The following is a 288358-nucleotide window of genomic DNA, read 5'->3' as shown; positions in this document are numbered from 1 at the left end:
TTTCAAAAAAAAAAAAGTTAAACATAAACCTGCCACGGAACCCAGCAATTCTACTCTCAGGTACACAACTAAGAGAACTGATAATATATCCACAAAAAGTTTTCATGCAAATTTTCACAACAGAACTATTCATAGTAGTTAAAAAAATCTGAAGTGTTTGTAAATTAATAAATGGATAGTCAATACCTAGTGGAGCCAGGTTCATTTCCCAAACGTGTATTATATATATATATATATATATATATATATATATATATATATATTCATGCTTGCTTCTACATTCAATCTGCTGTGATACCATGTCATGTAGACTGCAGACTCCTCTCCATTCATGAGAGAATAAGAATCAGAGTGAAAAAGCCCACCCAATATCTTGGTGTTCTAAAACTTGGTTTGACTTTATGAATATACTAAATGGATCCATAAGCTTTCACGCATATTCAAACCAAACTTTCAGAATTACTTGACTAAAGTAGACATGATGGTATATTTAAGGGATTAAACTGACAGAATTTGGTAATTAATGAAGTCTACGGCAAGTATGGAGGAAGAAAGAAATGTCCTGGCTGACTCATTGGTTTCTAGCTCGTACAATTGGGGTTGGCTTACTGTATTGAAAAAGCAGCACGGGGCTGGGGATTTAGCTCAGCGGCATAAGCGCCTGCCTTATAAGCAGGCAGTCGTGAGTTTGATCCCTGGTACTGATAAAAATGAAAAAGACCAAAAAAAAAAAAAAAAAAAAAAAAAGCAGCAGGTCTGGCGGGGTGGGCAAAAAGCTCAGAACTTTATTTTTGGACATGTTATACCCTGAAAGTTGCAAATGTAGATTAATCATACAGCTGAGTATATTGCTCTGGAATAGTGATATAAATCTAGGAGTTGGCGATTTATGGATGATAGAAAAAATAGCATAATGAGAGAGTACAGAAAGAGAGGAGAAAAAGATACAGGACAAAAACTTGAAAATAAAATCCACAATTTATGTTCTAACAAATGATGAGCTGAGTTGCTACAGAAGAAGCATACAGAGATCAGAAAACCAGAAGAATGTGATATCCAATATAAAAGCAGAATTTCAGAGTGAAGGAAAAGAGAGTGTTTCGAAGAGAAAGTGGACAAAAGTGTTAAGGGCCAAGTAAAATAACAGATGTGGTGGTATTAATGTCATGCATGACATGAAAGCAAGCTATGAGGGGCCAAAGGATTATTAGGATGAAAGCTAGATTTCAGTGAGTTCAGAATTAATTGGCAGGTCACGCAATGGAAGTCATGGATAGAGGCAACTCTTCCCATGTGATAGGTTTTAATTGGAGATGTAGCCTCCTTTTTAAAAATTAAAACACCCTGAAGTGATCAGATAAAAGATCAGATAAAAGAATTTAAACATTACAGAGACCACCAAAAGCCCCCTAGACTGTTGCTGTCAATCCAATCTCCCCCACCTTCTGGAGGTAAATCTTGTTACTTGTTCTGTTGTGTCCTCCATGGTTCTTTGCTATGGGTTATCATGTTATTGTTATACATAGTATAATTTTACGTGTACACAGATAAATATAGTTATGCGCGTTATACATAGTGTGAAATGATGTATAGAACAAATTACTTATTATTTTAACCAATGTGTGGTATTATACATTGTAAGTTATGTGGCCATCCCTCTACTTGTTCATTTTATTTTTTTCCAGTCACTAATAACTCTGCAAAAAAACCTATATTATGCATGATACTCTGGGCCTGTGTGACAGTTCTCCTTGGGGTTGGCAAAAACATACGTAAGAGCATTGGAATTTTTAATACAGACTACTTGAACTTTTTACATTTTAATATGTATTACTAACCTGCCTTTTAGGGGCTGGGGATTTAGCTCAGCGGCATAAGCACCTGCCTTGCAAGCAGGCGGTTATGAGTTCAATCCCCAGTACCGATAAAAATGAAAAAGATGAAAAAAGAAAAAAAAAACCCACTAATCTGCCTTTTGAAAACTATACCACTTTCCCCTCCCACCAGCAGTGTGTGATATCATTGACTACTCATTTCCCCATCCTAAGTGGCTCTTTTTTCCCTTTATTTTATTTAATTCTAATTTTGGTACAAATCCTTCGCATGAGTTCTACCCTATTAACAGATGGGGTGCACTTCCATTGACCTACATATCTAGCCCTTTTAATTTTATTTTAAAACAGATCTCACTAACTTCCCCACTGTGGGCTGAAACTTTTGTGTTGTGGGCATCTGTGGTTTTTTGAGACAGGGTCTCACTATGCAGTGCAGGCTGGCTTTGAAATCACTATATATCCCAAAGGGACTTTGAATTTTTGGTGAGCCTCCTGCCTCGGCCTCCACAGTGCTGGGATTACAGGTGTGTGCCACCACACCCTACTTACCCTCTTAACATTTAGGCAATATGGTATTGATATCTATAAACATGATATTGTATAGCAAATATCTAGAAAGTATTCATCTTGCATAGTTTAAATTTTATGGTTATACAGTGGTAGTTCTCTGTTTCTTCCAACTGACTTTCACAACCACAAATCTGCTGCTATAGACTTTGTAGTTTGGTATGATAGAACTGTGGGAACCAGCGGCGGCTGAAAAGAGATAAGAAGTATGAAATATAAATGACGTTTATTTTGAGAATGTGGGGAGAGACACCCCCGATCCTCTGGGGCGCGGCATCACCCCCCAGGGTCGGTGATCTCTCTGTGGGACAAGTGGAGTGGGGGCATGCATGTAGCTTAGGTTGGGGGGGGTGCCTGAGGGGCATTAGGGATGCACAGGTAGCCCATTGGTATCTTTTTGGCACCAGAGGTAAATTCCTAGGGGTGAGTGAGATGGAGCTCCTTGGCTCCCCTGAGGCTTCACTGGCTACAATGTCCTGTCTGGGCCAAAACTCTTTCATGGGAAAGACCTCAAAGCCCCAAAACCTATGTATTAAAGGTTTGAAACTAGGCATGCTGATTCATGCCTATAATCCTAGCATTTGGGATGCAGAGGCAGGAGGATCATCACAAATTTGAGGCTAGCCTGAGCTACAAAATGAACTCAAAACCAGCCTGAACTGCATAGTAAGACCCTGCCTCAAAAAAATAAAAAGTTTGGTCTCCATCCTTCAGCACTATTTGGGACAGAGTTGGAGCCTTAAAAGGTAAATCCTAGCGACACATCTTCCACTCACTGGGGACGTGTGTTTGAAAGGAACATTGAGATCGCAATCCTTCTCTTCCCGTATCCATGAGGTGAAAGGTTTTTCCTCCTCCCCCCATGCTTCCTACATCAGGTGACTGCCTTGCCACAGCCTCAAATATCAGAAACCAGGGACCAAAATAAACCTTTTCTCTTTATAAGTAAATTTCAAAGGTACTTGTTACAGTAATAGAAAGTTAGTTAACACAATGAGTTTGACTATTTTAAATATTTTACGTGTGGCATCATGCAGTATTTGTCCATTTGTGACTGGTTTATTCCATTAAAATTCATCCATGTTGTTGCATTTTTCAGGATTTCCTTGTTTGTTTGTTTGCCTCCCAGAGTACTGGGATTATCAGCCTGTGCCACTGCATGCAGCTTCTTTCTTTTGTTAAGGCTAATTAATATATTCTACTGTGTTTGTGTTACATTTTATGTACCCATTCATCTGTCTTTGGACATCTAGGTTGCTTACACCTCTAGATCATTTTGAATAGTGCTAGAACAGGGAAGTGGCAAGATCTCTTTGAGATCTCAAATTCAATACCTTGAGATAAATGCTGTATTTAGCAGTTGGATTGCTGCCCTATGAAAGTCCTATCTTTTTATTTCCTGAAAGCCTTTTTTTGAGACAAGGTCTCTCTATGTAGTTTAGGCTGAACTTGAGCTCACTTTGTAGCCCAGGCTGGTCTTGAACTGGCAACGATCCTCCTGCTTCAGCTTCCCGAGTGCTGTGATTATAGGTTTGAGCCACCATGCCCAGCTCTGAAAGCCTTTTTAAGATGTTTGTCTATGGTGGAGAGGAAAGAGATCATGTGATAGCTAGATGAATGAATGAAAGAAAAGCTTTTGTATATGAAAATATATATTTTAAAGTGCACTAGAGCTGGGTGTGGTGGTGCACACCTACAAATCCAACACCTGGGAGGCTGAGGCAGGAGGATCACTGCAAATTCGAGACCAGCCTGAGCTTTAAACTCATTAAACAATGAGTTTAAAGCCACCATGAACCACCTAGAGAGAACCTGTGTAAAACTCTTCCCCCACCCAAAATACACTAGAAAAGAAGAAGCCATCTAAGCTGACATAAACGAATAAATAAATAAGTCTTTTAGAGTCAAATGAATCAACCTTCTCTCAAGCTACCTGGATTTCATTTCAGGAAATCCTTTGGGCTCTACCTTTAAAACATATTCAGAATTCAACAACTTCTCACCACTCTCACTGCTACCACCTTGAAACCAAGGCATTATTGCAGCAATCTCCTGCCTGGCCTCTCAGCCTTCTGCTCTAGCTCCCTGAAGTATACTTCCAATACATTAATCACCACGCTCTTGTTACAGTGTAAGTCAAGCAAGCCATTCCTGCTCCAGGGTCTCCGGTAACACCCATGTCTTTATCATACCAGCAACACCCACTGTAATTTGCTTCTCTTTTACTGAATAGCCTTAGCTCCTATTCCTCTTGTATTCTTTCACCGTTTCAACCACAGTGGCCTCCTTTGCTGTACTTAGACCATGGAAAATACGATTTTCAGTCTTCTGGGGAACTCTTCCTCAGTCATCCACAGCTCGCTGCTTGCTTGTCTTTGCTTTGATGCTACTGTAATCATTCACATGAATTCGAACAAGAACTGCCTAGCTGATGAGTAAAGCTCTATAGGCATGGCTGTGGCTGATTGACACAGGGGCCAAAAAGTGAGGAAAGAAGACCACCTCTGAAGCAGGCGACACCCAACAACAGGCTTGTAGCTGGGATAAAGTAAAAGTGAAAGAAGGGTGCCCTCTCCTTTTCCTCTGGGGGAGTACCGTGTTCGCTACGCCTTTGGAAACTGCCCTCTAGTTCCTTCAGGATTCCAGCACAGACTTCTGCTTTCTGACAGACTCATCTCAGTGACTGTGCAGAAGCTTCCAGGCCTTCACACTTTGACTGCTACTAGCTCTTGCAGCTCTCCAGTGCACAAGCGGCCATTTTGGTTTCTTCTGTCTGTCTTCCCACAGATAGCCACTGGAACTCATTCCTTTCTGATCCTATAAGCCTACCTAATAAATCGCCTTTTTATTTTATTTTATTTTGAGATAGGATAGTTCAGTATGTAGCCCAGTCCTGCTTTGAACTTAAGGTGATACTCTTGCATCAGCCTTCCAAGTACAGGCATGTACAACCATGTCTGGCTACATATATTTTATACTGGTTCTGATCCTCTAGTAAACTGTAGTACAATTACCCCCTCAGTGAGGCCAGCCCTGGTCAACCCTTTCAATTTGTGTTCTTCCACTCTAGACTTGTGATCACTCCCATTCTTTACTATGTTCTATTTCACAGCACTTTTTACCTTCCAATGTGCTTCTGTTTAAAAAAATAAGTATTTATTTATTTATTGTTAATTGCACACCCCCTCATTTTGGTCCCTTCAGACTATTATAATGAGTTAGCACAGACTGGCTCAATGGAAAGTTTTTCTCACAATTCCATGAGGGTTGGAATTCTGAGGACAGAGTGTGAGCACTGTCAGGTTCCAGTGAGGACTCTCCTCCATATTTATCAACTGCTGACTTCTCAGTGAGTCCTCACACTGAGATCTCTGTCTCTCTGTCTCTCTCTCTTCCTCCCTCCCTTTCTCTCTTTTGTCTTGTATTTTGAAACAGGATCTTGCTATGTAACTCAAATTGGCCTCAATCTCATGGCAATCCTCCTGCCTCTGCCTCCTGAGTGCTGGGATCTAGCCTTACATCTCCATTCCCGGGTTACAGACTCTCAGAAATTCACTAATACCATTGCAGGAAGAAAGGCCCTGCCCATTTTTAGGACTGAATCACTTTTCAAAGACTCCACTTCCTAATGCTATCATCTTGGAGGCTAGGATTTTATCATATGGATTTGAGAAGCACATAACATTCAGAACATAGTATCACCTGCATAAAATATCAGCTCCAGGCAGGCAGGGACTTTTGACTCTTTGTTTACATGCAATTTCACAGCATTTAAAATAGTGCTGGATGGCATATACTACACAGTGAACAAATACTTGCTAAATAAAAGAATGAATTGTCTTTATAACAAGATTATAAACGAATCTACTTTTTGCCAGGTATGGTGGCACACAACTGTGATACCAGCACTCAGGAGGCTGAGGCAGGAAGATCACGTTAAGTTCAAGGCCAGCCTGGACTACATAGAGAAAGCCTGTCAAACAAAAAAAGAATCTTCTCTTTGTTTCCAGTATTAAATTTCATAGGTTAGGGCTGGGGGTCTAGCTCAGCGGCATAAGCGCCTGCCTTGAAAGCAAGCAGTCATGAGTTCGATCCCTGGTACCGCTAAAAAGGAAAAAGACAAAAAAAAAAGAAAAGAAAAAAAAATTTCATAGGTTAGTTTTTTTACTTATTTATATATTCTAGATATTCGTCCTTTGAGGAACAGCTGGCAAACATTTTTTCCCACATTGTGGGTTGTCTCTTTACTATGTTGGTGATTTGTCTTGCTGTGCAAAAGCTTTTCAATAAGATAAGATACCAGTTGTTGATTCTTTGTGGTAGTTCCTGTGCAATCAGGGCTTTGTTCATAAAGTCTTTGCCTGCACCTATGTCTTCAAGAGTTCTATTTTTTTGTCATCTACAAATAATGATAATGTAACTTCTTCCTTTCCTATCCTTATTCCTTTTATTTTTTTTTCCTCATGTCTAATTTCTCTGACTAGGGCTGGGGATTTAGCTCAGTGGCATAAGCACTTGCCTTGCAAAGCGCACAGTTGTGAGTTTGAGCCCTGCTACCAATAAAAATTTTAAAAAACCAACTAATTTCTCTGGCTAATATTTACAAAACTATGTTGAATAAGAGTAATGACAATGGACATCCTTGTCTTGTACTTTATTTTAGAGCGAGGCTTTCAGTTTTTGTCCATTTAGTATGATTTGGCTCTTGAAATGTCATAGATGACTTTTATCAAATTGAGATACAGATCATCTATTCCAATTTTTGGTAGAGTTTTTACCTTGAATAAATATTGGACTTTGTTAAAAGCTTTTTTTGCATCTATTAAGATGATGGGATGGTTTTCATCCTTGGCTCTGTTGATATGGTATATCACTTATGGTATATCATTTATTGATTTGTGTATGTTGAACCATCCTTGCATCCCTGGGATGTATCCTACTTGGTTATGGTATATAATCTACTTGATGATTTATTGTATTTTGTTTGTTAGTATCTTATCAAGGATTTTTGCATCTATGTTCATTGGGGAGGTTAGCTTATAGTTCTCATTTCTGGTTGGATCATTCTCTGGTTTTGGTGTCAGAGTAATGCTTGCTTCCAGGAATAACTTTGAAAGTATTGCTTCTCTTTCAATTTCATTTGAATTTGAAAAGTAACGACATTAGTTATTCTTTAAATTTCATACAGATTTCAGCAGTGAATTCATCAGGGCCTGGACTTTTTTGATGCTAGGTTTTTAATTGCATCTTTAATTTCTTTGATTGATACTGGTTTATTTAGAATTTTTATATTTTCTTGATTCAACTTTGGTAATTTGTATGTGTCTAGGAAACTGTCCATTTTCCTGTGTTTTCTATCTTGTTAGAATACAGGTTTTCAAAGTAGGTTTTGATGATCTTCTGGATCTCTGCAACATCTGCTGTGATTTCATCCTTCTGATCCCTAATTGCATGGATTCGAGTCTCTTCTTTGATTTTCCTTTGATAAAGTTGGCTAAGGGTTTGTCAATTTTATTTAAAAAGAACCAACTCTTTGACTCATGGATTCTGTGTACTGTTTTCTTATTTTCCATTGCATAAATTTCTGCTCTAATCTATAATTTCCTCCTTGAATGAGCTTTGGTCTTGACTTGCTTCTTTTTTTGTAGAGGCTTGGGCTTCAACATTGGGTTACTCATTTGAACTTATTGCTTTTCTGGTATGGTTAGTCACGACTATAAATTTCCCTCATAGGAGTGATTTCATTGTATCTCAAAAGTTCTGGTATGTTGTATTGGCATTACCTTTTAATTGTAGAAACTGTAATTTCTTCTTTAATTTCATTTGTGACCCATTGTTTGTTCAGGAGGGTGTTATTTAACTTTCATATGCTTAAGAAGTTGTTGTGGTTTGTTTTGCCACTGATTTCCAATTTCATTGCGCTATGGCCTGATAATATGCATGGGATAATTTCAACTACCTTGCATTTACTTAAGCCTTTCTATGAGCTGTTATGTGGTCTGTTTTGGAGAACGTCTTATGTGCATCTGAGAAGAATGTACATTCTGATGTCTTGAAGTGGAATACTTCATCTACTAAGTTCAAAAGTTTGGTTTAGTTATGGTATTTCTTTGTCAGTTTTTGTCTAATTGATTCTTTTATTTGTGAGAGTGGAGTATTGAGCCCTCCCCACTATAACGTATTAGTGTTTATTTGATTTTTGTGTTTGTTAATATTTGATTTATACAGTTGAGTGTGCTGTTATTTGTTTAATATATATTTATGATTGTTATTTCTTCCTTTTCAATTTTTCCCTTCACAAGGATATAGAGTGTCCTTCTTTGTCTCTTAATCATTCTTGGTTTGAAGTCCACTTTGTCTGCAAATAGTATAGTTACTCCTGATTTCTTCCAGGTTCCTGTTGTATGAAGTATTGTTTTCCATCCTTTGACTTTCAGTCTATAAATTTCTTTTCAAATTAAATGTGTTTCTCATATGTAGCATACTGTTAGGTCTTGTTTCTTGATCCATTCTGCCAGTTTGTTGGTTTTGATTGGTGATGGTTAAAACTGCATGCCTTGCTTGGTGGGTTCATGTTTTGGGGGTTTCTGGAGTTGCAGCCTTTGTCTAGCATGTTCTTCAGAACATTTTGGAGTGTTGGTTTGGTGGTCATGCATTTCCTCAAGTCTTCTTTTTTATGGAAATGTCCTATTTCTCTATCAGTTTTTTTTTTTTTTTTTTTTTGTCTTTTTTGAGACAGGGTCTTTCTATGCAGTTCAGGCTGGCCTTGAGCTCACTTTATAGCCCAGGCTGGTCTCGAACTCGCAATGATCCTCCTGCCTCAGCCTCCCGAGTGCTGGGATTACAGGCGTGAGCCACCACGCCCGGCTTCTCTATCAGTTTTGAAAGATGGTTTTGCCTCTTGCTGGCTTGAACTTGGCTCCCTGCCAGCTTGAACTCAACTTCCTGACCTCCTGCTGACTCCAACTCTGCAGCCTCATCCTGACAGTGAGAGCTGCTAGATGGAGTCTGCCCATAGTTTGTTCTGAGTCCTGAGCTCAGTTGGCCCCTCTCCAAGATGGCTACTATTCAATTGCCATTTCTTGGTGGATGTCTGAACCTGCATAACTCATCAACCAGTGCAGTTCACTGCATCCACTGCTCTGTTCCACTGGTGCATTTCTCCGTGGAAGCCTCTAGCGTTGGCAGTAGTTACCAACATCTACAGGTTTGAGCTGCCCTACCCACATAGTAAGTCCAGGCTCAGGGAGAAAGCACTGCCTGCCACCTCCTTCTTCATTGAAGTGTCTCTCTTCTGTCTCCCGTGGGCTTCAGTTCTTGCTTCAGATCCTTCCTGGGTTCTGGAAATCCACTTCTCTCCTTCTCTCCATCACTTTTCTATATTCCAGCATCTGGACATCAAATCTTGGAGAGGCTCTGTTTTAGTTATTTTTCTCTCATTGCTGACACAAAATACTCAAAGATAAAGTGGAAAAGGTTCATTTGGTGCACAGTTTGGAGAGTTTTCAGTCCATAATTAGCTGGCTCCAAGGTAGAGTGCCACAAGGTAGAGGAGCAACACTTCATGGCAGCAAAAGATTGCAAAAGCAATTAGAGAAGGAAAAGGGACAAGTTTCTTTCTGTCCTTATATTGTATGCAGGCTACCTACCCTGGGATGGGTGTAGCACTCACATCCTTAATCCTAGCATTGGACCATGAATCAATCACAAACTCTAGATTCAGCTGGCTCCAGATAGCTAGTCCACTATGACTGTATGAGGCTTTGGGGGGATATCCAGATACAAACTCTAATAGGCTCTTTTTCTGCTACACATCACTCTACCATCATCCTGGAAATCTCCTGTTTCACTATTTATTTGTACTGGGGAATTGAACCTTGGTCTTTCACACTGAGTTACATCCCCAGATCTTTGTTATATTTTGATATAGGTCTTGCTGAGTCACTGATTTGTCCAGTCTGGGTTTGAATTTATGAACCTCTTGCTTTAGCCTCCCTGACCCAGAGTGCTATGATTACAGGCATGAGCCATAATGCTTGCCTGGTAATTTTACTATTTACATCTAAATGTTTGAGTTGAAATTCATTTTGGAATAAAAAATGTAGTATGGATCCAGGTTTCTTTTCCATTGAATAGCTCTCTAGTTACCTCAACACAATTTACTAAAAAATTCATCATCTCTCACTTCTCAAAATGTTTCTTGAGGGAGCTGGAGGTTTAGCTCAGCAGCATAAGCGCCTGCCTTGCAAGCAGGCAGTCGTGACAAAGATCCCCGGTACCGACAAAAAGGAAAAAGACAAAAAAAAATGTTTCTTGAGGCATACTTTATTTTTTAAATCCAGTATTGTTTCATTAAAACTCCTTCATTGTGGAGGCAGCCAGTTCTAATACAGATACTGTAGCAGAGCCACAGATTTTATTCCTTGCTTGTTGCAAGCAGGCTATCTTTTGGACAATGGCTAAAGTGGTTTGGAAAGTTTCCCAATTTCTAATCACATAGATTTCTTTCCTCCCTTCCATCTTTTTGCTTCATACAAGATAATAGTTTTTTTTACATGGTACATGACAGGGTTATCTTTCTATACTTTGGAAAAGAGACATAACTGCAGAATAAAGTTACATTTGCCCTTCACGTAAAAATACAAGTCTGACAGGAGAGTTTAAATTTACTCACCTCATTGTGATGCCTAATTTGATGACTGGCTTTTTTTGGTCTTTTCTGAGGCAAATTCTCACTATGTAGTTCAGGCTGGCCATTAGCTCATTTTGTAGCCCAGGCTGATCTTGCATTTATAATGATCCTCCTGCCTCAGCTTCCTGAATGCTGGAATTTTTTTTTGTCTTTTTCATTTTTATCGGTACCAGAGATCGAACTCACGACTGCCTGCTTGCAAGGCAGGCGAGGCGCTTATGCCGCTGAGCTAAATCTCCAGCCCCTCTGAATGCTGGAATTAAGGTGTGCACCACCACACCTGGCTTTGGTTTTTTAAATTAATTAATTAATTAATTTTCCTGTTGGTAGTACTGGAGATTGAGCACAGTGCCTTATGTTGTGTCCCATCCTCAGCCCTTTTAAACATTCTTGTATTTTGAGAGAGTCTTTCTAAATTGCCCAAACTGATCTTGAAGTTGAAATTCTCTTGCATCAGCCTCCCAGAGTGCTGGGATTACAGACATGTGCCACTATGCCTGGTTTAAACAACATCTATTTAGCACTTATTATAGTCTGAGATTACCTAGTGATGAAGTTACATTGCTTAATGTTTATGACTAATATGGTAGTTAGACACAATGGGCCAAAAAATACCAACCTACATTTAATGACAAAGCAAAGAAATGGGTAGGAAAGAAACAGGCAAAGGGCAAATATCCATGAGAAGGAAGGGTGGAGATCAGAATAGTGACTGTGTTTATCTAACTGCCTATGGCCAGAGTCCCACCCACTCAGCATACGTCCCTTTTCTCCTAGATCATATCAGTGTCACACTCTGATTCAGTTTCTTTGCTTCTTATCCCTCTCTCCTCGATACAGTCTCCAGACTTCAGCCCTAACAACTGAAAGATGATATCCAGTTATCTTGCTCCACATCTTAAACTGGCACCTCTCCCTATTGCTCTTTGGATTTAGTCAGTAGAGTCTTCTTCCTCTGCAACTTCGTCTATTTTTTCCTCTGTCCCTGTTGTGGTTTAAACCTGGATGTCCTCCGAAAGCCTCAAGTGCTCAAAAGTGGGACTTTTGGAAGGTCACTGGATTATGGGAGCATAAGCCCCTTCTCCTTTAAGTGGCAGATATCAGGTATTTTGTCTTAGAAACAAGGAAAGTGACTTAACTGTCTCACAATTCTCCAACCAGCCACCCTTCCTGAAATTTGGAGGAGCTAATTTGTTGTTCCCCTACTTATCCACATCACTAGTCTTTCCCTCCCTATCCTGATCAGTTATCAAAGGCACATTGCCTTCTATACTGGGGCTGGAGTTCATGGCCATAGCATATTAGACAAACTCTACCACTGAGCTACATCTCCAGTCTGAATTTTCCTTTTTGTTTTTGTTTTTGAGACAAGGTCTAGCTATGTAGTCCAAGCTGTCCTTGACCTCACTACATAACATAGGCTGGTTTCAAACCCACTGGGATCCTCCTGCCTCAGTTTCCCGGATGCTGGGATTACAGGTGGGCACCACCACAACTGGGCTTGAATTTTTCTCTTGAGACTTAAAGGGATAGAAACATCTATTTTGGAGCCTGCTCTGTCCTACCCTAGACTGGAAAAGATACATTTTAGTCTTATAGCCTAGAGAGGGCCCAGCAGTCTTTGAGTCTGGATTTAAGACAGAGAAGAAAAGTATCTACTTCCCCTGCGGGGTGAAAGAATTCTCCTGGCTTCCACTGTGGGTGCAGCTTCTGCTTGTTGAGCCTTTAAGTAATTTTTGCCATCCAGGCGAGTTTCCATCCACTGCCAGTGTAAATGATTTATGCAACTCATTCTGCAACAGATAGATGTGACTTTTGCTTTATATGTTGTTATTTGGCTGGAGAAAAAATAAGTACAAATACTTTTGTCTTGCTGAGCCTTTATTCCCCCCATTAATGTTAATAATTTGGAGCTAGTGCCAAAGTAACTTAGGAGCCTTTATGAAGGACCTAAGTATTATTCACTGCTACTTGCTGGCACATACCATAATTTGTCAGAGCCAGGTAATTTTAACTAGGAAGAATTTGAAACATGGTCCTTGTTCATAAATTCTACTATTCACTCCAAGATAGACTAATACATTTTATCCTATTTCCTACCAGTTATTTTTCTCCATGTAAGTATTTTAATGGTTTATCTTATGTGACCTATGGCCTTCTTTTTGCTTCATACTCTACTATTCTTTGGTGGTTTCAATCATTGTGATGACTTCCAATTCCTAGGATGACAATTAAGCATAGATCCTTACTCCAAGCATCATATTTCTCTGCCCCATCTGCATACCAAACTTGTTCTCCTGTAACTATTTGGGTAAATGGTCATCACTTGTCCTACTAATTCCAGATACTCAAAAGACATGAGGAAGCATGATTTCCCCTGCTTCCTACCATTGTAGCCCCATCTGCTTAGTCCCTTCAGCCAGCTGTAATGAAATACCTAAAACCTGAGTAGTTTACTAAGAAGCAAAAAATTATATCACACGGTTCTGGAGACTGGGAAGTCCAAGATCAAAGTACTGGCAGATTCAGTGTCTGGTAAGAGTCCACTACCCAGTTTCCTGGTTCATAGATGATTTCTTTCTTTTTTTTTTTTTTTTTGTCTTTTCCCTACATTAGGGAATGGGATACTTTTATAAGTTCCCCCACGACTCCACTTCCTAATACCATCACCTTGGGGAAGAGGATTTCAACAAAGGAGTGAAAGAACACAAATATTTACATCACTATAACACTATCTGATTCCTTAGCAAATCCTGTCCTCACTACCTGCTTATTCATTTAGCAGTTGTTTCCTCCTCTCCAAGGTCAATGCCACCACCTTAACTCAAACCACAGTCTTCTCCATTTTTCTCCTGTGCTTGGTGTCTCTGCTTCTGGCACTTATCTTCTGTAATATTTCAATGGGCTCACAGCCCAGGCCTACCTTGGCTCCTTCATTTAATTTTCTTTAAATTTCTATATTTTGGTGTTTTTTCCATTCCTCTATACATGTCAAGCTCTTCCCTTCTTTTTGAGGTTAGTTTTTTTAAATTTTAATTTCCTGAAAGGCTTTTCCCTCAGCTCTTCATCGTTTTTTCTCTGTATCAGCTCTGACTTCTAAATTCACCTCTTCAGATAGACTTGCCCTGATGTCTTAACCAAATTTGGTCACTTGAAGTCCTTCCTGTTACTAATCACAATCTGCAATTGTTTGTTAACTATATTATGTTAATTTTTACTTTTTTTGAGATAGGGTCTCGCTGTGTAGTTCTGACCGGCCTTGAACTCACTAGATAGCCCAGGCTGGCCTCAGACTGTGGAGATCCTCCTACTTCAGCCTCCAGAGTGCTGGGATTACAAGGCATGCAAACCACGCCTGGCTTCGTTAATTTTTAAAGAAATTTAAAATATTTGTTATTTTTCTCCTTTAGTAACATGGGCAGATAAAATACAGAAAGCCCCATTAAATTTGAATTTCATATAAACAATAACTAATTCTTTGTATATACTACTTGGGGCATATAGTTTAAAAAAAAAAAAAAAACAACAAAGCACTCCTTATCTAACAGTCAATCTTAACTTCCTGGAATTCTATTTACTTAAATCTAGCAGCTTTACTCTCCAGACGGCTGGTCCTTGTCATACTAGTTCTGGGTCTACCCTCAGGCCTTACCCAGAGCGTGGTATTTTGTAGGTGCTTGTAATTTTTTTTTTGAATGAATGATCTGCCTGCTGCTTAAGGTTTTTTTCTCACCTGCCGTTTATCATGATACTTCTCATTGAAAATTTTTGTTCAAGATCATTTTGGCAAATACACTGTATTACCTAAACTTCTTTGTTTTCCCTTTCTGCAAAATTGCCATTTAAGTATCTACTCTTACCATGTTGGTTTTTGAATTAAAAGTTAATGGAAAACAAAGTTTTGCACCCTTCCCGGCTCACGAGGACGGGCAATAAATTTCACTTCTTTATTAAATGAAGCCTATGCACTATTTTAGCACAAAGCAAAAACGCGCCTTAGAAGAGAATGGGTGGGGGTAGGGAAAACGGTTAGAATAGGGGGCCGGCCAGAACGCTCAGGGCCTGGGGAAAAAGGAGGGGCGAAGGAAGAATGACGTAGGAGATGGCCAATGAGAAGGCTGAGAGCCGCTCCCCCCTCCCTTCACGTTTCAAATTCTAAGCTTCGTTTTCATCCGGGTCCTTCAGCCTCGTTCCCGGGTAGTATAAAGTTTGCTGTCTCCTTTGTTCGCCCTCGTTGCGCAGTACTGCTAGCGGCTTCTCAGTTGTGTTCCTGAACCCGGTTAGCTGTCACTTGTGCCGGGCTGCGTGGTCAGCCCCTGTCAGCGAGCTCGGAGGAGCTTGAGACCGTCATCACCCTTCCGGTACGTGTTTCCTTATTTTACTCAGACACTCGCCGCCTTCGAATTTGGTATTATTTGTGGAGAATGAGGGTGGCGGGCGCCATTTTAAGACACCGTAAGGTGCGGACCTAGGTAGTAAGTCCAGAGGGGTTGAAGGGGAACGCACGGGGTGGGTGCCGTTCCGTCGCATCCCGCGCCAGGAAGTTTGGCTGTCCCCTGCGGGGGCGGAGAGTAGGCTTTTGTGGGCAGGAGCGGGGCGAGGAGCGACCGCGCCACCGCGATACCTGCATCTCTTGGTGTGACGCTGGCCGTGGCCGCGGTTGCGGCCGCGAGGAGTGGTACGCGACCTCCTTCCTTGTTCGCAAGCGGCCCTGCAGAGGAAGCCCGTTGAATTTCCCAGCCCGCGTTGCTGGTAAAGTTAATTGCTTCACTGGTGTCTGTGGTTCTGGGCTGAATCCAAGTGTCGCCATTTTGTCTTACACGCGGTCCTTAGTGACGAGTCTTAATTGGGTTCCGCCGCAGTCTCGGAGAGATGCGTGTTACTTTGTGCGTGCCGACGTTGCGTTATTTAATTTCAAACGATGTTGGCGCTTGTGTTTATTTTTTTAGCGAGGAAAGTTATCTTTTTGGGCGTGCAGGAGATGAGGGGCTAGTGAAGATGAAGCATAACTTGGCTCGAATTTTACGATTTCTACTGCTTAGACTTGCCGGGAAATCCTGATGAGAGGAAGGGCAAGTTCCCTAAATTTGGAAGAAAGCTTTCGATGTGTGTTAAGGTCGTGCGTCTGCCCAGCGACCTTGAATGAGTGTAGTCAAAACCATCAACTAACCGTCGCCACACGCGCGCCGAGGGGTGTATGCGCTAAGTAATTGAATCCCTAAAAGGCAACAGATGGACGATTAAAACTAAAATTGGCCTTTTCAAACGTTGAGTAGCTGTGAATTGATGAAAAACAGTCAAGGGGTTAAGGTTAATGTGCAAAATTAGATTGAATGTTTTGACCAATTTAATGTAAAGTACGTTGTAAATATGCTACTTGGTTTAAATTGGTCTCCTGCATTTGAGGCTTATCGGTGGTTTTACTTATTTAAAGATGAAGTTTTAAGTCAAACAGGACGAAGGAAACATCACAGTAAGATGCCCATTAAATTTAGGGAACTTTCTCCAAGGGGATAATACTACTAGCTTATTTTTTTTTCAGCGGATTCATCAGAGGGAAAAATGGTTGAAGCAGATCGCCCAGGAAAGCTCTTTATTGGTGGGCTTAATACCGAAACAAATGAGAAAGCCCTAGAAGCAGTATTTGGAAAATATGGACGGATAGTGGAAGGTGAGTTACCTGAAAGTATGTGCCTGATTATTGTAATTAAAAGAAAGCTGTGATGAATTTGATTGAATTGATAATCTGACATGATAATGTATTTTTGTCCTCTAAGAAGTTCTGAGCTTTCACGTTACAAGATTTAATTTCATTGTCTCATTTGAAATGTGGTAACACTTTCTTTAACTATTTCTCAGTACTCTTGATGAAAGATCGAGAAACCAATAAATCAAGAGGATTTGCTTTTGTTACCTTCGAAAGTCCAGCGGATGCGAAGGATGCAGCTAGAGACATGAATGGAAAGGTGAGGCTCCCGCTCAGTGATTGACAGCATGTTTCCTACTGCATGAAGCAGCATGAATCCAAGTGTGGCTCAGGCAAACTCTTGTGGAATTTTTGCTTTTTGAGCGTATACTTGTTGCTGAACATAGGAGTGTGATACGAATCTGAAGTGTGTTGTTTGAATTCCAAACCCAAATTTTGTAGCTACAGTTATGGGTTATATAATTCTATATGATATACCATAGTGTATTTTATGATGGGGTCCGTATATAAGCTATCTTTTAACTTTTATTTTGATAATAAGCTGACACCTTGGATTGTTTTAAATATTACTGAACAGTAGTGCAGTGGGTTCACTTTGTTTTTAGTTTATCTTTAATAAAAACAGAAATTTAATGTGGGAAAGTTTTTTGTTTGTTTTGTTTTTTTGAAACACGTCTCACTATGTAGTTCAGGCTGGCCTTGAGCTCATTGTGTAGCCCAGGCTAGTCTTGAAATTGCAGTGACCCTCCTGCCTCAGCGTCCTGAGTGCTGGGAATACAGGCATGCACCACCACGCCCGTTTTTTTTGTTTGTTTTGTTTTTGTTTTGCTTTTTTGGTCTTTGAGGAAAGGTCTCAGCTATGCACATAGCAGGCTTCCTGCCTCAGCCACTCAAGTGCTGGGATTAGAGGCCTACACCACCACTCTGTTTATGGAAAAGTCTCATTTATAGAGATACTATTTCTAGCATTTTTCCTTGAGTAGTGAGTAAAATTTAATGAACTATTTTAAAGGACCTATTTATTGATGCTATTTATGATGAATGCTGGATCTGCAAATTCTTAAATCTCAATGTAGTTTATGTACCTTATTTGGTACTGAGAATTGACCCTAAGACCTTCACATAAGCTTCATCTCCAGCCTTTTTTGTTCTCAATTCTTGAGAGTTATACTAAGTTGCCCAGGCTGGGCTCACTCAAACTTGTAAAATACTCTTTCCTCAGCCTCCCAGAGTGCTAGGATTAATGGCAGGCATGTGTTGCCATGCCCAGCTTAATGTAACCATTTTTATCTTTTTTTTCTGTTTAAAGTCCTTAGATGGAAAAGCCATCAAGGTGGAACAAGCCACCAAACCATCATTTGAAAGTGGTAGACGAGGACCACCTCCACCTCCGAGAAGCAGAGGCCCTCCCAGAGGTCTTAGAGGAGGAAGAGGAGGAAGTGGAGGAACTAGGGGACCTCCCTCACATGGAGGGCACATGGGTAATGATTCGGGTGGATCTTCTGCTGCAAACCTACACCTTTTTGATTAAGTCCTTGTTAAAAGGCAAAGCTTATAGCCTTCAGTCGTGAACACTTGCTTACATATTGAAGTGATTAGCTCTTCAAAGGAAAACATGGAGGGCATCCTAAATTAAACTATAGTCAAGTGATGGTGCATGCAGTAGTTTTATTCTGTAGGGAAAATACTCCGAAAATGCTTTTTGATAGGTATTGTGCATAATAAAGTAGTATTTACTTTGAGGTAACTTAAAAAACACCTTTCATTTATATTTTCCTGGTCTACATGACTTCGTGCTTATGCAGTTGAAAACTTTGTGCTGGGGATTGAATCTAGGGCCTCAGGAAACCTGGGCAAGCATTCTTCAGCTGAGCTAAATCCTCAGCCTCTATGATAGAAAACTAAAGCTACGTGCCCCAGCTAATTAAAAAAGATGTTTTTTCCCGATGCTTGTGATTATTAACATTGAATTTTGTTCTATTCCAATGTAGATGATGGTGGCTATTCCATGAATTTTAACATGAGTTCTTCCAGAGGACCCCTTCCAGTGAAAAGAGGACCACCACCACGAAGTGGGGGTCCTCCTCCTAAAAGATCGGCACCATCAGGACCAGTTCGCAGCAGCAGTGGAATGGGAGGAAGAGGTAAATCTTAGATCTGTTACTAACAGAAGGAACTGAGAAGTGACTCCAAATAACTGGATTTCAGGTGATCTAATACAACTTATTAATGAGCACTGAAAAGATTCAAATGGGCAATTCTAGAGAAGTGAATACTTGATCTGATCAACTACATTTGACTATTTTTTTTAAAATTTAAAAACTTTTGCTAGTATATGCAGTTTATGGTCACCTTGGAGAGTGAGTTATATGTACATAACACAATTTGTTTCTGTTTAAGTCCCCTCCTCCCTCCACCCTCCCTCACATTAACCATTTTTTTTTAAAGTTACTGTTCTTCATAGCCTGAATGTATGTTTTAGATTGCTACTTTAGCAAAGCTTATAAAAATGATTTTTCTTTAAGCCCCTGTATCTCGTGGAAGAGATAGTTACGGAGGTCCACCTCGAAGGGAACCCCTGCCCTCTCGTAGAGATGTTTATTTGTCTCCAAGAGATGATGGATATTCGACTAAAGATAGGTAACAAAACTAGCTTTTTTTCATTAATGGTTAAGCCTTAAGGAGAGCTCAGCACAAAAAGCATACATCAAATTACTTTTGTTTCTCTAGCTATTCAAGCAGAGATTACCCAAGTTCTCGTGATACAAGAGATTATGCCCCACCACCAAGAGATTATACATACCGTGATTATGGTCATTCCAGTTCACGTGATGACTATCCATCAAGAGGATATAGGTAGGTGACTTTGCTTCCATGGCTTGATGAAGATTTGCTGTGAAAGATTGATGTTCTGGAACTTAAAGAATTTCTCTTTGATTGATTTAGTGATAGAGATGGATATGGTCGGGATCGTGACTATTCAGATCATCCGAGTGGAGGTTCCTACAGAGATTCATATGAGAGTTATGGTAAGATACTGGTTAAGGCTCTTAAATATCACCAGCTTGAGTTTTTAGGTTCATAAGCCAGTTTAATAGGCTGCGTGGTGCTTGCTTTTAAGGGGATGTTTGCTTGCTTTTAAAGGGATAACTATCAGCTGGGCTTTTCCTAGTTTTGTGAGGGGCTTTTGTTTCTCTTAAGTTTTGTTTTTTGGGTTTTTTTTCCTTTTGAGGCTGTTTGCTTGCTTTGGAGGGGATTTTGCTTGCTTTAAATTGGCAGCCTTATGTGTTTTCCCCCAACAGTGAAAATACAATTTAAAAATTTTATTAACAAGATCAAATGTTTACCATTGTAATATGAAGGAAACTCTACAGTTCAAAATTGCAACTTATCACTGGAAAGTGGCTGAGTGTCTACTATAAAATAACAAGCTGTCTGGAATATCCTCTTGAAATACACACCGTCTTCAGTCTTTTCAAAACAAACATTAAAATCAATCCATTTCCGTATCTCAGCAGATGAGCAAATCCCTGTTATGGCCAGCAATGGTAGTTTAAAACCTCCCAGTTGAGAAAGTAAACTTTTAATACAAAAATTCTGTAAATTCAGATTTAAATGTTGTATATATCCAATTTATAGTGTTGCCATATTACCTGACCATTGACCCTGCAGGTAACTCACGTAGTGCTCCACCTACACGAGGGCCCCCGCCATCTTATGGTGGAAGCAGTCGCTATGATGATTACAGCAGCTCACGGGACGGATATGGTGGAAGTCGAGACAGTTACTCAAGCAGCCGAAGTGATCTCTACTCAAGTGGTCGTGATCGGGTTGGCAGACAAGAACGAGGGCTTCCCCCTTCTATGGAAAGGGGGTACCCTCCTCCACGTGATTCCTACAGCAGTTCAAGCCGCGGAGCACCAAGAGGTGGTGGCCGTGGAGGAAGCCGATCTGATAGAGGGGGAGGCAGAAGCAGATACTAGAAACAAACAAAACTTTGGACCAAAATCCCCGTTCAAAGAAACAAACAAAAAGTGGAAACTGTTCTGTCATAACTACCCAAGGACTACTAAAAGGAAAATTGTGTTACCTTTTTTAAATTTCCTGTTAAGTTCCCCTTCATAATTTTTATGTTCTTGTGAGGAGAAAAAAGTAAAACATGTTTAATTTTATTTGATTTTAAGAATTGCTCTCAACAAGCAAATGTTTAAGTGTGTAAGGCTTGACTTGTTGTACTAGTGTTGTAATTTTTCAAGTAAAAGTGTCCCTAAAGGCCACTTCCTAATTTTTCCCAATGAATAAGGCAAGCAATTCTGAGATCTTCCACAAACATCTAGCCATCTAGATGTACATTGATCTCCATTTGGAGATGAACTATTCTGCCTGTACAGACAAGCTAGCTATTAGAGGGTGGTCGGGGTATGCTACTCTTAGGATTTCAGGGTGTCTTCCAACTGCAATCTCCATGTTCTCAGTATGAAAAAACCTGAGATCAGATACCTATGTAAGGAAAGTGCTATTCACCCATTAAACCCAAAAAGACAAATGGATAATGCTGGCCATAATTTGCCTTTTTGACATTTCCTTGGGAATCTGCAAGAACCTCCCCTTTCCCCTCCCCCAGTAAGACCATTTAAGTGTGTGTTAAACAACTACAGAATACTAAATAAAAAGTTTGGCCAAAACCAACCATGAAGCTGCAAACGATGCTTGCTCTTACTGTTTCAAATTTTTGCAACTCTGTAGTGTCTCACTTTTAAAGGAACAGCTTGATTGCAAAGGAGAAATAGATAAGCAATGAAGTTATCTCCAACTTCCTAAAGGCTTATGACTTCTAAAAAGTGAATCTATCAGCATTCCACATCAGATTTAAAGCATCCAATGCCTGTGAAACAGCAAAGATGGTAAGCAAAGCAAACTAGTTTTTCCGTCTAAGTCGAAATTGAACACTTAACCTTCCTCATAGTACAGTGAAACACTGTACCTCATGGCAATGGAAATGCCTCTAGATTTAAAAAAAAAACGTTTTGGAAAAGCAAATGTTAACTAGCATATTAGAAGTCCTCCAAATTCAACACTTGGATTTTTTTTAAAGCATGTATGACACTTAAAGGCCTTAATACAGCTGTGTACCAGTATCAGTCTGGGGCTTGGGAGGGGGTATTTTTAAAGATATTTTTGATGAAGACCTTTAAACATGCTTCATGTTTTGACATTTTTTTCAAATTAGTCTTTTAGCCAAATGTAAGAAATGGCTTACGTTTGGGGTCTCCTCTCTTACCCCATAAGCCATTGCAACCCTGACCTTTAGTTGGATGCCTGACTTGTTTTTTAGTTCTATGAAACTACACTGTATGGAGAAAATCTATTGCAAGTGGTCTTTAAAAAGCAAAACCTGAGGCAGCATGACCCAGGTCCAGCCATGAAGTTGAAAAAAAAGATCCTCTTGAATAGAATAAACTTGAAGACCTCCAACTAAAAATCCTTATACTGCACTTATTCCTTCAAATAAGGTTTTGTCCGTTCAACTTATGGATTTAACGTGGCAGTGCACCATTGGAACAGAATGAGAATCCATAAGCCATGCAACTTAACCATTTAAGCCATTCCAGTCCATCCCAAGCCAGTGAATCTTCCACCACTTAAGAGAAATAGTAGAACATGAAACACATTAAACTGCAAGGCTGAACTTGCCTTTTCTTTCTGGAAAAGAGGGCAGTTATAGGCACATTTTAGAGCATTTGCCTAAGACAGGTAACTGGTTTTTATCTATTTAATTTTTGCAGGTTGAGAACTATGGTCATTGTGGTCATGGAGTGCTGATTTATTCACAGTAGATAAAGCTGGCATCAGGAGAAATCAAAATGCTAAGGTAAGTTTTGAAAATAGCCTTCAAAGATTTAAAAAACTATAATAGCTTTGTCAATCTAGTTGTGTTGGCAAGTTTTTTTGCTCTTATATATGCCAAAGAGGTCTTAATATTTAGCTGTTGGAAATGGCAATACAGTTGTTTGTATAATAAAGCTGGCACATCTGAGTATAATGAAGTTACAATTCCAGTAATGCACCAGTCATTATTAACTGTTTCTTACAAAGTTGCTAATGTCTCTTCACATGCAAGTGTTCTCTGATGAGCTGGAGATGATGCTTTAGTTTGTGAGGAAACTTGTATGAGGTTCAAGCTTGCTTCTGGGCATTTTTCTCAGTGCTTGCCCATCAACACAGCCAAGATACAAACTGAATTGAGTTACTGATACAGCTATTGCAATTCAGTTTGAGAAACCCAATTTTATTGGCATAATGGTGACAAGTAGCATCATTTCAGTACTACAGAACTATGTTTACAGTAATGATGTGTATGGCTAGTTTTTAAAGCTTACACTTAAAGCAAATACTTTCTGGTGCAACTGAAACTAGCAAGTATGTAAGAATGGGGGGAGTGGAGTGCTTTGCTGTATAAAACAAATATCCTGTAACTTGATCCCATGCTTTTTTACAGAGTTGTTGAAGCAGAAGAACGCTGACTGTCAATAAGGCACAACAGTTGCATAAGCAGTGTCCATCAGAATTGGTTTGGCACAGGCAGTAGGTTTGGCCTTCAGGGGCTTTTGTGACTATGAGGAAGGCATCAGTGTTGATTAACACTCTTAACTCTAGGGAGTGGTAGTTGCTAAAAATTGCCCAAGTGGAGAAAGGGAAACAAATTGGTAAGTGGAGGTACTCAGGAAATTCTTGTGGCTATTTGTATAGATTTGATAGCTTTGGCTTTCATTTTGTTTAGCTAAACTAATGGAAGCAACTGTACAATTTGGATGACATTGTCATTGAATATCAGAATTAAGGGCTGGTGATGAGCACTCACTAACATGTGTGAGGCCCTGGATTCAGTCACCCAACACCACACGGAAAAAAAGTTGCTTCAGAAAAATGACAGCCATAAGTGGTAACTCTTTACTTAATCCAGTAGTGTCTGATTTTCAGACAAGTGAGACATTTTTTATTACCTTATCATGGAAAATGGTTTAGTCTACAACAAAATCCAGGGGGAGGAGTAACTCAAAATTTAACAATTTGAAACATTGCTAAAAGATGGAAAGTACGCTTGAAACTGGAAACATTGGCTACTTTATCAGTAAGCCTACTTGATCCTCAACTCTCAGTCTTAGAAATACATCTTAATTGTTTGGGAGACCAGAGCCAATAATAAAAATGAGAATGTTCTCAAGAGGAACATTGGAGTTGTTCAATTAGAGGAACTAACTCAATTTTTGAGGTTTTCTTCCCCTGTAATATAGTTATTAATGATTTAATTAACATTGGTGATAGACAAAAATAATCTAAAACTCAAGCCTCATAGGTTTACATTCCTAATCACTGACCATGAGGATATTAACCAAAATTAAAGAGGTTGCACTTGAATAGAGATCAGTTTTGAGTTACTGTTAGTGCTGTGAGTTTTTTTGGCTGCTGAGATTTTATTTAGTTTTCTAAGTTATTGTAGTATAGAGACTAATTGTAGTATGATTGTTAAATTCAAAGGAGTATACTTTTAAATGACTGGGCCCCTTTTGACTGTTTACAGACCTAGCACACTTAATTTTGCTCCCATTGAGGAAACAATAGGTCTTACTTCATCTGGCTTTATACTGGCTGTAAAATGGAATGATAAAATGTCTTCCTTGTTTGACATACAACTCTTAGGTATCATAGATTACTTTTTATTTTTTGGAATGTTTTTGTATTGAGATTTAATAAAACTTTTAACACCTTTGTGGCAGTGTTTTTTTTTAAACCTTTTTTGAAATTAAAATTTTATTTTAGGTTTTAAGTGGTATACTCAAGTCTCCCCCAAGCATTAGTTTAATGCTGTGCTGGCACTCGATTAAGTTGTAAGGTGATATCCAGTCACAGTGGCAGCCTGCATCCTTTATTGGGAAGTGAACTTTTGGTAACATTTGGTATCATTTAATATAAGTTAGATGGGAACAAAGTAAAGGCTAATACCAAGAAATCTTCTGTAGTGCTTTTACCTCATTTTCTGCTTGTATTTTAGAGGAACATGATAGAGAATCCTACTTTGGACCAAAGCCTTTTGTTGGCAGTTTGCAGGGTAGGTTGGTTTTTTCGCACCAAGAACCATATGTGTTAATGGTTATAAAACCAGTTAAATGAAAGTCAGTGGAAAAGAAATAGTTAATCACTGAGATGACAGTTTCAAGGAGTGTTGTTAATAGCCTCAGCTGCATATTCCAGAAAAATAACCCATCTATTCCATCGATTCTCTTTTGGTTTGTGTTTGAGATGATCACCATGTATCTCAGGCTGCCCTCAAACTTTTAATCCTTATACTTCTGCCGCCAAGGTGCTAGGTTTGCAGGTGTGCCGCTTTTTAGATCTACTCTATCAATTCTTGTTATTAATAGGGAGTTTTTCTGTTTTTTTTGTTGTTGTTGTTGAGATTGGGTCTCATGAACTATGTAGCTGGCTGGCCTCAAACTTGGTGATCCTCGTCTCAGCCTCACAGGCTGGGATAACAGGTTTGCACTACTAAAGTTTTAAGGTAAACTTAAATAAATACATGTAATCTATATAAAATGGCAATGTTACTCTTCCCAAAAGTTGCCTTGTGGCCAGCCCTTCCCTGACAATTTCTGCCTTCACCCTAATTTCCATAGGTGTACTTTACCTGTTCAGGATAAGCTTCTAAAAGTGATCCTCCTGCCTCAGCCTCCTGAATGCTGGGATTGCAGACATGTATCACCTTGCCCAGCCTAAAGCCTTTTTTTAAAGAGTTTTATTTTTTTTAACTAACTTTGGTACTGAGCATAAAACAAAGGGTATTTGCATTGAACTAAGCACCCCAACCCATTCTAAAGAAATTTTGAGAGTAGATATCCATTAAGTTTTGCCTTTGCCTCGTAGAGTGCTAGGATTATAAGGGGTGTGCACTGCTTCAAGTTCAAGAGAAACTTGAAATACACATACGGATATATTTGGTTCCTTATTGATGAGTATTTAATGATACTCTTCAATACTCTTAATGATGGGAACCTGGGCTTTTTCTAGTTTGGGCTATTAAAAAGGTGCAATGTGAGTTCTTAACAGTTTGCATGTGTACATAAAAATGAGTGGAACTGTTTGATCAAGGGAGAGATTTACAGGAAATTGTGATCGTTTTACCCAAAGTAATTTACCAAGTAGTTCAGGTTATCTCATAACTGGCAGGTTAGCCATTTTGGTGGATGCTGTGTGGTTTAATCTGTATTTCTTTGAGGAGTAATGAGCAGCACATTTGGGGGAAAAATGGCATTGTATATGTGCAATTACTGTAGTGGTTGGATCTTAATTTTATAGTATGATCAATCTTTGTAAAGGCTTGTGTCTGGATACAAGTACTCTTACAGAAGAGTCCTGGGTGCACTTTCTTGGTCATTCCCCATCCATTCCCAACCCCAGGGAAGCAATACTGACTTGGTTTGTATTGTTGGACAGTTTTACACTTCAAAAAAAATTTGTTGGTACATACCTGTAGTACATGATTGGTATCAGGCAGTTGATAAATGTACATGTGTTTTTTAAATTTTAACCCTTTCCCCTCTGCATATGTTAGACCCATGTTTTTTTTTTTTTTTTTTTGTTTCTGTTTTTTGTATGTATTAGGTTTGTGGTACATGATCACATTCCTGAAAGGAACTTGTGTACATGTTCCAACACTTCGGAGTCCCCACACATTCTCTGTGCCTTCTTCCTCCCCCTTGTCATCTTTTTGGTTCCCTTGTGCCAGAGATCCATTTTTTTTTTGTATCAGGGATCAAACTCTTAATCTTGCAGGCACTTATACTGCTGAGCTAAATCCCTGGCCCTGGTCTTGCTATTTTCTTCATATTTTGTACTTCTTAAATATTGGGTTTCTCATATAAAAAAAGAAACCATGTATTCAATGTACTTGGTCTAGCTGCTTTCAGCTGATTTTTGAGATTCATCCATGTAGTTTGCATACATTGGTAGTTCATATATATTGCTGAATAAAATTGCTTGAAATGCACCACTTTTCTAATAGCTGGGGTGCTTAATTTGGACTATTAAAACTGCAATGAGTATTGTATAAGTTGGGCATATATTTTGGAGAAATTAATGAGCTGTTTAGTTTTTAAGAAGTTTTGAGTTACTCAATGTCCTTGAGTCATTTTCCCTCTCGTTAGCAGTTTGAGCATTCCAGTTGCCTTACAGCAGCCTTTCCAACATTTATTGTGATACTTTTAAAAAAGTAAGCTATTTTCAGATGATTTTGAATTTCAGAAGTAAAGATAGTGTTTCCTTATGTGCTTCTCCCAAGTTCTCCTAAGTTTTAGTAGGACCTTACATGACTGACACCTTCTTCAAAACTGAAAGAATTAATATTGTTACCTTAAAACTCCAGATTTCATGTTCTACTTCTTGAATTGTCCTCTTTATTCTAGCCTCTTGTCTCACATTGCATTTTACTTAGAAAATTTCTCGTACTTGCTGAGCTATTTGTATATCTTTTGTAAAGTCATTCTTTGTATTTTAAAAATTGGGTTTGCCTGGTTTTTATTTATTTTTGTCTTTTTCCTTTTTATCGGTACTGGGGATCGAACTCACAACTGCCTGTTTGCAAGGCAGGCGCTTACGCCGCTGAGCTAAATCCCCAGCGCCCTCCCTGCTCTTTAAATGTAGAAATTCTTCACATATTCTGGATGGATACAAGTTGTCAGTTGTAAGTGTTATAAATCTAGAATGTCCTACTTGTTTTTTCTTTTTAAAATCTAAGAAAATTTCAGTAGTTCTTGTCCTCTGTGATCTGTCAAGGTGGCTTACTTCATGACATGGAGATTTTTCTGGAAATTTTACTGTTTTAACTTCGTATTAGGGCTCTACCTAGGGCCTTCTTACTGAGCTGCTTTTCTCTAGCCCCTTTTTATTGTTTTGTTAGTGGCTCGCAAAGCCACTAAATTGCCCAGGTTGAATACACATTTGGGATTCTAGAGTACTAGATTTGTAGGTGTGTGCCACCATACCTGACTTGTCTAAATCATTTTAAATGAATTTTTTCTAGGATTTGTTTGCTTTTTGAGAAAGGGTCTTGCTGTGTAGGTAAGGCTGGACTTGAACTCGCCATGTAGCTCAGGCTAGCCTCAGACTCATGGCAGCCCATCCCAGGTGCTGGAATTACAGGCATGCACTATCATGCCTGGCATTTTGAACTGATTCTTTATGATGTAAGGAATTAAAAGTTCATCTTTTCAATTACAGGTATACATCTGTACCAGCAATTTTTGTTGAGTAAATACTACTTCATTAAGTTGATCTCCATGTCTTAGTAGGAACCTTATACCTGGGTCTGTTACTGTACTTTAAAAAATAATTGCTCAATAATGTCTATCCTTAACTACTGTTGCTTTATAATAAAGTCTAAAAACATAAATTTTTCTTTCTGTGAAGTGTTTTTCTCCCTTTCATTATGTTGTCTGGGTTTTTTTTTTTTTTTCATCCCTACTTCAAACCTTGTCAGGAGCTTTTCCCAAATGGCTTGATATTTTTGGCTCTGTGCTTATGATTATAGGAATAGAGTATGAACACATTTGTAAACTGAGGACTTTTGACATTGAGCTTGCTGGGTGCAATTTATTGGAGCACACTTGTACATTTTTTTTAGGTTTTTTCCTCTTGGGCTGATGATACATTCTTTAACAAATCTTTGAGGATATAGATAGTGATGGTACACCTTTTCAAGGTTTCAGTGACAGAAATAGCTTGCTGCTGCATGTGTGCCCTAAGTTCACCATCACTAGTATAGATGTCTATCAGGTTAAGGTGTGAGGTTGGGGTATAACTGGCCTGTGTGCCTGCATATAAATATGTTCCCATATTCCACTGGGTTCTAGTCATGCCTTGATGTAACCCTCTAGCTATCAGATACTACCAGTCTCCCTTGTAGTGATGAAGGCAGTGAATGATTATCCTAGTACATTGCTGAGAAAAAGGGCACCCTTAAGAATTCCTCAGCTATCTCTGTCCATAGTGGTGTCCCATAATATTTTAGGTGATCTTGATCTCCACGTGTTTCTCAGTGTATCTTAGATTGACTTCATGTTCCAGTTTAAGCATTACCACCTGTGTGACCTTGGGGAACTTAACCTTATGGTTTTCTCATCTGTAAGTGGGTATAATAACATTTATCTTAACACAGGCTAGGAAGATTAAATGAGTTAATAGTGCCTAGCTTGTGGTAAATGCATGTGTTCCTTTCTTGTGTACAGGGCTGGGGTGAGGAGGGAGCCAGTACAGTTGTTAGATTGGCATCTGCTGAAGGACATCATTCTTTGTCGTAAACTGAGGTTTTTTGTTTTTCCTCCTGAGTTAAGTCATACTCCTATCTGTCCCCTACTTCACCCATGCTGGAGATCAAATATAGGACCTCATGCATGTACGCTAGGCAAATGTTCACGACTGGAAAGCATCCTCACGCCTTCACTTTCTCTAGTGTATTGTAATTAGTCCAGATAGAGGTCTTCGCATTTTCACTTTAACCTCATTTTTTCATCCATGCCCCCCACTAGTGAACACTTTATTTTTGCATTTAATGTGTATGTTTTCATTGAATGTTTTATATGTACATATTTTACATTTACATAAATAGCATACTGTTATTTCCTGTTTCGTATGAACTGTCATCACTTTTCAAAAATTTATGCATAAAACAAATACGCATCCATTCTGTTGCTTCTAACTACAGCGCAGTATTCCATGGTGTGTGTCCTCAGTATTTTACTTGTCCACTCTTTCTCAGTTATTTTGCAGGCTGCCTCTTAATGGGTTACCGGTAGTATGTCCCTGACTGCCATGAGTCTAGTGGCAGTTGAAGGTGGTTGTAGTGAATTTGTAGACTAGCTGCTGTTTTTAAGGAACTGCTCCAGGGATAGCCCAGGGTTTTTAAGTAGAGGAAAACTTACATGTACAGACTTTGTAGTTAACCGCTTCTACTTTAAATGGTAGAGGGACATGCAGAAAAGTGGAAGTTCAAGGATGTCATTTCATTTTTTTTTTAATCGGTACTGGGGATTGAACTCACAACCGCCTGCTTACAAGGCAGGTGCTTATGCCTCTGAGCTAAATCCCCAGCCCCCCCAAGGATGTCATTTCATTTGGGTTTGTACATGTCTTTTCCAGATTTTTGGGTGCTATTTCTTACCAATACCTTAACTTTCACATGAAAGGCTTGACTGAATTTAACTGTCCTGTTCAGCATCCTTCACAGGTCACTTCTAACAATATAATTGATGTGATTACAGGAGATAGGAGCTTTTGTAGGACTTTCCTGGAAGTTCTGAAAGTCACAGACTGACTTGTGCCGAAAACTACCAGATCAGAGTTTGTAGTTTTTCCTTTGTAAGCACTCAAGAGAACTGAAAAGAATTCTCCCAACACCTCAGTCTTTGTAATCATCATTGCTGCTAACAACAGTTAAGTGCAGCAGTCCCGTGGGTTCTCAAAGCATGCACTTCAGTTGGTGTTTTAGAAACCACAGGAAATAACTTGGTTCTGATGTTCCTGCGTGTCAGGAATTACCAGCTGCCGAGTTCTCATTTGTGAAGGGCACTAGCTGTACTCAGATCCAAAGGTGTAAATAAATCAATTTCTAAATCCCATTTTTGCAGGTTTTATCTCTGGACTCTGCCTCTCCATTGAGTGTCAGTCTGGGTTCAGTCAAGTGAGAAACTGCATAGCATTTTGAATAAGGAAAGTTTGCTGTAAATTATCTAGTGGGCAGGAATAATGAAGGATTACCTAGTAAGTAAAGAGAACTTTATGAAGAATACTGGAATACGCCAGCATGGTAGTGCACATCTGTAATCTCTGCACTCTGGAGGCTGAGGCAGGATTGCCTTGAGTTCGGGGCCAGGTTGGACTCCATAGGGAGACTCTGTCTTAAAAAGACAAAAGAAAACCCAAAACAAAACAAAACAAACAACAACAACAACAAAAAAAAAAAACCCCTGGAATACCAGGTAGAATAATATGTGATAACTACTATTTTTTTTTTTTTTTTGTCTTTTTCCTTTTCATTGGTACTGGGGATTGAACTCACAAGTGCTTGCTTGCTTGCAAGGCAGGTGCTTATGCCGCTGAGCTAAATCTCTAGCCCCTGATAACTACTACTCTTAAGGTTTAGGTCTGAGTATCTAAAGATGACCCCAACTTTAGAGTTAAAGATTGACTAAAATGTGCCCATGTGGGTCTGTAATAGCAGGTCCACCTTGCTCTGGGGCTGTTACGAATCTTGAAGAGGGTTGTAGAAAATACTGGTACCTCACTGGCAGAACCTGTGGGAAATCTGACCTCTTGGGTGTTAACAGAAACTATATAGGGATTTCTCACCAGAAATATTTCGCCATAAAAATAAAATGTGCAGTGTTTCTGGGGAAACAGCATTATAGAGGCTTGAGGTGCCATCCCCAGTACAGGGGACCAACCCAGAAAAGCTACCCATGGCAGACAAACGTGAAGCAAAACCTTTCTCCTGCAATGTCTTGCTAATACCCTTTACTGGCAAACCTGACACTGCCAGATAGCAAAGGAAAAACATTCAGTTTAGGTTGGTTTTCAAAGAGCAAGAAACTAATGAATTTGGGCAGTGAATCAATACCTGGTATGTAATGGGTAATGGTAGCCTCATAAAAATGAATTAGGAAGTGTTTCTTCTAATTACTGAGTTTGTAAATTTTAGATTGGCATTGTCTCTGTGTATGTATCTTTCAGACAAGTTTTCATTGTAGCCCAGGCTGGTCTTGAACTCGGGGATCACTCCCCACAGCTCCTGAGTGCTGGGATTACAGCTGTGTGCCACCACGCTTGGCTTGGTATTGTCTTTTTCTTAAATGTCAGAATTCACTAAGGAAGTGATCTAGCCCTGAGAATCTCATCATAGGAAAATAATTTTATGTTGCAAACTTCTATTTTTTTTTTAGCAGGTACAGAGTCTATTCAGATTTTTTATCTGTTGTTTCCCTTGTAAGCAAGGTTCTAAAATGGACCCCAGTTTCCCTTCTTTTATCTTCAGAACTGTTTATTTGATTTGTTTCATGCCATTATTGTGTCCTTAAGCGGTAAAGCACTTTGCAGATAAATTTAAGATTATCAATTGAATTACTAAAAAGGGTGACTATTCCAGTACTATGATTTGAATGTTTGTGTCCCCTCCAAAATTAATGTTGAAACTTAATCTCTAGTGCAACATACCTAAGCGGTAGGGTCTCAAGAGCAGAAGTACCTTATCCACTGTGATGAGAGCAAAAAATGTAGGTATGTTATTGGGGTCTGTGCCTAGATCCCCAATCCCCAAAGGAGTGCACGGTGAAGCCCAAATTAATGAGACAGGTGGTATGATCTTTCGGGCTCCAGGAGGACCAAAATCCTCTGTAGAATTTTAGCTCTTGATAGTTGAGAGTGACTGTCTCTGGGTAACCAGTATTTATTCAAAACAAGGAAGGGCTTAAAGTGGAAAATGCAGGAAACCTGAGTAGGATCTCAGGAGGGGTTCAAGGACCCCTCCGATGCTAATTAAGGAGAACTGTCCTAGGAGAAAGTCTTCAGGTGGCCTCAGCTGTGGCCTATCTTGCCCCTTGAAGGAAGCATCTCCCCATTCTCAGTTCAGCCGTGCCTGGACCATGCGATGGCCATGCACCTGTATTCAGCTTCAAGGATTCCAACAGTATATAAACAGAAAGATTGGCAGATAGACTGAGGGACAATAAGGGTCATTTTTGTGTGGTTTCCTTATTCTAGTTGTTTAGTTATCTGCGGACAGTGAGGCAGATTGAAAGGACAGGTAGTAAATAGTCATTTTGAAAAGTTACAAGTTGAACAAATAAGTACTATTGTGTAGTATTGAGTCCCCTTTGAGATTTGCATGCTTGCATCCTTTTCTCCAGCAACACTAGTCCTTAGGTGCAGGTGTAGGTTCCACAAAAGTAATGTGCAGTGAAAGAGAATTAAATAAGATTAGTGTACCAAAGAGAATTTAGAATGGATATGTGACAGTAAAATGAGCAACAATAGCCACTGTGCTACACTTATCATCCCATCCCCTTACCCTATTACAGCACAACTATCTGCCTGCTATCTCCGGTCCCTCTTACATTCTCTTTAATACACTGCACTCAAGCTTTTGCTCTGTGACTGTTGTGCAACTGCTCTTGTGGAAGTCACCAGTGACCTAAACGTTGCTAAATTCACCTGTGAACATCCTCACTTGACCTGTCAGCAGCATTTTACCCCACCTTTCACTCCCTCCTCCTTCTTAATGGAATTTCATTTGAATTTTAGAATCCCACTATTTCTCAGTTTTTGTTTTACCCCTTTGATTACCATGTCCAGTCACTTGTTTATCCTCTTCCCTAACCTTAACCACAGTAGCACCTTGTGTGCATAGTTTTCAGTCTTCTTTCCTACTCACATATTTCTGCGGTGTTCTCATCTAGTTTCACAGTTTTATGTGGCATCTGTGTGCCTATATATTTCTCTTTAAAGCCTTTCCCCCGATCTCCAAACTCCTATGTATCTAACTCTGCCTGAATTCACTTAAATATCCAATAGGTATCTCAAGTGTGGTGGGTCCAAAACTTAATTTTTGTGTCCCGTAAACTCTTCAAATGATGGAAATTTCATCCCACTTATTTGGCAAAGGCCCTAGGAGTCATCCTTGACTCCTTTTTTACATCTTAATCTACTATAACAGGGAATTTTGTGTGATATCCATGACCAATAGGAAAAGCAATTTTAGAAAAAGTAATTTGGCCAGGTGTGGTACTGCACACCTATAATCCCAGCACTTCAGAGGCTGAGGCAGGAAGATCTGTGTGAGTTCAAGGCGAGCCTGCACACACATTGAGATTCTGTCTTAATAACCTTTAGGATCACTAATCTGGTTTCCTTTTACATCTCTAACATCATGTTTGTTACTCGTCTTCCCCTTCCAGATTTTGGTAGAGTCATTGTGGTTTTCTCCATGTTTGACTGTTCAGGCGCTCTTGCCCTAAGGTTTTGCTGCGGCTGTCCCTTCTGCTTGGAACACTCTACCAGATGCCCATTTGATCAACTCCCTTACCTACACTGACTGTTCTATTTAATACTGTAGTCTGCTCATCCAGTTTCACATCATACCAAACATGACTAAGTGCACTGCCCTGCACAGGTTCATTTTCTCTGGAACTCCTAACATTTGTTAAACACATATGTGCTGTGGTTTAGATATGACTTGAGTCCATCAAGGGGTTTATGTGTGAGCTGCTTGGTTCTCAGTGTGGAGGCATGGGAAGGTGGTGCGGCACCTTTAAGAAGTGGGGCCTAGTGGAAGTAGTGAGGTCACAGAGGTACTCCCCTTGAAAGCCACTGCTATATTGTAGTTCCTGTGGGACCCTGGTTCATGCTCCAGAGAGTTGTTACAAAAGAGCAAGACCCGCCCTTGCTCATTTGACTTGTGGCTTGTCTCTGTGTTCTCAACCTTATCTCTGCTGCTACCGTGGTGCTGTCTGGTATCAAGCCCTCACCAGAGCAGCACCATGTGGCTTGGACTTTCAGTCTCCAAAGCTGTGAGCTAAGTAAACCTTTTTAAAATACATTACCCCTTCCAAAAAAGTACATTACCAAGCTGCAGGTATTTTGTTGCAGCAATGGCTATCCATTGTTTATTTCCTGTCTTCTTTATTAGAATATAATCTCCACAAAATCAGGGCACTTTGTTTTATTTATTGCCATATCTCAAAAAGCCAACCGGGTACCTGGCACAGTAAATTGATTCAGGCCTTTTACTCCCCATACCTATTCCAAAAATATCTCCATCTAACACGCTTTCACTGTTTTTGTATATATTCCCCAAAGTATTTCTTCACGGCCATTCCAAAGAAAGAGAACCAAAAATTTGGTCAGCAGTCGCATTCAAGTTCAGAATCTCTGGGATCAGTCTTACCACCAAATTCTCTGACACATGGACTAAACATGGTAAATCTATCCCCAGACATTCTACATCAAATTTCAGAAGAAGAGAAAGCCAGAGAGTATGAGACAGCAAAGGAAAAATTCACTAGAGTTTACAGTCCTTACAGTATTTAGTCACAAGGACACATTTGATATTTGTAATGGTCTTAATAAAAAAATCTTTTCGATATTCCCTTTTATCTCAATTAATGATAGTATTTTACTTGGTAGTGAGTGTGAACTAAAACTTCATTCCTGGGGATTTAAGCCAACCTGTGTGTTGTTGCAATCTGTGTGTGCGTGGTGCTGGGGATTGATCTCAGGACTTTGCACATGCTAAGCTTGCACCCTGCCACTGAGCTACTTCCCAAACCATTAATTATTTTTCATTACTGGACACTGAACTCAGAATCTCTCACATACTAGGCAAGCACTCTATCACTGAGCACATATCCCAGCCTTTAATATTTTTATTATTTTATTTTGAGACGGGGTCTTGATAAATTACTCAAAAGCTTTCAGTCTCCCCTCCTTCAACATCCCTAGTAAGTGGGATTACAGGTATGTACTGTCACACTTGGCTCCAATTCCATTAATGTTATAAATGTTTTCAGGCCAGTCATGGTGATGCACACCTGTAATCCCAGCACTCAAGCGGTTGACGTAGGAAGATTACTATGGATTTGAGGCCAGCCTAGGTTACATAATGAGTTCAAGGCCAGCCTGAAATATATATGAGACCTTGTTTCAAAAGAATTTTTTAAAAACGTTAAAAAGTGAAAGAGCAACACAGAAAAGTAAAGTAAAAGCATCTTCCATTACTATTGATGATGGAATGATGGGCATTATATGTGCTTTCCCAGCATAAGTGACAATACAAATGAACAAAGTACAATAAAACAACTTGTCACAAAAGTGGTAAATGTACAATTCCTGAGAAGGGGAACATATGAGAGAAGGAGCTCTTTTGTCACCTCAGCTCATTGTCTGGCGGAAATTTTCAGTCTGTTGCACAGTGGTCTCAGTGGTCAGAGGGAGAGAGATCAGAATTTGGGTTCCTGAGAAGATACATGAGGGCCCCCCAGGTCTCAATGTGGGGTTTCCTGTGGGTCATTTGTTGATGGGCTACACATACACAGTGTGACATTCTGTGAGTCCTAGAAAAATACCAGCTGCTCTGGATTTGAGAGAAGAATGGAGATACTAGAGGTTTCACAGTGTAGGAAGATACTGGAGTTTTAAATGAGCCAGAATGGAGAGAACTTTTCAATACCCCAGCCATTCGATTGAAAACCATCCTTTAGGGGAATGTATAAGATCTACTGTATGCATTCCCTAGCAAAGGGTAGATTACACTTTGTTTAGATCAAGGATATGTAAATTAACTACTTCTAAGGAAAACTCAATACTCTTCAAAAGATGAAACATAAACCACCTTCCTTATCATGTGTCAACTGTAGTATGGCACATTGAATTAAAAATATTTTTTCTTAAGAGGGTTTGGGAAAAAATAAATTATATACAGGTACCAATCCATATGATGCTTGTGTATATCTAAAATGTACCAATAACCTAAAAAAAGTTATCTTCTGTACACTGACCATCTCTCCACAAGGAATGTGATCATTATATATTGCAAACACAAACTAAAACTTTTTAAAATACATACTTTTTCTTAACAGGCAGTGTGTGGTGGTACAGGCCTGTAATTCTAGCGCTCAAGAGGCTGAGGCAGAAATACTGCAAATGTTAGGCCAGTCTGCTACATAGCAAGTTCTAGGTCTGCCTGATTAGTAAGAACTTGTCCCCCCCAAAATACTAAAAAGTCACTAAACAGCTTATAGAGCAGGAAAACATCTGTGCTAAAGAAAAGAAGTACTAAGTTCCTATTTTTTTCCTTATCTTCCCATTATTCTCCATCTTCCTGTTTGCCTCCCAGTCTTCCTGTCCCTTCTTTTTAAAAAAATCCATATTATTTCAAAGAGAAAGAGAAAAACCAAAACAGAATTTCAAAACACATCAATCGGGGCAGCATGGTACGTACATTACCCTCAAATTTGTCATCCCCAAATCATTCACCTAGAGCACCAGACATCTGCATTCAATTGTCCAAAGAATACCCGCATAAACCTTTCTCCTCAATGAATTCAGAGAAATCAGTAGCATTAGTATCTTCGTTTAAAAATCAGTCCTTTTTACCCATAGTCCCTTCAACATTTGTTATTGGTTCACTTCTTGTTAATAGCCATTCGTTTTGGGGTGAAGTGAAATATCAGTGTTGTTTTAATTTGCATCTCTCGAATGACCAATGATGTTGAACATTTTTTTCCACATATTTATTTGCTGTTTATATTTCTTCACCTGAGAAGTGTGTATTCATCTCAGATGCCTATTTTTGGATTGTCTCTTTAAATCTTGGAGGACTGATTTTTTTTGAGTTTTTTATATGTTCTCAATAGTAATCCAGCTAGTGAACATTTTGTCCCACACTGTGGGTTTTCTTTTCACTCTGTTGGTGGTTTCTTTTGCTGTGCAAAAGCTTTTCAATAAGATGAGATCCCAGTTGTTGATTCTTTGTGATAGTTCCTGTGCAATCAAGGGTTTTGTTCATAAAGTCTTTGCCTACAACAATATCTTCAAGAGTTTTTTTTTTTTAAGTTTTAGCTACTCTTATTATCTTCCACCAGATTTAATGTTTCAGTTTTAATAGTTAGATCTTTGATCCATTCTGAATGTATCTTAGTGAATGGTGAAAGATCTGGGTCCAGTTTTAATCTTTGGCATGTGCAGAGCCAGCTTTTCCAGCACCATTTATTAGGTGAAGGTTTTTGGCACCTTTGTTGAAGATAAGGTGGCTTAGTTTGTCTGCAGTTGTTTCTGCATCTTCTAAAACATGATCAATGCTCAGGAAAAGAAGTACTAAGTTCCTATATTTTTTTACTGGCTTTACTTTTCCTCTGCATCTTTCTGTCTGCCTCCCAATCTTCCCTGCCCCTTTATGCGTATCTTCTCTTTACTTCCCTTTTTGTACCTATTTCCTTTCATTTGCCTTCCCTTGTGTTCTCTCCTCATTTTCCTTTCCCTTCCCATCTTTCTTTTTCTTCCATTACCATCTTTCTTTTTCACTTCTCACATCCTTCTCCTTTGGCTATCCTTTCCCTATTTCCTTCCTTTCCCTCATTTCTCAAAGACTTTTTTGCTTTATACTTTCTCTTTGCTGTGTGGAAAGTGGCCCAGTTTGGAGCACTGAAGAACAGGAGAGCTACACCAAGACCGTGTTCATCAGAGTTCGAGGGGACTGGGGAGGAGTTCATGAAGTGACAAGAAAATGAGATGGCAAGTATGGTTAGGGAATCAGTGACATGCAAAAAATTGGGTGAGTCCATTAGCAGAATGAATATGACAAGAAAGAATCAGTAATTGGAATTTTAAAAAAAGCAGTGGAAATGGTCGCGTCTGAATGATAGGGAAAATAGATGAAAAATATGAATGGAACCTTAGAGACCTCTAGGATGATAACAATAGATGTAAAATTTATATCACGAAAGTTACCAAAGGAGAGGAAGGGGAGGGAGAGTAAAAAGAATTAAAATCTGTTATGAACCTTTGCCAGCTTCTCATGATGTGATACTACTAAAAATTTTAAAGTGTTTTTTTTTTTTTTTTTTTTTTGGCTTTTTTGAGAAGGGGTCTCGCTATGCAGTTCAGGCTGGCCTTGAACTCACTTTGTAGCCCAGGCTGGTCTCGAACTCGCAACGACCCTCCCACCTCAACCTCCCAAGTGCTGGGATTACAGGCATGAGCCACCATGCCCGGCGCAAAAATTTAAAAGTGTTTTTACCAAAAAGAGAGAGTGAATGTGGTGTTGAAAATATATTTGAAAATTAAAAGCTGAAATTTCCTCAATTTTTCGAAAGATATACCTATCAATTTAAGAAGCTGAATGGATCCCAAACAGCATAAACTCAAAGAAATGAGTGCTAAAACACATCGTGATAGTTACGTGTTGTGTCAGTTTGAGTAAGAAACACCCAGTTGATTGGATCAGCGTGGTTCTAGGTGTGGCTAAATAGATTACTGCAAGCAGAAGATCCACCCTGGGTGTTAGTGACACCACCCAGTAACCCTGAAGATTGAATAGAACAAAAAGAGGAAACAAGGAAGTCTTGCTTCTGTTTCTTTGGAGGAGGTTGTCTCTGCTTTTTTGTTGTTGTAGTTGGTCTTTATGAGACAGAATCTCACTATGTAGTTCAGGCTGGGCTTGAACTCACTTTGCAGCCCAGGCTGACATCAAATTTGTAGCACTCCTCCTGCTTCAGCCTCATGAGTGCTGGGATTATTGGCATGTGCCAATTTGTTTGGCTTGTCTCTGCCTTAGAGGTCATCTCCTGGCTTTCAGTGCAGACTGGCAGACCTGTTGGCCTCCAGATAGGGATTTGTATGGGACTCCAGTGAGCTCAAGGCCTTGTACTTTTGACTAGATCCTTTGTATCACCAGGACACAGACAATCCTTTTGCCCTCTTTCACGCCTGACTGGGGTTGGCCACTATCAATCTTATATATTTATGTAAAAAATCGTTATATATTTATGTAAAATTTGTTTCTCTAGTGAGCACTGACTGATAGATTTTAATGAAAGTTCTAAAACTAAAAACAGTCTTCAAGACACCAGAGAGAAATGATGTATTGCATTTCAAGATACACCAATTTGAATGGCAAGAAAGTTTTCATGAGAAACAATGGAGATCAGAAGGAAATGGCACAATAATTTGCAAGTGCTGAAAGAATATAGCTATCAAACGCAAATTCCTTAACTAGTAAAAATATCCTTGAGGAATGAAAGGAAAATAAAAGCATTCTCTTCTCTTTTTTTTTTTTTTTTTTGGTCTTTTTCATTATTTTCTATCAGTACCGGGGATCGAACTCATGACTGCCTGCTTGCAAGGCAGGTGCTTATGCCACTGAGCTAAATCCCTAGCTCCAATAAAGGCATTCTCAAAAGAAAACTAACAATTTAAAAATAGTAGAACACTATCAAAGCATGGATAACTGAAGTTCTCCAAACAGCAAGGAAATTGTAACTGAAGACTTAGAACTTCAAAGCAAGTAACAAGGGAATAAATAAAGCATAGAGGAAGGAATAATCGACTATCCTTATCAAGTTATATTTGATGACTAAAATAAATACCATCTGATGTGATGCTCAATGTAGCCAATGTATATTTTCACTAGATAGACAAATATGTTAATAGATAAATATTACTCATCTTTAAGAGTGGCAGGGGTAGCGGGGCGTGGTGGCTCATGCCTGTAATCCCAGCTCTCGGGAAGCTGAGGCAGGAGAATCGTTGTGAGTTCGAGACCAGCCTGGGCTACAAAGTAAGCTCAAGCCCAGTCTGAACTGCATAGTGAGACCCTGTCTCAAAAAGACAAAAAAAAAAAAAAAAAAAAAAAAAGAGTGGGAGGGGTTAAGTGGGTTAAGGGACCTAAAGAAAAATGGTTTTTGTACTTAACGTGGTCAATCACTGACGTGATGTCACGTATGTATACTGTGATAACTGGATCAACCATCAAGATAGCCATACAAAATGATGTGTTAAAAGTGCTGCAATCAAAATAGAATTCCACAACTTCTTCAATAACAAGTGAAGTCAAGTAAACTCAGAATGAGACACATAAGCAAAATAAAAAGCAAAGTTAGCCCTAACACATCAATAATCATTTCCTTTCTAACTTTTTCCATCCACTTTTATTTTTATTTATTTTACACTCTTTAAATAATTACTTAAATTGTAATAGTCTAAACTAATTAAAACACATATTGGTAGAGTGGGTGTAATACATAACCCAACTATATGCCACCTCCAGTAAGCTCCCCACAAAACATGCTTGATATAGGTAAGTTGAAGTTAAAAAGGATGGAAAAAGACATGTCATACAAATAGTAATAAAAAACCAAGAGTGGGTGTATCAATGTCAAAGCAGACTTAAAAGCAAATAAAACTGCTAAAGCTATAGAGAACATTATTTAATGAAGGAAGAATCAGTCTATCAAAAAGACAGCAATCTTAAATGTTATGTGCATCAAACAACAAAGTTTCAAAGTATATGACAATTGTTATAAATAAAAAAAGAGAAATAAGATGCTTCTAAAAGCAGTAGAAATAACCAAAAAATATATGGAAAAAATAGTCAACATGTATAGCCAAGAAATGCAAATTAAACTTATATTGAAACTCTCTGTCACCCCAGTGAAAATAGCTATCATTAAGAACATAATTTCCCAAAATGTTACATAACTATTATGAATTATAAACATACAGTATAAAAAGAAAATGCAGAAAACAGTGCTAGCAAGAGTGAAGAGGAGAAAGGAAATCTTCATTGTTCATGGGAATGTAAACTGATGCAACCACCAGGAAGATCAATATGAGGATTTCCCAAAAAACTGAAAATAAAAATATCATTTGACCCAGCTATATGTGTCTCTTTGGCATTTTCTTGAAAGAATTAAAGACAGCATGCTTCAGTGATACAGCATACCACTGTTTATATTAGTACATTTTACAATAGGTAAGCTGTGGAAACAGCCTAGATATCTGTCAACAACTGAGTGGGTAAAGCAAATGTGTGTACACAAAATGAAATACTACTCATCCATAAAAAATAATGTCATTTAATGAAAAGTAAATGGAATTTGGAAACATCATTTTGGATGAATTTAGCTGGATTCAGAAAGTTAAATATTACATTTATCTTATATGGGAAATCTAAAGAATACATAAGTAAAGGAGAAAGGATAGAAAATCAAGAGATAGGCTTCTGGGGACAGGGAAGGGGATACATGGGAGGGAGAAGAAAAGAGGAGGATAATGGGATTGAAGTTAAGATGTGTTGAATGCATATACCAGCTTCCTTTCTTACAAATCTTCCTCATGTGATATTATCATGTAGTAATAAAAAAGAGAAATAGGAAAAAGAGCCACAGTTATAGTTGGAGATTTCAAGATCCATACTCAATAACCAACAAAACTCCTGGAAATAAAGTCAGCAAAGATACAGTACTGAGCAGCATCATGAACAGGATCCAATTGACATAGAACACTCCATCAACAGCAGAATACACACTATTCTCAAGTGCGCATTGGACATTTACTAAGATAGACCATATCCCTGCTCAGAAAACAAAACTCAACAAGTTTAAATCCTACATATTTTACTTATTTTATATTGGTGCCATAAAAATTGCCACAAATTTAGTAGCCTAAATAATTACAAACATCTTTCATTTGGATAAATTATATGTCTAACATGAGTTTCATCAGATTGAAATGAAAGTGTCAGAGGGCCATATTTCTTTCTGTAGGCTAGAGGGGAGGATTGTTTCCTTGCTCACTTAGATTGCTGGAAGATTTCCATTCCTTGTGGTTGTAGGACTGAGATTTTTGTTCAACGAATAAACTAAGGGATATTCTCAGTTTTCAGAGGCTGCCAGATTCCTTGGGTCATATCACCATTCCTCCATATTTTGTCAACTGTGGCAGACTGAATCTTTGTCATGCTGCATCTCTCTGACCTTGTACCCTTCCTCTTCCTCCTTTGAGAATTTGTATGAGTACATTGGTTTATGTAGATAATAGAAAATAATCTCTCTGTTTTAAGTGAACCAACAAATTACTTTAATTCCATCTGCAAATTTAATCCCTCCTACCATGTTGTCTTTAGTTAATTTTCTCATCGCTGAGAGAAAATGCCCAGTGCCCAAAGTTAAGGGAAGAAAGTTTGATTTAGCTCACAGTTGGTAGAAGTTTCAGGCCATAATCGTCTGGCTCTAAGGCAGAGTGGCACATGACAGGGGGCAGCAGGTCATGACAGTGAAAGACAGCAAAAGCAACAAGGAACCCTTAACTACATCTTTCTGCCCCTTTTATCTTATCCAGACTACTGAGATTAGGGGAGTGCCAAACCAATCAGTGGACTGATACACTCACTAATGATACACCCTTAATCCCAACATTATACATGCTAGTTTCAGCCACCTCTGTAAAAGCCCTATGACCACATAAGGCTTTAGGGGGGCATCTAGACACAAACCATAACACAATGTAACAAACATAACATACCCACAGGTCCCAAGGAGTGAGGCATAGACATCTTGGGTGGACATAACTCTACCTGCTGTACACAGTATATGTTCTGACTGCAATGGAAGCAAACTAGAAACCAGTATTATAAATACATAAAGAAAATCAAATAAATAAAATAACACACCACTAAATTACCTATAGTGCGAAGAGAAAAATCTTAAAAGAGAGCTATAAAATCATTGAGTTTAGTGAAATGAAAACACAGCATCTCAAAATAAGTGGCACCAGTGTAAAACAGTGGTGAGTGATAAATGTTTTCTTCATGGCAGCTTTACCAAGATGTGATTCCACCCTCCTTTTTTGTGATACTGAATATTAAACCTAGACCTTTACACTGAGTTACAGCCCTGGCATTTAAAAAAATTCATTTCTATTTTAAAACAGGGTCTTGATAAGTGGCTAAGTTGCCAAGGTTGGGCTTGAACTTGTAAACCTCCTGCCCCAGTCTCCCAGAATACTGGAATTAAAGGTATGTATCATTATGCCTGGCTTTTGCTTGTTTGTTAGACAGCTAAATTGTCCAGATTGACCCAAACTTGTGATCCTCCTGCTGGGAGTACAAGCATGTACCACCATGCCTGGTTTGCATGTAATTACTTTTACATGTAGAAGATATTTTATCTTATATTAGGTCTGTGGTTTAATTGGCCAGATGCTACTATGAAGATGTTGAAAAAATAAATTTATAATTGTTATCAATCTCAATGATTTGTATTCATAATTTAGGTAGGCTACATTTTTACCTGCAACGCTGAGAACAAAGTATTGGTGCAACTATTGAAGTGCAGTATAGAGGAAGCATGCATTCAAAGGATGGCATTCCTTGAAATGATCCATCAGAGTGGATAATATGAAATCACAAGATGCATACTAAAATGAGAGAAATGATTACTTGATAGTAATCTTTAATATGTAACTCTGGTATTTAAGAAAATGTAGTGAAGTGATAGCCACATAGATCAGTTGAAAAGAATACAACCCAGAAATAGACTCACAGAAATATGTTTAAATGAGTTTTGATTCTAACATAAAAGTAACTCAATGGAGGAACAGTCATGTCAACAGGCAGTGCTGGAGCAACTGGACATCTATAGATACACACACGCGTGCACGTGCACAAACACGTACACACACACACATGCACACACACACACTAACGACCTAATTCTAATACCTTATGAAAGTTTAATTAAATAGACCTTCTATAAAGTACAAACTTTAGGAGAAACATATGACAAGACATTTGAAACCTTAGGTGAATAGTTTTTGGATTAGACACCAGTGCATAAATCTCAAAGGAAAAAAATGGATAAATTGGATAGCATTGAAACAAAGATTTTCCTCTGCAAAAACTTGGTTAAGAAGATAATACTGTGAAGTAGGAAGAAGTTGTTCAAATGAGAAGGAGAACTAGAGATAAGGGTGGGGAGGGGAGGAAAGAAAAGGAACTTAAAAACAAAATTGAAGGGAATAATAGAAATAGAGCTTTTGTAAATGTGGAGGGGAATAAGGGCTGGAGGGAGGGGACAAAAAGATTCAAGATGTATTATATACATGTACACATCCTTGTGGTGAATGTAAACATTATGCATGCAAACTTTTGCTAATGAGAATATGAAGGGAAACTAAAGTTAAACTTAGAAAAACAAAATTAGTGTTAATCAACTCCAAAAAAACCTGTCAGGAAGATTAAAAAGACAACTTTAAGCTTGACAGGGAATGCTTTTGGTTAGATAGCTGACCAAAGCTTTGTATGTAGAAGAAACAACTCAAAGAAATCTAATTAGAAGTTGAACAAAATATACAAACAGATATTTCACTGAAAAGATAATGTAAGCAATATTAAGATGGCCAACAACATTAATCATTAGAGAAATGAAAATTAAAACTGCAATGAGATTTCACTACACATGTCTTAAATTAACTAAAATATTAGTGATAATGCTATATCCTGGCATGCACTGCTGGTGATAACATAAAGTAATACAGCCACTCTAAGAGAATAGTTTGGTAGATTCTTGAAAAAATACACTTACACTTACCATATGATACAGCAAATGCAATCTTTCACACTTATCCAGAGAAATGAAAACTTAGTTTCCAGAAAAGCTAACATAATTTTTAAGCAGCCTTACTTACAATAGAGCAAACTATAAATGAGTCAAATGTTCTTCAGTGGGTGAATGATGAAATAAAATATATTATATCCATAAACACAAAACACCAACAAAGAATGAACTGATACCCACAATCACCTAGAAAATTCCCCAGATAACTATGCTGAATGAAAGAAATAAGCCTCAAGTTTACTTAATATTGACTTCTTTTTAATAAATTCTTTACAATATCAAAATAATAAAGATGAGGATTAGGTTATCAATTGCCAAAGGTCATGAATTGGTGCATGGAGGGTCTGGATGTGTGTACAGAGACTATATAAAGGAGCCTTATAATAATGGAACAGTTCTACATTTTAATTGTAATGATGGTTACACAAATTGACACATACAATAAACATGTGGATTGGGGCTGGGGATTTAGCTCAACGGCTTAAGCACCTGCCTTGCAAGTGTGTGGTCGTGAGTTCAATTCCTGGTACTGATAAAAAAGAAAAAGACAAAATAAAATTAAACATGTGGATTAACATCTGTTTTCACAGCAGAAAGAACTGATGCCTGAAGGTAGTAGGATGATACAGTCCCAGTATTGAAAAAAAAATCTGTCAACCAAGACTCCTATTATCCAGCAAAGGTATTCTTCAAACTGAAGGTAAAATAATCCCCAAACAAATGAGTGAGGGAATGTATAGTTGCCTTAACTTAAAACAAAAGAAAAAAAGAACAAAAGTTCTTTAGGGTGAAAAGAATTTATACTAGAGACTAAATCAAGTCCACACAAATAAATGAAGAGCAACAGTAAAGGAAATTATGTAGGCCATTATAAAAGGACAGTATAAGCCAAGTGTGTTGGTGCAGGCCTGTACTCCCAGCACTCTGGGAGGCTGAGGCAGAAGTACTTCAAGTTTGAGCCCACTCTAGATATCTTTTTGATTTAGGGAAACTATATCTCAAATAAAAATTTTTTAAAAAGAAGGGGCTGGGGATTTAGCTCAGCGGCATAAGCACCTGCCGTGCAAGCAGGCAGTCGTGAGTTCAATCCTTGGTATTGATAAAAACGAACAAGAAAAAAAAAAAGAAAAAAAGAAGCTAGGATGTAGCTCAGTATAAGAATACCTTTGGGTTCAATCCCCAGTACTGAGAGGATAGAAAGAATATATGCACACACATATATATTCTTGTATGTATGTATATATATATATATATATATATATATATAATGTTATTTTGTACATATACAAGAATATATATTTATATATAATCTTATATATTTTATATATATATACAAGAATATACATAATTTCTTTTTCTTCTTGCATTTTTTTCTATTTATATGTATATATATTTATAATTTCTTTTCCTTATTACACATAATTTCTTACCATATATAATTTCTTTGTATATATAATTCGTTTTGCTTTATATATCTTAAATATTACCACAAGCTCTAAAAGTTGTAGTCTTAGGCTTTTAACATAAAAAGAAAATGTGATACATATGACAATAATAGTACAATGGAGGAGAGAGAAAATAAAAGTATAAAAGAACAAGCAAATTACACACAATGGTCATTTAAAACCAAACCATGTGGGTTAGTACAAGACTCTTGACAACTCAGAAAACTGACTCAAAAATAGAGGAATTATTCAACAAAGGAATTTATAAATTGCAGTAGAAAATACATTTAATATAAAAGGAAACAATAAAAATAACACAAATGATTAAAGGTAAATTCACTATGTATATATAATTATAAAGGTCAATTACAGAATACCCTATCATGGAGCTCTAAAATACAAGAAAAAGTGGTAGAATTGAAGATAGAAATAAAACTATACTAGTAAATGCTTAATTATCACTCTGAATAATGAATAGAACAAAAACACCAGAGGCATGAGCAGTACTAAACTAACTTGACCTAACACCTACAGAACACTGCAGCCAACGACAGCAGAATATACATTCTTTTCAAATGCACATGGGGAATTTTCAGGTCATAAAACAATTTCCACTGGACTTAAAGGGATTAGGAACATAGAAAATATGTTTTCTGATAACATTAGAAATAAATAACAGAAGAAAGCTTCAGAAATTCAACATTATTTGGAAATCAAGCATTATACTTCTCACGAACCTGTTGGTGGAAGAAGCAATCACAAGAGAAATTAGAAAATATTTTTAGATGAGTGAAAACAAAAACAAGATGACTAAACTTAGGGATAAACCTAGAACAGTTCTTAAAGGGAAATTAGTATTTTAAATTGTCTAAATTAGAAAAGAAAAAAGAATCTCTATCAGTAACCCAAAATTTAACTTTAAAAAAGAGAAGTGCAAACTAAGTCCAAAACAAGCAGAAGAAAGAAATAATAAAGATTAGAGTAAAAAACAAACATATAGTAAGCAAAAAATAGTGAAAAATCAGTAAAATCAAAACTTGGCTCTTTCGAAGTTCAATAAAATTGAATTAATTAGGCTAAGAAAAATGAAAAAGAAGATCACATTACTAAAGTTAAGAATGAATAAAGGGAACATTGATACTGACTATGGAAATTAAAGTGCTTTTAGTGAATACTATGAATGACTTTGTGTGGACAAATTAGATAACTTTGATTAAATGGAAAATTCCTAGAAAACCATACATTGAAGATGATTCAAGAAGAAATAAAAAATCTAAACAGACCTTAATAAAAAAATAAATTGAGCTATGAATTAAAAATTTTCTCATAAAAAATCTCATAAAGAAGAGCTAAGTCCATAGAGCTTTACTGATATTTTTTCCAAACATTTAGGGAGTGAGAAATATATTACTGATTCATTACAAACTCTTCCAGGCTGATGGAGAAAGAACATTTCTTAGCTCATTCTATGAAGCCAGTCTTATCTTGTTGCCAGAGCCAGAGAAAAACATCACACACACATACACACACACCCCCTACAGATCAATATTAGCCAGGAATATCGGTGTAAAAACTCTAGACAAAATAATAGCAAATTAATTTTACAATATATAAAGTGATTCTATACTGCAATCAACTGAGATTTATCTCAGAATACAAGGTTCACCAAAAGATAAACAATATATGTCATATTAGTAGATTAAAGAACAAAGCCCACATAATAGCTTCACAGACACAGAAAAAATTTATAATGAAATTCAACACTTACACTATGATTTTAATGCCCTCAACAACCTAGTAATAGAAGGGAATTTATTTTTTAAAATTAAGTTTACTAGTGTAATTTAGATATACATAATTATCACATTCATCAAAGGTTATTTATACCTGTACAAGATTTTTTGGATTCCTTTCCCCTCATTTTTCTTCCCTCCTTTCAACTCATCTTCCCCTCCTTATTTACAAAAGCTTTACTCCCATTTTTTCTTTCTTTACTCATTTTTGCTTTTCCTTTCCTTTCTTTCCTCCTCCTCCTGAATTTCTTTAATTTAAAAGAAGGCATCCTCAATTTTAATGGTAACCAAGACTAAATGATTTCCTAGTTAGATCAAGAAAAAGGCAAGAATGTTTGCTCTCAACTGAAGACTCCAGGGGAACTTTTAGCCAGTGCACCCAACCAAGAAAAAGACATAAAAGGCACCCAGATTTGAAAGGAAAAGGTAAAAAGACCAAAAAAAAAAAAAAAAAAAAAAAAAAAAAAGCTAGGGATTTAGCTCAGCAGCATAAGCGCCTGCCTTGCAAGCAGGCAGTCGTGAGTTCGATCCCTGGTACCGATAAAAAGGAAAAAGACAAAAAAAAAAAAAAAAAAAAACCGGAAAAGGTAAAGATAATCTTGATTTGTAGATGAAGTGATCCTGGATGTAGAAAATCCTAAAATCACAAAAATGACTAGAACAAAACAGCATGGTGGTGCACACCTGTAATCCCAGAATTTAGGAGGGTAAGGCAGGAGGGTTGCTGTGAGTTCAAGGCCAGTCTGGGCTACAAAGTGACTTCAAGGTTTAGCCTGAACTGCATAACAACCCTGTCTCAAAAAAGACAAAACAAAGCAAAGCAAAACAAAACAAAACAGCTAGAACTAACTCTTAAATTCAATGAAGTTGCGGGATGTCAATCAAAAAATAAAATATTGTTAAAAATCAACAAGGCCCCAAGTTCAAGTTTCAGTATCACAAAAAAAGGAAAGAAAAGAAAAGAAGGAAAGAAAGAAAAGAAAAAAATGGGGGCTGGGGATTTAGCTCAGTGGCTTAAGCACCTGCCTGGTAAGTGTGAGGCTGTGATTTCGACCCCCAGTACCAAAAAAAAAAAAAAAAAATCAGTTGTATTCCTATACACTAGCAGTATTTTTTTTTTGGTACCAGGGATCAAACTCACAACCCTGTACTTACCACTCAGGCACTTATGTCACTGAGCTACATCCTCAGCTCAGAAGTAAATATTTCTAAAATGAAATTAGGGAAAGAATAACATCAAAAGGCATAAAGTACTTAAAAGTAAATTTAACAAAATAAATATAACTTATATACATTGAAAACTATGAAACACTGCTCAAAGAAGTCCTGAACAATTTCACAAATTCAAGTTCTTTTGTTGGAAGTCTTAATATTATTAAAATGGCAGTTCTCCCAGATTGGTGATTCAATGCGATTCCTATTAAGATTTTGGCACATTTTTGCAGAAATCGAGTCTATTTTTAAGATTTATATGCAAATGAAAAAACTGCTTGAAAAAAAAACAGAAATTGACAGTATTTAGACCACCTATTTTCAAAACTCACTATTAAGCTACAGTAATCTAGTTGTTTGGTAAGTATTAGCATTAGGATTACTAAATAGATCAATAAAAGAGCTTTGAGACTTTAGAAATAAGCTATTTCATTTATTTATTTATTTATTTTGTTTTTTTGAGACAGAATCTCGCTATGCAGTTCAGGGGCTGGATTTGAACTTACTATATAGCCGAGGCTGGCCTTGAAATCACAGCAGTCCTGCTGCCTCAGCTTCCCAAGTGCTGAAATAACAGGTGTGCTCCTCCACACCCGGCTCACAAAATATTTCATTTAGTGTAATTTGATTTTTTTCAAACTACTGGGGAGTAATGTGAGGGTCTCACACGTGCTAGGCAAGTGCTGTACCTCTGAATTACTTCCCTAGCATTCTATATATCATATTTTATTGTGAAAATTTTATTTATTCATTTAGTTAGTTTTTTCAGACAGGGTCTCCCTATCTAGTCCAGGGTAGCCTTGAACTCACTATGTAATGCAGGTTGGCCTCAAACTCACAGAGATCGTCCTGCCTCAGCCTCTGGAGTGCTGACTACCACCACATCCAGCTCATAGTTTACTTTTTGAGACAAAGCCTTGCTGAATTGCTCAGGCTGGTCTTTACTGAGTGATATTCCTGCTTCAGCCTCCCAAGTACTTGGGATGATAAGTATGTGCCCGCCATTCCCTGCTTCTGGGATTAGAGGTGAGTACCACCATCCTGAGCACTCAGCGGTGAATTTTATAGTATGTAAACTATACCTCAATAAAGCTTTTAAGTAGTGTGAAGTCGGGCATGATGGCGCATGCCTGTAATCCCTGCACTCTGGAGGCTGAGGCAAAAGGATTGTTGTGAGTTCAAGACTGGCCTGGGCTACAAAGTGAACACAAGGCCAGCCTGAGCTGCATAATGAGACCTTGTCTCAAAAAGACAAAAAAGAAAAAAAAAGAATATAAGATTAACATCATTAATCATGGAAATACAAGTTAAACTACAACTATATGGAAATATATCCAGAAGTTGGATTGCTATATTATATACTAGTTTTATTATTTTTTAATTTTTTTCAAGAAACTTCTATACTGTTTCCCATACTTGTTGCAGTCATTTACATTCTCACCCACAGAGACTAACATAATCCCTTTCTCTACATCCTCATAAACATTTGTTATTTTTTGTCTTTTTGAAAATAAACATTTTAGTTGGACTGAGCTTTTATCTCACAGTGGATTTGATTTACATTTCCCTGATGGTTCAGCATTTTTCATATATCTGTGTATCTGCAGGCCATCTGTATGTCTTTTTTTTTTGAAGTGTTTATTCAGATTTTTTTTTGGAGACAGGATCTCACTATGTAGTTCAGGCTGGCCTTTTAACTCACTGTGTACCGCCAGGCTGGTCTTTAGCTCACAGCAATCCTCCTGCTTCAGCCTCCTCAGAGGTGGAATTTCAGACATGAGCCACGATGCCCAGCTTACTTAATTCATTTTTAAGTCAGATTTCTTTTCTGCTACAGACTAGAGGTCCTTATGAATTCTAAATATTACCCCCTTGTCAGATGTATAGTTTGCAAATTCTTTCTTCCATTCTGTAGATTGTCTTCATTCTGTTGTTCCTTGTGCCATGTAGAAACTTTTTCGTTTGATGTTAATACCATTTATCTAATTTTGTTTTGTATATTTTGGGTATTACACAGTGTATAAAACATCTTTTCCCACTCTAACATCCTAAAACAATTCCCATAAGTTTTCTTTAGTGCTTGCACAATTTCAGATCTTATCTTTAAGTCTGGAATCCGTTTTGAGTTGATTTTTTCACTAATGAGAGGTGACTCTGGTTTCATTTTTCTGCCTGTAGATATCCAAGTTTCCTGGCATCATTTATTGAAGGGTTATTCTTTGCCCATTGTGTGCTATTGCTACCTTTGCAGAAATCAATTGATTATAAAGATGTGGATTTGTTTCTGGGCTACAGTTATGTTTCACTAGTCTGTGTATCTGTTATTATGACAGGACCATGCTGTTTTGGTTACTATAGCTTTACAGGATAGTATGTTTTAATGCTAAGTTGTGTGCAATGCCTCCAGCTTTATTCATTTTCCTCAAGATTGCTTTGGCTATCTGGGGACCTTTGTATTCCCTAAAATTTTAGGATTTTTTTTTGTAATTTTGTGAAGAATGATTTTTGATAACAATTGTGCTGAATTGGTTGTACTATATGGACATTTTAGCAATATTAATTCTTCCAATTCATGAGCATGTGATAGCTTTCCAGTCAATCTATCCTCTTCAATTACTTTCATAAATGATTTATAGTTTTTGTGGGTGATATTTTTCATCTCTACCATGGTTTACATGTGGTGTGCCTCCAGAGGTTCATGTGTTGGTTCCCAGGATATCAGTGTTGGGGGAATGGCACAGAACTTTTAAGAGGTGGAGCTGAGTGGATGATCCTTAGATCACTGAGGGTGTTGTCCCACAAAGGGTTAAAGGTAGTTGTCCTGAGACCTAAGAGTTAGCTCTTTTAAAAGTGTACCTTTGACTCTTTAGAACCTTCAGAATTGTGAAATTATTCATCCTTGGTATTTCATTATAGTAATAGAAAAATGGACTAATGGATTCTCATTTGTTAAATTAAAGTCTAAGTATTTTTAATCTATTGTAAAGGAATTGTTTTCTTGATTTCTTTTTTAAACTTTGTTATTTGCATATAGAAATACTACTGACATTTCTGTATTGATTTTGTATACTGCAAATTTACTGAAATTGTGTATTAGTTTTATTAGTATTTTGGTGGAGTCTTTAAATCAGTATTTTGAATAGATATTTGTGCTGCCATGTTTAATGAAGTCTTCTTCATAATCAGTAAGATGTGGAATCAACCTAAATGTCTCTTGACAGATGAATGGGTAAAAAGAATCTGATGTTCAATGTAATGGCATGTGTCTATAATCCTGGTGACTCTGGAGAGTGAGACAGAAGGTCAGTGTGGGCAAGTTAGCAAGACCCTGTCTCAAAATTTAAAAAAACAGGCTTGGGATGTAGTTTAGTGTTAGAGTGCCTACCCAGCAAACGTGAACACTTGGGTTCAGCTTCCAGTACCACAAAATGAAACAAAAGAGAAAATGTGGTATATATACGCAATTGAAAACAAGGGAGCCATGGGAAGAGATGAAATCCTCACATTTGTAATAATGTGGGTGACCATATTAAATGAAATAAGCCAGGAACATGAAGAAAAATGTCACATCCTCTTACTTGCATATGGTACATAAAATTACGACGTTAGAGCTTCTGAGAGAATACTTTAGCGGTCACAAGAGACAGGGGAGGGAGGAGGGGAGGAGAAGTAGGGAGGTGTTGGTCAATAGATAGGATGTTATGCTTAGGAAGGTAAGTTCTGGTGTGCTTCTGCATAGCAGGGTGACTATAGTTAGCAATACGTAATATGTTGTATATTCAGAATAGCCAGAAGAGATTTGTAGTGTTCTTACTACAGAGAAATGATAAATGTTTAAGGTGATGGAAATGCTAATTACAGTGACTTAATCACTATAGAATGTGTATATATACCAATCAAAACATCAAAAATAAAAAATCACGATATAGTATTATATGCTCACTAGAATAGTTGAAGTGCAAAAAGGTAGACAATGACAATTATTGGCAACAATGTGGATTAATGGGAACCTTCATAAATTGCTAATGCAAAAGTCATAGTGTACCACTTTGGAGAACAGTTGGTAGTTTCTTAAAAAGCGAAATATAAATTTACACAAAGTGTTGTTCAAAGATTTTCATAGCAGAATTACTCATGATAGTCAAAATGAAAACAACCCAAATGACAATCAGCTGATGGGTAGGTCAATAAAATTCAGAACGTGGAATACTGTTCATTCACATAAAGGGATGAAATACTGACGCACGCTATAACCTGGAGAACTTTGAAAATATGATGATAAATGAAAGAAATCAATCACAAAAATCCACATATTACCTGGTTCCATTTATAAGAAAATTTCACTGCAGGCAAATACATAGAGATAGAAGGTAGTTGTGCAGGCCTTATGTTAGGAAAAGAGGTGAGCAATAAATGAGATACAGAGATTATAAAAATATTCTAAAACTATTTATGGTGATCATTACACATCTTCATAAATTTACTAAAATTAGTGAATTAGACACTTGGAATAGATGAGTTATATAATAGTAAAATGTATATCATTAGAGTTGTTTAAAAAACTACTAGTAAAAATTATGTGTGTAGTGGTTACTGTTGTTCTACCTAGCTTCCCAATTGGGGACCACAAATTCACAATGCTTAATTAATTTTGCATCCTTCCCTAAGGGACAAATAGAGGCTTGGGATTACAGATGGTATCACCCTTTTGAGACTTTCCATGAACTCTTAGGATGGGCCATCCTCTCCTACCCACTAAGGCTAAACTAAAATTACTAAAATGAATATTTCCAAGCAAGATCCTTGTTAGTATAAAATCATCTCCACCCTCTTGAGTCATGCCAGGATTATCTGTTACCTGCTGTGTCATTGACCTCTGAATCTTCTGAAATAGGGACTTTTTCTGAATCTTCCATAGACTTGGCATCTTTTGCTAACTCTCCTACATTGTATACACTCAATACATAGTGGCTGGTTTGGAGTATCCTGGTCTTTGCCCTTCCTGAGGCATTGACCTCCCAGCCCACCACGATGTCTCTCTTATGTTATCTTTTTATTGTACCCCTCATACAGGCAGTTGGGGATCTTGGCCAGGTCCCCGATAATACCCTTCAATCCTTTAAAAATGTTAAATGATTTCTTGCTTGGATTTTGTGTGTATCTATAACCTATAATCTATAAATATATTTTTTTTAAAGTCTTGCACCTTTGTCTCTTTTTTTGGGAATATCTTTTAGGTGGAGCTGCTTCACATGCACATGCAGTGTACTAGATTCTTAATGCTGTGACCAAACCACCTGACTTGTAAACAGTTTAATGGGGGGAAGGTTTTTTTTTGCTCATGGTTTCAGAGGTTTTTGCCAGTTGTCTTCTGGCACCATTGCTTTAGGGATGAGGTGGAACGTCTTGGCAGAAGGACGCGGGGGGGGGGACTAATTGCCTCTTAGCAGCAATGATGAGAGAGAGGGTAAAGGAGTCAAAGAGGAAGGCACCAGGGACAGATGTAACCCCAAGATCATGCTTCCATGATACACACACTCCAACCAGCCTGCATCTCCCATTTCCATCACCTCTCAATAATGCCATCACATTATGATCTCAACAGTGGTTTAACCCACTAATCCAGTCATGTCTGGAAACATGCACACACATGTGATTTACTAATTTCTTAGACATCTCTCCATCCAATCAAGTTGACAAACAATAAGCAACACATAGAGAGCTTACAATGTCTTGAGTTTCCATTCACCTATACCCAACCACATTCCTCCCTGCTTGCAAGCTCTGGACAATCTTTACCCGATGACCAAGAGGGTAGGAATATGGACATTTAGTTTCTCTGTCTTGAGTAGGGTGAAACGGAAGTATAATTCACACTCAGCATTTCCCTGTGGTATTGTGTGGGAACAATCTGCCACAAGATATTGTTGGAAACTGCACATTGCCTTAGCTTTTTCCACTTTCTTATCCTGTATCCTCTATTCCCATTGTCAGGTTCTCCAAGGAGCACATCATTAAGTCAACTGTATGTGTGAGCACTAATCAGAGGCTCTCTTCTGAGGAGACCAACACAAGACAATGGGGATTATTTATTCCCATTTCCCTCAGCTTTCACATGAAGAGACTTCTGTTTAAGCGGCACTCCAAGCTCCCTGCACCCCTCATGTTTATCCATCAGAGGAGTGACATGCTGAATTGTGAATTTGAAGTAGGAATTTGACTTAGGGAACATTTTTAAGCCATGCAGTAAACTTTCGTTTGCAGGAAAGGCTTTGAAGCAAAGCCTGAAATAGGGATTTTTTGGAGACAGGGTCTCACTATGTAGTCCAGGTTGGCCTCGAACTCACTATGTAACCTAGGCTGGCCTCAAACTTGAGGTGATCCTCCTGCCTCAGCCTCCTAATTTAGGGTATTACAGGTGTCATGGTTTATAGCTAGATTTGTCCCAAAGACTCATGAAATTATGAGTGGGGCTTTTAGGAAGTAATTGGATCATTAGGGTATGATACTCTAGTGCAGTAGCCTACTGATATGTTTATAGCTCAATGTGGGAGCTGATGCCTGGTTGCAGGAGGTGGATTAGCAGGAGCCTAGTTTGGAAGAGTCTAGCTCCCTTCCTTTTCCTTTGAACTGTTTCTCTGCTTCTTGTAGCCATGTAATGAGCAATTGTCCTCTGCAATGTCCCTCTGCCATGCCACCCTTCCTTGGATCCTGCTAACTATGGACTGAAACCTCTACAAAATGTGAGTCAACATAAACCTTTCCTCCTTTAAATTGTGGATGTTGAGTATTGTGTCCCAGCTATAAGGAAAGTATCTAAGACAGCAGGCATGCACCACCATGCCAGGCTTTTTAAAAGACAGGTTTTGGGGGCTGGGGATTTAGCTCAGCGGCATAAGCAAGCAGGTGGTCCTGAGTTCGATCCCTGGTACCGATAAAAAGTTTTAAAAAAAGAAAAAAAAAGACAGGTTTTGTCAGTGCATATTTACAATACCTAATGTTTACATTCATCTTGAGCAGTAGGTACATGCACTTGAATTACATGTATTCTTTTTATTCTCCTTCTCCCTCCCTCTATCTCTGGATCCTCTTCCCACTTACAAAAGACCTATCTCCCTATTTCCTATCGCTTGTCATTTATTTTGTTTTTAAAAATTACTAATACATCGGGACTTGCAGGAAGATGGCAGAGTGGTGAGCAGTGGTAAATCAGCCTCTCGGAGACTCAGAGTCCAGACTCTGGAATAGAGCAAGGTGGACAAGCGAAGAGGGAGGAAACGGGTCCCTGGGCCCAGAATGGATCTGAAGCTGGAATTGGAGCCCAGAGGGAGAGTGAAGAGAGAGACCTCAGCACAGAAGTGGGAGGTGGCAAACGGCACTTTCTCCCTGAATCCAGGCTCTCAGTGTAAGAGGGGCAGCTCGAATCTATAGAGGTGTGGTGACTTCAGGTGATTCTAGAGGCCTCTACAGAGAAAGGCACCCAGGGAGCAAAGCAGTGGGTGTATCAGGTGGTGTGTCCCAGGGAGAGCATGACTGGCCAGTTACTATTTTGGCCTCCTCCAGGATTTAGCTATTGTGAATTATGCTCCTATAATCACTAGTATGCACTAGTATGTATAATCACTATACAATGATGTCTTTTTAAGTTAATTTAAGTTAATTTTATTGGTTTGGTTCATTTTATTTTTTGGTACCAGGAATCGAACTGGCCTTGTGCAGGCCAGGTAGGCACTGTGCTGCTCAGCCACATCCCTGACCTTTGGTACATTATAGATACACATAATGATTACATTCATCATAGAGAATTTGTACTTATACATGGTACATCTTGATTCTTCTTTTTTCCCAAATCCTTTACCCTCCCTTCTATCCCCCTTCTCCTTATTTACAAAAGCTTTGTTTCCATTTTTCCTTCTATTCTCTTTTTAAAATTGTTTTCCTTCCTTTCCCCTTTCCTCCCCTTGTTCCCCTGCACGTAAGATTTTCTTCCCACTTTCCAATATCTATTTGAAATATGATGCCTTTAGCTCTTTTGGGAACATATTAAAAGAATAGCTGGATTGAATGGCATTCTTAGTTTTAGCTTTTGGAGAGATTGCCATACTGATTTCCACAGTGGTTGTACCAGTTTGTACTCCTGCCAGTGAAGAAGGGTTCCTCTCCTGCTTCAGATTTGTTATCTGATTTCTTGATGATAGCCATTCTTTTTGGAGCTGATGGAATCTCAGTGATATGTTAATTTGCATTTCTCTTTTAGTCATAGATGTCAAACAGTTTTTCATGTATTTATTGGCCATTTGTATTTCTTCTAAGAGGTTTCTGTTCATTTCAATTGCCCAGTGTTTTTTGTTTGTTTGTTTGTTTGCTTGTTGGTACCGGGGATCGAACTCATGAGCTCATGCTTGCCAGGAGGCGCTTACACAACTGAGCTAAATCCCGAGCCCAATTGCCCAGTTTTTGATTGGGTCTTTTGTCTTGGCAGGTCTAATTTCTTTTTGCGTTCTTTTTTTTTTTTTTTTTTTTTTTGGTACTGGAGATTGAACTCATGACCCTGCGCTCGCAAGGCAGGTGCTTATGCCGCTGAGCTAAATCCCCAGCCCCCTTTTTTGAGTTCTTAGTATATTTTAGATGTTAGTCTTCTGTCTGAGGAATAGCTGGTGAAAATTTTTCCCATCCTGTAGGTTGTCTCTTCACTTTAAGTCTTTCCTTTCTGTGCAAAACCTTTTAAATTTAATGATTTACTTGTTGATTTTCTTGTTGATTCCTGACATTATTGACTGTACAGTTGGCGTTTGTTTCAGAATGCCCTTGCCTATGCCTACTTCTTCAAGAGTTTTACCTATTTCATCTTCCAGCAGATTATTTCTTTTTTAATGTTTAGATCTTTGATCGATTTTAATTTTAGCTTATTACATAGTGAAAGAAGGATTCTAGATTTGGTCTTCTGCATGCGCCTAGCCAGTTTCCCCAGTACCATTTGTTAAAGAGGCTGTCTTTCATCCAGTGTAAATTTTTGGCTGCTTTGTCAAAGATCAAGTAGTTGAATGTGCTTGGAATTGTTTCTGCGTCCTCTATTCTGTTCTATTCCATTCACGTGTTTGGTTTTTTTGTTATGTTGGTTCATGTTGTGCTATGATATATATATATATATATATATATATATATATATATATATATATATATAACTCAGGACCTTGTACTTGCCAGGCAGGCACTTATGCCATTGAACTATATCCCCAGCCCCTGTTATGTTATATTATCTGTTTTTATATTTAAGTAAGAAAATGCCAAAGGTTTAATTTTTTCTTGTAAAGATAGCCCTGCTTATTGGCTAAGAGGGGAAGACACACACAACTTTTGTGTGTAAATGGGATATACCTCTTCTGGCTGTAAACCATAATACTGAGGGACTGAGATGAAGGGAGCAAAGTTATAATGCTTTATCTTCACAGCAATACCATGTCCGCATGAATACTCTGCACAGAAATGGCAAAAGGCTCAAAAGAGTGAAAGGTGATGGTGACAAGGCATCACACCGTGCGGTTGATGGGGCGGCCTGGTATGCCAGCTTGGATCTCTAACTTGAGTAGCCCAGAGTCCTGAGGGTAGAACCTGATAGGGTGGGCTCCACAGGTCTTGGGTTGCTACCTGAATGACACCCATTTGTCATCATAGCTGAAGAGGGACAAGTCCAGGTAGGGGCTGCCACTGGAAGACTGGGCACTGATGGGGAGCTGACCCAGCAGCTGGCCTCCTGCCTCTGTGTCCCCTCCATATGTGGCATTTATAATCATATCTTTGAACCTAATACTGTATCAGAAGAAAGCACTCAGATGTACGAATCTCTGTGCACACCCAGTACTCTCTTGTCTAAGACAATGAAAACTTTAAAAACCTAATGGAAAGGACACTGGATCTGCCTTGCAAAATTGTTGCTAGAGGCTGAGCAGGGAAACGAGACTTTATTGTGCAGAGTAGTGTTGTGGAACAAATCACAGAAGTTCTCAAAGAGCTCCAAAAGTCCATCTGTTGTATTCTCAAACGCAGCAGTCACCTCAGTTGTCACCATATTGTACACAACAAAGAAAGACGCCTGAGATGGATCTGTGACCTTTAGGGTCACCATGTCCTCACTGGTGTACTTGATAAACAGATGGTTGTTGTCCAGAAGCTGAATTTTCCGCATGCGTAGCTGCCACAAGTGGTCAAAGTCTTGAAAGAAACGTCTCTTGGCCATTGCACTGCCATCCTGCTCTGCCGAGCCCCACAGATAAACCAGCAGGTGATGTTTCAAGGAGTTAAACGAATCCCTGAAGGGGTTGGCCACGCCTGTCTTACTGTTCCGCTGTCCTCAGGGAAGACAGCTGACACAGTGAGCAGGTCATTCGCATAGCAGAGGCGGCCTATGGTCCACAATCCATGAAAGTGCCTTCGGGGGTCAACTGAAAGACATGGGTGGTCTGCTGCTGCACAGACAAGGTGGCCAGTATGTTTTCATACAAGAGCAGCCCTTGATTGTGTGACAGGACCACTTTATCACACTTAAATGTGTGTGTATCACAAAAGCAGCCAGTGTGAAGGTCAATGATGTGCAGGGAATAGTCCTTTAGTGGGGACCGTGGGTTTGGGATCACTGACTCACTGTTCCAATAAACTTCATCAAAAGGAGGGTGGGGTTCCTCCGGGAGGTAGGCTGCAGAGCTCACAGTGACACTCCGGCAGTCATCAGTGAAGAGGCTACACTCCCGGTTCCCGTGCTTGCCATTGGCTACATCGTTGGTAATGTGCAGCAAGACAAAAAAGCACTCAGAGAGCCGACCCCGGATGTTGACTGCCGGCTGGTCACTGCCATTGGACAGGATCTCCTCCCTCATATCCCTGCAGTAAGTCTTCTGCTGCCTGGCAACCCTGGTACTCGGAGATTTCAAAGGAAGTCTCATCAGAAGAGAAAGCAATAAAGTAGTGTCCATCAGGTGGCTTTTCAACGTTGACAATTGTGAAGTTGGGGGAGACATTCTGGTGAAACACTGGGACCTGGTGCCAGTGGGTACCTGCCTTGCCTGAACTGATTCACCAGCGTTCCAAGCAGTGAATGACATTCTGGTGTTGGGTTCTTTGAGGTTGGATGGTGAAAGATGATCCATTATCACATTTCTGTCAGGCTTGGCTCAAGGGGTCTGGGGCGAGGGACACCCCAGACTACTCTATGCACACTCCCCCCGGCCCTGTCCCTGACATGCTTTGAATGTTATATTATGTTATGTTTCATTTTGCTTTTGTTTTTGAAGGGTCTTATCATGCAGTTCAGGCTGGCCTTGAACTGAGAGGGATCCACCTGCCTCAGTTTCCCAAGTGCTAGGATTACAGGCAAGCACCACCATGCCAAACTCACATGTCTGTTTTATTTTGGCTGCTCTTATCACTGTTGTTTTGTAGCTACAGTGATTAAAACCTGAAGTCTTGAATTGTGATTCCTCCTGACATGCTCTTCCTGTCCCGGATTGATATCCTATTCTGGGTCTCCTCTCAGATTGTTTTCTGTAGTTCTGTAAGAAATGCTCTTAGTATTTTCATTTGGGTTGCATTAAATCTGTAAGTCAGTTTTAGAAGTATAGCCATTTTGACTATATTGGTTAAGCCTATCCAGAAACAGGGGCTATGGTATCTTTTCATTTCCTGATGTTCTCTTCAACCTCCTTTTTCAGAGTACTGTAGTTTTCATTGTACAGGTATTTCACTTTTTTGGTTAGGTTAATTATGGGTATTTAACTTTTCTTGAAAGTGTTAGGAAAACTACCGTTTTCCTAATTTCTTTCTTGGTGAGTTTATTTTTGTTGTTCAGAAACATTGTATATTTTTTTGTGTTGACTTTGTATCTGTCTGTGCTACTGAATTTGGTTATTAATTCTAAGAGTCTTTAAGTGGATTTTTTTGGTAATCTATGTACAGATCAAGTCATCTGCAAATAATAATATGACTTATTCTTTTACTATATATATATATATATATATATATATATATATATATATATGTCTCTTTATTTGTTTCTGTTGCCTGATTTCTCTGGCTAATGTTTCAAGAAGTATATTAAACTGTAGTGATATTAATAGTGAATATATCTGGGGATTTAGCTCAGCAGCATAAGTGCCTGCCTGGCAAGCATGAGGTTGTGAGTTTGATCCCTGGTACAAAAAAAAAAAAAAAAAAAGTGAATATCTTCTCCTTTTTTGTGAATATCTTATTGTTTCTGGTTATAGAGGGAAAGACTTCAGCTTCTTTCCATTTAATATAATTTTGGCCATTGGTTTGTCATAAATGGTTTTTATTGGTTTGAGATACGGTCCTTCTATATCTGTATTCCTTGGGGTTATCATGAGTGGATTTGGGATCTTCTCAAAGCCTTTTTCTATGTCAACTGAGATTGTCATGTGACTTTTATATTTGCATCTCTTTATCTGATGTATAACATTGATTGAATTGGATATGTTGAGCCAGCCTTTCCTCACTGCGATGAACCCTACTTAGTAATACTGCATGTTTTTTTGATGATTTTTTTGTAATATGTTTGCCAGTACCTTGTTGAAGGTATTTGTGACTATCTTAAAAAAAAATATTGGCCTATAGGATGTGAGGGCGATTTGGCTGCAACATCTGTCACCCCATTGATCTCCAGGGTTGATTCGGCTGATCTGGCTGACTAGGCAGGTGTCCCCTTCCTCCCTCAACGTTCCATGTGTGTCCCTCCCAAAGCTGCATGCTAGGTCGAAGACGACGACCACCCCTGATACAGGAGGACTGTTCCTTGGTCAAGGGTATACCAGTAGCTGCACTCGCCTGCTAGAACCTCCAAACAAGCTCTCAAGGTCCATTTGTAGGAGAACATAGGGTAATCAAGCTTCCAAGGCTCCAGATACATCCAAATGTGGTGCTACACATGGCAGTCTGACTTTTAAAAAAAATTGGCCTATAGTTCTCTTTTCTTTTTTGGGTCCTTTTCTGGTTTTGGACTCAGGGTAGTACTATCTTGGAAGAATGACTTTGGGAATGACTTCCCTTTCAATTGCATTAAGGAGATTGAAGAGCATTGGCATAAGGTCTTCCCTGATGTTCTTTTCAGATTTAGAAGTGAGCCCACAAAGTCCCACGGTTTTCTTAGTTGGCAGGGTTTTTTTTAACTACTTGAATTTGTGAAGCAAATTGCCTATTACTGAATTATTGCCTGTTACTGAATTATTCAAGATTTTTATATCTTCATGGTTCGCCTTTAGTAATTCATATGTACCTAGGAATCTATCCAATTTTTCTGAATTCTCCTATTTATTAGAGTACAAGTTCTCAAAGTGGTTACTAATAATTTTCCGGATATCAGTGCTGTACATTGTGATTTTGCCTTTTTCATTTCTAAGTATATTAATTTAGGTCTTTTCTTTCTTTTTTGTGGTAAGATTGGTTAAGGATTGTTCCCTTTGTTTATCCTTCCAAAGAAGCAGCTATTTGATTCACTGGTTCTTTGTAATTTTTTTAGTTTCAATTTCAAGAATTTCTGCCCTGATCTTTATAATTTTCTCCTTGCTTTATAATTTCCTCAAGCTTTATGTTTGAATCATTCTTGTTTTTCTAGGGTCTTGTCATGCATGATTAGGTTATTTATTTGGGCTGTGTTTTTCTCATGGGGGCATTCAGAGCTATGAACTTCTCTTTTATGATTGTATTCATTGTGTTCCAAAAATTCCCATGTATTGAACTGGCATTATTGTTTGATTCTAGGAATTACTGTATTTCTTCTGTGACCTATTGATTATTCAAGAGGATATTGTTTAATTTCCATGTGTTTGCATAATTTCTGACGTTTCTTTTGCCATTGATTTCTAGTTTCAGTGCCTATGATAATACGAAGAGGATAATTTCAGTTTTTTTATTTACTTAGCTGCTGAGAAGAGTGTATTCTGTCTTTGCTGGGTGGAACACTTTAAAGATATTTATTAAGTCCATTTGTTTGAAGGTTTGGTTCAACTCTGATATTTCTTTATTGATTTTTTGTGTAGTTGATCTATTTGTGACAGAGGGTTATTGAGGTCCCCATTATAATTGTGTTGGTGTTTATCTGATATTTTATGTCCAATACTGTTTGTTATGTGAAGCACTGGTATCTAGTGCTGCAAATTTAAAATTGTTACGACGTCTTCCTGTTGAATTGTCTCCCTCACCAATATATAGTGACTTTCATTGCCTCTTCTGATCGGTTTTGCCTTGAAGTCTACTTTGTCTGAAAATAGGATAGCTAGTCCTGCTTGCTTTCAGGCTGCCATTGCAAGTCTGAATTTCTTTTTGGATTAAATTTATTTTTTGTATACAGTGTATTTCGGGTTTATGTTTATTGATTCACTCTGCCAATCTCTGTTTTTTGATTGGGCAATTGAGACCATTCACATTAAAAGGTATTACTGAAATGTACTGACATTCTTGTCATTGCGTATTTTCCCATAATTGATTTCCTTTTTTTTTTCCTTTCTGCTTAAAGGCTTAACCTGCCTGGCACATTCTTTCCATTGGAATTTTTGTCATTGTCTTTTCCATTGGAATTTTTGGCTTCATTGTTTCTTTCTAGGTTATCTTTGAGAACTTTTGTAATGCTAGTTTAGTGGTCATGAACTTCTTCTCCATCAATTTTTTAAAAAATTTTATTTAAAAGGAAAAAGAGAAAAAACAAAACAAAACAAAGCAGTGTAAGGGTACAAGTGATACAGAACTACAAAAAAAAAAAAAAAAAAACAGTAAGAAATCACCAGTTAATAGGTTACACATTATCATTTTAGAGATAGTTGCTCAAGTCACAGTACCAAAGCATACAAAGTGGACATTCAAACAGTGAGACTGCAAACAGTTGTGTTCAATCTCCATCAATTTTGAAAGAAGTTGTTTTCTTTTAGGGATTGAAGCACTTTACTGTGAGCTCTCCTGGTCTTTAGAATTTGTGTTGAAAAGTCTGCTGTAATTCTAATAGGTTTACCTAGATTCATTACTTTTCTTTGATAGCAACTTTTAAGATTTTGTCCCTGTGTTGGATTTCTGGGATTTTAACTATGATGTGTCGTGCCCAGGTTCTTTCTTGATCATGGCGATTTGGTGGTACTGAGTGGCTCATTTACGTGTATGTTTAATTTTAACTCATATTAGAACATTTTGTGGTATTCTTTCTTTTTGTTGTTTTAAGGATGAAAAGTTCACTTAGTTCACAGTTTGAAAAGATTTCAGTCCATAACTGGCTGGCTCCAAGGCAGGGTATTATTTCTATAAGCAATTTTTTATGCCATTTATGAAGTCTTCTGATTTTTCAAATTCCATTGATCATATTAGTCTTCTTTGAGTAATTGAGCAGCTGTTTGATTCATTTTTTGTTGTCGTAAATAAGAGCTACCTATTCTTCAAAAAATTTTAAAATTTTATTAGTATATATGTTTGTAGTTCATTTAGTCTATAATCATTTTGGGGAGTGATTACATATAAATATAGCGCCTCATTTCTTTTTAAATTTTCTATATATTTTTATTTGTTATTTTTTGGTACCAGGGATTGAACTCACAACTTTGATCTTGCTAGGTTTATGCTCCTGAGTTAAATCTCAGCCCCTTATATAAAAATAATGTATTTTTCTTTGTCTTTTTGAGACAGAGTCTTCCTGTGCAGTTAGGGCTGGCCTTGAACATACTTTGTAGACCAGACTGGTCTTAAACTTGCAACAATTTTTCTGTCTCAACCTCTCCCCCACAAAATAATGTATTTTATTGGTACATTTTAGATAGACATAGTGATCACATTTATCATAGGGAATTTGTTCCTGTACATGATATATCCTGATTCTTCTTCTTTTTCCCCATTCCCCTCCCTTCTGTTATATATTTTGGTCCTTATTTACACTTTCAATTTTTCACTCCAGAGAAACCATACAATATTTGAAAGTGTTTATCTGATTTACTTCACTTAAAGGTGTGATATTGTTACAGGCAGCTGAGCTAGTTAGAAATATTATAGGCAGTCAGACAGGGCTAGGACCTGGAAGAAAGGATTGGAATGGTGACTCTTGGCTTCTCCAGGTGATCCAGACTTAATCCCTAAGGATTATACTTAAGGGTATGGTTGCATTTGTTTTGCCTTCTGTCCCAAAATATGGCCCACAGCAAGAGGTGTGTGCCCTCTCCAAGGTCACCACACACCAATCCCTAGGGAAGTCACTCTTTCTAAGAATGCCCACTTTCTACATGACTCACTTCCCCATTTATTCTAATTTAATCATGTTACCTGAGCTGTTAATCTTATTGGCTAAACATACCTCTGTCCCACCTCATGCTAATCTGCCTTTCTAGTTCCCAGTTTTCCCCAACTTTAGAGCTGCATCATCTCATGATTTTACTCTAAAAATCTCAAGAAAATACAGTATCTTTGGTAATCTACTTGGGACCCTTTTGTCTCTCTTTCAGAAACTTTCTTTCTCTCAGTAAATATTTCTGCTCTTAACTTCTGTTGTTCCTAAAATTCATTCTTAGATTTTAGAGAACACAAGCCTGGACTGGGCATATAGTAGGTTGGGAGTTTCATTCCCCTAAATCAGTATCAAGATATGTCCACTTACCTAGAAAAGTCTCAAGTTTATTCTTATTTATGACATAGTATTACTCCACAGTACAAGAAAACCAATCTTCTTTGTCCATTTATTTGTTGATGGACATTTGGGCTGTTTCCAAGATTTAGCTATTACAAACTGTGCTGCTGTAAACATGCGTGTGCATGTATCACAATGGTATGATGCTTTTAATTCTATCGGGAAGACACCAAGAAGGGAAACCGCTGGGCCAAAGAGTAAAATTAGACTCATATCTCTCATCATGCACTAAGCTAAAACTGAAATAGATCAAAAATCTAAATATTAAAATAAAAACATTAAATCTGCTGAAAGATAGAATAGGTAGAGCTCTTGAAGACATTGGTGTAGGAAAAGACTTTATGAACAAAACCCCAATCACGTAGGAATATTACAAAGAATCAGCAACTGGGATCTTATTAAAACGCTTTTGCACTGAGAAAGAAATCACTAACAGAGTAAAAAGACAACGTAGAGTTGGGAAAAAGTAAAGTTAGCTGTCCCTCAGACAAAGGACTACTATCTAGAATATATAAAGAACTCCAAAAAAAGTGGAGTTCTAACCAAGCAGGCGGGCACCCACTTTCCCCGGAGCCCAGCTTGTTTGGGACCATCGCACCTTCCAGGTGTACTGGAACAGCTAGATGGGTCTGGGGCACCTGTATCTGCCTCCCTGTGTGCTTGGAGGACTGTGGAGATCTAAGCAAGCAGGCGAGCGCCAACAGTTCCAGAGGCTCCATGTCCTGGGGTAAGTGCCCCATGCATTTTCCCCCGAGCCTGGCTTGTTTGGGACCCTTGCACCTTCCAGGTGCACTGGAACAGTTAGGTGGGTCTAGGGTGCCTGCATCCACCTCCCTGTTCTGGCTGTGCTTGGAGAGCTGTGGAGTTCTAAGCAAGCAGGTGGGCTCCAACTTTCCCTGGAGTCTAGCTTGTTTGGGACCCTCGCACCTTCTGGGTGCACTGGAACAGCTAGGTGGGTCTGGGGCGCCTGCATCCGCCTCCTGGTTCCTGGCTGTGCTTGGAGGACTGTGGAGTTCTAAGCAAGCAGGCAAGCACCACCCGTTCCAAAGGTGCGCGGCCTGGGGGAACTGGGTACCAGAGTCCCAGGAGCTGAGGGCATAGAAGAGGATTTCCAACAGACCCTGAGGAAGCTTTAGAATAACACTTGAAACACCTGAAACACATAAATATAGGAAAGACCAAACCTCCAGCCCTTCCCAAGAAACCTTAAGAGCGATGTATATAAAAGAAAATATATGCCATACACCTCAAATATCAGACATAATAGCAACTGAAATAAACAAGCAACTCCGGGAAGCTTTAAAGGAATTCAAACTAGAAATAATCTCCCAGGTAAAAGAAGAAATGATAAAAGAAATGAAGGAGATGCTGAATATATCTAAAGAAGACCCAGTTAAAAAATTGGAGGAACTAAACAAAAAGATAGAATCCCTAGATGAGCAATATAAGAAACAAACAGAATACATAAAGCAGATGCACAGTGATATACAGGAAATCAAAAATTCCACTAAAAGCTGTAAACACTGCCTCAATGAAAGTGAAGATAGAATTTTAGACCTTGAAGACAAGATTGCAGCTAGTGAACAGGAAAGATCTTTTAAAAATAACAAAGAATCAGGAAATACCAATTCAACAACTGCAAGATGACGCAAAGAAAAACAACATAAGATTGATAGGGATTAATGAAAAAGAAGGGGATGACATATAGGACGTCAAGAGGATATTTAGAGAAGTAATAGCTGAAAATTTCCCAAACATGAGATCGGAAACCAACATCAAGATCAGTGAAGCATATAGAACTCCAAATAGTCATAGTCAAAATAAAACTACACCCAGACATATAATAATCACCATCCCAGAAATCCAACACAAGAATAGATTATTAAAAGCTGTCAGAGAGAAAAGACAGATCACTTATAAAGGAAAACCTATCAGAATCACAGCAGACTTCTCAGCACAAACAATAAAGTCAAGAAGAGCATGGAGTGAAGTATTCCAGATTCAAAAGGAAAATTATTTCCAACCTAGACTGATGTACCCTGAAAAAGTACCCTTCAAAATTGATGGTGAAATAAGATACTCCCATGACAAAGAACAGCTGAAGAACTTCATGATCACCAAACCAACACTGCAAAAGATATTGAAAGACAGTTTAGATACACTTAGGAAAAAACCACTAAGCAAAGCAGATAATTAAACAGAACAGAAAGATAAAGATACAACAGCAGAAAGATAACATGTCAACAATAAACCAACATATAACAGTTATAACCATTAATGTAAATGGTCTCAGTGCACCAATTAAAAGAAACAGACTGGCAGAGGGGATCAAGAAACAAAATCCAACCATATGCTGTCTGCAAGAAACCTGTCTAACCCAGAAGGATACTCACAGACTGAAAGTCAAAGGATGGAAAACAACACTTCATGCAAAGGAACAAAAAAAAGCAGGAGTAGCCATTCTGTTTGCAGACCATATGAACTTTAAACCAATAATGATCAGAAGAGACAAAGAAGGTCACTACACACTCGTTAGGGGAAAACTTCAAGAGGAAGAGATAACTATCTTAAATATATATGCATCAAATTCCAGAGCACCCAGTTATATAAAGAGGTATTAACAGAAATGAAAAATCAAATTATCACTAACACAACTGTAACAGGAGACCTTAGCACACCATTGATACCAAGGGACAGATCAACCACACAGAAAATAAGCAAAGAAATAACAGAACTGAATCACACATGTGAACAAATGGACTTGATAGATATATACAGAGTGTTCCATCCAACAACATCAGAATACACATTCTTCTCAGCAGCACATGGGTCATTCTCTAAAACATAGACAGCTCACAGAACATATTTAAATAAATGCAAAAGAGTTGAAATTATCCCTTGCATGTTATCGGATCATAACGCTTTGAAATTAGAAATTAATGATAAAAGATACTGCAAAAATCCCACAAACACATGGAAAATGAATAACACACTCATGAGTAATCAGAGGGTCACAGAGGAAATTAAAGAAGAAATTAAACAATACCTACAAGAAAATGAAAATACAAATATAACTTACTGGAACCTGTGGGATGCAATGAAAGCTGTCCTCAGAGGAAAATTTATTGCACTGAGTTCCCACATCAGGAAAACAGAATGAAAAGAAATATATAACCTAATGTTACAACTCAAACAGCTAGAAAAAGAAGAGCAAGTCAAGCCCAAAGCCAAAAGAAGAGAGGAAATTATAAAAATCAGAGTAGAAATCAATGCAATAGAGACTAAGAAAACAATCCAAAGAATCAACGAATCAAAGAGTTGGTTCTTTGAAAGAATAAATAAAATTGATAAGCTCCTAGCCAACCTTATTTAAAAAAGGAAAGAAAAAGCTCAAATTCATGCAATAAGAAATGAAAAAGGTGAAATCACTACAGACTCAATAGAAATACAGAAGATCATCAACACCTATTTCGAAAAGCTCTACTCTCAAAGGTTTGATAACACAGAAGAAATAGACAGATTCCTAAAAACATATGAAGTACCAAAGCTAGGTCAAGAGGATGTAAAACTGCTGAATAACCAAATTTCTATTAATGAAATTGAAAATGTAATTAAGTCCTTACCTACAAAGGAGAGCCCAGGCCCAGACGGATTCATTGCAGAATTCTAAAAGAAATACAAAGAAAACCTAATGCCAACACTCCTCAAACTCTTCAATGAAATTGGAAGGGAAGCAATCCTTCCTAAGTCATTCCTGGAAGCAAATATTACTCTAGTACCAAAACCTGAGAAAGACCCCACTAAAAAAGAGGACTATAGGGGGCTGGGGATTTAGCTCAGCGGCATAAGCGCCTGCCTTGCAAGCAGGCAGTCGTGAGTTCGATCCCCGGTACCGATAAAAACGAAAAAGAAAAAAAAAAAAAAAAGAAAGAGGACTATAGACCAATCTCCCTAATGAACACAGATGCAAAATCCTCAATAAAATATTGGCAAATAGGATGCAGCAAATCATCATGAAGATTATACACCATGACCAAGTGGGATTCATCCTAGGCATGCAGGGATGGTTCAACATACGTAAATCAATAAATGTAAGCCACCATATCATTAAAGCCAAAAAAGTAAGAATCACATGATCATTTCTATAGATGCAGAAAAAGCTTTTGATAAGGTCCAACATTCTTGTTTTGACTGATTAGACTCTCTTCCATTCTATATGATAGTATCAAGTTTGAAGACATAGGCAACTACTTTGAAGACAATAAGATTCACTAAGATACCCATTCTGGTTTGACTATTGTCTTCTTTGGAAGTCCTGTAATGTTTACAATGCCTAAGTTTTATTGGTCTTGTTCTCTACTGTTTTGTCCAACTTTATAATATCTAATAAGATAGACAATTCTTTTTAAGGAAACAAGGGACAACGTTGATAACCATTGTTGATAAACTTGTACTCTGTTCTACACCATGTGCTATGTCTATCCTTGGTATTGACTGACAGCTTTGTTTTGCCATATTTGACTGTATTCTTCCCCCCCCCCCCAAAGAAAGTAATAAGCACTAAGGAGTAATAAAATCCAAGATGTGTAAATTTTGTTGTAAAAAAGAGAGGGGAAAAAAAAAAAAGAAAAAGAGCTCTAACGGATATAACAGCAAGTGTGTTTGGGGGTGTTAAATAGCTGACTTTATCAATGTTTTTGGAACATTGAACACAGCTGTTTGCAGTCTCCCTGTTTGAATGTCCACCTTGTGTTCTTTGATACTGTGATTTGAGGAATTATTTTCAAGAAAATAGTGTGTAATCTACTAGCAGGTAATTTCTTACTGTTATGTTTTTTTGTTTTGTTTTGTTTTGTTTTGTTTTGTTTTGTAGTTCTGTATTGCGTGTACCCTTACGCCGCTTTGGTTTGTTTTGTGTTTTTCTCTTTTTCCTCTTAAATTAAAAAAAAAAAAGGTCCAACATTCATTCATTATTAGAACCATACAAAATATTGGAATAGATGGTCTTTACCTCAAAATAATAAAGGCCATCTATGACAAACCAATAGACAGTGTCATACTAAATGGCCAAAAATTGAAGGCCTTTACTTTAAAATCAGGCTCAAGATAAGGATGTCCTTTATCACCACTCTTATTTAATATAGGACTGGAAATACTAGCCAGTGCAATTAGATAAGAGAGAGAAATAAAAATGGTAACGACAGGAAAAGAAAAAGTTAAATTATCATTGTTTGCAGATGACATGATTCTCTACATAGAAGACCCCCTAAACTCCATTGAAAGACTCTTAGATATAATAAATAAATTCAATAATGTAGCTGGATACAAAATCAATACTCAAAAATCAATAATATTCCTATATACTAACAACAAAATCACAGAGAGAGAAATAAAAGAAGCCACACCCTTCACACTAGCAACCAAAAAATGAAATATTTAGGAATTATTCTCACAAAAGAAGTGCAAGATTTATATAAAGAAAATTATAATACCCTGAAAAAAGAAATTGAAGATGATCTCAGAAAATGGAAAGACATCCCTTGCTCACGGATAGGAAGAATAATTACTGTGAAAATGGCCTTTCTCCCAAAACTGCTACACAGATTCAGTACAATCCCAATAAAAATACCATCAACATACCTCATAGATTTAGAGAAATCATTGCTAAAACTTATCTGTAACCAGAAGAGACCTAGAATAGCAAAGACAGTTGTAAGCAACAAAGGCAAGGCAGGAGGCATCACAATCCCTGACTTGAAGTTACACTACAAAGCAACCATTGTAAATTCAACATTGTACTGGAATCAAAACAGAGCCAAAGATCAATAGAATAGATTAGAAGATAACAACCACAACTACAAACACACTCAACCACCTTATCTTTGATAAAGGGGCCAAACATGTTCACTGGAAGAACGACAGTCTCTTTAATAAATGGTGTTGGAAAAACTGGCTCTCCATATGCCAAAAACTAAAACTAGACCCATGTCTATCACCATGAACTAAATTATAATCTAAATAGATCAAAGATCTGAATATTAAAATAGAAACACTAAATCTATTGGGAGACAAATTGGGTAGAAACCTTGAAGACATAGGGGTAGGTAGAGAATTCATGAACAGGACTCAAACCGCATGGGAAATACTTCCCAGAATCAATAACTGGGACCACCTATTATTAAAAAGTTTCTGCATGTCAAAAGAAATCTCCAGCATAGTGAAAAGAAAAACCCACAAACTGGGAAAAAAATCTTAGTGAACTCTCCCTTAGACAAAGAAAACATAATTTACAAAAATCAGACCCCCAAAATATAAAGATCCAATCCAAAAATGGGCATCTGAGATGAATACACACTTCTCAGATGAAGAAATACAAATGGCAAATAAATACATGAAAAAAATGTTCATCATCATTAGACATTAGAGAAATGCAAATTAAAACCACACTGAGATTCCATCTCACTCCTGAAAGAATGGCCAGGATCAAGAAAACCATCAACAACAAATGCTCGAGAGGCTATGGGGAAAAAGGAATTCTCTGGCACTGTTGGTGGGAGTGTAGACTGGTGCAACCATTGTGGAGGTCAGTCTGGAGATTTCTCAAAAAGCTGGGACTGGAGGTCCCATTTGTTCCAGCTATTCCACTTCTAGGCATATTCCCAGAAGAACTGAAAGCATCATACCACAGTGATATATGTGCACCTATGTTTTTAGCAGCACAATTCGTGATCACCAGATCTTGGAAACAACCCAAGTGTCCATCAACTGAGGAATAGATAAAGTTGTGGTATTTTTATACAATGGAGTACTACTCAGCTATAAAGAAGGATCACATTGAGATATTTATAAATAAATGGACACAGCTTGAGACTATACTCATAAGTGAAATAAATCAAACTCACATGCATGAATACCGAATACTTTCCCTATTGTAAGAAATGATTCAAATATATAAAAGTATGTGGTAATCATGATTCCCCATTATGTGGCTTTGAATCCTTGTAAAGTTTTCACTCATTAATTGGAATGGCTTTATTCTGGGATGTTTGGTATTATTGCCTGTGATGATATGAACAACTATTTTGAAGAAAACAAAACATCATAATAGCTAGTGCTGATTTAGTATCTTGTATTTAAGTCCCACCAAACTGTTACTCTTCTGTCTCCACTGGTTTCATCATGTTGTATCTTACTGGATTTTATTATATGTGATAGTATAAACAAAAATTTTTATAGGCAAAGAGATAATATAGAAACCATTGTTCGTTTTCCGTTAGCTAGTTCTAAATACCCTGTAACACTTTCATCCTCTTGAATGGTTTCACACTGTCTTGATATGTTTGATGCTATAGTATACGAAGTTATATTCGAATATTTCAAGGAAAGAGACACTATGGTAACTACTATTAAGTCGGGTTATCTTGTGTTGAAGCACTAGGTTGCTGAAATTGTCATGCTTTGACCTGTGTTGTTATGTTGTTATGTTTTCTTTTATCTCAATCTCCCCCTTTTTTATAAAAAAAATTATTTATTATTATTATTTTTTTTTAATTAAGGGAGAAAATTTTAAAAAGCGGGATATATTATAGTAACTTTTTTGATTTCCTATTAACTTGATTTGAAGCCCTGTATTACTCCCACTATCTTGTTTTGACTGATTATACTCTGTTCCATTCTGTTTGATAGTATCAAGTTTGAGGGTATAGGGAACTACTTTGAAGGCAATAAGATTCACTATGATGCCCATTCTGGTTTGACTATTATCTTCTTTTGAAGTCCTGTAATGTTTCCAACATTTAGGTTTTATTGGTCTTGTTCTGTACTGTTTTGCTCAATTTTATTATACCTAATGATATAGGCAATTCTTTTTAAGGATGCAAGAGGCATTATGGTAACCATAGTTGATAACCTTGTATTCTGTTTTTACATCATGTGCTATGTCTATCCTTTATTTTGACTGACTGCTTTGTTTTGTCATATTTGATTTTATTCTCTTCCCAAAAAAGTAATAAGAAGTATGGGAGTAATAAAACCCAAAATGTGTAAATTTTGTTGTAAAAAAGAGAGGAAAAAAAGTGCTCTAAAGGATACAACTGCAAGTGTCTTTAGGTGTGTTAAGATATGGAGACCATATTACTGAGTTTTTGTTGGATCATTGAACACAACTGTTTGCAGTCTCACTGTTTGAATGTCCACCTTGTATGGTTTAATCCTGTAACTTGAACAACTATTTCTAAGATGACGATATGTAATCTATTAACTAGTGATTTCTTACCATTTTTTTCTTTGTAATTCTGTATTACTTGTACCCTTATACTGTTTTGGTTTTTTTTCCCTTTAAATAAAAAAAAAAGAGAACTCCAAAAAAAATTAGACCCTTCAAATTTAAAGACCTAACCCAAAAATGGGCTTCTGAGATGAATAGACACATCTCAGATAGAGAAGAACAAATGGCAAATAAATACATTTTTAAAAATTCAACATTACTGATCATTCGAGACATACAAATTAAAACAATACTGAGATTCCATCTTATCCGTGAAAGAATGACTTAATAAAAAAATCAACCAATAATAAATACCGATGGGGTTTTGGGGAAAAAGGAACCTTCCCTGCTGTTGATGGGAGTGTAGACTGATACAACCACTGTGGAAATCACACTGATAGATAAACTAAAACTTTTATAGGTAAATGGATGGGACTTCAGACCATACTCATAAGTGAAATAAATAAGACACGTTAACATCATATTGTCTCACTAGTGTGAGAAGCTAAAACAACATATGTATATGTGTATGTATGTATATGTATAGAAACATAGTTAAGATAGTTTAACTGATGATTTCTCTGAGTTCACTGAAGAGAAAGATTTATGCTGGTATTGTTCAGACAATTGAATAAACATGTCTTGTGCTTGCAGTGAATGATTTGGAGATAACAATGCACAATGGAGATAACAATGCCTCCTAGTTGACATGCTTTGAAATTTCTTTTCCTTTTTTCTTTTTTCTCTTTGAAATAAAATGGATTTGAAAAAAAGCATGCATTTCAAATTGCCCTTGAGTTTGGCAACAATCCTCTTGTCTCTGCCTCCAGAAAACTGGGATTGTAGGTGTGCACCACCATGCCTGCTTAGTTTTCTTTTTTTTTTTTGGTACTGGGAATCAAACTCATGACCTTGCGCTTCCCAGGCAGGTGCTTATGCCACTGAGCTAAATCCCCAGCTGTTTTCTTATTTTTAAGGTATCATTTAATAAGTAGTCTCTGGCAGAAACCTTATATTCTTACACTGTCCTCATACTGGTCACTTTTGTTGCCCATATTTTCAACAGAATTTTAATCTCCTGTTTTGATTTGTATCCTTTTAATGGACTCTTAACTCTCATTATTCATGTTTTGTACATTTGGTTAGCTCAGCAAGCTTTTTATTAGTGTCTTCTGTGAGTCCTATGATTTTTTAATTACCTTATCATCTGTTTACTTATATCTTGTTTGAGCTCTCCAGTTATTAATCTGTATTTTTTAAATCCTATGTTAACTTTTCACATAATTCAGCCTTTGATTTCTTTCCCTCAGTGACTAATGGTTCAGCTTTATGGGAGTTCGAGGTTTTTGAATGCGTTTGTTTTTGACTTGTGAAAGTTAACTGTGTCAATTTGACTAAGAAATGCCAGCTAAATTGGATCAGCATAGTTCTGGGTGTGGCTGCTGAAGGGATTTACTGAAGGCAAAAGATCTATCTTGGGTGTGAGTGGCACCAAGTCCTAGGCTTGTAGCCTGAGTGGAATAAAAAGGAAATGCAGAAGGAAGGCTGGCTTCTGTTTCTGTGGAGGAGCTGCGGTCTTCACCTTCACCTTGAATGTCATCTCCTGGCTTCCAGCGCAAACCCTTCAGCCTCTAGCACAGTCTTTGGCCTGTTGATACAGACTTGCACAAGATGTTACAGTGCACTGCAGGCCTTTAACCTTTGACCGAATTCTTCAGATGTTTAGTGCACAGATAGTCCTTTTGTGCTCTCCTACACCTGACTCTGCAGGCAACCATTATTAGCCTACTCTGTGAATACTTATATATTTATATATATTTTTCTTGCATGAAATCTGTTTCTCTAGTGAGCATTCCCTGATACACCTGTCTTCTCATGTTTCGTGTGTGTGTGTGTGTGTGTGTGTGTGTGTGTGTGTGTAGCTTTGTAGCCACCTATAGAGGAATATCTTTGTTACTAGTATGGAGAGCTACTTAGTGCCTGCTTCTCCTTGATGCACTCTGGCCATGGCTGGCTATCGGCCTTTGCCTCTATCCCAAGTTCAAACCACCTCCATTAATTGGAGAAGAAGATGCAGTGTAATTTGCCCAGTACTCAGTTTTCAGAAATAGATTGCAGCATTATTAATGACAAAAAAGGCAATCCAGATAGTGGCACACAGAAAAAACCTATTTATAACAACAACTATAACACCCTCTCAGTAACAAGTTAATCAGCCCCAATAATAACATCAAAGATAAACTGGATATCGACATAGAATAAAAACCAATAATATACCACTTTTAGCCATAGAAGAATAGAGATATCTATAATTATAATATAAACACTAAGATCATCAAAATATTTACATATTGTAAATATCTACTAAAGGTTTCACCTATACCTCCGTAACAAGAGAGAAAGGTTCAATAGTAATATCATAGGAGTTAACTTCCTGTCAAAGAAGAGTAAAGCTTGATCATTATATTGGGAAAGACAGAAGAATTAGGGGGCAGGAAAATGAAAGCAGAAAATTTGAAAAATGAAACAATGGGAGATGAGAAAGAGGAGAGAAAAGTGACATGAAGTATCCTATTAAAAATAAAGAGAAATCAAGGGCCAGGAATTTAGCTCAGTGGCCTAAGTGCCTGCCTGATAAGCACAAGGTTGTGAGTCTCAATCCTGGGTTCCGAAAAAAAAAAAAAAATCATTAGATAAAGGTAGCATAAAAAAACAAGAAGGAGAAGAAGAAAATATTTTAAAAAAGGAAAATAAGGAAATTAAAAGGAAAATAGAAAGAAAAAGAAAAGCAGAGGAAAAAAAGGAAAAAGAAAAATCCCTCAATCCTCCTCTCCAACAGTCAAAAAAAGGAGGCAAAAGAAGAAATAATATGAGTGAAAAAATTTTTTCTCTGTGTGTTTGAATGATTGATTTTTTTCTATGTTTTGCAGTTTTGGAATCAAGGAAGTCATAGTTTTTCTGCTTAGCTTTCTGGCCTATGGGTTATTGAGGTGCCTCCCTACTCATTCCAGAGGCTCCCGCTGTCCCCTCCAGGCTATGGCAACTATCCACACTGAGGTGTGTCCTTCCTTATGTTGTTAGATGGCAAAGCAATCACACTTTTGATTTCTGCGGGATATAGGCAGCAGGGCGAGGGCTCAAGGAAACCACACTGGACTTCTTACCACCACTTTCAGACCCAGCTGGTCCTGAGAGCCACAGAAACGGCCTGGCTTCTCATCACAGAGAAAGGCTCTATGTGCTTTCTGGCCTGAGCTTAAAATTCTCAAGTGTTCCGCGTCTAGCCCATGTCCCGTCCAGGACTGTTTCCTTTGGTTGTCTCTCACCCAGTCATTGTGAGAGGGCGACACTGGGAATCTCGAAGTGAAGTAATTTGTAGTTTTTCCATGGATCAAACTTAAATATTCAATCCCTTTCTAAAATGGTGCCTGTTTAAGCACACTCCAGTGATATGGTGGACACTGAACTGGATTTGTTATCAGAATGCTGCATACCATATGTAAGGCGTTACCTGTGGAGTAAAGCCTCATACTCTTTTTGTAGTTTTCAATAGCCACATCCTCTTCTTGGGGATGGCACTGCTGACCCAGTCTGTTGTTTCTTTCTGGAGCTCCCAATCCTGGGGGCTTACCTTGAGTCTGTGGAGATGGGTTCCCCTCCCCAGCAGCTGGGGTGACCTTCCAGACTGCTTTGTTGTTTTCTCTTATTTTGATCCCTTTCTTTGTAGCTTCTAGTTTTCCTGTCAGTTTCCTCCTGATTTCCCAAAATCTATTTATTTGTTTATTTTCTCCAAGTTGTTACTGTCCAGGTGTCTGGATTCCAGTTCCCAGCAAGGCTGAATTTTGCCACTGCTTGCTACTCAGTCATTTTGGTTCTCAAGATGAACAGTATTCTAAGGGAAATATTAATGATTTGGGTAGCCAGGAGAGGCAAATGAAAGAATTGAAGACACTTTCTCTTTCATGCAACCTCTTTCTCCTTTATCTGTTCCCTTTGCTTCCTCCCCTGTCTCTCCTCATTTCTCTTTGCCCTGCCTGGCTTTTTTCCTACCTTGCTTTCTCCATCTCTTCCTCCCTACACTTCTTTCCTTCTTATTTGTCTTCTAGTGGACATGTCTAAATCTCATTTGATTTGCTTTTGAAGGAGTACAGTATATATGACAAAGAATCCTCTGAGACTGTTGAGACTCTCTTTTATATGAACACTTTGAGAAATTTTTTTGACCTGAAGAATGTATAGTTTTTCAAAATATAGGGGGCTTGATAGTAGCCCCAGAAACTCAAAATAGTGAAGTCTGACACTTTGACTTTACTACTTTTTTTTGCGTTTATAAGAGCATAATGCCTCACTAGACAAATTACAATATTGCTATTCTGTCATAAAATATTTAGAATATCTGTTGCCAGCTGTAGGTCACAAAATGTCTAAAACCCATCATATTTTGCAGATCAAAGGGCCTAATAAAGAAATGTAGTGATTTAGTGTACTTGTTTCTCTCTCACCTCCAATTCATATGTTGGATCTTAACCCCCAATATTATGATATTAGAAGGTGGAGCCAGAAGGTAATTAGGTTACGATGGTAGAGCCATATAAGGGAGTCGCCAGAAGGTGATTGGCCTCTTTCCCAGGTAAAGACACAATTGCAAGGCGCTGTCCACAAATTTTCATCAGGCACTATACTAGAGCATTAACGTTAGAGTCCTTAGAATCCAGAATTATGGGCAGTAAACGTTGTTTGTAAGCTGATCATGGTATTTGTGCTATAGCATCCCAAACAGATGTCCCAGGCTAGTGCACTATCATGTATATTAGATTTCAGTTTTTGCAGAGCAGGCAGAATGTCCGATAGAGGAATTGATTGACAATCCTCTAGAGATCTAGAATCCGAAGAAGTTTTTGAATACTAACATTGGCTACAACTACTCTCCTAGCTTTCAGGAGTCTAAATCTTACAAAATTTGACCTGATTTATATAGCATCCCTTTTCAAAATGGAGATTTACTAATGTTTACCATTTGGTAATATACTGTGGCTAAAAATGGCTCCCATAAGACTTCCTCGCTGCGGTGGCTTGTCAGTAACCCTTGAACATTTATCTTTTAACTGGAATTAAGTCTGCATAAGCAGATGAGTTGATATTAGTTACTGGAGCTGCAGACCTTAGTTATGGGCTCAAAAAATATATGTCACATGTATTATTTATGTGTGTGTGTTTAGTGCCTGTCATATAAAAGTTTTTTTTTAAGGATGAAGTTTTACTTCAATAAGAACTAAAAAGTTGGTATCTCATTTTTTTTTTTTTTCTTTTTGGTACCGGGGATTGAACTCATGACCTTGCTCTTGCCAGGCAGGCGCTTATGCCACTGAACTAAATCCCCAGCCCCTGATATATAATTTGGCAGGAACATTGCAACTACCTGCTCAGATACCATTTTGCTAACAACTGTGAGAACTGCTGTGAAACTAAGACAGGTTCCACATTTAGTTTTTCTTTCTTTTCTTTTTCTTTCTTTCTTTCTTTCTTTCTTTCTTTCTTTCTTTCTTTCTTCATTTTTTCTTGTTTTTGGAGAAGGATTTTTCTATGTGTTTCAGGCTGGCCTTAAAATCACTGGCCTCAAATTTGCTGTAGTTCTTCTGCCTCAGCCTCCCAAGTGTTGGAATTACAGGTGTGAGTCAACATGCTCAGCAGAGAGTCCATTCTTAACACAATGAGAGGCTTTTGTTTGTTTTAGAAATATGCTTCATAAAAAGAAATGGGAAAATTACTTTAAAAATGGAGGAAAAAAGATTTGTTTAGACTATGGAAGTTATTAAATAATAATTCCTGTATCTCAGTCCTAATTTTCTTGGCTAGTCTTGTATGATTAACAAAAAATATTTTTTTTTTGTCTTTTTGAGATAGGGTCTCGCTGTGTAGTTCAGGCTGGCCTTGAGCTCATTTTGTAGCCCAGGCTGCTCTTGAATTTAAAATGACCCTCCTGCCTCAGACTCCTGAGTGCTGGGATTATAGTGGTGTGCCACCACACCAAGCTGATCAACAAAATTTTTGAACAAAAGAAGAATTCTAAAGAACTATGCTCATACTAGAACTACCAACGAGGTTAAATTATTCAAAATATATTAAAATATGTGTTTTCAGTGGAATTGTTTTCTTTTCTTCTCTCTCTCTCTCTCTCTCTCTCTCTCTCTCTCTTTCCTTCCTTCCTTCCTTCCTTCCTTCCTTCCTTCCTTCCTTCCTTCCTTCCTTCTTTCTTTTTCTGTGCTGGAGATAGAATACAAGGCTTTGCACATGTAAGCAAGTGCTCTATCACTGAGCTACATCAGCAGACCAGCATCAAAATTCTTTATTGTTCAAAGTAAGCACAGGAAGTTCTTCCTAACTAGCTTCATCAAAAGCCTTAGTTATTTCACAGAAACAGTGAATGCAACTGGAAATGAAAAAGGTGAAATCACAACAGATACTATCAAAATCCAGAAGAGTGAGTACTATGAAAAATTGTATTTCAACAAATTGGACAATCTTTAATAAATAAAAAGATTCACAGACTTATACAGATTACCAAAACTAAACCAAAAAGACAAAAAAGTGGAACAATCCAATAAGAAGCAATGAAATTGAGGCAGGAATAAAAACTCAACCAATTGTAAATGGTCCATAACCCGATGGATTTACTACTAAATTCTACAAAACCTTTAAGGACATTATATCAAACAGTCCTCAGACTCTTTGGTGAAATTGAAAGGAATAGAGTGCTTCCAAACTCATTGCTTGAAGCCAGCATCAATTTGATTCCAAAAATGAGACTAAGTACAAAAGAAAATTACAAAGCCAGGTGTGGTAGCTCACGCCTGCAATCCCAGCATTGGGGAGGCTGAGGCAGGAGGGTTGCTGCAAGTTAGAGGCCTGCCTGGGCTAGAAAGTGAGTTCAAGGCCAGCCTCAAGTGCATACTGAAACTCCATCTCACAAAGAAAACAAAAACAAACTGCAGACCAATTTTCTTCATGGACACTGATGCAAAAATCCTCAACAAGGTATTGGCAAATAGAATGTAACACATCATCAAAAGGATTATACATCATAGCCAAGGAGGTTTCATCCCAGAGTTGCAAGAATGGCTAAACATCCACAAATTGGTAAGTGTAATATACCACATAAACAGAAGCAAGGAAAAAACCTACATGATATATCAACAAATACAGAAAAGGGTTTTCAAAAATCCAACTCTCTCTCATGAAAAAAAAAAAAACCTCTAAAGAAAGTAGGCAGAGAAAGATCTTACCTGTATCTGATAAAAACGATGTATAACAAACTAATGGCCCATACCATATTAAATGGGAAAATAAGTAATTTAATTATAAAATCAGAAACAAGACAAGGGTGCCCACTGTCACCAGTTCCATTCAATATAGAACTCAAAACACTAGCCAAAGCAATCAGACAAGAGTAAGAAGAAGGATATATACAGGAAAGGAAAAAGTCAAATTATCATTATTTGCAAATGACATGACACTCTGCATAGAAGACTCAAAGATTTCCACCAAAAAACTTCTTAAAAACTAATTTTAGCAGTGAAATAAGATACAAAAGCAACACATAAAAATCAGTAGGATTTGTATATACCAATAATGAAATCAATGAGAAAAGTCAATTAGCAAAACAATACCGTTTGCAATAGCATAAAAAATTAAATATCTGGTAATTAACCAAACTAAGGCAATGGAAGACTTATACAAAGAAGAGAAAACTAGAGTAGTCTTAAAACAGAGATTAAAGAGGACATCAGAAAATGAAAAGCTTCCTCATGCTCCTGAACAGACAGATATTGTCAAAATGATCACACTTCTAAAGCTGATGTACAGATTCCAAGCAATGCCAGTCAAAATACCAAAAACATTCCTCCAAGAACTAGAGAAAACAATCTTAAAATTCATGTGGAACCAGAAGAGAGATCCTGGGCAATAAGAGCAAAACCAGGGGCATCACAATGCTTGATTTCAAGCTGTGCTATAAAGCAGCAGTAATAGAAACAGCATGTTATTGGCACAAAAACAGACATGTGGCTCAGTGGAACACAACAGAAGATACAAAAATATCCCCCAGATACATTCAGCTATTTGATATTTGACAAAGATGCCAAAAACATACACTGGAGAAAAGATAATGTCTTTTACAAATGGTGCTGGGGAAACTGGCTAGCCATTTGCAGATGGAAGCTAGACCCATAGTTTTCGCCATGTACAGTATTAAACTAAAATCAAAGTGGGTCAAAGATCTAAACATTAAAAGAGAAACACTTAACTTGTTAGAAGATAAAATAAATAAAACTCTTGAAGATGCAGTCATAGGGAAGGACTTTTTGAACAGAATCTAAGTTTCAGAAGAGATGGCACCAAAAATCAAATAAATGAATCAGAACAAGTTAGAAAGCTTCTGCACATCAAAGGAATTGATCAACAGTGAAGAGACAACATACAGAGTAGGAAAAAAATTCCGTAGGATCTGTATGTTGTCTCTTCACTGTTGCTATGAATGTTGATATATAGATTTTTATGTAGATTTATATTTTCACTTCTGGGCAAGTGATCACTCCATGTTTAATCTTTTTTTAAAAATTTTATTTTGAAAGTGGTAAAATACAACAGAACAAGACAGAATAAAACCAACTAAGATCGTACAGTGAAATTGGTACAGAACTTCACAGCAGGTTACCAGGATAACAGTAATAGGTATCACAGTATATTTTGTTATCTTTACAATAGTTGTTCTTTCAATCATGTATATCAAAATGGGATGAAATACAGAACATTATAGAACTTATCAAAACAGAATATTGAATAGAGCAGTACCATTAATCGGAATAAAGCAGAACAGTAATAAAAATATTTGCCTACAAAGAGATGGTAGAAGGAAGTCCCCCTTATTTGCTATGGTCAGCCTCCCAGGAGATGCAGATTTCTGGTTCCCATTTGCTTATGGGGGGGACAGAAGAAGGTGGGTAGGGGAAGTGGGATGTTTGACTCTAGGCCGTGCATCAGTAGGTTCTCTATTGCTAGCAGGGAGGCAGGCTGGTTGTTTGGTTTCACAGCGTCCTAAGTTCCAACATGGGGCAGATCTCAGGAACTGCTGCTGGTTCTCCCCCTGGAAGGGCTGCAGTCTGCCACACCACCAGCGCTTACCAGGGAGGGGAGGTGCTTGCTTGTCTTCCCGGTGTCCTACGTTCCAACATGGCACGGATCTCAGGAGCTGCTGCTGGTTCTCCTCCTGGAAGGGCCGCAGTCTATGTTTAATCTTTTTTACATGAAAAAGATAAGAGAATTTCAAAAAATAATAGGAGAATAACAGTAGTTACTACATTGCATTTTGTTATTGCTAAAGTAGTTATTCAGAGTACAAGATTTGGGCATTAAAATTTTCTCCAATTGATATTAGCACAAACTTTCCTTTTCAATGAACTAAGAGACACTAATAGTTTAACTGACCTGTATTTCCCCCTTTTCCTTCAGTCCTTCCCCTTTCCCATAATCCTAGGTCCTTTTTTCTTTTAAACAACTTCTTCCCATTTCACATATCAGTTGTATATTTTAGAATTTACTCTTTCAGTGTCTCACACCAAAGAGATAACATGATGTTTACACATGTGAGTCTCAAGCTGCATCCACTTACCTATAAAAGTTTCAAGTTTATCGTTTATGGCTGAGTAGTACTCCATTGTATAAAAGTACCACATCTTTTTTATCCACTCCTTGGTTGATGAGCATTTAGGTTGTTTCCAAGATTTATGTTTTACAAATCATGCTGCTATAAGCATGGGTGCCCATATATCACTGTGATATGTTTTTAATTCTTTTGGGAAGATATCTAGAAGGAGAATAGCTGGGTTTAATGGAACTTCTCCTCTTACTTGTTTGAGAAATCTCCACAGTGATTTCCACTGTGGTTGCACCAGTCTGCAATCTCACCTAAAGTGGAGAAAAGTGTCCTAACTATTCTTAAGATGTGAATCCATCAGAGTTCTCTGGCACAGTCGCTAGACTCAGCAGAGGGTCTCTTTCCCCTTTCTGAGATGATGGGCGGTGGTTAGGATTTCTGGCTAACTCAGAGCTTTCTGGTGTTTGGGCAAACAACAGCAAAGTGCCCACTCTGGACCAACTCTGTTAGTTTCCTCTCCCTCTCCTGTTTCTCCAGGGATGCAATCTGTGGGTCCCTTCCAGCTCAGTGCCACTCACAGCTTGTACTGTCCATCCTTACTCTGCCTCACTGTAGGACAGCGGTCTTCCCTTGTCGATGCAGGGCAGGTTGGCAGTGGGTAGGATACAGCTGGGACACAGTGTTCCCCAGGTTTGAGAGGATGATGGCGGAAAGGACAGCCTGTTTCTGTGTTGCTCTCTCTACTTATCTCTGGTTGTCATTCACAGCTTACCTGAGTCCCAACTGCAGTAAATTCCCACATTTCCCACATTTCTCTTCCAAGTGGCAGAAGGGGGTATGTGGGATGCTTGTCTGGGGCATCTGGCCTCTGCAGCACTGGCTCCTTTCTTCAGGCTGTTAGAAACACTTCCAGAATGGCACTGTCCCCAGGTAAAGGGTGCAGGGGGAGGAGAGTACCAGAGGCAGTCCTGCTTCCCTTTTTCAACAACCCAGATATTTGCTCAAACCTGGAAGATTTGTCTTTCAGACAGATTTTTCCACTGCTGGGTGTGATTGCTTCCCCATTTGACAATACCTTTAGTTTTCTGTGATTTTTCTCTGAGTGTCTCCAACCCACCTCCTTCTCTAATTAGCCATCTTGTCTAAAAAACTGTCCTTTCAGATATGTGAGTTTCAGCATATGTAAATTTTATCATCTTTTTCAAATACAAAAATAGAAAACCTGCTGTTTGGATAGAACTTAACTTCACAATAGTGAATACCTGAGTAAGGGAACAGAGGTAGAACGGGCTACAGAGAATGTTTTACCCATATTCATTATGCGAGAAGAAGAAAATGAATGACCCACAGTGTGTTGCACTTTTCCTCTTACTTTGTCTTTCCATCTCATTTCCTCCGGCTCTCTTCTATACTTGAGCTTCTCACTGAATGTTGGTGTTCATCATCATTTCAGTTCTTCCCTGAGTTGTCATCTGATGATACCTATATTGCTTAAAGTGTGGAGGACAGATGACAGATCAGAATCTCCTGGGCTATTTGCTAAAAATGCAGGTACAGTGCTCTCAACAAAGTAAATACTGCCATACAGTTTTGTGTTCTTATTAATAGCTGTTGTATTATTAAAACAGTATGTAATAAGTTCCCTTCTGGGAGAGCTTTTGTAAGTTGGATTTGTTCATAAGTCTGACAAAGTGAGTCTTATACACTTTTGACATAAATATACAATGTAAAGCTTTTCCTCTTGCTTCTAGGTATACTGGGCTCAACTACTGTATATGACAGCACTGTATATTAAGCACATAGCAGCACAATTGTGACAATGTATGGCTACTTCAGTGATTTGTTTACATCTCCAAATGATCAGACAACAAAGTCCATTCGTATCTGTAAAAGTTCATAACTTGAATGTTGGTAAGGTGGGGACTTACTACATTGGAAGTTTGTAAGTTGGGGACTTACAATATTGGAAGTCAATGGTAGGAAATTTTCATTTTTATTAAAATTCTTGGGTGATTCTGATGCACGGTGGGTTTTGGAAGAGAGCGGGAGATGAGCTTCTTTGCTGCTGTGAGTTAAGGAGCTTTCCTCTGCCATACATTTTCATCATGCTATCTCTGCCTTCTAATCACCAACCATGGACTCATACCTCTGAAACTGTGAGCCAAAATAAAGCCTTTCTCCTTTAAATCATATACATCAAGTATTTCCTTCCAGCAATGGAAAACTAATTGTACTGTTTAAGCAATCTCATCCATAAACATGATTCAACTACTACTTGTATAGAAATGATACCCAAAATAAATGTCCAGGTAGTTTTCCTGAATACAAGATTCTAACATATAAACTATCTTCTGTATATCTCCACCTACATAGGTCACAGGTTAGAGGGCACACCCACAGTCTTCTCTAGACCTCTTTCTTCAGCTTTCTCAGGCCTAGTGAATGACACATATGCACTCTGTTCTCCCTGGCCAAGGTAAAGAGTCACCCATAGTCTGTTTCATGTCTCTTCCCTTTAATACTCACTTGCTGCCAACATCCATTTTTCTCCAGTGCTTACTTCTTGTCAAGTCTACCCCACTTAATCCCTCTGGGTTTTTGTTCTTTCATTTTCATCTCACAGCAGCAGCCTAGGTCCTGATCTCCTGGTCTAGATTGCTGATTAGCAGTCAAGGTGGTTTCCCTTTTCCCAGAATGTCATCAATTTTATTCCACTCCAGTTTTAGGTAGTATCAAGTAAATTTATACCTAAGAGTCTTCAAGGACTTAATTCTTTCACAAACATCATAGCATATCTTTTCCATGCTTATAAAAGTAATGCTTTCTTATGACAAACAATCTAGGCAATATAAAGAAGATAGCAGTAGACAAAATCATGACTATGATAGCACTTACTCTACAGTACGAGCTACTAACAGATAAACAAGTATGTATTGTAACATTGGGTTAAGTGATAAGTGCCCTAATAATTAGTAAAGAGTGATAAAGAGAGAAGAGTGAAGGGAGGATTTCTGACAGTCTGGCAAAAAATGTCTTTTAGAAGAGATGATATTTTATTAGCAGAGGCCCTGAAGTTGGGACCTGCTTGGTGTTTAGGGAGACCTAGATGGATGGGAGCAGGTCAAGCAAGAAATACAGTAGGAAATGAATTTTGACAGTAGGCAGGGATCAGATCACGGAGAATGTAGTCATCCATTGTAAGTCCTTTAGATTTTAAAAGAATTATTCTAGGTCTTGCATCACTATAGGATATAATGGGAAAGGCCATAAGAATAAAAGGAACCGCGGGGCAAGGAGCTATTTGTCAGCAGTGTTCCAAGTGAGAGGCAATGTGTCTTACTTAGACTATGATGTTAGCAATGGAACAGGCTATAGAAAGGTGGGTTATGAGCATACGTAGAGCTGACAGGGCTGTTGCTTGCCTGGGTATGAAGTGTGAGAGAAGGAAAGGAAGTCAACATGAATGAAGGATTTTTAGACTTGGTAATTTTGATATGCACATAGATGATGCATCCCAATCATTTTCGTCTCACTTTCTCTAGAAAGAACTAGTTTGATGTGTGTGTAAGGTCAGGTATTCAATCCGAGTCATGTGGAGTTTAACATTAAATCATCCAAGTGGGGATGATAAGGAGGCAGTGGAAATATGAGTCTGGAGTTCAAAGCAGAGGCCAGAGCTGGCAATTTACAGCCATAAAATTGGAAGAAGTCACCTAGGGAATGAATGTAGACAGAAAAGAGAAGATGCTCAAGGCTTGAGTCCTGGAGCATCTTAATATTTGCAAGCAGAGGAAGAAGCAGCAATGGGGACAAACAGAAACTGATGAGGTCAGAGGAAAACTGTGTAGAGTCATGGAAATCAAGTGAACAACTGTTTCAAGCAGAGCTCCTGCAAGGCCATATAATTTCTCCACAATAGCAAAGCAAACCAAGCTAAATGCTTTATCTCTTCCTTGAATAAAAAAATAATATTTTAGTTAGTTTCCAATAAGAACAATTGCAAAACAAAAAAATCATTCTGTATAAATTATACAAATCATATATTGAACACATAAGTGTAGACAATTTACAAATTTGATCACAACATTTAGGAACTCAAAGACATTAGGGTAAAATAATTTATTATAAAATAGTTTTGCCTTTTGCTCTCACAAAAATGAAAATCTTTATGACAGTTTCAGTGTTTACTTGCAAATTCCTAAAGAATAATGACTGTATATGAGACATTTGACATTATAGATATTAAGCAGCTTTAAGAAATTTTAATTTTGGGTCACTACATTCTCTGTTAGTGTCCATCAGTGACAAATTATCTATATGAAGTCACAGTTGCAAATACAATATATTATAGTATTTCAACAAAATCCTCATTAGGTTTTACTGTCAACATTTTTGTTCTTTATAAATCAAAGACCATCAATATCTCATTCCTTAAATATTTTCACTATTCAATTTAACTTCAAAATTTTCATAGGTGCATTAGTTTGCTTTTATTATTTTATATGTCTATTATCATTTTATATTATTTAAATTACATATGACTTTGACAGCATTGAAAAGGCAATTTTACTAGACTGAATAATGATTACGCAAAGACATCAGGTTCTAATCTTTGAAACCTGTAAATGTGGCTTTATTAGGAAACAAAATCTTTACAGGTGTGATTACATAGAGGTTCTTGAGCTAAAGAATTTATCTTAGGTTATCCAAGTGAGACATAGTGTCATCAAAAATGTCATTATGAGAAAGAGACAGACTTCTGGGAGATCATGGTGGATAAATAACAGCAGCTATGGAGGCTCTCTGAGATAGCCGGCTTAGATTGCAGGAATGGTCCTGTGTGGGGAGTCCTAAGCAGTGGAGATATACCCTGCCGACTCAGGAATGAACTAAGCTGAGAGCAACCAACTGGAAATGTAATCCCGGTGCTATGACTGGAGCAGATAAAGTCTCAGTGCCAAAGTTGGAACTCGAGCCTCTGGAAACCACGGCTTGAATTTCCTGCTGCCATCACTGCATCTGAATCTGCACGGCAAGGATAGAGATGCAAAAGCTCTGAGAGAGGGAATCAGTGAACCAAATTGAGAGCAGAGCTGGCAGGGAGCCTTGCATTGACCTGTGGTGAGTGAGAGGAATGGAGACCCTTCCATAGACCAGGAGGCTCCAACAAAGGACATTCTAGGACTGGGCAGACTAGCCAGAACAGGACCTGCAGTGACTTCAGTCACATATTCCCCTCTCAAGTGGGATTGGTGGGGAGCACTTGGCCTGGGTGACACTGCAGACTAAGACCCAGTAGGATAGCCCCAACTGGGTCCCTGGACTTGGCAGTGCACCCTAATGCAGTGAAACCTTCAGCAGGTTGACTGACCTGGAGGGGTGGGCCCAGCATAGGCTGCCCAGGTCTGTATCTCCCTAGTACACTGCAGTTAGTGGGAACAACTACCTGGCATGATTCAAACAAACTGTAACTGACAAAGAAAGAAACTAGGCCTCCTATATATGCTTGTATGGAAGGAACAAAAAATATGGGAAGAAGGAGCAACAAGAAAGCATCCTTGGCCCCAAATGCTGAGTACAGTGATCCACGAAAGGTAAATGCAAAGGAGAATGAGGACAGAAAACATGCAATATCAGGCACGGCACCAATTGACATAAAGCAGTATCTCTGGGACCTCATAGATGAGTTGAAAGTGAAGTATTTAACCAAGTAAAGCAAGATATAAGTAGAATACTTAAAGAAATGCTAAGCACCTCCCAAGAAAAAACAGATGGTGGAATGGAAGAACAGAAAAAAAGGGGAGAATTGTTTGATGGAGAAAATAGAGAAAATGTAGAATACATGAAGCAGGTTCAAAGAGATTACCAGGAAACTAAAAACTCTATTGAAAGCTGGCATAACACCTTGAAAGAAACTAAGGATAGATTATCTGACCTGGAGGACAGATTTGTAATGTGGGAGCATGAAAGGAAAAACTTCTTAAAAATAACAAGGAAACAAGCAGTAACAGTACAAAGGCTAGAAGATGATAAGAGGATCTATAACTTAAGAATTAAGAATATAAAGGAAGAAGCAGGGATACAAATAATTGACCTGCAAAGGCTATTCACAGAAATAATCAAGGAGAACTTCCCTAATATGGGAAAAGGTAAAGATACTCAGATGTATGAGGCATACAGAACCCCAGCCACCTACAACCCAAACAGAACTACACCCAGGCATATAATAATCAAAATTCCAGAAATCCAATATAAGAACAGAATATTAAAAACTGTCAGAGACAAGAAACAGAACACTTACAAGGGAACACCCATCAGAATTACAGCAGACTTCTCAGCACAAACCATCAAATCACGAAGAGCGTGGGGGGAAATAATTCAAGCTTTGAAAGATAATAACCTCCAGCCAAGATTGATATATCCTGTACAACTGTCCCTAGAAATTAATGGAGAAACAAGGTGCTTCCAGGATAAAGAGGAACTAGGGGAATTTGCAACTGCCAATTCAACTCTACAGAGAATACTGCAGGACATTCTAAAAAAGAAAAATACAAAGATTCCAGAAACAGTGGCAGAGAGGCTACAATGAATGGAGCAGAAAGTGAAATGAAGAAGACAAACTGACAACTAATGACAGAAAAAGAGCTCAACAGAAATGAGGCAGAGAAGGTTGGATTGTATGAACAGCTATTTTGGAGAAAACAAGACATCATAATAGCTAGTGCTGATTTAATATCATCTTGTTTTGAAGTCCCATCAAGCTTTTGTTCTTCTATCTCCATTGGTCTTAACATGTTGTATCTTATTGGATTTTATTATATGTGATAATATAAACAAAAACTTTCATAGACAAGGAGATTATACAGAAACCGTTGTTCATTTTCTGTTAGTTGATTCTAAATAACCTGTAATGCTGTCATTTTCTTGAATGGCTTTACATTGTCTTGATATATTTGATGCTTCTATATACAAAGTTATTCTCAAGGATTTCAAGGAAAGAGATACTATGGTAGCTACTTTTATGTCGGGATATCTTGTGGTGAAACACTATTTTGCTTAAATGGTTATGTTCTGACCTGTGCTGTTTTGTTGTTATGTCCTCTTTTATCTCAATCTCCTTTTTTATTATTTATTTTTTAATTTTTTAACTTTTTAATTAAGGGAAAAATAAATAAAAAATAGCAGGATACATAATAGCAACCTACTTTGATTTTCTATTAACTTGATTTGAAACCCTATGTTGCTCTCATCATCTTGTTTTGACTGATTTTCCTCTATTCTGTTTTGCTTGATAGTACCAAGTTCAAAAGTATAGGCAACAACTGTGAAGACAATACGGTTCACTATGATGTCCATTCTGGTTTGACTATTATCTTGTTTCGAAGTCCTGTAATGTCTCCAAAGTTTTGGTTTATTGGTTTTGTTCTTTACTGTTTTGTTCAATTTTATTATAACTGATGATATAGGCAATTCTTTTTAAGGAAGCAAGAGGCATAATGGTAACCATTGTTGATCACCTTGTATTCTGTTTTTACGTTATGTACTATATCCATCCTCTTGATTTGACTCACTCTGTATTGTTATGTCACATTTGGTTTTATTCTCTTCAAAAAAAGTAATAAGAACTGTGGGAGTAATAAAACCCCAAATGTGTAATTGTCATTGTAAAAAAGAGAGGGAAAAAAGTGCTCTATAGGATATAACGGCATGTATATTTAAGCGTATAAGATAGATAACCATATTACTGACTTTTTGTTGGATCATTGAACAGAACTGCTTGCAGTCTCACTGTTTGAATGTCCACTCTATATGCTTTAATTTTGTAACTTGAATAACTATTTCTAAGATGACAATATGTAATCTATTAACTTGTGATTTCCTAGTGTTTATTTTTTTGAAATTCAGTATAACTTGTAACTTTTTCTGTTTTTTTCTTTTTCTCCTTAAATAAAATTAAAAAAAGAGAAAGAGAGAGAGATAAAACATGTACACACACAAGAAAAGTTAATGTAAAAACAGAGGCTCAGATTGTGGTTATAAACTAAGGAATGGAATGAATTGCTAGAAGCTTAAAGAGGAAAGGAATGGATTCTCCTCTGGAATCTCTCAAAGTAGCATGACCCTACTGATATGTTGATTTGAGATTTCTGGTTTCTAGGACTAGGAGATAATATATATCAGTTGTGTAAAGCCGTTAAGTCTATGGAATTTTATGGCATAGAAAAATAACACAGCTATGATATCCTTTAATTATTATAAATATTTCCTTTAAATACAATGATTTCTATAATATAGAAAAAGTTTAAAGTGATGATAGATGAGTTCACCTTGGATATAGATTTGAAGTGATTTATATTTTTTGTTTTTGTAGAGTTTCTACATCAGCGAAGCTGGTGTCAATTTTGAGACCATTTAATTTGTTTGCATTATTAATACATTTTTCTTTTTTAAAAGGATTTTATTTTATTTTTAAAAATTTTATTTAAAGAAAGACTAAACAAAACAGAAAATAGGTAGAAATAATACATATGTTAAGAGAAAAAAATAAACAGTAAGAAATCACTAATGTTTACATATTGTTGTTTTACAAATAGTTGTTCAAGATACAAAAGGGGAACATGTAAAGTGGAAATTCAAACAGCAAGACAACAAACAGCTTTGTTCAGCTGTCCAACAAAAATTTAGCAACATGGCTGTCAATCCCACATGCTTAAACATACATGCAGTCATCCGTATCTTCATTTATGTTTAGATTAAAGAAACTAAAGCAGGTTAAAATCATTCTGAACAAAGAATAATAGTATTGCTGGATTTCACATCATGACACTTCAGGATCAGCACTGGTTACTGTAGTGTCTTTTTTTATATTTAATTTAAAGAAAGACTAAACAAAACAGAAAACAGGTAGAAATAATACATAATTTCAAAGAAAAACTAAACAGTAAGAAATCACTAGTTGATGATTACAGATTGTATTCTTACAAATAGTTATTCAAGATAATAAAGTGGAGCATATGAAGTGGGGATTCAAACAGTAAGATTGTAACCAGTTCTGTTCAACTATCCAACAAAAACTTACAAATATGGTTATCAATACTATACACTTAAACATACATGCAGTTATCCATATCTTCAATTATGTTGACACTGAATAAACCCAAGCAGGCTAATATCCCTCTGAACAAAGAATAGTACTATTGCCGGGTTTCACATTATGACACTCCAGGATCAGCACTGAGTGTTTTAGTGTTCTCTTTTTGTTCAAAATATCTGTTCATTTCATCATGTGTCATAAGATCAGTTCTCATAAACTGTTTATAGATTCTACCCATGTATGAGCCTTAACATGTATTTCTATCCTTTCTACATTAGAGGAAGAAACAAAACAAAGCAAGGCAAAAAAAAAAAAAAAACGTATTCCTATACATACATGAAATGAAATAAACATATAAGACCATTGTACAAAGAGTTCTACCATGGTTCCTATGTTGTCTCTTGTTATCTTCAATAGAATTAGCTATATCATTAGACATAGTATAATTGAATATATCAGTACATAACAGTATTAATAAAACACAATGTTGTATATAGTATAGAACTTCAAAAACCAGCAGTTATCAAACCAGAATGTATATTGTAGAGTCTTGTTATCTTCAGTGTAGTTGTTTATACTCTCAGACTTGATACTATCAATCATATCAGTGTTGAATAAAATCCTCTCTGCCTCATTTCTGTTATGCTCTTTTTTTGCCATCAGTTGTCTGCTTATCTTCTTCATTCTGTTTTCTGCTCCATTCATTGAGGCCTCTCTGCCACTGATCCTGGAATCCTAGTACTTTTCTTTCTCTCTAGAATGCCCTGCAGTATTCTCTGTAAAGTTGGATTTGTGATTGCGAATTTCCCAAGTTCCTCTTTGTCTTGGAAGCATCTTGTTTCTCCATTAATTTCTAAAGGCAGTTTATCAGAGTATATCAATCTTTCAGGTCTTGGAATATTTCACTCCAGGCTCTTCTTGACTTGATGGTTTGTGTTGAGAAGTCTGCCATTATTCTGATGGGCCTTCCTTTGTATGTGATCTGTTTCTTGTCTCTAACAGCTTTTAATATTCTGTTCTTATATTGAATTTCTAGGATCTTGATTATTATATGCCTGGGTGTAGCTCTGTTTTGTTTGTAGGTGGCTGGAGTTCAGTATGCCTCATATGTCAGAATGTCATTTCCTTTTTGTATGTTTGGGAAGTTTTCCTTAATTTTTTTCTGTGAATAGTCTTTGTAGTTCCTTTGTTTGTATCCCCGCTTCTTCATTCACATTCTTTATTCTCAAGTTATAGATCCTTTTGTCGTCTTCTAGCCTTTGTATTGTTATTGCTTGTTTCCTTGTTATTTTTAAAAAGTTTTCCCTTTCATACTCCCACATTGCAAAATTAACCTCCAGTTTGGATAATCTATCCTTAGTTCCTTTCAAGCTGATTTGACATCTTTCCATAGAGTTTTTAATTTCCTGGTGATCTCTTTGAATCTGCTTCATGTAATCTATATTTTTTCTGTTCTTCATCAAATGGTTCTCTCCTTTGAGTTCCTCCCTTCTTCCGTCTGTGCCTGCTTTTATTAATCTTCTTATATCTTGCTTTACTTGGCTAAATATTTCACTTTTGAACTCATCTATGAGGTCCCAAATATAGCTCTTTATGTCCACTGGCACTGTGTCTGATATTGCATGTTTGCTGTTCTCATTCTCCTTTGTATTTACCTGTTCTGGGTCAATGTTCTCAGGGTTGGGACTGGGGACTTTTTGTTGTTGCTTCCTCTTCCCATCTTTTTTGCTTCTTCCCGGAGGCCCCAGTTTCTTTCTTTGTTTCTTTCTTCTGACCCGTGCTGGCTAGACAACCCTTTCTACTGCCGTGTCCTAATGAGTTGCAGACAGGGACAGCATATGCTGCCCCCTCCCCTCCAGGTCAGTCAAGTAGCTGTGGCCTGCAGTGTCAAACTTCTGAGGCTTCACTAGGTTAGTGTGGTTAGTGTGCACCACCACTATAGGCACTTGATTTTGGATAACCTATTGGGTCCCAGCCAGGTCACATGACCCAGGCCTAGCACACTCCACCAATCCTGCTCGGGAAGGGAACAACTGACTGAGGTCACTGCTGCCAGTCCTGTACTTGCCAGTCCTGCCCAGTCCCAAAATGTCATCCGCGGGAGCCCCCCTATTTATGGAATGGCTCCACTCTCATCACTCACCACAGGTCAAAGTAGGCACCCTGCCGACTCAGCCCTTCATTTGCCTGGCTGACCCCAAACTCAATGTAACTGTGCCTCCTGTGAGCCGAAGTGGCGGGACCTCTGATGGCTCAGCAAGTTTTGGTGGGACCTCAGCAAATCGTGGAGGGACCTTGGCAAGTCTTGGTAGGACCTTGGATGGTCAGCAAGTCACCTGCTTAATGTCTTTTTGGGATGAGAGAATTCATCTCCCTCTGTTTTGGGCTCCCCACTCTGTAGTATGTTGAATTCTAATTTGACTATCTCAAGGAGCCTCTCTAGCCAGTTGTTATCTATCCACCATCTTTGCTCCTCCCCCAATACATTTTTCTTGAAGATTAATTTTTATCAAATAATGTCTAATTCTCTTCAATGCCTTCAAGAACAACTGTACTTGAATGACAAGTAGGATTTTTAGTTGTGATGATATGTCAAAAACCAAGCTTCTGATAGTCTCCAAACTTTCTTCTCAAAGAGCTAAGAAAAGTGGTGTTGAATTGATTAAATAAAAGGTTTTTAAAATCATCAATCTAAAATGCTTGGTGTTTTAAACTGAGAGTCTATGAATTATAAAAATTCTGTATATTTAAGTTGCTTATGATTACAAATGGCACTCGTTTAGGTGTATGGATGTTGAGCAATGGACAACCTGAACAACTTTACAGAGTAACCTGGATTTCAAGAAGGAATGAGTAATGAGGGAGTAATGTTGCAAATGCTACTGAGGAGGTTTAGTGAGGTGCCTTTTAATTGACCACTGGATAGGGTAACATGGAGTTTGTTGAAATTCATATGTTGGAGTCTAATTCCCAGAGCCTCAGGATACACTCCTATTTAAAAGCTCTTGAAAGAGGTGGTTAATTTTTTTAAAATGAGGTCTTTAGGCTGGCCTCTAATGCAATAGGATTTATGTATTTATACAAAGAGGAAATTTAGACACAGAGAGCCTCCAGTTACTTGCATGCAGAAACGGATGATTGGATGAATACAGAATAAGAGACAGCTATCCATCACTCAAGAAGAGAGGTGTCAGATGAAGTAAACCTTATTGACACTTGGGCTCAGGTTTTCAGGCTCTAGAACTGTAAGCAACCAAATTGTTTAAGCATCCAGTCTGTAGTACCTTGTTATGGAATCCCAAACTCACTAATATAGAGGCACAGCAATATCTTGATTACTTTCTCATTGTTGAGACAAAATATCCAACACCCAAAATTAGAAGAAGAAAAGTTTATTGTAGTTCATAGTTCATAGTCCATAGTTGGCTGGCTCCAAGGTAGGATGGCACAGCAGAAGGGAAATGAGGAGAAACAGTTCATGGGTGAGCAGGCAGAAAAGCAGCAAGCATTCTTTTCCTCTATGTTTCCTTCAGGCTATAAACCTACTGGATGGCACCACCCACACACAGGTGGGTCTTCCCATTATCCACACCCAGAACTATGCTAAACCAATCAGTGGCCTAATTTAGTTACTACACACCTTTAATCCCAGCATCACACAGCCTAATCTAGCATCACATACCTACGATCTAAGTCTCACCTATGAGTGCACAAGCTTTGAGAGAACATCTAGATATAAGCCATAACAAACAAGAGGTGTGGGACATAACTGTAGGACCAAAGTACTGGAACAGGAAAGATTGGTAGGAACATGGATAGCTTACCCTTTATAACAGGAGATAGGGTGCAAGAGATGGGTTCAAATGCAGGGAGATTGGTTGATTTGGAGACAGAGAGATGACCATGTACTCAGTTAAATAAGAAGAAAGATCTTCAGCTGAGAGAGGGATAAATAGGGATTTTCAGATTTGATCAGAATGGGCAGTTTTAGATAAAATGATTGCTATAGTCTTTTTTTATTTGTTTGTTTGTTTCTTTTCACCACTATACGAACGAGGAGATTGCTTTAGTCTGAAGTTTGTGTCCCTCTAAAATCTATAGCTAGGGGGATTTAGCTCAGCAGCTCAAGCACTTGCTTGTTAAGTGTGAGGTCATGAATTCAATACCTGGCCCTCCCAAAAATAAAAATAAAAAAATAAAATCTATCAGCTAAAAATCTTCTCCCTTAAAGTATGATAGTAGGAGGTGGGGATTTTAAGAATTGACTAGATCATGAGGGCAATGGCTTCATGAATGGGAATAGTATTCCTTATATGAAAAGTCCAAGAGAAATAAATCTCTTGCTCTTTCCATTGGGTGAGGATCTAGTAAAAAGGCACCATCAATGATGGAGTAAGCCCCCATGAGACACCAAATCTACTGGCACCTTGATTCTGGACCTTCTAGCATCCAAAAACTGTGAGAAATATATTTCGATTGTTAAGCCATTAAATTTGTGGCATTTTGTTATAACATCCAAAATAGACTAAGAAAAGGGAAGGTAAATGAACTAAAGAAATGTGCTAAGATTGCTACTCAGTGCTAAAGGCCTCGTTTCAGTGTGAAAAAATAGAGTGAAGTTAGTCACCAGCACTTTAAGCTCTTCTCTAGTCACGTTCAGCTAGTGAAAAGTTGAATTCAGTGTTGTGTTCTTGACAGATGACATGGTAGAGCAAACATGTGAAGGCATTTGCAAGGAAATAATTATAACAATGGACCATGGAATGTAAGCTGGTACGAAGAAAAGTGATGCTATGTGACGAAATAAGAACAGAAACGAACCATGAAGATGTACTGAATCAAATTACATCAAAGAATTGTTGAAATAGGACTCCTAGAAGAAATGAGCTAGAAAGACGCAAGACTGCATTTGGAGTGTGGAATGTTTGAAATCGAGGCTTTAGAGGTGCTTTGTTTTATTGGTAATGCTTTGGATTTGGGTATACAAATAAGCAGGTGGATAGAGTGAAAACTGAGATTAGAAGTGAGAATGGAAAGCAATTGAAAGGCCAGGGTGCTTGACTGATCATTTATGTGGATACAGAAAATAGCAAGAATTATCGCAGAAGTAGTGCTAAAAGAAAAACCGGAAAGTACACTATTACATTAAATAAAAAGAATCAGAAACAATCAGATTTAGAGACTCATACCATTTATGTTAATGTAAGACACACACTCAAGCATACTATATGAGAAAGCATGTCTACTTGGTCACTGTTAGTATTTTAGAACGCCATCTGTGGAGTAGTGTTTATTAATGAAGAATGAAAGGATACCTCTTATGTGGAACTACGTGTATTGTGAACCAGAGTGTAATTAATTCAACTTTCTGCATCTGAAGTTGAAATATTTAATGATTTTTTCAGTAATAATGCATGTATAGTCCTTGATTCTTCATAAGTATATTTAGGCATATTTTTTTCAAAAGATACTGGGGCTGAGGTTGTAACTCAGTGGCACAGAATCTGCCTGGAAATCTCAAGGTCCTGAGTTTAATTCCCAGTACCAAAAAAAAAATGTATATCATTTCATATATCCTATATTGAAATTTGCTTTTTAACTTTTTCTATATTTTGGGTATCTTTCCATGGTTAAGTCCATGATTTATTTTATTCTTTTTAGAAGCTACTTAAGTATTTAATTTGATGATTATAATTTAAATCATCCCTCCATCATGGATACTTTTAAAAAATATTCTATGAATTTATAATTTTATAGCAGAACTGTTAATATAGAGAAATATTGAAAATGTTCAGCTATGCAAAATAGTATGTGGTGCTCAAGTACAAATGGAACTATTTTTTAAAAATATTTAAAACACAATTTGAGATCTTACCAAAAAAATTTAAACTACAGAGTGTCTAGTTTTGCCTGCGTTAAGCTTTGTTCTCTGTGGACCTGTAAAGATGGCCATTCTTAGTCCCTAAGGTGCTCAGTATACAGAATCATTTGTCCTAATGATTAAATGTGATTGCTATGGGTGTCTTTCTCAGTATTTTGCTATAGACAGTTATGAGCTGATCCGGGTAAATGGGACAATGGGAATTTCTCAATGGTGCATGGTTGATAGTGAGTGTGGTGCGTATCTCATGATTCCTCTGGCTTCTATTTCTAGTTACATTACACATACATGATTTTCTTCAGTTTTCCATGTGGAATGAGCATTCCATCAGTGCCCCTGAGGGTGTTGGACTATATGAGCTCTTATTGAAGACTTTTCCATATTCTTCTTTGAAAGTGTTCAACCCACTGTACAAAGAGGTTCCATTATACATGAAGTCAGTTCTGTGTGACTTGCCTGTCACTTCACAGTGTGGAGTAAGGAGGCCACACTGGTCATCCAGTTTGGTGATTTCCACATGAAAATCTTCTCAGGCTCTTAGATTTTATTTCCTTGACACATTTACCAATATTAATGGCCAAATAGTTTTTGACAAAATCTAAAGAGTAAAATAAGCTGAAAGACGTGACTCCTGATATATCAACAGAGGTCAGGTTGGTAGCAAAATACTCCCAAAACTGTGATTGTCTGCTCATCCCAAGAATATCTGCTTATCTTAATTTTTTTTGTGCTAGGGATTGAACTCATGACCTCGCACTTGCCAAGCAGCGCTTATGCCACTGAGCTAAATTCTTGGCACTTCTTTATTTTTTATTTATTTTTTTGCTTACCTTAATTTTTAAGGCAAGACTAATGCTTCGATAAGGACATTACCCATTTCTCTTTGGGAAAGAAGATTATGTAATCCTCCATGCTTTTGTGTATTTGTCAGCAGCAATATTTATAAATATATTGTATTTCTGGCATTGTGAGACCCCTGGGCATTTCAAGGAGATCACATAAATAAAATTACACAGTATGTAACTTTTAAAGATTACCCTTTTCTCCGTGCAGCACAATTGTTTTTGCAATGCATTCTAAATTGTGGCATAGATCAGTTGATTGATCCTCCTGCCTTAGCGTCCCAAGTGCTGGGATTATAGGAATGCACCACCATTCCCAGCTCATGTATGTTGTTTAGTTAGTATAATGTTTGCACTCACGATTTAGGATGCTGAGAAGTTTGCATGATGACAAAGTTTGAGATGGAGCCTTGCAAGTGGCTTGTTAAACTGGAAAAGATGTGTTATTTGAAGCTAACAAGATGCATCAAGACGGAGAAATCACGTTTTAATTTGAACAGGAGAGTTTAATGTAAAGAATTCTACATTTTTACAAGCTTAATGTAAATTTGCAAGTTTAACATAAAGAATTAATATAAAAAAGGACTAGAGTGTCAGAGGATTGGCTAATGATAAGTAAAATGAATTCTAAAAGAATATAATGGGAAAGTATGTGTAGTATGGAGTAGTAGAAAACATCAAAACAATCTGTAACAGCCAATAGCCGCAGAGCTGTGACAACCCTCTTTTCCACCCAGGGCTGATCCAGGCCTCACTAGAGAAGTAGCTGTGGTGCTGAGTCGGGCAACTTGCTGGACATCTGCCCTCTGGAGCTCACTGAAAATGTGCTTCTGTACAATCCGAGTTCCATGGGAAATGTCTTCTCAGAAACTGTGCTATGGAATCATCCAGGGGCGGTAGGCAGCTGCTGCCCACTGTGCAGAAAGTGGTCACTAGAAAAGACAGAGAGCAGCAACAGCCTGTGGAGGGAGCACATAGGAGACAGGAAGTAAAACCCTTCTTCCTGCAAGGTCTTTCCACTACTGCTCACGAATAAAACGTAATACTGGGGCAGCCGGCAAAATAAGAGCATACTTCAGTCTCAGGTCCATTTCCATAAAAGCTATATAAAGGCATGCTGAGAGGTAAAATATCCACTACAGGTAGAAGAGCCTAGAAAACTAAGTGGCTGTGATAATGGCCTGTTCTTCCTGTGGATTAGGTGTGGGCAGAATCTGGGGTAGAGGAGAGTTAGAAACCCATTTGTTTCCTCAAGTGTGACCGTGGTCTGTGTGGGAACAAGTGTGAGGGGATTTAATAACTCAGACTTCCCTGCTCCACTGGCGACCTTCTGAACTAGAGCATCTGGAAATAAGCTTCTTTGTAACAAGTTCCCCAGTAGCTTTGAAATTCAAAAACAAATCAGTAGTGAATTTTTCGAGCACATTAAAATAACGAAAGTAGTATAAGAGGTCTCAGTGTGCCCAGCATCCAGTTTTAATAAATATTCACACTTGCCTTATTTCCTATAGATCTTATTTGAAACAAAATGCTACCTTTTCTAGCTTATGCTCCATTCTCTCATTCCTTTTTCCTCCTGTGCTCCCAAGACAAGAGTATTATCTACATTGCTGTTTGTCAATACTGTTTCAGGCAGTAGAGGAGCCTTTGAGGTGTTTTTAAGCAGAGATGATTTTGGAAAACCAACCAAACAGTGCTCACTCAGGGAGCACTGAGGGGAGGAGGTGTGCAAGCCCTTGGGGAACCATGTGCAGTGGCCCAGAAGGTGCAGGCCTAGACTTCTGCTCATTGTACTCATGGTCTTGTGACAAGCCTTCTCTTTGTGTTCCTGTGACCTTGGTCTCCACCCCCCCCCCCGCCCCTTATTCCCCTAGTCACCGGCTCCTTTCTGCCTTCACTTTCTTCTCAGGCCAGTCTGGGTTCTGTGATTAGTCATTTCACCTAGCTGTTTGCTGCTTGCTTTGGCGTTCCTGGCTGTCTTGATGTGATACCATGCCTATCATAGCTTCCATTCTTTGTTTTAATAGGACTGTTTTTTTTTCCTTTTTGTTTTGGCCTTGGGGCTTTGCCTTTCTGTTTTTTCTTTTTTTTGCTTAGAGCAATTCCCCATAGCCAGTGTCTGAAATGAGGTGCAGTGACATGCAAGCGACTTCAGTGGGCTCAAGCCTATTTCAGACTAAGCTGGGCTCCCACAATGACTCCAGCTTTGTTCTTTGTCAGAAAGTATAAGTGATATTTACCTCAATAATACTGCCAGATCTTGTTTATCTGTAGAGCAAAATTTTGATGACCAATTGGGAAAAATGTCCAAAGGACATATAAAAATATTCTTAAGTAGGTCAGATCTGGGAATTTATCAGCAAATGGATTGTGTTTTTGTTTCCATTACATAGATTTGGCATGGGTCAAAGTCTTTCGATTAATTATATTTATTTTTCTTGCAAGTATACCATCCCAAACATACGAAGGTCAAACCCCTATTAGAGAACTATGGAGAGACATAACAGCATGGGTAAATCTCAAAATGATAATGTTAAGAAAACACATGAACAAAGTACCATACTGTGTACTTTTATTTATACAAGATCTTAAAAATACAAACTAACTTAAAAACACTTATACAAGGCTGGTGGTTGCTTGAGATGGGGGAGCAGAAAGAAAGGGAGGAGGGATTGAAAGGGCACAAGGATACTTTTGAGAGTGGTGGAAAAGTTTATCTAGATTGTGTGCATGATTGTATCAAATGGGTATACATACGTCATTAAATTATATACCCCAAGTATGTGCAATTCATTATGCTGTCAGTTGTACCTTGATAACGTTGTAAAAAGGCATTAGCAAAGCATTTATCTTATACTATTAAAATAAACAAAAAGTTCTTTATTATAATGAGATAATGTCTATACTAAGGATACTATCTGAATGCATTCATTCATTGATTCATTCATTCACTCTGACTGTTGGGACGGCTATGGTATGTATCAAGTGCTCTGCTGGGTGCAGAGTGTTAAACATGATAGACAAGTGGCTAACGCTGGAAGCTTACACTGTGGTGCAAGGGGCAGGTCAACACAAAATATTAGTAAAATGTGCTAAGTGTTATGATGGAGCAAGGAGTAGTTTTGCAAATATTTTTCAGGATTATCTAAGCTGGTTATTTGCTAGTAGATGCCTGAAGCTATGTTGAAAAGGATTTTGAGGCTTAGGGGGAAAAGGCTGATTGACCAGATGTCTCTCATGCGTGGGGGACAGGACAGTAAATGCCTCACACTTGCCAACATAAGGCTATACTGTTAAAGTTGGTTTCGTTCTAAATTCTCAATAGTATAGCTATTTTAAGTGGTTCTGAAAATATTTGAGAGTAATTGAGATCTCTTGTTACAGACTAACTTATTTTTTTCAGAGCAGGATTTTAAATGCAGAATATTTCTTGTTGGGGAAACACAAACCTTCAAGTCTGTAGTGTAGACAGAGGACAAGCACTCTTTTGTTCTCAAACATTCTGTTTTTAAGTGTATTTTACCCATTTATGTGACTGTGTCTGAGCCTTTGCTAAGGATACTGCAGCTGGACTGCGTAGTGGAACCAGGTCCAGAAAAAGAATTGCTAAAGAATGCAAGTAAACAGGATGTCAGATGTTATCCTTAGCTTATTTCCCTAAACATAGCTTTTTGGCTGCAAAGTAAAATGCCATTCTTCTAGCTTCTGCTTATACACAGAGATGGCTGACAGCAGGCACAGCCTTCATTTGCTTGGCACGTAGTCACCATGAGACTCAATGTGTTTTGCAAAGAGTGATCGTGACACCCACAGCATTTCTGTGAGATAGTATGAGGACACGGGGCTGTTTCTTAGAGGAATTTCTCAGCCTCCCTAACTCTTCGAGCTCTGTTGAGCCAGCACGGCTCCCCACAAGGCTTAGATCTGTCTGACCTAAGAGCCAGTTGGCACCTTCCTCCTAACAGAAGCTAGATTTCACTGGAGCTAGACTATTTATTGATAGTGTTTTTCCCAGACTGGCCCGGGAGTGTCTCATTCCCAAGGTCCCCTGAAGTGTTGGCTCACCTCTGTTCTCCCCAAGCACTTGCTTCCTTTTTTTTCTCCTCCCTCCCTAGGGTCCTCCTCACTTCCTTTCCTTACAGCTTCTCGCACTGTTGGGTTTTTGGGGGGAGTTTCTGTGTGTGTGTGTGTGTGTGTGTGTGCGTGCGTGCACGCCTGTGTGTGTTTCTTCTTCCCTTTTTTACCCTAATGAATTTGTTTTGCAGGCTTTGAAAAAGCAAACCAGCGTTATCCAGGGTTTTTACATTAATTTTTATCTGCTTCCACATTTTTGAGTGTGATCTCTGTGGTTTTACAATCCCACATTGCCAGCGCATTCCCCTGGTGTCTAAGAAAAGTTGTTTTAAACCTTTGCTCTGCAAGCAGCAGAGGAGAACTCATAAAAAGGAAGACAACAGCAGATGCAATCACGGATGTGGCTTAGTCCTTGCAGCGGCCCCAGAGAGCTGTTCAGAGTGCACCATCCGCAGTAATGAATCCAGAAGAGCGAATCGTGACATGGCTTATATCTCTTGGCGTTTTGGATTCTCCAAAAAAGACCATCTGCGATCCAGAGGAGTTCTTGAAGTCCTCGCTGAAAAATGGGGTAGTGCTATGCAAACTTATCAACAGACTTATGCCTGGCTTGGTAGACAAGGTAAGGCAATTTGCAAATATCTTCAGAAGTGCTTTTCCACCAGAGAGCAGCAATAATGTAACTCCAGCTTTTCTGGTGCCCACTGTCTGGGACTCTCCTACGTTCATATCTTCCTAAGAGTTAAGACAGTCTTTCTGTTCTCGCAAGTTGAAAACATTGGAAAATGAAATGCTATGCTTTGTAACTGCCTCTCCCCAGTGTTAACATGGTAAAAGCCATCTGCACTGGTGACAATAGGGGACAGGAAACACTCATATCACAAGTTTGCTCTGTTGTGGAGACATTTGTTATATTTCCTGGTGCACTGGGAACATGTTTTAAACTTAGGGTACTTATGAATTTTTGGGAGAATGGAATGATCTACAACAGATCTTGATGGTATTTGTCGACAATTTGCCTAAAAATTGATAGAGTTTCTTTTCTAAAGATATCCATTGAAGAAGGGACTATTTAGCAGCTAGGAAAAACAATTTGAAATGTCACATAAGGTTTGTAAAAATAAGAGAAACTGAATGTATGTTTCGAATGTAACATCTCTTCAAAGTGAAACTAACTTGTCCTCTCAAAAAAAAAAAAAAAAAAACAAACCCTAAAGGTATATTTTGTGTTGGAAGCTCATGACCATGATAATGAATAATTTCTAAAGCATCCACTTTAAATAAGCATAGAGGTAGGGTCCTAGAATTATTTTCTTGAACTCATCATGGAACACGACTGTTGAGTACAGCTTTGTTGCCTTCTCCAACCAGTTTGTATTTCTATGGAGCAAGTACAATTACTAATGCTTTCTTAAACTTATGAGACTGATAAAATATATATATAAATGTGACCAAATGTGGAGGACACCTAAAGGAAAATACACTTTCAATAAGTTATCATGCGGAGGACAGAGAGAGGCTCGAAGTATCTGCTTCTTGCTTGAAAGCAGTAACTGAACCCCACACCAAAAGGATCTCGGTCTCATCATTTGGCCTCACCACCCTTAGCTCGAAGACATGAGAAAACATTTGTGAGTAGAAATGCCTTGGTAACATTTGAAACAAAAACCAACCGTTTAGTCATTTGCATCACTTCCTTCAGCGGTTATTTCTCTTCCTGGATCGACAGCACTGCTGTCCTGGTTTATCTTACTATCAGCAAGCGATGCATATGGTTTGCTGAGCATGAGATGACCATTCCCAGCTGACACTGAACTGTGTTTCTCTAGTACTGTCTGGAGCCCCAAACTGAAGCCAATTGCCTCAGCAACATCAATGAGTTCCTGAAAGGATGTGCAGCCCTGCAAGTGGAGGTAAGGCCCCCCATGTTACGTGCCTCACTGTCATGAGCCCTTCCTTTGCCATGGAAGGTTGGTAGTAAAAGAATTGGTGGATTTTCACTGCAGTAGCCACAGAGCTGAACAGGGGTGATGGAAACCACATTTGAGATTGGTAGATTGTTGCTGCCTCTCTTTCCCAGAAACCAGCTCTAAACCAAATAAACCCAAATCATAACTCAAAAATGATGCTTTTTGCATACAGCATCTAAGTCCTGTAAACAGGCTCGAGTGACAGAGCTTGTGGAGATGTGAGAGCGGGCTTCTGTGGACAGAACTTTTGTGAGTGTGCTTCCGTACTAAGAGGAACCAAAAGTGGGCCACTGACTGCTCCACAGGGTCACTTCAATCCCCTTGAATTAGGAGGAGAGGAAAGGCCACTCTTTTCATTAACCTCTGGGAATAGAGGGCACGAAGAGCTGTGAGAACCTACCCCTAAAGTAGAAAGAGCATATTAAACTCTGTTGCCTGATTTTTATTGTAAGACCCTGACAGGTATAGGTAGTGTTGCTGAAAAGGAGGTGAAACTTCTGTACGTGTGGAAATTCTGTACATCTTACAACTTGTCTATGCCTCAGTGGTTCTGACTGTAAAATGGACACAGTGACAGCTATGTTATGAAGTTGTTTAAAATATCAAAGGAGAAACTGCATAATAACTTAGGGCAAAGAGTGCTAGCCTGAATCAATCTGTGAGATTATTTATGTAGCACCTTAAGCACAGGGCCAGGGATAGAAACGTTCTATACTAGTAGACAAGCCGGAGGACTGGACAGGTGTAGTGGTTTGAGCATAGATTCTAGGGTTAGACTTCTTGGGATTAAATAGCGATTCCCACCGGTGGCTTGTGACTTCAGGCATGTAACTTAACTGTGTCTCTATACCCAGGTCTTCCCATCTGTAAAATGGGAGTAATGGTGCCACCTATCTCATAGGATTGGTATGACATTTCAATTAATTCATGCACATATGGCCCCTAAGAAAGTGGCTGAAACTGAGTAACTTTCAGCAAGTTTTTATTATAATCGTCATTGACCATACTAACTTTGTCCCCAGATAAACTTTGCTTCCTTCGTATTTTCCTAAATCTAGCCCTAGCATCAAGCTACATCATCTGTCTCAGAATATCTTATTCCAGTATTCCCTATTGCTCAATCTCTCTCTCTCTCTCTTTCTCCTCCCCCCACCACCTCTCTGTGTCTTTTGAGGTAGATATGGCTTCAGCACATGATATCCCTTATGGAATGATGTCTACTATGGAACAGATCACAGCATTTTCTTTTTTTAATTTTTCAAACAAAACCTGGTGAAGTTGCCAATGATTTTTGTGCTCTGAAGCTGCCAGAAGGTATACAGAGTGTCTTTGCAGTTCTAAGAATACTAGATGATACAGAAACACCTCCTGCGTTTGGCATTGTTAGGGATTTTTCTGATAACTAGTGCTTACTCTTTTAAGCACAAGTGCTTAAAATACTTTTATTCACTTGGGGTAGAAGTCTTTTTAAAAAATATATCGCAATTTTTTGTCTTCTCAAAAGGTTTTGGGCATATTTTTGTCTCCTTTTGATAATTCAGGATGACTGAACAGGCTACGAACATTGTAATTAGGCAGAATCTGGTGTTGTGGGTAAGCATGTATCTTCTCTAGGGTGATAGATGTGAGTTAAAGTCTTTACTCGTCAATTACTGTGTGTGAAGGGAAAGTTATCTGCCATCCCTATGCTTCTGTTTCCTCATCTGTATAATGGGATCATTAGTACTGTCTATTGCAGAGGATTGTCTCAGTGATAAATGAGTCAAAGCAACAAAGATACTTAATGTTTCACAGCACTTAAGCATGCGCACTAGTGTCCTCCTGTAACGTGGCCGGGTGGTCATTGTATTGTTGCGGGAAGAATTCTGTCTGGAAGGGATCATTCGAAAGGAGGTATTCCTAGAACTTTGAGAAGACTCATAAAATCTACACATAGGGAATGAAACGCAAAGCTGAGGTGGGCAACCCAAGGAGCCAACTATATTAACCATCCTGTCTCAAGCTTCTAGGTAGCTCGCAAACAGACATAAACACAAAGACTTGTAAATGTCTCTCGATAAAGTATTGCTCAGGCCCACAGTGCCTAGCACAGTGCCTGGCATGCTCAGTGGATTTTTGTTGATGCTGCAAAAATTGTAAACATATAAAAAGTAAGAAGCGCTCTTCCCCTGGTCCAGGTGGTATGTAGTAAAGAAAGAATGCCAGCTTGAAGTGGTCAATTTGCAAAGGCAGAGAAAGGGAGGCAGAGATGAAGCAGGTTGCAGACAGACTGAAACCTGGGCTCCAGGGTAGCCATTTGGCCTCTCCAAGCGACCTCCATCTTTGTGTTCTCCTGCAGGTCACAGCATCTTAGGCTCCCTAGAGAGCTGCACAGCTGGTAACTGATGAAGGAGGTCTGCTGAGACACTGGGAACAAAATGCCCCCCAAGTCCTCCTCAATTTTCATATTGTTCTTTGAAAAACAAGAAGTATCTGTAGACTTTTGATGAAGTCAAATTCATCTATGTTTTGTTTTCTGTCTGAGTTTTAAGTGTCACATCAGAAAAGTGGTTTATCAAAAGTCATGACGATTTACTCCTATTTCTATTTCTAGGAATGGTGTAGTTTTACTTCTTATATTAAGGCCTTTGATCCTTTCCTGTCTGTCTGTCTGTCTGTCTGTCTGTCTTTTCTCTCTCTCTCTCTCTCTCTCTCTCTCTCTCTCTCTCTCTCTCTCTCTCTCTCTCTGTCTTTTTGAGACAGTCTCCCAATGTAGTGTGGGCTGGCTTTGGACCTTATCGCAGTTCATTTGCCTCAGCTTCCCAAGTGTTGGGATTAAAGGCGTGTGCCACCATGCCTGCCTGGTTCTTTGATCCATTTTGAGTTAATTTCCATATGTGGTAGGAGATAAGGGTCCAAATGATTTTTTTTGCATGAGCATATACAGGGTTTTATAAAACACCATTTATTGAAATTCTTTCTTCCATCGAATTGACTTACACAGCTTTGTAGTAAATTATTCAATCAGAAGGTGTGAATCCTCCAAATCACACCTTCATTTTCAAACTTATTTTGGCTGTTGTTCTCATCTCTTCCGTTAAACACTGTGCCAGACAAATTAGGAATGAAAATAAAAGGCACCCAGATTACAAAGGAAACAGTAAAACTATTTTTATTCACAGATGGCATTACCTGGGTTCCGTGCATGTCTGGGTGAATTTTACTAACAGCTTGTCCATTTCTGCTCTTGCAGGGATTGAGTTCCCTCTGCAGAAGGCGTTGGGAGATACTGTCACCTTGATAACATTTGTTTGATCCATAATCACAGGATATGTTTCTATTTATTTAGATCTTAATTATTTTCACCCTACAATGTTTTATAGTTTTCAGTGTACATTCTTATACCTCCTTGGTTCAATTTACTTAAAAGTACAGTATTTTATTCTCCTTGATACTCTTACAAATGGAATTGTGTTCTTAATTTTGCAATTGAATTTTTCGCTGCACATATGTAGAAATACAACTGATTTTTTTAGCGTTTTCAACTCTGCAGAAATTGCACACGAGTTCTAATAGGGTTTTTTTGGTGATCCCTTATAGTTTTCTTTCTTTCTTTGTCTTCGAGAGACAGGGTCTCACTATGCAGTTCATGCTGGCCTTGAGGTCACTTTGCAGTCCAGGCTGGTCTTGAACTTCCAAGGATTCTCCTGCCTCAGCCTTCCGAATGAATGAGCCATTACGCCCGGCTCCCTTATAATTTTTTATACGATTATGCCATCTGTGAATACGGAAGTTTTACTCCTTCATTTGTAATCTAGATGCCTTTTATTTTCATTCCTAATTTGTCTGGCTGGAACCTCAAGCACAGTATTTAATAGAAGGAATCAGAACAACAGCCTTGTCTTTGATCTTAAGGAGGAAAGCTTCCAGTTTTTGGCAGTAAGTATATCAGCTGTGACATATTTTTCAGATGCCCTTAAGTAAGTTGACAAAGTTCCTTTATAGTCCTACTTTGTTGTGAGTGTGTTTTTAATTCATGAAAAAGCTCTGAGTTTTGTCAAACGCTTGTTCAGCTTTGTGTAAGATGATCGTTGCTTTTGGTCATTTATTGTATTTGTATATTGTACTGCATTGGGATGTTCATATATCAAATCAATTTTCCATTTCTGAGATAAATCTTGGTGAAATATATTGTATGTACACAGGAAAATTTGTGCACATTTATGATTATTCTTGAAACATTTTTCTTTATGGAAATGGAATTATTATGACAAATTTTGATAGATAATATCAAATTCTATTACAAAAATACTCTTCCAAGTTTTACTCCCACCAGTAATGTAGAAAGTGTCTTTTTCCTCATGTCTTTGACCATATTAGGCACTATTTATGTTTCATGTTTGCTAAACTGGTGGATGAAAGTGACATTTCATTTTTTTTTTTTTGCAAATTGATGTTTCCTAGTGAGTTAGACATCCTCTCATTCCTTTATAGCCCATTCATAGTTTTTGAACCAAATATATCTTATTTGCTTACAGAATGGAGAAAGCAGGTAGAATATTCAGGCCTTAACTAAAAACTTCCTGAATATATGAAAACATTCTCCTTTCTAGGCAGGGTCACTAACAATCAGAAAGTCCTTCAGCAACAGAAATTCTAGCAGTGGTAATGCTTCTGGTTTGTTGGTTTGATTTTTGCTTTTCAGTACTTTATCTTTGGAGGTGGCAAAAGTCGGAACCATGTGCAAGCGTTCTAGTCAATTGGGAATGGCCTGGATGGTGGTTCTTGCGCTGCATTTGTTCTAGCAAGAGCAATACACTCACTGGTGGCTTCGCTCTCATCCAAGCCGTTCCCCTGTCTCACCCTCAGCAAGTACTGCTGCTTCATCCTCTATCTCCGCTACTACCTACACTTTCAGAGGGACATCTTAGTACTCCCTGTTCTACTACAGGGTGCAGCTTCTCACTTTGCAAAAAGATATTTTGTTATTGAAGGATTTCATTGAATGAATATGAGGTTTGGTTTTTCTCTCTCTCTTCCTCTCCCTCTTCCTCACTTCTCCCTCTCCCTCTCTTTCTCTTTCTCCCTCTTCCTCTCCTTCTCTCTCTCCTTTCTTCCAATAGCAGCTGGGAGCAGTATGGTTTTTTCCCTGCCCCCACTCTCTCATTCCCTCCTGCCTCCCTGAGTCACTCCATATGCCTTGTCAGGGAACAGCATGGGGGCCCTCCCCAAACTGAGGGGTGGCCGATTTGCCATTTCCCAGGGCCATTCTTCAGGGAGGCAGTCTTGCAGGCATGGCAGCTGTATTGGTGACCACCAGTGAAGATGACGCCTGCCATTGAACAGTTCCAGCTGTAGGACAGCAGAACACACACACACACACACACACACACACACACACCCGCCTCGCTCAGGTTAGGCACTAGAGCAGGCAACTAACCGGTGGCTATGATGGTACAACAGACCTTCCTTCAAGTCCTGACTCTGCCACCTGTGTGAAGTCATTGACTTCCTCTCTAGGCCTCAGTTGACTCATCTGTAAAGTGATGACTGCAGTAGGGGTTGGATAATGTCTAATGGTTTGGCTCTGCTTCGAACTGGCTGCTTTCCATCTGCTTCCGCTGGGCAAAGCTCTGCATTTTTAGATGCTCAATTTGACTAGTGCAAGAACTAAAGAGGATTTTGGTAAGCCCTGCTCCCCCCTGCTGAGCAAATCTGACACTCTTAATGGAATTTCCAAGAGTTAATTAAATATCATCCATGACTGTGGCTATATTAGTCTTTTACCAACTAAGTTGTATTGCTGCAAAAATTGGACTTCAAGTGAGATTATAAATATTTTTCATCTATCAGGAAGCCTTTAATTCTCCTTCCGAGTGAGAGACTGTTGGATGTAGGGCCTGTTTTCACAGCCCAGGAAGGGCATGCAGGATAGTTACGGGAAGGAGGAGGAAGGTCTGGGGGAGGCTAGTAGTGCGTCTATGCTTGGGGGTCTCAGCGGCTCAGGAGACTGCTTGCAGGTTCTGAGTTGCAGTCTGGGGGTGGAGGAGAAAACGATCTGTCCCTGGAAATGGCTAGTCCATGAGTTCCGGAGTCCCACCAGAGCCTCTGGCAGTGGTCCGCGGCCGGCCAGCCGCCAGAAGCCCTGAGCTCAGGACTGACTGGGCGGCAGCAGCATGCGCAGTTTGGCAGTCACCGCTACACCGCTGCTTTTGTTGCTGCCACCGCTACCCGGGTGGTTGCTGCTGCTGCTGCTGCTGCTGCCGCCGCCGCTGCTGTTACTGCTGCTGCTGCTGCTGCCCTGCGCCGCTGTCACTTCCAGTTCCTACTTCTGCGATCCAGGTCCGGGTCATTGCTTCCCCGCCTCTGGCCCAGTCCCTTCAGGCCGCTGTCCCTCCCCGGCTCGGCTCCAGGCTGGAGCGGGTCACCAAGCAGGGTCGGGAGGAGCCTGGCGGGCAGCTCCGGGGTAGCCGCTCCCCTCCCGCCGCCCTCACCCCGCGCGCCCTCGCCTCGTCGCCACCAGCGCACCCCGCGGGGCGCGCCACTCGCACCCCTCGTTCGGCCCCGCGGTCTCCCGCCAGCTGAGCCGCACAGCTTCAGCAGCAAGAACTTGAGGGCAAGAATCTGACTTCCTTTTATATTAAAAAAAAAAAAAAAAAAGCATTAAAAAATCCCTGGACTGGAGAGGTTGCCGGCGCGGCAAGGAGTTTGGAGACGGGCGCCCCCTCCTCCCCCGCGTCCAGGAGCAAAGTTGCAGCCGCCCCTCCCCGCTCAGGCGAGCCGAGCCCTGCTCTCCAGTTTCGCCCTGGTGACGACGGTGCTCAGGGCAGGGTCCCAGCTCCGGCCGGGTAGAACGGTTCCCGCAGCCTTGGCACAGGCTCGCCCGCCTGCTCGCCGGCCCCGTGACTCGGGAGGGTGAGCCGCGTCCAGGAGGCGGCGGCGGCAGCGCGGCTAGAGGGAGCAAGCATCCGGAGGACAGGCGGGCAGCGGCTGAGCCAGGTGACTTGCCCGGGAACAGGGGGTCAGGGGAAGGGGAGCACCGAGGGCCAGGGGCTGGGCGCCAAGGGGCCGGAGTTGGAGAGGAGCCGCCCTTCCTTCCCACAGCCGGGGTTCCCAGCCCCTGTCGCGGGTCGCTCCTCTACCAGGGCCTCGCCGTGCACTGAGGTCTGGGCGCGGGGGTGGGGGCGAGGGCGCAGAGCTAGGACGCGCCAAACTTAGGGACGAGTTGTCCAGCTCTGGCCGCAGGGTTTGCATCAACCGGATTCTTTCTTCCCCCCGGAACCAGAGCAAGAGTCCACAGTACTATTTTTGATACTAATTTGATGCCCTCCCAAACCCAGGCATCCGCATGTTTGACACAGGTCTGGCGCAGGACTGGTTTGTGGATGCAAACGACTGGTACTCTACAAGGTGTTCCAAAGTGCCCATAGTTAATTTCGAGTTTCTGTTTTCCAGTCATTTAGGAACCCAACAGGTATTCGAGTTATTTCGTTTCTTAGCTCTAGAGTAAAGAGCTCTCAACTTTATTTCTGTCTCTTCGAATATTTTATATTTTTATTTTTGGTTTGTTATTGCTTCTGGGCAAAGGGGTGACTCACATGATTTTTCTCCCCTGTCCTAATGCATAGTGGGAGTAAAAATACAGTCAAGGAATTTTTTTCTATTCAACTAATGTATATTTTTGTCAACAAAAGCTTCACTTAAAGCAAACAACTTTACAGAGTGGGCTAAATTTCAGTTGATGTTTGGTAGAGCATTAGAAATTTTTCAGACAAGAGTCTAAAGTGCAAACTGATCTTAAAACTTGCATTTGCCTACAAAACCCACAGTTTGTCCTTGAACTTCCTATCTTAATTTTGACATTGACCATAGTAAGAGGATCTTTGATGACATCATTTGCTCCAGCCACAGCTCCCTGTTCTGTGACTGAGAGCCCCTCTGTGAAAAATGTGAGGCCCAGGCCTGCCCTTGGACTTCAGCAGAGGCATTTCCAAGGATTTCTCTTAAGCAAAGTATTATGCTACATGCCAGGCAATGCTGCAGTCCCTTCTTACATAAGCGAGCTTCAGGCCGGTGGAGGCTCCTGGTGTGCTCAGAGCAGTTAAAACAAGAGAGTGTCTGTCTCAGTCTGGGATGCCAGGGGAAGATGATTAGAGTTTTGAGCAAAGTAAATTTCCAGCTTGTATTCTCATCTTGCATTTCTTTGGTGCTTGATTGTTTTTGGAATGCTTTCTATTTATCTGATCTCAAACTCATGGTGCCTTTATAAAGGATGTAGGAGAGATGGCATTACTTTCATGTGACAAAGAACCAGAAAAGTTTGATTATCCACAGTCACACAGCTCACCACTGGTAGACTCAAAACTTTAACCCCGGTCTTCTGCTTTTAGCCCAGGTTTTGTTTTGTTCATTCGTTTTCCCTAAAATGTGGCATTTTGGGCAAAGTGATTTCATTGTGCACATTTTATGGATGATTTGTCTTACAAGCTTTTTTTCCTATTCTTTTTGCCAGCTCACAGTTGGGCCTTGTCTTTGGTGGCACAGGGCTGGTTCTGTTGTGAGGGATGAGAACAGGAGCCAAGTTTTGCACAGGAGGGTCTGTGGTTTGTGTCCACCTGGGATCCACCTCCTCTCCTGTCACCCTCAGGGTGAGCAGATGCTGAATAGCGTGAGAAGGCTGGCCAAGAAATTTCCAATGTTCATTTGACATCATTAGTCTGAAGTATAATATTACTTCAGTCTTTAGAAACTCATTCAGGAGGAGAAATTGGAGAGCCTGAGTGCTGTTCATTTATTGCAACATGTTTATCACTGTGCTTAGGAACTTAGGGAGGAAGGAGGAAAAGGAGTATCTACCATTTCTCCAGAAACGGTGTTACAGCCGTTAGGGGCTATAAGTCTATTATCTTACAACAATCCCAGGAGGCAGATGGCACTGTGACCATTATACAGAGGTGGAAGCTGAAGTTTGGGGACGATCCAGACAAATGTCTTCTGCAAAGCCGAGCCAGGATGTCATCGCTGATGTAGTTCACTCCGGAACTCATCCCCTCTGCTGTGTGCCAGAGTGTAGGCTCCAAGGAGCTATGGGTAAGCAGAGCAATACCCTCACTCTGCAGGCATGCCATACATTAGAGTCATCTAGTGATGCTTTTAAAAATACAAGAGTTGGAGTTTCATCACCCTGGGATTCTGACTTAATTTGTCTACAGTGAGGCCTAGACATTATTTTTTTAATGTTTTAGTCAGTGTTATAGTGAGATATAACATATTCAGGGAACTTCACAAATCCTAAGTGTTTATTTATTTGTATTTTTAAGAGAAAAAGCAATAAAAACAGTTACAAATTTTCAAAACAAGATAGAAGGAGAGTAATAATGGTTAATACATTGTGTATTATTATTTTCAGGGCAATTTCTCTAATTACAAGATGTGGGCATGAAAAGTTGATCAAACAATATAAGCAACAAACCTTTCTTTTCAGTGAACTAATAGAAATTAGTGGTATAAATATCTTAACTCTCTTGCATCCAAGGACTTAGTTTGGTGAATCCTTCTGAACACACCTGTATTACCTGCATTCAGATTAAGAAATTGAACATTATTGGCATCTAGAGCCACTCTCATGCCCTTTGCCAGTCCCATTACCACTCTGGCTTCTAAGGCAATAGATTTCTTTTTTTTCTGTTTTACATTATGTGAGTAGAATCATATGGTTTACAGTCATTTGTATAGGGTCTCCTCTACTTCACACAATATTTATACTAGCCATCCGTGTTATTGCAGGTACCAGCAATTCACTCCTTTTGTTACTGAATCGTGTTTCACTGTTTTTTTTTTTTTTTTTTTTTTTTTTTTTTTTTTTGTACCAGGAGTCAAAGTCAGGACATTGCACTTGCCAGGCAGGTTCTATGCACCAAGCTATAGCCTTGGCCTTGAATATTTTGTTATATGGCTACACTGTAATCTTTTTCTATTCACTTGTTGATGGGCATCTAGGCTGTTTCCAGTTTTTGGTTGCTATGAACAGTGCTGTTATACAGGATACCCTTATGGATGCCTCCTAAACAATACATACCCACATTTTGTTGAATTTATACACAGCAGTGGAATTGTTAAGTCATAGGGTATATAATCAGCTTCAGTGGGTACTCCTCACAGTTTTCTAAAGTGATCAAGCCTTTTGATTAATTTTTTGGAAGCTATGGAAGTGATTCTGATATATATACCCAGAGTTAAGAACCACTTCCTGCATTTATCCAGAGTTCAGCAATCTAGCCACTTCAAGCATCTACCACCTGGTTGAGAACCATAAGGAAAGAGATGTTAAGCCGCCTTCCCAGCCTCAGATCTGCTCTCTGCTGGATTAGACAGTTTGTGTCTGCTTCTGTATAATCCCTTGTGCCAAGCTACCTTTACGCTGCTCATCCATTCTCAATATGGTTATGTTTATCTGTCAGCAATCTGTCGGTTAGTCTTGGAACTTTTCAAGGGTGGGTACCAAAATTTCACAATCCTTATAACCCTGTCCCCCACGATAGAATATGGCACATGGCAGGCTCCGTAAATGCTTACAGTGGTCCCGTGGTTCACAGACTCAATTCTCTCCGTGATTCTAGGTGTAAAGTGAACTGGACAAGAACTGAGTCAAATTTCCCCATAAAGTCAACATTGAACTTAACCATTGAATTTGATTTGGTTTGTATCCAACTCAGTTTGTGACCAGAATTGTGGAAAGAATCAAGTTTGGGAACTGAGGTACCACCGTATATTTAATAAATGGCTGATAGAACAAGTAATCAGCGATCAGGCCTCAAAGTGATGTATCCTATCTTTGCACTAACACTTGCAATTTATTCTTGGAAGACTTTTCTCATTGACAGACTGAGAGCTTTTTCTTATCCAAGTATATGTTAGCATTGTGGGTAACCTGGCGGTTGCCCTAAAGCTGGTGAGAAATAGAAAGTTTCATGTGATGAGGTATGTGGGAACACTTTGTAAACTGAAACTCGGCATCTGAATAGAAGATTATGCTAAAGGGAAAAGAGGGGGTACTATAGATATAATTTCAAAGGCAGAAAGTATAAATCTATTATCTATGTATCATGGAAGACAATGTCAGAAATATGTCAGCAAAGGAGACAGAAAAATATAAAAAGCAGACTCCTTCCTTCTCTATCTGAGGCTGTTGTTTTAGGCACACGCTGTGTGCATCTAGTACCTAGAATTTGTTCCTTTCCCCATGTTGGTGTGACTTTGATTCCTGGCAGGGCAGTCTTTTTTTGCTGAAAGGTAGTGTGGTAATCAGGGGGGTAGCAGCTTGATTTTTAGGCTTGGACTGATTTGGTTTGGCCCCGTATTAGGTATCTGTGAATCTCCTATGGGGCAGTGGTATATAACTCATGAGGTGCATGCCCAACCCTAGAGTTAAATGAGGGGAAGCAAGTTAAGCAACAGTGTCTGGCACCAACTCTCAATGAAAACTAAGTTTCTAATTGGAATTTTAATGCATTCTAGTAGCCTGGTAGTCACAAATCTATCCCATTACCAAAATCACATAGTTCAGTTATATTAAGGTAATTCCGCTTAATAAGTAAGTCATTGCTTTTTAGAATAATTTCCTTTTGTGATCTTAACATGTAAACAAATTGGATGCAGGGAGAGATAAACTGTGAGACCTCCCTCTGAAGGGCCTGAAGTTTCACATTGCTTACACTGAATTGTTGAAACTTGAAATAGGAAGACACAAAGCTGGCCATCTTGTGCCTCAGTTCCTTTCTCTATGTGGAATAGACTGCTCATGTTTGGAAAAATGCTTTCAAAAGTCAAAGATAAAACTCCCACATATTTTAAAATACCGAACCCATCTTTTCAGAAAACAAAACCAAGTTGACAGTTTCTGGGCCGTTTAGCTGAGTGGTGACAGCAGGCATGGCCCCTTGCCCTCAGTGCACCAGCAGGAATGAATCCCTTCAACATTTTTCCCTCACTAATTCAAGTGCCTTTTCCTCCCCTGAATTTGAAATGCTCAGTGCCTCTCGTTATAGAAAATAATTTGAATTTAAGTGTGTTGAGACATGTTTCAAATGATTTTATATGTCATATTTAATTCATGTATTTTATTTGGGAGGTTATGTAAAGGCAACTTAAATATCAGGGATACTACAGCTCAGTGATATCTATGGAGCACAGGCTGGAATTTGTAACTATATTTTTAGACGCTCTATGTGTATTCTTAAGAGTTTTAAGAACTGGTTGTAACAGTGCTTGTTCTTTTCTCAGCTAATTGTCTTGCTCTTGTTTTCAGAGCTTAGCAGGACCAGGTTTTTTGTTTTTTAACTGATTCAGTTTGTATATGGTTTCCTTTATAACAACACAGGACTAGAAATATATTTGGGGATCCAGTTGTAAAGAGGACCTGGAGAAGCAAAAGCAACCAAATTCTTCAGACTATGAATTATTCAGTTGTTAATCACAGTAACTTCTTTAGCTACCATTTTGTGTTCTAATAATAGAAACAGTTTGGATGGATTCCTGTTGGAGTTGAAAAATCAGGAAAGCTTTTCATTCCTTTCTAGTCCACATATAAACTGGAAGAATGTGAGAAAGGAATTTTTTCAGTTTCTCATGTTTAAGTGAATGGAGTAGTTGAATGTTTGTGTCTTTCCCAACAGGATTTATTTTATAATTAAAATATATCAAAAATTTAAAATATACCCCAGAGAAAGATACTTATTGTTTTAATTAAATTAAACATTTCAGTGAATGGTCTTTTATTTTTCGTGATGACTGATAAAAACATTCCCCTTTGCACTCAGGAAATAAGTAATAAACTCTCTGAATTGGGCATAGTTGAGAGGGGAAATCACAATCAATGTCTCTATTTTTTTAAAGCACAGTATGTAGTATCTAAAAAGGAAACACATTGTTTCTGAGTTGGGTTGAGTGTACCAAATACATATGAAAAGGAATGCATTTTTTTAGGAAATTTTGATCTGTGGAATCTTCAGACTGGTGATGTAAATTATCTTATTTTAAATCAAACTCACTCTAATTTTGTTTTAATGTTGACTCTAATCCAGGCCGTTTCTGGGGGCAACAGAGTACAATATGCCTCTTTATTAAAGCCACACAATCTTGGCCAGCTGTCCCTTACTACAGCTACATTCTAATTTGGTCATATTTGTTTCTGAGGCGACTCCCAAGTGTCAGTCTAAGAGATGATGCCCTTTGCCAGCACAGCGATTGCTGATGACATATGGGCTTAGCACAAAAAACAAATGCAGGGTCTACTTTTTGAATTGCAAATGAAAGAACTGTGAAGGCACTTGCCAGTTTCTTAGGGTTTACCAACTTTTTAGAGAGTGTGTGTCTCCATTCAGTCAGGACCTGCTCAGTGTCCTCATTTCAACATTGACATGGCCCCTTCCTCTGCTGTCATCTGAAAGGCTCACGGCACCAGCCCTCTGTCGGATTAGCTCCCGGCTTTGTCAGACCATGGCCAACTGGACCCTAACACGGGGAAACCAACGGGATCAGAGATGAGACATCCACACATCTTTTTCATTTGACTTCTGGCAGAAGATTTACCTTACTAATTAATTAGGTTCTGCTTAGACAAATAGAAGAAAATCCCCATTTTACACTTTTTTGGGGACGTGGCTGTTATTACAGATAGCAGATATGTCAATTGAGGGATTGGATAGTACAATAGGGAAAAGAAGGAAATTAAATTAAGGTGAGACCAAATGTGGCACTTTGCAAAGCAGCAAGTTAAGCTACTATTAAAGACTTGTCTCACTCTAGACAAGAACAAAGATATTTTCTGCTCCTTGGAAATGTGAACATTAAGAGGCAGCTGTAAGGTGTCAAGTTCCTCGTGTCTTTTATGAAGACCTTCTTAGCAGGCCTCAAAACTCAGAAACATTTGTCTTATGGTTGTTCTTTCTGGCTAGGTCAACAACAAAACGGACATTTACCAATAATTTCTGAGAAATATATGCAAACCAAGAGAATGTAATATTTTACTAACAAAAGAAATTTAATGGCTTTCTTGAGAAAATGAGTAATTGTGGTAGTGTAAATAAGTATTTATACTGTAACTTATTCAGTTTGTATTCTCTGAGACAGGTTAGTATTTGGGAATGTGTTCTATGTTGGAAAAGATCTTGATTTCGGATTTTTTAAAAAAATCACCTTTTAAGAAAGACAACGGAATGGAAGCCAGTATTTTAAGGATTGGTGTCTCTATGTATGACTTCTTCATTTGCCAGACTTTATATAGTGTTTTTTTTTTAGACAGGGTCTCATGTAGTTCAGGCTGGCCCTGAACTTGCTTATGTAGCCCAGGTTGGCCTTGAACTCGAGGCAATCTTCCTGCCTCAGCCTCCTAAGTGCTAGGATTATAGATGTGTTCTATACATCCAGCTGTAGCGTCCTTTTTATTTCTCATTTTAGAACAAATTCATATATCAGTGCCTGACATATACCAGGTGTTCATAAATATTTATTGAATAGATAATATATTTTTAATAGAAATATTTAAAAAAATTTTCCTTTTACGCTGGCTGCAGTGGTGCATGTATTTAGTCTCAGCACTTGGAAGACTGAGGCAGAAGAGTCAAAACTTTGAGTCTCACCTGAGCAATTTAATAAGGGACAGTCTAAAAAATAAGAAACTCTGGGTGTAGCTCCATGTAAAATCGTGGGTTCAATTCCTGGTACTATGTATTTTTTTTTCTTTTTGATCACTTGTATGTATAGCAGTTTACATGCCCATTATTGGGGGTTGAGTTTTATTTATAGAGTTTTATTTATAGTAGCTCCATGTAAAATCGTGGGTTCAATTCCTGGTACTATGTATTTTTTTTTTCTTTTTGATCACTTGTATGTATAGCAGTTTACATGCCCATTATTGGGGGTTGAGTTTTATTTATAGAAATGACTCTTCAGTGAATGAAAACACAAAAAGTATTTTAAGAAAAAGCTAGGTCTCCACTAACACAGCACTCATGACTGAGGTTCTTTAGGCCAAGCTAAAGTACCTGTTTTAAATTTCAAGGCCAACCTGAACTGCATAGTGAGACCCTGTTTCAAAACACAAAGCAAAAAAAAAAAAAAAAAAAAAAAAAAGAGGAAGACAACCACAAAAAGGTGTGAGAGATTAGGTCTCACGCTGCCATTTGAATGTTCCTCTTGGCTTTTCCAGTCCTCAGGCCACTTCTTGTTTCTAATCTAGCCCGAAGTTTCTTGATTTCATTGAGCTGTGCGGTGTGAGCTTTTCCCACAATGATTCCCTGGGGCTGTTTTCACAGTGATCAGGCAGTAGCTTCACTTCTTTTGGTGAGGTTAATGTTTGTCAGTATACCTAACTTCTCTCAATCATATTCTTTCAAAAGGAGTATTTATTTTACCAAGAGATGGAAAATCTATGAGTCCTGATTTACTGAATTCTACGAGAAGAGCTCCTTCCCCTGTTTCTCTGGGAAAGACATGCCAAAAGGTCAGATATTTCTGGTGGAAGAAGAATCTGTTTGCAGTTTGGATTGAGAGGAAAGGGTGACATTCAGCAAGTTCTTGTTTGTTGTCTATACAGCTAGTACAGTGTGGGTTCCTGTCTGTGACTGCGTGAAGGGGTGGAATTTAACAGTATACAGTCGCATATGGCTAGGTCACCAGTTAGTGGTTCCATACTTTAGAGGCTAGGTGGGCGAGGAGCTCAAAAGTAAGGAAGCCTGTTGCGTAGCTGTGCACGGAGTAGTGTTGGAAGAAAGGCCCACAGATGGGAGTGATTTGGGCTGGGCCCTGATGGAGAGCTAGGATTCAGGTGGTTGAGGGAATCTTTATAAGGATAAGTAGAAACATCAGAGAGAAACAGTGAAAAAAGCAAAGTGCCATGAGTATACTTACGAAGAGGATGGTAAGAAGTAATGGGCTTCCCAGAGGGGAGCCATCTTGGGAGGAAATATGGACGCTGGCCTAAGGAAGATAGACATGATCTTCTGGGCCTTTCTAGCCTGGATTACATTCTTTATTTTGCCAGATGGCATTGCTGTTCTTTGACACATATGGATGCTGACCAAAAGCAGCACTCCTGATGTCTCTGATAGCTGAACTCCTGAATGCCCATCACACAGTGTTTGGCTTGTTTTCAAGGTGTAAATCCTACTTGTAAAAAGTCGGAGTAAAGTTGACAACTAATTAATTAAACGTTGTATGTTAGGCACTGGTGGGTATCTCTGAAAATGACATACCTTTGACAGGTGGCTCACACAGAGTTATAAATGAGGAATGCCCAAAGTCATTGCCAAATCAATTACTGAAGATAATCTGTAAAGAACGAAAACTATAGGAACTGTGACGCATCTATCTCACTCAGATTAGCTGGGGTTAGAAGGACTTTGGACATGTGATTTGTAGTCTTTCAAATTGCAAGTTACCCCTTCTTGCTTGTGGTGAGTGATTTTGCTGTGCCCTACTGTGCCCTGGCTGAAACTTGAAGCCAGTTTTAGAGGATGGGTGTGAAAAGTGGATGCAGGCTGTGGTGTTGGTTATTTATGCCATTTTATCACAAAACAGTAAAAGATATAGCCAATTTCGGCAAAGCAGCAAAATCCCACAGTCTTTCCGTGCTTCCCTGCTCTGTAACACTTAGGTCACAGTGTCTGTGATGGGATTTAAAGGAACCTCTCTTGTCCGGGACAGGCCAGCAATTGTAGATGTTGCCCATGCTTGGCACATAGCTCAGAAAATCAGCCATGGAGCTTGAAGCACCTCTGGTCACCTCACTGTCACAGGGCTTAGTTTTGTTTTGCAGATGAGTACACGTGTATCTCATTTTTGACGATGGAGGTTTCCTGGAAAGTTGCATGAAAATTGATTTTTTTCTTTCCTGAGTGTTATTTCTTGGAATTTATTATACGTCCAGCAATGGTTTTTCCTATGATTAATTACCTATGGCAAGACTGTCTAAACTTTAATTAATCAAATATCTAGTGAGCTCTTATTATGTGACAGACACTCTCTTAGGTGCTAAGGACACAGAAATGGAAACAAATTTACACTCATACCATGCAGTTTATATTCTAGGCATAATCCATATGTAAATCTTATCAGTCACCTAGACAATGATTATTTATCTTGTGTTTCATACATTTTGGATACTTGGCCAGGGTGGTAGATGAATTTGGACTTCACTGAGTTCACTTTCTAATTGGACATCCGTTTTCCCTTCCTTCTTTTATCCTTTCATCCATCTCAGTTCTTCTTTACTTTTGGGCTCTTTCTTTCCCTTTCACAATATCTATTATAGATATTGAGTCTTATTTTTCAGTTTCTTACACTAGGGAGACAATATGATGCTTACACATGTGAGTCTGGTATACAAAAGATAGCTAAGCTAATTATCTACTGATTTCTCTTCATTCATTGAAAAAATGACTTATGCTTATACTGTTTGATTGATTTGCATGCCTGTATCTTGTAAGCTGAGCACCTGCTTTGAAGACAGAAATACGCAATATATTAACCATTGTCAGTTTCCTATTATTTTGTTTTTGAAATTCTGTATCTTTGTTTTTATTCTTTTTTTCTCTTTAAAATAAAAAATTGAGTAATTAGAGATCAAGGACTAATCTTGATACCCGCAGAAGAAATAAAGACTGGCATGCTGGTAGATCTTTGAAGGGTTTGGTGTGGAGCACCTCATAAAGCAGGACCTGGTCAGAAGAAAGCAACATGAAGGTGAATCAGTGGGAGACTGATGGAGACTACCGAAGGAGCTGCTACCTAAGGCAACCTGCAACAATTCCTCTCTCTGATGGTAGTGCAGTGCTGGTCCGCCAGCTGTCTCTCCTGGACCTGGAGTTCGTAGGTGCAATGATTGCTTCTGTTAGGGTCTACGGCTCCAACCCTAAGTCATCATAGCTCCCAGAAAATTCGAGACACCCTTCTTCGTAGGGTGATCCTCTTCCCTAACTGCCTAACAGGCTTGAAGGAGCTGTCAGGTACTGACATTTCTGAGAATGCTCTCATAAAATTCCTGTGTTTACTTTGGTTCTGTCATCACAGAGTTCTAAAATAAATAGTTCTCCAAGTGTGCCAGGAGTACTATTACTCCTGACAGATTTGCCAGAGATTTGTTTGTGTTGTTGTTAGGAACACAGGAAACATTTCCCCACAGAAACAAGGTTTTACATGCTGATTCTGTTTTCTGACTGGCCCATAACAGCCTGTTTAATACTCAATGTGGCCAAACTATAGAATGCCCAGAGACTAAGTGGCAGGTGTGATGCTATGTCTCTGGGAAAAATATGTTCTGCATTCCAATTTGGAACACTGGGAAGCCAGTCCCTTTTGTGAAGGGATGGGGAGGCACCCCCAAGTCTGGCGTACAGATACTCCAGCAGCTGAGGCTTCACCCATCCACTCTTTAAAACTCACAGCCAATGGGGCTCCAGCAAAAGCTCTGGTGACAGGAGCACAGGCAGAGGGGCGGGGGTGAGTTACAGAGGCTGGCTGGCTGTGAGGCAGCTGGTTCCAGGGTCCCTGCTTCGTGTCCTTGACTTAATAAACGGTATTGATAGGCAAGATATCGCCTTTCCTTTTCTTTTGTTCATGCCTACCCTGTTTTAGTGAGATGATATGAAAACAGTTTTGTTTTTTGTGCTCTCTTTTTAATCCTGTGACTGTCTCCACCAAGATGCCTATAGCATTCTCCATTCACCTCCCTGTTTCTTAAATATTTAATACTCAACTGAAAATAAGTGTCTGTGTTGAAGAAAGCAGATCTTCTTGTAGAGGAGTGGTAACAGGAAGAATAGGAGTGCTAAGGTGTGATTTGGGCAGGCTGCGGTAGCCATCAGAAAGCAGATTTGGTGAATCCGAAATGAGGAGTGAACAATGAGGGATTAAGTTTGGAACTTGGCTTCTGTCACAGGAGATGTGCGGGGCCAAACTTTCTGGGCTCTGGGCCGTAGGAGGTTCCATTCATTTAGGAGCCCATATTTGTTATATAAGTGACTCTGTCAAGATCCACAGAAACAAAAGAACATAGAGGGTTAAAAAATGTCCACATTCACAATCCAAATGCAACTATGCAGTGGCAATAAGACACCAAGAAATAATTGTTAGTCTGTAATATCCCAGACTCCTTTGCTCTTATTCTGTACAACCCAATCCATTTCTAATTATGATTTGGTTACCATATAGATTTGTGTCTGGAGAGAAAGTACTCTGGGTGTAAAATGTGGGTATCCAATCCTATTACTAGTTCATTTTAGCAAAAGTCAAAAAACTGGCATTTTGGCTTATGCTTTGGGTTTTTGGTGAGCTTGACTAGCATGTGTCCATTCATTCTCAAGAGCCTTGACACTGGAAGGCCAGATTCCGGGCGTGGGGAGCCAGCTAAAATGCTTCCTTTGAGAGCCTCTATCAACATGATGGACCAGTAGACCTCTCTCTGATCTCCTTTGGTCAGATACACTCTTTACTTTCCAGATGCAAAAGCCATAGGAAACGAGTGTTGCCTCCCTAAGGTCTTTACAACTGCTCAGCAGTGACAAAGCTACGATTGGAATCAAGGTTTTCTGACCTCCACACTAGTGCTCTTTTCATTATACCTCATGTTGTTTCAGCTAAAAGCACAAGTCCGAACTTGTTCCCTAAATTGCTGAAACGCAGAGAAATGGAGGAAATAGAGTACAGGGTTTGTACTCTTTAAGTTCACTCTTACATCAATAGGAGCAGTTATTATTTAAAGCCAGGCAGGGTACAAATGCCATCCACTGTATTCTAGTAAGTGGAATACCAGTGGGTAATGAGTCCAATTTTTGAGCTAAGAGCATTATTTGTTGCTGACTTTGTGACTGCTTTTAGTAGAAGCTGTGTGGAAGCATCCCAGGTCGTGTTCACAGAGCCAGGAGCTGTGCCACCCAGTGAAATATGACTAAGCAGCTCGGATTTGCTTGCTCTGTCGCACTATGAAGTGACATTTCCTCCAAAGTTCAGGGGTTAACAGAGGCAGTGTGCTCAGCTGTGAGAATTAGAGAATGTGATTCAAGATGAGCTAAGTTAATTAAGACTTTGTTCAATAAGAGCAAGAACTTTCTGGGAGAATTGAAATGTTCTTAAATATTTGGAATCTGTTTTTTTTTTTTTTTAACAGGCTCTTGAAATATGTTATATGTGCTTATGGTCTCTCTGAATCACTTGCTTCTTAGTTGATTAGATTTGTTAAAGTTGAGTGATGGAGCCTATTGTGATCACCCCAACCCTAAATTAACTTCAAACAGAAGCTGATTGATGTTATAGAAGACACAGTGACATTCTAGGCATTACTAATTCTGAAGCACAGTAGGTTATGAATTCTTTTCTTAACCAAGATGTATCTAGAATGCTGTGACTGGTTAACTCAGGATTCTAGAGCATGATGCCAAGCAAATCAAGAGGTTTAACATCATGGTATGTGGCCCACATGGTTTAACTGGATTCTATAACCACAAGGTTGATGCTCCTTCCCCCAATTAATACCTCACGATATACAGACTGTGCAGCCCTTCCTCACTTCTTCCAAATGGGGTTGAGTGCCTACTGAATCAGAACTGTCTCCTGATGCAGGAAACATGGCACAGGAATTAGGGAAGGCCCATTTTAATATGTGAGATTTTCTCTCGGCGTAGTTAGCTGAATTAGTCATTTTAGAGGTTGTAACCAACTTGCTCCAGATGGTGTAGCTGCTACTCATATTGACAGAAACAAGGGATTTCTACTCATGTACAAATCTATGGATTGGTTTTTAGTGTTTTGCTGTGTTTCATGAAAATCTACAGTGTGCACGCAGGGTTACAATACCCCTCAGAACACTTATTTGTGTATTTTTTTATTGGTTCCATCACTTAATTGCTCTGTGATTGAACTTCTCTGAGTGTTAATTTTATTCACCTAAGAAATGAAGGAAATAATTATAACCCATATAGCAGGCTCCCTGGAGGAAGCAAATACATTTTAAAAACCCCACATATTTATGTCTTAGTCCATGTGGGCTGCTATAACAAAATACCGTAAACTAGGTACCCTATAAACAACAGAAATGTATTTCACAATTCTGGAGGTTGGGAAGTCCCAGATCAAAGCACTAACAGAATCAGTGTCAGGTGAGGGCACAGTTACTGTGTCTGCAGGTAGTAGAAGAGAAAAAGCAACTCTTAATGTCCCTTTCATAAGGTTACTAAGTCCATTAATAAGGGCTCTATCCTGGTGACCTAATCACATTCCAAAGTCCTCATATCCAAATTCCATCAGTGGAGATTAGGTTTCTTTTTTTTTCCTTTTTTAAAAATTTTATTTAAGGAGAAAAAAGAAAAAAAAACAGAAAAAGGGTACAAGTTATACAGAATTTCAGAAAAAATAAACAGTAGGGAATCACTAGTTAATTGCAAATTGTCATCTTAGAAATAGTTGTTGAAGTTACAAAATTAAAGCATATAGAGGGGAATTTCAAACAGTGAGACTGCAAACATTTTTGTTCAATAATCCAACAAAACTCAGTAATATGGTTATCTATCTTATACACTTAAATATATATGCAGTTATATCTTTTAGAGAACTTTCTTTTCCTTTCTTTTGTACAATGACAATTACACATTTTGGGTTTTATTATTCCCACAGTTCTTATTACTTTTTTTTGAAGAAAGTAAAACCAAATGTGACATATCAGGACAGAGTCAGTCAAATCAAAAGGATGGACATAATACATAATGTAAAAACAAACTACAAGGTGATCAACAATGGCTACCATAATGCCTCGTTGTCTTAAAACGAATTGCCTATATCATCAGTTGTAATAAAATTGAACAAAACAGTAAAGAATGAGACCAATAAAACAAAAACATTGGAGACATTAGAGGACTTCAAAAGAAGATAATAGTCAACCAGAATGGGCATCACACTGATTCTTATTGTCTTCATAGTTGTTGCCTAGACTTTCAAACTTGGTACTATCTATCATAACAGAATAGAGGAAAATCAGTCAAAACAAGATGGTGAGAGCAATACAGAATTTCAAATCAAGTTAATAGAAAATCAAAGTGGGTTACTATAATACATCCTGCTATTTTTTATTTATTTTTCCCTTAATTAAAAGGATAAAAATGAAAAAGTAGATAATAAAAAGGAGATTGAGATAAAAAAAGAGGGCATAACAACAAAGCAGTGCAGGTCAAAACATAGCCATTTAAACAAAATAGTGTTTCACCACAAGATAATCTCGACATAATAGTAGTTACCGTAGTGTCTCTTCCCTTAAAATCTTTGGTTATAACTTCGTATACTGTAGCATCAAACATATCAAGACAATGTAAAACCATTCAAGAGAATGACAGTATTACAGGGTATTTAGAATCAACTAACAGAAAATGAACAATGGTTTCTGTATAATCTCCTTGTCTATAAAAGTTTTTGTTTATATTATCACATATAATAAAATCCAATAAGATACAGCACGTTAAAACCGATGGAGACAGAAGAACAAAAGCTTGATGGGACTTCAAAACAAGAGGATATTAAATCAGCACTACCTATTATGATGTCTTGTTTTCTCTAAAATGGCTGTTCCTACCATCAAACCTTCTCTGCCTCATTTCTGTTGAGATTTTTTTCTGTCACTAGTTGTCAGTTTGTCCTCTTCATTTCGCTTTCTGCTCCATTCATTGTGGCCACTCTGCCACTGTTTCTGGAATCTTGGTATTTTTCATTTTTAGAATATCCTGCAGTATTCTCTGTAGAGTTGAATTGGTGTTTGCAAATTCCCTTAGTTCCTCTTTATCCCGGAAGCACCTTGTTTTTCCATCAATTTCTAGGTACAGTTGTGCAGGATATATCAATCTTGGCTGGAGGTTATTATCTTTCAAAGCTTGAATTATTTCCCCCCACGCTCTTCGTGATTTGATGGTTTGTGCTTAGAAGTCTGCTGTAATTCTGATGGGTGTTCCCTTTTAAGTGATCTGTTTCTTGTCTCTGACAGTTTTTAATATTCTGTTCTTATATTGGATTTCTGGAATTTTGATTATTATATGCCTTGGTGTAGATCTGTTTGGGTTGTAGGTGGCTGGGGTCCTGTATGCCTCATACATCTGAGTATCTTTACCTTTTGCCAAATTAGGGAAATTCTCCTGGATTATTTCTGTGAATAGCTTTTGTAGTTCATTTGTTTGAGTCCCTACTTCTTCTTTTATGTTCTTAATTCTTAAGTTATAGATCCTTTTGTCATCTTCTAGTCTTTGTATTATTGCTGTTTGTCTTCTTGTTATTTTTAAGAAGTTTTTCATTTCATGCTCCCACCTTACAAATTTGTCCTCCAGGTCTGATAATCTATCCTTAGTTTCTTTCAAGTTGTTATGCCAGCTTTCAATAGAGTTTTTAGTTTCCTGGTAATCTCTGTGAACCTGCTTCATGTATTCTATGTTTTCTCTATTTTCTCCATCAAACAATTCTCCCCTTTTTTTCTGTTCTTCCATTCCACCATCTGTTTTTTCTTGGGTGGCGCTTAGCATTTCTCTAACTATTCTACTTATTTCTTGCTTTATTTCATTAAATACTTCATTTTTGAACTCATCTACGAGGCTCCAGAGACACTGTTTTATATCTATAGGTGCCGTGTCTGATATTGCATGTTTTCTGTCTTCATTCTCTTTTGCTTTTACCTTTCCTGGATCAGTGTTCTCAGGATTGGGGACTGAGGAGCCTTTCTTGTTGGTCCCTTTTCCCATACTTTTTGTTCCTTCCATACAAGCGTATGTAGGAGGCTCCGGTTTTTTTTTTTTTTTTTTTCTCTTTGTCTGTGGCAGTTTGTTTGAATCCGCCGCTAGGTGTTCCCGCCCACTGCAGTGTACTAGGGAGACACAGACCTGGGCAGCCTCTGCTGGGCCCGCCCCTCCTGGTCAACCTACTGAATGCTTCACTACTAGGGTGCACCGCCAGGCACAGGGACCTGATTTGGGCTAGCCTACAGGATCCTAGTCCACGCAGTCACCAGGTCAAGCGCTCCCCACCAATCCCGCTTGAGAGGGGAATATGCGACTAAAGTCACTGCAGGGCCCTGTTTCGGCTAGTCTGCTGTTCCCAGAATATCCTCTGTTGGAGCCTCCTAGTCTATGAAAGGGTCCCCATTTCACTCACTGCAGGTTGAGCCAGTCCTGCTCTCAACGCCTTTGGGCCGATTCCTGCTTTCAGAGCTTTGGCGCGTCTCTCTCCTTGCCGTGCGGATTGGGACGCAGTATTGGCAGCAGGACATTCAAATCGCGGCTTCCAATGGCGCGGGATCCAGCTTCCGCACTGAGATTTTAATCTGTTCCTGTTACAGCATCAGGATTGCATTTCCAGTTGGTTTCTCTCAGCTTACTTTGTTCCTGGGTCGGCAAGGTCCATCTCCCCTCACGTGGGACTCCTCACACGGCACCGCTCATGGATTCTAAGCTGGTAATCTCAGAGAGCCTCCGTGGCTGCTGTTATTTGTCCGCCATGTTCTCGAGATTAGGTTTCAATATGTGATTTGGGAGGGGCACATTTAAACCATAGCACCGTGGCACTGGGCACATGGCAGGGACCCAGTAAACCCATAGTGGTAGCTATCAGATAACTGTCAGTTTAAGCAAAGTACCATGAAATGGCACACATTTTGCCACTGAAAGCTACTCCATAATAATATTAATTTCTGCATAATTTATACTGGCAGATTCCCTAGCAATTCAGAGTTAACACCTGGTGTTTAGTGGACAAAAAATAGATTTTGCTGTCACTGTGGATATCAAGAATGGAAAAAATGTGGGGAAACATTTAAAAATTAAGTGCCTTGTCTGATTTCATCTGCTGACATGTAAGTGGACCTTAGGTTAGGTCTGTGAAAAATATCTTCATCAAAATCTTTAATGAAGTGTAATTCTTGCTTTTCTGGTGCTTTAGAGCAAATGTGTTTACTGTTAAACTTGAACCTTGCCTCATCTGATTGCAGGACTGGTATCTTGAAATTGTCTAGCAGTAGTCTAAGAAGTGGTCTTTTTTTCTTGTCTTCATCCAGTAGCATTAAAACGAAGGGGACATGGGGATCCTGCTGTTCATCTGACCTTCACAGATCCAACTAGAACAGACCTATTTATTTTTGAACCAAAATAGGCTAAAGTTCAGCTAGTCTGGAACTCAGTCACATACCAGAGACACTAAACATTCTAGTGAGGCTTGCAGAGGGTCCTAGAAGATAAACATCATATGACTTCGTCATGGTTTGACTTTGAGTTGAAAAAATTTCTTTGCAAAGGACTTTGGAAAATTACATACAGCATAAATGTGCAAATTTACTTAACTTTGAAATAGGTTTCAGAGCTTTGCTGACCAAAAGAGGAGTTGCTTCTCCATTTTGTATGTATAAATCAGTGGCATTGGTCCTGTGAAAGTAGCCTGTGCTGTAATCTACTTTTACTGGTTTTTTTCTCACAGCTCTCCCTAGTGGGCATTTTTCTTTTGCTTTCCAGTTAGATGCCAGAGCTCCTCATCTTTCTGTACCTCATCATCTCTAAACTTGGTCTCACATTTCTGGTTTCCACTAAAGTAAAAATGAGTGATAATGGCTAAAATTGTTGTCTTTCCTCCAAAGAATATTTTCATTTTGTAGGAAACCAGCCTCAGGTTTATGGAAGGAAGGGCTGGGGTAGAATATTAGGTATCATTTAGTTTGTGACTTAGAAGGTTCTAGTATAGGGGAAGTTATAGCTGGTCTTCCAGCATTCTGAGATAATAGTCCTCAGCATTGCCTTCTCTACTAGTCCTTAAAGGTCCCTTGCAGCCCTTTCCTGAATAGTTCCGAGTGCTACAGAGTAGCCTTGCAGTGTCAAGAACAGTGTCTGTGAATATACTCGAGTATATTGGAGGGTTTTTTTTTTTTTTTTCAAAAAGGGAACTGTATACAGTCCAGGAAGCTTCCCTTAAGCGTGTGCTATGACTCTTGATGGATATTTCATGTTCTGACCACTGTTTATTTGTTCTCAAATTCAATTAAGTACTGGTTCAAGTGATTAATTCCAGTGTTACAATGTGTAGCTAGACAGTTAACCTGGAAAAGAAATAATTAAAGCAGGAGATTTCTTACCGTAGCTTTTGCTCTCATGCCTTATTCTGCTAATATCTGCTGGCAAGCATTATTTTAGACTCTAATCTGCTCCGCTGCATCCACTCAATGCACACATCCACCTACACACATACTTACATTCCCATTGGGAATTATGGACTAAAAACAAGTGAACTTTTTTGCTGTGTAACTATTTGGTCTTAGATGTCATTAATGCTTTCCCACTTGGCCAGTTCTGAGGGAGATTTAAGAAGTCTGGGATCCTCTGGGATTCTGGGATTCTCTCAAGTTTACTGCATCTTGTTAACCTAGGGTAGGGCAAATTAAAATAGAACTTATCTATCTGGGAAAACTTTTATGTTTTATTGAAGCATTCAGAAATATATTGGGATCATAGTGTCATTTAACTATGTAGTAATTTTAATATTACCCTTTTACTAAAAGTATACTTGTGTCTCATTTTTCTGTTTATTTATTTAGCAGTGCTGGGGATGAAATCCAGGACCTTGTATATACTCTGCCACTGAGCTATACTCCCAGACCCTTGGCACATTTTCAGATACAGTTGGGCCCTTCAGTCATTTTAGCTTGGAATATAAAGCATTCATGAATTAGATGTCTAGGAGACTTGTGAATCCTAGAATAGGTATACTTGTATGGGTCCACGTTTGCATGCATCTGTATTGAGCTACAAGCTTGAAAAAAATGGATATTATATGTTTTCATTCCAAAGACAAATTTGGAGTCTTTGAGAATAAGTACAGAAGGGGTCTGGGGATGTAGCTCATTGGTAATGCTTGTTTAGCATGTGCGAGGCCCTGGGTTCAATGCTCAGCTCTGCAAAAACAAGAATTAACAAAAAAATCTCTAATACCGTAAGTACAAAGGGAAGATAAAATTTTGTCTTGATGTAGTTCCCAGAAAATATGCAGATTAAAAATGGAACAAATGGCTCTACCTACTGGGAAGATTAAAAATGGAACAAATGGCTCTACCTACTGGGAAGACAGATTCTTTCTTCACAATCAGTATTAATCATGTCCTAATTGAAAAGGTACATTTTACTCCTACTACCACACTTGGAGAAAAATGATGCAATCTGTTTTCTTCAAGAGGGTTCTAAAAAGCTTGGGATGAAATGTTAAAAGCACTAAAATGCTCCTTCTAAAATAATGAGCATTTCCATCCAGAAAGTGGGTATCTGGTTCTCTGTAGACAGGTTACTGGTCCTGTTGACCAGCAAATTAATGAATTTGGGAAACAGGAACACTGCACTTGAGAATACTTCTGGATTCAAACTTATTGCAAGAAGTCTCATTACATTTCAATACAATGCTTACATTTTAAAATTAAAGATCATACTTTACACAATTACGTTATATTAACAATTACGTTAACAATTTTATATTAAAATGCCAACAGGTGATCAGTGTCTTCAGTAGGGACAGTAGCATGTAAGAATGATGGTTGAGGCTGGCAAATTGAAATTTTGTATTTAAAATGTTGTTGCTGAGAGATGAGTAGTAGCAGGAAGGCCAGAGAGCAGATCTGGAAAAGCCACATAAGGCAAGGAAGAACCTGGAGGCTCAGACCAGCGAGGGTTCACATGCTCTGAGTTCAAAGATGAGCTGAGAAAGACAGGATCAAACAAAACCGGGAACTGAGGCTGAGGTCAAAAGGCAGGATCTATGCACAAACCTCTGTAACCAACGCTGCGTAGGTGATGGGCCTCACCTGTCACCATGCCTGTGCACCCCCTGGGACTGGCCTGCGGAGTATCAATGCGTTCTGGTTAAAGAGTGGGTCTGAGCTCCCACCGTGCATTTCCTGGTGGGCGCTGCGTTCTCGGCTTGACTCTCATTTCCCATTACTGCTTTGCTCTGACTCACTGATGGCCCGCCACATGTCATTAGGCAGCTCTGAGGCTGCTTTCATTTCTCCCAAAGGCATACAGAGATTTGTGTCTTGGCTTTCACAGTTTTTTCTCCTGAGAGCTGAAAGAAGTGGCCTTTTCACAGTTTTGTTTGTCGAGTAGAATACCTAGTCTTACAGTTTCAATTTTCCTTTTTCATAGGTCTTTGATCCTGATGACCTTTATTCAGGGGTCAATTTCTCCAAGGTTCTCACTACACTTTTAGCTGTCAACAAAGCAACAGAAGGTGAGCAGGCTTTGGGATTTATGAGTTCTGGGTGACATTTTTGGATTCATGTGTTTCTGATTACTCTAACTATGCTAGGATTATTCAGTTGGTGCAAATTTCACTCCTCCTTCCAAATAAACCCTAACGCATGGCAAATACTTTTCATCTTTCATGACTTAAGCATACCCATCACATGATTTAAACGTACTCATCACAGAGTTGTTCTAATGCCTTGAATATAAAAATAAGAACCAGAAAACTATTTTGTCTAAAACCTTTGAGTAGCAAGCTAAATATAACAAGACAAAATAAAAAGGAAAAGACTAGTTCCTTCTTTTTTATCAAGTTTACAAAATAAAACCATCACTTCCCTTTCCCTAACAGAAACCTATTTTTCTCTTCATTTTTTCATATAACTTTGTCTCTATAAAGGAATCCCTAAGGAAACTTGCACTCACTATGAAACCTCAAGTTCACAGGGAGTGAAAAGAGTATTTTACTTAAATGTGTAACACCCCCACAGTGGATGTCATTAGATATAGATCCTAGTAAATTAGAAGCAAACAATGACAAACTTTACACCTTCTGTTTCTTCCCTACAGTGGTAGTAATAATCAGTGTTCAAATAATTTGAGCTTTTTCCCTGAGTCAAGGCTGGCCTAAGAGGCCTACGTGGTCTCATTCAGTAATTGAAATACTTCTGGGTGTAGGTATTGTTATTAGTAGTATTAGTTCCACAGTATAGATAAGGAAAGTTTACAGTTGCCAAACTAGAAAGTAAGTGACCAAGCTGGAATTCAAACCCATGCCTGAATCCAAAGGCCTTATGGTCACACATGATTCTTGTTGCTGCAAATGTTGGAGAGCCGCGAGACTGTGTGCTCTTATACTGCCAAGTGCTACGAAGAAGTGGAAGATATGGTTCCTGCCCTTGAGAAAATTGCTGTCTATTTAGGGAGACTCAACTTACCCACGTGAAACAATTAGAGAACAAGAACAGACAATACAATCAAGTGCCAGATAGGATAGAGTATCTAGGAAGCTATCAAGTAATTATAGTTTTTGTCAAAAGAGCTGTATATAATAGCAAGACATGTAAAAATACTTCTTCAAAGTTGTTCTTTTGCTGTTTGGAAAAAAATGCTTTTGAGCTATTGTAAGGCTATAGCAGAAAGTATAGCTAATTCAAGTAACTATATTTAACACACACGACAACTATCGGGTTCTGGGTAGGGAGGATCGCATAATTCTAACATTATGCCACACAAATTATACGTTCTTTTGCCAAACTCTTAGCAAGTTTTACAGTCTCTTCCCTTGCCACAGATATTTATAAAAATACAAGGAGGTGAAAGTTAAAACCCACCGCATCAAGGAAATTACTTGGATACTGAGCTTGTCGCATAGGGAATGTTTGGGCTTTAGACTTTTGCAGTTTATATCTTTTTAAAAATAAATGGAGAGGAAAAGAACCCTCATTTGAATTTGTCAAGAAGCCAACTCCTCTCTTTAGTACACTCTCAGCATACTGAAAACATCTAGCTCAGCTCTACCCTGATCGAATTTCACAAGGTTTCAAGGAAGCAAAGATTCCTGAGTTTGATTTTCAAAAACAAATTATTTTAGTATCATGATTGCATCTTCCCAGACACACGTGTTCTCTCTCTCATGCTCGTTCTCCACCCCCCCACACACACCAGGAAGATTTTGACATTATATATGCTACACATATTGTTCTATGCAAGAAAAGGGCCATTGAGTTGTGGGCCAAAAACAAAGAGAGAAATTTGAAATATTTCAAAGTAATAAGAGCCATGCACAGCTGTTCGATACCCAATATAGTTCAGCCTTGGATAACAGGGCATACTGTTGCAACTGGTTCAGGAGGGAAGAGTTGGAGGGCAATGGATTGAAAGAAAATGTGGTTTTGTCACTGTTTTTCATTCTACTGGAGATCAGTGACCAGTAAGGTTAAGAACACGTTGCCTAACCAAAAGGGAGGAAGGAGGAAGTGAAATACACTTGGCATGTCCATAATGATAACAGTGAGAATTACAGCTAGGATGCCTTTGATAATATCCCATGAAAGATAGTGGTATGTTGTAGATGGCATTTTGACACGAGTGGTTCTTTTATCATGCCTTTTCCTCTTTTTACAGATCAGCTATCAGAAAGACCATGTGGACGTTCCTCTTCTCTTAGTGCTGCTAATAGTTCTCAGACAAGCCCACAGGGTGCGGTTTCTAGCACAGCTCCAGGGCCGCAAAAGCAGGCAAAGGCAGTGGTAAGTATGGTATCTAATTCCCCCGGCCTGTTTTAAAATCCATAGAACTGGATCAGTGTCCCAGTTGCACTTCCTTATGTGGTGAGAGAGAAACTCTATTTGTTTTGGGTATCAGCAAATGAAATGGGCACTAGTTCAGGCTGGCCCAGTGGAACAAATGAGGCATGTGGGACCCTGAGTCAGACGATCAGGGTTGAAGCTCCAGCTCTGTGGCTTGCTCATTTGCATACTGAGAATGCTATGCAATGTGAGTCATTGTGACTTCTCCTAATGGCACTTTGCTGTTATTTTTTTTCTCTGGACTTATTAGAACTAAATAGTACTTGGTGCTTAATGGGCAACCAATAAATAGTCATTGCTCTTCTGTAATAATTCATAATCATCATCTTTATTTTTCTTGTTGAATTCCTGTTGAGCAAGACCTGATTTTCACTGTTAGCCCATGATGAACTTCTATATTGGGATCTTCCATTTGTCTTTGCTTTTGGTTTTATTGGGAGCTTTTATTTTGGAGTAAATGCCCCATCTTTTGCTTTTTGGGTGAATCTTTTTTCCTTGACCAAGAACACGTGCTTACTATAGGACACCATAATCTATTACTTCAAAAGCATTTTTTAATCTTTCTGAGATTCTAGATTCCTTTGAGGAGTTTATGAACTCCATGGCACCACACACCTTGATCCTCTTAAATTGTGCATAACAAGCCCATGGGTTTGAACTCATTTGGGCAAAGATCCTCTGTACCCACCAGATTCTTGAAAGGTCTGTGACCTTCAAAAAAGTTAAATCTAGTCTACCTGAGACAAGGTAAGAAATCCTAATTTAGATAACCGAGATATTTGATCTTATAACTAAGTCTTAGCCAAATTAAGATATTTTTAGTGACTGGGAGGTGGGGGCAGATTTTTATGAAAGAAAGTACCTAATATGAGGACTATGTTCACGTGTTCAGCAGACACAGGGTGGAATCATTTATTACTCCACTTTGTCAACTGGCAATGTGAAATAGGTACTTTTAGATCACTAATGAAGAGAAAAGGAAATGAAAGCTATGATCTATGAAACAAAACTCTCTGACAAATGCAAAAATTTCCATGTTCTTTCAAGGGGTTTATCGATTCCTCCTGAAGTCCATTCACAAATTCCTAAATTAACAACTCAGGTGGACCTGGAGTTTTATCCTTGGTTTCTCCATTTTATTTGCATACATCCATATAATTTCTATCCCTGCCTAATTTAGATAGGTATTTACTGTGCTGTGGTTTTTGTTTCTCTAGGAGATGACGGAAAATGGAAGTCATCAGTTGATAGTGAAGGCAAGATTCAACTTCAAGCAGACTAATGAAGATGAGTTATCAGTCTGCAAAGGGGACATCATTTATGTCACTCGTATTGAAGAAGGAGGCTGGTGGGAAGGCACACTAAATGGAAGAACAGGCTGGTTCCCCAGTAATTATGTCCGAGAAATCAAATCCAGTGGTAAGTGAAGCTCATAAAAGCCTTTTTTGAATGTGACTTTCTTGGTATTCATACTGAAAATCTTGAATTTTAATTCAAGAAGCTGTTTATATTTGTACATACATGTCAAATATAAGATTAGAACAGAACTGGGAAAAATGTCATTAGATGTTTTGAAATGAAGTTGTGTTTACATGATATCAAAGCAATAGCAATCCAAAAAAGTGAAGGAATTCAAAGCTCAAACAACTGCCCCACCTTAACTATGTATTCCAGCCATGTAATATCATACATAATACTGAAAGGATTACATGGCAGAATACAATAATAAGAGAGGCCAAATGCTAACTTCCTTTTTTTAGTTCTACTCCCTTTAAGCAGACCTAAACTTAAATGCCTGAAATGTGTGAGAGATAATCAGAGAGTTTCAGGAAGCTTTATGGACAAGGTTGCCCTCAACGCATTACATACCTCTAGATGCTTACAATTTTTCCTCATCATATCCTGAGAGTGATTTCTGGTTTTTTTTGAGGAAGAGTCTCCCTATGTAGTTCAGACTGACCTCACTATGTAATCCTCAGCTGGCCTCGAACTCTCTACAATCCTCCTTCCTCAACTTTTTGAGTGCTAGGATTACAGGCGTGCACCACCATGCCTAGTCAGAACGATTTCTAATCAGTCTTCCTTAGAGTGTTTTGGAAACTTACTTTTCCTTTTCAAATAAGAAACTTCTGTTTGTACTACAAAAACAAAACAGTAGCAGGTCCCTTGCCCCAAACTCTAAAACCCTGATGTCATACATTCATGTTCTAGACAGATCAAACAATATTCAGTGATTATTCTATCTGTTCACTTCTAAATAATACCTACCCACGGACACCTTTAAGTTAATAGCTTCTCTGTGTCTTGCTTCTTTTGTAGATGCCATTGCATTTGTTAATGTCACAAAAGTGATACTATTAAGGAATAAAAGTATAGGCTCACTGTAAATAAAATATTACAGAAATATAGTATGCATAAGTTTCTAATTTATGCTTTCACACTGATACCCATCCAATGTTAGAAGTTTTCCCCTAAAACATTTAAGATAGTTTGCATACTTTCTGTGATCTGGGTTAGGTTATCAGGGGTGCTGCCTTTAATGGAATGTGTTTATTAGCAGACTTATAATATTTATGTATGTTTAGACTGCTCAGCATTTTTATTTATTGCAGTGCTAGGAATTAAACCTAGGGCTTTGTGCATGCTAAGCAAGCACTATGCCACTCAGCTACAGCCCTAGTCCTCAGTATTTTTAATTACTGAGAATTAAGATAGTTTGGTTAAAGCCTAAAGTATTTTTTCAGGCCTTGCCTGGAATTTCCTTGGTTTTGATGAGTTTCACAGCTGATTTTTATCCCTTGCTGCAAGTTTTCACTGATATAATCCAGTTGCCACATCCTATAAACCATTTCTAGACTTACTCTGATGTTGTTCCATGACTCAGTGTCTTTCTCGGTCAAGCCAGAAGGCAGAGGCATTGCCTTGTCGGGACACCAAGCACTGTGGAGGGAGTGTGGAAAGGGGACAGCTATTCTCACTTTGATGGCCCTCATCCTGATGTACACCGCTGTGATGCCTTGCAGCAATCTGCCTACCCCTTTGTGGATGGCCCACGCTGTTCTGATCCACAAGACCTTCCCTTCAAGTTTTTCCTCTTCTTTCTTTGGTGTAAGACTCGGCTTAATGCTCAAATGGCAAACTCTTGCCTCTGAGCAGAGCACTTCAGTAATCTCTGGAAATGTGCAACCCAACCATCAAGGATTTGGGCAAAGGGGGCCAGAAAGCTTAGTAGTCAGGGGGTTGGACTTCAGATATATAGAACAATATCTCTCATCTAGCTCCTATTCTTGTCTTCTAATTTAGATTCAGTAGCTGGGGTGATTCTTTCAGTGTCATTTGGAAGTGGTGTGGCAGGATGCACCTGAAATCCCAGTACTCTGGGAAGCTGAGACAGAAGAATCACAAATTCACGTCAAGCCTGGTCAAATTAGCATCTTAGTGAGATCCTGTCTCAAAATAAAACATATGAAAGCCAGTTAGAGGTGTAACTCAGTGCAGAGGTCCTGAATTCAATCCCCAGTACCACTCACACACATATAACTTGGATCATGACTCTTTATGTGAAAAAAGACGGAGGCCGAAGTTATAACAGTAGTCTCCAAGGCCAAGCAGGATCTGGCTCCCATGGCCTCTGGCCTCTTCTCTGACCTCTGTCCTCCTTTGTCCTTCCACTCAGCCATACTGGCATCTATTCTGCCCATGCCAGACAGGCTCCTGCCTCTTTGCTGCCTGTGCTTTCATCTGGAACATTCCCCAGTATCAGCATGGTGGCCTCTCTCCCTCCTTCCTGGTCCGCTCACTTCTCTGCTTTACATGAGACCTTCCCTGGTCACTCGGAGAAAATTAAACCTTATCCATCTCCCTTGGCACGCTTACTTTACTTTCTTTTTTCTTTGTAATTTCTCTCCATCTAACATATTTCATTTACTGTTTATATCTTACCATTAATATATAAGCACGACAAAAGCATCATTTTTTGTCTGTATTGTTTAGGCACAATAAAAATCTGTAAAATGAGAGTAGATAATTGAATTCTATTCATTGAGTACCTCCTATTCTTCATGGACCCTGCCCCTTGGGATCTGCCAGGTTAGTAGTCAATACAGGTCTGCACACGACTAACTCTAATAGGATAGAACAGAGTACCATAGACAAAGGTCTTTTTAAAACTTAATATGTATTTACAGTACGTGAAGTTTACATTCATCTTAGGGAGTAGGTACATGGGCTTAACACATCTTGATTCTTTTTTATTCCCCCTCTCCTCCCCTCTTACATTTCTCCCTCTATCTCTAGATCTCCTTTTCCCCCTTTTCATTATTGTTGTTGCTATTTCAGTTCGCATTTGTGACATACAATGTTTATATTCATTGTGGGTATTTGGTACATGCACATGGCATATGTCAAATCTTTCTCTGTCCACCCCCTGGGTCTCTTGGAACCCTTGCCATTTGCAAAAGACCTTATATCCTTGATTCTTCTTATCAATCTTTTGGTTTGCTTTTTATTTGTACTTCACATTAATGAAAGAAACCATACTGTATTTAAGTTAATGCATCTGATCTATTTCATTTAACATTGTGTTTTCCAAGTGTATCCATTTTCCTATGAATGTCTTGAATTTATCCTTCTTGATAGCCGAGTAGTATTGCATCATGTGTAGGTATCATATTTTCACATCCAGTTTTCTGTTGCTGGAAATACAGGCCGCTTTCAGGAGTTAGCTGTTAAGTAAGATGCTGTTGGAACAGTAAAGAAATGATTTAAGTAACAATAATGTAAGAGCCACGAAGCACTTGAACTGGGTCTTGTGTGGATATTTTGTTGTTGTTTGTTTGTTGTCTTTTTGAGACAAGGTTTTGCTATGCAGTTTAGGCTGGCCTTGAACTCACTATGTAGCTCAGGCTGCCTTGGAACTCATGGCGATCCTCTTGCCTCAGCTTCACAATTGCTGGGATTACAGGTGTGTGCCATTGTGCCTGGTTTTTGAATTGAGTCTTGAAAGATGGAAGAAGATTCTGACTGAAAGAAGTAGGTTAGAGAGAGCTGGTAAGTTAAATCATGAAGGTGGGGAAGTATGACCTTGGTTGCAGGGTGATTTGCATTGAGAACTAAGTGTGAGAGGAAACCAACTAAATCTTCAGCTAGGGATGCATGAAAAGGAGTTGGCATAGTTTTTAGCAGAAGATAACAAGTGGTTTAGGAAGCTCCTTTCCGTGGTGGTGTGGGGCTGGATTTCAGGAAAGCAGCATGAATAACCAATGAAGAGATACAGAAACCAGTAGGAACTACTGCTATAGTAATGGTAATGTTGACTGTGGTGCGGACTCCTCTGGGTAATGGTGGGGAGGGATAGAAGTGGATAGGTGCAACAGATACCACTGAAACAGCATTTTTAGAACTTGCCAGTGATGAATTATGAGGATAAGGGAAGAGATGAGGCTAACTCTTTCCATCTTGTTATTGACCTTCTTAGCAAAGGCACTGTCCACTCTCACCCACCTATCTATCCAACAAAGATACTGGTTTGTTCCTAAGCATTTGTAAGACATACAAGTATAAAACACAACTCTTGCCTGTTAGGTATTCATAGACTAATGCAAGAAAACATTGTCAGATTACGGTACATCACAAGTTTATCAATAGAATTCATACAGCACACATGGAGAATGATGGGAAGAAAGAGGAACACCTAAGTCATCCTCTCTGGCAGATCAAGGAAAACTTAATGGAGGAACTTATTCATCTTTGTTCACTTTTATGTCTCCATGCTGCCTCACACAGTGCTTTAGAGGCAGGGAATGTTTGCTGTGTGCTTGCTATGGTTTGGGTGTGGTATGAGTATCTCCCCCAAAGGGTCATGTGTTGGAAGCTTGGTCATTAGTGTTGTAGGCCTAGTGAGAGATGATTAGGTCATGGTCCATCACGTTCAGAAGAGATGAATGTACATCTTGAAGCATCCTGGCTGGTTCCAGTGAGACGAGGTTTTTATAAAAGGAGTAAATCTGGACCCTGAATCTCACTGGTTTCATATCTCTACATGGTTGGCCCTTCTATGCATGACTGATTCCCTTTTTATTTTTCTGAAATATTATGACCTAGACAAGGGAGTCCTTATCAGAGGTAAACAGAAGAAGCCATTTAATCTTGGACTTTCAGCCTCTAACACTGTAAGCTAAATAAAAACCCCTTTCTTTATAAACAGACTCAGGCTAGATATATTCCACTGCAATATGTTCTTTTCATTAACTTTTTTTTTGTACTGTGGATTGAACCCATGACCTCACATTTGTACCACTGAGCTGTATCCCTGGCTCCAAGATGTTCACATATATTTTCTTTTCACCATGATAGCTATGATTCATTTCTTTCTTCCTTCATTTTTTTTTTTTGGTGCTGAGAATTGAACTCAGGTCTTTGTGCTTGCTAAGCAGGTGCTTATACCCCTGAGCTATATTCCTGTCCTCCCCTTTCTTTATAAATAGCCACCTTCAAGTATTTTGTTATAGTAGCAGAATAAGGCTCATGTGGTTCTGAACTCCATTTTTAGAGAAGACTGGAGGTTGCTGTTGTTATTGTTTTTGTTTTGTTGTTGTTGTGGTGTGTGTGTGTGTGTGTGTGTGTTTTGGAGGTTGGTGGTAGCTGGTACTGAAGATGGTGTATTGTTTTAGAGTTGTTGAATGGAAATATAGCAAGTCATACTTCAGAAGTAGTCCCACAATCACTATGGATACGGAGTATGGAAGGGGGATAAGACACAGATGAAACAGATGAGTGGCAGCATGAGGTTGGCAGACAATGCAGAGTAAAATGCACAGGAAATTAGCAGTGTTTTAAGGCACAGCGTGAAGAAGAGAGAGGAGGGACTTGAGGAAAAGGGCGTGAACCGAATGCTTGAAGATAGGTGGGCTATCGGTAAGCCCAGGAAAGTGGGAAAGACAATCCAAGTCATAGTGATAGGTTGAAAAAAGCAAGTAACATGGATGTTCTGTGGTAGGACTCAGAAGAGTAACCTTGAGGGATAGTGAACGAGATTAGCATAGTATAAGAAAAACATCTTTTGGGGAAGGTTAGGGGCCCCGTAAATCTTTGTTAACCTGAATTCTTTTCCACTCCAACTCTTGTCATCTCCACAAAATAGTGGGTAGGTCCAGACCTATTTAAGGTGCTGCTATGGTTCATTTTAGGGTGCTGCTTTGCTGTGTCTTTTTGGTGTAGAATATACTGTCAATTTTTATTTTTTTCTATGAACTCAGTACCGATGGGTAAACTTAGAAAAGATTTCAAGGGAATTGAAAAATTGACTCATAGATAAAATGCTTACTTCATAGAAACAAAACTTTCAGAGTTTTAAATCCCATTGCCCCTCTTGGGCCATTGCTGAAGTCGAATTAGCAGTGGAGCTGAAGAACTTCAGTAACCTCTGTCTCCTTCCTACCTGGTCAAATATCAGTAGTCAGATAGTAATTTTGACAAATTCATACCCCCTGTAGCCTGGTCTTCCCATCGTTTTACAATTTCTTAAAAGTAAAACAAAGCAAACCCAGGGTGATATAACCTTCCCCCTGCAGAGTGCCATGCCTGGGAGGGCCATGAATTGTTTTCTTCCCTTGAACTTGTCATTGTCAAGAGCATTTTGTACTCTGGTAAATTTGCCCTTGGGGAGCGGCGTTTTAAATTTTGGATTCCACTGCAGCTCTTGTCTAGAAATAACTTTGGCCATAGCCCTGGGGACAGCTACTGCTCGTTCTTTGAGAGCAGGCTGATTTCAGAGGGTGTATAGGATAAAGAGCCATCCACTTCATACTTTAGGTAGTTAAGAAATAGGATACTTGAGTATAAAATACGCATGCACAGGCAGACACATAAAACACACATGCTTTCAGCATGCTATTCAGGCTGGAGCTAGAATTGGTCTTTGTGATCATAATGATAACAACTTCTCACCAAGAGTAATAATATATGGATCAGGATGATATCCAGAGCCATTATTACCAGTTTTGCTTGACTGTTTGGATTATTGCTTATATGTGGAAAAATAAGCCCTATTTTGAACAAAAATATATTTTTTCAGAGGTCTCACTTCATAAAAAAAAACACATGTATTTACAAGTATAAGCCACAGAAGATATATTAAGGGGCCTTGGCGCCTTTATTTTCTTTGAGTCAGACACATTACACATAAGAAAATCATTATACAGTTTTCAGTTCTTTTAAAAGTGAGTGGTAAGGGGCTGGAGATTTAGCTCAGCGGCATAAGCGCCTGCCTTACAAGCAGGCAGTCGTGAGTTCTATCCCTGGTACCGATAAAAAGGAAAAAGACAAAAAAAAAAAAAAAAAAAAAGAGTGGTATCCTGTACATTAATATGTTGCTTGTACATCAAAGTAATTTCTGCCAGTGTGTCAGTAACATAGTAAATTATATATCTTTCTTACTTTTGTCTTTGTTATCTAAGGATATCTAAGGATATTGTTAAGATTTTTCACTGACTTTTTTGGCAAAATTTCCATGCCCAGAAACTGTTGAGACAAGTGTGATAGGAAAAAATATTTTGAACAAATTCTATTTTCTCCAGATGATTCTGTAAAGGGATCATTAAATCCTTCTAAGTTTGCCTTATTAGCAAGCAAATAAAGATATCATTTGAAAGGATTATTTGGTGCCTGATTAATTAAATTCATATTAAGCTACATTAAGAAATCACTCTTCTGCTCATTATAAACCAAAGCTGGAATTGGGCATTATATTTAGACTTCCTGTTTTAATCCCCTAGGGGTATTACATAGATGGCTTTATGTTCATTAAAACTGTTTGTCACTGGATTTCTTTTTGTCCCATCCTCATTAACAGGCAATAGGAATCTGGACATGAGCTGAAAAGGGGAAAGCATCAGAAGGGACTTGGGAAGGGGTGTGCACATCACGATTAGGAGAGTTTCTTCCCCTCTGTCTGGGTAACACTATCATTGTTTGCTATTTTATGACAAACAAGCTATTGGAATTTTTCTTTACACTGACTGATTCTTTTCACTGATTGAATTGCGTTGACCAATCTTTTCATTTCTTTAGATACACTTCTGAAAAGATTCACGTTTTCATGTGAGTTCTGATTAGACCACTCTGAACTACCTCGAGGGACTGAACTCATCTTCTCTGAACCCCCAGATAGTTACTCCTCTGCATGTTACTCATTGTGGGTTTCAGAGAGATCTTGGAGCAGTGACAGTGGGGGTGGGGTGGGGAGCAAAGGAAAAACAGAAGGCTGGAAACTGTCATTGAGGTGCTTTCCTATTTTGCATCCCCATCTTGATTTTTTTTTTCATGAAGCCAGTTGTCTGCAGGGGCTACATTATTGTTTCTCTCCAGGTTTGTCCCTGGAGACAAGGGTGGCCAGTGTGTGCATTCTTGTTCTGGTTTGCAGAGGGAAAGTGTTCAGCAGTCAGCCTCTCACCCCGTGGAAAATGTTAGCTGCAGGGCTTTGCAGCTGTGCCTTACTGAGCTGAAGAGCTTCTGGCCTCGTGTGTATAAAGTGCTGGATTCAGTCCCCAGCACATAAACACATGCACGTGTACGTGCACACTCATGCACATCCACACATTAACTTTTTTCTTTTTTGTTACCGGGGATGAAATGCAGGACTTTGTGCTTGCTAGGCCAGCACTGTGCCACAGAGCTGTATCCCTGACCAGCCCATTTACTTTTTATTTATTACTTTTCTTTTGAATTTTCTTGAATGGCTGTTGAATTTTGTCAAATGTCTTTTCTGCACTGATTTATATTAACATGTGATTTTTTTTAAACTTTTACATTGCTTGATTTTTTGAATGATCAGCCTTGCATTCTTAGGATATGGCTCATGCCTTATATTTCTTTCTTTGTTTCTTTCTCTCTCTCTCTCTCTCTCTTTTGGTACTGGAGACCAAACTCATGACCTCGCACTTGCCAGGCAAGTGCTTGTGCCAGGCAAGTGCTTGAGTTAAATCCCTAGCCAATAAATTTCTTTTAAAATACTGCTGAATTCTGTTTGCCATTTTATTTTGTTTTAGTTCATTTTGTTTTATTTCAGTTCATTTTGTTTATTTCAGGCTGTCTTTGAACTCACTATGTATCCCAGACTGGCTTTAAACTCTCAACAATTCTCCTGCCTCAGCTTCCTAAGTACTGGGACTATAGGCATATGTTACCATGCCTGACTGTTTTACCAATAGTTTGCTAATGTTTCTCTGCATCTGTATTCATGGGGAGTATTAGTTTGTGGTTTTCTTTTTGTGTTGTCTTTCTAAGATTTTGGTGTCAGTGTACTAATGATCTCATAAAATGAATTGGGAAGTGGTCTCTTATTTTACATGAGACTTACAGAATTGAGTTTGATTTTTCTTTAAATATTTTTTTTCTTTTTTTATCGGTACCAGGGATCGAACTCACGACCGCCTGCTTGCAAGGCAGGTACTTATGCCGCTGAGCTAAATTCCCAGGCACCGATTTTTCTTTAAATATTTGATAAGTTTTCGTAGTGAAAGTATATGGATAGAGATTTCCTTTTCTAGGGGCTGGGGATTTAGCTCAGCGACATAAGCACCTGCCTTACAAGCAGGCAGTCGTGAGTTCGATCCTCAGTTACTGATAAAAAAAAAAACAGGAAAAAGAGATTTCCTTTTCTAGAGTTTTGAATTTATGAATTGAATCTACTTAATAGTTGCAATTCTATTCAAATGATCTATTTCATTTGGGGTGAGTTGTTCTTGTTTTCTTGGTTTGTTTCATGTCAAATCGACAAATTTATGTGTGTAGTGCTGTTCATAGTATTCTTTTGATATCTGCAGGGCCTGGTGTAATACCCAGTTTTATCCCTGAAATTGGTAATGTGTGCCTTCTGTCTTTTTGTCTCTTTCAGTCTTGCTAGAGGTTTGTTAGTTTTGCGGCTCTTTTCAAAACAGCAGCTCTTTCTGCATCATGACCAGTCATCCTGGAATCTCCAAGGCAGCCACTTATTTGTTTTTGATTTGTTTCTCCTGCCTTCTACTTTACATAGTGAACATTTTATTTCAATTGCAGCTAGCCATTCCTGTGGCCTTTCCGCTCCTCTTTGGCATCTTGGCAGGCATTCCGTTACTGTTTACCCTTCCTCTTGATCTTGATTCCGAAAGGTAATCACCTCCTGCTGGTATCTCTAGAAAGTTTCATTTTTATTAGGGCTGGTTCAAATAACAACTGTACTGTACAAAACAACTGAGTTGAATAAATTCTGAGAGATGCCTAGGATCAAGCCTTTGTCCACATGTCCTCACGAGGATTGGATTTAGGACCTCGTGGCTGTCCCTAACTTGGAACATGTCTTGGTGGTTTTACTCTTGCTGTGGTTGCACTGGTGGTGGCAGAATGGAATTAACCTGCTGGGATTCCACTAACATCTCAATGGGAATACAACAAATATAACTTTTTGGATTGTAAGGAAAACTAGGAAGAGGATTACAATATTTGGATGACTGAACTCCATTTTTGGGATTACAATAGGAAGCATGATTTAAACAAATCTTGTAATCTGAGCAACTACTTCGAAGATAGCAATGTGCGACAGGTCTGCAGAGGAGGAGCTGGGCAGATCTGGGGTGCCCTCACTGGCCTCTCTGCGTGTCTGGAGGACTCTGGATTTCTGCGCCCAGACTGCTGGAGTTCCCTCAGGCTTCCAGGTGCAGTGAAGGAGAGAGGTGGGTTTAAGGCTTCCACATCAGCCTCCCCATTCCCGGCTTCATTTGGAGACCTGCTGAGCTCCCAATAGGTGGGCTGGCCCACACTACCAGCCTAGCCCAGCCTGTTTAGCTGCCGCGCCTGGCCACAGGTCTGCAGAGGAGGAGCTGGGCAGATCTGGGGTGCCCTCACTGGCCTCTCTGCGTGTCTGGAGGACTCTGGATTTCTGCGCCCAGACTGCTGGAGTTCCCTCAGGCTTCCAGGTGCAGTGAAGGAGAGAGGTGGGTTTAAGGCTTCCACATCAGCCTCCCCATTCCCGGCTTCATTTGGAGACCTGCTGAGCTCCCAATAGGTGGGCTGGCCCACACTACCAGCCTAGCCCAGCCTGTTTAGCTGCCGCGCCTGGCCACAGGTCTGCAGAGGAGGAGCTGGGCAGATCTGGGGTGCCCTCACTGGCCTCTCTGCGTGTCTGGAGGACTGTGGATATCTCTGCAACCAGGGAGGGTCCACAGGTTCCTGAAGCACTGCGGCCTGTGGTGAGTACCCTAACCCGGCTGCGATTGAAGAACTGTGGAGCTTCCAAGGGGCAGGTGGGCGCACAGTGTCCCTGAGGCCCAGCTTGTCTGGAACTGCGGAGTTCTGAGCAGGCAGAGGAGGGCCACTGGTTCTGTAGGCCTAATGGCTTGGAGTAGCGCGGCGCCAGAGTCCCAGTAGCTCCAAACATAGAAGGGGATTTTCAACAGATCCTGAGGAAGCTTTCAAGTAACACTTGAAACACAGAAATATAGGAAAATGACAAAACGAAAGACCAAATTACAACCTCAAACCTCCAGCCCATCTCAAGAAACCCTAGGAGCGATGTATATAGAAGAAAATATATCCCATCCACCTCATATATCGGACACAATAGCCACTGAAATTGACAAGCAACTCCAGGAAGCTTTAAAGAAATTCAAACTCGAAATAATCTCCCAGATAAAAGAAGAAATGATAAAAGAAATGAAAGAGATTCTAAATATATCTAAAGAAAACACAGATAAAAAATTGGAGGAACTAAACAAAAAGATAGAATCCCTAGACGAGCAATATAAGAAACAAACAGAATACATAATGCAGATGCACAGAGATATACAGGAAATAAAAAACTCCACTGAAAGTTGTAAAAACCGCCTTAATGAAAGTGAAGATAGAATTTCAGACCTTGAAGACAGGATTGCAGCTAGTGAACAGGAAAGGAAAGATCTTTTGAAAATAACAAGGAACCAGGAAACAACAATTCAACAACTGCAAGACGATGCAAAGAAGAATAACATAAGAATGATAGGGATTAATGAAAGAGAGGGAGACAACATGAAGGATGTCAGGAGGATATTTAGAGAAGTAATAGCTGAAAATTTCCCAAGCATGAGATCAGAAACTGACATCAGGATCAGTGAAGCATATAGAACTCCAAACAGTCATAACCAAAATAAAACTACACCCAGACATATAATAGTCACCATCCCAGAAATCCAACACAAGAATAGATTATTAAAAGCTGTCAGAGAGAAAAGACAAATCACTTATAAAGGAAAACCTATCAGAATCACAGCAGACTTCTCAGCACAAACGATAAAGTCAAGAAGAGCATGGAGTGAAGTATTCCAGATCCTAAAGCAAAATGATTTCCAACCAAGACTGATATATCCTGCAAAACTATCATTCAAAATAGATGGTGCAATACGATACTTCCATGACAAAGAACAGCTGAAGAACTTCATGAACACCAAACCAACCCTGCAAAAAATATTGAAAGACAGTTTAGATACACAAAGGAAAAAACCACTAAGCAAAGCAAATAATTAAACAGAACCGAAAGATAAAGATGCAACAGCAGAGAGATAACATTCCTACAATTAACCAGCATTTAACAGTAATAACCATTAATGTAAATGGTCTCAATGCACCAATCAAAAGAAACAGACTAGCAGAATGGATCAAGAAACAAAATCCAACCATATGCTGTTTACAGGAAACCCATCTAACCCAGAAAGATACTCACAGACTGAAAGTCAAAGGATGGAAAACAATTCTTCAAGCAGCAGGAATCCAAAAAAAGGCAGGAGTAGCCATTCTGTTTGCAGACAACGTGAACTTTAAACCAACAATGACCACAAAGGACAAAGAAGGTCACTACATACTCGTAAGGGGAAAACTCCAAGAGGAAGAGATAACTATCTTAAATATATACGCACCAAACTCCAGAGCACCCAGTTATATAAAACAATTATTAACAGAAATGAAAACTCAAATTATCAGTAACACAATTGTAACAGGAGACCTTAATACACCACTGACACCAAGGGACAGATCAACCAGACAGAAAATGAGCAAAGAAATAACAGAACTGAATCACACCTGTGAACAAATGGGTTTGATAGACATATACAGAATGTTCCACCCAACAACATCAGAATACACATTCTTCTCAGCAGTACATGGATCATTTTCTAAAATAGACCATATATTAGCTCACAGAACATATTTAAGCAAATGCAAAAGAGTTGAAATCATCCCTTGCATATTATCGGATCATAGCGCTCTGAAATTAGAAATTAATGACAAAGGATACTGCAAAAATTCCGCAAACACATGGAAACTAAATAACACACTCGAGTAATCAGTGGGTCACAGAAGAAATTAAAGAAGAAATTAAACAATACCTAAAAGAAAATGAAAATGCAGATACAACTTACTGGAATCTGTGGGATGCAATGAAAGCCGTTCTGAGAGGAAAATTTATTGCACTGAGTTCCCACATCAGGAAAACAGAACGAATACAAGTAAATAACTTGATGCTACACCTCAAACAGCTAGAAAAAGAAGAGCAAGTCAAGCCCAAAGCCAAAAGAAGAGAGGAAATTATAAGAATCAGAGCAGAAATCAATGCAATAGAGACTAAGAAAACAATCCAAAGAATCAACGAATCAAAGAGTTGGTTCTTTGAAAGAATAAATAAAATCGATAAGCCCCTAGCCAACCTTATTAAAAAAAGGAAAGAAAAAGCTCAAATTCATGCAATAAGAAATGAAAAAGGAGAAATCACTACAGACCCAATAGAAATACAGAGGATCATCAACACCTATTTCGAAAACCTCTACTCTCAAAAGTTTGATAACACAGAAGAAATAGACAGATTCTTAGAAGCATATGAAGTACCAAAGCTAGATCAAGAGGATATAAAACTGTTGAATAACCCAATCTCTGCTAATGAAATTGAGAATGTAATTGGGTCCTTGCCCACCAAGAAGAGCCCAGGCCCAGATGGATTCACTGCAGAATTCTACAAGAAATATAAAGAAGACCTAATGCCGACACTCCTCAAACTATTCAATGAAATTGAAAGGGAAGCAATCCTTCCTAAGTCATTCCTGGAAGCAAATATTACTCTAGTACCAAAACCTGAGAAAGACCCAACTATAAAAGAGAACTATAGACCGATCTCCCTAATGAACACAGATGCAAAAATCCTCAATAAAATATTGGCAAATAGGATCCAGCAAATCATCAAGAAGATTATACACCATGACCAGGTGGGATTCATCCCAGGAATGCAAGGATGGTTCAACATACGCAAATCAATAAATGTAATCCACCATATCAATAAAGCCAAAAATAAGAATCACATGATCATCTCTATAGATGCAGAAAAAGCCTTCGATAAGGTCCAACACTTATTCATGATAAGAACTTTACAGAAAATTGGAATAAATGGTCTTTACCTCAATATAATAAAGGCCATTTATGACAAACCAACAGCCAGCATCATACTAAATGGCCAAAAATTGAAAGCCTTTACTTTAAAATCGGGTACAAGACAAGGATGTCCTTTATCACCACTCCTATTTAATATAGTACTGGAAGTACTAGCCAGAGCAATTAGGCAAGAAAGAGAAATAAAAGGGGTAAAGATAGGAAAAGAAGAAGTTAAATTATCATTGTTTGCAGATGACATGATACTCTACATAGAAGACCCCCTAAACTCCATTGAAATACTCTTAGATACAATAAATAAATTCAGTAATGTGGCTGGATACAAAATCAATACTCAGAAATCAATAGCATTCCTATACACGAACAACAAAATTACAGAGAGGGAAATAAGAGAAACTGGACTATTCACATTAGCAAGCAAAAAAATGAAATATTTAGGAATTACTCTTACGAAAGAAGTGAAAGACTTATACAGTGAAAATTATAATACACTGAAAAAGGAAATTGAAGATGATCTCAGAAAATGGAAAGACATCCCTTGCTCATGGATAGGAAGAACAAACATTGTGAAAATGGCCATTCTCCCAAAACTGTTATACAGATTCAATGCAATCCCAATAGAAATACCATCAACATACCTTATAGATCTAGAGAAATCACTCCTAAATTTCATCTGGAACCAGAAGAGACCTAGAATCGCAAAGGCAATTCTAAGCAGCAAAGACAAAGCAGGAGGCATCACAATCCCTGACTTGAAGTTATACTACAAAGCAACAGTAGTAAAATCAACATGGTATTAGAATCAAAACAGAGCTGAAGATCAGTGGAATAGATTAGAAGATACAACCACAACTATGAACACACTCAACCACCTTATTTTTGATAAAGGAGCCAAGCAGGTTCACTGGAAGAACGACAGTGTCTTTAATAAATGGTGCTGGAAAAACTGGCTCTCCATTTGCCGAAAACTAAAGCTAGACCCATGTCTATCACCATGTACTAAATTAAAATCTAAATGGGTCAAAGATCTGAATATTAAAACAGAAACACTAAATCTATTGGAAGACAAAATAGGTAGAAACCTTGGAGACATAGGAGTAGGTAAAGAATTCATGAACAGGACTCAAACCGCACGGGAAATACTTCCCAGAATCAATAACTGGGACCACTTCTTATTAAAAAGTTTCTGCATGTCAAAAGAAATCTCCAGCATAGTGAAAAGAAAACCCACAAACTGGGAAAAGATTTTAGTGAACTCTCTCTCAGACAAGGGCCTCTTGTCTAAAACATATAAAGAATTAAAGAAACTCAGACCTCCGAAATTCAAAGATCCAATCCAAAAATGGGCATCTGAGATGAATATGCAATTCTCAGATGAAGAAATGCAAATGGCAAATAAATACATGAAAAAATGCTCATCATCATTGGTCATTAGAGAAATGCAAATTAAAACCACACTGAGATACCATCTCACTCCTGAAAGAATGGCCAGGATCAAGAAAACCGACGACAAATGCTGGAGAGGCTGTGGGGAAAAAGGAACTCTCCTGCACTGCTGGTGGGAGTGTAGACTGGTACAGCCTTTGTGGAGATCTGTCTGGAGATTTCTCAAAAAGTTGGGACTGGAAATCCCATTTATTCCAGCTATTCCACTTCTAGGCATATTCCCAGAAGAACTGAAAGCATCATACCACAGTGATATATGTGCACCTATGTTTATAGCAGCACAATTTGTAATCGCCAGATCTTGGAAACAACCCAAGTGCCCATCAACTGAGGAATGGATAAAAAAGTTGTGGTATTTCTATACAATGGAGTATTATTCAGCTATAAAGAAGGATCACATTGAGATATTTATCAATAAATGGGCACAGCTTGAGACCATACTCATAAGTGAAATAAATCAATCTCGCATGTGTGAATACCGAATAGTTTCCCTAATGTAAGTAATGATTCAAATATATAAAAATATGTGGTAATCATGATTCCCCATTAGGTGGCCTTGAAGCCTTATAAAGTTTTCACTCATTAATTAGAAAGGCTTTATTCTGGGCTTCTTGATATGAAAATATTTGAAGCTAGAGTATATGAAGTTTTACCCAAATATTTCAAGGAAAAAGACACTATGGTAACTACTATTAAGTCAGGTTATAAGGTGGTGAAGTACTAGGTTATTGAAACAGTCATGCTGTGACCTCTATTGTTATATTGTTATGTCCTGTTTTATCTCAATCTCCCCCTTATTGTTTCAAAAAAAAATTATTTAGTCATTTCTTATGTTTGTCTTAATTAAAGAAAAAATTCAAAAAAATTAGGATATATAAATAGTAACTCTTTTCGATTTCCTATTAACTTGTTTTGAAGTCCTGTAGTACTCCCACGATCTTTTTTTGACTGATTAGACTCTGTTCCATTCTATATGATAGTATCAAGTTTGAAGACATAGGCAACTACTTTGAAGACAATAAGATTCACTAAGATACCCATTCTGGTTTGACTATTGTCTTCTTTGGAAGTCCTGTAATGTTTACAACGCCTAAGTTTTATTGGTCTTGTTCTCTACTGTTTTGTCCAACTTTATAATATCTAATAAGATAGACAATTCTTTTTAAGGAAACAAGGGACAACGTTGATAACCATTGTTGATAAACTTGTACTCTGTTCTACACCATGTGCTACGTCTATCCTTGGTATTGACTGACAGCTTTGTTTTGCCATATTTGACTGTATTCTTCCCCCCCCCCCCAAAGAAAGTAATAAGCACTAAGGAGTAATAAAATCCAAGATGTGTAAATTTTGTTGTAAAAAAGAGAGGAAAAAAAAAAAGAAAAGGAGCTCTAACGGATATAACAGCAAGTGTGTTTGGGGGTGTTAAATAGCTGACTTTATCAATGTTTTTGGAACATTGAACACAGTTGTTTGCAGTCTCCCTGTTTGAATGTCCACCTTGTGTTCTTTGATACTGTGATTTGAGGAACTATTTTCAAGAAAATAGTGTGTAATCTACTAGCAGGTAATTTCTTACTGTTATGGTTTTTTGTTTTGTTTTGTTTTGTTTTGTTTTGTAGTTCTGTATTGCGTGTACCCTTACGCCGCTTTGGTTTGTTTTGTGTTTTTCTCTTTTTCCTCTTAAATAAAAAAACAAAAAAAAAAACAAAAAAAGAACAACTGAGTTCTAATTAAAACCTATGTATTATAGGAAACTTGCCTAATAAAAAACAATGAATTTGATAATTGCCAATTTTGCATAAGACAGAGTAGAACACCACAGTGTATTGGAAAGAACATCAGGCACGGCAGCGGGATACATGGGTTCAGGACCTGGCTCTGTCACTTACAGTGTCAAGCAATAGGCAGGTGACTGTATTGTTCAGGTTTTGCCAGGGACACCTTGTCTGAGGTGGATCCTGAAGCAGCCTAGGTTTTTCAGAAACTGGCCATATCTATTTGTTACCAAGGGGGAGCGGCAGAGTTAGCATTCCTCGCTGATTTTTGGACTGGTCCTGCTGGAAGATTTACTGTCACGGTTCAGAACTGCATCGAGCATTGCTGCTTCTGAAGCAGTGCTTCTGCAGTTCTCCCCGCCTAGAAATCTCTGCTTTCTTCTTATACGGTGGTCTTTTTTTTTTTTTTTTTAACTTTTTATCGGTACCAGGGATCGAACTCATGACCACCTGCTTGCAAGGCAGGTGCTTATGCTGCTGAGCTAAATCCCCAGCCCCTCTGCTTTTTTCTTACCTGAATGTGCTCTAGCCACTTTCCAGTGCCAGATTAAGTACCTCATGCCCAATAAGATCGTCTCTGGCCAGGTCAAACTAACTGCTGCTCTCCACCCCAAGCACAATCTCTGCCCTTGCTATCAAACAGTCCTTTCACTGGTTTGTCTCTGGGAATTGTGTTGATCAGGAGTACAGGCTCGCGTCAAGATATGCCTGGGTTTGGGCTGGGGATTGTAGCTCAGCAGCACAAGAGCTTGCCTGGCAATGCAAGGTCCTAAGTTCAATTCCCAGTACCTAAAAAAAAGATACACCTGGGTTTTAATCCTGGCTTTGCCATTTCCTAGCCATGTGATCTTGGGTAAGTGGCTTTACCTCCCTGAGCCTTGGTGGCCTCCTCTGTAAAATAGGAAAAAGAGTGCTGTTTGTTAGGACAGATATGAAGATCAAATAACATGTCTTAACTCTATTTAGTGCCAAATAAATACCAGGGGCATTTTAATACAACAATATTGAAATCAAGGTTAAGTGGGAAAATATACACAAGCTAATGTTGTAATAGGAGAATTACAGGATTATAGGTAAAGTAAAAAGATCTGTGTGTATGCATGTGTGTGTGTTCATGTAGAAAGAGCAGGAGGGCATGCTTTAAAATGTTACTCTGGGTGATGCTTGGTTCTGAGTAATGGGATAACTGGCTCTTATTTTCTTCTAGATATTTTGAATTTTTAGGATAAGACAAAAAATTTAGGGTAAATAGAATTATAACTTCTAAATACCATTTGGAAAAGAAGAATCAAGGTCTGATGATATATTATTATTTGGCTATTTATGTTCTACTATACTTCAGAAAGGTTTAATGCAGCATACAATACAGCAAGATAAAGTTGAAATATAAAACAAGATAGTATAGGAGAAAATATAGGTAAGAAACAAGCTATGCAATGACACTCTTAAGCATTTATGACTAGCTTGTGATTTTTAAAAGAATGTCCTCTGTCATGAGTTTCATAGGAGAGACTAACTTCACAAAAGAAAGTTGGCATTTTATAACACTATAATAAAATTAAAATCACATAAAAGAGAAAAGAATTTTCCGATCATTTTCATCAAGTTAGACATTTTGACTATTTTACAACAGCTAAAGATAGTCCCAAGAAAGGTAGATGGTGAGGTTACATGAAACACTGTGGCAGATATTTACATTTTTAAAAATGTCTTTAGTTGTGCTGTTGCGGCTGCCTCAATATCCTCAATTGATTTAAAACATTTAGCTTTCTTGGTCACTCTCACTTTGGGGTACAATCAGAAGTTGCATGATGCTGGATCTGGTGATAACATAGATGAGGACATGCTGTAATGTTTTTATGAGCCTGCCTTTCTGTTGGGTGGCACGCAGCAACTGGCACTGACCGAATGTTTGCTTGTACCTTGTAAAAACAGGACTTCCCGAACTGCTGTAGAAATTGGCAAGAATGATGGAATACGTGTGTTCAAAGCAAAGGGGTCAATGGCGATGTGTCTTATTGTAATAATTTTTTATAAAACATTTAAGCACTTATCATAGTTTTTTTTATTAGCCCTGGAAGTTGCTATTAGTTATGTTTATATAGTAATTTTTAAGTTACAGACACGCTTGTGGTTAGCGTTGGTTTTGCTTATCTGTTTTCAATAAGTTGAAAGGAGAATCAAACTCAAGAAACCCAAACTGGGACTGAAGTCCTTGCCCTGGCCCTGCTGGTGATTAGCTGTGTCTTCTTCCTTATCTTATTCCTCCCTCAGAAGTTGGAGGACCTGGATAGGAAGAGCTAACTTTGGCCATGTGTAGTTTAGTAAAGTTGTATTTCTATTTGTTTAGAAATATATATTTCTCTTGGGCCTGCTATTAAGAATCATTATGGGGGGCTGGGGATTTAGCTCAGCGGCATAAGCACCTGCCTTGCAAGCAGGCAATCGTGAGTTTGATCCCTGGTACTGATAAAAAGTTAAAAAAAAATTAAAAAAAAGAATCATTATGAGCATGTTAGTTGACCTGTGTTATACAACGTTCATCAAATACTTGTATGTTATTAACATAATTTGGATGTCTTTTTCACAGAGAGACCCCTCTCCCCCAAGGCTGTCAAAGGATTTGAAACTGCTCCACTTACCAAGAATTATTATACTGTGGTGAGTGTTCAGATCATGAACAAAACTTTTCTTGACTACATGTGGAAACTTTTCATTTGTCAAACTGCTCATGTGTTGAGTTCACACAAAGGAAAGGCTAGATAAGGTTGCATTGCTAGATTTCAATGCCATTTGGGTTGTAATGGAATGCTTTTCTCTGTCAGATTCTTACTGGTATCTGTGTGTTTTCCATCCACCATAGTGAAACATTCAAAGGTAGTGCAAAAATTCAGGATAAGGCCTATTAAAGAGCAGTGAAAGAAAGATTGGTTAGTATGTAGACATTATGATGCAATTCAGTGGTTAAATATAGCCTTACCAGATATTTACAAGATGAATACCCAAGTTCCTCTAATGCAATAAGTTTTAAGTGATTGTGTTCTGTGACTTTACTTCAGAATCAATCAATCCATTATATTCTCTGGAATATTATCAACTTTATTCTTGAGGTGAGCCCAAAAGGAAGACAGCCCTTTGGCACAGAAGAAAGAAAGAAATGGCCCTGGCTCAAACACAGATATGTCAAACTACGTTAGCTATAAATAGAGTATGGGCAATGCTCAGAGTAAGTCCCTGCGTGGAAGAGAAATCACATCATTCTCCTTAATCTACTCCCTGCTTCCCTTCACGTTTCCCTTCCAGACATGGCCCAGTCACTAATGAAAAGGTCAAGTTATCATTACCTCTAAGCCGCCCTGTCTGGAAGCCTCGTGAGCTTCCCCCAGCTCTGCTGAAATACAACTTCTGTTTTTCCCCCGTGTTCTGTCTGTGTTTGCACTGCATGCTCATTTCATTTTGTCCATGGGTAAGGAGTTTTTAATTATCTCTATACAGGCATGTGAATGTCATTTGGTTTCCAAAAATCGAATTTCACTCTTCAGTGAACTTGTTCTATAGTGACGACATAAGCAGTAGGTGATATGAAAACCCAAGAAGGAACTTCATAGGTAACATGGACAATAATCAGAGGGGAGCTATTTTGTTAATATTTTTTCCTTTCCAATTCCTGAAGTTAAAATATATGACCCAGTAGGATTAGGGCTCCTCCTCCCTCGTCTCCCTTCCTTTCCATCCACTTATAGCTTCCAGGTGACCTCTAATGATTTAATGTTGAAAGAAAGAGCATAGTTGAGTGACTGATGAAAATGCTACTACTTCTTCTTCCTGTGGATTGGAAGCCTACTCTTTGCTCTGCGTTGGCTATCACTTTGTGTCTATTGAATCTACCAGTTTAAAGTATTTTTGTGAGCACATGCACTTGTGTGTGTAGCTCAGTGGTAGTAAGCTTGCCTAGCATGTATAAGGTCCTGAGTTTGATCCCTATCATATCACACACACACACACACACACACACACACACACACACACACAGGATGTTTTTGGAGTTCCAAGGCACAGTAATATTTTTGATTCTTATAGGTTTGGATAAAACCTCCTTATGTTATATATAAACTCTGGATATACTGCTGTTTGTGTAACCCATCTTCTATTGGAAAGTGTGTGTTGTTTCTGTTTTTCTGCTGTTATAAAAACAATTCTGCAGTGAATACTAGTTAGAGATACTGTTGTAGCTAGAAATAGATGTGAAGAGATCTTGGTTGGTTAAGTGTTAGTTTTTCAGTCCCTATTTCTTTAGCTTTGAGTAGTTACAAAATTTTAGTGGCAATCCAGAGTATGTTCAGAGTGTTTTCCCCCTCTCCCCACCCACCCTAAGTTTTTGAGACAGGGTCTCCTTGTGTAATTCAAATTGTCCTTGAATTCACTATGTAGTCCAGCATAGCTTCAAACTTGTGGCAATCCTCGTACCTCGGCCTCGCAAGTGCTGGAATTACAGGCATGTGCCAGCACACCCAGCTATGTTAAGAGTGTTCTGACTGTCCTCCTAATCTATATTGAATGCGTGAAGCAAATAAAAAATACTGTCCTATCCAAAGGATTTGGAGAATTGGAAAATCAAATTTACCCACATGAAAAGGGTCTCCATCTGATTTTATACTAACTCTTCTCTGTAAGGTACATTAATTATATACATTTTCTGTATACAATTCCAAATGATCCATATGAATAGATCCATGTGAATACTGGTGACTGATTTTTACTCAGTTTTATAAAAAAATTTCCTGATTATATAGCTATATAGATATTAAAATAAGACAATGGAGAAAAGTATAAAGAAGAAAATATCACCTTTAATTGCACCACATAGAAATGATCACTATTAACATGTGGGTGAATCTTACACCAAACTTACTTTCTTCCTTTCTTACTTTATTTTGTTTTATTTTATTTTTGGTCCCAGGAATGGAAGTCATGACCTTGCACTTGCCAGGCAGGTGCTGTGCTGCTGTGTTATATCCTCAGCCTCAAACTTACTTTGAGAAACCGTATCTGTGTACATATACATGCATGTAGTGTGTGTGTGTGTGTGTGTGTGTGTGTGTGTGTGTGTGTGGTGGAATCTAGGACCTTAAATAAGCACTCTATCACTGAGGCCCTATATTTAAATTTAAAAAAAAATAGGAGTTATGTGTTCTTCATTATTTATCCTTCATGGTGATTTTTCTGTTTCTACAGTCCAACAATAATTGTCTATGACCTATTCTTTGGCTCTTTCATTTGGTGAATCCTTGCTAGTCTAAGACTCCATATTGGAGTCAAATTTCTGGATGAGAGAGAGAGAGAGAGAGAGAGAGAGAGAGAGAGAGAGAGAGAGAGAGAGAGAGAGAGAAACAGACATAGAGACAGAGAGAGACAGAGACAGAGACAGACTCTTTGGTGAGACACATCCTATATCCTGAGATCTGAAAGCTGGAGAGCCTGGAAAGCCAGTTGTATAATTCTGTCTCAGTCTGAAGACCTGATAACTAGGAAGCTGATAGTGTAAGTTTCATTTTGAGGAGATATCCAATGTTATAGTTCAAGTATTTGGCAGACTACTTTTATTCTATTCAGGCCCTTGAAGGATTAGATGATCCCCACCCATGCTGTGGGGCCATCATCTTTACTCAGTCCCATCAATGCAAATGCTAATCTTCCTAGAAACCCCCTCAAATCACACCCAGAAATACTGTTTACTTAAATGCTACATCTGGACACCCTGTGATACATTAAAGTTGACACAGAAAATTAAGCATCACATGATATATAAACTTGAACAGGATAGAAACCTCTTGGAATTTGAAAGTCTACAAATACATTCTCTCTACTTTTTCACATTTCCAAGGGCTCATCTGCTGACTTCACCCCTAATTAGATCTTGATACAACTCTGGAGCCATGTCAATTTTGAAATGTTAAGAGGTTCTCCAGTGTGACCACGGCCATAGCCCCCTAGTTTAGACCTCCTCCTGCCATGAGGCATGGTCAGTATACATAACTAGGGCTTGACCACTGCTAGCCTGCTTTTGAATGGGAGCTTAGCATCCTTTAGTGATGTTATGGCCCAGAGGTAGCTTTTGTTGACACAGACCTTGATTCTTCATTTTCCTCAAACTTTTCTGCCATATGTTAACCAGACTTGCTATTGAGGAGAACAATTTATTTTTCTATTATTTTTTGAATAATCTACTCATTGAAATTCTTTGCTCACTATAATTTGATGGTATGATCCAGGGAGGATTAAAAAGTAAAGAAGAGAAGAAAGGAAACTATGCAGCTTAATTGTCAGCTTTAATTTGTATGCAGTACAAATATTCCTCATTTAACACCCTACCTGTTTGATGACTGTTTGGACTTATAACACACTGCTCAGACTTACTGCTCATCTTTTTACTTTGTACTATTCTGTGCATGTTTTTTATAGAACGTCAGTGTCTTTTTTTAGTATAGTATACCTTGTTTGTACATTACTGTAATTTTTGCTGATTGTATTGTACAGTACAATACTATAGTTTTGTGTTCTGTTATACATTATGGTACTGCATGTGAGAGTTATGCAAATCTAAGCAAAGTCATCAAATTGGAGTTTTCTTCCATTATCTCTGTGTTCTGAGTATTGTAAAGTGCTTACTATATACAATTCCTCCTTTAGCAAGCAATATACTGAACAACCTAATCACAGGACTGGAACTCAGTTATTAAGTAAGGAATGTCTGTCCTTAGGTCTCGGCACCCATGGCCCCATCAGGAAGGCAGCATAGACATGAGAGCACAAGCCATGTGGCTGAGAAAGTGAAATTGTAAAGCATCATAAGATGGGTGACTCAAAGAGTGACTGGGAATCTTTTGAATCAGAAGCACCTGGGGAGCTGGTTTAAATTCCTGACATCTGGTACCCACAGCTGACTTGCTGATCAGACTCTGGCTATAGATCCCAGAAACAGCATTAAAAAAAAAACCTTCCCTGCCTCTTCCTCAGCCTCTTTCCTTTAACATGCAGGTGGATATGTGCTCACTTAAACTGAAACCTGAGAACAAATAAGGGAATGTTGAATGGAGGAGGTAAAATGCAAGGCGTGTTTCAGAAAAAAGTCAGAACTTAGTCAAGCAGAGAAGAGCTGAAAGAGGATTATATGAGCAAATTTTTCCACACAATAATGGACTTGCCTATAATTATGAGGAATGATCAAATTATATAGTAAATGTTTAAATTCAAAACTTACAATAAAAGACACACGCTGCCATTAATCTTCGTCAAAATACTCCTCCTTCTTTGAATACACTTATCCCGTTGCTTTTGCCATTTTCTGAAAGTGTTGCAAGTCCTTTTTCTTGAATGTCTTTACGAGATGTGATTTTAAAAATACTGCGAATGCCACTGCTGAGTGCCACCCAACAGAAAGGCAGGCCTGTAAAAATATTACACCGTGTCCTCATTTACCTTATTTACTAGATCTGGCACTGTGTGACTTTTCAAAGTTAAATAACCATGGAAGGTAAATGTTTTGAATTGATTCAGATCATTAAGGCACCCAAGAGCTCACACCTGAAGACACTCATGAACGAGGACTTCCAGAAGTGCTTGTAAAAATTAGTAAGAATGATGGCATAAGTGTGTTTGAAGTGAGGGAGGGGGATTAATAACAATGTATCTGTTACCATAGTAATTTTAAAAATTAAACATTCCCTATATTCTTCCATCATACCTTGTAAACCTGCACGTCATAAAATGGTCTATCTTCTTCTCCGATCAAAATGTGTTTTAGAAGATGAAATTCTTTGTTATCTGCAGTTATGATAACAAACTGTAAGAAAGCTGTCCTCTTTGCTCTCACAAATAGGCCAGCCTCACACTAATCCTAATATCCAGCTTTGGGGATGAGCATCTGTCTGCAGAGTGAGAGAGGCTATATCCCTACAGCCAAGTAAGAAGCTATGTCAGTAGGTTCCAATATTATTTAGTGTGTTCTTCCTTCCTTCCATTGTATGTGACTTATGGTAGATACCTAAAGGGGGTGTCTAACAGAATCCATATGCAGTAGGGAAGATGGGAGGAAAGTTGTAGCATGTTAAATCAGAAATCCCAGAAAGCCTTCCCCAACCCTAGCTCTAGCCTCCTACCTCATATCCTCATCGTCTCTCCTTCATCCCTCTGCCCACTCGCTCCCAACCTGCATTTCCCCCACCTTTCTAGCATTAATCCACACTTTCTAGCCCACCCATCTAAATGACCTTACATAACTCTCCACTGATTCTCTTAACCATGTCTCCTGTACTTTTATCTTTAACCAAACCTCTGCCTGTCTCACTTCTTCGTATGTTTCTTCCATCTGAGATGAAAGGAGGTACCTTCCCTTGGGGTGGAGGTAGAGGAAATGAGAGGATTTTGCGGAGTTAGTGAGTCTATGTGTTGATACTGGGGATAGTGCTACTTGTTTTGTGACAACTGGGGACCTTTGTGTGTGAAAGCGATCACTGCCTTTGAAGCTGGACAGGTGGTTTTCCTGGAATATGTATAAAATATGACTAACTGTAGTACAATACTGCCTTTTTCCATTCTCAAAGGACTTTACTAACATTAAATCACTCTTAGAGGTATAGTAATTGTCTCAGAATTCCTACAATATAGTTTTACTTTGATTTAAGGTTTCCTAAGGCCATTATAGTCTTCCTTTATCATTGAACATACTGTAAATCTAGTCTGTTTTCAAAAATTGTTTATACATTTTAATCCCGTAAACCATTTTCTTCATAGTTATACAACTCCTTCCCTTTAGAAAATACAGTTATAAAGATGAACTCACTCTAAGCCTTTTCAGGAAATGTAGGAAATTTATTTTACTAGAGGATCAGTAGTCCATAATGGAGGTACAGAAGGCTTCTACCTCTTTTTCTATGACTTCTCATCATCTGCTTTTCTTCTGAATTCAGGCAAAGGCTAGTTGAGCAAAAGGATGCTCAGATCTCCTTGTGAAGAGAGAGTCAGGGGAGGCAAGGGCAGTGTCTGGACACAGTCTATTTTAGTAAGTTTGAATGGGTTTCCTCTCGATCAAATTGTACTGTTTTGAAGTTGGTTGGCCTGCCAACTCGTTGCCTTCTGACTCACCACTGAGGCCTTCTGTTTGGGAACACATAGCCTTCACTGTCTGCTTCCCTTCTTATCATTTCCTATTAAATGCCCTGTAGCCTGAAAAATAAAGAGCAAGTCTCAGAAGTTCATCTGTTAGTCTTTTGAGATTAAAGAAAGCAATAAAAGTCCAAGTAAATTTGGGAAAGAATCTCAAGCATCCACCCCGATAAAAAGTTCCCCTAATCAAACTACAGCAAGGGCAATTCTGCGAAATACGTTTCCATTCAGATGTGGTTTGGGGGCATAATTTGATGAGAAAAACTTATTATCTGCCTTTATCACTTTAGCTTTGTGAAGTCAGCATTCTTTCACCCTCAAAACTCACAATAATATGAGTTTAATGTTCATTTCCATTTAGCTTCCCAGAACTCACTCAGAAGCACAGAGAATGTTAGCCTTTCACTCTCCTTCCCTTTGCTTTTTTCTGTCACATGCTAGTGGTCCCAGCAGAAAGGACCTCCTGGAAACTGTGCTAGTCAGTAAACCCACTAGATCAGGACAGTTGGCACCCTTCTTGAAAAATCATGGTGATTTCATCTAAAAGAACTATAGATTACAGCATTTTGGAAGTAAAAATAATAAAGATATTTCAGTGGTCAGAGGAAGGTTGAATCATATCAAACATGAAATTAAAATAATATTTATTTTATTTTAAAGAATAAAACAAAAGAAAACAATAAATGAAACAAAACAAAACAGTGAGAATGTTCTTGGATTTCAAAAACAAGATAGTAAGAAATCAACAATAGCTGCTATATTGCGTATTGTTATACTCTAAATAGTTGCTCAGACCACCAGATATGGAGTGCAAAGTTAATCAAATAGTAGAAGCCCTAAATTGTTTCTTTACTTCAGTTGCTATCATTTTAGAAATTTCAGGTGTGTGGCTTCTAAGTTTTTCTATGTCTATATCTCCTGGACTTGTTCTGAGTGAGCTTTAGGCATGCAAAGTTAACTAAACAATATAAACACTAAGTTGTTTCTTTACTTCAGTTGCTATCATTTCAGAAATTTTAGGTGTGTGACTTCTAATTTATTTTCTGTTTGTGTCTCCTGGACTTGCTTGGGTTGGGTTGGAAATCTGAGACTGCACCTTGCTCTGACTTGACATCCTCCTGTGTTCCTCGGAATCAACTGGTTGCTGTTGATTGCTTCCTGCACTGGTTGTCCATCCTGTGGTGAAGGGGTACAGGGCAGCGGTCCATCAGTTCTCCCTGGAGCATGACCTTCTCTCCTCTGGGCCCAGGGCAGTAGGCCTACTGGGAGGAGGGCATGGCTGCCTCTCTTCTGGGCCCTTGATGGCTGGCTTACTGGGGAGCATGGCCTCTTTTCCTCAAGCCCATGGTGGGGGGGGTGTCTGGTTTTCTTATTTCTGCTGGATTCCTGTATTCTCTCTCTCGATGGGCTTTAAGTCTCACTTCAGATCCTATCTGAGACCCTCCTTCACTTCCTCATGTTGCTATATTCCAGTATCTGGACACGAAATCTTGGGGAGGCTCCTTCTCTGCTGCTTACCACTGTGCCATCTTCCCAGAAGTCCTTAAAGTAATAATTAAATCAGGCTTTGTGGTGCAAATAGTACTTGTAATTTTTTTTCTAATTTAAAAATTCCTTTCAGGACTGTGACTCTTCTGTTTTTATTTCAGTAGGCATAATTTGGATGATGTGAAAGGTATAGATGACAGTACTTAGAGGGCAGTATCTCATTATCATTGGTAGACCTTGTGTTTTTAGAAAAATATGAACATAAACATGATTAAAATATTTCATGCCCTCTGGAATATGAAGGAATGCATTATTATGCCATCATATTTTTAGATTATCTCACATTTACTTAATTCTTATTTGGTTTCTTTTTGAAATATTATTTTTTGCTAGTACATGTTTGCAATACTATAGATAATGGTTGCATTCCTTGTGTGGAGCTGGCATATGTGCATAACACATCTTAATTCCTTTTTTTCAAATTCTTTTCTTCCTTCATTTTCCCCTCCTTCTCTTGCTCCCTTTCCCATTTGAGAAAGTTCTGTCTCCTTGTTTCTTATTATCTATTTTATATTTTGTACTTTATTCACATTTTGGGTTCCTCGTATAAGAGAAACCATGCAATATTTAAGCTCATGTGTCTGACCTATTTTCCTTAATGTTACAGTCTTAAGGTGCATCCACTTTCCGACAAATGGTTCAAGTTATCTTTTTTAAAGGTATGCCATCATTTTTGGCCCTCAATATAAATACTATGGACGATCAAATAAAATGCTTAATAAATTAATCTGCATATTGGCCTTGCCTCTTCCTTGGTTCTTAGTAAAGTATAACGCTATTGAATTCTGGAGCAGTTCTCTCCATTTCTATGGATAAAAACCTGAATATTATGACTGAAGAGGAGTAGAAGGGTTTACTTGAAGAACAACCAGCAGCCCTGGAGGGCAGAGTGCTCTGATGGTGAACAAGCTTGAGCTCTAGATATTATACAGCACCAGAGAAGGACTTGTAGTTGAGGAAGATCCAGGAAGGTTTTTGATGAATGAGAAATCTGTGTTTTGACCATTTTTTTTTGGAAAAAAAAATAATGACATTATTGATTTTTATTCATATACCATAAAGGTCAACAATTTAAAGTACGCAATTTACTGTTTTTAGTATATTTAGAGCTGTGTAATGCAACTATGTTCTTTAATTTTATAACAGTGTCATCACTCCAATAAGAAACCTCACAACTATTAGCAGTCTCCAATTTCTCTCCATTCTCGGATAAACAGTTACCTACTTTCTATCTGCTTGGATTTTCCTATTCTGGAAGTTTCATATAAATGGAATTATATAGTATATGGTATTCAATTTCTGGCTTCTTCTATTTAATATAATATTTTAAAAGGTTGTTAATAGTATATTATGTATTGCCATTTTTTCTATGACTGAACACTATTCCATTGCATGATACACCAACTTTTATTTCTCAGTTGATAGACCTTTGGATTGTTTCCAATTTGTGGTGATTATTAATAATTCTGCTGTGAATATACATGACAAAATTTTGTGTGAACATGTTTTCATTTCTCTAGGAGTAGAGTTGCTGGGTCATATAATAACTTTCTGTTTTACTTTTTGATAAGTAACTGATTTATTTTACACAGTAGATACAACATTTGATATTGCTACCAATGTATGAGAGTTAATTTCTCCATATCCTCATGGCCTGATGGAGACCAGAGGTCCTCTAAAAAAGAAACGGAAAGACTTCCTTCTTCCTTCCCATTTTATTCTGTCCAGGCTACAAGCCAGCGGTTAGTGCCACCACACCTGGGGTGAGTCTTCCCTCCTCAGTCTGCAGCCTACATGTCAGTCATCCACAGACATGCCCAGAGCTTTACTGATCTGCTAGGCAGTTCTTATTCAAGTAAAGTTGTCACATCACAGTTAGTAATGAAATCTTGTGCATCATTACTATTTTCAGTAAATTGAACATTCTCTCTTTTCTTGGTCAATATAGATAAGATTTGTCAGTTTTGTTGGTCTTTTCTAAGAACTAACTTGTGGTTTCTTTGCTTTTCTCTCTTTTTTTTTATTTCCTATCCCATCAATTTCTGCTGTAATTTTTCTTTTTCTTTTTTTCTATTCATCTTGGGTTTAGCCTGCTTTTCTCTTTGTAGTTTCTTAAGGTGAAAGGTAAGGTTATTAATCTGAATTCTTCCTTCTTTTGTTAAAATAAGACTACTTTTTATTCCCAAGAATCAGCCATGCTGAAACTTAGGGCACCAACCAAGAGAGCAATGATCCAGCCTTCCTGGTAAGTGGTGTGAGCCACGGCATGCCAGCGAAAGAAAAAGTCAGTATCTTCCATGAGCCTACTGGAGCGGGCTGAAAATCAAAGGTCCCATGTCTCTACCCCCACAACCCCCGATTAGCAACTGGATGGATTCGAGGTCAGCCTGAGTTAATAGCAACTAAGGTACATAAGGCAACTAAATGCTTGTGTTGTTTGGTTGATTATGCTGACCTGGGGTCAGAGGTCTGAGCATCTCTTGGGAGGATGATAGTATGCAATATCGCAAATATGGGGGATTTCCTTCTATCTTCTCTTTGAAGGCAAATATTGTTTTCACTGTTTTGCTTCATTCTGGTTGTTTTGCTCTGTTTAATATTCTGTTTTGATTGGCTTTATAGTGTACTGTTTTTATTTTGATTTTGTTATACCTGATTGAATGGACAACTATTGGGAAGATAACAAGATTACTATGGTAGTTATTATTATCCCAATATCCTGGTCTGAAGTTCTGTGCAGTTTCACTGCATTGCCTTGATTGGCTTTGATCTGTCTTGTTTTGTTGTGTTTTACTATTTTTAAAATTAAAAAAGACTACCTTTTAGGTCCATGGAAAAGTTGAGTGGAAATTATGGGGAATTCCTACTAAACTCCCTACTTGTACACATGTACATCCTCCCCATTGTCAACATCCTGCACCCCAGTAGTACATTTACTATAATCAGTGAACCTGCAGTTACCCATAATTATCACCTGAAGTTCATAGTTTTTATTAGGGCTCATTTTTGGTTTGTATGATCTGTGAATTGTCACAAACATACCTGACACACACCTGTCATTATAATACCATACAGAATGCTTTTACTACCCTAGAATTCCTCTGTGTTTTGCCTCTTCATTCCTCTTTTCAGCCTTTATCCACTGGCAACTGATGATATTTTTTACAGGCTTCAGAATTTTGCCTTTCCTTCCAGATTTTGTATAGCTAGAATTATACAGCTTGTCTTTGTTACTTTTTTCTCTTGTTATTGAGACAAAATACCTGACACCCAAAGTTAGGGAATGGAGGGTTTATTTCTTACAGGTTGGAGGTTTCAGTCCATATTCAGTTGGCTCCAAGGCAAAATGATATGGCTGAGGGGCAGTGGTTCATGTTGGCCACAAACAGCAAGCGTGAACAGCAAAAGAGAAAGATGTGCCTTCTTCCTACTGTTATACTGTATGTTGGCTCCACCCCTGGGTTGGTATAGTACTCGTACCACCAATCCAAGCACTAGACAATGAACCAATCACAAATGCTAGATTTGACTGAGGCCATTGTTGTACGAGGCTTGGGGGGGGGCATCTGAATACAAACCATAACACAGCCTTTTCAGATTAGTTTCTTTCACTTTGTAATTACGGTTTTCTTTTACTAGTATTATTATATCTCTTCTCTATCCCTTAACTTTTAATTTGTATGTTTCGAACAGTGTATGTTTGGGCCATTGTTTTTTCCAAAATGTCTGTCTTTTAATTAGTATATTTAATCCATGAACATTTAAAGTGATTATCAGTATATTTGAATTAATGCCTACTATGTTTGTGACTGTCTTCTGTTTGTTGTCCTTATTCTTTATTTTTGTCTTCTACTTTTTTTGGTTTTTATCATTTTGGCAAAGTATTGTAGATGGTTCTGCTTTCCTTTCTTACCACATTAATTAAAATTTAAAAATTTCTTATTACTTGCCTTAGAGTTTGCAGTATACATTTATAACCAATCCAAATTAATTTTCACATAACACTATACAAAGTTATACATCTGTATTTACAGTTAGTGTAAGTACCTCAGAATAACAAAATAGTCCTAATTACTTTTGGCCATCCCTTTTATCACTGATGTATTTCACTTAGGGATAAGCACACTTATATGTACTCATGTGGTAAGTTACATTGTTGCTGTTATTTATTTTGAATGAATTATTATCTATAACATCAATTAAGAATAAGAAACAAAATATTTTTATTTTTTTGCACTTATCTCTTCACTAATATTCTCATCTTTATGTAGATACAAGTTCCTAATGTATATTATTTTCCTTCTGTCTGAAGAACTTTTTTTAACATTTGGTGCAAAGCAGGCCTACTGGTGACAATTTTCCCCAGTTTTTCTCCTTTGATTTTTTTTCTAGATACCAAATAGAAGAGAAGACACATGATACTTATCTTTCTGAATCTGGCTTACTTTGTTTCACATGATGTTCTTCAGTTTCATCCATTTTCCTGAAAATTATATGATTTCATTCTTATTCATGGCTGAACTTTATTGAATATATAATTTTAAAAATCCATTCATCCATTGATGGATATCTAGAATGATTCCATAACTTAGTTATTGTGTATGGTTTTACAATAAACATGGATGTACAGGTATTTCTACTGTGTTCTGACTTGATTCCTTTGAATATATCCCCACAACTAGCTTGATTGTATGATAGTTTAGTTCTTTTGAGGAATTTCCATACTCATTTCCATAGTGGCTGAACCACTTTACACAAACAATGTGGAAGTATTTTTTTTCTCCCTTTGTGCTTACTAGCTTTTGTTATTTTTTCTTTTCTTTTCTTTTCCTTTCTCTTATCTCTCTTTTTTTTTTTTGTCTTTTTGAGACAAGGTCTTTCTACATAGTTCAGGCTGGCCTTCATCTCACTTTGTAGCCCAAATGGATCTCGAATTTACAGCAATTCTTCTGCTTCTACCTGCTGAGGGCTAGGATTACATGTGTGCACCACCACACCCTGCTTTTTGTCTTGTCTTGATGATAGCCATTCTGAGGGGGATGAGGTAGAAGCTCAGTGTAGTTTTGTTTTGCATTTCATCAATGACTAAAGATGTTGAGTGTTTTTTTCATACAATTACTGGTCACTTATACTATTTAGAAATGTCTAGGCAGCTCGTTTGCTCATTTATTAAATCAATTACTTGTTTTTCTGGTGTTCACATTTTTGATCCTTATATATCTCCTTTGCTTTTGGATAATAATTTACCAGTATTCACATTTGAGGTTTTTGGAGTTTTTCCTCAACAGTTTAAATATGCCATTTCACTCTCTCTTGCTTGTGTGTTTTCTGAGAAGTCAGATGTAATTCTTCTCTGATCTGCTACTTGTTTCCTCTATGTTAGCTCAATTTTTTAACCTTTGATATGATATATATATATATATATATATATGTATATATATATTTTTATTTTTATCCTGTTGTTCTCTGAAATTCCTGTATCTATGGTTTGGTATCTGACATGAATTAGGAGCAGCTCTCAGCTATTATTGTGTTAGGTATTTCTTCTGTTCATTTCTTACTTTTCTTTCTCTCTGTCTGTCCTATTGCTCTTACTAAGGTATACCTTTTGTAACGGTCCACTGTTCTTGGGCATTATGTTCTGGGTTTTTTTTCTAGCCTATTTTTCTCTTTACTTTTGTTGTTTTGGCAGTTTTTCTTTGGATATCCTTAAGCTCAGAGATTCTTTCCTTGGCTGTGTCAGGCTGTCATTTAGGCCTTCACAGGCATTCTTTATTTCCACTCAGTGTTTTTGATCTCTAGCATTTATTTGTGGTTATTTCTTAGAATTTGGCTTCAAATTGGTCTATTGTTTTATGTTGTCTACTTTTTTTCCTGTTAGAATCCTTAGCATATTAATCATTGTTATTTTAAAAGCCTAGTCTGATAATTCCAACATTCCTGTGGTATATCACTATGGTTTTGGTGATTGCCCTGTTTCTTCAGACTGGCTTTTGAGTATGCCTTTTCTTGAAAGTCTGACATGAGGCACTGGGCAGAAGGAACCGTGGTGGACAGGCATTTAGTAATGTGGTAGGGACATGCAAAGGGAGGCACACATTCGGTATGATTGGAAGTCCGGCTTTTGTTGAGCCTGTGCCCCTGAACTGTGAACTTCATAGTGCTTTGCAGTCCCCACTCTAGAGTGAGTGGGAATGGCTAAAATGGCTTGGGTTTGGCTATTTCCCTTACTCCAAATGAAGAGCTGGAAGTTGGCCAAAGGTGAGTGCTTCCCTTCCCCGTGTCATTAGGCTCTCATAAAACTCCTACAGGGCATGTGCTGGGACTATATTCTCTCCTAGGGAAGGCCTTATAGAAAATAATGTTTTTGGGCATGGTGATGGACAAACACCTGTAATGCCAGCACTCTGGGAGGATGAGACAGAAGGACCTCAAGTTGAAGACCTCTCTGAACAACTTAATGACCTAGGGAAACTGTCTCAAAATAACATAAAGGGCTGGTAATATAGCTCAGTATGAAGGCTCTGGATTCAATACCTAGTGCCTCACACACACACACACACACAAAAAAAAAAAACAGAAATAAAAGAAAAAAAGAGCAAGAACAGAAGGTTCTGATGTAGTTCAAAATAATTACTTCCTCTTCCCACCACATGAAGGTTTTCTTCTCTATTCTTCATTGGGACAACTAGTGGGGTGCCTAGAGGTAAAAATCACAAAGGTATGGGTGAGCATCCCAAATACTGGGCTTCCTGGGATTCCCAGCTTTAAAACTCATTCGTGCCAAGCCCCCAGAAATTTGTCAATTTCAGCTCAAGTTTTCCCTCCCTAGACTTGGTTCTTTTAGAGGCTTTTACATAACGGTCTCTGGTCTGGTGAGTTGTCATACTCTCTACGAGCCTGCCTTTCACCTTTTGGAGTGGAAGTATTCCTGTGACCTCACTTCTCAAGTGTAAAAAAAGTTGTCACTGTTTTAGGAATAGTTTCTGAGAAATAAAGGAGCTGAAAGGAAATGGTGTTGGATGAAAACGGAGGCTCCAAATTAACCTTTAGATTTGGAAGTGATTGTGTGGTTTAGAAGCTGTGGCCTTCTGAACCAGTGATTCTCAATGGCCCAGGCATCCCTTCATAATAGGAAATAATCTGATCTGAAGTGTCAATAGTGCTGCTGTTGAAAACCACATTTTGAGCTTAAACTGGTCAGAGTGTTTCGCATTCACCCAGCACCTGCCTGTCCAGTGTCCCACTGCTACTTCACAGTGGCCTGTGAGGCAGCTGAAACATCACAATGTGAACTGAGCAAGTTAAGACCTGAAATTGAAACAACCTGTAAGTCAGCAGCAGAGCCAGCACTACCATCCTCCAGTCCTGTTGTTTCCCAGAAAGCCCGCAGTTACCTGGGCCTCTGCTTGCTTTGACCATTCACTTTTCCAAAGCAGACCATCATGCACTGTCTTGTGAGTATAGTTGCCCTTCAGGATGATAGGGGATCAGTTCCATGACACCTCTCAGACAGCAGACTCTGTGGACACTAAAAGCCCTTAGAGAGAATGGCATAGTATTTGTATATAACCATACACATTCTTTGATTTACTTTGAATAGCCTCTAGGATACTTACAATAACGAGTACAATGTAAGTAGTTGTCCACTTGTACTATATAGAGAATAAAGACAAGCAAAAAATCTGAATGTGCTCAGAACAGATGCAGTTTTTAATCAATATTTTCAATTTTTGGTTGATTAAACTCTGTAGCCGTGGAAACCCATGGATCCAGAACCCTGCACATGTAGAACCTACAGACAGAGGGAACCAACTGAGGATGTGTGGCATTTTGCTAGAGTACTCCTGGCTAAACATAGGTCATTCTGTTATGTAATAATCCCCTACTGAGTATGCAAAAGAAGAATGGAAGCTTTCTGAGGGCAGCCCTGCAGTTGCCATAAAGCAGGCCCTAAGTTCATTTTCCATTGGATTATTAGAAGATAAGAAAGACTATACACTAATAGGTTAAGTTGGTCACCTACGTGAGCTTGTAATGAAGTTTGTACCTTTCCCCAGAACAGGCTGGGAATTGGGGTCTGACCCTCAGACTGGTGGGGAAACAGAAATTGTGGGCCCACCTTGATTGTTTTGCTTATAGGATTTTGTGTTAATAAAACTTAAAAAACACTGTGTTATTCCCTTTTATTAAATTCCCCACAGTTCAGCCTCTTTTTCCCTTTGGATTGTTCATACTCATGTCTTTTAAAAGATGAGTTGTAACTTTGCTTAAAAATTCAATGCATTTTCAGATTTCATTCCCTAAAGGTCTTATCAGAAGCAATGGAAACAAAAATCTCATGTAATGTCTGACGTCACAGTTACCCTTAATTTATTCTGACATCACATCTATGTGTTTTAAGGTAGCTAGTCTCAATTTCTCATCTGCAAAATGGAAATAATGATCCTTTGTTAACTGAGGCTTTTCCTGAGGATAACATCATCTAAAGCATGTGAAAACCTTCTGAACAATACTGTGTAAATGTTAAGACTCCTTCAGTTATGGGTAACTCTGAAAAGTCTTTGTATGAGTTATAAAATACAGTCAGTTGTCACGTTGTTATTAAAATAGTTGGCTATACTGAAATAATGTTTGTTACTTAAGGTGCTTAAGTAGAACTTTTTTACAAGTAATTTAATTAAAACTATACTTGACCTTGGGCTGTCTTGAAAATTATTATACCTCTACCTTTGTTTCTCTGTAGGTGTTACAGAACATCTTGGATACTGAAAAAGAGTATGCTAAAGAACTTCAATCTCTTCTTTTAACTTACTTAAAACCTCTGCAATCCAATAACAAGTAAGATTTAAATATTTTTGAATTTTGTTTATTTACTTTTTTTTGCAAGGTCTCACTGTGTAGTTCAGGATGGCCTTGAACTCACTGTACAGCTCAGGCTAGCCTCAAACTTATGGCAGTCCCCTGCCTCAGCCTCCTGTGTGCTGGGATTACAAGCATGTGCTAACACACTTGGCTAAGGTTTTAATTTTTTTATTTTAAATCCTTTACTAAATAAAGCAGGATAATGTCAGCATATGGAGTCATTACTCTTATGTCACTGAATAATTGATTTTGCCCTTTAGAAGAAATTCCACAGATCACAAGTTGCCAAGAACATGGTCAGGGCAACAGAAATTATGCAAGATGTTGCTTTTGGAGAGCTTCGCTTGCTTTCTGTGGAAGGAATGAACATATCTGCATTTCTATCTGTTACAGTTTTTATCTTGTATGTTTTTGCCTCTTCTCCATTTAATTTTTTTTAGTTAAAAATGTAACTGCCATGTAATCACCATACATTTTTGTGCAGTAGAATGTGATCTGTCAGTATATGTTTATAATATGTACTGTTCATATCATACTAAGTGGCATATCCATCGCCTCAAAGGTTTCTCACTGCTTTATGTTGGGAAGATTCAAAGCTCCCCTGCCCGCTATTCTGAAATACACAATTAATTGTCATCAAACGCAGTTACCCTGCTGTGCCGCAGAATGTTCGAAGTCATTCTCCTATCCGGCTGCATCTGTTAACCATCCTTTTGCACACTGCCCCCGCTCACTTCCCAGGCTCTGGAAACCGCTGCTCCTCTCTTGCTTCTATGAGATCAGCTTTGTTAGCTTCCACATTTCTTGCACATTTTTATAGTCATGTGTCCGCTTCTCCTTACAGAAAAGAGACTCCCTGGTGCTTTCATTGAGAAAGCACAGAAAATGGAAATTCTCATGCTCACTGTGACCTTTGCTTGCCGGGGCAGAACTCTTCTTTCCCAGGCTCTGAGAGTGGAAAGAGTGTGGAATTTTGTGAATGTTCCTAAGAATTCATGCCAGTGTTTCACTCAGGCAAATGTGAATGATAATGAGATATTGAAGTGTTTTTTCATCTTTATGTGTGTGGGCTGCATCCCCGGCCCTTAAAAAATGTTATTTTGTGATGAGATCTTCCTAAATTGGCCAGGCTGGTCTTGAAAATTGCTGTCCGCACGCTACAACCGCCTGAGTAGCTGAGATTATGGGTGTGTGTAACTGTGCCTGGCTAACTAGTACTTATTTTTAAATTTTTTCTTTTACTTCCCCTTCTCCCTAAAGTGATTTTAAAACAAAGTGTTCCAACCTTATTTTGGTTTTAGAAGTCTGAAGTGATTGTCTAAGGCTTGAATTGAAAATTTAGTTTTGAAAAAAAAATTGACCTTTTTTAATGCTGGTAGGCACAGTGCATTTCAAAAAGTGACTATATTTGAAACTTTCTCCAACAAAAAATGTGGCTAACTGCATTTATTTGTATTACATGAGTACATTTCTCTAGATATCATGAGTTATAAGTCAAATAGAAAGTGAGTCAGTCAGCCCACTTAATGGAGGATAAATCCGCCTCCTCTACCTCAGTAAGAGCCAACTGCTGCTCATAAGAAAAGAAGAGAGTTGCCTACTAATCAACTTCAGACTTAAATAAGTTTCACATTCATGGATCCCCTCCCCTTTTTCCAAATCATGTTTGTTGAGCATAATGTTTTGCTAAATTTCTAACTTAGTCATTCTTATGGCACCATGGGAATCTTTCTTCAGTATGGAAGGATTTCTCACACACACGCACACACACACACACACACACACACACACAAACATACATACACATGCACACACACACATACACGTGCACACACACACACACAACCCTTGCATTTGTAAGAATTTACTAGTAGTCAACAGCAAAGTGTTTGTTGTTATTGCTATTGAAGTATTCAGTGTGCTGTGAATCATGGTTCTTAAAGCCAGATGGAACCACAGGGCATGGTCCAGCCTGGGCCTCTATGTAAAAGCACCATTCTCATTGTACAGATAGGAAGCAGAGGTGTGGACAGGTTGCCTATCTTGCTAGTCACACAGCAGCAAGTGGCCATGTTTGATCTGTCACGCCTCTCACTGTGGGAAATGTCCCTCTGTGATCTGGGGATGCCAGAGGGAAGCTGAAGTGGTCACCCTGGGAGGGGAGATGGGAAGGTATCTGATGAGGGAGAGACTGATTGGCAATCAGGAAACAATGAGAGAAAAAGACATGAAGAGAAGCCAGGAAGAGGAGGTGAGAGAACTGAGTCAGACCTGAGCTCTAAATATGTCCAGTGTGCAGTTACAGTCCGCAGTTCTTCCAAGTTGTTTTTTGGCCCCAGAAGATTTAAGCAAAGCACGCTGCTTACACTGTCTGATTCTGAAGGGACCTGATAGAGCCCCAGCCAGGCTTCCTGAGCTCCTGAGTGTCAGTGCCCCAAGGAGAACTGGGAGGCCACAGGCTGATGCTTTCGCTTTCCACACTTGCAGAGGGGCTTTCCAGCTCATGGCCCAGGAGCGCATTGTAGCAGAGGAACCAGGAGCTTTTTATTCTTAGCAGTTACTGGTAATGTGTGTTTAGGTCTTCCCTTTTTGTTTTACTCAGCAAAAAATTATTCTCTTGAAACTACTCACTGGAGATTATTATGTTCCTAAGGGCATGGGGCACACACTGGCCTCTATTTTTTTTATTCTTTTTTAGAAAAGATGCTCCAAAAGAAGAGATAAAGAGCATGCAATCTGAAACTAGCATGTGTTTTGCTTAATGCCTGTCTTTGTCATTCATTGACTTTGTGACTTTCAGTGACCCCTCTTGGTTTTGTCACCTACAAATGCAGACAGTAAGAGTACTTATCTCACAGGGTTATTGCAAGGTTAAAGTGAGTTCTCATTTGCAAAATGCTTGTACATGTGCTCAGCACTTTATGAGGTATGGCTGTGCTTATCATTTAGTGTTTGGTAAAGCAAGAATGGACAAGAACCTTCTTCAAGCAGAGTCCCCAGATAAGCTTCTATAGCTTGCTTTTTTTTGACTCTACTCCTTTCCAAACTCAAACAAATAAACCATAAAACATTAGCTTTGCTTTTCCCACCTACTGCCTTTCATAAAGATCTCTTTTAGTTGATTTGTGAGCATCTTGCTTCAGGAGTAAAGTATTTTTTTTCTGTGTATTATTGTAACATATATATGTTCCAGTTACTTTTCTAGTTCCTCTAGAGGAAGATAAACAAAAATCTTTGCATTTACTTTCAACCAACATTTATTTTTCATTTATTTTGATGCATTTTGTCTGTTTAAACACTAAGCTATATTAAGTATTAAGCACTTATTAATTTTTTTCATGGATTTATAAAACACTTAAATATGCCCTATGGCCACTCATTTTCCTTAAGATCAGCATTCTTGTTATAGAAAAGGAAAACCAAATAAAGAAACTTAAGGAACTTTCCTGAGAGCATGAGTTCTTATAAATTGAAAAGGAAAAGTTGAAACACAGGAATTGTTCCTCTCATATTTGCAAGATACTGTCTTAAGCATCTATCAGCTAACTATATTACAGTTTCTATAGACAGTTTCTAAAGTCATCCTTAAGTTCCACTAACAAAAATTACATGCATTTTTTCCAGTCTGAGTACTGTGGAGTTTACATCTTTACTGGGAAACTTTGAGGAAATATGTACATTTCAACAGACACTCTGCCAAGCTCTGGAAGAATGTTCAAAGTAAGTGTGGCATATTTGTTAGGATGACCAGTGATATTGTTGATGGGCTTTTGTTTTCTTCTTAACTGTTGTCTTAGATGAGAATATTTTATGCATTTGCTACAGCTTTAACACATTGTCCTAGAACAAAGCAATAATACAGACTCTCATTAGATGTTTATCAAAGTTCTACACCTAGCAAATTATTTCTGATTTTAATTAAAAATCACACCAATTTATTGCATATGATCACTATAAGATATAATGATCACTATAAGATATAAGATATATAGAAGGTCTTAATTGGCCATGGATGACACTTTTGATATCCTTCACTTTTGTACATTGCAAATTAATTGGAGAAGTCATCTGGATTTCACTCTGTACCACTGAGCCCCATCCTCAGCTGCAGTTTGCATTTTAAAAATCACTTCGAGTATCTTGTCTATTAAATTGAGTTGAAACACATGGAAACTGAGGAGGGAAGAGTATATGTGAATCGTAACACATTTTGGATGGCGAGCTGATTGCTGAGATGTGCGACTTTCTGATTTCTGTAGAGAAATTAGGGTGATTCCACATCGCTTGAGCCTTATGGTATATAGGTGGTTGTCAAGAAGATGAAGAGATTCCACACTACAGACACCCGAGTATCTGCTTCAAATCCCATAGGAATCTGGATAATTCTTACACACAGATGTTCACTGAAAGGGGTACTTTAAAAACTAGATTTATAAATGTTATTTATGGTTTCCGTTTTATAGAGGAAGATATAGAAAGAGGCTCTTGGAATATGTCAAAAGCTATAATAGATATCACCAAATGATGCGGGTCTGAGTAATGTTTCTTATGCTTTTCTAATTGTTCTACAAGTGAAAACAGGTAATGTGTAATTTAAAATAATTTTTTAAAAATTGAAGGCATCTGCCTTGTAATCACTGGGCCAAGAAGACTTCATAATATTTTTGTGGAGTGTTGCTTTTGAATTATGTTAGGTTAGTTTTGCCTGTATTTAAGATTTCTTATTTTAGCTAAGAATACTTTTAGCATGTCAAGCTAAGTTTGAATATAAATCAGAAACAAACAACTCTACCTACTAATACCAGGTACGTATTTGACTCTGGATCTTAGGACTGTTTAGAGTCTAAGGTTAAAGTAGTGATCAAAAGCTTCATTTCATGGAAAAAATGGTTTCTGATATACTTTTCTATTTAACTGTGATGAGACGTTCAGATTGTTTACCTGCTGCCAGGTTTAACTGGAATCATTTTCCTTTACCTTTTGTTTCCTATTTTACATTCTGTGTTTTGTCTGTATTGCTCACAGGTTTCCAGAAAATCAACACAAAGTAGGAGGTTGTCTACTGAATCTCATGCCTCATTTTAAATCGATGTATCTGGCTTACTGTGCAAATCACCCATCAGCTGTAAATGTGCTCACCCAGCATAGGTAAATCATTAATGTTTCTCCAACTAGCTGGTTTTGCAATAAGATACTTTCTTAAGACCACATCATTGGAAATGCAAGATCTTTGGTTGAACTCTATTGTCTTGCTTTTGATGCCAAGAATTTATTCACTGTTACATGGATCAATCACTCATTAATCTAACAAATAATATATTGACTTCATACTATATGTGTGGTCCTGTATTAGCTGATGAGGGAGAAGGAGAGAACAAGGCAGAAAAGGGCCCTTCCCTCATAGAGCACAGAATCTTGAGGGGAATATAGATAATAAGTTAAACATTGTGAATGTGCTGTATTTCAAAAGAATAATTAAAAGGATGCCAGGGGACTTTACAATGTAGTATGAACTTAGTGGGATGAGAGAGTGGAGAAGTGTCAGGAAAGGCCTTACTGAACCAAAATTCTGTCTAGATCCAAAGGTTTAGACTTCCCTGTGCCAGTGAATGTTTTATCTGAATGGGTGGAATATATCTCATGAAATGACTTGACTAAAAGATAGATGTTGATAAGGAAGGGCAGAAGGAAACCAGCCCTTACTATGAGTGGTGGCGGACAGTCTTTGCATGAACAGCTCTAATAACTTATGTGGATGTACTGAATTATTGCAGGTTCATGGAGAACAAAATAATAGCTTCTCCTTTAAGAATGAAGTCTTTACAAGGGACCCAGATGAATGCCACATTTCTCCTGTCTGCTCTTAGCCTCTCGCTGCCCATCCCCTACAATTTCATTCTGGCCATGCCCAAAGGCACACTTTGACTTTTTAAGACATATATTGGATATGTAGGTGGCATAATAGCAAGACCAACAGAGGTATTTTAGCCTATTAGATGCAAACCACACATGGATTGTAGATACTGCAGTATTCTGCTCCTATCAGGCCTACATTACAACTCCCAGATCCACGCTAGAAAATTCACTGACTCCGAATTTCAGAGGTGACATAAATTTTGGTTTTCCCCTTGCTGGGTGCTTTACTGGCATTCTAGAGCTATTGTGTAAGGTCATTTTGAAGGTTTGATCCTACCTGAAAGTCATTTTTATCTGCCATCAAAGTTTTGAACTCTTGTGAAATAACAAATGTGGAAGATTCAATTTAAAACAAAATAGGCTATGAAGGAATTTTTCAGGCAAGTGGTTCAACCACTTACAGCTATTGTTAGCTAATAATAATGGACAATGCACAGGCACATGATGTAAAAACCTATCAAGGGGTTGCCTTCCTCTACTTTACAGATAAGTCCCTGGAGGGCTTAGGCTAGGTGGTCTACCTGAAAATTTGTAGTTGTGAAGTGGTTGAGTCAGAATCCAAGTCTGTCAGACTCCTAAAAAGTGTTTTCATTAAGATACATATTTTAACCCAGAGAAGAATCCAAATGTTAATTTAAGAATTGTAATAAAATGAGCGTGCCCAGGTGCCCATTGCTCAGTTTAAATAATAGAACATTATCTTTTCCTTTTTTTACAAGAGTTTTATTGATATAAAAAATTCCCAGAGCATATAATTCAACTACTAAAGTATGCAGAGCATTCATTTTCAGAATATTTGCAACTATCATCATCATTAGTTTTAGAACACTTTCATGATTTTCAAACAAACCTATATCCATTCACAACTACTCTATATTTCCCTTTAATCCTACCAGCCCAAGGTAACTACACTAACTGCACTTCAATACCACTCTGGATTTGATTATCCTGGATATTTTATTCATGTACAATTATATAACATGTGGCCCCTTGTGACTGGCTTCTTTCACTTAGCATAATGTTTTTAAGGTTCACTCATATTGCAGTATGTATCAGCACACCATTTTAAAAACTGCTAAATAATACTCTATTTTACGGATGCCACTTATTGTTCTTCCATTTCCCAGCTGATGGATTATAATAAGTAATGCTGCTTTCAAAATTCATACACAAGTATTTGCATAGGCATTTGTTTTCATGTCTCTCAGGTAGGTAACCAGGAGTAGAACTGCTGGGTTACATGGTGATGGTGTGCTTCACGTTTACAGCAACAGTCAGACTGTTTTCCAAAGCAGATGCAAGAGTTTATTTCCCACTGGTGGTGTGTGAGAGTTCCATTTCCTCTACACCCTCAGCACCATTTGCTGTTGCCAGTTTTTTTTTTTTTAATTATAGTTGTATGAGTGGGTTAGAAATAGTTTCTCGCTGTGATATTGACTGGCATTTTCTTAGTGACTGCTATGCTGAGTGTCAATTTGTGTATATTTATTTGGAGACATATCTGTTCAGATCTTTGCTTATTGTATCTTTTCTTAATTTGGTTTCAATACATGTGTACATTATCTCATGTTTTAACCAGTTTAACCAGTATCTGTCTATCCCCTTGAACATTTATCATGCCTGTATTGTGAAAACTTTCAAATTCTTCTCTCGTAGCTATTTGAAATGTGCCCTGCATTATTGTCATATGTAGCCGCCTTACTGTCCAATAGGACACTAGAGCGTCATACTTCTTTCTAACTGTAACTTACCACCACTGATCAAGTTTCCCCATCCCTTCCCACCCCATTCCCTCTAACCTCAAGTAACCACCATTCTAGCCAGAACTTCCTTTAACATCAGCGTTTTTAGATTCCATACATGATTGAGCTCATACAATACATTTCTTTCTGTGCCTGGATTACTTCATTTAACATAATGATCTCCGTTTGTTTCCATGTTGACATTGAGAAGATAGCGTCTTTTTTAAAAAGTTACTTTATTAGTACACATATACAGTACATGCTGTTTGCATCCTGATATGGAGCTGGTACATGTGCATAATGTGTCCTCATTCCTTTTTTGATCTCTTTCCCTTCCCCTCCCCGCTCCTCCCATCTCTTGATCTCCTTGCCTGTTTTGGGGTACATGTGTTCGACACATAATGTTTATACTCCTTGTGTGGAGTTAGTACACGTACATCACACATTCTGACTCCCTTGTTCATCTCCTAGCCTTCCTCTCCCTCCATCTCTTGATCCCCTCTCCCTTTACGAAAAATTTGTCTCCCTGCTTCCTAATATCTATCTTTTATTTTTCACTCTGGATTTCTCACATAAGAGAACCCATGTGATAATCAAGCATCCTTCACATGGCTGGCCATTAGAGAAATGCAAATTAAAACCACACCGAGATTCCAAAAGGAATAACCATCATCAAGAAATCAAATAATAACAAAAGCTGGAGAGGCTGAAAGGAAAAAGGGAACACCTGTACACTGATGTTGGGAACATAAACTAGTACAACCAGTAGGGAAATCAGATGGGTATTCTTCAAAACACTAAAGCCTGGGGCTGGGGATTTAGCTCAGTGGTATAAGTGCCTGCCTTGCAAGCACGTAGTCATGAGTTCAATCCCTGGTACCAATAAAAAACCCCACTAAAATCAGAAATTCCATTTAACCCAGCTATTTTCCTTCTGGATATCTTCACAAAGAGTTAAAGACATCACATTATAGTGGTATATGCATACATATATTTATAGCAGCACAATTCATAATAGCTGAGTCTTGGAAGCCACTTGTATGTCTATCAGTAGATGAATGGATAAAGAAAATGTACTGCATTTGCACACAATGGAGTACAACTCTGCTCATTTGTGGGGAAATGGATGCACCTCGACACTTTAATGTTAAGTGAGATAATCCTTTTAAGTGGCTGAATAATATTCCATTCTGTATTATGCCACATTTTCTTTATCCATTCATTGATTGACAGACACTTACGTTGTTCCAACATCTTGGTAATTTTGAATAGTGTTGTGATAAATGTGAGTGTGCAGATGGTTTCACTTCCTTTGTATAAACATTCAGTAGTAGATTGCTGTATTATACAATAGTTGTATTTTTAATTTTTTGAGGAACCTCCATTTTTATGGAGGATGTACTTATTTTCTTTCCCATGATAAGTGTTGTTGCAAAGTTTCCCTTTTCTGTGTATCCTAACCAGCATTCATTCTTTTGTTCCTTTAATGAGAGCAGTTCTTCCTGGAGTGAAGTGATATAGCTCATCATAGCTTTGATTTGAATTTCCATGATTGGTGACCTGAAGTATTTTTCCATGTCTCTGTTGTCCATTCATACATCTTCTTTTGAGAAATATACATTTAGGTCTGTTGTCCACTTTTTTAATGAACTTTTTTTTTCTATTCAGGTTTTTTGAGTTTCTTATATATTCTGGTTTTTTAACTCCTTGTCAGATGCATAGCTTGAAAATACTTTCCCCTATTCTGTAGTCTCTCTTCACGTTGTTTCCTGTGCTGTATATAAGCTTTATAGCTTGAGGCAATACTACTCGTGTAGTTTTGCTTTTATTTTTTGTAAGCTTGGGAGCTTACCCCCAAAATTGTTGCTCCTTTTAATATCCTAAAGCATTTGCTCTATGTTTTCTTCTTGTACACTCACAGCTGTAATTCTGGCGTTTAAGCCTGGAGTCCACTTTATGTTGATTTTTGTAACTGTTGAGAGGTAGGGAATCTAGCTTCATTTTTATGTAGGTGGATATCCAAATTTCTCTACATGATTTACTGAAAAGACTATCCTTTATCCAGTCCTTTCTGAGCACCTTTTTGAAAATCAGCTGGATTTACTCCCAGGCCCTCTGTGCCATTAGACTGTGTATCTCTATTCATATGCACATCAGGCTGTTTTGATTACTACAAGTTTGTAGTATATTTTGAAATCAGGTTGTGTAATACATCCTGCTTTGTTCTTTTTTGTTCAAGATTGATTTGACTACTTAGGCCTTTCCTTTAGTGTTATATAGATTTTAGGATTGTTTTTTCTAGTTGTGGGAAGAATGTCATTTGGATTTTGATAAAGATTGTACTGAGTCTGTAGATCTTTTGGGGATAGAATGGACATTATAAAAATATTATTTCTTCTAATCCATAAACACAAGATGTCTTTCCATTTTTCTGCATCTTGTTCACTTTCTTTCAGCGGTGTTTCATACTAGTCAGTGTACAGTTCTTTTACCTATTTGGTTTCTTCTTGAGTATTTTATTTTTTGTAGTTACAGATAATTTGCTCTTGATGTATAGCAATGCTACTGATTTCTGTATGTTTATTTTATATCTGCAGCTTTGCTAAATTTGTCTATTAGTTCTAATAATTTCTTGGTAGTGTCTTCAGAGTCTTGTATCTAATATGTCATCTGCAAGTCATAGGAGTCTGTCTTTTTCTTTTCCGGTTTGAATACACATTCTTCCTTTCTTTTGCATGATTTCCCTGGCTAAGGTTTCAAGTACCAAGTTGAATAAATGTGAAATTGGGCCTGCTTGCTCTATCTAGATCTTAGCTGTCAGTTTCTTATAATGCCTACTATGACAAGTTATATTTATTCCTCATTTGTTCAGGGTTTTTATCATGAAGGATATTGAATTTTATCAAACGCCTTCTCTGCCTCTATTGAAATGGTCAAGTATTTTTGTCCTTCCTGTATTGATGTGGTATATCTGTTTTATTGGTTTACACACATTGAACCAATCTTGCATACCTAGTCACTTGGTAACTAATCTTTATAATGTGCTGCTTAATTCTTTTTGTTAATATTTCATTGAGGATTTTTGCATCTGTATTCATCATAGGTATTTCACTGTAGTTTTCTTTCTTTGTTGTGTCTTTGTCTGGTTTTTGTATTAGAGTAATGCTGGTCTGCTAGAATGAGTTTGGAAAATTTTTTTCCTCTTCAACTGTTTGGAATAATTTAAGAAGAAATGGTAGTTGTTCTTCTGTAAATGTTTGGTAGAATTGAGCAATAAAGTCATCTGCTCCGGAGCATTTTTTAAAAAACAGAAGGTTTTGGGGTGTTTTTTTTTTGTAATTAGTGACTCCATCTCATTACTCAATATTGGTTTGTTAGGATTTTCTATTTCTTTGCATGGTAAGGTGTATATATGCAGGAATTTATCCATTTCTTCTATATTATCAAATTTATTGGCAATGTTCATAACAACTTTTAATGATATTTTGTATTTCTGTGGTATCAGTTGTATTATCCTGTTTTTCATCTCTGATTTTTTTTTGAAACAACATTTTGCTATGTAGTTCAAACTGGCCTTGAACTCACTATGTAGACCAAGCCATCCTTGAGCTTGTAGTGATCCTCCTGCCTCAGCCTCTTGAATGCTGGGATTGAAGATGTGCACCACCACATATAGTCACTGATTTTTCAATATTTGTATGATTTTTTTAATAGTACATGTTTGTAGTACATAATGTCTACATATCTTGTGGGGAATTGGTACATGTACATAACACATCTTAGTTCTATTCATTTTATCTCCTTTTCCTCCTTCCCATCTATCTCTTGAGGTCCTTTCCCTTTTTTGCAAATATTTTCAATGCATATATTATGGTTTGTGTCTAAATGTCCCTTGAAAGCCTCATGCAGTCATGGGAGTGGGCTTCTAGAGTTTGTGATTGATTCATGGTCTAGTCCTTGGGATTAAGGGTGTGAGTGCTACCCCCACCCTAGAGCAGTAACCTACATATTACATAAGGGACAGAAAGAAGCTTTTCTCTCTCTCTCTGTCTCTCTCTCTCTCTCTCTCTCTCTCTCTCTCTCTTTCTCTCTCTCTCTCTCTCTCTCTTTCTCTCTCTCTCCTTGCTTGCTTTTTCTGTCTTCCATAAATGGTTGCCTTTTCCATGTAATCCATGAACTGTTGCCCCTCTGCAAACTGTAAGCTAAACAAACATTTCCCCCTTTAACTTGTGGCTGTCATATATTTTTGTCTCAGCAATGAGAAATGTAATAATACAACATGTTTGCATTCATTGTGTAGAGATAGTGCATATATATATATCACATCTAAATTCCATTTTTGACCCCTTTCCTTGTCTGGCCTCCTCCTCACTCCATCTCTTGATTTCATTCCCCTTGGCTGTTATCTATCTTATTTTGCTTTTTATTTATACTTTGAGCTTCTCATATAAGAGAAACCATATGATATTTAGGCTTTGCATCTGATTCATTTTACTTAGCATTAAGGTCTCAAAGTGCATCCATTTTGTTACAAATGATTCAAATTTAACTTTCTCTATGGCTAAGTAGTACGACATTGTGTGTAAATGCCACATTTTCTTTATCCATTTGTCTGTTGATGGACATACAGGTCATTTCCAAGATTTAGCTAAAGTGAGTTGTGCTGTTATAAATATGGGTATATGTGTATCACTAAGATAATGTCTTTAACTTAAAGGAACTTCTGGTTTCATCTCTTTTATTTATTTTAATCTCATATATATATTTTTAGTCAGTGTAACTAAGGATTTGTCAATTTGGTTTATATTTCATAGAACAATCCCTTCATATCATTGATGTGTTTTATTTTTGTCTCTGTTTTGTTTACTTCTGCTCTGGTCTTTATTGTTTCATTTATTATGCTAATTTTGAATTTTATTTTTTCCTCATTTTTCTAGTTCCTTGTGGTACAGCTATAGGTTGAGCTCTTTCTGCTTTGTTTTATTTTATTTTATTTTGGTACCAGGGATCAAACTCATGACCTCACATTTGCCAGGCAGGTACTTACTCTGCTGAGCTAAACTCCCGGCCCTGCTTTTTTTAGTTTAAAGAGAATAAAACTAAACAAAATAAAACAGAATAAAGCCAATCAAAAGAAAACAGTGAAAGTGATACCGGATTTCAAAACAAGGTAATCAGAAATCAACAATGGCTACCATAATGCCTCTTATAATCTTCAAAATAGCTGTTCGTGCCATCAGACCTAGGAAAATCAAACAAAACATAAAAGAATAAGACTAATCAAAACATAACAATGAAAGCAATACAGGACTTCAAAACAAGTTAATAGGAAATCCACAATGGCTACCATAATATATATTGTTATCTTCAAAATAGCTGCCCACAACCACCAGCTATAATAAAATCAAACAGAAGAAAAAGAATAAAACCAAACCAAGCAAAACAAGGAAAATGATACAGGGTTTTAAAACAAGATAATAGGGAATTAACAATGGCTACCACCTTCAGAAGGAAATCCCCCATACTTGCTATATTGCATATTGTTGTCCTCTAAACAGATGCTTAGATTATGGTCTTTAGACCTGCAAAATCAATCAAACAATAGAGGCAAGCAATATAGGAAGTTTTAAAACGTCACTAGCTATCAACTCAGCCTGTATTTCTCCAAATTAGCTGGTTGCTTACTGAAGGGGGAGAGGGGCTTGGCATTCCTGTCTTCCAGTCCACATGCTGGCTGGCTCACAGGAAGGAGCTGGCCCAGCCCACAAATGCTGCTGGCTTGTAGGAAGGGCTTAGCTTCTTCCTGGTTCTGTTCCCAGGCTGCATGGCTACCACTGGCTCACAGGAAGGGATTGGCCTGGCTCATGGCTGCCCTCTTCCTGATGTTTTGATGCAGACACTTACTACTTTAAATTTTCCTGTTACTACTGTTTTCCTTACATCTTACAGGTTTTGTTACATTGTATATTTATTTTCATTTGTTTCAAGAATTTGTTTTCAGTTTCCTGCTTAAATTCTTCCTCCATGAATTCATTAGTTGTTCAAGTGTAAGTTGCTTAATTTCCATGTATTTCTATAGTTTCCCAAGTTTTTCTATTTACTGATTTCTGGTTTTGTTGCGTCAGAGTCAGGAAAGATATGCACTATGATTTTGTTTCTTGCACATTTCTTGAGACTTGTTTTCTGGCCTGTCGTATGATCTATCTGGAAGAATGTTTTGCATGCTAATGAGAAAAGTGTATGTTTTTTTGTTTTTTTTTTTTTTTTGTCTTTTTCATTTTTATCGGTACCGGGGATCGAACTCATGACCACCTGCTTGCAAGGCAGGTGCTTATGCTGCTGAGCTAAATCCCCAGCCCCAAAAGTAGGTGTTTTATATCTGTTGGATGGAATGTTAATGGATACATACTAAATCCATTTGGTGTGGAATGCAGTTTTGCTCTGCTGGGTTTTCTTGTTAATTTTCTGATTGGATGATCTGTGCATTGCTGAAAGTAGACTGTTAGAAGTCCTCTTTCTTATTGTATTATAATCTCTCTCTCCCATTATATCTATTAATATTTGCTTTGTATATCTGAGTGTTCTGATATAGGTGCCTATATAGTTACAATTGTTTTTTCTTACTGAATTAACCACTTTTCTTTACATAATGATTTCTTTTTATGTTTACTGCTTTTGATTTTTTTTTCTATTGGTGCTGGGGATCGAACTCACAACCTCGCACTTGTCAGGCAGGCTCTTACGCCACTGAGCTAAATCCCCAGCCCCTGCTTTTGATTTAAAAGCTATTTTATCTGAGATAATTATGGCTGCTCTGCTTTCTTTTGAATTCTATTTGTATTGAGCATCTTATTTTTACTGTAGCTATTTTGTAACTTGTTTTCTAGATTTTTGTCATTCATCTTTTTTTTTTCTTGCTCCCTCATAGTCTTTTGTGATCAAGTGATTTGCTCTGGTAGTGTGTTTTGAGTCCTTATTTATTATTTGTTGTTTGTCTATTTTAGGTTTTTGCCTCGTGGTTGCCTTGAAAGTTAAAAAAATATCTTTTGATGGTAGCAGACTATTTTGAAATGATAGTAACTGAACATGGTCATAAAGGACAGAAACATCAAAAGGGAGAAACAGAAAATATAGTAATAAAAATCTGCACTTACATGTTATTCTCCAATTTTTGATGTCCCATTTTGCATCTTTCTATGTCACCTCTTAAAATACTAATGTATTATATTACTTTTCAATTTTTAGCCTTCATGCTAAAGAAGTGGGCTACATATAATTTCAATATTAGAGCATTCTGAATTTACAAAGTAACTCTTACTAGTGATTTTTTCTACTTTGTCATGCTTTATTCTTTTTTTTTTTTTTCCTTTTGGTACCGGAGATCGAACTCATGACCGCCTGCTTGCAAGGCAAGTGCTTATGCCACTGAGCTAAATCCCCAGCCCTGCTTTCTTCTTATTAATGTCTCTTTCAGTTGAAGAACTTTTGTTAGCATTTCTGGTAGATCAGGTGAAGATAAATTTTTATATAATTTTACTATGCACATTTGCTTTTATATCAGTTAGAGAAGAAGCAAGCGTATATGTGTTTCATGACTGCCTAATTATCTTTGCTGGTGTTTTTTGTTTTTATGAGTGAAGTTAATGTACATCTGGATTTATTTGTTTTCAGCCTGAAGAACTTCATTTAGTATTTATTGTAAGGTAGGTTTTCTAGCAAAGGATTGCCTCAGTTTTTGGGGAGGGGACTCTGGGGATGTTTCCATTCTGCCATCAATTTTTAAAGGTAGTGTGTTTAGACACAGCGTTGTTGTTTGGCGGTTTTGTTCTTTCACTCATTTGGGTATGATAGCCCACTGTCTTCTGGCCCCCATGATTCAGATGAAAAATCAGCTGTTACTGTTATCCAGGCTCCCAGGAGGGATTCCTTATTTCTTTCTACTTCTAAGATTCTCTTTGTTTTTCAGCATTTTTAATGTAGTTTGTCTGAATATAGGTTTCTTTCCATTTGTCCTATGTGGAATTTATTAACCATCTTAGTTTATAGATTAATATTTTCCCCAAGTCAGAATTTTTCAGTTCTTTGTTTCTTGGAGTATCTCTTCCACTCCATTTTCTCCCCTTTGCTATGCCCTTTATGCATATGTTGTTGTGTTTAAAGATGCCATCTATTTCTCTAAGGTTCTCTTTACTTTCTTTATTCTCTCTGTTTTTCAGTTTGCACAATCTCTGTCAATCTATCTTTGGGTTCACTGCTGGTATTCCCTACTTATAATTTAAGTTTCAGTTATTGTGCTTTGAATTCAAAATGTTTCATTTATATCTTTTTCATGATTTGTCTTTATTTGAGAGTCTTTATTTAAGGAGACTTTGGTATCCAGCTGCCTTTACATCTTTGGGCTTCCTTTTTAAAAATTTTCTTTTAAACAGAATAAAACCCAACAAAACAAAACAGAATAAATCCAATCAAAACAAAGAGTGAAAGTGGCACAAAACTTAAAACAGGATAGTAGGAAATCAACAATGGCTACCATAATATATCTTGCTATCTTCACTGTAGTTGTCCATACCATCATACATGGCAAAATTAGACAAAGCAAACAGAATAAAACCAATCAAAACATAACATTGAATAAAACAAAACAATACTTTGGAACAAAACAAAACAGTGAGAACAATACTGCACATTGTTATCTTCAAAATAGTTGCTCAGGTTTATCCCAGACACAGGGATAAAACAAAACAGTAAAGTGGAACAAAACTTTGGATTTCAAAAGCAAGACAGGAGGAAATGCCCCACAGTTATCACAGTGCACACTGCCATCCTCCATGTAGATGCCCAGACCACCAGCCCCCGGTCTGCAGAGGCAACCAAACAGTACAAGTATCAAGCTATTTCCCTTCAGTTGCTGAATCCTCCAAATCAGTCCTCCAAATTAGTGGGGTGTGGAGAATGCTCTTCTGGGTTTTTAGCCCGGGAACCAGCTGGTTTACAGGAAGGCAGGGTTTCTTTTCTGGCTGAGGCTCTTACCCATCAGCATGGTGGAGCCTGCTTCATAAGAAGGCATAGTTTCTCTTCTGGATGAGGTTCTTTCCAATCCCAATGGCAGGACCTGCTTCCCAGGAAGATGTGACTTCTCTTCTGCCTAAGACTCTTTCCAATCTGGCAGAGCTTGCTTTACAGGAAAGCATGATTTCTCTTCTGGGTGAGACTCTAACCCATCAACATGGCAGAGCTTGCTTCATGGGAATTGTAGTTTCTCTTGTGGCTGAAACTCTTTCCCTAGGTTTCCTTTGATTCTTTGAATATATTTAATGGGTACTTTGAAGTCTGTTTAGTCTTCCTTTTGATTGCTCTCAAGACAATTTCTGTTGTCTTTTATTTTTTACTTAGGGTATAGATTATGCATTTCTCCCATCCAAGTATTAACCAGACCTGACCCTGCTTAGCTTCTGAGATCAGATGAGATAGAGCACCTTCAGGGTGGTATGGCTGTAGACTGGGTTATGCATTTCTGCATCTTAGTACGTCATTCAGTTTTTGATGAAAAAAATAGGTAGCTTAGTTAATTTTAGATTTGTTTGTTTGTTTGCTTGTTTTTTGAGTCAGGAACTCTGCAGTTCAGGCTGACCTTGAGTTGACTTTGTAGCCTAGGCTGATCTTGAACTTGCAAGGATCCTCCTACCTCAGCCTCCTGAGTGCTGGGATTAACAGGCATGTGCCACCATGCCCGGCTAATTTTAGGTTTCAGAGCTGTGCATATTGACTCCATTACTCCTTCTTTGGGGCTTTTTATGGTTGTTTACTCTTTTTTTTTTTTTTTGTAACCTAACTGGACTATTTTAATGAAGTCTATTTCCCCACACTATACAACCTCTGGAAAGATACTCGTTTGGGTAGGAATCTCTTTATCCACCTCTCTTCCTAATCTCTTTGTTGACCCCAATTTAGAATCATTCCCCAATATTGTGATCCACTAATTTCCAACTGACTGGCTTTAATATTCTGACAGTTCTCTGGGAGCATAAATTGTTTTGCCATCTGATTTAAGTAAGTTCAAGTGAGGATAGCTTTTGAGACCAGACTTCAGGGTTTTGTCTGACTCTTAGCATTGCTAATTCTCTCTTTCCCTGGATCTCTTTTGTGACCTAACTGGCCCATAGTATAGGTTATTGGTCTTAAGTAAGAGGAGTTATCAGCCTCCTTTTATTTGCTTACTAGGAAATTCTCCATTGTTTTTGCAAGATCCCTTAGGCTAGAATTTCTCCCACTCTCTTTTTCTAAATAAAACCAGTTCCTTGGGAGAACTTAATTTCTCTTCCTGTTCCCCCCTTGGCAAAAATCTCTGAGTCACTACTCTAGGCAGTGAGCAGGGTGGCAGCTTTTGGTCTTCTCAATTTGTCTCACCCAATATGGAATCTCTGCCTTTAAGTGAGCTGGAGTGAGGAGGTGGGGCCCTAGTATTTTCTCTGCTAAGGTACAGCTTCAGTGCTGCATGGTGTGCTGGATGCAGGAAATGTCCTTCGTACTTCTGAGCCACACTGTGAATTTACTCAGAGTTGAAGCACATGAGATGTGCCAGTGACCTATCCTTTTGGTGAAAAATACTTATTGATTGGAAGCTGAGTGATTAAGAGACCTGTTTTCTTGACTGTTCTTGCCTGGAGTGGAGCATCTGTCAAACTGGTCTGGGAGGAAGGGAGAGAAAAATAGAGTAGGTTGTGGCTCAAATGCCAAACGTTCTCCCTGTTCTTTATGAGCTTTAGTACATTTTCTTGAATAAACATTTATCACACGCCACTACAGAGATTTCTAGAGATTTTAAGTTTTGCTTTTATGGTTTCCATTAGTCGCACTCTGTTGTGGAGTGGATCCCATGAGCACTGCATGCCACCATCCCCACATGCCCCTATGTGATCTAAGCCTTAAAGTTTGACCACTTTCACATTGTCTCAATTTTAAATCCTGCCATTTAAGAAACTGGGTTACCCAAGGTAATTCACTTAGTTTCTAAGCTTTAGTTTTCTTAATTGCAAAATGAAGATAAAGTCACCAACCTTGCAAGGTTGATATGAGGATTAGTTGAAGTAATACATAGTAAGTACCTGGATGGCTGGTACTGTGCCTGATATCAACTCTATTCATCTTCCACCTGCCAGGCACCAGTTACTCTTTAGAGAAAAAAACATGAAATAATTCAAGTATACAAAAAACAGTAAATATAATGTATATACCAAGCGTTTGGCTTTAGAAAGAAAGCATAGATGCAGCTTAGGTCCTGTGTATGCTGTACAATCTTCCTTGCTCCTCCTCCCCTGGGAGTTCCTTCCTGATTCTTCAATTCAAGAAGGGGTCAGGGCTGGGGATATAGCAGAGTAGAATGCATAAGGCCCTGGGTTTGATTTCCAGCCATGGGGGAAAAAAGAGTATTAAGAGCGAAGCATAGTCCTAAAACTCGTGTGCTTTGTAAAATCTCTGTGAGGAATGTACTAATACTTTACTACAAATCTACAATAAAGAAAAGATCACTCAGAGGCATTTCCCTTGAATATATAAATGTTCTATTTGTATAAGGGCATATCTCTTCATGCTAGTAAAATGAGATCTCTCATCTTAGACATTTGTATGAGCATACATTCTTTTCCTTCTGGTATGAGAATAAGTCTGGATATATACTGGAAAGAGATGGTACCTCAAATGGTAGACATTTGCTGTTGTTTATAGAGGTTTCTATTTTAACTCTATGTGATAGACTATTTCTATGTTTCCCTATGTTAGGAATTTGATTTTATACATAAGCGTAGGGAGACATTCCACTATTACGATTTAAAATTTGTTACACAACTGAGTTGGAGATTCTCAAATATTTGGGGAATTATAATACCCCATTTACTTGATTTTGGTCAGTAGTTTTTCCTAGAGAATTTTACTTTATTCTTTTAGATTTTTTTTTTTATTTTGTGGAAAAAATAAACCAAGTGTGAAAGCAAAGTAACAGGAGAATAACAAAATTTAATATATATTGTTATTTCCAAAGTAGTTGCTCAGAGTACAATATATGGGCATTAAAAAATCCAAATGATATTAGCACAAACCTTTCTTTCAATGAATTAAGAGAAACCAGTAGTATAACTATTTTGTACTTTTTTACTTTTCTCTTCATTCATTTCCCACTTTCCCCGCCCTAGCTCCTCTTTCCTTTTGAACAGTTTCTTCCTATTTCACAATATCTGTTGTACATTTTGGATCTTCTTTATTATTTCAGCTTATTACACTAGGGAGACAATATGATGTTTACACACATGAGTTTGATGTATTTCACTCATGAGTATGGTCTCAAGTTGAATCCATTTATTTATGAATATCTCAATGTAAAATACCACATCTTTTTTTATCCATTCCTCAGTTGATGGGCATTTTGGTTGTTTTCAAGATCTGGCTATTACAAATTGTGCTGCTGTGAACATGGGTGCATATAACATGGCTGTGATATAATGTTTTTGATTCTTCCAAGAAGATATCCAGAAAGGAAATAGCTGAGTCAAATGAGACCGCTAATCCTCTCTTTTTAAGGAATCTCTATACTTATTTTTCACAGTGGTTGCACCAGTCTACAGTCCCACCAACAGTGGAGAAGAGTTCCTATTTCCCGACAGTCTCCAGCATTTCTTGTTGGTTAATTTCTTGATGAAATCTATTCTTTCTGCAGTGAGAATCTCAGTGTTGTTTTAAATTGCATCTGTCAAATGACCAATGATGTTGAACATTTTTTTCATAATTTCGTTTGCTGTTTGTTTCATCTGAGAAGTGCATATTCATTTCAGATACCAGTTTTTGTACTGGATCTTTGAATTTGGTAGGTCTGATTTTTTTCAATTCTTTGTATGTTCTAGATATAAGTCCTTTGTCTAAGGCACAACTGGCTGACATTTTTTCCCACTCTACAAGTTGTATTTTCTTTTTTTTTTTCTCTACAGGTTGTATTTTCAATCTGTTGGTGATTTCTTTTTTTGTGCAAAAGCTTTTTAATAATATGAGATTCCAGTTGTTGATTTTTTTGTGATATTCCCCATGTGATCTGGGTTTTGTTCATGAAGTCTCTGCCTATCCCACTGTCGCCACGATTTCTGTTTTCTCTTCCAGTAGATTTAGTGTTTCTGTTTTAATATTTAGATATTTGACCCATTTTGACTTTAGTTTAGTGCATGGTGGTAGACATAGGGCTAGTTTCAGTCTTTGGCATATGGAGAGCCAGCTTTACCCGTACCATTTATTAAAGAGGAGATCTTTCTTCCAGTGAACATGTTTGGTTCTTTTGTCAAAGATAAGGTGGCTGAGTGTTTTTGGAGTTGTTTCTGTGTCTTCTAATCTGTTGTTCCCTTGAAATGACGATAAACTCCTTTCATATTGCAGTACTCAATTTCTATCTTCTGAATTATTTACACGTAAAGAATAAAACTTAAATGACAAGCCTTGGAGGTTTTCTCATATGCATGCTTCTAGTATAATCTCTGCTAATTTGCATGCATCTCTTGGTAATTTAGGCAAACAATAGTTGAAAGAAATAAACAGAAAATTCAGTTTAAAATCTTATTTTTCATGAAGGCTGTGGCTGAAATGGAGACACTGGTGGTTTTCTGTTCTGCTCACTCTGTAATGCTGAGGTGAACATCTTCATTTCAGTCTGTAGGTGGCAATGTCAAACAAGAAATGCTTGAAACAATTGGCCATGAGAAGGCCCCCAGCCTTAAAATTGTGTGAATGCATACAGGTGCCTCTTAAAAACTGAAGGTCTGTATTTGTGTTGCCCGTACTTGGGTATGTAGTTAGAAACCAGCCTTGGAGTGTCTCCACATTTACATATATTCGAATGGCTGCCCTAGTCTTTTTTTTTATCCTCTGGGTGAGGTCTTTTGGGATTTCCCCTCTCTCTCCCCTGCTGACTTGCGAAGGTAGCTTCTGTCTCTTCCTGGGAATAACTTCTAACTTACAAAAATACCCACTTCTTCCCCGTACTTTGGTGTTTTGTCTTTCCTTTGCACGAGGCAGAAGGTTAAAACTGAATGCTGGGAGAAAAGGAAAGAGTTGGCACCAAGAGGGATCCGGAATTCATTTCAGTCTCTTGCAGTGACTGCCAGCAAACACCCTGTGTACTTGGCTTTTTTCTAGCTTTATTCACCCTCTTTTTACCCCTGTTGCAGGCAGTCATAACTTTAAGTCCAGAGAGCTGTGTATTTACTTCATGGACAAGGGGCATAAGAAAAATTCTGAGTCTTAGTTCTGAGCTTTTCGCCCTGCCTTTGAGGAATCAGTAGAGAGAGTGAGATCAATCACAAATAAAAAGTGGTGGAGATAGAAGAGCTGACAGGTTAAACTTGGGAAATGGATAAATGACAAAGGGAAAACACGGACCCACCCAATCCACTATGTGACGCACCCTTGAGAGTTTTCCACTGGCTGGAGGCTGGGGCCTCTCAACTCCTTTTGAGTCATCTCCTCTTTCCAGGGCACAGCAATTCCTAAGAAAGTCTTGAGTGGGGAGGGTAGAAGGTGCAGAGGAGGAGTCTTTGACTCTCTGCTAGATTCTTCACTGTTCAGAATTGAAATCTATCAGAAGATTTAACAGAAACAGTTATATGAAATAGTCTCTGTAGTATTACTGTGATATACTATGGTTTTCTATAGATTTCTAGCCCAACTGAGAACATACCAGAGCCTCACCACCATGTATTCTGCAAGATAAATAAATGTAGGTTGAGTTTCAAATAGGCCTGCTTCGGTAGCATCACATCACATATACAGAATATATTAAACTGCAAAAGTAAGTCTTAATCTACTGCTGTTTGAAGCAGACTGTTGGAAATTAAAAATGAGTTTTTAAGACAGATTGGTATACAATTTGGCACTACACTTGTGTGTAATGATATTAGTATGTGTGTTAAACTTGTTTGGCTGAGGAGAACGTGCCTTTAAGGAAAAAACTGAAATGTTTAATAATACTGTATTTGGCAAGCCTTAAAGTTAGAGTGCTGCACGAAAAGCAATAACAAAGAACCCATAGCATTTAGTCTTAATTGCTGTAACTCAGGCCTTAATTAGAATAGCATGTTAGAAACGCATTCAGCATTTAGTCATGGAAATAAAATGTAAGATTTGTTTACCAAATTGAAAAGAAATTAGGAAAATGATCTTCCTTCCAGTAACATTTTTACGCAAATGCACTCTCCGAATCCAAGTTATTTTCCTCATTTTATTTTATACGTGATGGATTTTTCAAATGATTTATGTATTTTATGCTCATGATTGGAAATTAAACATCAATTGAATTTCCATTAAGTTGGAAATCATGCATACGGGTAGTTTTTAAAAGATGACATTTCTAGCAAGATATTTGTCTTGTCTCAGAATAATATTAATGATGATGATGTATTTACTGACTGCTTTAAAGTTTACAAATTCCTTTCCTGTAGAGAGCCAGGGTGGTGTCTTGTTGAAAATCCTGAGGCTTTGGCTTCAAACCTAGTATAAACCCCACCTGCCCCACTTCCTATTTATTACTTGCTCTTCCTGAACTTCACATTTCTCATCTTTAAAATGGATCTTAGCAGAAACCAGTAACCTTACAAATCCTGCTGATTTCATCTGCACAGTTGTGTTAGAAAGTAGGTTTTGTCTCTACATTTAAGGCTCACACAACTCAACCTGGGTCACCAAATCTGTTTTATGACTTGAAGTTCAGGGCACTTTCTTCCCCTCAGCTGCTTTTGGAACAGAATGGTGAAGACTGGTAATTATGTAGTAGGGATGGTTCCAGTAAGACTGCCATTCCCAGCCCCTTTCTTTCTGTGACTTAAGTGTGTGGCCGCACGACTCAAGGCTGCAGGGGTGTTAGTTGAAAACCTGTCCTTTTCTCCTGCTGCTCACAGAAGCCCAAGAACAGTAAGTGTTTATTACTGAGGGAGATCACCTGTACTCCACTCTCCTCCCCATCTCCAGTACTTGATTACTGATAGTTTCTTTGAACACACTCCACAACCTATGGCAACACACCACAGTTGGAAACTACTACACAAAATGCACTCTTGAAAGAACTAGAAGGCCACATTTTACTAGGGTTTTCCTGCTGGGGAGTGGGGAGCAAGGGCGGTGAAGTCCATAGGATTCTAAAAAGTTAAGATTTTGGAAGCATTTGAAAGTTTTATTAAGAAAGCAGTTGAAGTAAAGTGGTGGGCTTCAGGCCAGCTTGCAGCTAAGTGAGTCTAGACGCCAGGAGACCAGTTGGCCTATTGAGGTGAGCCAGTTGGAATGCGTTGAAGGCCTAGACTTAGGTGGCTGCAGAAGAATGGAGAGAACTAAACAGATCAGCAGGAGACTTGGGCTTGCCAGATATACATGAGCAACCAAGAAGGTCAAGGGGCCAAGGAAGCAAACAAAAGTTTCAAAATATGTTGTCAGTTGGATATTATTTCTTTCTTAAATTGTATTTTGCTTAAATGTCTGTTAAAATGACCTTGAGGACCTAACACCTCTGTTGTTGGAGAAAAGACCATCTCCAAGGGTACTAAAGGGTAGAGAAAACAGCAGTTGAGAATTAAGCATTACAGGACATAGTTCATAAACTATTAGAATCTTTCCCAAGTTGTTGCTTTCTGGAAATATTTATGTAGCCTGCAGCACTGAATTCAGATCTTAGGCCAAGCAACTTTGTGGTTAGACTTGTCAACATGCTGCTACATGAAGGAAGGGCTTTATTACAGATAATTACAAGTGAGTGCTCAGTGAGGCGCTAACCTTCCCATAGGAATGGTAAGTAAGTATTGACAGCATTAAGAAAATAGAGTTTTTGAACAGTAAGTTATGTCATCTGGTAGACCATACACACCATCTTCCTGGGTTCAGGATCCTTAAGGGTAGAATTTTTCTTTTGTTCACTGCTCTATCTCCATCAGAGAGCAGAGCCTGCCACTTAATAAATGCTTGATCAGTAAGTGTTGCATGAGTGAATGATCACAGGGATCATGAATGCTGAGTGCAGGGCTGATGCCCAAGGAATGCTGAGAAAAGGCTGGTTGAATGGAGTTGGAAAAAATTAGACAGCATTTGGAACAGTTAATCGGTGTTTTATTTGGTTTTGTATTGTAAATGTTATTATAAAATATTGTTACATTGATAGTTCTTTACATGGGATATTGAGCCCTAACAAAACCACTCACTCTTCTGCTAGTGATGATCTGGAAAAGTTTATGGAAAATCAAGGCGCATCCAGCCCAGGTATCCTCATTTTAACCACAAGTCTCAGCAAACCATTCATGCGACTGGAAAAGTATGTTACTCTCTTGCAAGAGCTGGAACGGCATATGGAGGTAAGAGAAGCCAAGTTTACAACCTCTCCTATTAAGTCAGGGCCTCTTCTCTGGGAGGAGAAGCCGGTCTGCCTCCAAGCAAGCCTTGCTAAGAATCCAGAAAATGTCTTCACTTCAAAATGTACTTGACCTGATCCTCCCTCTTCTCAAGCTTCTAGTTTCTTCCTTTATGATACAAAACAATCTCCCTTCTTTCCTATCACATATTCACAGTAGTCCACTGTTTCCCCTGTTCTTCTCCAAGCCTCAGTTGTGTTGCTTCCCTCAAGTCTGTTTACTGGTTGACTTGGTTTTCTTTTGCACTCTCATCTAGATGAAATGAGATGGTGGTTTAGTCAAAACCAGATCTTTAGAAACCTCTGATGTTCTGATATATTAACCAATTTTATTGTGAGAGATAAGCAAACCAACATTAAAAAATATGAAGAACATGTTCACTGTGCACATGAACATTTACCTCTAGACCACTGGGATTGTTTGGCTTTCTGATGTTGGATTACAATGGAAGATTTTGGTATTTCTTAAAGATTAAATGGTTCTAGTGTCATTGTATCTCTCTACATATCAATGTCCCCCACATTTTGTTTATGAATTTAAAGCTAATTTGCAACAGTTGTAGTGGCATTATAATCTTTCCTAAATATTAAGATTTGCAATGAGGCCTGATAATTGAAGTTTGTCATTAAGAGCCTAAATCCTTTTGTGATTAAAAACCAGTCAGCAGCGAAGGCTCCTTGAGCTGTCCTTTTGTGATTGTGCATGGGGTATGGAGGAGGAAGGCCCCCTGGGGGAGGCAGCATTCACCCTAGTTGCTCTTCCTGTGTCTGGGTAAAGGTTTTGAGGTTTGAAAAGGGTTGATTATCTTTAAAGAAAAAGGTTGCATGCTGCCAGGCTTGTCAGCATTTGTAAGGATCGAAAAGCATGCACTCTGAGCAAAACCACATTCTCAGGGTATTTGACCTACCTGAGAGCTGGAGGCAGTGAGGAGCGGGTGAGCAAAGCCTGCCGGAATGAAATTTCAGTTAGGGGCCTGGAAGGTTTTGACCTGTGGATGCCTTTCCATAAGCTCAACCAGTTTGCTGAACCGTTTGAGGTTTGCCCCTCCTTGCTTATCATGAAAATCCAGAAACTAGTGGCCCCAGTTTCTGTTACTTCTCAGTGCTGAAGTACGACTATGCATTCAATCTGAGGGGGAAAAAACCCCAGGCAGCAGATGTTCTGCATGCCTCTGTCCTCTGTCTCAGCCTTCCTTATAGTGGAGCTTTGCTTCCAGTCTTGCCTCCATTTGGTCACACTGTCTTTGGTTGCCTTCCATTCCTGTCATCAGATAATTCACCCGCTTCATGCTAGTGCACCATTGGCTAAGATAATTTATCCAGATTTCTGGTCATGTGGCACGAATGCTGATGGTGGTAGATTAGAAGTTGAAACTCTCATTTGTCAGCTGATTTGGGTAGGGATAAATATGACTACAGAGGTATGCTAACTTACTTTGCATTGGCTTTACCATTCTTGGCTTGGGACAGACTTTTAGTCTGCTCCGTTGTGTATTTGCTCACTACAGACTGGTAGAGCAGGAGATTAGGTTTTCTCTTTTCCTCAGCTGAGTCCCACATACCCCAAAGTGATGCCCCATACAAGCCACATACCTCTGTGCCAGATATACTCTATATGACCAAATTATGTCACCCCAAATAGTCAATCACTATATTTACTATTAAATAGTTATCAAAATACAACAGAAAATGGAAAAGAGAACTCTTCTTTCAAAAACCACACCTGCAGTGTTGTTACTATGATGTATCACCAACTGTCTTAAAGGTCAGTTGTATGATAACTTAAGAATTAAAAATAGACCTGTATTTGGAATCTCAGTACCTCTAATTATTGGGTGCTTAAGAAATTTTTTTTCAGTTCACAGTTCTATGAATTTTAACATAAGTATAGTTTCATGTTATCATCACTACAATTGAGATACAAAACAATTCCATCATGCCCTCAGATTCTCTCTTGTATCATTTTGTGGCCACACATTTCTCCCACCCCTACCCCATGGCAACTGATGATCCTTTCGCCTCTAATATTGTCTTAAACTGGATTCCTTTGACAGGATACTCATCCAGATCATCAGGATATTCTGAAAGCAATCATAGCATTCAAAACGCTAATGGTATGTAATATTCTAAAACTGTCATTCTCCATTTTGTGTAATACTTTGTTATTGAAAGAATGATTCATGTGCAGTGTCTCTTTCCTTATGCAAAGGTCTTTAGAATGGAAATAATAAGCTTTCATGACAGCATGGCTGTGATTGCTTCATTTCATTTTGTCCTCCAAAAATCATGCTTTACCTATGAAAGGTTGCCAGGCTGAGGATATAAAGCAATCACATTTGAAGTCTTGGCCACATTAAGCATTGCTGTGTAGGTGGGGGGTTTCCTTTTGTCTCTTTATCTTTACCCCTGTTGCTTACCCCATGTCTGTGTAACTCATCATTCACTGATTGGCATCAATACTGGATTTAACTATTTATGTCAAAAGACGTGAGTTTGTTCTTTGCATATGAAAAAGAAATCCTTCACAAAAGGAAAAAAATGACATAACCGAAATACAATTGCTTTATATAGATTGCCACCAAAGGTGTCTGTAATCTTAGATCTCGAGTACCATGGTTAATATGTCTTCTTGAACCCACTGGTGTAAACCCACTTGCTGCCATTTTAGAAAGAGATAAAACCTTATTTTAGGGTGATGGATTAAGTTTAGATCCATTTTTGACATTTCTGTAGCATCCTCAGTGACTTAGATCTATGCTTATTTATTGATCATTGCTGTAAGCTTGAGATGAAGTATTCACCATCGCCTCATTTTCAGTGCTGTTGGAAGATCAGTAACTGATGTGTCCATGGGTAAACAGCAAGTTAAAGACCAGAGTGAGGCATTAGGTTACAATGACTGCTGTTGTGAGCCCAAACAGGCAAATACTGGCATATTTAGATGGCTCAACTTAATGCAACAGTCCACTAGAACAGTCCACCATGGGATTTATTGTCATTTGTGCCTCTTTTATTTTTCTATGCAAATGAAATTTAATATCCTTCTTTAAAAAACTTGTATTTCTGATTGCGTTGTAAAATTTGCTTTGATGATTGAAGTATATTTATTCCCACTTATCCGTGCTTAAAATATCTATATAGTGAATTTATTTCTCCAAGGCTCCATTTAGCTGAATGAGGCAGCAGAGATTTTAAAGAAAAAGCACTTGAAAATACTGTGACATTACATTCATTTGGAAACAGTAACATAACTAACCATATGCTTATTTTTGTATTCAATTTGGAATGAAGGCTGTTAAATTACTCTAAGAGAACTTCACACTTTCTGAAGCATAGTTTTGGCAAACTAAATTATTTCTTCATTTGAGTTTTCAGATTAGCATCATATGTTCAACCTTGTCTCCTTTTCCCCCAGTCATTTTAGGGTTAAAAATTAATTTAGTGTTTTTATAGCACTCTGTCGCTACTCCCTAAATCGAGTAAAGGGTAGTGCATATGTTTCATTAGAATGATTCACGGTGGCATAAAGGAAGAATTTATATTCTTTTGCCAGTCTTCTTTCTTTTTCACAACTCTCGAAGTCTTTCTTTTTCCCCCTTTGGGTTTTGTAGTTATTATAGCGCTTACCTTACGTGAAAATAAGCGTGTATTGGAAAAATAAAATTATGTTGCAAGTAAACCCCTGTTTACCTGAAGATAGACATGGTGGAGAGGAGCTAGAGCAGGGACCCCAACTGGGGAATCTGAGGGCACCAATTATGCTCCTGGCTCTGTGTGATGTGATTCAGCTGCTCATCTTCCAAGATTTCTTTCAGGCAGTGAGAAACAAACCCAGCAGAGAATTATGACATTTTATCTTGAAGCTTTGGGAAAATGAAAAAGAGCCCTTTCTTATACCACTTGTAATAGTAGATCTATAGTAGATCTCTTTGTCTGTCAGGATAGGGTCTGGTCATAAGATGCAGGGTGAGCCACAGGGAAACTCAGGGGAATCTGAGAGCTAAGAGCATACCTGGCTTTGATGTTGTTTTAGGTGTCATAACCAACACAGGTCCAGTCATAAGCATCCTTATTTCATTATGTTCCCTTGGGTCCTGTAGGGGCAGTGCCAAGATCTGAGGAAGAGAAAACAGCTGGAGTTGCAGATACTTTCTGAACCCATTCAGGCATGGGAAGGGGACGATATTAAAACCCTGGGAAACGTCATCTTTATGTCACAAGTAATGGTGCAGCATGGAACATGTGAGGTAAGGCATTTCAAATCAACATTATTTCTTCTGTCTTTCATATTTTTTCTTCCTTTATTTATCAAGATCAAGTGCTTAAGCATTCAAGTCAGAAACTGGATGCCCTTTCTTTGGCCAACACGGCAGTAGGTGCTTTGGGAGACAGGAAAGGAATAAGCCACAATCTTCACTCTTAGAGAACTCGTTAAAAATAGATGAAATGGGCTGGAGGTTTAGCTCAGTTGCATAAGCGCCTGCCTGGCAAGCGCGAGGTTGTGAGTTTGATCCCCGGTACAAACAGAAAACAAAAAACAAAAAATCACACAAGCCTCATGTGGAAAACAAACCCAGAAGTCAATGTCAGATGGCACAGCTTCAGCAGCATAGCTGTAGAAACAGAGAAGGGAGAGACCAAGAAGGCTTTATGGTGATAGAATGGTGGAGGGGGAGGGGGAGGACGAGGGGGAGGACGAGGAGGAGGACGAGGAGGAGGACGAGGAGGAGGGAGGAGGACGAGGAGGAGGACGAGGAGGAGGACGAGGAGGGGGACGAGGAGGGGGACGAGGAGGAGGACGAGGAGGAGGACGAGAACCACAGAAAGTAAAGGGAAGGATAAGGGAGACAACATTTCTGTCTCAGGAGAACAAGAATGTGACTTATTTTTTTCCTGTAGGGCAGTCAAGAAACTAGACTTTTGAGATCAGAGGAAGTATTTTGGGCACAGTGAAAGAAAGGTTAAATTAGGTTAGGAGGAACCTTAGCTGTACATCAGGCTAAAGGAGTTTGGATTGAGAAAGCAGATGATGGAAAACAGTGAAAGAGCCATAAGCAGCAGAAAATTATGACACCTAATCTGAACACCGTATGTGTCAGAATGAGACTAGAAGCAAAAAGGGCAGCTGGCACGGGAAGGGAGGAGTAGCCCAGGCATGGGGGAGACAGAGGGAACGGAGTACAGAGGGCATCTCTGGGACACACTGAGATGGGAAAGTCAACAAGAAGGGGCGGCCCATGGACTCCAGGAGATGACACATGCCATTTTTGACCTGTTGAATTTCAAGGGACTGAAGTTAGCCAGTTGGAGATGTCCCGTGGGTCACTGTGAAAGTGGTATGGAAATATAAGTGACAGATAGACATTTATATGTCCCTGACAGATATGCCTCCCTGGGAAGGAATTATCCAAAGAGAAGCAGGGATTTGAAGATGTATTATTTGTCTTAGAAAGGGTTCAGGGTAAGGAAAAAATGTTGATTACGTCACCTGGTACAATCCATCGGGTGTTAGAATTGTCCTCCTCTCCCAAACCATCTTCCTGTGGTCCCTGACATGGGTCTGGCAGAGCTTCATTACTTTGGGTTAATAAGCAATCTCATTAGAAACCCACATACCCTGGGGAATGTTAATGCAGAGGGTCTAACTATTAGTCATTCACATCTTTGAAATAAATCCCTTGGGTGAAAGAAGAGGTATCGGGGCTAGGAAAAAAAACATAAATAGGATGGTAGAAAAAGAATCAGGGGATTGTGCTGTCCTAGAAATTCCTGGAGGAGCACTTGAAAGTGGTCAGTGAACTGAGTGCTGCAGAGGGTTCATAGGTCAAGGAGCAGGAGGACCAACAAGAAGCCATTGACTGTTGCTAGAAGGCAGTTATTGATGACTTGGGGAGAGTGGTGGGGAGTGCAGTTAGGGAAGGATCAATGGGGAGAAAATGAAGGCAGTGAGTAATTTGGCAATAAAATGTCAAGAAGCATGATATTACCTATAAGAAGCCACATGGGGCAGGCAAGGCCTTTTAGGACAGGAGATGTGCATAATATGTTAAAGGCAAAAGGGGGAAAGCTGGCGAGGTAGGAGAGGATGCAGGCTGAAAGAGGATGTGAGAGATGTCTGTAGAAGAAAACTGGACAATAGAAGGAGCCCAGAATGCTGAGCACTTGTAAGAACAGTTATTCCTCTCAAATGGGAGGAAGGAGCTGGGACACCAATGAGGATCGGAGTATGGAAGCCAAATGGAGCTTTTCATCCACTAACTACACATCTGTTTAAGGGCTCCCGAGCAGCCCTTGTGTGTTACAGCTCCTCCCGTAAGATGTAATTAGCACTAATGCATGGTGTATTTCAAAAGAGTTAGAAAATCTTGCTTGGGCTCACCATAAACAAATGATTGGCTTAAGATGGTGGACATGCTCATCATGTGGACTAGATCAGTACACAATATGTACATGGGTTGAAATGTTACCTTGTGTCTTCCAGATGGGTACAATTAGTATGTGTCAATAAAAAAAAACATGAAATTAAGATGGGGATACAGCTTGAGTAAAGAGTATGTGCTCAAGACCCTTTGTCTGATCCCCTGTGCCACGCACATATACACACAAACACTCACACAGTCACCCAAATGTTTAAATGAGTGTGTAGTTATAGTACATGCTAGTTACATTCATCTTGAGGAACTGCTACATATATGATCTTGATCATTTTGATTCCCTTATCCCCACTCTGCCTTTCTTCCTCCTCCTCCTCCTCCTCCTCCTGACCCCTTCATCACGAGGAAGTCGGCCTTTTTGTTTCCTACAGTCTCTCTCATTTTAATCATTTTTAGGTTGCTCATTTAGGAGAAACCATGCAGTAGTTAACTTTTTGTATCTGACTTACTCCATTATGGTCTTAAGTTCCATCTATTTTATTGCAAATGCCACAATTTCATCTTTTGTGACTGAATAATATTCCGTTGTCACAGAAAATATTTAAATGTATTTACTTCTTTGTTTCACATGAATATATTATCTTATTCTTATTGATTAAAATAATTTTATGAATAAAAATTTAACATACCCATTAGAGCATAATAAATTTAGTACCACTTGAAAACTGCTCCATTTTACTTTTCAAGTAAAATTATATTTCTATTTGTAAACCTAGAGATTTATTTTGTGCCAGGACTCATACAGCAGACTGGCTGCGTAAACGGTGTGAGTGCTTGGCTTGTATACTTCGCAGACAAGCCTAGCTCTTTGTGTGTAACTGTTATGCATAGGAAAGAGAAAATTATTGTGGATTTATGTTTATGTCAGAGTAAAATTCAACCGGTTTTGGGCTCTAAACTGGATAGCTTAAAAAAATCACTATTGGAACTCCATAGTCAGCTGAGTGAACATGTTTGGCCCCTTTATCAAAGATAAGGTGGACTTCCGGGAGAACATGGCAGACAGATAACAGCAACTACCGGAGGCTCTCTGAAAGACTCGGCTCAGAAGCCAGGAATGGTGTGGACTAAGGAGATATAAGCAGGTGGAGATATGCTCTGCTGACTCAGGAACGAACTGGGCTGAGAGAAACCAACTTGGAATGCAGTTCTGGTGCTAAAACAGGAACAGAAAAGCCTTGGTGTGGAGGCTGGGCCCCATGCCATTGGAAGCCGCGATTTGGGTTTCCCGCCGCGCAGCTGGCGACTGCATCTACAGCGGCTTGGCAAGGCGCGCGGAAGCTCTGAGAGCGGGAGTCTGCGAACGGAGTCGAAAACTGGATGGGCAGGGAGGCGTGCACTGACTTGTGGTGAGGTGAGTGAGAGAAACTGACACTCTACAACAGTTTGACTCCAGCGGAGGACTTTCTGGGCCCCGGCAGTCCTGCAGGAGCAGGGCGCGGTGGCGACTCCAGCCACACATCCCCCTCTTGGGCGGGATTGGTGAAAAGTGCCTGGCCTGCGTGACGCTGCTGGCGGACCCGGTGGGCTGGCCCAACCCAGATCCCAGAGCCTGACGGTGGCCGGGAGGGGCGACCCCCGCGTAGGCTGCCTGATCTGCAACTTCCTGGTGTGCTGCAGTGGGTGGGAACACTTAACCGGAGCAATTTGATCAGGCTGTAGCTGACAGGGAGAGAAGCTGGGTCTCCTATATAAGCTTGAATATATAAGGAACAGAGAATATGGGAAGAGGCAGCAACAAGAAAGGCTCCTCAGCCCCCAATCCTGAGAAACAGTCAATAGCGGACACCGCACCAATAGACATAAAGCGCCATATAGAGAGCCTCATAGACCAATTCAGGAATGAAGTTATCAACGACCTGAAGCTAGAAGTATGCAGAATAGTTAGAGAAATGCTAAGCACCACCCAAGAAAAAACAGATAGTGGAATGGAAGAACAGAAAAAGAGGGGAGAATTGTTTGATGGAGAAAACAGAGAAAGCATAGAATACGTGAAGCAGGTTCAAAGGGACTACCAAGAAACTAAGAAGTCTATCGAAGACTGGCATAACAGCTTGAAAGAAACTAAGGACAGACTATCTGAACTGGAGGGCAGACTTGTAATATGGGAGAATGAAATGAAAAACTTCTTAAAAATAACAAAGAAACAAACAGCAATAATACAAAGACAGGAAGATGATAAGAGGATCCATAACTTAAGGATTAAGAACATAAAAGAAGAAGTAGGGACACAAACAAGTGAACTACAAAAGCTACTCACAGAAATAATCCAGGAGAATTTTCCTAATTTAGCAAAAGGTAAAGATACTCAGATGTATGAGGCATACAGGACCCCAGCTATCTACAACCCAAACAGAGCAACACCCAGGCATATAATAATCAAAATTCCAGAAATTCAATACAAGAACAGAATATTAAAAGCTGTCAGAGACAAGAAACAGACCACTTACAAGGGAACACCCATCAGAATTACAGCAGATTTCTCTGCACAAACCATCAAATCACGAAGAGCGTGGGGGGAAATAATTCAAGCTTTGAAAGATAATAATCTCCAGCCAAGATTGAGATATCCTGCACAACTGTCCCTGGAAATTGATGGAAAAACGATGTGCTTCCAGGATAAAGAGGAACTGGGGGAGTTTGCGGCCACCAATTCAACTCTACACAGAGTATTGCAGGATATTCTAAAAAAAAGAAAAATACAAAGAACCCAGAAATAGTGGCGGGGAGGCCACAACAAATGCAGCAGAGAACAAAATGAAGAAGACAAACTGACAGCTACTGACAGAAAAAGAGCTCAACAGAAATGAGGCAGAGAAGATTGGATGATAGGAACAGCTATTTTGGAGAAAATGACATCTTAATAGGTAATACTGATTTAGTATCATCTTGTTTTGAAGTCTCATCTAGCTTTTGTTCTTCTGTTTCCAATGGTCTAAATAGGTTGTATCTTATTGGATTTTGTTATGTACGATAGTATAAGCAAAAACCTTTTAAAGACAAGGAGATTATACAGAAACCATTGTTCATTTTCTGTTAGTCGATTCTAAATACTCTGTAATGCTGTCATTCTCTTAAATGGTTTTACATTGTTTTGATATACTTAATGCTACAGTATACGAAGTTGTACTCAAGGATTTCAAGGAAAGAGACAATATGGTAACTACTTTTGGGTCGGGATTATCTGGTGGTGAAACACTATTCTGCTTAAATGGTTATGTTTTGATCTGTGCTGTTTCGTTGTTATGCCCTCTTTTATCTCAATCTCCACTCCATTGTTTACTTTTTTATCTTTATCCTTTTAATTAAAGGAAAAAAAATAGCAGGATATATTATAGTAACCCACTTTGACTTTCCATTACCTCAATTTAAAGCCCTGTATTACTCTCACCATCTGGTTTTTAACTGATGTTCCCCTATTCTGTTTTGCTGGATAGTATCAGGTTCGAAAGTTTAGGCATCAGCTGTGAAGATAATGAGATTCATTATAACGCCCATTCTCGTTGACTTTTATCTACTTTTGAAGACCTACAATGTCTCCAATGTTTTGGTTTTGTTGGTTTTATTCTTTACTGTTTTGTTCAATTGTATTATAACTAACGATATAGGCAATTCTATTAGAGATAGCGGGAGGCATTATGGTAACCATTGTTGATCACCTTGTATCATGTTTTTACACTATCTATTATGTCCACCCTTTTGACTTGACCGATTCTGTTCTGTTATGTCACATTTGGTTTTACTCTCTTCCAAAAAAGTAATAAGAACCGTGAGAGCAGTGAAACCCAAAATGTGTAATAGTCATGGTACAAAAGAGAGGAAAAGAAAGTGCTCTAAACTATATAACTGCATGTATATTTAAGTGTATAAGATAGAAAATGATATCACAGAGTTTTATTGGATCATTGAACAGAACTGTTTGCAGTATCATTGATGGAATGTCCACTTTACAAGCTTTAATTTTGTGACTTGAACAATTATTTCTAGGATGACAATATGTAATCCATTAACTAGTGGTTTCCTACTGTTCATTTTTTTTCTGTAAATCTGTATAACTTGTACCCTTTCTCTGCTTTTTTTTTCTTTTCTCCTTAAATAAAATAAAAAAAAAGAAAAAAAAATCACTATTAATGTCTCAGTTGGTTCTGTAAGACTTGTGTTCTAAAGTAGTGATTCCAGAAATTCTTAACCAAATTTTCCATTTAATATTTTTCATTCTACTTCAGGAAAAAGAGGAACGGTACCTTATGTTGTTTTCAAATGTCTTGATAATATTATCTGCAAGTCCTCGGATGAGTGGCTTCATCTACCAGGTTAGTTGATTTCATATAAACCAAAAGCAGGACTCAAAAGCAGGCTCCTGTGCAGATATAATATCTGTACTACAGCATTAAAAGCTGAAGCCAGCAAAGGCGAATGTTTTGACCATTCCTGGTAATTAAACAGCCTGTAAGAACAGATGTTCCTTAGATCAAAACCTTTGTGTTACAATAATGACTTTGTCCTGAAAATCCACTGCTATGGTTACAAGCTAGGTTTTGAATATATAAATAGAAATTTAATTTTTCAACTAGATAAATCAGCAGCAACATTGTCTAGGCCTGTATCATTATTGCTGAGAAATTGCCAAGCTGGCACCTGATTCTATGATTGTCTTATTCTGATCACATCACATGATTTGGGTTTCTAAGATACAGGTCATTAAACTCCATAGAAAATTAGCCTTCCTGCAGTCTGTTCCCAAGATACAGAGTATAAGTTATTACTGCATGGTATACTCTGGCCTGGCCATCACTAATTTTCATAAAATTTGACCCTTTACTTCATTTATTGATTCATGTGAAAATATATTAGAAAAATAAACTGTCTTACAAATCTTGATCTTATGGTTTAGGATATGTTAGGTAAAGACAACTCACATTTCCTTGTTTTCTTTGTCTGATTAAAATTTAGAACAAGGAAACATCTATTAACAAACTGGGGAACTATGTCTAGCCATTATTTAATAACAGCTCCTGAGAGGGTCAGAAAGTCTAAGAGAAATACATAGGTATAACCACAAAATTTAATGAGAATGTTCTTTTTTTCTGGTAGGGAAAAATACCAATAGCTGGAATGGTGGTGACTAGATTAGACGAAATTGAAGGGAATGACTGCACATTTGAAATCACAGGTAGGCAATTTTCTCCTTTTCATGTAGCTGCTTCAAATCCTTTTTGGAATGAAGTGGAGTTTAAATAAATAAATGCCATTATTTTCTATTATATAACCCATGAATGAGTTCCACATGAATATGGCAAAGTGTATTCCATTTCCTAGGATAACTAGTGTATGGTGCTGGAACAGAGAAGCTTTCTGGTTGTTTAAAAGCCTCCACTTCTCCATTAGTTTCAATCTTCTCTTCTATAAGAGCTACTTGTGAGAGCAAAGGAATAACAAAATGGGTTGATGTAAATGTAATTTTCTTCATCTCTGTCATCTATTCCCCGGTGGCAGAGGAGCCAAAGAGGTGGACTTTTATCAGAGATCTTAACATCAGCCTATGAATTAGCAAGACCTGGTGCTCCTCCTGAAAAGTGCTAAGAAGCCATAGGACTTTCTTCACAAATTGAACAAAATGTCAGGTCTCGATAATGCTCCTTGATATTTTCATCTATTATTTCTTTTTAAGGCTGGTATAATTTACATGTAATGGCTGAACTTTTTGCATTCATTTAGCACTGCAGCTCAGAAAGGTTCATGGGCCCTGGCCTTAAGGACACCCTTCTTTCACAATAAAGAGCCCAAGGTTTGGTATTTTCCTAAAAGTTGTAACCAGTCTTAGTTGGACCTTGCTGAGATTCTGTAAACATTAGAAATCAAGGACATTTATCTTTATAAATCAGACACAAACATTTATTTACTTTATTCTCACCGTACATCTGTTCCTAATATAGAAGTTTAAAAGGCTTATCCCATAGGTACAAAGACCCCTGAAAATAGACACTGAAGTCCTGGTTACATGAAGTGTATTTATGAAAGAGACAAACTCAAGGTTCCTGTGTTTTCTCAAATATTCCCAACTGATGGTACAGGTAACATAGTAGAGAGGACTGTGATCCATTGCAATAACAACCAGGACTTCCAGGAATGGTTGGAACAGCTGAACAGACTGACCAGAGGACCTGCATCTTGCAGTTCGTTATCCAAAACATCATCATCATCATGTAGTGCTCATTCCGTAAGTAGATCTTTTGTTCTAACTAGTGATTCGTGAGGATTTTGTCATACCTTGCCTGTTAAGTGCTTACAAGAAGCAGCGAGCACGCCCTTTGTCTCTGGGGAGTCTGTGTTTGTAGATTCTGAAGTACAGTTAAACCTCACTAATTCTAATTTCTCATTGTGAGGCTTATCCAACTTAATAAGGTGTCACCTAGAAGCGTCCCATTTGGTTTGACAGTATTCGGTTACTCCAACTAACTGCTAGCTAAGTGTCTCTAACCCGAAGTACTACTAAATGTTTTAATGATAAACAAGACTTACTCAGCAGCTGTTATTCTCATATTAATCACGTGCTCTCCAAACAAATAGCTCACTCCCCTAAGGACTTAAACATCTCCCTGTAATCTCACTCATCCCCTCGCATTCGCTCAGTAACTTCTTCCAATTGTAAACATGTCATACTGTCTGCTACTGAGTTGTCACTGACTTAGAACTCATGGAATCTGAATTGATGAGATTTTACTGTACTTGCTGGGTGAAACGGAAGGTGTGCTGTGTTGTCTGTTAACACTCAACCTTGTGATGCCAAAATCTGTGTTTTGAGTGCTATGTGTTGAGGTAGAATATGGGCTTTGGCATCAGACTGGGTTCATATCTTGTCTTTGTCAATTACTAGCGTGTTACTTCACCTTGCTGAGCCTACGCTGTAGGCTGTTGTGATGAAGTATCCTATTTATGTACCTAGTACAGTGCCGCACACATCACTGAACTCAAGTGCTGCCTATTACTCCACTCCCCTCCCCTACAAAGGAGAAAAGTCTGACTGCAATGAAACTGCAGGAGGGGGGATAAGAACAGTTTCAAGGGATGATGAGTTAATTTTGGTGCTTTTCCTTAATGACACCCTAATCTTGCGTGGGAAGTGTCAGTTCTCAAGCTAGAGACTCTCATTTTTCCATCTTTCCCCTTCTGTGGCTGGCTTTGCTATGTCTCTGACGGTGTGGCACAAGGTCGGGTTCAGGCGGCAGATTGCCAGCATCTCATCAGACATTTTCCCAGTCTTTTAGCTCTTCCGGACAGCCCCGAGGACCCTTGGAGCCTCCTCAAATTATAAAACCGTGGAGTTTAAGTTGTCTGAGACCTGCACCTCCACTTAGACCATCAGCAGCACTAGGTTATAAAGAGGTAATTTTGCTACATATTGTGTAACATGCTTCTGACAAAGCCAGTTGTGCCGCTTATTACAACTCATACTATGAAAATGTGCTAGAGTTTATAATAGATGATAGTGGCCGGTCAATCTTGAATTGCCAGACTTAGTGATATTTTACTTCCTAAATTTCCATTTCTCCTTGTCCATCTACAAATATTTGTCAAATATCCACAGGGTTTATGTGTACTGCCTGAGTTTCCCTTGCCTCCTCTTGAAGCACCTCTGCTTTACCTTTACATGATTCTGTTAATTCTTAAATTAATTAACCACACACGTATCTTAAACCAGAGCCACTTCATTTGGAATTGAATTTCCAAATAAACAGACCAAGCTGTGCATTTTGGAGCACTTTGCTCTATTAAACCAAATCAGCAAAGTGCTGAGGGGCCAAGTGCTAAGTCCAAACTGTGAAAGTGATAATTTGTTGTGCTAGGAAAGGGAAAAGAAGTTAAGGAAAGGAATATCTTTTTAAAGAGGGGCTTTTCAGCAGCAGCTTTAGAGGACAGCTAATATGTGAGCAGTGTGGGGATTTCGAAGCTGTTGTTTTTCCTCTCAAAGTTGAAGTCAGGAAATGTCAGTCACTAGCTTCCATAATTGGGTAGAATGTTACCTTTTTCATCCAGTGAATTTCTCCCCTCTAACCTGTTTCTAATTGTTTCAGATTTCAGAAAAGATGCTCATTTTTGAATTAACTGTTCTTTAAATAGGTTTTGTTGAGTGAAGAATGAGTTTTTGGCAGTTATAAAATGAACCTTAGCTTATGATGCAAAGGCAGCTTATAATTCTGTATCAATTGTGTTTTTCGATGAATGATGTAGACCTAGTTCATTTTGAATGTGTTTCAACTTAAACCACCATGCTCCTGCTTCGGTGAATTGTTTCCTACAGCTCTTAATGCAGAAAAAAAATAGAGCAGTATCTGGACACTAGAGAATTTTTTTTTACCTTTGCAACTTGGCATGATAGGAGACATAGTGCTTGAGCTGAATCTTTATCGTGTACATTTATTCAGAATTTGACCAGGAAACTGTCCTAAGATTTGCTTTGGAAATGGATCTGCAGTTCCTTCAATCATCCACTTTCTTCTTTGATTACCTAAGCTAGGAGTGCCATTTCATAGTTACCTAGGTCTCCTTTCTGATTATGGTTGGTTTTTAATTGCCAGTTACTAAGTTCAAATTAAGGTGAGCTTTGAAGGGTAAAGTTGACTTCATCCTTCACATGACTAATCTATTAAAACTAAGGCATGATCACTTTGTTTCTGCTGGGGGAAGAGAGTTATTAATATATTCTTACTGTACTGTATATTTCAGTTATTTTCAGCATTTGTTGTTCCTCACAGAACTATATTCTTTGGACTTTTGCATGATGATATTGCACCTGAAACTAATGTGGGAAATGTGATGATGTTCTCTCTGTGTAATTTATGATAACACTAACATTTCAAATGTTGTTTTAGAATTATTGATAAATGGATTTGATCATTATAACCATCGACCTCTCACGCTTATCTTCTCTTTCTTTACATATTCATTTTAGAGGATGTCTTATATCTTAAAGGTAAGGGTAGAACAATATCTTTGGCTTACAGTGACATCATAATGTTGTGCTGTAACCTTTGGTGAATGAAGCTTTCCCTCATACTTGTTTTGTCCTTTGTTATAATTGGTGGCTAAAATATGAAGATGCAATTCTGACATGTAAGTACTTTCTTCAAAAAGTAGGATTATGTGAGATCCATATAAAAATGTCACGTTATATGTAATGCCTTCTAAGTGCCCACACTATTGTTTTTTAAATACAGTTTTTGTCCTGTTATATTTGTCACATGCGAGTTTCTCTTATCTCTTTTCAACTCTAATGCAATCACTGTGGCTATGTAAAACAAATTCTTGTTTCATATAGTTTAAGATAGTGATCATTATCCATGCATCATGGAAGATTAGGGTAAGATAATCATGAGGGTTTTCCCCCAAAGTGTAAGATTATAAACATCCTTAGATATTGACAAGGAACATCTTTTTCTTTTTTTTTTAATTTTATTTAAGGGGAAAAAAGAAAAAAAAAACAGAAAAAGGGTACAAGTTATTCAGAATTTCAGAAAAAATAAACAGGAAATCACTAGTTAATTACATATTGTCATCTGAGAAATAGTTGTTGAAGTTACAAAATTAAAGGATATAGAGGGGACTTTCAAACAGTGAGACTGCAAACAGTTTTGTTCAATAATCCAACAAAACTCAGTAATATGGTTATCTATCTTATACACTTAAATATATATGCAGTTATATCTTTTAGAGAACTTTCTTAAGGAACATCTTTTTCAACTTACTGGTTATTCATATGATAAAAGAAACTCAACAATTCTCATCTCAGTTGTCTGCTAATTAAATAGGACGTTGTACCTATACAGTTAAAGTTGGCCATAGATATGTTACTCCTAACCCAAAAGTACTCATCAGGAAATCTTCCATTTGGCTCTGCTGTATGACTTTAGGGAAATTACTTAGTCTCTCTTTCTTAAATTTTTCCATCTGATAAATGAAAATTATATTCTCTTACATGGGACTGTTGCCCAGGATAACTTATTGAACTAGTTTTGCAGCTCTTAGGAAAGTGATAAATATTAGTGCTTACAGTTGTTTTCTAATTCCCTTGGAACCATGTTGGTAAGAAACAACCCAGTAAGGAGTACTCTTCTTTTTTATGAGGTTAACATGCATTACTTTCCCTTCAGATGATACCCCAAAGGCATTGGGCCTGCTTCATCTTCAGTAGACACACTCTATCCTTATTCACGTCCATATGACACTTCAGGGGAAGCTCTCAATTGCTTCTGTTTTATTTAACCTTGTAGAGTTTGTTGGAGTCACTTTTTATATGTATACTGGTAATTTGGTGCATTCCTGAGACTGTCAGACTAAGAAGCACTCTGTTTAATTTCATTTGTTCTATTTTCATTAGCACTTGAGGGAGAATTTTAATTTATTAAGAAATCTTTATCCTTATAGGAGTCCAGTAAAAGCCCCAAAACAATGAAGAAGTTTCTTCATAAAAGAAAGACTGAGAGAAAACCATCAGAAGAGGAATACGTGATTAGGAAAAGTATGTGTTTTGTACTTTCTAGAAGTTATTTGTGGAGGAACCAAAATGAGGATATTTTGGAAGCAGATAATTAGAGCAATTTGTTCTCAGCATCATCTGTTACAAAAACACATAGAAAGGTTTGGTCACCTCTAAGGCTCTTGAGTAAGCTGCCTCCTGCTGTACTTCCTGTCATTAGGCAGACATCATCTGTGTCATTTTCATGATACAGAACATTTCACTCTACTAGAATGGCCCATTTGCTGTGGACACATTTTTTTTTCTTAGTTGCTAATGCCTGAGCTATTTTCCTGTACAGAGATACACTAAATGGACTTGAAGGCTGAAATCCTATAGAAGTCTCAATGTAGTGACATTTGAGTTAGCCTAGGGAATTAGCCTGTGGGTACTTAGGCCATGTGACTTTATTTTGAGGCAAAGTCAGCCGATCAATATATACCTAGTTGCCTCCAAGACTGTAAACAGTGTGCTTGGGATACATGTGAAGGAGGAAGTGATGTCTCACAGAAAGGTGATAGGTCTACATCAGCTTAAAATGTAATTTAGATCAGTCTTTGCTGGACTTCAGCTCTGCACAGACCTTCCCCACCCCTATTTGAGTGGGCACAACAACCTTTTAATAGGGTGAAATGCCATGCAGGCATTTCACGAATGAGCTGGGGTGGGGGAGGGATGGGAGAGATTCAGTATGTGCTGGCTGGTTGAGAAGATAGGTGATATTAATGGAGAAAGCTTCCTAAAGAAAGAGAGCCTTGAAATTTAAAGGAGAAGAAAGCAGTGATATATTGGGTCAGCGCCAAGCCTGGGGCTGGGATTTTGGACTGACTGAGAGGAACCTCCACACGTTTAGGGCTCTGAGTTTAGCAGCAGGTGCTTCCATGCTGAGCTCCTAAGGCTGACCCTGAGCTCTGTGGGGTTGCTCCCACTCTTCTCCATGAGGGCTGGTAACTCTCTCCAGCCATTCAGAACCACACTGGCCAGATGAGTCAGCCCTTAGAGTGCAGGGTGCTGCGTCATTGGGAGGGTGCAGGGGCATCTCTCTCTGAGGAGTCATTATGAATTAAACTCCATAGGTACGGCTGCTCTAGAGGAGGATGCGCAGATTCTTAAGGTGATTGAAGCCTACTGTACCAGCGCCAATTTCCAACAAGGTAATGGCTCAAATTCCCCCAAAGTACTTTTTCTCATTTTTTAAAAAAAAAATCGGTACATTTGCATTACGTCATGATTACATTCATCATACAGAGTTGGCACATGCACATAACACATCTCACTTCCACTTGCTTCTCCTTCCCCTTTGCTCCTTCCCTCTCCCATGATCTCTTTGTCCCTTTCCCATTTGCATAAGATATAGCTCTCTGAGTACTTTCTCTAAGGCATGATGTTTCTTCTTTGCTGCTCATTGCCTCTTAGAAAAACAAAAGAAGCAGTGCAGTTTGGGTTGCAGGGTGTGGAGAGCGGTGACTTGGTGCAGAGGAGTGGTGCAGGACTGCATCTTTCAGATAAGGTGGTTTTAGCTTCTGCAGTTTGTTTACCCACCATTGCTTTTCAGAGAGAGGAAGGGGAAAGAACGAGAGAGGAGGAGGAGAGGGGGGGGAAAGAAGAGGAGAGTAAAGGAGAGAGGGGAAAAGAGGGGGAAAGAGAGGGAGAGAGAGAGAGGAGAGAGGCAAGAAGGGAAAAGTTAGAGGTGATACAAATGGAAAAAAATTAAAGTCATTCTCCTTTGAAGTACCGATACCTTTGCCAGCACTAGTTAGGAATTAAAGAGCCCAGAGAGTTCCTGTGTCTGTGAACTGATGCTAATCTCATCTTATAGGCAGATTTGGAAAGGAAGTCAAAATTACTATCTTTAATCAGCTGCATATTTAAGCAAACAATGCTTCACTAGACTCCAGTTTCAAAGTTGCGCTAAAAATCGAGATGTAGCTGCAGAGCAGGGGCTGTTCAGAATGTTCAAAGTGTATCAGGAGCCAGCGGGTGATGGTATTACACACCCTGAATGACACTTGGCTTGAAAACTGAAGCCAGATAATGTTTCCTGGTGCACCCTTGTACTTTTTCAAAGTTAGGTCATGAATTATGCCTTGTCTTTCATTATCATAGATATTCAGGGTACTTTATGTAAGGTCTTCACATCCATGGGAAAATGAATGCCCCGTCATGCTCCACTTTGGATATCCCGTGCTCAGCCACCTGGCATGAGAGAGGTCTTCCCAGGTGGCCTGCTTTGACATATTCTTTTAAATTAGCACATGTCTAAGGCTCTCATGAGGAGTGTGTTCACGGAAATCAGTACATTTGTCCATGAAGAAGGGATACTTTCTGCCTCACAGCTAAAATCTGGTTGTGCTTTCAGAGGATAAGTTCTAAGGAGTTAGGAAAGGAAGATGAGGGTGATTTTCATCATGAAATCTAGGGATAGGGATGAGGACAGAGGAACCCTAGGAGGAGGCATCCCTCATGCAAACCTTCCCTCATCCCTCACACTGCTCTTTTCACACCACTCAACTCCACTCATCTACTCAGAGGCAAAGGCCCCGGCTGGTATTCTGACCCCCAGAGGCACGTTTGGCCTTTCCTCTCCCTTGCCTGTGTGGGAGTTGTCTAGCGCCATGGCAGGACTTTTTGCATCTCAGTGGTCCTGTGTCCCTACCCAACCAGAGGTCCTGTTTCCCCAGGACTGATGGCTCTTAGTTTTTGCCATATTTAGTCAGTCTGTCAATTTCAGTGCCTTTATTAAGCACATATGCTGTGCTGTTTCTTGGGGACAGTGGAGACACATCCCACGTCTAGAAAGCAGGCAGCAATTGGTGAAGACAGTGAGTGTATACAAAACTGAAAGCCCTCGACCTAGAAGAGATGAAGCCAGGGACTTATGGAGACCAGGCCTGAAGCATCTGAGCGCTGAGAGAAATGATCCAGTTGGAAGTTGAGAACTGTTTCGTGAGCCTGCTGTCTGTCCCGCCACTTCCTCTGTCTCAGAGCCTGGAGTCAGTAGGAGCAGAAAGCAGTGAGGACACTGTCTCTTGATCCAAAATTCCAAGTGACCCCCCATAGGACTGTAAAAAGATGGGGGCGCAATGCTCCTGCTAAAGCCCTTCGAGCACAACGTGTTCCCAGCAGTGCTCATCTCAGCCTGGCCTTTACAGCAAAGAGTGTGGTGTATTGTGCCCTGGAGAGTTTCAGGGGCAGCGATCACTGGTCAGCCACTTGAAGGAGGTGAAATAGCAAAGTCCAACTGGTTTCTCTGAATGCAAAACACATTTGGTCACTTAGATTTTCCCATGTCGGGAAGATCTAGTCAACATGTATTGGGTGCCTGCCCTCTGAATGCAACATAGCAGCATGCTGTGAACAAGGACTCTGCTATTAGGAAAGGAATGGAATCGATAGCTATTGATAATCTTTGATAGTAACTCTCCTTGATCCTCTTCTTGCAACTCTCATTTGTAGGTGCTCGGAAAGATTCTGTTCCACAAGTCTTGCTCCCTGAGGAAGAGAAACTCATCATTGAAGAAACTAGAAGCAATGGCCAGACCATCATTGAGGAAAAGTGAGTGGAGCAGGCAATACTTTTCCTATCTTGTCATGGGCAAAGGGTTTGCAGGGTCTCCACTGAAGGACTAATTTTTGGCATCTAGAGACATGGTCCTCTGGGCAAGCATTCAGTCAGGAGCCTTGGGAGTGCTGCCCCCCTCACAAAGGGGAAGGGGAAGGAAAGGGGAGACGCAGGGTAAGAATTTTCTAGAAAGTTCTACACTCCGGCTGTGACTTGGCCAGCTAGCTCTTGCATGGCTGCTTCAGAACCTCTGTGAATCCAGTGTTCTGATGGGTTCAAGAGGTGTTGGGGGAGCTAGAGCATTCATTTCCCTGACCAGAAGGACTGGAAAAACCAAGTCAGGGGCTAGACTCTCACATGGCTGCCTCACTTAAAATCTTACAGCATACCAGTGAGACAAGAATGACCCCCGCTTTTGCAGATGAGGGAACTGAAGTTCAGGGAAAACACGGTACAGCTCTGATCCACCTTCCACAGTAACACATGTGATCTAATGAGGGAAAATCAGGTTAATACCTTACAGCTCCTGAAATCAGCACGAAGTAGCCAAATAATTCATTTGTTTAAACATGAGTCATTTCTGAAGTCAGGCCAGAATTTGCATAGGGCAGCACATTTCAAAGTGCTTGGCATCGCCAGTGTGCTTTTACATCTGGTGTGTGAAGTGGTGCAGCAAAATGGTGAAGCACTTGGGCCTAAGAGAGCAGGCAGGGTTCAACTTCCAACCCTGCCATTCATTAGCTGTGAGCAGGGCAAGTCCCTGCATCCCTCTGTTTCCCTCATTAGTAAAATGGGGATAATAGCAATTCTTTCAGAGTTGTTGTGTGATCAGATATAATAAGTATAAAGACTAACAATCAATGAATAATGACAGATATAATAATTATTAGTAGTAGTTTGTTAATCTTCACAACCTTGAGAGGATTTCAAGGAAAGTGATATTATCCCCACTTTGTGTGTGAAGCAACTAAGACTTGAAGATGAGGATGAGAAGAAACTGGTTACCCAAGGTCAGAGAACCTAGTAAGTGCCAGGATTAGAACTGGAACCTAGACCTGTAAATTTCTTGTCCAGGGAAAAAGCCAGAGAAGAAAGACTGTCCCATAACCTTGTCAGAGCACCTCATTCTCTTTTGGAGTTTTGGTGGGAGGGATCTTCCAGAAGTAATTCCCTGACTTTGAGTTGTGTAAATTCATAGGGGGTCAGATTAGCAAGAAGGGCAGTGCCATAGTGAAGCTTCTGTAGTGCACTCAAGGCCTCAAGATACCTTTTCTTGCACATTAAATGATATCCATTCCTACCCTAAAGCTACAGCAATCAAAACCATAGGATGGGAGTCTAAGAAAGTTCAAACTTACAGAAGCAGAAACTAGAATCATGGTTGCCAGACACTAGGAAGGGGTGGAGGAAATGGGGAGATGTTGGCCAAAGGGTGCAGAGTTCTAGTTATGCAAGATGAAATAGGTTTTGGTAGACCTAGCATATTTCATGTTGACCACAGTTATTAACACTATCTTATAGACATGAAATTTCTTAAGAGAGTAGCACTAAGTGTTCTCATTGGGGACACAAAAATAGTGACGATCAGGTGATGAGTGTGTTAGTTAGATTGTGGTCATCATTTCATAGTGTAAACATATATCAAAGGATCATACAATTTTATTTGCCAATTGTACCCAAAGGTCAAAAAAGAAAACCCTTTTTATGGTCCTGGTCTCATGTCTCCTGGCCGCATAACTAGAAGCAATCAGAACAGGAGGAAACATTGTAGATTGAGAGGTGCCATCACCTTGTGTTGGGACCAGCATGTCTACTGGTAGGTTGTTCTCCCATGAAGAGAAAGAATGAGGGGACATTCAGGGAGGACCACTCCCCATCTGCTAGGAAGTCCACTGCTTCTAGGATCTGTACTTTTATAGAGCTAAATATTACTTCATACTTTAGTGCCAGTAAGTCATCTCTGACCTTTCTCTGTGTGTTCTAGGAGCCTTGTTGATACTGTGTATGCCTTGAAGGATGAGGTCAAAGAACTGAAGCAGGTAATGAAATATAAAAGTCATCTTCTCAGATAACATGAACACTCTGTTTTCCTTGCCACCCACTGGTAGATGCTGTCAGGAAATGTCCAAGCGTGAGATGGTAGTGGTGATTTTTATTTTCCTTGTATCATCAAAGTGGGTTTTATTGATTTTACCATAGGACCTTAGGTTTAAATTTCTGAGGCTTGTTTATATTCCTACTTGGCAGTTTATGATAGGCCCCAAACTTAGTTATGACTTTCCTGTTGCCTGATGTCTAAAAACAGAACCTGAGAAAAGGCAAGTCGATCATGGGTGTGTAAGGGTACAGAGAACTCGAAAATGCGGTTTGCGGATGCCTCTGGAGATGTGATCTGGTGCTCCCTGATACTCTACCTGCACACAGAGATTGTAACTGCTGACAAGGGTGGAGGCGTGGGTGGGAAAGGAGAAAGCAGATACTGGAAAACCACTCAAGAGATCATTATAAAGCTAGGATGAGACACAATGGTATCCTGCACTGAGCAGGCCAAGGAGGCAGTGAAGACAGAGTGCACGGTGGAGAAAGGCATAGTGTAGAGTTCGGACTACTAGATATGATGCCATGATGTTGGGACCAAGAAAGAATGAGGATTCAGAATGATGTTTTCCCCCCGGAGTATCTAGTTTGATATAGTGGTGGCCCTCCTGGAGATCAGGAAATACAGGAAGCGTTTTGAGGGTAATGGGGAAAGGTGAGTTTGCTTTGGTACCTAATGAGTGTGAAGTACTTATAATCTATCAGGATGAAACACCAACTTGGAATTTGGGATTACGGGCCTAAGGTTTAGGAGAGGAGGTCAGTGCTAGAGATTTTTGGTAGACCCATTCATAGACACTTGGGTTGAAAGGCAAGAGACACTAACTGAAGGAAGGAAGGAAGAAATGGAAAGAAAGAAAAAAAAGAAAAGAGAAAAGGGAGCCAACCTCGGAAGATGCTCAGATTGTAGGAGAGAAGAATGTGAATGGTGAGGCAGAGACAGCTGGGAAGCACCAGGTGGCTCCCTTGTCTTAGAAGCGAGGAAAGTATAGTCAGGTGAAAGATGCCATAAAGATGACAGCAGGGACAGGCACACTCTACTTGGGAGTCACTGAGTCTTTCCTACCACAGGAGAACAAAAGAATGAAGCAATGCCTGGAGGAAGAATTGAAGTCAAGAAGGGACCTGGAAAAGCTGGTCCGAAGGCTGTTGAAGCAGACAAACGAGTGCATTCTGGCTGAATCCAGTAGCAAGGCCTCGATTCTTCCATAACCACCACTGTGCAGCTGGGCGGAGCGTGCCTTCAGCGTATCTTGAAATGTCTGGCTGGATGACTCGATTCAGTTCTTACTTCTTTGGCTTTTGTTTTGTGTTTAAGTCTCTATCTCTTTCTGTATGTGTGTGTGTGTGTGTGTGTACACACACACAAAGTATGTGTGTTTACTTGGGTACTTGTGGTTCTTTGGTTATGAGTTAGTTGGTTGTTTTTGCAACAGGGGAAAAAGCAGAAGGTGGTCATGGCCCCAGGGTCTTCTCCATTCAGTAAGACGAGGAAAGCTAGCACAGGAGATGACTTCAGTGCTCTTCAGATGGCCTTCATTTCACAGTGCCTCTGCGATAGCTGTTGCCACTGACTCGTGCTTACTGCTCTGCCTGCTATCTCACAGCAGCTAGCCATGGCAGATTAGATATAGACCTGACTTTCATGAACACTTCCCTGTATGGCTTCCCTCAGTACTTAATTTACTGAAGGTAACACTTCCTGAGTTTTGACCATAGAAGGTGAAAGACTAACACATGGCCCAGTGATCTAGCTACCCTTTCCTAGTCTGAGACATGCCACCCTCCAATCATGCTTTTTTTCTCACTGCCTTATATTGTCTGTAAGATCAAGAAAACTGTAGTAGTTGTATTCCTCCCATGCTGGTGTACATTTTAACTCAGTGGCACAGAAGTTGTGGTCACTCATGCCAACATCAAACCCACTGGCAAATTGCATTGGGCAATCCTCCTTTCAGAGCAGAGTTGACCAGTTCTTCCCACTGCATGATAGGTCTTCTTCCTTAGCTTTCTGCCATGTGTGTAAGTTTTCGATTCCCCAGTGCTTTAAGCCAAGCATACCAAGTGGTGTGTAAAATGGTATGTATGTTTTGCTTACTTTTTAAAAAATGTAGTTAGAAGGTGAGTAGTTAACTTTACATTGCATATTCAAACTGTGACCTTTCATCCTACAAGACAGCCTGCATTGAGAAGGTATTGTGCACCATGAGAAGTTGTAATAATCTTTGGCCCCTTTTGAATAGGACTCAAAGCATTATTTGCAGAAACATGCTGTCGGTCCAGTTTGTATAACCAGCATCAAGGGGCTCCACTAGTAGCTGTGTTGGTTACTAAGCTAATTACTTGGAAATGCTTTATGCAAGTTGCTTATTGAAGCAAACCACAAGTGTAAATATCTCAGAAGTTCAAACTAAGAAAGCAGGTTTAGAAGAGAGTCACAGAACAGTGCAGATCCAAATTCAAAGTTGGCCCAAGACTCTGAGACTCTCCACTTCGCCTGAAGACAGAGGGCATTTATCTAGATTGTGAAGATCCTCGAGAGGCAAAAGGCCAATAGGCTGGTGGAAGTCACCCTACAAATACATTTGATAGGTGCCTATAAATGTTGGTTTTGCACATGTTGTTAAGAAACCAGACTTGAAACCTGAGACCTCCAGGTTGCTGAGGAGCCCTTTTTCTTTCTGGTACAGAAGGCCTCAAGGTTCCCTAGATGCATGGTACAGGGCTGCTGTCTGTTTGGTGAACAGTAGAAGCAACAGCCTGCACAGACCACAGTGGACGCTTCCTGCAGTGCAGCCTCAGCCAATCACACTCAGCCATTCTTGGAAGCTCAAGAGTGAGGATTTCTAGGAACGGCTGTTATTCTGTTTTTAAGTACAGAAATTTAGCTGTGACATCTTGTATGTAAAAATTAAAAACACCAACAGTAATCACCTAGATGTTCACATCTGCCCCCTCTGTGGTTAGTCAATGGCTTACAATAAATGTGCATACTATATCTATAGGAAACACTTTTGTGATTACAAAGTACTTTAGTTGATCGCTTAAAATACCGAAAGATCTTTATTTTAAAGTCATGTGTACATATGCATGTTTTTGGGACTTGGCCCTCCTGATGAGAGGCCTTTGGTACTCTGAGTAACGAAGCTTGTGCAGAGTGCTGTCCGCGCTTACACACTAAACAATAATATAAAGGAAATGAAGCCATGTTAATCCGAGAGCAGTGTCTCATAGTTGTGTTGTTTACAATACTCTATAAATGGATTCCTGTTACTCTGTAATTAATTTGCTGCCCTTAGAGGCCTTTCAGTTTCTTCTCTGTCAGATCCCTTCTTACACAAGCCCAAATTTTCTAACTTGTTTTTATTTTAAAAACTTTTAAAATTGACATTTTCAATAAATAAGAATAAACAGTGCTTTATAAAATAAGTCTTTGGTTTCCTTTTTGGCCAACTGGGGTGAAGAAAGATTTCTCTTTAATTTTTTAAAAGTTGTATTTTATATTTAGTCGATCCATAATTATGGTGTATATTTATGGGGCATAGTGTGATTATGTCAGGCTAATTGTAGTATCCATCACCTCAAATATTCACCTTATATTTGGGGTGAAAACATCTGCTTTGAAACGTACAATAAATTATTATTAGCTATAGTTTCCATGTCGTGAAATAGATCTGCCTCACAACGCTAGCCCTCCTGTCTAATGAAAACCTTGGACACCTTGATCAGTGTCTCACAATTCTACCACACCATAGCTTCTGGTAAAGCAACATTCATCTCTCTACCTCTGTAAGTTTGACTTTTTTAGATCATACATATAAGGGACTCCTTGAAGCATTTGTCTTTCTACTCTTGGCTTGTGTTGCATGGTATAATGTTCCCAAGGCTCATCCATGCTGTTGCAAATGACAGAATTTCTTTCTTTTTAAAGGCTGAATAATAGTCCATTGTGTACATATACCACATTTTCTTTTTTTTCCTGACTCACATTCTTTTTGTAATTATTTTTTATTTTAAAGAGAATAAAACAACAATGAAACCAAATGAAACAGTGATAAGACAGTAGGAAATCGACAATAATTATCATACTGCATATTATTGTCCTCTAAATAATTGCTCAGACTACAGGCTTTAGGCTGGCTCACAGGCGGGGGCTTAGCTTCTTTACTGGTTCTCCTTGGTCTGTGCTCTGGCTGGATCACTGATGGGGCATTGCTTCCATCCTGGTTCTCCCCATTTCATGTACTTTCTGGCTCACTACCACATTTTTAAAATCTTTTTAAAAATCTCTGGTCGGTGCTTAGGTTAATTCTATATCTTAACTATTGTGAACAGTTCTGCAGTGGGCATGGGAGTGGGGACAGCCCTTTCATATAAAGTTCTTTTGTAAATGGTAGGAGTATAGACAGTTCATTTGGGCCAGAATTATTAGCTAGTTCATCCTCATCACGTCCTCTAGCCTGATTCTATTTTTCCCACTCAAGGAAACTTCTGTTTTGTGGTATATACTGCATCTGTAAAGTAGGGAGGAAATGTCATCTGCCCATGAAATACATCCTCCCTTGGAAGTGGGGTGATTTTGAGGGGGATTCATGGCAATGCATGTGTCTTTTGCATATTTTTTTAACATTAACCATATATTTTGATCACATTCTGATCTGACTGCCTCTTGGACCCCTGCTCTTTCTGCCACATTTATTCCTCTGTGCTTGGCACCTGAAAACTAAGGCTTCTACTCAAGCTGTCTCCCTTACCAAGGTCACCAGTGAGCTCTTATTGACATATCCTGGAAATTGCTTTTTAGTGTCTGTCCTGACCTGCCTGCAGTATCTGACCCTGTCTTCTGGTAGATATCTTCTTCCTTGGTCTTCATCATCACATTCCACCTTTCTGATCATCCCCCTCAGTCCTCACTGCTGTCCCTGCCTCCTTTGCCTGTCCCTGGCACTCTTTTCCTCTTTCATTCTATAGCCTCTTTCTAGGAAACCTTGCCTAAAGCATTTATCACAATGCAGATGACTGCCATGTCAGTATTTTTCCATTATTACCTTTCCCCAAGCTCTGGACCATAGATGCAGCTACCTGCTGCACATCTCAGCTTGGATGGCCTGCATCACTTCTAACCCAGTGCACCCAAAAACTGAACTCCTCATCTGTGTTTCTAAATCAGTTTCTCCACGGTTTCCACACCAGTAAAAATACTCTAGCCATTTAGTTGCACATGTCCGAAACATGGGCTTTATTCTTCATCCCATCCTCTTCCTCAAGCCTTTATAAACTTTTTTTTACTATATGGGGATAGAACAAACTACACCAGTAGCTTCTGAGGCTAATATAGTCCTATCACCGCAATTACTTTAGCAAACCTGGTTCCCTTAGCTCCTGCCACATCATGCAGAGCTAGTGATCGAGTTTGCACAAGCCTTTATAAACTTATACATCAGTGCTTTGTAAGTCTAGCCATCAAGTGTTATCATTTTAACAACTGTACTCCCTTAACTGCTCCTCTTCATACTCATGACCATTGCCTAGTTTGGGCACTTGTCACCCCTCTCTTTAACAGATGCATCCCCTTGTCTCTTTTGTGTTTCCTTACCATGCTACAGAATTTGCACCAGGCCTAAAATCTTTACACACTTGTTTTGTAAACGACTGTAAGCTACTCAAGGATAGGGACTGGATCACAATAATCTCTGTGTGCCACAGATGCACCGCACAGAACTTTTACCCTTCGATCAGTGTTAATGAGTGAATGGATGGATAGGAAAAACTAACTCCCCAGCACAAGAAAAGTGAGTCAAATCTAAGAGGTATTAAAGGCTGCATATTAGGCTCCAAAACAGAAGATTTACAATCTGAGAGGTACAGAAGACAGGGGTACAGATTATGAGCAAACATTATTGGACTTTTAAGTTGGATTACATTAACAAGAAAAATATTATAAACTGATAGATACTTAGTAGAACTCCAGGAATGAACAATAGAGGAAAAAACTACATATTAAACTGATATCAGTTCCTGAGAATTGCTGAGTTGCTTTCACAGTTGCTCAGAAGAGTGTGATATGAAAGAATTGTATTTGTGTGCTGACATCCCTCAGAAGGAGAAGCAATGATTGTAGTCATCTGAAGAAATCTTCTTAAAAATAGAACTGCTCAGGCTTGCTGAAAATTCTGGTAACTTCGAGCTGCCAATGATTGTTTCTGATAATAAAGTTACAAAAAGTCTTTTCTATAGATAGATCTACTCTAATATTATATGTGTGTGTGTCCATAATTTAACCTGTTTCTTTTGCTTTTCCTTCCCTCCCTCCCTCTCCCTCTCTCTCCCTTTCTCTCCTTCCCTTTCTTGTCTTTTCTCTTCCTTTCCCTTCCCCTCTCCTCTCCTCTCTTCTCCTTTCTTTTTTTGCTTCAACTTGGGTGTGGTCCTTGGTCTACTATTGCCTACGCAAGGTTGTTTGTATACCTGGGCTGCCAGCTATTCTTGGGCTTAGAAAATTTAACTATTTAAGCTGCTGTCCTGCCCACTTGCACAGAATGCAGACTGGCATGCAGGGGGCACATGGAGACCCACGTTGTTACTCTCTATATGATGATCTGTATGAGAAAGAAAACTCCACTGAGACATCTGTGCATCATTTCATGGAATCCTTAAGCACCCTGAAGAATATTCTTATCACACCCATTCTACAGATGAGGACTCTGCAGCCCAGAGGAGGTGAAATGACTCACCTCAGTTAAAGCAGTTAGTAAAAAGTAGAACCTAAATTAAGACCATATCTGCCTGGCTGCAGTCTTAGTCACAATATTGTAAATGAGTATTTCTGGTTTTGTTTTGTTGTTTTTTTTTAAAAATAGGGATGTGGTTTAGAGAGGAAAAACAAAGTAACAAAAAAATCATGCTTTTGTGCCTCAAAGTGCTTCAAACTTTTTAAAAAGGTTTTTGCTGTGCATGTCCTAATGCAAAGGTATCAGATGCCGTGGAAACAGTCAGCTATGGCACAAAGTGTCTTGTGTTTGCTCCTGTGTTGTTTCCCTTTAAATTAGGTGCCCCTGTACTGACTGCTTATTGAAGCAGACCATTTGCATTTCCCAGTCAGTTGCTTCCTATCAAGTAACAAAGGCAGTAACAGTTTATACTTTGTTCATTTGGTGTCCCTCTAGAATTATGGGTATTTCCAACATTCTTGCCCTAATTTTAGATGGAATACAGAAATAACCTGTTTATAAAAATGGTGCTAAGTTAGATAGTTTATGATCACAGTACTACCTGTAGATCAAAAATGTGCCCAAATCCTTGTCACTTATTGGAGTAGTTTGGAAAGTGTTCAAGTGAAGTTTGAAGCAAACATCACATGATATTTTGCAAACTATCATGAAAATTATTATGAAAATATGTTACCTATTTTTATCTGTAGTATAATTCACTGTTGTTCTGCATTCCATGGAGGCATGTTTATAATTTATTTTTTACCTAATTAAGATCTTTATATTTTTTCAAAATTTTGTTTCAATCAGTATACAAATTTCATGGATTATTGAGGTACACAAAGCTGAGTTTATTCATTTGTTTATTCTTTCATACAACAAACAAAGGCCCAATTCTCTGCCAGTCCCCATGATAGACATAGAAGTTACCATGGTGATCAGGTCTTGGTCCTCATGAAGCTCAGAACACAGGAGGGAAAACCTCAACCACAGTAAGTGGTTGCTTAAAACACTTGCTAAGTGCAGTGTGTAGTGGGGGAAGGGAATGGAGCTTACAAGCAAACAGCGTGTCAGGGTCCTAAGGAGGCAAAATGTTTGTAACATTAGAAGTTACAATTTATGTCACAGAGACGTACGGGCAGGGAATGCATAAGATCATTATTTTGGTCTTCATTTTAAGGTCACTAAGAGGCAGGGTGTGGTACATTCAGGACAATACTTAACAATTCATGGTGGCTGTGCCTAGAGAACAGATGGGAGCAAATAAGAGTGGCGGAAGTAAGTCTAGGAGGCTGCCCTTCTGTTCCAGAAGGGAGCAGATAAAAGCTTGGGCCAGGACAGTGGCATAGAGATAGGAAGAAGAGGATTAAGAGCCATGCAAGAAGTAGGGTTGATTAGCACAGGCACGTGGGGTTTGGCATGGAGTCCCTGGGTTCACCACCTAGAGACACAGGGATATTCTAAGGACTGGGCAAAAATTAAAAGTATTGTATCAGTAACATGAAAGTGGTAATTAAAACCACAAGCCCAGGAGAGACAATCCATGGGAAGCATGCCGGACAGAAAGAGAAGATGGTGAAGGATGCGACCTGAAGCCCCTGGGAAGGGCAGGGTGACTTTGCTAGGAATCCACTCAGAGGCTGAGAGCAGCTGGCTGTGTGAGGATGAAGCTTAGCGCAAGGGGCTGGGCTGGAGCTACCGGAGGTGGCACTCAGAGAGCATCAGAAACTACAGGCAAATAAGAGGTAGCCCAGAAAATGCAGAGTGCTTTTGTATCAATAGCATTACTTCTGGTAACAGATACTATGGGCAATGTGGTTACTAGAGGTAGAAAAAATCTGGAAGAAAGTGCTTCCCAAGGAAAGAGAAGGCAGGGTGAAATGCAGAGGCAATTTTTGAATCCAAAATATGTGAAGAGTATTTTCAAAATCAGCCCAAGTGGACTCGGATTCATTTCAAATGAATCTTACCAAGGGAGTGATGCCTCTCGCTGCCTCACTGTGTCATGTGGGCAAACTGTAGAAGTGTGGCAGTCAGCATGAAGGGGAAATGTCCGGGGCTTCAGTCATCTTTCTCTCTGTCACTTTGGCCAAATCCAGGACTCAGATAGGCCCAGGACGCTGGCTTTCCTAAGGAGGGCCTTTGCCTGGACGACCATCATGGCCACTGTCTGCTCAGCTGCTACAGTTGCTTCCCCCAGGACCTTCGAGCCTCTTCTACAGAGGTTAACACAGTGGGCACCAAAAGCAATGTGGACGGATCTCTAGTGAGTCCCCAAATCAAAGTGTCACTCGTGCTCATATCAAATTTCTCTCGCTGGAGAAAGTGCACAGCATGCAAATTTGTCTGGCACACTTTCGGCTGCATGGCAGGTGTTTGCTGCAAGCTCTTCAGGGTCCAGAAGGGGCTGTAGCAGCCACAGGACTGAAGAGCAGGGGCGGTGGCCCAGAGCGGATGCCACCCCCACTCCTTCTCTTTCTTATTTCTATAGTCATTTTTTTTGGATGAACATGTGGTGTTGCCTTAAGCAAAGAACTATGATGGTTAAAGTGAAGATACCACACAGTTTCTTCCATAAATAACTCCTCAATTGATGATCACCAGAAATGACTTGATTGCCTTCAGTGGGCAATGGAGGCCAATACTCAGGGTTAGAGTATCTTAGCTCCATTTCCTCTTGCCAAAAGTGCAGCCACTTAGATAGTTGTTCAAAAGACATGTTACAGCTTCTTATTTAAGGCCTTCCTTCAGCCTCATTTGGCTGTGATTAATTTTAAAAAGTCAATCTCCTGCAACCTTTTTAGAGCAAGCTGGAAACGAAGATTCAGATTGCTTTTCACTGAACAGGCTTCCGTGTCCCACCATCAAAGGCCATAACTGCCTTCCAGAGAGTGCTGTCACTGAGATATTTTGTTGTGTACCACACTTGAGAATTCAGTTTATGAAAGAAAGCACAAAGGTTGGCACAATTTCCTCCAAGCACTTCCTCTTTCCCCAAACAGGCTGAGGGCTGTAGGTACTGAACAACAACAGCAATGTTAAAGGATCTTTATTACTCAAAAATAAATAACAAGATAAACACAGGTTTACTCTGGAAACAGTGGAGACTGCAGGGAGATACAGTAGATTTCCTTTAAATACAGTCATTTTGCGATGAGGAGGGGCAGGCTCGGGCCACTCTTCCCCTCATCTACAGTGCTTAGAAATAAGGGATGGGAGAAATATGGTAACCGAGTGGCAACAGCCTGGCTGGTGTGTGTGTGTGTGTGTGTGTGTGTGTGTGTGTGCGCGCACGCACGCGCGCGCACGTGCAGGTATGTGTATGTGTGTGTGAGAGAGAGAGACAGACAGACACAGACAGAGAGAGAGAGACAGAGAATAAGATTGGGAGGGTAGGGAAGAAGAAGAGGAGGAGGAGGAGGAAGAGAGAGAGAGAGGGAGAGGATGAATAAGTGTTAGGCAGTGGTGGGCACTGGGTTCTCAGCTCTCCACCCTGAGAGACTTTCTAGTGCCTGGCCTCTTCCATCCGAGCTGCAGGGTCAGCCAGAATTGAATGTGAGCCGAGGCTCTCCATTCTTACTTTTGCATCTTCGCCAGTAAATCAAATACATTATCCACTGAGAGACATTGCACATAGAGAAACAAAGCTGAACTTGACTAATTATCTGCTGTTTACTCAGGATTCTATCTGTGCATACTGGCCTTGTCTTCTTACAGGACTCTCCGGGTGTCTGCATCAGTGGGGTTACTGCTTCAGAATACAAGCTCTTACTGAGCGGGGTCTGTTAGGGTCTCGCCCACGCTGCAATTCACTGATTACAGCCCTACATGCCTTGGGGTGTACAATAAATAGTTCTCCACGAGGAGGATCCTAGGGTTATAAATAGGCAGTTCCGTGGGGGTGGTCTCAACTGCTTGGCTGTATTGGGAAGACTGCCAGTGCCAGCTCAGCCGCAGCTTGGAAGGGTGCACTGTTCAGAGTTTGAGCAAGCCAAAAGACGTGAAGCCGGTCCCATGGCTCACTTGGCTTGGATCAGTCACGTTGACAAACAGCGAAGCACCTGGTTGCAGTTCAAATACTCCTCCCAGATGAATGGACTGTTGCCCACAAAATTTGGAGGAACTGTGGGTATTCGCCGCCCTGAGTAAGATTCTCTCGGAGCCACTCGTGGACTTCAGACAGAGACTGGCTATAAATGGAGTTTGGCTCGGAGGTTCCCGATTAGTACAGAAGGTGACATGGGTGTAGACGTAGTAGAATCCTTGTCTTTTAATGGTCAGCTGTTTCCCGTGTTCAAGGGTTACCAGGTTGCTGCTCATGGTGTAATATCCTTTTTCGGCCCACTGTAGAACTGTAACAAAGAGGGGAAAATTCATGAGGGGGAAGCAGAGCATGGTTCACAGTCTAACAGGAAATAGATTTTAAGTTTGGATACTGGTTTTGTGTGAGAACAGAATCGCAAGGCCCTGCCCAGTCTTCACAGTCATGGATTACAAGTTAGCATGGGCTTTAGAGTCAGATAGAGCCAGGTTCCAATCTAGGCTCCTCTTAGCTCCCCATCGGCATTGTGGGCTAATATTAAAGCACATTTCAGAGACTTGTGAAGATAAAGATCATGACGAGACTCCTTTTCTCTTTACAATTCTTGAAGCCAATTTGCCCCTGAATTTGAGACAGTGCAAATGATTTCAAAATTCCGCATCATAAATCATGCATACTAAATTATTTAGGCTAGATCCTTGCTAATATTAACATGAAAACCTTGCTCATGTGAATTTTTCTTTTGAGACAGTATCTGACTGTCTAGACCAGGCTGACCTTGAACTCATTATGTAGCCTAGGCTGGCCTCGAACTCACTGTGATCTTCCTGCCTCACGCTCCTGAGTGCTGGAATTAAAGATGTGTGCCACCACACCTGGCCCACTAGCCTTGAATTTTATAAAGCCAAAGTTGTAGGTGTACTCAGCTCAGAGAAAAGACCCCACTTCTTCCAACATGATCATGCTGTTGAGACCTGAGTTGCCTCCCACAGCGAGGACTAAAATTAGGCCAGAAAATATGAAAATAAATTGTGCATTTCACTGTGTTTTGATCTCCCATTGTAGTGGGCGCCACCAACTTGAAAGTACCTGTATTCTTGTGGCTAAACCAGAGTACCCATCAATGGTGTGCCATTTTCTCGGCTGAGATGTTGAGTGGGTTCAAAGTAGTGTGTGCACTCGATTTCAAATCTCAGCTCCCACAGAGTGCTAGATTGGCTGACAAGGTTGGGGGTTGGGGAGAAGGGAAGTGTTGATGCCTTTGGTTCCTTCACCTTTTAAAAACATTCTTATTCAGTGGTCTTAGTCCCATCAGGGCTCAAGACCCCACCTGTTCATAGCAGCATGAACAGATAGGAAGGAGAGATTTGGGCTTGAGGTGGAGGAGGAATCTTACTGGCTCCCCGCCTTATCTCCTGCAGACCTCCTGTGATAGATTGTATGATGCTGTAGGACCACTATCAATCCTGAGCCTTTGGGGAGAGTGTGAACTCTGCAAATTGTATCTAAGAGCAATGATTTAGGTAGAGGTAGACAAAGACCAGTGGTGAGGTGATTCTAGGAGGCTTCTCTGCTGCTGTCATTGAATTCAAAAGACAAGGTGTCTAGATGCTTATGGTGGTGCACACCTGTAATCCCAACATCTGGAAGGCTGACACAGGATCACAAGTTTGAGAACAGCTTGGGTAATTTAGTTACTTAGTGAGACCCTATCTGAAAATAAAGAATAATAAATGGGCCGGGGATATAGAACAGTATGAAGTCTCTTGTTTTAATCCTAATAGGGAAAGGAGACCAAGAGAGAGAGAGAGAGAGAGAGAGAGAGAGAGAGAGAGAGAGAGAGAGAGACAGAGAGAGAGAGAGAGAGACAGAGAGAGAGAGAGACAGAGAGAGACAGAGAGAGAGAGACAGAGAGAGAGACAGAGAGAGACAGAGAGAGAGACACAGAGAGAGAGACAGAGAGAGAGACAGAGAGAGACAGAGAGAGACAGAGAGACAGAGACAGAGACAGAGACAGAGAGAGATATTCCTGGGCATGGTATTATAGTTATGATATTCTCCCATTAGTATATCTTCTGAGAAAGGTGTGTATGACAGGATTATTAGATGTTATAGGAATAACTGACATTAATGAGGGGCTTTATGTCACTCTTGGCATCTAAACCGCAGTGAAGTATGCTAAGTAGTGCCACTTTAAATTGGCATAGCATAACTTGACAGAAAACTTTCTTCCACATTCTCTGATTTGATACTAAAAGCTACCCTGTGAAGTACACCAGGCAGGAAGCTGCTACATAGTTACAGGGACTTGCTTAAAGTCACTCAGCAGGTGGTTGTCATGGTTCTTGAATCCCAGAGGCCCAAAACTCCCTCTCTGGCACGCTTCCATACCAAGCTCCATGATATAATCATGAATTTTATACCCACTGAGGAGCCCGCACCACCTCGGAGATGAAGCAGTATCTTCCTTTCTTTGTTTCTGCCTCTGTTGCATGCATGTCACACACACACACACACACACACACACACACACACACACACACACACACAGAGCATTTAGAGATTCAGAGGCTCCATTCCGGAGCACACTGCCGAATTTTTCAAAAACTGCTCTGTTGCTCTTGCCCTTATGTAGACGGGGGATTTTATGCTAGTGTACATGTTTCCATCCATTTATCAGATGTGACACAGTCTCCAGCACCGACTATCACAAGATACAGATTTGGGAAAAAAAAATCTAAGAGCTAGAATGATGGCAGAACGTATATGGAAATAAAATCACTCAGGGTTGTAAAGATCACACAGTATGTCGTATGTTGTTACTTCATTGGAAAATCTAACGTCTTAGCACCTATTGATCTTTACAGAATGATTTTACCTTTAATTTCCCTGAGGTTGGTCCCAGTGAGGCTGGGGTTAATCATACAGGGGTTGACAGGTGACAGAAAAGACCCCCGGAGGCCCATTTACACCCAGTGAAGGGGGGCTAGAAGGAGGGATATCCCCAGGCAGGGGGTCACTACCTGCCATTTCTCCTATGCTGTCAGAATAATGGTCTCTCCACCCAGGAATTTATCATTTAGAATCAGCCACTGAGCAAGAATGTAATGAGAACATTGGGATTTCTTCCCATCTCCCTTTGTCCCTCAAAGTCCCATCTGTGCACTGGAGTTCACTTTGAAGACAAAGGACAGCATTTGAGAGGTGTATGGGCAGCTTTGTAAATTGGGCCCCTGAGGAAGAGAGAAGCTGAATCATTAGGCTGCTCTGCTTCCATATCTCTGCCGCCCCCTCAGTGGCTGCCCGGCAGATGCTATGGGACTTACCAGATGCTGTTTTCCCATCGGCTTGACTTACGACATGTGCTGCAATTTGAGGATCTTGATCACCTGAAATGAAACCAAAAGCAAACTGTCAGGCCAAGGAAATGCAAAACTACCCATGGAACAATTTGGTCCAGGTCTACAACTGTGTAATAGAGACTCTCCCACGATAGGTTTTGCGAAAGGAAGGAGGAGATGATCTGAAATCCTCCGCACTGAAGGACAAGTTGGTTTCCTAATTATCTTAAATCGTTGAATTGGATGTCTTTGTTGGTCTCCCCTTCTCCTAATAGTTTTTGAATGCTTCACATGGTGTGGTAAAGGCTAAAAATACCTGTCTTCGTCACACCTGTCTTTCACACATTGGAAGTCTTAGTGGGTTGCAACATTCATCTGCACACTTAGTAAGATGCTTATAGAGCCTGATTAGGTCAAGCAATGGGTTATACTGTTGTATGTATCTCTAACTGCTTGCCATGTCAAAACTTGCTTCTTAATTTAAGTGCTGAGCTCCTACGTGCAGAGATTCTGCGCAAGTTTCTTTCTTTTTCTTCAGCTACAAGACTAGAGCTGGGGACTCGGTAGGTGCATTTAAAGTAAATCCAACTGCATGACCCGAACACCAGTTTAACTGAGTTTATGATTTTCCTGAAGAATGCTAAAAAGCATTCACAAGACTTGTTTCCTCAAATTTTACCATCCTTAACAGAGGACAAGGTACCTCTCAACGTATCTTGCAGTCATTCTAAGGGTGAAAACTTCATGGAAATCAGATGACCCATTTAGCACCTGGACCGATGTTTAAAGTGTGTTCTGAACACTCTCTTTGCCTTGAAAAATAGCATCTTTATATTTGTTGGGAAGTCACTTTCAGTATTGCACTGGTTTTACGTGTTATATTACAAAGGGAACAGGAAGAATTTGGTGTGTCCAGAAAAGGAGATAACTGAGAGATGCAAAGGCCTAAAAATGGTCATGAGAGAAATGGTGGAAGACCCCAGGTAGGTGTAGCCTGGAGAAGAAAAGCCTCAGTCAAAGCTCAGAGGTCATGATTGCTGCCTTCAGTGTCTGCAAAGCTGCTGTGTAAAAGAGGAATTGTACTTTGATTAGTATGACCTCAAAGAGTAAAGATGGGTCCAGTGAGTCGTGATGAAAGGAGCCAAATTTCACTGAAGATAAAGACAGATGTAATCTTGCATAGTGTAGTAGCCTTACTATAATTATTAGAACCCTTCAAAGACTTGCAAGGCTGTCTGATGAGGTAAAGGTACCTTATCCCTAAACATATTTGGTGGGAGGCCAGATGGTCAGTGCTGTTTTAGGGGAGATTTATGTTCTGAGGATTGTGTTAGATTTGACAACCCTGAAGATCCTTCTTTAAACCTAAGATGCTTGGGATGCTCTGATTTCAAGAACAAAGCAAAGACTAGAACATTATCACACTGTCATTCCTCATCCCAGAGGCTTTCCTGGCCACTATGCCCTATGAAAATCTATTATCACTTGATTTTTATCAAGTGATGACTTTCCTGCTATCTCATCCTCTGAAGGTGGTATCAGATAGTGTGTTTGTTTGGATTAAGGTACCTGAATATAATGGAGTTTCTCTGTGCTTAGGACTGTCAGCATTAATGCAACACAGCCTTCCCTATAAAGACTGACACTCAAAGTCTTTCCAAATCACAGGGACCAGATCAGGCATCAAGTTGACAATTTTAGTCCTGTTTTATTTCCAGGGCTAAAAGTTTCCTAATTTAACATTGATTAAATAGGATCAGCCTAAGGCTTCCTTTTAGTACATAAACATTCATAGAAATCGATGAATAGCAACCTACCTTTTTGCTTTTCATAGCTGATTTCTTTCTTCTCCTCTTTGTTTAATATTGTATCCTAAAAGAAGAATCATTGGAAGAGGTCATTTTGACAGGAGCTCTGTGATGGGATTTTAGCAGTATCACTCATTTGGCATCTGTCATTACTGTTGCCTGTTCCTAGTGAGGATTATCATATAGACTAAGATGCTGTCGTTAATTTTATCATACCGATTGGAAATTCATGGCTCTGACAGATGAGCTGACAACCCAGAAAGCCCAGGGGAAAATCTGGAACAAAATCCAAGCCTTATTATCTCCAATCCAGTGCTCTCTCCAGACCAGAGGCTGTAATACTGACCCTCCCTATGACCCTAACCTCCCTGGCTTTGACAGATATTGACAAGTAAGGTTCAAAAAAGATATGATTTTGCCCTGGGAACTGTTACATTGAATATTATTAAACATAATGCATGATGTTTAAGTATTATAATAAAATTGGTCTGAAATCTCATGGGAAAAGTTCACAGTAAGTTTGACCTTTGAAGATAAATCCCAGACCATAAAATGGCCTTCACATGATTTTATGATCTCTTTCAATTGGCTTGAGAGATTCTCTTGTTGATTATTATCCTATATGGCTTGTATTTATTTAAAATAATTAGCATTTAGGAAACATGGGTCATCTCCCAACGCTGTTGATATTCAAAGGCAAATGCAACACTACTTGAAAGATTTCTTTTTCCCTTATAAACTGAAAAAATGCTAGAAGTACTTGAAGAAGCTAGCAGGGACTCCCCCAGCACAGGTTAGAAGATGAGAAAGGCTATCACTGCCATTTTAAAGAGGCTGAAACAAGGATTGGAGGGCTTAACTGGCCAGTATTAGGTCACCCAAAGGCTCTGAAACTTAAACCAAGAGATCCTAGACCCTCACTCAGCTGAACCCAAGGAGGGAGACAGTAGTATTTTCACATCTTCTCATAATCAAAGTCTTGCCCTCTTTTCTGTTCCTAGAATTAATTGTCTACAAGGTCCCTCCTTAGTTTTTGTCTTCTAGAAGGCATTTTCTCTTGTTGCTGTTGACGCTTGAGCTGCAGGCTCAGCTCAGTTGGCAGATGTGAGGGTGTAAGTCACAGCGCCCCGAGGGGAACCTGAGCCTTGACACGCTCACATGGGCCCCAGAGCCTCAACTTTCCATTCGAGGTGAAGTGAGGCACTATGAAAAAGGGGTGACAGGAAAATGTTTGTGAGATAACAAGTAAACAAATGACTGTTTAGTGTCTTCAAAAACTAGAGTGTGATGATTGAGGCTGAGATACTTTTAGGCTACGTGGTTGCATTGGTGCTGGGGCCTGGCTAAAATGAAAATGTGAAGTCAGCGAGGTTTGTCTTTTATAACCCCAGCTTTGCCTTTTTGTAAACTCTTCCCCAGCCACACTCCCTGGAACTCTTTTTATTTTCTTGCTTAATTCTCTACTTCAATCAAAAGACGTTCAGAGTTGACTCTCGATAAATCTTGGATTATTTCTTTCTTTCTTAGTGGGACCTCTATGTGGCAAGTATGGACAGGTTGCCCTTTAACTTGAAGATACTTTGACCCTATCAAAAGCATTTCAGGCAATCATGGGCAAATAATCACAGTGCTGACTGTTCTACCAGGTGAGTTGTAAGTTTTAAGGTGAAAAGGCAGTATTTAAAAACGATGCCTCACATTTATGCTCTGAATTCCATGCTTCCCTTATTTCAGAGTGCAGTGTGGTGCTGTTTGTCTCAGGAGATAATACGGTCCCTGTCACTAGAAGTCTTCAAATAAAGATTGCGTGATCACTCAGTAGGGATGATGGAGAAAAGACTCAAGGTCTGAGAATTAAGAATCGGATCTTGTCAAGCCCTATGACTTGAGGGCCTGAAATGGAAGCTTAGGGCTACTCTGAACTAGCCAGACTGCAGCCCTGAAAGAAAGTCTTGTAACGTTAGCTAAGAAAGTACAAATGCAATCTGGGGTTATTCAACAGTTGACCTGTTGAGTTAAAAAAAAAAAAAAGTTGAAAACTGTTTCAGAGTGAAAAATTTGGGGGGATGGGCATTAAAAAGTCACAGGGTTGGAGAACTGGGTAGCTAAAGGACTTTTTCAGTAACCATTTGTGCACAGCTTCAGTACAGATGGTATTGACCAGGGTTCCAACCTGCTGCTGCAGAGACAAGGAATGCTGTCAGGAGATCACTGAACCCTGGCGGACGTGCCTTGAAAAGTCCGCCTTTTTAGAACATCAAATTTAGATCTGTTCCTTTTTACTATAAGTGTAAGCATGGAGGCCAAACCTAATATTTCCCTTTATCTTATCCTGGGTAGATGATTTGGGGAACTTTACACTTCTGATCTGAAATAAGGACATGAGGAATTGTCAGGTGAACTGTAAAATTCTCAATGAGAATGTGAGGAAAAGAGAAAACCAACAAGCAACTCTCACTGCCGTTTGAAGGACATGAAGGCTGATCAGATAATTACAGAATGTCAGAACTGGCAATGTCCATACAGATAATTTAAGCCTTCTCGTGTTAGACATGAGAGAAGTAAGAAGTCATTTGCCTAATGTCAAACAGCCAAACACACATGATGTACTTTTTGGATTACCCTTTGTTTTGAACATGGCTTTATTCACGCTCAAATTTGAAACACCTCCAAATACTCTGTATTGGTGACCGGGATCCTCTAAGAACCAGAGAAACCCAAATTGTTTTCAAACTGGGCCAGTTTTGCAAGTAAAGGACCAGAAATTTCATCTAAAACCTAGACGAGCCTAAAGAACCTTAAGGCCAGTGGCAGATTTGAGCCATGTTCTGATTCTTGTAGGTAACTCCGGAATAAATTGTCAGAGTCATCAGTACTAAATTATATTGCGTGTTGGTTACAGTACAGAAGGGCAGGAATAAGTTCAGAAAAAGATCTTAAGTTCCTTACTCCCTCATTAAATTAAAGCATTTTTAACTGCATATGAGAATTAATTCCTGCTGGTTTATGCAGATACCCGCTCACCTGACATAGAGCTGCCCTCGACATGCAGTTCCTAGACAAGAACTCTACGTGAGCTGAGGGCCAAAGGGATTTGAATCAATGTTCTGAGAGGGAAATGGGAAACGAGAATACTTGATGTTCTTTCTTGGGAAAAGGAGCCCCTTGGCCTCATATCCGTGATGAGCAAATTAAAGAAAAATCCTACAAATTCTTGTTTTAGGTACTCATTGTAGGCCGCAAGTTGTAATTGATTTTAAGCTGGCTCAGCTGATGGGTTAGAGGGTTTTAAACCTCTGCCTCTGGTCATGACTGACTCCGCAGTGGACTGTGAAAGTAGTATTGAATGCGGTGTGGTTTGTGTGGTACTAAGAATGCCCATTGCTCATTCCGTGTACATCTTCCTTCCCCACGACAAAAGGGAAAGATCTCACTGAAATTCCATCCGCGGCTGAGCATCAGAGACTGTGTCTGACCTCAGAAGTTCCCACCACTCCAAAATGAGCAATACTTTTTCCTGTTGGCGCTATTTCTTCCCTGCGGGGTGGGGGTTAGAGCGTGGCTCCACAGTGGGAAGACATCAAGTTTTGGGTGAGGAAATAGAGAAGTGAAAAAAAAGGCTTGATATATTTTGTAGATTTGCTCAATGGCACCAAAATATGTCACCTCGTGAGGGTATATAAACACATGGTCAAGAAAATGTGTATTTTCCCCAAGAGACACCCTTTTGATCTTATTAAGCAGGAATACACACATTTCTAACTTTCCTTCCCTTTTTAACACAGGATTTTGGTTTAATGTTTGTTTTTTCTTTGATACATACATATAGATACCCAGGTAAGTATTTACATGTGTGTGTATGTGTGCACACAGATATGAGTATATAGTGGATTTTGATGCTTTTGCATTGTTCAATTTCAGTCTCCTAACCTAACAAATGTGCTACAACTTTTCAGTGACTTTTACCAATAAGTGAGTGCCTTACCTTGACAAAGCCTTCAAACTGGCTTCTAATTTTCTCACAGTTCAGCAAGGATAAAGACTCTTCGCCTTTGTTGCATCTCTGTATTGTTTTCATGAATACAAAATCATCATGAAGATTCCTTTCATCTTCTATCTATTTTGAGATAACAAGGATATGAGAAATGTCATTGTGAAGAAGAATGCAGCTAATGATGTCTACCTCCATGTTCACTTCCATGGCACCAGCAAGAAAATGTTTTTGAGAGCATAAATGGAAAATATAATGTTATTACACTGCACTATTGCTAGTTGGTATGGGCCATTAAAAAAAAAAAACTACAAAAGCAAGCAATGGAGACATCGTATTATCCAAAACTCTAGGTAGAAATCAGTTACTCTAATGAACTTCCATCAAAGAGCACATTTTCAGCTGACCTAATTTGCACACTTCATTTTAGTGTACATGTTGCAGTGTTTTACAAATAACTTAATTTCTAATGTGCGTCCATTAACTCAAATTCTAATTATACCTCTGTCCCATCTTGACTTCAGTATCTGTGGAAGACATTTGCATTTTTAAAGAAGTCATGCTTCAAGTTAATGAGATATTTTATTTTCCAATGTCTTCATAATTAAATGTATAGAATTCATTTGTTTCACCCCCTAATACTATGCCATTTTCTTATGTGTCGATTTTTAAGATTCAAAACAAGATCATGTTTGCTCGTGACTTTGGTTGCCAGCAAGGACGCACCTCAGTGCCATGGTATACTCGAGTTTACCAGGGCTATTTTTTCCCTTTGGAGGTGAGGCATATGTCCAGACATTTGACCAACAGAGCCCACCAGAGCAAACAAACAAGTATCAGCAATCCAGAACCCACCGTTTTTTTTTCCTCAGGAGTGTCCTAAAGTTTGAATGTCCTAGTGGATCATCTCAACCCACACTATTTTGCATTATATTGGCAGAAAACTTCGTGACCCTAATTCTAGGTCTATATAGCAAGAGAGGACCACCAAAGACCCCTGGGAAAATGCAGTGATCCAGATACTGTGGAGCCACAGCTCCTATGTCCAGACTTTCAGGAACAGCTGGAAAATTGATCATTTTTTCTTATTTATCTATGACTTGCATTTTGCCAATATGACCAGTAGTGTCCTTCAGAGGAAGTGGTCAAATACACACAAAAAACATAAATCTTAGCATGTTCTTTCCTAAGAAGGCAAAAACAACCCACTAAGTTACTCTTATCATTTATTCTTGTAAGTTCAGCCACTTAAGAGTGTAAAAGTACCTTGGGTGGGCATTGAGCAGCTTGAAGTTACAATTGGCACATGAAGAACTGTGCAGAGGACCGCTTTTAGGGGAAAAAAAAACTCTTGCAAGTTTGAAGACTTATCTATGTGCTAACCTGGAGCATTATGAAATTTCAAATCAACTTGGTGTGCTCCTTCCCCAGGTGGAAATTAAAAAGGAAAAATGGTCTCTACCTGAAAAAATTGTTGAACTTTTAGAGTAAAACTTGAAGGAATAATGATAGCTAGTGTCCACACAGCACTCACCTTGTGCCGGGCACTATTCCAAGCGCTCTACAAGGCTAGAATCACTTCATCTCTGAGATGAGAGCTATTACCATTCTCATTTCTCAAGTGTGGTAACTAAGGCATTAAAAATGTGAAATAACTTGCCTGAGATCACAGAACTGGTAGGGTCAAAGCCAAGATTTGAAGCTAAGCCATGCAACTCTAGATCCCAAGATCTTAACCAGGGCAAGAATTATGAGACTTCACTAACCAGACAACAAATATACCACAGAAACACCATTAATGCCCTTGAGTGTCTGTCATTCTCCATTGCTTGAGCAGAATTAAAATAGATGGACCCACAAACTAATTAGACTCCCAATTTAGTTAACAAAGGATTGTAGTTCATCTTACCTTGTCTAACTTTCTGTGAAGATACACAGCAAAAAATGCCGATCCAATCATTTGAGTGATTAGAAAAACAGTAAGTAAATACATAAAAATTTTCATGCTGATAGGCAGTCCAGTGGCAACAGATCGAGGAGAAGTTTGGCTGTATGTTTCGATCATGCTGAGTTAAAGTTGAAATGATATCTTCTGACCAAGAAGGTGGCAGAGGCAGCATGAAAAGACTGTCAAATTAGCCACCTTACTCAGGATTAGTTAAGAGCGCACAATCGTCGCAGCCCACACTTCCTGGAAAATGTGCTTCGTAGTCTTCTCTCCCAGCAAAAAAGTTACGTAAAGGTTTTATATATATATATATATATATATATATATATACATATATATATATATATATATATATACCCATATCATTCACTTCCAGGCTTTCCCTTTTGTTAGTAAAGAAGAAACAAGTTTCTTCTTCCACACATTCATTCTTGCCTTGAAATGTCATAGACTTTTTAACAGACAGTGGCTGTATTTTCCTATCACTGTCTAACATTCTGGGCTCACCAGTTTCAAGGAAAGTGACAAATTAATCCGCCAGCAGTAGACTTATTTCAGTTCTGATCTTACTAACATAAAGCAAGAAACTGGCATAAAGGGAAAGAAACAAATGGCAGACAAAAGTTTGGATTGATTTTGTGACTAGTTTGCCACTAGTTAGTTGCTTTTCAAAGGTTTATGTATTTAATCTTGGAGCTCAACAAAATCTTAGTGGCTTCACAAGTCAATACTACATGGATAAAGCAAAAAAGAGTGCTAACAATTGTGAAATGTAATTTAGCTGGAAATATAATGCAAGAAAAAAACCTTTGCTCAAAGGCAAAGCCTAAATAGACTCTTCAGGGAAATCAGCCAAAACTGCAGGATTGAAGTTAAAGTAAAAATATTAGCTCACTGCAGCTATGTGGCCCATCTACACTGTTCTAACCCATGAATTATCACTGATGCTGATGCAATGGGTTGGGATAAGGCAAATAGGCTGCAACTGTGGGTTTTGTCTTCTATCGTTTGCTCTACCAATAAATTGCTGTGCATTGTGTGCAAATTACTATACGTGTTAAGCCTCAATTTCCTCATACTCAAAGTGGTACCTGCCTTGCCCCTCTCATAGTTTACTATGAAGATTGAGTAAAGATATGCATAGCACAGATTTGCAGGTTAAGCAACACACAACTCTTACACTTAGTTTTAAAGAATTTATTTAGCCCAAGACATGAGTTTTCCAAATACTTGCTACCTCTTTACATACTGGTAAAAATCAAATTGATAGTAGCAATATCAAAAGCACCTTGATTGTGAGCATGCATTGAATCATTGAGGTATACGGGGTTACACATTGCTGAGTGGTTTTTGCATCATCTTATCAGACTGGCTTTAACCCAAACACCCTTGGGAAATCCCAACCCCACATCCCAATCTCATCTAGAAACAGTGATAAGACTGCTTTGGCGATTCCTATAAAATTGTTTTGAGAGACGAATAGGAAATGTAAAAGCTGCTCTGATAGGCATGCTGTCTGTGTAGTCAACACCTGCTTTCTTCCCCTCCCACGCCCTAGCATCCTGTCCTGGGCTCAGATCTGTGTAGCTTTTCACTACATCTGCCAAGTAGGTGGCTTCAGTGCACGTGATGAGCTTTGATCAGTCAAGTTAGAGGCCTCAGTTGTTAGACAAGTGACCTTAGTTCTGCTGAAAGAAAATTATCATGACACCCAAAATTGGCTCAAGGCCTTCTCCAAGACCAGTTTTATGTAGAAACAAAGTGTAAGAGTTGCAAGGGCCCTGAGATGAGCCCTGCAAAGCCTTATGGGAGAAAATGAAGGGACTGCAGAGACGCAGGCAATAGTAACATTTGCTCATGTGACCAGCTTCTAGAAAATTCTTGTCAAAAAAATTTGCCCAACCTCTCTGGCTTCCTTATGTAATCTCTAGGTTCTTGCACTCTGACTTCTCTCCACAATATGCTCTCGACACTGCTTCTACCATTATTAGCTCAGTAACAGTTTTGGCAGATACTATTTTAGAATTCATCTTTAGCAACCTCTCCAGTATTCTGTTGATTTCTTCTGTTGTCATCCATCTGTGTGGGTTGAGGTGATCCACTAGGACATTCAAGCCATCCTTGAATTTTGTCACCACAATTCTTTCCTATTTTGTTTCCCAGCTTTATTGACACATGATTGACAAATACAAATTGTATTTATTTAAGGTGTACAATGAGATGATATATGCATGAAATAATTAGTCTTTTTTTTGTCTTTTTCTTTTCTATCGGTACCAGGGATCAAACTCACAACCACACATTTGCAAGGCAGATGCTTATGCTGCTGAGCTAAATCCCAAGCTCCGAAATAATTAGTCTTAATTTTGCCAGTATTTTAAGGCTTTCCATTACAAGCTCCGGGCACACAATCTTTCTAATTTAAGGTTCTCCCCCTGTATATATTCAAGTATAAATTTGTTTACTACTCCAATATTGGGGATTTACCTGACCTAGTTAGTCATGCATACTTTATAAAATAATTAAAAATTAATATAAATACAAATAAACAAATAAAATATGCATATTTTCATTGCCCAAGTTCATATGGGTCTCAGAGATCTTAAGGATTTCTGTCCCTGAGAGACAATCTTTATGTGACTCCAGTTTTTGTATCCCTTAAAATTTTAGTATTGTCTATGTTCACCTGTTTGTCTTTTGCTGTCCTCCTCGCTCTCTTCCCCTATCCTTCTCTTTTTCTCCTTACTTTTCCTCTTCTCTTTCCTTCCTCTTTTACCCTCTCCTCCTCTCTCTTCAATTCTAGTTATCTTTGTTTACTTTGGGAAGTTCTAACCTAATTTCATGATTTTCACTGTCATCTTCACTGTGAAAAATCCTAAATCTCCAACTTTGGACCCAAACTTCAAATTTGTAAGTACTTATGACTGTTTCTACTCACTTCATTTCCAACTCAAACTCTTTCTCCCTTTCATTCTTTCTGTAATCAACGAACGGTCTTTGCACTCTCCTAATTACCCAGGCCAGAGACCTGTGGCTCATCCATAATTCTCTTGTCTCTCTCCTCATATTGTTCCCCAACCCCAGAGATTTCTTCTTCCCTAAAACATCTTGAGCACCACCATTTCCATCCATGCTCTCTGCCAATATTCTTGCCCAGGTCTGTGTATCCTCTCTTTCATAGTTTATTGAACTGTACCTTTCTAACTTATCTCTTTGTTTCCTTTCCTATCTTAATCCATCTATTTTCCACACTTCCAGGAGAATGTTAATTCCAAACCTTTTAAATGGTCATATTATCAATTATGATTTGGTCTTCTGAGACTCTGTCACAGATCCAAGAAAATACATTGACACAGTGCCCTGGCAGGTTCACCATAAACAGCAACAGCTCCAGAAAGAAGTGCTTGTACTTCAGTCCTTGAATTCTCCTCTTTCTTCCATTCTCCTTCTGCCTGGCCCTCCAACTTCTTTCAACAAGTTATTACCTTTCCTACTTCCATTTTATGATATTTGAGTCTATATTAGAAACACTTTGGGTCAGGACCTACCATTTCCATCACTCTCCAGTAAGGAGTTGGCTGGCCATTATGTTGGGCCTCATTTAAAATCTTCAGTTGCCTTAAAAATCCAGAAATGATTCTCAAAGTTCTCCAAGAAATTGGAAGACCCACAGAAGTGCATGAAATTGCCTGTAGCCCAAATCAATTACTGGCGATCTTTTTCTTAGTTTGCAAGAAGAATTAAATTGAAGCTGTGAATTGTTTCATTTTTGGTTGTTCCTATACAGAATTTACTTAAGTTGCTCTCATGTTTTTCTACTAGTGCTTTTCTGCTAGGTAGTAAATTATTTGTAGCAAATAAGTATCAAGGGAAACATTTTTAAATGCATAATAATTCAACAACTTGTTTTTGGTATGAATATGCTTGTGGTTGTGATTTTGTATAGATAACATAGAACACAGTCATAGTTTCTGCAAGGAAAATTATTTCCAGTATATACAAAAGAGTTAAATATATCAGCATTTTGTTTGTTCTACAAAGGGCTTCACAAAGACTATTTTCCCTGAATAGATCTGGAAGACTCTTGTCTGGAGGATAATGTCTTGATTCTTAGCACAACAGATAAGCTGACCCTTGCTCACTTTTCTCTCCTGATTTTCCACTATTTAGCTCATGCTTATCTCTGCACATCAGACCAATGATTTGGTTTTATTTCCTTAAAAGTGCTGTGCTTCTTCATGCAGTTCCCTGTGCACAGGTTGATTCCTTCCTCTCTTGTCCTTAAGTTTCAAGGGAAAGATCCTCTCCCAGCTACCAAGGTACACTTATTTATGGTTAATCTGCCATAGACTTATCAAATCACATGATAATTGACTTTTCTGACACCTCTACCATCAGCTTCTATGGGAAAGATACAGTGTTGTAAGCCTCTGAATCCTTGGATCCTGACACAATGCATAAAATTAGTGACTCTATACCAAATTACTCATTTTTCTTTTAAGGGGATAGAAAGGGAAGCTGTGAAACATTTTAAATTGGAAAAATAGAACTGACTGGCTTCTCTCGTGGTATAAATCAGAATGTATTCGTTTTCACTGTTTTCTTTAATTATCTGTCTTTCTTCTGGAGTCAGTTCCATTTATTTATTCCAGGTGCTCTCTTTCGTGTCGACATTTTCCCTGAAATGCCTGGTGATCTTTAGCTGTCTGGCCATATGTATGAATGAATGATCAAATTGCTTATTCTGGGAAGATGGCACAGGTTTCCCCTGCAGTTGTGTTCATTCATTTCCCATACAAACCTCTCTCCGGAATGGGAGGGCTAACTGTGGCTTCTGTTGAAGACGGTAGGTCATATAAACAAGCAGGCTTCCCTTTTGGTTATGTGGGTGGAGAAGCAGGAAGACCAGGGACCCCCACAGCTGATAAGGAAGGAGGGCTTTTCTCTGGGGGTGGAGGCCCTTAGAGGTTTTCACTTCAGACTGCTGCTGGTTTTCCTTTTTGGTTTTTCCTCCCATCTGTTGTGGAGGGCTCAACACCCTCCCTAGAGGCTGTCCCTAGACCACGCCAGCCTGAGGGCAAAGGTCAAATGCTGCTGCTAACAGAGGGCTGTAAGGGAAAGGGACAGAGCGAAGAAAAGGCCACTTGTCCCAGCTGTTTCACCTGCAATTCTTTAATGATGGCCCTAATGACTCCCTCCCGGCCTGCACCTGCTCTTCATATTTATCGACTCTCGAGATTGATGCTTCTTTGGGCAAACACACTCTTAAGCTCCACTTTCTTTCTTTTTTTAGTCCACGTTTGCAATACATAGTGTCTACATGCAGCCTGGGGTTTGATACATGTACATATTGCATACTGATCATTTTTGCTCTTTCCCATCCTCCCTTCTCCCTCCTCTCCCAAATCCCTGTCTCACTTGTGCAGAGTCTATCTCACTGTTTCTGAACATGGCTCTTTATCTTGCTCCTTAAATTGTTTATACTTTGGGTCTTATACTGGAGAGACTATCCAATATTTAGCTTTTCATGATTGATTTATTTCACTTAGTATCATGATCTCCATATCCATCCATTTTGCTACAAATGACTCAGTATTAGCCTTCTTTATGACTAAGTAGTACTCCATTCCAAATAACTACCACATTTTCTTTATCCATTCATCTGTTGATAGACACATAGGCTAATTACACAATTTACTATTGTAGCTTGTGTTTCTATGACTACATGAATGCTAACTTAAAATGTTGTGCTAGTTTACATTACCATCAACAATGTTCCTTTTTCCACGCAACTTCGCCAGCCTTTTTTTTCCTGAATTGCAATGCTTTTTTAAAAAATTTAATTTTGAAGGTAGTAAAAACACAACAGCACAAGCCAGAACACAGCCAATCAAGAAAATGCAGTGAAATTGGTACACAACTTCATAGCAGGATACTGGGATGGTAGTAATAGGTACTATAGTATATATTGTTATCTTCACAATAGTTGTCCAGTCAATTAGGTATAGCAAAATCAAACTAAAACCACAACATTACAAAACCAATTGAAAGAAAATATTGAACAGAGCAAAAGAAACATAACAGTGAAAACAACCTTTGCTTTCCAACAGAATATAGAAGGAAATCACCCGTATTTGCTATATTGCATATGGTCATCGTCCCAAGAGATGCTGAGATATCTATCCCCAGTTGCTTGGTGTTTGATTCTCAGCCTGCGTGCAGTTAGGCTCATGAGAGCCGCTGGTTGTGTCAGGAGGTGCTTACCAAGAGGGTGGAAGGTAAGCTGCCTAAGTCCCACCATGGCCAGATCGTGGGAGTGCTGGTTTTCCAATGTTTTTTGCTCTGATTTCTCTGTTAGTTCAATTTTGTTGCCTTTCTTCCTCCCAGGTATTCCTCAAAATTTATGTCATATTGATGTCACTTTTTCTTCTTGTATTTTCTTTGTTTTTTACATATATTTCAGACAAAGTATTGTGATATATTCATATGGTTAAACATGTGAAAGATATAAAATAATATGCACAGGAAAGTTTTCTTTCCACATCTTCTTCCCTTTGTTAACCTGTGTTGACAGTTTCTCATGTATTTATACAGAATACTTTCATGCACATTTAAACAATATTCTGCTTCTTTGTTTTTTCATTTAACAATGTATGTCACAGATTTTTCTATGTCAGCAGAATGCCTCTTTATTCTTCTCTACAATTGCATAGTACAGTGATTTCCCCTTATACATGCTTTTGCTTCCCACAGGTTTAGTTGCCATGGTCAACAATTTTCCACATATATTAAATAGAGAAATCCAGAAATCAACAATTCATATATTACAGTGTATTACTACACTTGCGCTATCTTGTTATTAGTTATGGCTGTTAATCTCTTACTGTGCCTGATTTATCATTCAACCTTTATCATAAGTCTGAAGGCATCGCATATGTAGGTGCCTGTTCTGCTATGATTTGAATGTGGTCCCAAAATTCATGTGTCGGAATTTTAATTCCTCAATGCAGCAGAGTTGAAAAGTAGGACATAGTGGGAGATGTTTAGTTATGGAGGTGGAACCTTCATGAATGGATTAATGCCTTTCTCACATGAGTTTTTGCTCTCACAAGAGTGTAGTAGTTACTGCAAGAATGGGTTGTCATAAAGCAAGGCCACTTACGTTCTATTTCTTTCAAATATTCCTGCTTCACTTTCTCCTCTCTGCCATGAGTTAATCTTGGACTTCCCAGCCTCTAGAACCATGAGACAAAAATAAATCCTTTTTATTTATAAACTACCCAGTGTCAGGCATCCTGTTGCAGCAACAGAAAACATACTAAGTACATCCATTGGCAGTACTGAAAATGATTCTTTGTGGATGGGAGAAGGTGTACTGTATTCCATTGTACGAATAATGTACCATTACTTTAACTAGTACCCTACTGATGAACATTTATGTTTCTAATCATGATATTTTAAGATGCTACAACAAATAACCCTATACTTATTTATTTTTACAATTCTTTCTAGATATTTTCATGAAATTTTCAAGGCAAAACTTCATATGAAATTTTAACATTGACCAAAAATATGTTACTCTAAACACATCACACACAAAGAAAGATGCTTTAAGAGTTACTATGTTCCATCAGTCAGATCAATGCACAGTAAATGATTTGTGTCATACACCCTCTTGAAAGCTGGCCATTACATTTTAAAGCTTCCAACGCAAAAATCTTATCTGGCCTTAAGGATTTTTGTTGTATCATGTAAGAGTCTCCAGTGGCACTGCACAAGAAAGCCAAAAATGATGTAATGTTTGGTATCTCCAGGATGCTGCATCTGTTAACCATATTCATACAAAATAATGTCAGCACATCCTTTTTTGAATCAGTTCCTTTATTCAAATTAACATTCACTGAGTGTCTGCTGCTAGCCCAGTGCTAAGATATATCCTGGGGATACAAAAGCAAGCAATCAACCAAACCAAAAAACAGCACCACCAATGATAGTGTGCACCTTGCCAGGAACTCCCAGTTCAGAGAAGCTGACCAATACAGGAATAGACAACTATAAAACATGTAGCAAATGCCTCAGTCTCGGTGAACACAGAACTCTGTGGGAACTTTAAGGAGGAACACCTAACCAGCCAGAGGGTAGAACAGAAATGATATAGAGAAGCTGCCTGGAAGCAGAGGTACCTGCCATAACTTTGCAATCTGACATGCAGCATTTCACTGACAAATCCCAATATTCACTGTCCAGCTGCTGTCCTTGGCTTTTGTAGTCTGGAATCTTTTGCTGCTTTTAATTCTGTAGAAGACTTTTAATTGGCTCTATGTATTCTGATAGTCCATAAGCTCAGGGGGAGTCAGGAAGGAGTAAAGGAGTGTTGGGGATTGTCACATACAGCATAAATGAGTGCAATTGTGAGTGAAGGTGGGTTATGGCTGTGTCTAGATGTCCCACCAGAGCCTCATGTGGTTGTAGGAGGGAACTTTTCAGAGGTGGCTGGATCTAGAGTGTGGCTGGATCAAGAGCTTCACAGTGCAATGCTAGGATCAAGAGTGCTAGAATTAAGGGTGTGAGTGCCACCCACCATAAGATTCAAGGTTATAAATATGGGCTAGAGAGAACTGTGGTTGTGCCTTGTTGCTTTGCTACCTTCTTCCCACCATGAACTGTTTCTCTTCTACAATACCTGTCTGCCATGCCACCTTGTCTTGGAGCCAGCTGATTATGGGCTGGAACCTCTACAAACCATGAGCTAAATACACCTTTCCTCCTTTAAATTTGAGTATCAGCAACAAGAAAAGTAACTAAGACAGGGTGTTTGGAATGCTGATCTTGTTTCAGCGTTAGTTTCAGTAATGTGGCTCTAATCCTCAATCTTCATTTCCACCAGCTGCCTACCCAGATACCAAGTCTCCAAGGTAAACTTTCCCGACAAATGCCTACAGTTTGTTTCTGACTCACAAGTACTTTGACTTCAATCTCAACTTGTGTAAGAAAAAGGCTGTATTTACTGATGTGCTTAGATAGACAAAAATGTAGGCAACAGTGGCTACTACTGGGAAGTAGAACTGTGGCATGGGGAAGAAAGTTCTACTTTTGGTTCTATGTCCTGTGTGATCTTTCCATCAATTTTACAATGAGTATATTTTAACTTTATTGTAAGTTATTTCTGACAAGTTTCTTGACATAAACCTTTAAAAACAGAAAATGTACAACCCAAAAGCTTAGTAAATTTTCATCAAGTAGATACACTCATTGCCTAGGTTAGGGCACTCATTCCTTGGGTCTACATCACCTAGATTATAGACTTTTACTAGTATCTTAGAAGTTCCTCTTATCCCTTTGAATTGCTCCCACTTCTCACAAAGATAATCACTATTCTGTTTCCTATCACTAAAGATTAGATTCAACTGAGAGTTCCAGTTGCTCCTTATACTACAACAATTTGGTGTTGTCTTTATTATTTCTTAGTCATTCTAATAGTACTATCTGTAGCATTATCTCATTGTGGTTTTGATTTGCATTTCCTAGTTGGCTAATGATGTAGGTATCTTTGCATGTGCTCATTTGCTATCCATGTGCCCTCAATGCTAGTAAGATCTTCCACAATCTTTCTCTTAAGACTTGGTTGAAAATAATTGTACCACTAACCTGTGTAGGGATTTAGAGTTATACCATCCTTCTAAGAGGCAGACTGGGGAGATATAAATAGCCAGAATTTGTTAGCAGGTATTCTAGACTCTTTTATGTAGTGTGAGATCGTAGACAAATTATTTCACCTATTTGTGCCCCAGTTGGTTTGTCTATAAATCAGGGATAGTAACAGTTTCTGCCTCATAGGGTAGTCCAGAGCATTACATGAGAAAATTACATAAATGCTATCTTTTCTGTGCCTGAAACAGTAAATGCACATCAATATGTTCTCTCTGCTATTCAGAAAAATCTGAGAAGAGGGTGAGGGAAAGTGTATTTGAAGTAGTCAGTGGCCTAATGTCTTCTCTTTCTCCCAGAATTGTGCCTTATAGGCAAGATTCTGTTCCTTTATTGTGAAAAGGAAAGAAACTGCTCAAAAGGAAAGTACACCTGGGATGGGGAAAAACATAAAACAAGAAAGGAATATATATATATATATATATATATATATATATATATGTGTGTGTGTGTGTGTGTGTGTGTGTGTATATATATATATATATATATATATGATAGCTAAGATGGTTGTAGTACCAATTCTATTAGTTCATGGAAAGAAACTGAGTGCTTGGATTGTTTGATCTGTTTTGCATGCCTGTGTCATGTAATCTGAGCAACCATTTTGAAAATAACAATATAGTGACCATTGTTAATTTCCTATCATCTTGTTTTGAAATCCTATATTGTTTTTATTGCTTTGGTTTTTAAAAACTTTATTTAAAGAAAGACTAAACAAAACAGAAAATGGGTAGAAATAATACATACATTCAAAAAAAAATAAACAGTAAGAAATCCCTAGTAGATCTTTGCATACTGTCCTCTTACAAATAGTTGTTCAAGATACAAAAGTGGGGATTCAAACAGTGAGACTGCAAACATTTCTGTTCAACTATCCAACAAAAACTTAGAAATATGATTATCAATCCTATACACTTAAACATACATGCAGTTATCCGTATCTTCAATTATGTTGAGATTGAATAAACCCAAGAAGGCTAATATCCCTCTGAACAAAGAATAATACTACTGCTGGGTGTCACATTATGACACTCCAGGATCAGCACTGGGTACTTTAGTGTCTCTTTTTCTTCAAAGTGTCTGTTCATTTCATCATGTGTCATAAGATCAGTTCTCATAAACTGTTTATAGATTCCACACATGTATGAGCCTTAATATGTATTTCTATCCTTTCTACATTAGAGGGAGAAACAAAACAAAGCAAGGCAAAGCAAAACATATTCCTATAAATACATGAAATGAAATAAACATATAAGACCATTGTACAAAGAGTTCTACCATGCTTCCTGTGTTGTCTCTTGTTGCCTCCAATAGAATCAGCCATATCATCAGACATAGTATAATTGAATATATCAGTACATAACAGTATTAATAAAAACACAATGTTTTATACAGTATAGAACTTCAAAAACCAGCAGTTATCAAACCAGAATGTGTATCATAGAGTCTTGTCATCTTCAGTGTAGTTGCCTGTACTCTCAGACTTGATACTATCAATCATATCAGTTTTGAAGAAAATCTTCTCTGCCTCATTTCTATTACGCTCTTTTTTGCCATCATTTGTCTGCTTATCTTCTTCATTCAGTTTTCTGCTCCATTCATTGAGGCCTCTCTGCCATTGTTCCTGGAGTCCTAGTACTTTTCTCTCTCTCTAGAATGCCCTGCAGTATTCTCTGTAGAGTTGGATTGGTGGTTGTGAATTTCCCAAGTTCCTCTTTGTCTTGGAAGCATCTTGTTTCTCCATTAATTTCTAGAGACAGCTTATCAGAGTGTATCAATCTAGGCTGGAGGTTATTTTCTTTCAGGGCTTGGAATATTTTGCTCCAGGCTCTTCTTGACTTGATGGTTTGTGTCAAGAAATCTGCCATTATTTGGATGGGCCTTCCTTTATAGGTGATCTGTTTCTTGTCTCTAACAGCTTTTAATATTCTGTTATTACATTGAATTTCTGGGATCTTGATTATTATATGCCTGGGTGTAGCTCTGTTTTGGTTGTAGGTGGCTGGAGTTCTGTATGTCTCATACATCTGAATATCATTTCCCTTTCCTATGTTTGGCAAGTTTTCCTTAATTAGTTCTGTGAATAACCTTTGTAGTTCCTTTGTTTGTACCCCTGCTTCTTCATTCACATTCTTTATTCTCAAATTATAGATCCTCTTGTTGTCTTTTAGCCTTTGTATTGTTACTGCTTATTTCCTTGTTATTTTTAAAAAGTTTTTCCTTTCATGCTCCCACATTGCGAAATTGTCCTCCAGTTTAAATAATCTATTCTTAGTTTCTTTCAAGCAGATTTGCCATCTTTCCATAGAGTTTTTAATTTCCTGGTGACCTCTTTGAATCTGCTTCATGTATTCTATATTTTTTATATTTTTCATCAAATGGTTCTCTCCTTTGTTTGAGTTCCTCACTTCTTCCATCTGTGTCTGCTTGTGGGGTGCTTAGTATGTCTTTTATTAATCTTCTTGTATCTTGCTTTATTTGGCTAAATATTTCACTTTTGAACTCGTCTAGAGGTCCCGAATATATCTCTTTATGTCCACTGGCACTGTGTCTGCTACTGCATGTTTGCTGTTCTCATTCTCCTTTGTATTTACCTGTCCTGGGTCAATGTTCTCAGAGTTGGGACCTGGGGACTTTTTGTTGTTGCTTCCTCCGCCCATCTTTTTTTGCTTCTTCTAGGAGGACCCAGTTTCTTTCTTTGCTGATTACAATTCTTCTGAAGCACTGGCTAGATGACCCTTCCTACCACCATGTGCTAATGAGTTGCAGACAAGGACAGTATATGCTGGCTCTTCCCCTCCAGGTCAGTCAAGCTGCTGTGGCCTGCACTGTATTACTGAGCGCAGCCTGTGACCCTGCAGGTCAGTCTAACTGCTGAGTCAAACCTTCGGGTCAGTCAAACTTCACTGCGCTAGTGTTTTCCGATGTTGTAGGGAATTGATTTTGGATAACCTATTGGGTCTCAGCCAGGTCATGTGACCCAGGCCAAGCTCACTCCACCCATCCCATTTGGGAAGGGAACAACTGAAGTCACTACTGCCCCCTTGTACTTGTCAGTCCTGCCAGGTCCTAGCATGTCATTCGCTGGAGCCCCCCTTTCTGTGGAATAGGTCCACTCCCTTCACTCATCACAGGTCGATGCAGGCTTCCCACCAGCTCAGCTCTCCCCTTGGCTGGCTGACCCCTGACCTCAATGTGACTGCACCTCCAGTGAGTTGAAACGGCAGGACCTTGGTCGACTCAGCAAGTCGCCCACGGTGGCAGCAGCACTGAACCTTTAGCTGTTCCAATAATAGCACTGGGACTGTATGTTTGATTGGTTCTTCTCAACTTAGTTTTTTCTTGGGATGAGAGAATTCATCTCCTTCTCTTTGGGGCTCCCTCTGTATTATGTTGAATTCTAAGTTGACTATCTCAGGGAGCCTCTGTAGTCAGCTATTATCTATCTGTCATTTTTGCTCCACATCCTATTGCTTTGTTTTAAAAATATCTTTAAAATACAAAAATAGAAAAAAAAAGATTTTGTTCCTTTACCCCCCCTGCTACTTCCCCTCCCCTAGACCGAGCAGGAGGATGTTGCCTCCAACAGAATTCTAGAAGGAATTTCTAGATATCAGTGTGCTCTTGGATGTTGTCATGGCCTTTGTATGGCATTAGCACTGGCTGCTGTGTGTAGCAGAAATACACGGTCCCCATGGCATCTTTCTATATAATTGCCACATGTTCTCCCACTGATGTTTCCTATGGCAAGACTGCCTATGGAATTTTGTGACCTTGTGGCTGGCACACAGTACCCTTCCAACAAATATGTTCCCAACATTTAGCAATCTGGGGATCCATAGTGAAAAAGAAAGAACTGCTAATTAGAAAAATAGAGAAGAAAGGAGTTGACCACAGTGTACTATGTAAGCACCACAATAGGGAAGCACAGGGGTATGGGGAATATGAGGGAAGAATGGGAAAGAAAAGCTGAGAAGGTTCTGGAAGGCTTCCTGGAAGAAATAACACCATAGCTCCAAGAATCCATTTCAGTTGCAGGAAATAACATGTATAAACACCCAGACACTAGCGTTCAGAGCCTCTTTCTCCTCTTGAACCTGCATATTTGGTAACAAAACCTTGTTCTGGGTTTTGCATAGCATGCCAGGCTCCCCCAATGGTACTTTAAAGTGAAACATAGACTATTAGGACTGAGTAAAAAAAAATCATTTTATTTCATGGTTAAGAGTGTCAGGAATCAAGTGCTTTATAGGTAGGCACATTTTTGGCACTCATTTTTCCTTTAGAACTCAGCCTGACATGATCAATCATTTAAGACTTTTCTGTGTGGTTCTAATTCATTTTAAAATCTTCCTTGCTTTGGTTTTAGCCTGCTTTATGCACCCAACTGAGGCCTCCAGAACTCTAGTACAGTAGCTTCTAGTTCCAGTGTTCAGGAATCCTCCTAGTCCTAGTCCTACTTCTCTCTCTCTCTCTTTCTCTCTCTCTCTCTCTCTCTCTCTCTGTTTCTCTCTCTGTCTCTCTCTCTCTCACCTCTATCCCTCCCCTTCTCCAAATTCTGCCCTCTTTAATTCTGATTCCTAGATCCCAGCAGTCCCCTTCTGATCTTTCTTAAACACGTTTCCTGACAACCTCAGACAGTGGGCAGGGCTAGGAGCCTGTTTTGGGAAGAAACCCTATGCTCCTAACTTGGGTATCCTCACAGGAGACTGTTGTTCTTAGTGTGAACCTGGCTCAGAAGACCTCTAGCTCTCCCATAGTGTCTCTTGTGGCTGTCCCTATTACTTCATAAATGGAAAAGTTGAGGCTCAAAGACAACAAAGTCTTGCCAAGGTCATACTTCAAAATAGTGGCTGAGCTGAGACTAACCCTAGTCTCCTGCCTTTCAACCCAGTGCTCTTTTCCAGGAATCAGGCTGCCTCTTGCAAAGCTTGGCTCTTCCAGGTGACATCAGCTGCCACCCACTGAGTGCATTGTGTACTCATCTCTCTTAGCATTTCCTTCTTGGGCCACTTCATTAAAACCGAAGCTGGACTATCCAGGCCTCTGACTCAGAGCTTAGCAAAGAGCTTCCAGCAACGTCTATATGTGATTTAAGGAAACAGTAGGGGAAGGAGGTGCCTTTTTCTGGTTGGGTGGGAGGTGGTGGTGCAAACGGAGGTGAAGAGACTCAATTAAGTGGTAAGATTTGAGTGGAAGCTAATATTTTAGCATAAGATGTACCACAGGGACCATAGGAGTGGGGTGGAGAGTGAAAGGGCTACATCCAAAAGTTTAGGATTACTGGTTAGACATATTTCAGCACAGAAATATATTTACTGGGTTCCAAGAATCCCTATGATACACTGTTAGTGCAAATATATTAGTAAAAAAGGATGTTCTCACACTTCCACTTTTGTGAGCATAAACTGAGTGTGTCCTCAAAGTGCCTGTGAGTGGTAGGTACAAATCATCTGTACCAATCTCCATTTTAGGCAGCCGGGTTAATTTTTGCTCCCAGGCTGATTGGGAGATAATGATTCCTGTGATCTCCCAGAGATGCTGTGGCACAGATGTTCCCCTGTGAACACACAGAGCTGAGACCTTGTTTTCTCCACTGTGTCCCATAGTGAACTGCGCCATGTCAGATTGGAACCGCTCCCACAAAGAGCACATCTGAGAGCCTGGGATTTGACATCAAGGTATTATCTGACTAGAAAAAGCAGAATGTCCTCGTGCCCCTTAGGTTACAGGGTCACCAGTGCCCAGAGAGCTCTTTTCTATCATGGGGGAACCAACTGCATATGAAGCAATTTCAGATAGTCAGTGGGAATGGCGCTTTTACAGAGTTGAATACTGTTGGCCCCAATTCGAGTCCATGTGGAACAAATGAATGTGATTTTACTTCAAAACAGAGCCACTGTTGGTGCAATTAGTTCAATTAATAGGGTGGGCTCTAATTCAATGACTGGTATCCTTATAAGAAGAAGCAAATTTGAATATAGACACACACACACACACACACACACAATGGTCATGTGAAGAGAGGGGAGCACAGAAAATTTCTACACTTGTAGAACCTTTCCAAGTGAAACTGTCCCAAGCAACTTTTAACTCATGAAGCTGAATCTAAGAATGAATGCCTAAAAGCCCCAGCAGGGACAAGAATAGATAATAATAGAAGCATATACTTACCTAGCATTTGGTACTGTTTGAAGTGCATATGTCAATATACATCGGTCTGTTTCTCTTGATACCCCTCTGCCAGATAAGAAAGTTGAGGCTCAGACAGCTGCACCTCTTCCATAGTCTCATATGATAAGTCGTGATCTTGACATCTGCTCCAGAAAGGCAGCAGAGCTGCCAAGGGGTTCGGGCTAGTTCTCTTCCCAATCTCTCTCTATCCATGGCCTAACGTTTGCCCCTCCGCAAGCAGTAGCCGATTTCTAGGGCCGGCCTATGAGGAGGCTTCCATGTGGTGGGGCTGGAAAGGGCTCCTTGCCTCCAAATATTGCCATCCAGAAAAAAGATCAAGGGGCAATGGGAGGGTAGGCTCTGTGAATACATGAGCTTGTCATCCTCAGAAAGATTTAGTCCTGGGATGAGGGAGAAGACACATCAAGAAACACTCAGAGAAACACCTGGAGAGACAACATGGTTGGGAAGGTGGGTGAAGCAGCTTAGAGAGGACAAGGATTGTAAAAACGTCCAGAAAGCAAGATCTTGATGGGAAAACCCAGGGCCTTTCAACCTGAAACAAGTGGGAAAAAGGAGATGGGACAGAGCACACAGAAGAGTGTTGAGCCCACCTCTTCCCCTTCCTGCTACTCTGGCTCAATCCCCAGGTCCCACAGCTTCTGTTAAAGACAACCTGATAATGTCCCCATGCAGGTGGCATCTTGCCACAAGGAAGTGTCCACATCTCCCAGAGGACAGGCTTTCCTGCAGCGGGATCGACTCCTTAACTCGGTCTCTTATTTCAAGTCCAAATCCTCCTGGGAAAGCTGCCTGGGAAATAATTTGCCAGGAAGCATTAAAGCCACCCCTCCCCCTGCTTAAGAGGGTTCAGGTTGGCTGCTCTCTGCTGAGAAGAACTGGCGGAGGGAGGGAAGCTGGGGAATTCCACAAGGGCAAAGAGGGCTGGAGATCTCTCAGAGGACTGGGATCAGGGAGCAGAGCTCTGGGGACCTCTTAGAACTTCACAGTCCTCCCCAGCCATGGTCTTCTCCACATATCCTAGGACACAAAGCGGAGGTATAAGGAGGATTAAGAGTCAACTAATTATAGGTAAGAAAATTGCCTTTAAAAAACACCACTGTTTTAATAGGGACCATTTCTGATTAATTTTGCTAGATAAGGGGAGGGATACAGTTTTGATAGCAAACTATTCCAAGAGCTCATGCATTTCTGCATCCAGGCAGAGCATGTGTGCTCTGGTGAAGTAAGTCTTCCAGAACCTTTGCATTACATGGAAGGGAACCATGAGGGTGTTGTTCCTTTCTAACATACCCATACTCCGAGCCGTTAGGCTTTACAGCACACAGGGCCACTAGATACAAAGTACCAGTCTAGAATCTCACTCATGTAGCTGAACCAGAAAATTAATGCATTTTGCTGATTGCAGTGCTCCTTTCCTCTCTCCAGCTTCTTATCAAAAACCTATCTTAAAATCCACTTGCACTGGGGGCAGAATGTCTATTTGAAGCTTAGGAGATGGAAGAATTTGCCATTAGTGGGGTGGGATTTGGGACTGTCCTTCACAGAGCATGCGAACAGTGAAAATGACTGCATTTTCAGAGTTAGCTCCTCTGAAACCGGAAATGTGAACAGAGCTGACTTAGTGCTAATACTTTCTCTTAGTGCTATAAGAAAGAGGAAAGACTGTGCTCGGGTTAGCAGTGATGTGTGAAAACCACAGAAGAGGTTTTGTGAAGAAGAGCAACTGTGGCTTTTGCACAAGTTATTCCTAAACCGAGGCTGGGGACTGCATACGACACTTTTCAAAGTAGCTTCTGGATTGGTATTTCACTGAAACGAAGACCTTTGAGCAAGACCGGAAAGCCAAAATCTACATTTCATGACCTCTGCAGGAAAGAAATAGTTGCACTGTGGAACATTCTAGAATGGCAGGCTCGAACCATACCCCGGAAGAACAGCGGGCCTTTTTGGGTGGGAGGGGGCCAGACAGGGAAAATTTAATTCCCAATAAAGTTTTCTGCTCTTTCCACCCCCTCACCTAATTCTGTGGCCCCAGCTACCTCCCCTAACACAAAGAACCTGATTCAATAGCTGAGAAAGAAAAAAAACAAAACAAAACAAAAGACCGTTTAGGGGCTGGGGATTTAGCTCAGCGGCATAAGCGCCTGCCTTGCAAGTGTGCGGTCGTGAGTTCAATCCCTGGTACCATTAAAAACGAAAAAGACAAAAAAAAAAAAAAAAAAAAAAAGCTGGGAAAGAGGAAACAAAGGAAACAGAAGAAAAATGAATATGGATTTTAGAAAGTCCAAAACATTTGAACTCAAATGTGCAATGAATTTGTATGAGATACCCATGACGTGCACAAACACATGGCCCCAGAAAAAGTCAGTGATACTTTGGAAATCATTCAGACTTGGGTACGAAATTAGGAAAGAAGTTTTAGGAGGTAAAGATATAGATATTTTGGGGTTCAGAAAACAATACATGAAAACATGGCTCTTTGGTATGCTGACCGTTTCAAATGTAAAAAACAAAACCAGAAGGCCTTAGAAGCTGTCACAGAACCAAAGTCCCTCTGACCTTCCTTTGCTTTCTTCCTGCCCCAGCCCCCACAAAGGCAGGGAGTGGTGGTTTCCTGAATTTCCGTTACCTATCTGAAGACAGGATCCCACAAAGGAACACAATTGTCTTCCAATCTTCTACTGAAATTTCATTAACCAGATAAGATAAAACTCATATTGCAAGAGAGAAAACTAAAGTAGAGCACCACATCCAGACAGACCTTTCTGCAAACTATTGTTTGTTCTCTGGTCTTGTTCATTTACTATCCTGCTGAAATCACCTGTCATCCCCTGTATCTCTCTCATCTATGAACAAAATGGTTAACCCCACCCATGGAGGTTGTGGGTCGGGTTTTACCCTTTAATAAGGTGTAAGAAGAGCTCGTGTGTGTCTCTAAGGTCAGCTGTGACATCCGAAGGATTAAACTAACTACTTAGCCCTTCTCTGAGTTTCATAGTTTGTGTAGCTCTTGTGCACACTAATATACTTGTATGTTTCTTCTCTTGTTGATCTGTCTCTTGTCAAGTTTATTTCAGCGAACCCTGTGGGGGATTCCCTTAACCCCCACGTTTATCACTAATGAATAAATGAATAGGAAGGACAAAAACAACCTGAGAGGAAAACAAATGTCTTCAGCCCCTCACTTGGTTCCTTGGGCTGGTGTAAACCACTGTGGAGTAAATTAAGAACATTTGTAGATCGCCGACTCTTCTAAACATTATCCAGTTCAGACAGTTTCGTGAATGCATGAATTCTTTCAACTTCCAAAGAAGAGGTAATTTTGATATTTTTCAAATGTTCTAGAACAGAAAAAAATCAGACTCCTCCTTTTAAACCAAAGCCACATGACATTGATATCAAAATCTGACAAAGAACATAAAAAGTTAAGGTGCCTATCAGTCTCACACATTTACTGAAAATGTGATGCACTGGGCCTCATGGTAAAGGCCTTATTCCAGCACTTGGGACTCTGAAGCAAAAGGATCATGAATTTGAGGTCAGCTGGGCTACATAGCAAGACCCTGTCTCAAGAAAGGAAGAACAAGAAAGGAAGAAAGGAAGGAAGGAAAGAAGGAAGGAAGGAAGGAAGGAAGGAAGGGAAGAAAGGAAAGAAAGAAAGAAAGAAAGAAAGAAAGAAAGAAAGAAAGAAAGAAAGAAAGAAAGAAAATATGCTATGTAAAATATCACTTAACACTTTTCCAGGTGATCCTATTAGGTAGCTAGGATTGAAACTGACATAATAGGCATTTTACTCCAAGTTGCAAAATTCTTTTCTAGCTACTATGTATTGAGTGGCTCCACCAAAACACTTGTTAAAATTTAAACACTGTGAGATATGGTATGGGAGGTGCGAACTTTAAGTGATAGTTAAGGTTAAATAAAGCCATAAGGGTGGGGCCTCAATCCAGTAGGACTGTGGCATTATATGAAGGGAAGGTGAGACCTGGCCTAGATGCTCTGTTTCACCCCATGATGTCCTGCACAGTCTCAAGACCACATAGAGTCCTCACCATAAAGAAGGCTCTTGTAAGATGCAGCTTCCAGATCATGGATTTCTCAGTCCTCAGAAACATGAGCTCCATAAAGTCCTATTCTTTATAGATTACTCAGTGTGCTATCCAGTATAGCAACAGAAAATAGGTTTAGACACTGGCTGTACACAAATTGTTGTACATGTTATTTGAATCTGAAATCAGCTTTGATTCATGGCTGAAATGTAACTGAATGGCTCCTTAATGTTATAAAAGACTATTCATTAGACTAAATGTGTTCATGGAGAGAAAGACAGACCAGAAAAAAGAGCATAGAGCAAATAACCAACCATGGGGGAATCTCAAAATTAGATAAAAGTAAAAATGAGAAGCAAGGGAGGGTCAGAAGAATAAGGACTGAGATTTAGCACAGAAACCAAAGAAAGGGAAAAGATGGAAGATGGGTCACGGTCAAGTTCCTAGTTTCCTCTCTAATGTCACCCCCACAAAGGAGGCTTTTTCAGGAATGGTCAATGTGACCTGACCCTCAGAAGCACAGCCGTGCTGTGTGCCCTCAAATCCTACTGAGCATTCTTTAAGAACACAACATTAGGCAAGCCACTGTGTCCACCACGCTGTCACCCCATCAGCTATGAAAGTGAGAGGCCTTGGCATGGCACCTGGAAAACAACCTTCATTACTATAAGTGTTAGCTAGTGTTATCTCAGTTCTCCCACTGTGGACCTACATGGCACCATGCATCTCCTTTCTGTCCCATTTGTCCCAGTTTTCATCTTACAGTTGCTTCTAGTGATCAAATGGAAAAGTCCACTCCAAGACAACTTCCCTTTCAAATAATTTAAGGCAACTGATTTGGAACCTTAAAGACAGTCACACACTTCTTTCCTCTGAAACCTGATCAATGGCGTAATGTTCCATCATTCCCAGATCCTGTCCATGGGCAAAGGGGAAAGAATTATACAAGGCATCTTCAAAAGATGGTTGGAATTTTGGGGACCATGTTAGAATCCTGACTATCATAGTAATGCCATAGCTAATCTTTCTTTCACCCACTAGTGCATAAACTCCGCAAGGATACAGGCCCTGGATATTTGTAGAATCAATGAAAAAATTAATGAATGAAAAAATAGAAAGAACTAAAGAAAAGCAGCCATGAACTTTTTTGGTGATTTTAAGAGATGGTCTCACTATCAAGTCCAGGCTGCCAGGCTGTCCTCAAACTTGCGATCCTCTTGCCTCAATTCCCCGAATGCTGGGATATTACGGGTGTGTGCCACAGTGGGCAGCTAACGTATCTGTTTTGATTTGCCAAAACTTTCCCATTATATTAAAAAAAAAAGCAGAAGGAACCCTTGTGACTTCACAAAAAGTTGCAGGAAGCTGTAAAGCATATCCTCAGGAGAGCATCCAAACGTTTTGTTTGGTGTCCAGAGGCAGTGCGGCTGCTACCTCAAACCTCTCCTCTCTACTGCAGGACCCTGCCACAGGGTCTCCCACCCCCAGCTGCAGCTCTTTGCCAGAACATGGAACCTACACCTGGCACTCCAACCCAAGGTTACCATGTGACCTGACCTGTTTATGAAGAGATCAAGGGCATCCTGAGTGAGGAGAGGAAGGGGAGACGTGATATGTAAGGCCAAATTTAACAACTTCAGAGGGTAAATTCAGTGTCTTGCCTCCAAGTCACCCAGAACTTTTACTCTTGGACTGTTTTGCCAGTTGCTAGCCCAATTCTTTTCCCAGTGACTGATTCCCTATTCCGGACCAGAACCCAGAATAATTCCACTCAGGATTTTTCCTAATACCTTTATTGAGGTATAATTTCTGTACTGTACTATCTAGCCATCCATTGAAAATGCAGATTTTGATAACTTGCAGCGTATTCACAGTCTTACAACCATCGTCACTATTAAATTGCAGAACATCACCCCCAGAAAGAAACCCTGTCCCCTTTATCAGCCATGCCCAGTCCCCCGCCTATCCTCTCACCTCAGTCTTGATTAATGCAGAATTTCCTGTCCCCAAGTCTCTCTCAGGTTAGTGCCATACTTTTGGCCCCAGAGGGAATCAGAAGATGGAAGCTGAGATCCTGGCTGTGTTCCTGGCCAGTTGTGTGATGGTGTGGTCTTCCCTTTCTGTGTCTTAATTTTCTTAGATGTAAACTGGGACGAGTGGTTGGACCAAAAGGAGAGTTTGCTGGTCTTGTAGTCTATACACAAAGAACCACTGTAACGAAGTATTAGTTCAGTCCAACAGCTCAGCATTCTTATTGCTTCCACTATACCTTGGCTTTTGTTCACCTCACTTGCAACGCTTTCTACTGTTAGAGCCAGCTCCAGCTGTGCTGCCTCCAGGAAGTCCCCCAGATGGCTCTTTTCACCTAAACTTCTATGGCAACTCAGCCATCTACCACACAGCTGGGACTGTCCTTATATATAGGACACTTGTGTTTCTTGGGATGCTTAGAGAACACACCCCACAATGCTATCTTTTTCCCATCAATGCCTTATATTACTGTTTTTGTGATTCCCACATTTTACACCTTCCAACTATGGATTAGAGTGCAAAGGAAACAAGATGAGACTAACATGGTTGGGGTACTTACATGCTTCATCCAGGCTAAGGATTTGAGGTGCTTTATCTTATCGGCAGCTCCCAGCAGCAACTTCTGAGATGGAACCAAAGCAGGAAAGAGTCAAGTTACTTGGCCAAGCCAATAAGCAATGCAAAGAAGAGGAAAATCCTGATACCTGTGTTTGTGATTTTAACCTCTGTACTATAATGGCTCTCACTATGGTAGAAGATACTTGAGCAAATGTGGTTAAAGTCCAAATTTCTCTGTTAAGCCCCAGAGACCCACAGCAACCTCCACAGCCATGTCCCACCCAGTGATGTGCTGGCCATCCATTTAGGTCCTCAGCTCCTGATCACTTAGACTTTGGGTGATCTGTCAAGATCTGAGATGGGAGAGCAAGTGTGTGGGAGAATATGACTGCCCAGTGGGTCTCAATGGAAAAAAAAAATCCACCTCATGCAAGCCAAACTTCGGTTAAGAATTCATTTGCAATTAGCCAGATATTTCTTGCAAATTGTTCTTAAACCTCTTTTATTATTTTCACAGAAAGCTGAACATTTCAGAGTGTTTCACCAACCCATGCCTGATGGAGCTCTGGTTTTCTGATGAGAAAAGTGATAAGCATTCATTGTGGGAGACGTCAAAATGCAGAAAAATATAAAGAAGGAAACAAAAAGCACCGCAACTCAAAGATAATCACTGATAACATTTTGGAGTATTTCCTTCGAGACTCATCAGCTTGCATTCTCTCTCTGTGTCTCTTTCTCTGTCTCTCTCTGTCTCTGTCTCTCTCTCTCTCTATTTCTCTGTCTCTTTGTCTCTCTCTGGCTCTTTCTGTCTCTCTGTCTCGCTATCTCTCTCTCTGTCTCTGTCTCTGTCACTCTCTTTCTCTCTCTCTGTCTCTGTCTTCGTCTCTGTGTCACAATAAAAGCATAAGTATGTACAGTATATATTGCAGGAATCATACTATGTAGTCCCTCTACACTTTTTTATCCCTGAACACATTGCTTATTGAACATGCTGCTTTATATTTGAACATTTTTAAATTTGTTTCCAAAATTGTCACTTTTAGGAACTGATTTTGTAAATGAATGACTTGATTTTAACAGTGGCTCTCAGAGGCACTTTTTACTACCACCAACCACCAAAAGCTAGTCACTGAATGAAGAGGGCTCCAAAACCCAGAGATTGCCAGAGTATTTTTCAGAAGTTATTCCGGTAGCCCCAGAATTCGCTTCCATTCATGGGGCACTTACTTCCATTGTATAGCAACAGGCACTAGCTACCTCTTGTCTCCACAACTAGTTGCTGATTTGCAGAACAAGCAAGAGGTGTCACCCATCTTTGCTGCCTTGTACTTTTACTCCCCATTTTTCAATGAAAAAAAACCACACAATTGTTTCTATTGTGCATTCGAGATTCATTTCTGTCAATGTTGTAAGTAGCCCCCATAAAAATATTTTAGTGAGTCTGGTGACTTACTTGACCTGCGGGGAAGACTTAAAGTGGCAAATGTTAGCCACAAAGGTCATCTTTCCTAGGAAGCAGAGGGATTTTGCACCTGGCATACTCTATCTCCTCTTCCCTACTTCAAGTCCATCCTCACAGAGCTGAAAGTTGTATCGTCTCTTTTCCTTGAGAACCAGCTGTCTGCCAGGCACATGTAAAGACACAGTAGATGGGGACTTCAGCTCAAAGGAAGACAAGGGGCTGAGGCTGATCGTTTGTGTTGTGGAGTGACTCAGAGTTTCTTTGGGCCTAGTCACTGAGAGCTGGGAGCCCAGGTGAAACCCTCTCCTAAGCAAACTTTTCAGGATGAAGAATTGCTCACCCCACTGAGATTCTTAGTTTGTGGAAGATTGGGTTAGGCAGGGGGAAAAATCAACTCATGCTTTCTACCTGGGAACTTGGTTTTACGATAACTGCAGAGAAACTCCTGTTTTACATAAAATTCTGAAGAAGGTATACAAGTTAACATTATTGCAGAGAGAGAGAGAGAGAGAGAGAGAGAGAGAGAGAGACAGAGACAGAGACAGAGACAGAGAGAGAATATAATAACTCAAAAAACTTCCCTAACAGCCGTTGTAACATTTTCTTCTAGTCTTTTTCTCATATAATTTTTTGGGGTAGTAATTACAGAATCTATATAAAGTTTGCATCCTTCTGTCATTACCTAGCTGGTCCTAATAAACATTTTCTACACCATTTCATATTTTAATAACCACTATTTCAATGATGTCATAAAGGTATGAAAATTGTGGCTTTTCTCCTATACCTCTGCAATAAGTATAGGGATAAGAAGCTTAAGATATGGCTAGACCCTCAAAGACCATCTGCTTTTTCTCCAAGAGAAAGTAATTTCTTCATAGGTCCTTAAGTTAGATCCCCAAAACATGAGCAGCATTCATGACTGTCCAGACCAGTGGTGGCAATTCGAATGTACATGTGTCAGCTGGCTATTTATTATTACCAAAAGCTCTAACGGATTCGCCATCGCTAGTCTAGACAGCCCACGAGCATTGCAACTGGGTGTGACATTTTCAGTGGCCTAGGTCTACCACCTCCAAATTCAGATTTTGTACCTATATGAGCTACCCTCAGCTAAGGAGGTATTTCAGGAACGTAAATGTGGGGGTTGTATGTGTGGGACTCTCTCCTTCACCCCTTTAATCTGGTTGGTTGGTTTACTGGAGAGTGTGCTCTGGTGGGTTTACAGCCACCCCTGTGGTAACCAAGTGAGAAGATTCCAGAAGCTTTCTAACACTAAGTGGCTCAGCTGATGGGTGTGTCACCCAGACTCTAGACTCCCTAGTACTGCATTTTATCATGTTACTGAAAACCTCCAAGATTAAGTTTTACATAGAGACCAGTAAATGCTTAGGAAATTTTGAAACTTATCATTTGTGCTTATGATCTGCATAAACATTAGCAGTCCAACTCATTTGCATTATGAACCTCTTTTGTTAACATGATTTCTTTTTAGTATCCCAGATTCCACGAAAAAAGCATGTTCCTAATACAAGGAAATCTTCATACTTGGCTGCCAGAGCTCAGGAAACAAAATATTGCCAGCACCAATGTATTCTCAAGTGAAAAGAGATATTTGGAAATTAGGTAGCTTTAGGTCTGCTAATAGTTATTCTGACTTCTAAACAAGGTGCCACCTCTTGGGCCAAAACCCAGCTTTCTCAAAATTATTCTTTTGTGATTTTCTAACTAATTGTATAGCTATATAATTGTATAGTATTTTCTTTTGTTTTGGCATTAGGAGTTGAATTCAGGGTATTCACACTTTGATATCCCCAGAGGCTTTTTAAAAATTTTGAGACACAATCTCCATAAGACACTAACTTGCTCAGATTTGGTTAAAATTTGTGATCCTCCTTACTCGGCCTGGCTTTATAGTATGTTTTCATATGAGCCCAAGAACATATTTGTTTGTGAGCTGTTGACTTTGATCAATGTTGTCCTGGATTTGTTGAAATAAGCAGCTTTCCTTGAGGTGTCAACCCAGACACTCTAATGAGAGCAATCCCATATCAACTGAAAATCAGAGCATACACTTTTAATTACAGAAAGATTGTGGAAGCCAGGTATCACAGAAGGGCTTATGGGAGCATTGTTCAACCATTCCCTGGGCCCATGAGAGGGAGTCATGGAAGCTCTTGGTGTTTCCTCTCCTTTTAAAATAGGTCCTGGGTTGTTCGTTGCTAAAGGGTGACAGATTGTTCTCCACCACTGCAAAAAGACATTTTCCCATTTGAACAACTTATATGGCTTCCTCAAAAAAAAATTTCAGTAGTTTTGTCCACAGCCATTAGTCTTTCTCTACTTAGTCTGACTCAAACGGAGACCTGTTCTGTGGTTGGAAATTTTTGTGACATTACCAAGAAAGCACAGTCAGTATTAGGACTCTTTTCAAACTCCTATTTGCAAACCCAAGGAAAGACCTTAAGCAGGAAAGGCCGAAATGCTGATATTAAAGCAATTATGTGATGTTTGATAGGACTCAAATAATTAGTGAACTTACCCTTCGCTCTGTTGTTGCTTCTTTTCTTTCTTTTTCTTTCTTCTTTTCCTTCTTTTTGTTTTCTCTTTTGGTCAAAGGAACTAGTTCAAGGAAATTTTGAGTGAGGCTACCTGCCAATTGTTTGTGTTCATAAGGGACAAACAGGTTCTGGAAAATTAAAAGCCAGGCAATATCAAAAGTTTATGATAAGCTAGTAGTTTCAAAATTATTCCCCACTAAACTTTTATTTTTTTATTTTCTCCTTGCTGTGTCTTCCTTTGCGGGAAGTGGCAATACAGCTTCTATGGTTAGAAAGCACCTGAGGACATCACCAACCGGAAAACAAGAGGCCCAGGCAGGACAGTGATCTTACTTCTAAACAGATGGTGGGGATAGGGCAGACTGGACAGTAGAGCACAGACCTGTGAAATGTTCCCCTGAAAAAAAGTCTTAGAGCAATGCAGCATGTTAAAAACGCAGACTCTAAAACTCCGACCCTAGACCCTAGAGATTCTGGCCTAGTAGACTGGGGAAGGAACAATTATGCCAGATGATTACTCTGCAAGTGGTCCGTGCTGAGCCACCTCGAGAAACCCTACTTTAGAAGGAAGTGGATGTGAGCCATTATTTTAAAGGTAAAGAAGCCCTGAGAGGTTCAGTCATTTGTTCAAGGTTCTTATAAGCAAGATTTAGAAGGTAAGGCTCGCAAACAGGGTCTTTCCCTCTCCACACTGGCCATAGGGTTAGGAGTTCTTTTTCATTTTAGGCTTTCCCTGAGCCTAAGATACAGCCCAGACCTTGTTTCCAGTCCTTCTGTCACTACGGACCCCAGACTGGGTGGACAGTGCTACTAAGGGAAGGACACTCACAAATGGGTATACCTCCCTTAGCTTCCTCATCACCTGTGAACTGAATCACAACACAGACTCCTGGGGCCAGAGTGCTTGACTGTAGCAATGGTGTAATCACTGCCGGCTAAATTAGCTACTTCCCATTCAATTATGTAAATGGGCCCGTAGACCCTGGAGTCTTTTTGTCCTGTTGAGGACTTCCCCCAGGAGAACTGGTCCCTTGTCATATCCAGGTCATTCAAAACTTGGATATCTGATCACCTTGTCTAGCCAGGGAGAATAGGTGTACAGTGGTACCTCAGTTCACAAAGTTAATTTATTCCACAGTTCTGGAAGAGATGGTCACATTTGTGCTGGTGTGGGAAAGATGGCCACGGTTGTGTGTGTCACCTGAGGCAGAGTTTGCAAACAAAAACAAAATTTTGCCGGATTTTGCCAAAATTTTGCTGAATTGTTCACAAACAAAATTGCTCATGAACCGAGGTACCAGCGCATTTGCTAAGGCTACCATAACACAGCACCATCAATTTCATGATTCAAACAACAGAAATTTATTATGTCACAATAATGGGGGCTAGAAATCCAAAATCAAGATGCCACCAAGCTCGGTTCCTTTGGAAAGTGCCAATGGAAGATCTGTTTCTTGTCTCTCTCTAAGCTTCTGGTGGCTTCTTGGCAATATTTGGTGTTTCTTAGCTTGTCAATACATCATCTCAATTTCTGCCATCATCTTCACGTAGTATTTTAAGTGTGTGTGTTTGCCTGACTTTCAGATTAATCCTTTTTTTTATAAGGATAAGAGATATGTTGGATTAAGGGCTCACTCTACCCCACTTGGACTTCATCCTAATTTATGATGCAAGAAACAACCCTATTTCCAAATAAGGTCATTGTTTGAGGCACTGTAGATCAGAACTTCAATGCATGAATGGGGCACAGTTCAACCCATTGCATGTAGTCTTTGTTTATTTCTACAGCAGATAAGGATGAGCATCTGATATGTATGTGAGGTGGGTGGGTCCTGGAGAGAAGAGCAGATAGCATAGGAAAAAAGCTAAGCATAGGCTGCCCAGTGAAGTGAGAAGAGTTTTTAAGTGAGAACACTCAGGTGGCAAGGAGAAACTGCCTTCAGTTCCATCCTAAAATTGTGCACCCAATGTTTTTACCTGCACTAAATCCAACATTTCTTAAGAGCAGGAGAAGGTTTCATGGAAACTCTCCAAGTGTATGAAATAATGTTGTATTTTACCAATGCTATGTAGTCCTGTCAATCAAGACAATCATGCCTTTTTTATTCATTAGAAATTTCTAATAGAAAGTTGCCCAGCTCTGTTAAAGTCAAAGAAAGCATAGTAACAGACTATTTAAAAAAAAATATATATATATATATATATCACATATTTCCCCAAGTACATAAGTGGAGCTATTAAGACTTCTTATTCAGATGCTTCTAAGTAAGAAGTGGTTTGCTACAACTGACTTTAAAAAATAGAGGACATAGCTCAAGGGTAACCTGGTAAGAGGATGGTGGTGATTGGGTCCCTGTGGTGATTCCTGTGGTGGTGACAAAAATGTCTCTTTTTGTGTGGCACAGGAGAACTGAACCCAGAATCTTCACACCGAGGAGCATTCCTAGTATTTTTATGTATGTTTTAAAGTTTTAAGGCAGGATTCAGTCACTAAATTCCCTAGACTGGACTTGAACTTGAAATCCTCCTGCCTCAGCCTCCCAGAGAACTGGGATTACAGGTGTGTGCCACTACATTTGGTTAACAGCAATGTCTTGAATCAGCTCCACAGTGCACTATCAAAGAATAGGAAGCTATTTTAAGGAGGGGATTCTTTTTTGAATGTGGGTTTAGTCTCATTGGGTAGTTTTTGCTCAATGGGGATCCATTCAGGGAAGGTCATCCTAGGTCATCAGTTTTAGGGAAGTCTCCCTGCAGGACACGCTGTGCTTCGGGGCCATTGCAAGGACACTGTGCAGCTAGGACAACTGGAGGAGGAAGAAGCTGAAAAAAGGAGTAAGAGAGGCCTCCCAGGAGACGCTGAAGTGTCACCCCGTGTTGTGGTTCAGGCTGGCCTCGGGTTTGGGGTACCATGGGGGAATTAGAAAGTGAGTGCTGAGTCACCTACCCAGACTTTCTAGAAGGCAGAGGTGGGCAATTCTGGGGTTTGGTGGTCACAGCACAGAGCTTCTGGTGGGCCACAATCTGACTCCCGGAGCTCATCAACAAACAGTGGAAACAGAAAAAAACTCAGTGTACAGAAGTCTTCACTTGCTGTTGTAACTTTTAGCCTGCTGCTTTTGCTTTGTCTATTTGGAGCTCATCCATGAGCCGGTTTACAATTTTTGCTTGAAGCAGTATAATAACCTACATATAGTGTTCACTGCATGCCAGGTTCTGTTTAAGTGCTGTGCACGTAAGAACTCAGTTAACCACACTCAGATGGAGACATGGAGGTACCTGGAGATGGAGCAGCTTACGCAGGGCTGCAGTGTCAGTGGGTTGGAGAGCCCAGGTAAGAAGCCCAGCAGCTGGACTTATCAGTAGCGTCCCTGTCATCGAATGCTGCCCAGTCACTTCACGTGGAGGAAGGACAGCAGAAGCAAGCAAGCCCACACTCCAGACATCAGACAAAACCCTCTTGGGGAAGCTGACTTTCCGGTTAGTCAAAGGCCACCTGTTTATGTTTGGGAACTTACAAATTATAGCTATTATTAGAATCTCTCTAACATATTGCTTCACAGGAGAAGACTTTAAACATGCTTTAAGTGACTTCCCTATGAATGTTATTCCTGCATTCACTCATTACACATGTCTCAAGTGCTTTGGCAGTTAATGCAGTTATAGATGCCATTGATGACTGTGCATGGCTCAAGTCGAGTAAGCCTTCTGGTCTGTGAAGGGTGACAGCAAGCCGGTGCTCTGCCTGAGTGCTGCAACATGTCAGGGGCTTGTCTTCAACTTGAAATATAGGTGCTTGAGGTTGACCTAAGTGATTCATGTCCAAGTGGTTCTATCACTTAGTAGCTCTGTGGTCCCCCACAAGCAAGTCAATGAGCTTTAGGCTCATCAGCCTAAGGGAAATGAACATTTTTTTTTTGAGATGAAGATTTTGCCTGCCTCAAGAATTGTGGAGACCCAGTGAGATAATGCAGGGGAAGGCAACCTGCTGATTGGCCCCTAGGGAGATGGGTGGTCACAAACCACTCACAAAACTCCTTTTCATTCTTCCCAGGAAATTCACCCCTCTTGCACACCTAGTGTTACCGGAAGGACTCTGGTCTTCCCAGCTTCCATCATTTATGGTGGACTGCCCAGGTGCAGCTTCTACACCGTCAGGGAAGCCTCTTTAAGTCCTGAGCCAACCAAGTTGAGACGTGTCTGAATGTTTGACACAGCTTGAGAATGATGCCTCGTACAAAGTAGGCACTCGATGAGTGGCAGGTTGACCAAAGTACAGAGTAAGCCAGGTTGTTGATTCACCTCACTCCGCCTTGTCTGTGCCTCACTTTCTCCACCTGTACATGGGCCTAATAATACTTGCCACCTACACAATTCATTGCTGTTGTGAGGGCTGCTGCAAGCACAGGCATGGAGAGCGGGGGATCATTAGAAGATGTACATCTAACAAAGTGGAAACCTTTGAACTTTCAGAGCTGTGGGGTTGTCGGGTAGAGACCTGTTATCTTCATCTCTTATACTCCTCTTCAGCATTTCAATTACGTTAGAAGTGAATTGGGCTCTTCCGGTGCCAAGCCAGTGTGTACATATCCAGGGGAGCATTCTGATCACCTGAAATTCTAGTGACAGTGATTAAATAACCCACGCTCCACATCACTGCCACAGCCCCATGATATTTAGCACAGTGAGACAACAAAAGGTGGTTTTTGTCTGTCTGTCCTGGACTATAGATGGGTGAGTGATTTATTTTCAAAAGGACTTGCTAAAATATCACTTCAGTTCATTATCCTTTGATTCACTCTACAATTATTTATGGAGCACTTATTATGTACCAGACACTGTTCTAGTGACAAGCCCGGCAAAGTCCTTGTCCTCATATATACTATAGGCAAATGGTATTCAAATAAACAGATAAAGAGTTCACAGAGCAATAAGGATTATGAAGACAATGAAATAGGGTAATCAACTAAAGAATGAACAGAATGGGGAAGACGGTTTGGTTGTGATAATTAGAAAGTTCTCATTCAAAATAATTCCTGGGTCTTGGTGACTGGAGGTCACCGGACTTAGGTGCCCATCATTAGAGCTATGTTAGACTACCTAGGATTCATTTTAAATTGTAAGTATGACCTACAGGTGAAACACCACACTGTTTAATGTGAATCTGTGTCAAATTCTTTCGACCCCATCCAGAGAGATGAGGCAAAATGTAGGCCAACAGACCCAGGGTGATAGAAGATGCAGCCTCTGTGTCATCATTTCCGCCTTCACATCAAGGCGTTTTACCCCCTCGGGAACAATCTTTCGATGACGAGTGACTAGAAATTGGTTTGAGAGGTTTCCAAAGACATAGATCTTGTGATCACGGTTGCCATACCTGCATTCTTCCCTTCCTATCAACAAACACTGGAAAAGCTCTGATTCATGGCTAACAGGCTTCCCGTGCAGGCTTCTTGTTCTGAGTCAGAGTGGAAGAGCTCAGAGGCCTTTGGTTGGTAGGGCTTAGTAATGAGGAAGGAAACGGTTACTAGGAAATAAAGAGTTACATGCATCAAAGTGATCAGTAACCAAAGAACAGTGACTTAGTTCTTTGTTACATGGTGGAAGAGAAAGGAGTAGGTGTGTGACAGAACCATACCCAGATGACCCCACACTGTTGAAGGGCCAGTGCTAACTTCCTATGAAGCTGCCTAGGAAGTAGGTGGGGACAGCCCCGCTGGTACCTCCATATTGTTTATTTTTGCTTTCCCGAAATAAGCAATCTCAATCTTTAATTTCCATGTGGAAACACTCCCCACTCTCTCCTGCCCTCAAAATGTGGGTGTGTAGAAGAAGAGGAAGAAGAACATAAAACAACTTCAACAATAGATTTTGTAGGCACTAATTAATGATCTGAATTGGGAAATTTTACTCACAGCTGTTCTCATCTCACTTACCTTTGATTTGTTCTATTCATTAATGGCTATTCACTGAGCTAGCCTGGAAGCCAAAGTCATTGGAATATTCTAGAAACATTCAGAATTTAGCAACAACAATGTACAGCACTTGGTAGTCACTTATACAGTTCTATTTGACTCACTTTCTATATAATAACATACTTAATCTTACAATGGTTCTGTCAAGTATCTATCCTAGTATCCCCATTTTAAAGATTAGGAAATTGAGGCTCAAGAATGTTTATTTCACTTGCCCAGCTACAGAAGGGGCCTAGTGGGATCTAATTTACAAGCCTGTCTCTGTCTCTGTCTGTCTCTGCCTGTCTTGTTTTTTGTTTTTGTTTTACAGTGTTAAGGGTCAAACCCAGGGGTGCTCTAACACTGAGCTATATCCTCAACTCTTTTCTGAGACAGAGTTATGCTTAAATTCCCTAAACTGGGCTCAAATTTATGATCCTCCTTCCTTAGCCTCCAGAATGATGAGATTATAGGCATGGGCCATCATGCCTGGCTCCAAGCCTGTCTCTAGGTCACCATAGAATTCCTGCTTCTCCTGCTACCTATGTAGTTGTCACGCAGCCCTTGATGCTTCTGACTGCTCTTGTATGTTTGCTTCAACTCTGATTCTGTGGTTGATTTCATGCATCATTTATCTTCTCCCCAACTACTTCTAGGAAAGGTGATGATTTAGCCTTAAGGATTCAACCAATATAGAGGAATATTTCACCAAATATCTATCTGCTGACTTATAATTATTTGTCACCCCCATAAACATTTCCCCCAACAGTTTTTCATGCCTACTCCTTCTTCAGAGAATTAGGACTGTGAACCTCTGAAGCCTAAATGAGCACCGTAGTATTTCTGGAAAGTTTGAGTTAGTAGACATCATGCCCAGAGATACCCCTGTGTGTTAGTTATGTCTTGTCTCATTGCTGAGACAAAATACCCAACACCCAAAATTAAAGTAGGAAAGACATATTTAGTTCACAGTTTGTGCAGGTTTTAGTCCATAATCAGGTGACTTCAAGGCAGAGTGGCATGGCACAGAGGCAACACTTCAAGGTGGCAGAAGAGAGCAAAAGCAACATGAGCAAAAGACAAAAGAGCAAGCCTCTTTTCCTCTCTTATATTGTATGCAGGCTACTCGCCCTAGGGTGGGTGTAGTACTCACATCATTTCCGCGCCCTCCTCGTACAGGCTCAGGATGCTTTCAAAGTGAGGACCCTGGCTCCTTGCTGAGTCACTTAGTTAAACTTCTCAAATTGACATAATGTATCAACCATCATACCCTGGTAGACATCAGACTTTTTAGAGATGATTGATTTCATTTTCAGAAAGTAAGTGCCCAAACAAAATCTTACAAATACTACGATTTATTTTGGCTGTTACACATTGCAGGAAATTCTGCCCTGGGGTCATAGTTCGATGGATGGTTTGGTTGACTTGGTTGTGCCTGCTTAGCTGGTTGAAGCAATGTGCTTATAATGATAGGGTTGTGGATTTGCTGCTAGATGCAACGATCATGGCTTGTGTTTTGCTCCCAGGGGCGCATGGTCTGTGGGGATCAAGAGGGGACCTGAAGTTTCCAGGCAGAGATTTGTCCATATTCCCAGAGGAACAAGTCAACATGAAACATGAACTGAACTAACATATTTTGTAGCATAATATGATTAAAAAGTCCCAGGAAACTAAGTGCCAAACTTTACTTGTCTACCACAAATTACAAGTCAATTCCAAGATGTCCTCTCCAAAATGCAGTAGCAGTACTCTCAAACTCTATTTCCTCTTATTCCTGAAAGACTATGACTTAGGTATTTTATCTCTCTTCTTTACCACATCTTGCTTATCAACTGTCCTTTAAAATTTACTGGTTCCATGATAATAGTCCATCAAGTGTCTTTTCATTCAAACCAAAGGCTGTAGCACACATATGTAGACCTAGCATCCTGGGAGGTCCACGAGTTCAAGCTCAGCCTGGGCAACACAGTGAGACTAACATTTGTCTTCATTTTCTCAAAGAAAAATGAGGGGTAATAAGCTTACATTTAAGACAAGGGACTTGGCCTCATGTCCAAAGGCCTGCTCCCAACATTCCCTTTGTTCCTTAATTAGGGGTCACCTTATTGTCCCTTTCCAGTTTATTTCTCAGCACATGGCCATCTACTGCTTCTGCATGGCTCTACTTGATTTTTGTTTGCTTGAGTGTTTGCTTTCCTACCAAAATCATCTAGAGCTTCTCACAAACCTATGTCAGGTTGAAAATATTCAAAGATGCTGTGAAGCAAAAGCCTACAGGAGTTTTTTTTGCATCTGAGAAGATATATCAGATTCTCTTTGGGAGGAGTTTGTGCCCACTGTGTGGGAACAGCATTCTCCAGCCAGTGGTGGCCTTTTCAGTGATTCCTTTATAGTTCCTTGTGCACCCAACACACCTGAAGACTATTTAATGCTAAGATGATTGACAGGTGCCACGCTCAAATGACTCCAGTCTCTGGGTCAGACTTCCCTTTTTGATAACCAGTGAAGGGAAGGCACGTCAGGAAATTGAATGAAAGATGAAATTGCAGTCTGTTTAATGAGCACACACTATGCACCACTATGTGAAAAGTAGCCCTTCTCATGCTCACAGCAGCCCTGTGAGGTAGGAAACACTCAGATCATCCCCATTTTCCAGGCAACTGGAGATCAGAGGAATTTAAAAACTCCCCCAAGTTCATTCAACTCAAAGTGAGGCTTCTGGGACTCAGAAGCCACCTATGCGGTTTGCCATTGCCAACGCCCACCCTCTCCTTTCTCTCAAAGGAGCCCCCAGTGCAGGGAAGTGGGGCTGCAAGTGGACTGAAGGTACTATTTCACCATTCCTGGGATTCCCTTGATTCTGAGATGTATCTTAATAGATGCCATTGGATTCGAAACAGTTTGGGGGAAGGCACATAAATCCTGTGATCTGGTTAAATTATCTGGCAGTGTAGTGGTTAGAGTTATTGACTCTGCCCACTTCCACCACTTCATAGAGGGAAGCCTGCATGTGTGTGTGTGTGTGTGTGTGTGTGTGTGTGTGTGTGTGACTTGAGAGAATCCACTTCACCTTTCTGTGCCTCAGTGTCCTCGACTTTCAAAGAGGAGATAATTATACCTGACTCATAGTACTATAAACAAATTAGTATAGATAAAACATTTAGAATAGCTCCTGGCAAAGATCAAGTTGACTATATGTTAGTATTATTATTGTCATCCCTGTCATCACCATCATAATAATTATATATTCTGATTTCAGAGAAGATAAAATGCAAAAAATATACTTTTTAAAAGTGAAAGAACAAAGTAAAGATATTGATCTGGTTTATTGACTGCTTTCTAGAAAGCGCATATTTTCTCATAACATCATAATTTATGTGACCTACACATCTCTAATTCTGCCACCTCCAGGGTAACTGTTTCTTCTAAGATACTGGACAGAGTTTTCCCCCCCTCACATTTAGTCGGCAGTCAGCTGTTAATCAGGCAGCCACTTCTCCAGGTCTGGATCCTTCCTGGCCACATTCAGTGATTCCTCTCCCTGGGCCATGGCTCACTGCCAGGCTTGTCACCATGGGGAGCCCCTACCCAGCAGCCTTCTCTGGTGCGCTGCTACTCTGCCTCCTGGACCTGGAATGTGGAGCAGGCTCTTCCCCCTACTACTCAGCCTGGCAGCACCAATAGCTCCATCACTGAGTTCTGCGGGAAGAGTGGCCTGGCCTCAAGAGGGGATTGGCTAACAGAATCACAGTGAGGGAGAGAGGGCTGCAAAACTGTCCAGTCTAAACGGCTTTTTCAGCATTGTGCTATGCAACAGAAAGTGTGAAAAATTTAATACCTGTACCAGAGCCTTTTGGGGACAATCTCTAGTTCTGAACTTCGCTGTCCCCTGATAAAGGTGGTGAGCTTTGCTTCTATGCCTCCATTCTCAAGGTGGAAACTACTGCTTTCCTATAGGGAAGTCCCACCCCAATAACAGACTTTGATCACCTTAGTATTATAGGCTGAGTACTGCTCTAAGCATCTTAACAGTATTAACTGCTGTGTCTCATTAATTCTGAAATGCATTTGTATTTACATTTTAATACACTCAGAACTAGGATGTCTCTTAAAATCAATGATGTTGAAACCAAGCAAGTGGCTCAGCGATATAGCACAGAGGCACAGCGCCTGCCTGGCAAGTGCAAGGTCATGAGTTTGATCCCAGGTACAAAAAACAAAAACAAAGAAAATGACATAAAAACAGAGCAAATTGTGTAATTTTATGATGGAATTCATGTGATGTAAGTGTAGACAAAATCTCATACAGATGCTCCTCTTACAATGAGGTTATTTCCCAGAGTAAATTCAAAATACCAGAAATTAGAAATGCTAAACCACTTAATCTACATAACATCATAGCTTAGCTTAGCTTACCTTGAGTGTGCTCAAAATAGTTATAGAAGTCTACAGTTAGGCAAAAGCATCCAATATGGAGCCTCTTTTATAGTAAAGCATTGCATACATTATGCAACTTATTGAATACTGCACTGAGAGTGAAAACCAGGATATGTATATGAGATGTTTTTGCACTATTAAAAAGTTAAAAAAACATATTTTGAAACAAGTCAAGGGGCATCTGTATTTGTGTCTTATCTCATGTAATAGAGACTGGTCTTCTGAAAATGAAAAAATAATGATATACAGAGTTTAAGGGCTAACTTGTTTTCTTTTCTTTTTAGTGAATAATAAAATAACGGTCTGTATCACAGTCTCACAGATGCTGGATTTGAAATACAGAGAGGCTACACAACTATTGTCTTCAAGGTTGCTCAAGGTCATACAACTAGTGAATGGGGAATTAGAACATAGGCAGCCTGACTCAAAAGTGTATACCCTTAGAAGATGACCCATCTCTCCACCTCACCTGAGTCTCCTGTGGCCTGTTCTGATTCATACTGGGGAAATCTTCTCCAAAGGATCACAAAATCTGCCCGGCTGGTCCTGCTAGTAATTCCATTATTTATGGTCACATTGTGAAGCAAAACAAGGGCCAGTGTTTTTTGTTTTTGTTTTACTCCAGACTATCCCATATCCTGCAGCGGGGGAGAGGAGTCCCAGAGTTATTTAAAGTAGGCTTGCCACAGAGCCACCTAATCCAAGAACTAGCAGAAGCTTTGAAATGAGAAGTGCTTCATTTAGTATGGGAGACAGGGCAAACTCCCAGGCAGGACTCCCTCCTGAGAAAGGAGGTTAGGTAAGGATCCACCATACTTTTGTTCTAACCACATTCCTACAGGGGAGAAATGAGATGAGTGGTGGCTTTTCTGCTGGTGATATATATATATATAAAACCTTATGTATTGTGTATGCTTCATCTACTCATTCCTAGTGGGCCTATGAAAGAAAGAAGTTGGACACTAGAAACAGAAATTTATGTCATTGGTGGCATGTCTGCATTGAGCAAATAAAAAATTAGAATACTTCAAAAGGAAGATAGCCTATGTCATCCTGATTTCTAAAATTTGGAGAGAAACAGCTCTACTGTACAAAATAATTCATGAATTTTGAAGTAATCTGTAAAGAAAATGTGGTATTTACATACAACAGAGTCGTCCTCTGCATAAAGGATAAACTTAAGTGATTTGAAGGTAAATGAATGCACCTTGGGACCATAATGTTAAGGAAAATAAATCAAACATAGAAGCTTAAATCTCACAAGGTTTCTCCTGTATGAGAAACTCAAAGTATAACTAAAGAACAAAAGAAAAGATAGCTTGTCTTAGTTACTTTTCACATGCTGGAACAAAATACCTGACGCTCACAAGTTAAAGGAGGAAAGGTTTATTTTGGCTCACAGTGTGTACAGGTTTCGATCTGTGGTCAGCTGGTTCCAAGGCAGAATGGCATGGTAGAAGGACATGGCAGAGTACAAACAGTCCATAGCAGGGTAGCAGGAAGCAGTGGATCGAGAGTCTTCCAGACTTTTATCCCATCCAGGGTATAAGCCCAATGGGTGGTGGCATTCACACGCAGGGTGGCTCTTCCCATTGTCAACACTCAGGACTATGATAAACCAACCAACAGGCTAATTTAGTTAGCATGCACCCTTTATCCCTATACACATACCTGGATCCAGTCACCACCAAAAAGCCCCACCTATGAGGACATGAGGCTTTGTAGGGGGATAGCTAGATACAAGACACAACACGGATAATGGGAAGCAGAGAGATAGATCTTTCTCCAGTGAGAAGGACCCTCAAAAGATGGGGGGAGGGAAAGAGAATGAAAAAAGGAATTAGATGTGTTATGGGCATGTGCCAGCTCCACACAAGGAATGTGAACACTATGTATTACAAACACGTACTAATAAAAATGGTTTACAAGTGCTGCAAAATGTACAGTTTGTTGTCTTCTCTTTATTACACAGGGCCTGGGAAAATAAGATTTTCATATTACCAAGCAAGAAAAGCAAAATAAGGAATAAGCTTAATATTAGACCTGTAGTCTTGGGACTCTGTTCCTAATATTAAGTGAGTGCTATGGGAAATTTTAAAAAATAACATCTCACTATTCTCATGATTAAATATTTTGTGATCTATGCCACGTTTTATATAAAATATAAAAAATATTCCTTGTTTTTTTTTCCTATTTTCAATGTCAATTAGTGTTCTAAGTAATTACCAAATGGAAGGAGGCAGGATTTATTTTGTTATTTTTATTGCATGTATTTTAGATATAGAACATGATGATGTGGTATTTTACCTTAATTTTGTTCCTCTGTAGAAAATTCTGTAATACATGGTAAATCCACATATGAATCATATTCTGGTCTATTCTTTTAGGAATAATTAAAGCTTTATAACATTTGTATGTAATATCCATGGACCACCATTGGTATGTTAGCAATATGTTTAGAAACTTCTAACAGAGATATTGAGCTTATTCATTTATTTATTTAGAGACAAGATCTCTTTATGCAGTTCAGGCTGGCCATGAACTCACACAGAGCACAGACTGGCCTCAAACTCACTCCTGAGTACTGGGATTACAGGTGTATGCCACTAAGCCTGACTGAGATATGGAACTTCTAAATTGAGAACTGAAGCATTCACTGTAGCCAAGGTATGGAATCAACTGAGGCATCTCACAATGCATGGATGTGTAAGGAAATATGGTACATAATATACAATGGAATGTTATTTAGTCATAAAAAGAATGAAATCCTGTCATTTGCAGCAACATACATTGAAGACATTATGTTACATGAAATAAACCAGGTACCTACAGACCAGTACCTCAAGTCCTCACTCACGTTCATTTGTTAGTCAGCTTTTCATCACTGTGATCTGAGAAAATCAATGTAAATGAGGAAAAGTCTATTTGGACTCATGGTTTTAGAAGTTTCCGTCCATGGTTGGTTGTTTCCATTGCTGCTGACCTTAAGTGAGTCAATAATATCATGGCAGAAGGTGGTGGAGCAAAGCTGCTTACCTCATGGCAGGCAGGAAGAAGAAAGAGAGAAAAAGTGCCATAGAGTGGCCAGGGATATAGTCCCCACATGTACCTGTTCACAAGGGAACAGTCCCTTCAGCTAACCTTCTGTCCCTGTCTCTGTCACCTCCCAATAATGCCATCTACTTTTGATCCCATCAGTGGATTTATCCACTGAAGAAATTAGAGTTCTCATGATCCAGGTCTTCCCCAAAGCCTGCCAGTAACCAAGATTTCAACACAGTGAGTCTTTTGAGGGATTTACCATAACATATGTGGAGGCTAAAATAATTAATTTCATAGAAGTAAATAGCATAGTGGTCACTACATTCTAGGAAAAGGAAGGAAAAGGGGAACAGGGCTGCTGGATAATGGGTGCCAAAATATAGTTCGATGGGAGGAATACATCTTAGTGCTCAGTAGCACAGTGGGATAGCTGCAATTCACCACAAAACTTGCTCTTTACAATAAAACTTACATTCTTGTGAAGAAATAGAACTAGCCAATACAAGAAAAAAGTAATAAGTATTTCAGGAGACAGAGATGCTAGCTACCCTGGTTTAATTATTACAAGATATGTACATGTGATGATTAAATGGGATATATATATATATATATATATAATCACACCATATCCGATGAATATATGCCAATGTTATGTGTCAATTTAAAATAAAATGAACCACCACGGATTTAGCTCAGCAGCTCAAGCACTTGCTTGGTAAGCACAAGGTCATGAGTTCCATCCCCAGTCCAAAAAAATAAAATAAAGTAAAATTTAAAAAACCCAACTTATAAAATCGAAACTATAACAATTGCGAGCAGAGTTATATAAAATAACTGCTACAAAGGTCATACTCCAAAAAGTTTGCTCTCTAGGAGGTTTCTTTGTTGCATGATAAACTTTCTTGGTGCAGGTCTTTTCCTTGTGTTTCTTGTGCACTATTATTTTTGGAAACACACCTCTGTTCTTACTTTGAAAATATTTTGAGATAACATCTTTTCCTGAAATTCTACAGACATGGAAAATCACTTGTTGGTCAGGAGAATAAACTGCACCACTCTCGTTTTCCAAAATAAGAAATTGTGACTTCCTTGTCATCGCCTGCCTTGCTCTTACTACCCTGGCCTCCACATGTCACTTCCCACAGGCAACAGCAATTGCTCTGCCAAGCCCTTACAACTCTTTGGCAAAGTCTAGTGCTGTAATCCACATGCCTAGCCTTCTACATGTTTGCCCTTAAAGCTACGGTGGAAGAATTGTGAACTCTGGCATGGAATTTCACTATCAGATCAGCTATCTTTTGCTGGAATTTGGCCCTCTGTATTTTATGACTCATCTTGTGATGATTCAGGGCACACTGGGAGCCAGAGTGTCTAACATTTTTCTTTTCTTGAGCAACTTTTCGCTAGTTCAAGAAAAAGTCTTTTTGCGTCTCTGCCTCTTTGAATATTTGAGAGATGTGGATTCTAGTATATTCATAGATATGTGCAACCATTACCGTAGTTAATTTTAGAACATTTTCCTGTAAGTCCATGCCATTTAGCATAATTCCCAAATTCCCCACCTTAAGCATATACTAATCTTTCTATCTCTACAGATTTCTCTCTTCTGCACTCTCATATGAATGGAATTATATACTGTGTGCTATTTTTACATCTGGCTTCTTTCCTTTAGCATATGTTTCCAAGGTTTATCCACTTTGTAGCATGTATCAGTACTTCATTCCTTTGATTGAGTGAGTAATATCCCATTTTAGGGAGGTACCACATATTATTCCAACCAAGGGACTTAAATAGAATCCATGGGGAACAATGAGCAGAAAATAGGACTGGTATCAGTAGGCTGGATGGAGTTCATGACCCCAAAATTCTGGGTATCTCTGAAAACTCATGTTGCACAGAAATACCATGTAGGGGTTTTCCAGCACGGAAATCCAGAACCTGAGCACGCTGCTAGGAGTCTGGCCAGCTGATAACTTTCTTGCTCTGGGATCTGCTGGCTGGAAGCTACAGGAGAAGGAACATGGGGAGCCCCTGAAGCCACACAATGGAAAAAATTGGGATCAGCAACAAATTGAACATGAATACAGGAGAAGCATAAAGTCTCTTCTGGTTCCAGATGAATTTTAAGAGTGATTTCTCTAGATCTATGAGGATTCCGCAATGAATCCATCTGGGCCTGGGATCTTCTTTGTAGTTTCCAGACTGCAGCCCTTCTAGGGGGAGAGCCACCAGTGTCTCCTGAGATCCCCACCATGTTGGAACTTAGGACCCTGGGAAACCAAGCAAGCACCTCCCCTCCCTGGTAAGCAACAGTGAACCTACTGGTGCATGGCCTAGAGTCAAACATCCCACTTCCCCTACCCCGCTTCTCTTTCCCCCACTAGCAAATGGGAACCAGAAATCTGAGCATCTCTTGGGAGGTTGACCATAGCAAATAAGGGGGATTTCCTTCTACCATATCTTTGAAGGCAAATATTTTTATTACTGTTTTGCTTTATTCTGATTAATGGTACTGCTCTATTAAATATTCTGTTTTGATAAGTTCTATAATGTTCTGTATTTCATCTCATTTTGATATACATGATTGAAAGAACAACTATTGTAAAGATAATGAAATATACTGTGATACCTATTACTGTTATCCCAGTAACCTGCTGTGAAGTTCTGTACCAATTTCACTACACTGTCTCAGTTGGCTTTATTCTGTCTTGTTCTGTTGTACTTTACTGCTTTCAAAACAAAAAAAAATTATAGTTAAAAAAAAAAGAGAACCATGTAAGATTGTCAAGGCCTTGCAGGTAAACTGAGACCTTTGTCTAAAACTAGACTTTTACCAGCCTATCTTCTGGGCCACCTGTAATAGAGGTGGTGATAATTTTTCTGTACACACACAGAAAATCTGCTTTGCCCATGGTTTCTGGCACCCTAAATATCCGTAGGACCCCCACTCCTGATTGCAGTAGAATTAGGAGGCATTGGAGCCAACGACGGTCCCTTTTCAGGATCGGCTGGTGCCGCATGTTGGCTCCTCTGGCCTGGTTTAAAGAGGTGAAATGGGAAAATTGCATTTTTCTTTTGGAAATACAGCATTGGGAGGCCAAAAGTCTGCACTACTCTATGAGTTAGAGCTGAAAGGTGCTAGGACAGACTTGGAGCAGGTCAAATGTGACAGGCCAGGTGTGAGTAAAAGCTCTGAGGAAAACAGTCAGCAGAGAAAGAAGAATGGAGGAGACATACAGGGAGAAGCAGTGACATCAAGGGGGAGATCACGGCCTTCTGGAATGGGAACAGGAAATAAATAGTAGCCGCCTCACTTCTTGTGCTAGGTGTCACTGTGGGATTTCTTGGGAGTGCCATGAAATCTGGGTCTCCTTATAATGAGCTGTGCTTCACACCTCGCCTCCCTGCAACACACAATCTTGCTGAACCAGCTAGAGTGGCTATCTGTTACTTGCATCACAAAAGAGCCCTGACTGGAGTATGCGCAGGATGGGAATGGAGTCAGGAGTCTGGTACAGAGAGAGAGGGAACAAGGCTGGGCAGCAAAAGTTCAGCAGGACGCTGGACACTGATTGGGCAGTAGTGCAGCAGTCTCGAAGCCTGTGGATTGAGGAAGGAAAAGGTTTCTAGGGTCCAGTCAGAGGGGCAGAGGCTTGTTGTGAGGTCTGTGGACTGAGGCAAATGTGTGTGTGCACAAATGTGTGGGTACACACCTGTTCTCGTCTCTGTGTGGCAAGTTAGGTGGAGAGAGGAGTCTTAACAGCCAAGTTTTTACCCAAGGCAGGAGTTGCAGGAGCACCCAGAGATTAAGTGGCATGGCCTCGCTTGGCAGCAAGGGCACTGCCTGGTCCTTTCACCTTGCGTCTTTCATTTAGCTATGGCTTTATGTTGGCAAGAACAAAGCTGTTGTGCTTTAAAGTGCCTCTAGTGAGAGCTGAGGAAAAAAACTTGGAGCAATGCCCAGGGGGAAAATGTCTGACCAGAAGATTTTTCTGGATTTTCTTCTTCAAATATATATTTTATGGAAATATGTGCCAGCTGCAGTCAGAAAACTTGCAAGGCTTCAAAACAATATCCCAAACTCCTGAGCTAGTACGTTGGAGATTCTGAA

The 288358-nt window shown here is 39.2% G+C and overlaps 3 protein-coding genes, 1 long non-coding RNA gene, 2 other non-coding genes and 1 pseudogene across 13 annotated transcripts; 4 read left to right on the top strand and 3 right to left on the bottom strand.

Moving 5' to 3' along the window:
- The first annotated feature begins 15247 nt into the window (after positions 1-15247).
- Rbmx (RNA binding motif protein X-linked) lies at positions 15248-24572 on the top strand. Its single transcript, XM_003464710.5, has 11 exons — positions 15248-15455; positions 16637-16765; positions 16954-17060; positions 18111-18282; positions 18793-18945; positions 19327-19441; positions 19532-19657; positions 19748-19830; positions 20474-21705; positions 22588-22673; positions 23301-24572. Exons 2-9 carry the CDS (start codon positions 16657-16659, stop codon positions 20782-20784), a joined length of 1176 nt encoding a protein of 391 aa, XP_003464758.1. The 5' UTR covers positions 15248-15455; positions 16637-16656; the 3' UTR covers positions 20785-21705; positions 22588-22673; positions 23301-24572.
- LOC111755418 (small nucleolar RNA SNORD61) lies at positions 16812-16884 on the top strand. Its single transcript, XR_002789970.1, has one exon. It is a non-coding gene; the product is annotated as a small nucleolar RNA SNORD61 (small nucleolar RNA).
- Positions 24573-58911: 34339 nt separating the features above from the next.
- On the bottom strand, positions 58912-84904 carry LOC100718744 (DET1 homolog; annotated as a pseudogene).
- A 19132-nt stretch (positions 84905-104036) lies between these two features.
- Arhgef6 (Rac/Cdc42 guanine nucleotide exchange factor 6) lies at positions 104037-225842 on the top strand. 7 transcript variants are annotated; one of them, XM_063246456.1, is made up of 22 exons: positions 104037-104556; positions 105764-105847; positions 134074-134158; positions 136300-136424; positions 137702-137903; positions 157740-157810; positions 174609-174703; positions 178352-178447; positions 179753-179875; positions 199610-199748; positions 201859-201918; positions 203905-204051; positions 210465-210551; positions 211333-211411; positions 212313-212458; positions 213499-213624; positions 215192-215212; positions 216664-216757; positions 217831-217908; positions 220211-220310; positions 222301-222355; positions 223485-225842. In XM_063246456.1, exons 1-22 carry the CDS (start codon positions 104392-104394, stop codon positions 223623-223625), a joined length of 2319 nt encoding a protein of 772 aa, XP_063102526.1. In that variant the 5' UTR covers positions 104037-104391; the 3' UTR covers positions 223626-225842. The 7 variants fall into 7 exon arrangements, with proteins under 7 accessions (XP_063102526.1, XP_063102531.1, XP_063102528.1 ...); XM_063246461.1 differs by lacking the exon at positions 215192-215212; XM_063246455.1 differs by lacking the exons at positions 104037-104556; positions 105764-105847 and adding an exon at positions 112093-112225.
- Positions 225843-227699: 1857 nt separating this feature from the next.
- Positions 227700-227832, bottom strand: LOC111755417 (small nucleolar RNA SNORA66). Its single transcript, XR_002789969.1, has one exon. It is a non-coding gene; the product is annotated as a small nucleolar RNA SNORA66 (small nucleolar RNA).
- A 4322-nt stretch (positions 227833-232154) lies between these two features.
- Cd40lg (CD40 ligand) lies at positions 232155-244477 on the bottom strand. Of its 2 annotated transcripts, XM_003464711.3 has the most exons (5): positions 244212-244476; positions 242297-242428; positions 238321-238375; positions 236489-236551; positions 232155-233472 (listed from the first exon to the last, which is right to left on the bottom strand). In XM_003464711.3, the coding sequence occupies exons 1-5, from the start codon at positions 244365-244367 to the stop codon at positions 233096-233098; spliced, it is 783 nt and encodes a 260-aa protein (XP_003464759.2). In that variant the 5' UTR covers positions 244368-244476; the 3' UTR covers positions 232155-233095. The 2 variants fall into 2 exon arrangements, with proteins under 2 accessions (XP_003464759.2, XP_063102524.1); XM_063246454.1 differs by lacking the exon at positions 242297-242428 and having other exon boundaries at positions 244212-244477.
- Positions 244478-261056: 16579 nt separating this feature from the next.
- On the top strand, positions 261057-267715 carry LOC134475376 (uncharacterized). Its single transcript, XR_010046482.1, has 2 exons — positions 261057-261224; positions 267312-267715. It is a non-coding gene; the product is annotated as an uncharacterized LOC134475376 (long non-coding RNA).
- The last annotated feature ends 20643 nt before the right edge of the window (positions 267716-288358 follow it).

Source organism: Cavia porcellus, unplaced genomic scaffold (genome assembly GCF_034190915.1).
Source record: "Cavia porcellus strain 051 isolate PalLab524CR breed Dunkin Hartley unplaced genomic scaffold, mCavPor4.1 scaffold_3, whole genome shotgun sequence".
In the NCBI taxonomy this organism is placed as follows: Eukaryota; Metazoa; Chordata; class Mammalia; order Rodentia; family Caviidae; genus Cavia; species Cavia porcellus.
Note: the sequence above shows the minus strand (reverse complement) of the source record. Positions and strands in the feature narration are given on the sequence as shown.

Coding starts and splice junctions, on each gene's coding strand:
- Cd40lg (XM_003464711.3), bottom strand. CDS start 244,367: ATGATCGAAACATACAGCCAAACTTCTCCTCGATCTGTTGCCACTGGA. Junction 238,376..242,296: donor AGTTTGAAGGCTTTGTCAAG/GTAAGGCACTCA, acceptor TTCTTCTTTTAG/GATACAATATTAAACAAAGA. Junction 236,552..238,320: donor CAGCTATGAAAAGCAAAAAG/GTAGGTTGCTAT, acceptor GTTTCATTTCAG/GTGATCAAGATCCTCAAATT.
- Arhgef6 (XM_063246456.1), top strand. CDS start 104,392: ATGAATCCAGAAGAGCGAATCGTGACATGGCTTATATCTCTTGGCGTT. Junction 201,919..203,904: donor TAGCATTCAAAACGCTAATG/GTATGTAATATT, acceptor TGGGTCCTGTAG/GGGCAGTGCCAAGATCTGAG. Junction 213,625..215,191: donor CAGCACTAGGTTATAAAGAG/GTAATTTTGCTA, acceptor TATTCATTTTAG/AGGATGTCTTATATCTTAAA.
- Rbmx (XM_003464710.5), top strand. CDS start 16,657: ATGGTTGAAGCAGATCGCCCAGGAAAGCTCTTTATTGGTGGGCTTAAT. Junction 18,946..19,326: donor CAGTGGAATGGGAGGAAGAG/GTAAATCTTAGA, acceptor TTTTTCTTTAAG/CCCCTGTATCTCGTGGAAGA. Junction 19,831..20,473: donor AGATTCATATGAGAGTTATG/GTAAGATACTGG, acceptor TTGACCCTGCAG/GTAACTCACGTAGTGCTCCA.